Raw genomic sequence first — 245,535 nt, 5'->3', positions numbered from 1 at the left:
AAGAACAACAAATAATAATAATAATAAGTAGAAGAAGAAGAAGAAGAAGAAATGGTGGCACAGTGGGTAGACTCCCAGCTCCAGGGTCCCTGGTTTGATCCTAAACTCAGGTCTGTATGGCGTTTCTTTGCTAAGAACATTGCATACATAAAAGCAAATCAAAGTGTTTTATGAGAATTATAGAAAATAACACGCAGACAGACATTAAAAGACATAAAAAAATGCAACTTGACACTCATCTCATCTCATTATCTCTAGCCGCTTTATCCTGTTCTACAGGGTCACAGGCAAGCTGGAGCCTATCCCAGCTGACTATGGGCGAAAGGCAGGGTACACCCTGGACAAGTTGCCAGGTCATCACAGGGCTTAAATCATATATTAAATGGTTAAAATACAGGTAGTCGTCGACTTACAACTGCGTTTGGTTACGACTGACCGGTCGTAAACCGATCTGGTCGTAAGTCGGCCGATGTTAAATGAACGTAAGTATATTGTGATGTGTAATGATATTGTAATCATATTATGTCTTATTTTATCAAGATTTTCTTATTTCATTACCTTGGCTCATTATTTGGTTTAAGTCAAACACTGCATACGACACTGCGTACAGTACAATTCGTTTAATATGTGCAAAACAAAAAAATACGAAATACAGGTGTCACCAAAACCCTTATGGATGAAAAAAAAAAATCAAGGACCGTGACGTCGCCCGGTATGGTGCAGCCGGGGCCCCACCCTGGAGCCAGGCCCAGGGTTGGGGCTCGTATGCGAGCGCTTGGTGGCCGGGCCTTTGCCCACGGGGCCCGGCCGGGCTCAGCCCGAAGCGGTGGCGTGGGCCTGACCTCCTGTGGGTTCACCACCCACAGAGGTAGCCGTAGGGGGCTGGTGCAGTGTGGCTTAGGCGGCAGTCGAAGGCAGGGGCCTCGATGACCTGATCCCCGAACACAGCGGCTAGCTGTTGGGACATGGAATGTCACTTCACTGTGGGGGAAAGAGCCTGAGCTTGTGCGGGAGGTTGAGAGGTACCGGCTAGAGATAGTCAGGCTCACCTCCACGCACAGCTTGGGCTCCGGAACCCAGCTCCTCGAGAGGGGCTGGACTCTCCACTTCTCTGGAGTCGCCCATGGTGAGCGGCGGTGGGCTGGTGTGGGTTTGCTTATAGCTCCCCAGCTCAGCTGCCATGTGTTGGAGTTTACCCCAGTGAACGAGAGGATCGCCTCTCTGAGCCTTCGGGTCGGGGAGAGGGCTCTTGCTGTTGTTTGTGCCTATGGGCCGAATAGCAGTATAGAGTATCCGGCCTTCTTGGAGTCCCTGGGAGAGGTACTGAGAGGTGCTCAGACTGGGGACTCCATTGTTCTACTGGGGGACTTCAACGCTCACGTGGGCGATGACAGTGACACCTGGAGCGGCATGATTGGGAGGAACAGCCTCCCCGATTTGAACCCGAGTGGAGTTTTGTTATTGGACTTCTGTGCTAGTCACGGTTTGTCCATAACGAACACCAAGTTCAAGCATAGGGGTGTCCATAAGTGCACGTGGCACCAGGACACCTTAGGTCGGAGGTCGATGATCGACTTTGTTGTCGTTTCATCTGATCTCCGGCCCTATGTTTTGGACACTCGGGTGAAGAGAGGGGCTGAGCTGTCAACTGATCACCACCTGGTGGTGAGTTGGATCCGCTGGCAGAGGAGGAAGCCGGACAGTCCTGGCAGGCCCAAACGTATGGTGAGGGTCTGCTGGGAACGTCTGGCCGAGCACTCTGTCGAGGGGGTTTTTAACTCCCACCTCCGGGAGAGCTTCTCCCAGCTTCCGAGGGAGGCGGGTGACATTGAGTCTGAGTGGACCATGTTCTCTACCTCCATTGTAGACGCAGCTGTTCAGAGCTGTGGCCGCAAGGTCTCCGGTGCCTGTCGTGGCGGGAATCCCCGAACCCGGTGGTGGACACCGGAAGTAAGGGACGCCATCAAGCTGAAGAAGGAGTCCTATCGGGCCATGTTGGATTCCGGGACTCCTGAGGCAACTGACGGGTATCGGCAGGCCAGGTGTGCCGCAGCTCGGGCAGTTGCGGACTCAAAAACTCAGAACTGGGAGGAGTTTGGTGAGGCCATGGAGGAGGACTATCGGTCGGCCTCGAAGAAATTCTGGCAAACCGTCCGGCGCCTCAGGAGGGGAAAGCAGTACTCTGCCAACACTGTTTACAGTGCGGGTGGGGAGCTGTTGACCTCGACTGGGGACATTGTCGGGCGGTGAAAGGAATACTTCGAGGATCTCCTCAATCCCACCGTCACGTCTTCCATTGAGGAAGCAGAGGTTGATGACTCAGAGATGGACTCATCCATTACCCAAGCCGAAGTCACTGAGGTGGTTTTCAAGCTCCTCGGTGGCAAGGCACCAGGGGTGGATGAGATCCGCCCCGAGTATCTCAAGTCTCTGGATGTTGTGGGGCTGTCTTGGCTGACACGCCTCTGCAGCATCGCGTGGCGGTCGGGGACAGTACCTCTGGAGTGGCAGACTGGGGTGGTGGTCCCTCTTTTTAAGAAAGGGGACCGGAGAGTGTGCTCCAATTATAGGGGAATCACACTTCTCAGCCTCCCCAGGAAGGTTTACTCCAGGGTACTGGAGAGAAGAATTCGGCCAATAGCTGAACCTCAGATCCAGGAGGAACAATGCAGTTTTCGTCCTGGTCGTGGAACACTGGACCAGCTCTATACCCTTCATAGGGTGCTCGAGGGTTTATGGGAGTTTGCCCAATCAGTCCACATGTGCTTTGTGGATCTGGAAAAGGCATTTGACCGTGTCCCTCAGGGTATTCTGTGGGGGGTGCTTCGGGAGTATGGGGTTCGGGGCTCTTTGCTAAGGGCTGTCCGGTCCCTGTATGAATGGAGCAGGAGTCTGGTTCGCATTACCGGCAGTAAGTCAGACCTGCTCCCAGTGCATGTTGGACTCCGGCAGGGCTGCCCTTTGTCACCGGTTCTGTTCATAATTTTTATGGACAGAATTTCTAGGTGCAGCCAGGGGCCGGAAGGAATCCTGTTTGGGAACCACAGGATTTCATCTCTGCTTTTTGCGGATGATGTTGTCCTGTTGGCTTCTTCAAACCAGGACCTTCAGCATGCACTGGGGCGGTTTGCGGTCGAGTGTGAAGCGGCTGGGATGAGAATCAGCACCTCCAAGTCTGAGGCCATGGTTCTCGACCGGAAAAGGGTGGCTTGCCCTCTCCAGGTTGGTGGAGAAGTCCTGCCTCAAGTGGAGGAGTTTAAGTATCTCAGGATCTTGTTCACGAGTGAGGGAAGGATAGAGCGTGAGATCGACAGACGGATCGGTGCAGTCTCCACAGTGATGCGGTTGCTTTACTGGTCCGTCGTGGTGAAGAAGGAGCTGAGCCAAAAGGCGAAGCTCTCGATTTACCAGTCGATCTACGTTCTGACTCTCGCCTATGGTCATGAGCTTTGGGTAATGACCGAAAAAACAAGATCGCGGATACAAGTGGCCGAAATGAGTTTCCTTCGCAGGGTGGCTGGGCGCTCCCTTAGAGATAGGGTGAGAAGCACAGTCACTCGGGAGGAGCTCGGAGTAGAGCCGCTGCTCCTCTACATTGAGAGGAATCAGCTGAGGTGGCTCGGGCATCTCTTTCGGATGCCTCCTGGACGCCTCCCTGGGGAGGTGTTCCAGGCATGTCCACCCGGGAGGAGGCCCCAGGGAAGACCCAGGACACACTGGAGGGACTATGTCTCTCGGCTGGCCTAGGAACGCCTCGGTGTTCTTCCCGAGGAGCTGGCCGAGGTGTCTGGGGAAAGGGAAGTTTGGGCTTCCATGCTCAGACTGCTGCCTCTGCGACCCGGCCCTGGATAAAGCGGATGAAGATGAGACGAGGTATGAAAAATAGAAAACATTTTAGTTTGAAACATACCAAAATACAAATGTAAAACATAGCAAAATACAAAATTTAGTGACTGCTGGCATCACTGGTGCTTGGCTGTGGGTCGTCTACGTCATCATCAGCTGTTGCAGCGCTTGGGCTGGCGGGAGCATTTGCTCGTTTCATAAACCAGGAGCTGGGGCGGAAACTGTATGACGGAGTGCGTGAGGGAGTGCGAGAGAGACTGCGCATGTGCCTCGAGCTGGGGCGGAAACTGTATGACGGAGTGCGCGAGGGCGCGCAAGAGAGACTGCGTATGTGCCTGGAGCTGGGGCGGAAACTGTTGTACGCGGCAAGAGGCGCTGCCGGGAGCTGGGGCGGGAACTGTCATATGCTCAGCTAGCTCAGCTGGGAAACACTTGCCAGTCATAACCAGACGGTCGTAAAGTCGATCGGTCGTAAGTCGCATAGGTCGTAAGTTGACGACTACCCGTATATAAATATAAAACATCCATCCATTATCTGTAACTGCTTATCCTGTGCAGGGTTGCAGGCAAGCTGGAGCCTATCCCAGCTGACTATAGGCAAGAGATGGGGTACACCCTGGACAAGTTGCCAGATCATTGCAGGGCTGACACATAGAGACAAACAACCATTCACGCTCACATCTACGGTCAATTTAGAGCTATCAATTAGCCTAACCTGCATGTCTTTGGACTCTGGGAGAAACCAGAGCACCCGGAGGAAACCCGTGCAGACACAGGAAGAACATGCAAATTCCACACAGAAAGGCCCCCATTGGCCACTGGGCTCAAACCCAGAACCTTCTTGCTGTGAGGTGACAGGGCTAACCACTACACCACCGTGCCACCTAAATATAAAACATGTGTAAAGGTGTTGACACAGTGGGGAGACACAGACACAGCGGATAGGTTTAAAAGCCTGAACTCAGGAAAACTTTAATCCACTCAAAACGTACTGCAAGTCAGTTTTTTATATCAAATCTAGACGCGCCAACTGGCATCATCATAACGCGACACAGTAAGGAGCAAAACAACAACTCAACAGGTAATGCAGGACGTGACAGAAACAATCATTTCAATTGAACACCTAATAGCTGGCTGTGAATTATGAACAATGCGGTGCCCCTACACATGCCCCCCCAGAATTCACAAAGACAGACAAGTTCATCCGGTGATGTGGGCGCAGTGCTCGGCCAAAACTACTCTGGCCTTCAGGCGCTGGGGCCGCAGGAAGTTCAGGGTTTGTGGACTGTGGAAGTGTGGTAGATGGCGGACGGCCCTGCTGCGGGGGCTGGGCAACCACCACTGGAGAATCCAAGTCCAAGTGAGCGGGTTTAAGGCGGTCCACTGACACCTGGTCTTCGCTTGCCCCCAACATCGATGACAAAAAATTTGTCCCTCGTTTCCAGCACTCAGAACGGACCATTGTAGAGCGGGCACAAGGGGCTGCAGTGAGCATCATGACGGATGAAAACATATGCCACATCCTGCAGTCCTGGTAAGAGCTGTGAACACGGTATGCCGTGCTGAGAGGTGGGCACTGGCGCAAAAACCTGGGCACCCTGGAGGTGCACCTGCCGCTGCTGACCAGCAGACCATGGGCGGGTAACATCAGGCAAGAAATCGCCCGGCACCCACAGAGGCTGCCCATAGACCAATTCGGCTGCAGAAGAAAGTAGATCCTCTTTGGGAGCAGCCCGCAGCCCCAATATTACCCAAGGCAAACGATCCGCCCAGCTTTTGTCGCGGAGGCTTGCCCGTAATGCGGCTTTCAATGAACAGTGAAACCGCTCACATAGTCCATTGGCTTGCGGGTGGTAGGCTGTGGTGTGGTGTATCTGCGCTCCGAGGCTGTTGGTGACTGCAACCCATAACTCCGACGTGAACTGCGAGCTGCGGTCTGATGTTATGTCAGAAGGGACGCCAAAACGGGCTACCCATGTGCTCAGGAATGCCCGCACGACATCAGCCATGGAGATGGACTGGAGTGGAATGGCCTCAGGCCAACAAGTGGTGCGGTCAACCACAGTGAGCAGGTGCGTAAAGCCCTGGGAGGTCGGCAAGGGTCCCACCAGGTCCACATGTACGTGGTCAAAATGTCTCTCCGGGACATGAAAGGTTTCATGAGAGGCTTTGGAGTGACAGTGCACCTTAGCTCGCTGACATTCGAGGCAGGTGGCGGCCCAGTCACGAATATCCTTTCTGAGGCCATGCCAAACAAACTTTGTTGCCACCAGCTTCTGTGATGCTCTCCTGCCAGGGTGGGAAAGGCCATGCACTGCATCAAACACCTGCCTGCACCAACTGCCAGGAACAATGGGTCGGGCCTGACCTGTGGATACATGTGGATACATTATTTTGGTATGGCGGCGCATGATGAGGATGCTGCAGCTACAAGCTCTCCGTACCTGTGCACGGTTTTTATGTTTTTTGTGTGTATTTTTGCGTGTTGTTCGTCTGTACCGGACTTCAATATCCACTACAACCGTATGGATTTACTGGACATCGGTTTCCAGCAGAAAATGATGGTTTGTAGCGACTTCCATCGCATGCACAACATTCCGGACGAGATAGCGAGACCAGCGGGGTCTCCGTGGATTGTTATAGGGTCTGGCAGGCGAAGGAGGCGGCGTAGGGAGAGGAAGCAAAAGCGAGGCTGCAGAGCCGGCCTGTTGACTAAGCTCAGAAAACAGCCACTCAAACCTCCACTGCCAAGCCTCTACCTCTCCAACGCCAGATCCATGGTAAACAAGACGGACGATTTGGAATTACAGCTGGCTGGAAATTGTTACGTTCAAGAATGCTGCACGTTAATCATCACAGAGATGTGGCTACATCCACAAATACCCGACGCTTCGGTGCAGCTAGCAGGCCCCACGCTACACAGATCGGACAGGACCAGCGACTCTGGGAAAAAAGAAGTGGTGGGCTTTGCATCTACGTGAATGAAGGTTAGTGTAACAATAGCACTGTACTGGACAGACATTGTTCCCCGGACTTAGAATTCATGTCGGTGAGATGCAGACCCTTCTTTCTGCCCAGACAGCTAGCCGCCATTATCATCACTGCCATCTACATACCACTGGATGCTAATGTAAGAACCGCTCTCTCTCTACTGCTTGACGCCATAAACAATCACCAGCGTGCCTACCCAAACGGCGCGCACATCATCACAGGAGATTTTAATCAGGCAAATCTCAAAACTGTTTTATCAAAATTTCACCAGCACGTGAAATGTTCAACAAGGGAGGATAAAACTTTAGATCATGTGTACTCTAACCTCAAGAGTGCATACAGAGCCATACCCCTCCCTCACCTGGGACAGTCAGATCACCTCTCACTGTTCCTGGCTCCAGCATACACCCCCCTCAGCCGACAAACAAAGCCCAAAAGACAGACCATTATCACCTGGCCTGACGACACCCTCCCCCGACTCCAGGACTGCTTTGAACAAACACAATGGAAGACTTTCCACCATGAGGACCTGGCCACATTCACAGACACAGTACTGTCTTACATCAAGTACTGCATGGGTATGGTCACTGTGGAAAAGACCATCCAGGTGTACCCAAACCAGAAACCATGGATGACCAGCCAGGTCCGCTCACTTCTCCGGGCCCACGATGCAGCCTTCAGATCCGGTGACAGAGCACTCTACAGCACAGCTCGCACCAACCTGAGGAGAGGCATCAAGGCCGCCAAAGCAGACTACAAGGGGAAGATAGAAGGGCAACTCAACAACCCCCGACAGGTGTGGCAGAGCATACAGTCCCTCACCAACTACAAGGGCTGTGCTGTGACACCTGGGGACTCAGACATGGCACTGGCAGAGGAGCTAAACAGCTTTTTGGCCCACTTTGAGTCCCAAGCTCAGAACTCAGTCACACCACCCCAACCCCCACTACAACCCACACCAACCTCTGTGTAGGTATCATGCCACCATTTTGTCTCTAAGAACTACAATTCCCAGTCCTCTGCCGCGTGACCTACATCACGCGTGGGCGGGATCATCTACGTCAGTCCGCCATGCGCGCATAAGTCCAGGCGGAAGTTCCGCTCTTTCTCTCTCGCGTCCGGTTTCCGAGGAGTCTAGACGCATAAAGAGATGCTCTCAAACCCGAAAACACTTCCTTCTTGCAAGATCCATCATTCAGCGCGATTTCTTACCCTTGGCCAAGGTAAACTCTAGAATAGCGCGATCCTTAAACTCAACCTGAGTTACAACCGGTTTATTCGTATTAGAAGTGACGTCACGACTGCAGCCCAGGCAGTTAAAAGTTAAGAAGCGATTGAATCCTTTTTAACTCAAAAGCGCTGTGCATCTTATTCTGATCAGAGACTTTTCCTCACGAACGCTGAAGTTCGGACCAAGAGTCCTCTGCTTTCCACGGGAACCACCCAAGTGCTCTGCCGGACCCAAGAAGACTCTGCACTTTCTACACGGGCGGCTCACGTGCTTCATGAACAGCGAAGCTCTGCAACGGCGAACATCTTCATATCTTGCTAAAGGCAGGATTAAGTAAGATTTTGGCATTTGGGCATAATTAAGATAGTCTTAGGAATTTGCTTTTATTGAAATAGTGTGAATTTAAACCCAGGTTTATCTGTTACACTGTTAGACACACAGCGTATTGATTTATTTTGGTTCTATGTTCTCTCAATTGTTTAATAGATAGGCTGTGCATGCTCCTCTCTGACTAACACTTTAATTTCCTTATCATACATTTTGACCTTATCAAGGTTTCAGTGAGTTTGGTAATGTTATGAGTGTGGAATCTTTTTGTTACTGAGAAAACATGTGCTCAACAGGCCTGACCAGGCCTGATACACTTTAGACAGCTTCCCTTTGTCTTTAGCAACACGTGCCCAGTAGGCCTCACCAGGCCTAACAAACACACTTTAGCTAGGCCATAGGGCCTTTCACAAACACACTAGCAACACAAGGCTAACCTAGGCCTCCACCACGTGTAGTTAGCTACACGAGGCTAAACACATGGTCAAGTCCTTCCCACACACACACACAAGCACACATTAGCAACAGAGCTAATCCTTTGTTCTATTTAGATAACATTCCTTTGTTTTAGCTAGCAACAAGCTAGGCCATACACACACACACACACACACACACACCACACATAAACACACACACACATATATATATATATATATATATATATATATATATATATATATATATATATATATACACACACACCTCACTGCTTATATATATTGATTATTATTTTTATCTTTGTATAATAAATTCATTTATTATCAAAGCTGTGTGTATTCATCTTGTTGGTGTGAACAATATCTGAAGTCCCCAATCTCTCAAAGAATTCAAAAAGGTGCATATAAAAAGTTATGTAATATGGTAAGTGATCGTAATAATTTGGGAATATACCATAATTTAGCTGTTTGGTAATTTATTATTAACCACCAGGATTAATGGTATGATTCACTAAATGATTCACTGAATGATTCACTAAATGATTCACTAAATGATTCTATGGTATGATTCAATTCAAATGAGTCAAAGTAAATGATTCAATGGGATTGATTCATTTTAATTATTAACCTTCAAATTTAATGAGACTGATTTAATGAGATTGATCACTTAATTTCAATAATTAACTGATTGCACCCACATCTGACACCACCCCACTCACTGTGGAGGTGGAGGACGTGAGACGTGTGCTCCGTGCTGTCAACCCCAAAAAGGCCACAGGACCGGATGGAGTACCAGGGAAAGTACTCAAGGCATGTGCTGACCAGCTAGCTCCAGTCTTCACTGACATTTTCAATCTGTCACTGGAACAAGCCAACATCCCAGCCTGCCTAAAATCGGCCACCATCATCCCAGTCCCCAAAAAGTCACCCACAACCAACCTCAACGACTTCCGCCCAGTAGCACTCACTCCAGTCATCACAAAGTGCTTTGAAAAACTGGTGATGAGACACATCAAAGCCTGTCTCCCCCCCACCCTCGACCCACAACAGTTTGCATACCGGCCAAACAGATCCACTGAAGATGCAATAACCATCGCCCTCCATGCTGCACTGAGCCATCTCGAGAAAAGGGGGAGCTATGTCAGGATGCTCTTCATTGACTACAGCTCAGCCTTTAACACAATAATACCGGACATTCTTATCCCCAAGTTGGCCAACCTGGGGCTCCCACCCTTCACCTGCTCCTGGATTAAGGACTTTCTGGTCAACCGACCCCAGCACGTGAAGCTGGGTCCCCACCTCTCATCCGCCCGCACACTCAGCACCGGCTCGCCCCAAGGCTGTGTGCTGAGCCCACTACTCTACTCACTCTACACGCATGACTGCAGACCCACCCACCCTGAGAACATCATTGTGAAATTCGCAGATGACACAACAGTGGTGGGGATGATCACAGAGGGGAACAAGGTGGCCTACAGAGATGAGGTCCTGAGACTCAGCGAATGGTGTGCCTTCAACAACCTGGCACTGAACATCTCCAAAACTAAGGAACTCATCCTGGACTTCCGACGGAACAAAGCCGCCCCTGCCCCCCTGTACATCAACGGCGAAAGCGTGGAGTGAGTGGAGTCTTTCAAATTCCTTGGGGTCCACATCTCTGCTGACCTCTCCTGGGCAGCCAACACCACCGCACTGGTTAAAAAGGCGCAGCAGAGACTACACTTCCTGAGAGTGCTCAGGAAGGAGCAACTTGACACGAACCTGCTGGTGACCTTCTACCGGTCAGCCATTGAGAGCCTGCTGACCTATGCTGTGTCAGTGTGGCACTCAAGCTGCACAGAAGTGGACAGAAAAAGACTGCAGAGGGTGACTAACACAGCACAAAAGATCATCGGCTGCCCTCTACCTCCCTTGTCCACCATCTACAACTCCCGGTGCCTAGGCAGGGCAAAGAGCATCATAAAAGACTATACACACCCTGGCTTCCACCTCTTCGACCTGTTGCCCTCTGGCAGGCGCTACAGGGCCATACCAGCCAAAACAAATAGACTCAGGGACAGTTTTTTTCCAAGAGCTGTCACAATACTCAACTCAAGTTTGCACTGAGGAACTGTCATGCTTGAACACCACTGACAAGGTCACCATCACCACAATACTGCTAACCACTTGATCTCAAACCTAGTCTCTCCTTGTCAGACTGTAAACTGTCATATTTGCACTGTAAATGTCACAAGACTGTCATATTGCACTATCATATCAAGTCAGTTCATCTGTTCTTAGACATCCTCTTCCTTTGTCATTTTAAGTACTGTAAACTGTCATATTTGCACTGTTAATATCATAGCTATCTGTAAACTGTCTTATTGCACTATCATACCAAGTCAGATCATCTGTTTTTTAGTTGCCTACATACTGAAAATAGGCGTCTGTACATGCCAGTGCTACCTCTATCACTTGATGCAGCTAGTCACTATATTCTCAACCCTGTTACTGCTATGCACCTGTGTTCCTTCAGGGACTTGCACAAGTTTATGTATAATTTATGTATAGTTGTTAGTAGTTTTATATTAGTTTTATTGTACATATTTTCTTATGTTTATTTTAGTATTTATGTGTGCACTTTATGGTGAAGCTTTAAATCTCATTGTACTTGTATAATGACAAAGGCTTTCTATTCTATTCTATCACAAAGCAGGGTGACACCTGCATTGCCAAAAGGAACATCCGCCAAACGCAGTCCACTGATGGCAGTCCTGTACGCCTGAACGTCAGCGTCGTGGACCTGGTCCGCTGCCATGCGGACATAATCCACCCCAAGATGCACTGCCCCTGCAAACCGACAAGAGAGACCGTCCGCCACCCAATTATCCTTCCCTGCCACATGACGGATATCCATTGTGAACTCTGAAATAAAGGAAAGCTGACGCTGCTGCCGGGCAGACCATGGCTCTGAAACCTTGGCCATAGCAAAGGTTAAGGGCTTGTGGTCCACAAAAGCAGTGAATGCTCGGCCTTCCAACAGGAAATGAAAGTGTCGTATGGCCAGGAACAGGCCTAGCAGCTCTCAGTCAAACGTGCTGTACTTCCTCTCAGCTGGGCACAACTGTCGGCTGAAAAAGGCCAGTGGCTGCCAAGCGCCATCAACTAGCTGTTTGTGGACGGCCCCGACGGCATAGTCAGAGGCGTCTGTTGTGATGGCAATAGGGGCATCCGGGGATGGGTGTGCTAGCATGGTGGCATTGGCCAAGGCTGTCTTGGTGTCCATGAACACCTGAGTCCTTTCCTCTGTCCAGACAACTGTGTGCTTAGTAGCCTTACCCTTAAGAGCTTCGTAGAGGGGACGCATGAGGTGGGCTGCATGTGGGACAAAACGATGGTAGAAAGTCACCATGCCTAGAAATTCCTGTAGGGCCTTGACTGTGACCGGCCGTGGGAACTGGTATATGGCCTCCACCTTCGCAGCCAGTGGAGCTGCACCCTTGCTCGTGACATGGTGACCAAGGAAATAAATGGCAGACAAACCAAACTGGCACTTGGCTGTGTTGATGATCAGTCTGTGATCGTTCAAACGCTGAAATAGAACCCTGAGGTGTGCCAGGTGTTCAGCCTTGGAAGTACTAGCAATGAGAATGTCATCCAAGTACACAAAAACAAACGGCAGGTCGTGCAGAACACTGTCCATGAGTTGCTGAAAAGTCTGAGCAGCGTTTTTTCACCCAAATGGCATGCGGAGGAATTCGAATAAACCAAAAGGAGTGATGACAGTGGTCTTGGAAATGTCCTGTGGATGCAGCGGCACCTGGTGATAACCACGGATGAGGTCCACCTTTGAAAAAATGACCTTACCAGCCAACCGGGCAGAAAAATCCTGAATATGAGGAACAGGGTAGCAGTCGGGTGTAGTGGCCTCATTCAAGCGGCGGTAGTCACCACACGGATGCCATCCTCCACCAGGCTTCTGAACCATGTGTCATGGCGAAGCCCAAGGGCTGTTAGAACGCCGTACGATGCCAAGGCGCTCCAGCGTCTCAAACTCTGCCTTGGCAACAGTGTTGTTTTCGTTAACGATGACAATGACGAAATGATTTCATTAATGCACCTTTTTTCAGGACTAAAACGAGACAGTGACGAGCTAAACATAACTCTTTGATCACGAAAATATGACAAGATGTATCTGTTGTTTTCGTTGACGAGATGAGACGAGGGAGAGTGTGCATGCGAAACATTAATGTCTGCATCGCGCATATGATGGAGTGCGCGAGGGAGCGTGAGAGAGACTGCGTCTGTGCCTGTTCATGTAGCGCATGCTAGACAAAGAGCATCCTGATTGGTTTACAGACATCCAAACTCATTTCAGGGAGGTGTCGTGACGCATGACTTTTTTCCCATCAGCGGGGGGAGCGTCACAACACCTCCCTGAAATGAGTTTGGATGTCTGTAAACCAATCAGGATGCTCTTTGTCTAGCATGCGCTACATGAACAGGCACACACGCAGTCTCTCTCGCAGCTGGCTTCACGATGGACACGTGGGAGAGGTGGCGGGTCGTGTGCCTGGTGGTTCTTTCTGTGGAGGACATTGAAGACATCAACCTATTCGGAACCATGATTACAGGACTTTTGCTGATTGGATTAGGCATTGCCCTGGTTTATCGAGGAAATCAGAAAACGGTGACAGCTGTCCAAAGCCCTATAAAGCATAATTTTAATCAAAAGAAACAATTGATGGAGATAAATTACACAAGGCACAGCATACTTTGGCGACCTGATCAAGTTAAATCCATCCATTATTTGTAACCACTTATCCTGTGCAGGGTCGCAGGCAAGCTGGAGCCTATCCCACCTGACTATGGGCGAGAGGCGGGGTACACCCTGGACAAGTCACCAGATCATCACAGGACTGACACATAGAGACAAACAACCATTCATACTCACATTCACGCCTATAGTCAATTTAGAGCCACCAATTAGCCTAACCTGCATGTCTTTGGACTGTGGGGGAAACTGGAGCACCAGGAAGAAACCCGTGCAGACATGGGGAGAACATGCAAACTCTGCACAGAAAGGCCCCCATCAGCCACTGGACTCGAACCCTGATGGCAGGCGGATGAGGCGAAGGCGCCTCTCCTCGTTTCTCTTCTCTCCCCCTCTCTCTTCCCTCTCTCTCTCTCCCCCTCGCCCCATTCCCCCACTGCGGAGGCGGGGGCCCGCTCCTCCCCAGCCGGCCTGTTGCACCCATGGTGTCCTCCCGTCTCCTTTTTCCGTGCCTATGTCCTCCCCCCTCAGGTGAGTGACACCCATAACACCGGTGCAGAGGGAAAGCCTGGGCTAGTATGCTGGCGTGGCGGGGAGCCAGAGCATCTCCAGAATTAGGACTCTGCAAGGGAGGTGGAAGCTGTGATCTGGATCCCCGATGCACCAGAGACCGCCCCCGATCAGGTCGGAACATATCGCATACCGGTAAGTGTTCAAGGGGATACGTATCACGTGTTGGTGGATTCCGGTTGTAATCAGACCTCAATTCACCAATGCCTGGTGCAAGGTGAGGCATTGGGGAGAGCACAAGCGGTGAAAGTGTTGTGTGTGCATAGAGATGTTCACAATTATCCCTTAGTGTCTGTCCGTATTCTATTCCGGGGCCAAATGCATAGAATAAAGGCAGTGGTTAATCCTTGTCTCACCCACTCACTGATTTTGGGGACTGATTGGCCAGGGTTTAAAAAGTTGATGGAACATTTAACACGTAGTGGGTCCTGCACTAGTATGTCACAGGAAGATCCCGGAGTGGCGTTGACTGGAGAAGCTGTCACAGAGCCATCTACGTCAGCACCACGTCAGAGCGACATGAGGAGTGAGGAGCAGCCTGCTCCCCCTCCCTCTCTCAGGGATTCCCTTGAAGATTTCCCGTTAGAGCAGCTGTGAGATGAGACTCTGTGGCATGCATTTGACCGAGTGAGAGTAATTGATGGTCAAACTCTTCAGCCAAGCGCGACACTGGCTTTCCCATATTTCGCTATTATTAAAGACAGATTGTACCGAGTGATGCAGGACACTCAAACTAGTGAACAAATAACCCAGTTGTTGATCCCAAAGAGCCATAGTGAACCCATATTCCATACTGCTCACTTTAATCCCATGGCTGGACACTTAGGGCAAGATCAAACACTAGCCCGAATAATGGCCCAGTTCTATTGGCCAGGGATTCGCGGGGATGTCTGTCAGTGGTGTGTGGCATGCTACGAATGCCAATTGGTAAATCCTGCAGCCACTCCAAAAGCGGCTTTGGGCCCTCTCCCTCTAATCAAGACCCCATTTGAGAGAATTGGTATGGATCTCGTTGGGCCATTAGATCGGTCAGCACAGGGATATCGCTTTATTTTAGTTCTGGTGGACTATGCAACGCGATATCTGAAAACAGTGCCTCTCCGCAATATCTCAGCACGCAGTATTTCAGAAGCACTCTTCCGTATTATCTCGCGGGTCGGGATTCCAAAAGAAATCCTGACAGACCAAGGCACTACATTTATGTCATGCACACTATGCGAACTGTATGGGTTATTGGGGATTAAGTCTATCCGCACCAGTGTCTATCACGCACAAACGGATGGCTTAGTGCAAAGTTTTAATCAAACCCTCAAAAACATAATTCAGAAATTCATAAGTAAGGATGCACGTAATTGGGGTAAGTGGCTTGAGCCCCTGTTATTTGCAGTACGAGAGGTCCCGCAAGCCTCCACAGGGTTTTCACCATTCAATTTATTATATGGACGTAAGCTGCGTGGCATTTTGGATGTGCTACGGGAAAATTGGGCGGCAGGACCTTCGCGTAGCAAGAATGAAATTCAATATGTTCTCGACCTGTGTGCAAAACTCCACACCCTCACGCACCTAACCCAGGAGAATTTGCGGCAGGCACAAGAATGTCAAATCTGACTGTACGACAGGGGCACGTGCCTTAGAGAGTTCACATCGGGAGACAAAGTGCTCGTATTATTGCCCACGTCGAGCTCCACATTAATCGCCAAGTGGCAAGGATCCTTCGAGGTCACACAGCGAATCAGGGATGTCGACTATGAGGTGAGGCGAATGGATAGGGGTGGGGCATTGCAAATTTACCACCTCAACCTGTTAAAACATTGGAATGAGGGGGTCCCCGTGGCTTTGGCATTGGTAGTCCTGGAGAAGGCAGAGCTGAGGCCAGAGATAAAAAAGGTAACATCTCGAACTACTCCGGTCCCTTGTGGAGACCACCTCTCACTGGCCCAACTCATGGAGGAATTTTCCGATGTGTTCTCGCCTCTTCCTGGTTGTACCCGCCTCATAGAACACCACATTGAAACACCCCCGGGGTGGTAGTGCGTAGCCACCCTTACCACTTGCCCGAACACAAGAAAAAGATGGTTCGGGATGAACTCAAGGCCATGCTTGAAATGGGCATAATCGAGGAGTCCCACAGTGACTGGAGCAGCCCAGTGGGACTGGTTCCCAAGACCGATGGGTCGGTCCGGTTCTGTGTGGACGATAGAAAAGTCAACGCAGTGTCTAAACTTGATGCATACCCAATGCCTCACATTGATGAGTTGCTTGATTGGTTAGGCACTGCTTGCTTTTATTCGACACTGGATCTAACAAAGGGATATTGGCAGATCCCCTTGACTCCTCTATCCCAAGAGAAAACGGCCTTTTCCACACCGTTTGGATTATACCAATTTGTCACACTCCCTTTTGGGTTATTTGGGGCACCCGCTACGTTCCAGCAGCTCATGGACAGGGTCCTCCGCCCTCATGCTGCCACATACCTAGATGATATAATAATCTACAACCATGATTGGCCACGGCACCTGGAACATCTGAGGGCCGTTCTAAAGTCACTGAGGTGCGCGGGTCTCACAACTAACCTGATGAAGTGTGCAATTGGGTGGATGGAAGTAGGGTATCTGGGGTTCCACTTGGGTCATGGGCAGGTGCATCCCCAAATTAACAAGACTGCAGCGATTGCGGCCTGCCCGAGGCTCAAGACCAAAAAGCGGGTGAGACGGTTCCCTGGGCTGGCTGGCTATTGTTGTAGGTTTACACCTAATTATTCAGATGTCACCAGCCCGTTAACCGATCTCACTAAAAAGGGGGCTCCAGATCCGGTCCAGTGGATGGAGCAGTGTCAACAGGCTTTCTCTGAGGTAAAAGCTGCACTGTGTGGGGGGCCACTTTTGCAATCCCCTGACTTCTCTCTCCCCTTTATTTAGCAGACTGACGCATCGGACAGAGGGCTGGGGACCGTTTTGTCCCAGAAGGTGGAGGGTGAGGAGCGCCCCGTGCTGGACATCAGCCATAAACTCTCGATGCGTGAAAGCAAGTACAGCACCATCGAAAAAGAGTGTCTTGCCATCAAGACAATCTAATCTAATCTAAGTGGGCGGTCCTTGCCCTCCGATACTACCTGCTGGGGTGCCCTTTCACTCTCTGTTCGGACCACGCGCCCTTCCAATGGCTCCACCGCATGAAGGATGCCAATGCGCAGATCACCCATTGGTATCTCGCCCTCCAGCTGTTTAAGTTCGAGGTGGTCCACAGGCCGGGGGCACAGATGGTAATAGCGGACTTCCTGTCCCGTCGGGGGGGGGGGTCCTGCTTCAGGCCGGACGGCTCCCCGGCCTGAGTCGGGCAGTGGGGGTATGTGGCAACGGGGGCGTGGCCAAGCGGCAGTTTGTGAATGGAGGGCAGGGTCAGGGAAGGTAAGTGGCTAAGTCATTATACCTGGTGTCAATTAATGTGTGTGTGTGTGTGTGTGTGTGTGTGTGTGTGTGTGTGTGTGTGTTGCAGGGATGAAGCATAAAAGGAGGGGGAAAGCAGAGAAGAGCTGACTCCTGACCAGAACACGTGCGTGAGTGAGTGAGTAGCACATGAGTGAAGCTGAAAAGCTAAACAAAATAAAGTTTGCAAGAACTTCAGTTCCTGCCTGCCGTGCTTCTGTACTCCACCCACATCAGGGATTTACTACATACATCTAACATTTTGATGTTTGATTCTGCTGCAGACATAAAGGCACACTACCTTGTGGTGTTCCATTCTCTACTGTATATACCTTGGAATATTCTGCACCTACTCTTACTTGTATCTTCCTATCAAATAAAAAATCCAGAATCCAATTATTTGCCCGACCACCTATTCCCAAGGATTCTAACTTAATTAATAAACCCTCTTTCCAAAGCATATCATAGGCTTTCTCTATATCAAAAAAACCCACTACTACTACCTCACTGTTAGTCTGCGCTTTTCTAATATCAGACTCTAAACATAATATTGAGTCCATTGTATTTCGGCCCTTGCAGAATCCACTCTGATATGGAGAAAAGAGACCATTGTTTTCAAACAAATGAGTTAATCTTACTGTGATTATCCATTCCATGGTTTTGCATAATTGTGATGTTAACACAATTGGTCTATAACTAGAAGGGTCAGATGGGTCTTTCCCTGGTTTTAAGACAGGCACTATTGTTGCATGTTTCCATGGTGATGGAAGTTGGCCAGAATCTCAGATCTTGTTAAATAGTTTTAATACTATTTCCAGTGTATTATCTGACATATTTGCTAACATTTTATAACACATCTGTCCCTGGTGTAGACTGTTTAGCAGAAGTAATTGCTTTTTTTCAACTCGAACATATTAATAGGCAAATCCAATGGATTTCCTGAACTCTCCTTCTTTTCTAAAACTGTTGGATAACTTTCTGAAACTTTACTTCTGTTTAGCTTAGCCTCCTTGGTGAGATTTTCTGAGCTATGCACTCTCCTGAATGTCTGGGCTAAGAGTTCAGCCTTTTCTGAATTATTCATTAACATTATATCGCCACTGTTGAATACTGGTAACTCATATTTCCTTCAAATCTCTCCCATTCTTCTTATCATGCCCCATACTTCCAACAGCTGCACAGTCATTCCAATACTATTGCAGTATTCTCTCCAAAAGATTCATTTTTGTATCCTGATTGTTTTCCTGACAACTGCTTGTGATCTTTTATAATCTATCAGCGCGTCTTGAGAATGGGATTTTTTAAGAAGTTTAAATGCTTTATTCCTTGCTTTTACTACTTTACTACATTCATCATTCTACTATGGTACACTCTTATTGCTTCTAATTCGTGTAGTTTTAGGTATTGTTTCCTCAGTAGACCTTATTATTTCATTTACTAATACACTTATATTCATTTATATCCATTTCTTTTACTTTTCCAGTTTGAGACATCTTACTGTACTGATAATTTGAAAACCTTCCCAGTTTGCATTCTCCATTTTCCACCTGGGAATTCTTTTCATGCTTTCATAGCACATCTCTGTACCAACTTTAGTTAGCACTGGATAACAGTCACTTCCTATTGTAGTTTGTTTAACCACACTCCATGTGCTCATACCTGCTATTGTATTTGATACAAATGTCAGGTCAAGTACTGATTCTATATTATTTGTACGACATATTATTTATATATTATATATATTATATTATATATATTCATTCATTCATTCATTCATTCATTATCTCTAGCCGCTTTATCCTTCTAAAGGGTCGCAGGCAAGCTGGAGCCTATCCCAGCTGACTACAGGCGAAAGGCGGGGTACACCCTGGACAAGTCGCCAGGTCATCACAGGGCTGACACATAGACACAGACAACCATTCACACTCACATTCACACCTACGGTCAATTTAGAGTCACCAGTTAACCTAACCTGCATGTCTTTGGACTGTGGGGGAAACCGGAGCACCCGGAGGAAACCCACGCGGACACGGGGAGAACATGCAAACTCCGCACAGAAAGGCCCTCGCCGGCCCCGGGGCTCGAACCCAGGACCTTCTTGCTGTGAGGCGACAGCGCTAACCACTACACCACCGTGCCGCCTATTATATATATATTATATAAAAATATATATGTATTATTGTACTATATTATATTTTGTACCTTCCCCATTATTAAGATACACTAAACAGTGACTACCAATAAACTCTTCTATAACAGAGCCATTTGGATCTGTGTTGTTACTTCCCCATAGTGAGTTATGTGAATTGAAATCCCCACACCATATTATTTTGTAGTGGTCCCACAATATTTTCTAAAATACTCTCATTTAAGTTCTCACATGGGTTATAATAATTAATTACGTTTACAGTACCTCTGTTAGTCCATAACTTGTTTTCAATTGTATCATGATTATTATTTACAAGTATAATTCTATATCTTATTCCATTTTGTATGAAAGTAGCAACTCCTCCTCTACCATTTTCTCTATCCCTCCTAACTGCAGTATATCCTTTTATCATAAATTCTAATTCTGGTTTGAACCATGTCTCCTGTATACAATTTATATTAGGTTTCTCTCTTAATTACCTCCGCCAAGGAGGTTATGTTTTCAGTAGCATTGGTTTGTTTGTTGGTTTGTCTGTTAGCAACATTACGGAAAAAGTTATGAATGGATTGCTCTGAAATTTTTTCCAGAGGTGTGACTGGGCACAAGTAACAATCCATTAAATTTTGGCGGTGATCCGGATCACCTTCTGGATCCCGGATTTTTTTAAAGGATTCTTGGCGGAGGTCTGCGCTCTCCGAGTGCTTTTCTAGTTTATCAATATATTTCTTAAATTCTTGACCATTTGCAATCAAGCTTCTAGCATTCCATTGCAGTATTAGCATAGAAGCTGGATCCTGTCTGGGAAGATTGTGCGTCTTCGTTTAAACTGTCTCTAACTGTTTCCCATAACAGTCCCTTTACCCCTAGATATTTCTCGGCTGACTTCACAATTATTTTAATCCTTTCATTTCGGCTCTGCGTCTGGGCTGAACAATTTATAATCTCTGCCATAAAAAGCACAAAATCACTCATTAACAACTAAGGCTTCCTTTTTCAACCTATCACACCCTTCAAGCATCAATACTGGCCTCGTTCTGTTTAAATACTGGCACAACTCTGGGGACCTTCTTCACTGCTTCTGAATAGCTAATATCTTGAGTAACTTTAACTCTTTGCACCTCTGTTGCTCTTTTACTAATCTCACAGCCCCGATAGGTTGCACTGTGCTCCTCTCCACAATTACAGCATTTAGGCTTAATATCTTTTTTGCACTCATTATACTCATGTTCACCACCACACTTGCTACTGTACATCTCAGTTTATATCTGCACATAGCCGCTATATGCCCAAATCTCTGACATTTGTAGCATCGAAGTGGAGGTGGAATGTAGTCCTTAACTTCATAACACATATATCCTACAAAGACTTTTTTTGGTGGCGGTACGGTGGTGTAGTGGTTAGCGCTGTCGCCTGACAGCAAGAAGGTCCTGGCTTCGAGCCCAGCGGCTGGCAAGGGCCTTTCTGTGTGGAGTTTGCATGTTGTCTGCGCGGGTTTCCTCCAGGTGCTCTGGTTTCCCCCACGGTCCAAAGACATGCAGGTTAGGCTAATTGGTGACTCTGAATTGACCGTAGGTGTGAATGGTTGTTTGTCTCTAAGTCAGCCCCTGTGATGACCTGGTGACTTGTCCAGGGTGTACCCTGCCTCTCGCCCATAGTCAGCTGGGATAGGCATCAGCTTGCCTGCGACCCTGTAGAACAAGATAAGTGGCTACAGATAATGGATGGATGGACCTTTTCTGGTGGTTTTTTCTCATCAAATGTTAGCATGACAGAAAGATTGTCACAAATTTCACCATTTCTTTTTGTCTTTAGACGTTTGGCCTCACTTACTAAAGAATTTCTAATGTTTTCTTTTAATGCATCTGTTTTTACATTTACTGGGATTCCTGTAATGATTCCCCATCTTGTTTTTTGCCACTTGTCATTGTACATTGTACATTCTTTCCATTAATCTTATTCGTTCCAATGGCTTTCTCATGTTGTTCTTCGTTCTTACAAAAACAAAACACAATAGTTGTCCACTTCTCAATATTTTTGCACTTCTTACCTCTCCGATTTCCTTATTCAGACATTTTGTAATCTGAACTGGATTCCAATCCTTAAAAGAGGTACCTTCATGTGCAAGTTTTATAAACCCCTTATATTCTTCCCTTCCACTCCTTCCCACTAAATTAAATCCAAAGGTCATCAGAACCAAATCTATCCTTTACTTTCTTTTTACTTCACACCAAATCCCATTCCATCCATCCATCCGTCCGTCCATTATCCATAACCGCTTATCCTGTGCAGGGTCACGGGTAAGCTGGAGCCTGTCTCAGCTGACTAGGGGCGAGAGGCGGGGTACACCCTGGACAAGTCACCAGGTCATCGCAGGGCTGACATATAGACAGACAACCATTCACACTCACACCTACGGTCAATTCAGAGCCACCAATTAGTCTAACCTGCATGTCTTTGGACTGTAGGGGAAACCAGAGCACCCAGAGGAAACCCACGCAGACACGGGGAGAACATGCAAACTCCACACAGAAAGGCCCCCATCAGCCACTGGACTCGAACCCAGAACCTTCTTGCTGTGAGGCGACAGTGCTAACCACTACACCACTGTGCCACCCTTGCACTAAATCCCACTCTTTGTAACTCCCACCATACTCCAATTCTCCTGTCTCACTTTCTGAACCATCACTTCCTTCTCCCATCTCCTGCCCAGCTGTTGCCAACCGCCCGAAGCCCGGGCTCTGGAGACATGCATCAACACATCTTGCCTCTTGCCAGATGGCTTCATTCTGACTGGCCAATGAGCTAGCGTTTACGTACAAATCAGTGCCCCTTACCCTCACCCAGTGGTTCCCACCTCTCCTCCCAACACACCTAATTCAATTAACAAGATCTCATCTCATCTCATCTCATTATCTCTAGCCGCTTTATCCTGTTCTACAGGGTCACAGGCAAGCGACCCTGTAGAACAGCCTATCCCAGCTGACTACGGGCGAAAGGTGGGGTACACCCTGGACAAGTCGCCAGGTCATCACACAGGCCTGACACATAGACACAGACAACCATTCACACTCACGGTCAATTTAGAGTCACCAGTTAACCTAACCTGTATGTCTTTGGACTGTGGGGGAAACCGGAGCACCTGGAGGAAACCCACGTGGACACGGGGAGAACATGCAAACTCTGCACAGAAAGGCCCTCACCGGCCACAGGGCTCGAACCCAGGACCTTCTTGCTGTGAGGCGACAGCGCTAACCACTACACCACCATGCTGCCCCAATTAACAAGATAATTGGCATTAAAACACTAAAAGGTGCAGGACAGGAGGGTTATCCATGATCAGGGCTGGGAAAGTGTGTCCTAATGCAGTTCAACACAGGAACAACAAACACTTATTCAGGCTGAAACAGTGGTCTCTGCTACCTGGGCAGTGAACCTGTATGAATTTTGTCCCCTTGCGTGTTCCGTAGTTTAACTTTACGTGGCACTGAAGAAGCTGTCCGTTTTGTCCAATCAGAGGCGTTCACGGCAGCTCGGTGATGTGCGTGACTCCTCCCCTGCATGTCCGTGGCTCGCCGAGGGTTACACTTCCTCGAGTGGAGCGAAGCCGGACTCTGTTTTTAAAATTCCTTTTCATGTGTATGTTTTGTTAAAGTCTGAATTGTCGCCATGTTGACCTTTTCGGAAGTGGCGGTTGTCCTGGCAGCGCTGTGCACCACCGCATCCGGTTACTTCGTTAGCGTTGATGCTCACGCCGAGGAATGTTTTTACGAGCGAGTCAACTCGGGCACCAAGATGGGCCTCATGTTCGAGGTGGCTGAGGGCGGCTTCCTGGACATCGACGTGGAGGTAAACATAAATAAATAAATCAATAAATACCTAAACAAAACGTTGATTTAACGGTGAAAAAATGCTGTAACATGATCGAGTATCGGCGGAGCAGCTTAGCATTTACGAGCATATCAGGGTAACGTTCACTTGCGCTGGTAAAGGCTTCGTCCAGTACCGCACTCTTTAGGCACACTACTTATTATAACAGTCCGGTTTGGGATGCAGCCCACACCTTAATACTAAGCCTATTAGTCTGTTTAACATGCTAACACAAACAGGTTAAATTTAAAACAACACTTAATACTTAAGTTTATAGACAGTTAACTTATCAAAGCCCAGTGTTTGTCAGCCAGCTGTCAGTAGCTCACCTTCAAAATCTTAAAATGGCTAATTTATCTATGAGCTTTGTTAGAATGGGCATTGTTTTCTTTTTGTTTGTTTGTTTTTTTTTTCTCTTGATAAGTCATCACCAGATCCTGTGTGAATGTCTAACAGCTGTTACGTTCCTTGTGAGATGTTCAGATCACCAAAAAAAAAAAAAACATTTCTGCTGAGCCAAAGTACTAATTCAGAGTGGACAAAAGACTCTAAAGTGAGTTATAACTTATAACTGAAGTAAGGGTTTAAAATAAGTAATACTTCCTGATTTATAGCACACTTGCTAGTTTCTGCAGTGCCAGATGCTCTATGGTCGCTGAAGAAACTCGTAATCAGGATGTACAGATAAGTGTAGAATTCTTTGTGTTGCTTTGGGTCTGTACAATTTGATATCAAACCTTTTTTAGATGGGACTAGCTTTGCTTTGGGAAAATCAAAGTGAAGTCAAATTTGATGTTTCAGAGCTATTTGTACCTCGCCCTTAGTTTTATTGGCCAAGATGACACAGTAGTATATCCAGAACAAAATTTCATAGTTTGTCACAGTTAAATGTTTTTGATGACTCATCCTGTATTAGTCTTGTGATTGTCCTGTTAAATGTCCTCTGGTACCCCTTTTCCACCAAATCAGCTCCAGGGCTGGTGCTGGTTCACAACTCGTTCAACTTGCGAGCCAGCTGAGAACCAGTTTGCTTTTCCATAGCTCGGGGTGCTAAGGGGAGCCACGTCATTACGTCACTGTATACATCAGTTACGTCGCTGCATTTGCATAAACCGTGGCGTGAACATTGAAGCAATAACACGAAGAAGAAGCAGCAACACCACCAACAATAATGGATGACTGCTGCTTTACTGCATCCATGATATCTCGTCGCTTATTTAAAAATGGCGCCCTCTCGCTGTCTTGCTATTGTTGTTGGTCTTAACAACTCCGCCCCCCCGCTGACGTAAGCGGTTCTTTCCTCTGGTCCAGCAAAGAGCTGGTGCTAGCCTGGAACTGGTTTTTCTGGCCCCAGAGCCAGTTCTTTGTCAGTGGAAACAGAAAACCCGGTTCCAAACTAAGCACTGGCCCTGAACCAGCCCTGGAACTGATTTGATGGAAAAGGGGCATGGGGTGTGTATTTCCCGCCCCCCGGAGGTGTGTCTTGCTCTGGAGTAGCAGCACATTAGCAGCAAACATAGTTAATTTTGAAAGAACTTCCAGATATCTGGAATGCCTCTACTTCAGGCTGATTTGAGAATGCGATTAACATGGGTGCAAGTTTTCCGGCATGTGCCTGAAGCTCCGGTTTTTTGGTTCTGAAAAAGTCATTTTTCCAAATCGTGTAAATCCGTTGAGATTTTCGGGGGGGTGGCCCTCTCATTGTCTCACTCTCAGCGTATTACCGGGTTACCGCAGTACAGTCTCTGCACGAGACAAATCTTTTCATCTCATCTTCGCCACAAACCTCATTCAATTTATACGCCGCTCTCCGACGAGCGGTTCTGACTAGCCCGTTGTTTCACGGTGTTATACATGTGTGATTTATCATGTTTCACGCACGTAGCATGTTGTTCGACCAAATCAACACAGCTATTCCCATGTGTCGCCGTTTCTTTTGGTGCAAGTTAGAACGGTGCTTTTGATTGGCTCACTGTTAACTGCCGTCCAATGAAACTTCAGCTTTTATAATAAGCCTTATTTCGCTTCCCTCCCTTGCGACAGATCCACGTGCTTTGCCTCTGGCTGCTGATCAAAATATGTCAAAATGAAGTTTTTATCGGAAGGCTCCAATACAAAAGAATTAGAAAAGACCTCTAGAAATAAATGGAGATGGGAATGGTTAAGCGAGTGTGACAAAAACTGTGACAAATGGGGAATATGGCTGAGACAACCGGGAGTTGCGTATTGTGACTGCTGTTCAAAGACTATCAAGGTAGGTAGATATCAAGATAGATGATAAAGCTTTATCATCTTTTCTAATGTGGTTGTTAGGTTGAAAACTCATTTGTAGTCAGTAATGGATTATAAAATATAGATATTTTTGTATATGGAAAAAGCTGAATCTTATTTGCTAAAATCCAGGAGTTTCTGAGGACATCAAGACATGTGGCCCCTAATTTTAACTCAAGCTGTGTATATATTGTAAAAAAAGGTATCACAGCAAAAGCATATTAAAAATGGTTGTTTCAACATTTAAATTAGTAGTTGCTAGATGTTTTGAAATATCAAGCCTTGTACTGTACTTGAAATATTATTTCAGATGACTTGATGAAATGTATTAAACATTTGATGTGAATATCCAAATCTTATAACTATTAACATTATAAATGTTTGCATGAGAGACAACCATTTTAACTTGTAATTAAAACATTTTTTCGAGCCCGAAGGGGGGGCTCACCCCCCGCATGACTGCGCCATGCACATCTGACTTTGTCAGACTTTTCAGGTTTTTGAAAATTTTATACTTGCACCCATGGATTAAGAGGTAATCAGTAATATAACTTTCTCAACAAATTATATATGGCATAACTCCAAAACTCACATGAACATTTGATAACTTCAAAAAAAAAAAAAAAGACTTCATGCTAAAACTATAATGAAGTTCCTGGTTACACAGTTAGACTTTGACTATATAGGACACTGTTATAGAAGCAAATTATTTATAATCATGCTATCTGTCATCACCCAAATGAGGATGGGTTCCCTTTTGAGTCTGGTTCCTCTCAAGGTTTCTTCCTCATGTCATCTGATGGAGTGTTTCCCTTGCCACCATCACCACAGGCTTGCTCGTTGGGGATAAAATTAGCGCATGTTTAAAGGCTTTAATTTTCTGTAAAGCTGCTTTGCGACAATGTCTGTTAAAAGCGTTATACAAACAAACTTTTGACTTGACTTCTCTTGTCATCTGGGATTTCACCCTCTGGAAAGTGGATGGATAGGTGTGGGTGAAGATGGCAATGAGAGATCCTCCACAGCTGGAAATAAAAGCTCTAATTAAAGCTGCTGTCGATTCAGCGAGGGTGTAGTGTGTCGTAAATGAATCGACATATGGAATTAAACTGCAGCACTCAAGCTGTTTTATGGGGACTTTAAGGTCATTAGCTAGCAGGACAATAACTTCTTGATTGAGAACGGTAATTAGCATGAGAAAATTGTGATTTTAGTATCTTGTGGGCATCTTAAAAGTAACTTTAAAAATATATCGATTAGGGTTAGTATAATAATGAGAGCTAGCTATGGGATAAGGGAGGCTTTGAGTATCTGACTTTGAAACAGGAAGTCACGGCAACGCAGAGTTGTACTTTTGTTCGGATTCAACACGTACATCTATCCATCCCAACTAAGGCAGCACCTTACTAAAAGGAAGCTGTCCAGATTTTGCCAAAGGGCCCTTGAAGTTTTGCAGTGTGTGTACAGAAAATACCCTACACTACATGCATTCTTTGCAGAGAATTTGTCTGAAAGAGTTATCAAACCTTTTGCTGAATAAATCTGGTGAGTGTCTTGAAAACAAGTCAGCTCGGAAGAATGGAAAATCCAGGAAAATATCAGCATCAACAGTCCAATTCTGCTAACGCAGGAATCCAGGTTTAAAAAAATCAACCAAAGTGCTTACGTGTCTTCTGGTAAAATGTTATTTACCAGCTGGGAGGTCCGTATCATGAAATACCATGACCGAGCTCTTGAAAGGACTGACCGAGGCCCTTTGGGCCGAGGTCAGTATTCAAGGCTGAGGCCACGGTATTTCACGACACAGACCGACCTTAAGCTGGTAAATAATATATTTATTTATCTTTTTTTTTAAACCAAATTCTAACAGAAAACGAGAGCGCCTGAAAGGGAAAACCGAGCCGCCATTTTGAATCCTCATTCACGACTGTAATGCAAATGGCTTCCTCCTCAGTATACAAGTGCACTTCCATGGCAGGAAAAAAAAACCTCCATTTTTCTGCCTATGTAGTCCCCTATTTATACAAAATTGAGTCATTCAGGATTCAGCCATGTTTTTGCTCGGCGTTAGCAATAGTTACAGGTTTTTAGCTTTCTCCTGAAATGTTTTTTTCTTTTATTTCTTCCTCAGGGTAGTAAAATTCGCTTTCGCTGTAAAGACTGTCGTTATCACTATCCATGCTGTAAAATTAATGTTATTCTCCTGAGAAATGCTGGCAAAAATGTATAAGATTTTTGATAATCTTATAAATAAATCTTATAAAAAAAAGATAAATGTTGACAAAAAATGCTACTATGTTTGTTGCGAACGAGCGAGTCGCCAGAGGTCCATAACTGGGGTCCGTATCGTAGGATACGGACCCGCTCACCAGCCAATCAAAGCGCAGGATTTGATGGAAACCGGACCTTGAAAAAAATTAAATACAAATATTAGTTAGTACATCTAGTGGTGTGGGTGGTTTTTTTTTTTTTTTTTGAAACCCTTACAGAAAACAGCTCCTTTAGTAATTACTCTCACGTGATGATAATCCAGTACTCCATACCGTTTGGTTAAAGTGGGTCATGTTTTTACAGCCCTGGAAAAGCCACACCTTCAATACAAGGAACATCTGGGACAGGTTCAGGATCTTTGAAGTGATACCACACACACAAAAAGTTGGGGTTTCTTTTCCTTAGTTGATAGGACAGTAAGAAGGGGTTGGGTGTGTGTGTGTTTCCAGTTTGCCTGTTTTCTCACTAATTTAGTTTCTGCTAATTCCTACCCACCAGTTAGGTCTGCCATGTGCTTCCTCCAAAACATGTGAAGCTATCCAACATTCTGAGGAAACTGCTGTCTGCCATCTTCCACATACACTATGCTCACTCTAGGACCCAAATTGTTTTAGCGAAAAGTGCTAAAGACTCAAATTTTTCTTTAGCAATTTGCAATTTCGCTTAGCAAGAAATGCTAAAAGAACAATTTTCTTTTTAGCAAAGTATTTTTTTTAGCAAGATATGTTATACTTCTAAATATTTCTTGCACTGACATAATATTGAAAAATGAATTATTGTTGGTGTTTCAATAGTGTTTGCAAGCTTGTTTCCTGCCTTTGTCTTTCCATGTTCTTGATTTATGTTCATAGCATGCTTATTTATTCTTGAATCCTCTTATTTTGATCATTTCATCAACTGTATATATGTAATGAAATTGTGTGTTTAACCCGCTTAATCTGGTTTACGGAGTCCATATTTTTCATTATAATTATATCTAACATGGTGGCACGGTGGTGTAGTGGTTAGCGCTGTCGCCTCAGCAAGAAGGTCCGGGTTCGAGCCCCGTGGCCGGCGAAAGCCTTTCTTTGTGGAGTTTGCATGTTTCCTCCGGGTGCTCCGGTTTCCCCCACAGTCCAAAGACATGCAGGTTAGGTTAACTGGTGACTCTAAATTGACCGTAGGTGTGAATGTGAGTGTGAATGGTTGTCTGTGTCTATGTGTCAGCCCTGTGATGACCTGGCGACTTGTCCAGGGTGTACCCCGCCTTTCGCCCGTAGTCAGCTGGGATAGGCTCCAGCTTGCCTGTGACCCTGTAGAACAGGATAAAGCGGCTAGAGATGATGAGATGAGAAATCTAACATCTGGTGTGATGTGCTTTGCATTGTTTGCCATCTATGCACCTTTTAGCCCTTAGTCACCCTCTGTAGTATGCTGACTGGTTGTGTAACATAACTGCATGGTGAGTGGCTTCTAACTCTATCAGGGATTTATCACACCTATGGGTCATGTTTAAATTTGAACTGGCCAAGTTGGCCTGGCCAACATCAGTGTCTGACTTGACCAATATCAGTGGCTGTCCTTGCTAAATTAATTTTATTTATTTATTTATTTATTTTCTTTCAAAATTCTATTTTAACATCTCAACCACTGGTATTGCCGTGTGTGTGTGTGTGTGTGTGTGTGTTTTCATTATTGAGATGTGTGTATAATTGGGATCTGCGTGTGTGTGTGTTTAGGGGGAGGGGGGTGTCTTTATGGGTAGGATGAAGGGAGCTCAGGGAGTTAAAATCAATGGTTGTTTCTTATAAATTAATCTAATAACCCAAATATAATGATATTCACCATTAATTTCTCAAATGAAACACTTGCAGTCAAAACTTTGAACCATGTGCGTCAAAACGCTCTGAAAACAAGGTACACTTGGTCGATATATCCTGGTTCATCTGTGAGTTCTTCCAAAGAATGGTTATATCGTGTTTTTATCCCTAGCTGAGAAAGCTAACAGAACATTCTAATATGTTATCTCACTTTTTAGATAAGTTTGTCATACGTAAAGTCGGATAATTTATTTTAAACAAACCTCGCTATAATCTAATGAGCGAGAATTGCCGACATTATCAGCGCAACTCGGAAATTGATCATTTTATATGTAAGGTCCGCTGCTACATAGACATATAAACCTAGACGCCGCATTGAGCTGGTGGCCCGTTGCTGGGATACGTCAGAGTGTCCGCCATATTGGATGTGGCAAATCTTCCCCGTAAACCAATGCAAGTAAATGGACTGAACTTCATAAAGCCCCTTTCTACAATAATTAACTCGATGCCTTTTATTCACCCATTAAGACACACGTATATATTTGGGAAACAAACAGGCATCAAAACAACACATATAACTTTCAATGTGATGGTTATAAATAGTGTGCGAAATACCCGTCAATATTCTGAATGACTGCCAAACTGAGTTCGGCCAGGTTCTAACGTCATGCCAAAACAAAATACATCACTGATTCCTTCACATTCAGAAAGGTTAAAAACATTCATCATACGTTCAAAAACGTTCATCATAGTGTGGCACTGTATTATCTAATTCTCACTGCTTATAACTATACACCTACCCGGTGGAGATGAGCTGGGAAACTGAAGACTGAAGGAACAGTATTGAAGAGTATTTTTCCAGTCTCACCTGTGAAAGGTAATCCCATGTGATCTCGTTTGGACGGTAAACCTGTTGGTACAGTTAAACGCAGCACATGAATGAGGCATCTTTATTCTCGGCTACTGTCTAGACGCTATACCAGAGACGGTTGAAGAATCTCCACTTTGCCACATCCAATATGGCGGCGAGGATGACGTATGATTCTACGCAGAAGGCGGCGTCTATGTTTATATGTCTATGCGCTGCTATTGGAAGACGTAATTTGCGGTCAACCAATAAGAATCTTCGAAACTTGGGGGCGTTGGTTATAAATCAAAACATCGAAGATAGACACGAAAGGTACTGTTCATCTTGAGAAATCGCAATTGTTTGATGGATTTTGCTTAAACTTTAAATGACTTTCGCATAAAATGCGAATACAGATGATTTTCTTTTCGCAAATTGGAATAAAACTTCGCAATTTGCGGACGTGCGAGCAGCTAGCGTGAGCCCAGATACATGAACTCACACATACCATTGGCACATGTTCTGATAGGGGAAGGAAATGATGCCATTCCCCCTACCTACAGGGCATGGCCAATTTTGCTCATCAGGATTTCAAACTCATGATCTCTGAATGGCAGAGCATTTCTTTTGCATTTGAAAGTCAGTGGTGATATAACCATCTGGTATTACACCATGACTAATTGTGGCACTGTAACTGCCCTATTTGACAGTGGTATGATGTTAACCTTGTTCGCTTGACAGATCACAGGTCCAGACGGGAAGCAGATCTATAAAGGAGACCGAGAGTCTAGTGGGAAGTACTCTGTGGCTGCACACATGGATGGCATTTACAAGTTCTGCTTCAGCAATAAGATGTCCACCATGACCCCCAAGATCGTCATGTTCACTATCGATATCGGCGAGACGCCAAAGGGCGACGGAATGGAGACCGAGGGTATGGCTATGCAGTGATGACACTATTTTTATTTTTTTTATATACTATATATACATAACTGTGTCGAATGGTTGTTTGAGATGTAATATGTCACTGTGTGCAGTTAAAATGCTTCTGAATCCTTTTTATCATAATTGTGTATAGATGGTGAGCATAGTGCATGACTTGTGTACATTGTTGAATGTCAGTCAATACATCTCGTCATTTTTCCTTAATTTCATCCTGTCATTCTTTTCATTTCATCTTTCTTCCTCTCTTTCCTGCTTTCTTCCTCTCCCTCAGTTGGTGGTGGCACCTGGGATGGTAGGTTTAATTGGGCTGCATGGAAAGCTTTGTGTACTTTTGCATTAGTCTTCCATTAACTATTGCTCAAGTCAAACAACACATTCAAGCCCTTTCAGTACCACATGCCACATTTGTGCAGTGTGCATTCACCTTACAGTACAGCTAATTGGACTTAACATTTTGTTTTGGAAGTGGAGTTTGGATCCTTATCTCAAGTGTGTTTTGTCTCCAAGATTTTTGGACATGCACACAGTAGCTTTCCAAAAAAAAAAAAAAAGGTACAAGACGGACTAATCTCAGTGTGTGTTGACGAGCAAAAAACAGCTCAGGCATTTAACCCCATCCATGTGAATGTGATTTCCTCACTGCTCTCTGCTTGGTCATGCATGCTCCTGTTGCATTAAGCATGTTGTCATCATGCTCTGTTCTATTACAGCGTACCAAAACAAACTGGAGGAGATGATTAATGAGCTGGCTGTGGCTATGACAGCCGTCAAACACGAGCAGGAGTACATGGAGGTCCGTGAGAGGATACACCGAGCAAGTAAGATCCCCGGAATATCTTGTCGTTGGAATACATTTAGTAGTGGAGTGTGTTGATGTTGCAGTCGAGGATTTAAGTGTGTGTCAAGTTTAACACGTTTTTCTTTTGTCCCTCCAGTCAATGACAACACGAACAGTCGTGTGGTGCTCTGGTCTTTCTTTGAGGCGCTGGTGCTGGTGGCCATGACCCTGGGACAAATTTACTACTTGAAGAGGTTTTTTGAAGTGCGGCGAGTCGTTTAATTCACAATTTGTAATGGTTTTTGTATTCCAAAGTGTTTCGCCGTTATTTGGACTTGTTTGGAGAATAAAGACAAGCTATCAAAAAAATGGGAAGATGACCATGTCCTGCTCACGGACGAGAAATGGGTTGACCTGTGAAGGCTGCAAAGGCACTCGACTTTTCCATTCATGGTCCTGTTTAAGAATACATTTTGTATTTGTGTAAAGGTGCAATGATTGACAGATTTTCTGAAAATGTTGGACTTGATCTGAGGTCAGACTTTCACCAATTGGCTAGCTTCATGTACGAGGGTGAGTCAAATGAAAAATGTTACGAGTCTGACCCTCGGTAAGAGGCGGGGCTATTTTGCATTGGACGAAATGGAGATGATGGAGAAATGTGTTTTTGTGGCACCTATTTGCAATATACAATGCAAAATAAAAAAAAAACTTTTGACTCACCCTCATGGTATTTGAAAGTCATTAATTGGGGAAAATTCAATTGGTGCACCTTTTTAAAATATATTTAAGATATCAGGATTATCCCACAAAATAAATTTGACCTGTGTTTAAAAGATTTTTTTTTTTTTGTGTGTGTGTATATATAAATCAGAAACATTAGTCAGGTGTTGGGGCTTTAAGGCAAACAGGTAGATAAAGGAGTTGTGTTCCCTGATTCTTGCTGTTATCACAAATGTTTCTTCCCTGTGATGATGCACTGTACCAATTAGTAAATTGGAACACACAACAGGAGTCGGTACTTGATTTTGGTTCATGGGGTGGTGCTGCTGGTGGTCAGGGTTGGCTTTTATTAATATCTTATGTTAAAATCATCATACCCTCTCTGCCAACTGGGTACAAATCGGGAGTTTCTTGGTCACCTCCGATCAGTTGTTAGTGAGAGAAAACTGACCGCTTTTTTTTTTTTGTACTTTCCCTTTTATGTAAAGGATGTTTTGGAAATGGTTTAAAGAGAGAAATCCTGTGTTTTTAACATCAGCTTTGATTTTTAGTTCGAAGTCTAGATTTCAGTTGTTTTGACTGAAGCTCATTTATTTACAGACTGTTTGTCTGTAATTTTGAAATAAATTTAAACTCCTGTGTATAAAATCACACTTCCTCAGGGTTTGGTATTCAGACCTGAATGAGAAGCCTCAACCTAAGGTTGCTCTCCACAATTACGGAGAATCTTGTTTTCTTTTTGTTGAAGGAAACTCTTAAAGTTGGCGTTCTGAGCAAATGATTGTATGGTTATTAGTTCAAATTAAAGGTGTGCATTGTCTGTCTGTTTCTACCTGCCCTGCTATTTTCTAATTGCATTTAGTTGGGTGTTTGCCAAAATATAAACAAATCAGTTTGATTACTTGACCCTCAGAAGATGAATGCGTGAACAAAGGTAGTAAGCGTAACCCACTGTACCAAATGCACTCCTGCATTAACAAAATAGTTTCTTTATCTTCCTGCATGAAAGTAAAAGCCTGTGAATTTTGTTGGGTGCTACAAGCTCCCTGGTCACAAGGGATCAATAAATACTGCAACACCCAGGGAGCTGCTGTTTGACTTAAAGGCTTTAAACCTTCCCTCTCAGGTTTCTGTCTCATACAGTTAGGTCCATAAATATTTGAACAGACATTTTTCTAATTTTGGTTTTGTACATTACCACAATGAATTGTGAACAAAACAATTCAAATGCAGTTGAAGTTCAGACGATCAGCTTTAATTCAGTGGGTTGAACAAAATGATTGTATAAAAATGTGAGGAACTAAAGCATTTTTTAAACACCAATCCTTTCATTTCAGGGGCTCAAAAGTAATTGGACAAATTAAATAATTGTAAATAAAAATGTTCATTTCTAATACTTGGTTGAAAACCCTTTGTTGGCAATGACTGCCTGAAGTCTTGAACTCATGGACATCACCAGACGCTGTGTTTCCTCCTTTTTAATGCTCTGCCAGGCCTTTACTGCAGCGGTTTTCAGTTGCTGTTTGTTTGTGAGCCTTTCTGTCTGAAGTTTAGTCTTTAACAAGTGAAATGCATGCTCAATTGTGTTGAGCTCAGGTGACTGACTTGGCTATTCAAGAATATTCCACTTCTTTGCTTTAATAAACTCCTGGGTTGCTTTGGCTTTGTTTTGGGTCATTGTCCATCTGTATTATGAAACGCCGACTAATCAGTTTGGCTGGATTTGAGCACACAGTATGTCTCTGAATACCTCAGAATTCATCCGGCTGCTTCTGTCCTGTGTCACATCAATAAACACTAGTGACCCAGTGCCATTGGCAGCCATGCATGCCCAAGCCATCACACTGTCTCTGCCATGTTTTACAGATGATGTGGTATGCTTTGGATTATGAGCTGTACCACACCTTTGCCATACTTTTTTCTTTCCATCATTCTGGTAGAGGTTGATCTTAGTTTCATCTGTCCAAAGAATGTTCTTCCAGAACTGTGCTGGCTTTTTTAGATGTTTTTTAGCAAAGTCCAATCTAGCCTTTTTATTCTTGAGGCTTATGAGTGGCTTGCACCATGCAGTGAACCCTCTGTATTTACTTTCATTCACTCTTCTCTTTATGGTAGATTTGGATATTGATACGCCTACCTCCTGGAGAATGTTGTTCACTTGGTTGGCTGTTGTGAAGGGGTTTCTCTTCACCATGGAAATTATTCTGCGATCATCCACCACTGTTGTCTTCTGTGGGCATCCAGGTCTTTTTGCATTGATGAGTTCACCAGTGCTTTCTTTCTTTCTCAGGATGTACCAACCTGTAGATTTTGCCACTCTTGATACTGTAGCAATTTCTCGGATGGCTTGTTTCACCTGCATGGAGAGCTCCTTTGACTGCATGTTTTCTTCACAGCAAAATCTTCCAAATGCAAGCACCACACCTCAAATCAACTCCAAGCCTTTTATCTGCTTAATTAAGAATGACATAACGAAGGAATTTCCCACACCTGCCCATGAAATAGCCTTTGAGTCAATTGTCCAATTACTTTTGGTCCCTTTAAAAACAGGGTGGCACATGTTAAGGAGCTGAAACTCCTAAGCCCTTCATCCAATTTTAACGTGGATACCCTCAAATAAAAGCTGAAAGTCTGGACTTTGTCCATTATATAACTATAACTTGAATATGTTTCAGTAAACAGGTAAAAAAAACAATGTGTGTCAGTGTCGAAATATATATAGACCTAACTGTAGCTCAGTTCAGATCACATTGTGAATAAACAAATTTAAGTGTTGCATAAAACAGTCAAGGTCAGGCTTTGATTAAATTGAGGCACGTACACTGCAAACTTTTAATTCAAACCACAATTTTACAACCCATCCTAGTCACTTAGTTAACCTGATTACAATAATAAAGAATTGGGACTATCCGCAAATGAATACCTAACTGGAAGGAATATTTTCCTACCATCCATCAAAAAATATTCACAACTTGGTTGGAAAGACACAAGAAATGAGGCTGCAATTGTCCAAGATATGCCATATTACTGTACATGACTTAAAAGTTTTTCACCTGTACTTCGTCCATGAGTGGCAGAAGGGCATTTATAATGGCGCTGGTTCTGAGTGAAACTGAAGTGGCCATCTTGGATTTGAATCAAGGTCAGGAGGATCTTGATATGATTGGATGTCTCTATAATGGCCCTTAAGGTGAGAGCATTACAAATAGAGCTTGATGAGTTCATCGCTGACTGCCGAAGGGGTTAACACACCCAGGTCAGTAAAAAGAAGAGTGATGAGCGATGGAGGTGTGTAGTCAATTATCGGATGCTCCTGGTTAAAATCCGCTGCAGTTTTCAGTGTATCTGCTTTATACTGAGGGGGAGGAAAAAAGATTTTAACACTTTATAGGACCATATACACTTACATCAGTAGGAGCACAATCACAACAGCAGTTCTGAGAAGATACAAATCTACACTATCTACACGAGACTATGAACTGAAGCAAGCAGGAGACTTAGGATTTGTTCCTTGAATTAACTGCTCCATATATAATAAAAATGTATTTTAAAGGTTACGTATGTTACTCCTTTTCCACAAGTTGACACAGTTTCCTGAAATCTTAATGAAATGTCTGTGACATGCTTTGGTCAAAATATGACAAGGATAAAACACCACAGGTGTCTTCTCACTGTGTCAAAACAGCCCTGTTCAAAATGACTGATCTGAGTGTCTGTTCATTTAAATGATAATGATCCACTGCACGACCCACCACCCTCTTCCACTAACCAATCAGATAGCACTTTCTTCATGAATATTCATTGACAAAAGCAGTTCTCAAGCCACGAATGGAGATACTCAGATGAAGGGGCAGGATAATTCTAATAAGCTCCCCTTCTGACATAGAAAGAGGAGCCGAATCTGACAGCTTGTTGAAGCACATGTTTTCTCAAATAGGGAGCCCAAAAGAACCTGCCTGGGTGTCTTGTTTCAGAGTTTGTGAGTTGGTAGACTCCAGATATCCAAAATTTGTGTGTGTACAAGCACTGAAAAAGTGAATTTTTCAGAATACATCCCCTTCAAGCTCTTCGTGATACTGAAGTGGTATTTTTCTGTTGGCCACCTTATTGTGCAGATTGGGGATCTGATGCCTTGTTCATGGCTCCGATTTTATGCTTCCTCCTCAGCAGGATTTTTAGGTACTTGGATTTCTATTCGCGTTCCCTCTTTTTATTATCAGCCATCTGCACCGCAGTCCAAATAACATCCCAGTGTGTTGGTCAGGTGAATCATGAGCTTCACTGCTGCTTAAGTATACACCATTCTTAATTTCAGTCATAACAGAGACAGGAACCATGTTTATTGATGCTTTTGCTTAATTATGACCATTTTCCTTATGATAGCTTTCCAGTTGCACAACTCAATCTGTCAGTCACATAGTATATATGTCCAAAAGTATGAACACCTGACCGTCACACCCATATGTGATGGTTACATTACATTAATGGCATTTAGCAGACGCTCTTATCCAGAGCGACGTACAACATACCCGGAGCACCCTGGGAGGCAGTTGGGTGCTTTGGTCAAGGGCACTTCAGCCATTCCTGCTGGTCCAGGGAATCGAACTGGCAATCTTTTGGTCCCAAAGCTGCTTCTCTAACCATTAGGCTTCCACCATTATTGAACATCCTGTTCCAGATTTAGTCCCCTTTGTTATAATAAGCTCCACTCTTCTGGGAAGACTTTCCGCTAGATTTTGGGGCATGTCTGTGGGGATTTGTGTTCATTCAGCTACAAGAGCATGAGTGAGATCAGGCACTGATGTTGGGTGAGGAGGCCTGGGGTGCAGTCAGCGTTCCAGTTCATTCCAAATGTGTTCTGCACAGAGCCCTGAACACTTGAGTTCTTCCATTCCAACTTCGGTGAATCATGTCTTCATGAAGCTGGCTTTATGCTCATTGTCATGCTGGAACATGTTTGGGTTCCAGTGAAGGGGAAATTGTAATACTACAGCACACAAAAACATACAACTGTGTGCTTCCAACTTTGTGGAAATGTGTCACGAAGAACCACATACTAGTGTGATGGTCAGGTGGCCATACAGTGTACCTGGACTCATAGCTTCTTGTACTTTGGTGTGGATTTGCATGGTATGTCACTGGGTGGCACACCGCTGTGGTGGTTAGCACTGTCGCCTCACAGCAAGAAGGTTCTGGGCTCGAGCCCAGCGGCCAATGGGGGCCTTTCTGTGTGGAGTTTGCATGTTCTCCCCGTGTCTGCGTGGGTTTCCTCTGGGTGCTCTGGTTTCCCCCACAGTTCAAAGACATGTGGTTAGGTTAACATAGGGCAGCCATGGCCTGAGGTTGGGCTGAAGTGCCCTTGAGCAAGGCACCTAACCCCCAACTGCTCCCCAGGTGCTGTAACATACAGTGGTATACAAATGTTTGGGCACCCCTGGTCAAAATTGCTGTTACTGGGAACAGTTGAGCAAGTTGACGATGAAATGATCTCCAAAAGGCATAAAGATGGTTCATTCCCTTTATATTTTGAGCAAAAACAATTTATTTTCTTCTTTTACATTTTCAAAATGACAAAAAAGGAAAAGGGCCCAAAGCAAAAGTTTGGGCACCCTGCATGGTTAGTACCAAGTAACACCCCCTTTGGCAAGTATCACAGCTTGTAAACACTTTTTGTAGCCAGCTAATAATCTTTCAGTTCTTACCTGGGGGATTTTCACACATTCGTCCTTGCAAAAGGCTTCCAGTTCTACAAGTTTCTTGGGCTGTCTTGCATGCGCTGCTCTTTTGAGATCTATCCACAGATTTTCAATGATGTTTAGGTCAGGGGACTGTGAGGGCCATGGCAAAACCTTCAGCTTGTGCCTCTTGAGGTATTCCATTGTAGATTTTGAGGTGTGTTTTGGATCATCGTCTTATTGTAGGACCCATCCTCTTTTTAACTTCAACTTTTTTACAGATGGTGTGATGTTTGCTTCCAGAATTTGCTGGTATTTATTCGAATCCATACTTCCCTCGACCAATGAAATGTGCCCTGTGCCACTAGCTGCAACACAACCCCAAAGCATGATCGATCCACACCCATGCTTCAGAGTTGGAGAGGTGTTCTTTTCCTGGAATTTGGCACCCTTTTTTCTCCAAACGTACCTTTGCACATTGTGGCCAAAAAGTTGTATTTTGATTTCATCAGTCCACAGGACTTGTTTCCAAAATGCATCAGGCTTATTTAGATGTTCATTTGCAAACTTCATACGCTGAATTTTGTGGCTAGGACGCAGGAACGGTTTTCTTCTGATGACTCCTCCATGAAGGTCAGATTTGTTCAGGCGTCGCTGCATAGTAGAACAGTGCACCACCACTCCAGGGTCTGCTAAATCTTTCTGAAGGTCTTTTAGGGGGTTTTATTTGCCTTTCTAGCAATCCAACGAGCAGTTCTTTCAGAAAGTTTTCTTCATTTTCCAGACCTCACCTTGATCTCCGCTGTTTCTGTTAACTGCCATTTCTTAATAACATTACAATTTGAGGAAACGGCTACCTGAAAACACTTTGCTACGTTCTTGTAGTCTTCTCCTGCTTTGTGAGCATCAATTATTTTATTAATCAGAATGCGAGGGAGTTGCTTAGAGGAGCCCATGGCTGTTGATTTTAGGGACAAGTTTGAGGAGTCAGAGAATTTATACAGCTTTGAAATCTGCATCATCTGACCTTTCCTAACGAAGAATTTGAACAAGCCACAGCTCAATAAGCTAATTAAGGTCTGGAAGCTTGGTAAAATTTACCTGAGAACTCAAATGTATTGGGGTGCCCAAACTTTCACATGATGTTCCTTTTCTTTTTTCACTCTCCAATTGTACAAAACAAAAATAATACACAAATCTTGCAGAAAACGCTGAAAAAAAAAAAAGTGTCGTCTTTACCTTTATGCCTTTTGGTGATCACTTCATCTTCTGCTCACTTAACTATTCACAGTAACAGACATTTTCAGTAAGGGTGCCCAAACTTTTGCATGCCACTGTAGCTGCTTCAGATGGGTTAAATGCAGAGGAGGAATTTCATTATGTGCTTAAGTCTGTGCTTGAGTGGACATGTGACAAATAAAAGGTTTCTTGACTTTATTTGTGGCTGAAGACCAGGCAACAGTTTTCCAGTCTTTAACTTCTTGTAGCCTCAAATTCATGTTCTTGATGTGGAATTTGATGTAGTCTTCTGCTGTTGTAGCTTATCCACCTCAAGGTTTGATGTGTTGTGTGTTCTGAGATGTTTTTCTGCTCACCACAGTTGTAAAGAGTGACTGAGTTACTACAGACTTCCTGTCAGTTCAGACCAGTCTGGTCATTCTCCTCTGTCCTCCCTCATCAAGACATTTCTGCCACAGTAAATCCCAGAACCTCAGAATTTTTGAAAGGCTCAAACCAGCCCGTCTGGTCACAATCAAAGATTATGTTTTCTCCACATTCTGATGTTTCATGTGAACATTAATTGAACCTGTGTCAGCATGATTTTATGCATTGTGCTGCTTTCACATGACTGTCTGAATGGATAATTGTATGAAGGGGCAGGTACAAAGGGGTTCCGAATAAAGTGGTCAGTGAGTGTATTTCCAGTCAGTCATTCATATTAATTAAAGGGTCAAATATGAATAATACATGTGTCTAATCAAGATTCAGTAAACAACAGAATTTTAAGGAGCTCACCTTAAACCTATCGGGCACATCTTGCTGGTTGAGCGGGTAAAGACGTACAAATTTGAAACTCTCCGCCACCACGTAAAATGGCTTATTGTGTGCTTTGGAGCACACCGCCATCTGGTAGGTGCCGATCTATCAGATTAGATAGACAGTTACATATCCGATACCTTATCGACAGAAGGAGCATGCATGCGCGTTTACCCACATGAAACTGACCTTATTTATGATGCCTCCACTTTCAACGACACCCTCAGCACCGACAATGACCAGGTCTACCTTCTCCATGATGTATCTGAAACCATTTACAATAATCTAGTGTCCCATTTAACAAATACAACATTTGCATTATTGGATGCTTGGAGAATTTTTAGAGACAGGAAGTGTCTAAGAGTCTGATTATATATAAAATTTTCGCTTAGAATGTAAACAAACCTGCGAAATGACAGTCACAATTTGTGAAAAATGCTATAATAATTCTTGAAAAAAAAGATACGTTATTACCATCAAATACTTTTATTCCATAGTTTGTCGCCTTTTTTCCATATTTTTGGGGGTTTTGCTTTCGAGTAGAGTTTTTATTTCATCGTTAGTTGATTCAAGCAACAAGCTCCACCATTTTGTTTTTCTCCACTCACGGTATATGAGCTGATAGCGTAGTACTAGAGTAGCCAATCAGAGCACGTGATTGCTAATATCCAGTGAATGTGGACAGAATAAATACAGTGTCTTGCAAAAGTATTCATCCCCCTTTGTGTTTGTCCTGTTTTGTTGCATTGCAAGCTGGAATTAAAATGGATTTTTGGAGGGAGAGCACCATTTGATTTGCACAACATGTCTACCACTTTAAAGGTGCACATTGTTTTATTGTGACACAAACAATAATTAAAGATTAAAAAAACAGAAATCGGGGTGTGCATAAGTATTCACCCCCTTTTCATATGAAACCCCTGGTCCAACCAATTCACTTCATAAGCCCCATAATTAGTTGATTTAAGATCCACCTGTCTGCAATCAAAGTGTCACATGATCTGTCACATGATGTCTGTATAAATCAACCTGCAGAAGGACCTCTGCTACACTACTAAGCAAGCAACATGAAAACCAAGGAGCACTCCAAACAGGTCAGAGACAAAGTTGTGAAAAAGTATACATCAGGGTTCGGTTATTAAAAAATATCCTAAACTTTGAATATCCCAGGGAGCACCATTAAATCCATTATAGCAAAATGGAAAGAATATATGTTACTACTACAAACCTGACAAGTGAAGGCTGCCCACCAAAACTCACAGATCGGGCAAGGAGGGCATTAATCAGAGATGCAACAAAGACACCAAAGATAACACTGAAGGAGCTGCAAAGATCCACAGCGGAGATGGGAGTATCTGTCCATAGGACCACTTTAAGCCATGCACTCCGCAGAGTGGGACTTTATGGAAGAGTGGCCAGGAAAAAAAAAAGTCATTGCATAAGAAAACACTTTTGGAGTTTGTCCAACAGCATGTGGCAGACTCCCCAAACACATGGAAGAAGATTCTCTGGTCAAATGAGACTAAAATTGATCTTTTTGGCAATCATGGGAAATGCCATGTGTGGCACAAACCCAACACCCTGAGAACACCATTCCTACAGTGAAGCATTGTGGTGGCAGCATCACGCTGTGGGGATATTTTTCATCTGCAGAGACAGGAAAGCTGGTGAGGACTGAAGGAAAGATGGATGGCACTAAATACAGGGCAATTCTGGAGGAAAACCTGTTGGAGGCAGCCAGAGGTTTAAGACTGGGACAACGGTTCGCATTCCAGCAGCACAGGGACCCTAAACATACTGCAAAAGCTACACCTGCGTGGTTTAAAGGGAAACATTTAAATGTCTTGGAATGGCCTAATCAAAGCCCAGACCTCAATCCAATTGAAAGTTGGCATAACTTGAAGATTGCTGTACACCAATGCAATCCATCTAACTTGAAGGAGTTTGAGCAGTTTTGCCATGAGGAATGGGCAAGCTTAGCACATCTATCCCAGTGGATAGATGTGCTAAGCTAAAAGAGACACACCCCAAGAGACCTGCAGCTGTAATTGCAGAAAAAGGTGGCTCTACAAAATATTGACTTTGGGGGGGGGGGGGGGGGGGGTGAATACCTATGCACACTCCAGATTTCTGTTTTTTTTTTCATCTTAATTGTTTGTGTGACAATAAAACAACAATTTTCACCTTTAAAGCTGTAGGCATGTTGTATAAATCAAATGGTGCTAACCCCCCAAAAATCCATTTTAATTCCAGCTTGTAATGCGACAAAAACAGGAAAAACACCAAGGGGGAATGAATACTTTTGCAAGACACTATATATATATATATATATATATATATTATATATATATATATATATATATATATATATATATATATATATATATATATATATAAACAGCACTGTGCAAAAGTCTTTGGCACCTTTTAAGTACAAATTGTGTTATAGACATTTATTTTATGACTCCATATGTCCATATTTGTACTGGTTATGGAACCAATACAAAAACACTTTAGCCTTCCAAACATTAGTTTTCCAGCACAAAATTAAATGTTACAGAAAAATACTTGTATGTCAGTAAAGAAAGCATCATATAACAGACCACTTTTCAGACAAAAACGTAATGAAGGCTGTTGGGTTTTGCTGCAATTAGGAGGAAGTGTGACAGTCAGACTATCCAGAAAAACCGCGGCTGATTCTGTAAGATGCTCAGTAAAACTTACAGCTCAGTTCCTTATAAAACTGCACTAACTGTACCTGAGACTGCTTTTTTTTTAAGCAAAAGGCCGTCACACCAAACATTGACCTTTTGTCCATGCACTACTGCTTACTGATCTTTATGGTATTTTTTTTAAATGTAGAAACATTTAATGTCATTATTTTTGAAGGAATCTTTGCTCTACAGCATTTCATTACATGTGCCTAAGACTTTTGCACAGTACTGTATGTATATATAAAACAAAAGTAACAGCAAACAGGTGCCATGTTAGACACAGTAATTACAACCCCGATTCCAAAAAAGTTGGGACAAAGTACAAATTGTAAATAAAAACGGAATGCAATGATGTGGAAGTTTCAAAATTCCATATTTTATTCAGAATAGAACATAGATGACATATCAAATGTTTCAACTGAGAAAATGTATCATTTAAAGAGAAAAATTAGGTGATTTTAAATTTCATGACAACAAACACATCTCAAAAAAGTTGGGACAAGGCCATGTTTACCACTGTGAGACATCCCCTTTTCTCTTTACAACAGTCTGTAAACGTCTGGGGACTGAGGAGACAAGTTGCTCAAGTTTAGGGATAGGAATGTTAACCCATTCTTGTCTAATGTAGGATTCTAGTTGCTCAACTGTCTTAGGTCTTTTTTGTCGTCTCTTCCATTTTATGATGCGCCAAATGTTTTCTATGGGTGAAAGATCTGGACTGCAGGCTGGCCAGTTCAGTACCCGGACCCTTCTTCTACGCAGCCATGATGCTGTAATTGATGCAGTATGTGGTTTGGCATTGTCATGTTGGAAAATGCAAGGTCTTCCCTGAAAGAGACATCATCTGGATGGGAGCATATGTTGCTCTAGAACCTGGATATACCTTTCAGCATTGATGGTGTCTTTCCAGATGTGTAAGCTGCCCATGCCACACGCACTAATGCAACCCCATACCATCAGAGATGCAGGCTTCTGAACTGAGCGCTGATAACAACTTGGGTCGTCCTTCTCCTCTTTAGTCCGAATGACACGGCATCCCTGATTTCCATAAAGAACTTCAAATTTTGATTCGTCTGACCACAGAACAGTTTTCCACTTTGTCACAGTCCATTTTAAATGAGCCTTGACCCAGAGAAGACGTCTGCACTTCTGGATCATGTTTAGACACGGCTTCTTCTTTGAACTATAGAGTTTTAGCTGGCAACGGCGGATGGCACGGTGAATTGTGTTCACAGATAATGTTCTCTGGAAATATTCCTGAGCTCATTTTGTGATTTCCAATACAGAAGCATGCCTGTATGTGATGCAGTGCCGTCTAGGGGCCTGAAGATCACGGGCACCCAGTATGGTTTCCCGGCCTTGACCATTACGCACAGAGATTCTTCCAGATTCTCTGAATCTTTTGATGATATTATGCACTGTAGATGATGATATGTTCAAACTCTTTGCAATTTTACACTGTCGAACTCCTTTCTGACATTGCTCCACTATTTGTCAGCGCAGAATTAGGGGGATTGGTGATCCTCTTCCCATCTTTACTTCTGAGAGCTGCTGCCACTCCAAGATGCTCTTTTTATACCCAGTCATGTTAATGACCTACTGCCAATTGACCTAATGAGTTGCAATTTGGTCCTCCAGCTGTTCCTTTTTTGTACCTTTAACTTTTCCAGCCTCTTATTGCTCCGTCGCAACTTTTTTGAGATGTGTTGCTGTCATGAAATTTCAAATGAGCCAATATTTGGCATGAAATTTCAAAATGTCTCACTTTTGACATTTGATATGTTGTCTATGTTTTATTGTGAATACAATATCAGTTTTTGAGATTTGTAAATTATTGCATTCCGTTTTTATTTACAATTTGTACTTTGTCCCAACTTTTTTGGAATTGGGGTTGTACATGGGATTAAAATATGAAATTTTAAAATCAGTTTTACCCAACTGCAGCATCAAGCACGACTGTGACTGGGATATTGAGTCTTCGCAGCTTTTCAGCCATGTGTTGACTGTGGGAGGAACAAAACATTAATACTTCTTAGGAGCAATGGCAGGACATACTGTAGCCAAGAAAAGAAAAAAAAACGACAGTGTTAACAGCCCAAAATTAATTATTTTCCTATAACAGCACATCCAGAAGCATTACTGCCTTCGCACTGCTTTCAACATCCATTATCATTTGCACATGATATCCAGAAGCATGATGTACAGAATGTGAGGATATGAGTAGCTATAAAACAGTATATGTCTGTCTTTACATTTAAAAAATTACAGTTTAACAGATATTTAAATTGATTCTGATATTTACAATCTGTGTTAAAATAAAATGGACACTTGGCTAAACCTTTAAATGATTCAAATACACCCCATCACCTTTAAGCTTCATTTCAATCGGCGAATACTTTAACAGAATAAGCTAAATTTGTAAATCGTCATTTCTGCTGTTTCCTGCTGTTATTTTCTGCTGTTGTTAGAACTGATTTTCTGCCCCACTCTGTTTTAATAGCGCATTGTAGCTTTTTGGGACTCAAGATGCGAGGGACTTACCCAGAAGAATCAGGCTGTGATTCTGTGACATAGACGGTAAAACGTTTCTTGTCAGCTGCTGCACTTTCCAGAACTTTCAGCACAACCCTTGATGAGGAGTGTGTAAGAATTTTCTGCAAAAGAAACATTCAAGTTTTAGCATGTGAGGTGCAAGTGAAATGAGATTGCAAACTGTTTCATTCTAAATCCAGATGATATAAATTATAAAATCGTATATATTATTTGTTTTAAAGAACATTAAACACAATGATTTGGAAGATGCTTACAGCCCCGTCTTTAATGAATGTGTGGCAAAGTTTGGCCACTTTGCCTCGGGACAAGGAAATTTTCTTCAGAAAAAGTTCTCCTCTGTCCACCATCACATTCTTGCACTGGGAGAGATCCTAGAAAGAAAAAATTGGGAATACACAGTATTTACTCCATGCACAGCAGCTGCTAGAGGAGAATCATCAACAACACAGTAGTGTGATGTGGCCTGCTAAATAAACCTCTCACAGAAAATGACACATTTTTAACCTGGCCACTGTACAAGCTGATATTAAAGGTAGACTGCCTTTCAGGTTTTTCAAGTTTAGGTCATAAAAAGAATTTTCCCTGACATCCAATTATTTTTGTTTTGTGGACCGAAAGCTACTGAATTTGAATCACAGACTTCCAATTTTATTATTATTATTATTTTTTTTTAAATAGAACAATTAAATGAATTTAGGGCCACGTGGCCCTAAATTCTCCACTATTTTTTCCTGCTTCACCATGACCCAATTCAAGATACTACTTCATGCATCACGTGGTGGGCTTTCCCCGTTTGTGCAAGACATTGTGGGATACAAATTTGAAACAAACAGGAGAGAAAAACGGAGGACACGAATGAAACGTGAAAGACCGACGACAGTCACAGAAAGCGAAAAGACGTTACGATGCGAAGGAAAGGAAACGCAGGACCAAACTAATAAATATCGGCGGTCAGCGAGCACCTTGGTGTGATCAGCTTTTTGTTTAGTGACAGAATGAGATAACTGCCAGTGCACAGTCAAGGGCAACCTGTAGATGGCAGTAATGCAACACTGGATGACAGCTGCCGTAAAACCCAAAAGAAGAAGAAGCAGGTAAACCTGAGCATGCACACACCAGACTTCCTCTGTCCGCTTGACTGCGTGAAGCGAGCAATTTCATGCACATTATTTGCTAGGGAAGCCCCTCAAATTAAATAACAACTTCCCAGCCACAGAATGGCCTGGTTTTTTTTAGATATTGTGATACACGTTTATTTCTGCAATAACCAAATTTCAGACGGAACTAAATTTCACTGATTTTATGAAATCGAAAGGCTATATAGCTTTAAAGAAAAAAAAAGTATTAACATGAGTGCCTTACTCCTGGAACTACTGTCAGAGCTGCGGTTATAGAAAAGTTAATCAACCAATCAGAATTCAGCAGTGACTAAGTATATTTGCAAATGTATTATTTTGAGAGACTTCAATTACAACAGCAGCAGTATAACACATAGACTTTCACAGTATAGTACATAAATGATAAATCAACACACAACTCAAGGGCAAAGCAAAGTAGTGGTGGATTTTGTGATGACTGCAAGAGAATTGTGTATCTTAGAGCAGAACTTGTGTGTTATCCACACATCAGACTCACAGAATGCTCCAGTGATGTGAGGCTGATGAATCGAAGGAAGAGTTCTCCTCCTGAGGACACAGCCACAGAGGAATCAGCTTCCTCCAGCCTGCCAATGGCTTTGGTCAAGTTCTCTCTCAGGCCCACGATGGTCTCACCTACAGAAGGCCAAACATCAGTTGAAAGTCAATTAATGTGAAAAACAAAAAGATAGCTAGTGGACACCAGTTATCATCTTATAGGTATTATAAAGATGGGTTATATCAGGCATGAGGTCTAGTTAAATAAAATACATCTATCTACCTTTCTATGCACTGTACCGATAAATCTTAATCATTAGGGATTAGTTTATAGCTATAAATAAGAATTTCAAGTGGTTATATTCTGTTTTCTAGTGGTGTGTCATGACCACCACAACTTTTGACCAGCACCACAGACTCAACGAGATGAGACGTCCGTTTTGAAATTGAGGCAAGAGAATAAGAAATAAACACAATCTTCTCTGTCCAATCTGCTCCCCATGTCATCAGTTCGCTAATCTACGGAAGTCCACAACGGCCATGCATTATTTCTTTTTTTTTCTTCTAATCTTGAGATGGCAAAAAATTTTTCTTGTGATTACAAGTTATTTCCCCCCTCATATGTCACATCCATTTTTACTTTAATTGTACAGTGGTAGTGTTAAAGCTTCACAACCTCAAAGTCGTGGGTGTGATCCTGAGCTTGAGTGACTGTGTGGTGTTTGACTATATTTTCTGCAATCTAGTACATCCATCCACCTATCTATTATTTCCTAATCAGTGTCCATCACTTGAGAAGGTGACTCAGAAATCTGTACATCATCGTGAACACTGGTCAGTTTAATTTCTCAAAACAACGTGATAAACATGGAGATTACAAGAAATATAGAAATAGTGCATGGTATTTCTGTACTAATCAAACCAGAGAGGGTACATAAGATGAAAAATATCTGTGAAAGCTCTGTCCTCTCTCTGTTTAGCTAGTCTCTAGTTCAATGAGCTGTCTTCAGCTAAATAATTAACATAAATGCATATGATCGGATAAGATGCTATGAAAATTGTGATGGCTCGTGTTTATATTCCTGGAGTCACTGAACTACAGACAGGTTTTTCATCCGCCATGCTACAGTATTTCTTTAAGTATTCAGTTCAGCCTGCTGGAATACTTTGCTTGGTCTGCGTCGGCAGTTAACAGTTTTATTAAGTCGACTTAAATGTGACCAGCTTCAAATCCAGAATGTTAATCAACTCACATGCGCTTGAGACTGAGAGCTTGAAAATACAATAGCGTCAATGGAAAAAAAAAAAAAGGAGGTGAATACTTAAACGGTCAATTGCTTGAAAGACAATTTTTTTTATATTAACCACAAAGAATTGTATGTGAAGAAAAGGGTGTTGAACGGTGGTCTTACTCTGATCCCTTTTCAGGAACTCCAGGAGAGAGCGGATAGCTGCGACTGCAGAGGCCACATCTGGATCTTGGCTCATCTGCTTCCTGAAATATTCGACCAATTCTGAAGACAAACAGCACCACAGGAGGGTTTAACAAGACGTTCAGCACCACATGGATTAATGTTTGGCTACCTTTTGAGCTTTAGACACTTTTTATTTTTTCACAACATGAACTTAAGGCACTTAATCAAAGCATGAAAATGAGATTAGATTTATACAGTGGTAATGAAAGTCTCAGAATTTTAATCAAAAGTACCGTAATATTACAGGCTATACATGACATGCCATCTGCCAGCCTGCTTCAAGGCCTCCACCATTATCCCTGTCCCCAAAAAGCCAAGGATCACAGGATTAAATTACTACAGACCCATTGCCCTGACTTCTATGATTATGAAATCCTTCAAGCGCCTTGTGCTTTACCGCAATCACTGATCCACTCCTGGACCCCATGCAGTTTGCCTACAGACCCAACAGATCTGCAGACGATATGGTCAGCATGGCTCTTCCTTTCATCCTCCGGCACCAGGACTCCCCAGGAACCTATGCTAGGATCCTGTTTGTGGATTTCAGTTCCACCTTCAACACCATCATCCCGGCTCTTCTGCAGGACAAGCTCTCCCAGCTGAGCATGCTTGACTCCACCTGCAGGTGGATCACTAACTTCCTGTCTGACAGCAAGCAGCACATGAAGCTGGGTACACATGTCACTGACACCCGAATCAACAGTACCGGATCTCCCCCCCCCCACCCGTCATCTCCAGTCATCAGTAGGTCAAGCTCCTAAGGTTCGGAGACGACACCACCCTCACTGGACTCATCTCTGATGAAGAGGAGCCTGCCTACAGGTGGGAAATTGACCATCTGGTGTCCTGGTCCAGGCAGAACCACTTAGAGCTCAATGCTCTAAAGACAATAGAGATGACTGTAGATTTCAGGAGGAGCTCTGCCACACCCTCCCCCATCACCCTGCTTGAATCCCCAGTAACCTCTGTGGAGTATTTCCGCTTCCTGGGCACTATAATCACTCAGGACCTTAAGTGGGAGATAAATATCTGCTCTCTCACCAAGAAAGCACAGCAAAGGATGTACTTCCTGCGGCAGCTAAAGAAGTTCGATCGGCCAAAGGCAATGATGGTGCACATTTACACCACCATCATTGAGTCCATCCTCACCTCCTCCATCACCATCTGATACGCTGCTGCCACTGCCAGGGACAAGAGCAGACTGCAGCACTTCATTCGCTCTGCTGAGAGGACGACTGTCTGCAACCTTCCGTCTCTTGAGGACCTGTACAAGTCCAGGACCCTGAGGAGAGCAGAAAGGATTGTGACCGACCCCTCTCATCCCAGACACAAACTTTTAGAGTCATTCCCCTCCGGTAGGAGGTTGCGGTACTTTAGAACCAAAACCTCATGCCGTAAGGCCAGCTTTTTCCCCACTGCAGCTGGCCTCGTCAATAAGGTCAGAGACCCCCACTGACCAGACGCACAGCTTGTGAACAGGCAAGGCAAGCAACTGCTTGGGGCCCCCTGGCTCAGGGGCCCCCCGAGAGTCGGGGCCCAAGGGCTTATTTATTTTGTTTTTTTTTATTGTTCTTTACCATTGTATTTTCACATTTGGAATTTAAAAAACTTTGGTTTCATACATTTTTCGTTGGTGTCAGATTATTTATAACATATTGGTGATGAACAATATGTTAATTTCCCCTGGAAATTTTTGCTTGGGGCCACAACAGACTCTAGAATCGCCTCTGCCACTGACTCTAACCTCACACTTTCAATCAGTGACATTAATGCACCTCGTCTCTAAACTGCGACTTTGCACATTTCATGGTCATGTCATGCCATGCATCATCTTCATTCTGTGAACTTTTATTGCACGCACTGTACAGCATGGTTATTTATTTAACCCACTGCACATATTCTCTTCTTCTCACACATTCATGTCATGACTCTTCTTCATCTTCATCCTGTGACCTGTTTTTGCACATTCTGGGACATACTGTACAGCTTGGACTTCAAAAGAACCCATGCACATAAAAAAATAAGAATCTAAAATACAACCCCGATTCCAAAAATAGTTGGGACAAAGTACAAATTGTAAATAAAAACGGAATGCAATAATTTACAAATCTCAAAAACTGATATTGTATTCACAATAGAACATACACAACATATCAAATGTCAAAAGTGAGACGTTTTGAAATTTCATGCCAAATATTGGCTCATTTGAAATTTCATGACAGCAACACATCTCAAAAAAGTTGGGACAGGGGCAATAAGAGGCTGGAAAAGTTAAAGGTACAAAAAAGGAACAGCTGGAGGACCAAATTGCAACTCATTACGTCAATTGGCAATAGGTCATTAACATGACTGGGTATAAAAAGAGCATCCTGGAGTGGCAGCGGCTCTCAGAAGTAAAGATGGGAAGAGGATCACCAATCCCCCTAATTCTGCACCGACAAATAGTGGAGCAATATCAGAAAGGAGTTCGACAATGTAAAATTGCAAAGAGTTTGAACATATCATCATCTACAGTGCATAATATCATCAAAAGATTCAGAGAATCTGGAAGAATCTCTGTGCGTAAGGCTCAAGGCCGGAAAACCATACTGGGTGCCCGTGATCTTCGGGCCCTTAGACGGCACTGCATCACATACAGGCATGCTTCTGTATTGGAAATCACAAAATGGGCTCAGGAATATTTCGAGAGAACATTATCTGTGAACACAATTCACCGTGCCATCCGCCGTTGCCAGCTAAAACTCTATAGTTCAAAGAAGCCGTATCTAAACATGATCCAGAAGCGCAGACGTTTTCTCTGGGCCAAGGCTCATTTAAAATGGACTGTGGCAAAGTGGAAAACTGTTCTGTGGTCAGACGAATCAAAATTTGAAGTTCTCTATGGAAATCAGGGACGCCGTGTAATTCGGACTAAAGAGGAGAAGGATGACCCAAGTTGTTATCAGCGCTCAGTTCAGAAGCCTGCATCTCTGATGGTATGGGGTTGCATTAGTGCGTGTGGCATGGGCAGCTTACACATCTGGAAAGACACCATCAATGCTGAAAGGTATATCCAGGTTCTAGAGCAACATATGCTCCCATCCAGACGACGTCTCTTTCAGGGAAGACCTTGCATTTTCCAACATGACAATGCCAAACCACATACTGCATCAATTACAGCATCATGGCTGCATAGAAGAAGGGTCCGGGTACTGAACTGGCCAGCCTGCAGTCCAGATCTTTCACCCATAGAAAACATTTGGCGCATCATAAAACGGAAGATGCGACAAAAAAGACCTAAGACAGTTGAGCAACTAGAATCCTACATTAGACAAGAATGGGTTAACATTCCTATCCCTAAACTTGAGCAACTTGTCTCCTCAGTCCCCAGACATTTACAGACTGTTGTAAAGAGAAAAGGGGATGTCTCACAGTGGTAAACATGGCCTTGTCCCAACTTTTTTGAGATGTGGTGTTGTCATGAAATTTAAAATCACCTAATTTTTCTCTTTAAATGATAAATTTTCTCAATTTAAACATTTGATATGTCATCTATGTTCTATTCTGAATAAAATATGGAATTTTGAAACTTCCACATCATTGCATTCCGTTTTTTATTTACAATTTGTAGTTTGTCCCAACTTTTTTGGAATCGGGGTTGTATACAAGTTTGAAAAGGGACACATGTCCACTACTTTTGTCTTTTATTATTATTATCTTACCTGTTCAAGCACCAATCACCAAAGCAAACTCCTTGTATGTGTGATTCTGATACATCATGCCAGTGGGTTGATACATACCTCCTTCATCCATACTGCAGATTCCCGTCTTGTGTTTCCAAAACCCGAGTGTGTGGCTCAGAAATATTAAACAAACAGCTCTCTCTGAAATGAACCTTTTATCTTGAGCTCAGAATTCAGCCGTCATCCTGCGCCCTGGGTTTCTCCAGCACGTTGCTGCTGATGCAATGAATGAGAATAACCGCGCTGAAAGCACTTTACACACCGATATCCACTACACCACGAAGCGGTAAATATATTTCAGTAAATATACTTTATGAAATATTTTTGGTTGTGACTTCGACACAACCAGACTTTAAAACAAAAAATCTTAAGGTATTGAAAAGTCCGAAAACCACGTCATTTACTTTCCCAACCGTATTAAGACAAACTCCGCCCCCCTCCTCCTGAGCTCTGATTGGTTAATCCTGAATCAATTCGCGTAAAATATCGTCAACGTTAACGTGATACAGCCAATAGTATGAGCCGTTCTTGATACAGGAGGCGGGGTTTGTCGGAAAACGAGTGTAAATAAAATAAGCTGTCAAAAAAAAGATGACGGTCCTGGGCGCATATTGATGACGTCACATACGACAACAACGACTCGCCCGTTTCTTTTATGGAACAAGGCGCTTAGCAATGGCATCAGGTAGCTAGATACTCATGTGACAGCTTTAAAAGTTTATTCTGCCTGTGTTTGAATCTGTTACTATTTTGTCTGAAATGTTGAACGTGTAAACTTTCAGATCTTATCTGTACAGGACAGATTAATGCATGGCCAGTCTGACCTCAGGGAGCCAGCTGGCTTTATATCTCTGATTAAAGCTGAGAATTCTGTCTAAACACAAATATCTGTTTCTGATCTACAGAAGACGAAAGTAATCTTCTGGTCATTGTGGTAGACGTTAACCCGATTTGGTGGGGGCAGCAGGCTCAGAGACAACCTGAGGTGTGTGTGTGTGATGATGATGATGATGATGGTGTGTATGTATGATATGATGTTATCATGATGTGTGTGTTATGATGTAATAACGATGTATGTTATGTGTGTCTGTTATAATGTGTGTGTGTTATAATGTCTGTTATAGTGATGTGTGTTATGCTGTTGTATGTGTGTCTTTTTATAATGATTTTATAATGTGCATGTGTGCGTTTATAATAGTGTGTGTTACAGTTTCTGAAGTATTTGAAAGATTCCAAAATGTCATGAAGCTTTCTGGACTGGCTGTAATTTTACTTCTTTTAAAAAACTTATTATTAGTTATTATCAGTTATTGTCAAAGTATACAACAGTTACTCCCTGGATTTTTTCTGTTGCTTTAATTTACACCGATACCACAGTGCCGTTGAATTGTTGAATCTGATTGGTTGATCATTTACTTACAACACCGCATCCTGAAGTGCTTTATTCCTCTTGTACCACAGCAACTTGCCAATGATTACAATTTTTAAATTTATTAATGAATGACATGGTTTCTTTAACCACTTATAGTTAACTTTAGTTGCACGAGACAAGTTCCTTCTTGTTATCATTGACATTACAGCAGCTGTAAATACTCTTTACCCCACAAGCTTCTCTCTTTCCTGTGTCTTCACGTTAACAAGATATAAAAATTCAGCTTGTTATGTTACCAAGAAACTAGAAAGTCCTCCATCCTGAGAACCTGTTGGGAAAACTTACTGACCATTACAAAGGTAAAGCTTATGAAAGGAGTCTCCAGTGCCATATACAGTGTCTTGCAAAAGTATTCATCCCCCTTTGTGTTTGTCCTGTTTTGTTGCATTACAAGCTGGAACTAAAATGGATTTTTGGGGGGGTTAGCACCATTTGATTTACACAACATGCCTCCAGCTTTAAAGGTGAAAATTGTTGTTTTATTGTGACACAAACAATAAGTAAGATGAAACAACTGAAATCTCAAGTGTGCATAAGTATTCACCCCCTTTTGTATGAAACCTCTAAATAAGAGCTGGTCCAACCAGTTCACTTCATAAGTCATATAATTAGTTGATTAAGATCCACCTGTGTGCAATCAAAGTGTCACATGATCTGTCACATGATGTCTGTATAAATCAACCTGTTCTGGAAGGACCCTGACTCTACAACACGACTAAGCAAGCAACATGAAAACCAAGGAGCACTCCAAGCAGGTCAGAGACAAAGTTGTGAAAAAGTATAGATCAGGGTTGGGTGATAAAAAAAAATCCTAAACTTTGAATATCTCATTAATCCATTATAGCAAAATGGAAAGAATGTGTCACCACTACAAACCTGACAAGAGAAGGCCGTCCACCAAAACTCACAGACCGGGCAAGGAGGGCATTAATCAGAGATGCAACAAAGACACCAAAGATAACACTGAAGGAGCTGCAAAGATCCACAGCGGAGATGGGAATATCTGTCCATAGGGCCACTTTAAGCCATACACTCCAAAGAGTGGGGCTTTATGGAAGAGTGGCCAGAAAAAAGCCATTGCTTCAGAAAGCACGTTTGGAGTTTGTCTGACAGCATGTGGCAGACTCCCCAAACACATGGAAGAAGATTCTCTGGTCAAATGAGACTAAAATTGATCTTTTTGGCCATCATGGGAAATGCCATGTGTGGCACAAACCCAACACCCTGAGAACACCATTCCTACAGTGAAGCATGGTGGTGGCAGCATCACGCTGTGGGGATGTTTTTCATCTGCAGGAATAGGAAAGCTGGTTAGGATTGAAGGAAAGATGGATGGAAATAAATACATGGCAATTCTGGAGGAAAACCTGTTGGAGGCAGCCAGAGGTTTGAGACTGGGACGAAGGTTCACGTTCCAGCAGGACAATGACCCTAAATATACTGCTAAAGCTACACTGGAGTGGTTTAAAGGGAAACATTTAAATGTCTTGGAATGGCCTAGTCAAAGCCCAGACCTCAATCCATTTGAGAATCTGTGGCATAAATTGAAGATTGCTGTACACCAACACAACCCATCTAACTTGAAGGAGTTGGAGCAGCTTTGCCTTGAGGAATGGGCAAAAATCCCAGTGGCTACATGTGCTAAGCTAATAGAGACACACCCCAAGAGACTTGCAGCTGTAATTGTTGCAAAAGGTGGCTCTACAAAGTATTGACTTGGGGGGGGGGGGGGGGTGAATACCTATGCACACACCAGGTTTCTGTTTTTTCATCTTAATTATTGTTTGTGTCACAATAAAACAATAAATTTCACGTTTAAATTTGGAGGCATGTTGTGTAAATCAAATGGTGCTAACCCCCCAAAAATCCATTTTAATTCCAACTTGTAATGTGACAAAACAGGCCAAACACAAAGGAGGATGAATACTTTTGCAAGACACTGTATATAAAACCCCAAATCTGAAAAGTTGGGACAGTCTGGAAAAATGCAAATATAAAAAAGAAAGTAGTGATTTCTAAATTTACTTTGACTTGTATTTCATTGCAGACAATATGAACCCAAGATATTTCATGTTTTGTCTGGTCAACTTCATTTCAATATATAGCCCTTCCTGTGTTTCAGGCCTACAACACATTCCAAAAAAATTGGGACAGGGGACAATTTAGGGCTAGTAGTGAGCAAAAACAATTAAATGATGTGATTTGAAACAGGTGATGTCAACGGATGATTGATTGTAATCATGATTTGGTACAAAAGCAGTATCCAGGAAAGGCCTAGTCTTTAAGGAGCAAAGATGGGTGAATGAGCTCCACTTTGTCAACAAAGATATGAAGGACTTTGGATAATTCACTCTCTACGGTGCATAATATCATTAAATGATTCAAGGAATCTGGAGGAATTTCAGTGTGTAAAGGGCAAGGGTGCAAGCCTAAGCTGAACACCCATGATCTCCAATCCCTCAGATGGCACTGTATGAACCATTATTCATCTAGAGCTGATATAACCACATGGGCTCAGGATTACTTTGAGAAACCTTTGTCAAGCACTATAATACAGAGTTACGTCCACAAATACCAGTTAAAACTTTACTGTGCAAAAAAGGATGCCTTATGTTAACTGTATCCAGAAGCGCCATTGACTTCTCTGGGTTCAGAGGCATCTGGGATGGACCATCACACAGTGGAAATTTGTTGTGGTCAGATGAATCAGTATTTGGGTTTTTTTTTTGCAAGAAATGGACACTCTGTGCTCCAGATCAAAGACAAAAAAGACTATTCAGACTGTTACCAGGAACAACTACAAAAGCTAGGGTCTGTCATGGTATGGGGTTGTGTCAGTGCCCTTGGCAAAGGTAACTTACACTTCTGTGATGGAGCATTAATGCAGAAAAGTACATTGAGGTTTTGGAGCAACATACCCTGCTTTCAGGAGGACATCTTTTCCAGGGATGTTTCAACAAGACAATGAAAAACCACATCTACACACATTAAAAAGGCATGGCTGTGGAAGGAGAGGGTGCCTGTCCCAAATAGAGAATGTGTGGAGAATTTTGAAATGAAAAACATGACAACGACAAACCCATACTGTTGCACACCTTAAGACCTGTTTGCAAGAAAAATGGGACAAAATAACACCTGAAACGCTTCATCACTTGGTGTCTTCAGTCTCTAAACATCTTTTAAGTGTTGTAAGAAGGAATGGCAGCATTACAGAGTGGTAAATGCTTTACTGTCCCACCTTTTTTTGAAACGTTGCAAGAATCAAAACTGAAATGTGGTTATTTTTGAAAAAACAATAAAATTCATCAAATAATGTGCTGTTGTATTGTTTTGAGTGCAATACAAGTCAAAGATTATTTACAAATCATTGTTTTCAGTTTTAATTTCAACAGACTCACAACTTTTTCTGATTTGGGGTTGTATTATGTGCTTATTTTTATATCATTATCAAATTGCTGAAGCCAAATAGGGAAGCCATGGCCTAATGGTTAGAGAAGCAGCTTTGGGACTAAAAAGGTCAATTCCCTGGACCAGCAGGAATAGCTGAAGTGCCCTTGAGCAAGGGATCTAACCCCCAACTGCTCCCCAGGCTGCTTTGGGTATGTTGTACATTGCCCTGCATGAGAGTGTCTGCTAAAAAAATGCCTGTAATGTAATGCTGTGGTTTAAGAGGAATAAAACTCTTCAGAATGTGCTAACTTGTAATTGATTATTTTCCATTAACAAGCCCCCCCCCCCCCCCCCCCCCCCCATCTTTCTCTCAGTTCACTCTGTCAAAATGTCTGGACGCAGTGATTATCATGGCGAACTCACACCTGGTGATGAATCGAACCAACAAACTGGCCATCATTGCTAGTCACTGTCAGGAGAAGTAAGACAACTAATCCAGGCTTGGTTTTAATTACGTGTACTACCATCATGAACAATTCATTTTCCCACAGTCCCACTCAGACCTGTTTTATTTCCATTTATAGTCACTTTCTATACCCAAGCAAATACTGGAAATCAGGAGATGCTGGGGATCATGCAGCCATGTCTGGAACTAGTGATGGTAAATATGAGCTGCTGTCTGTTGCTGATGATGTCATCGCTGAAGAGATCAGGAATCTCATGGCCAGAAGTGAGTTATATGTATACTTACTTAGCTAAAATCCGAAAAGATGCCACACATCGAGATGTTAATCAGCTTATCAAAATACTGTGATTTTAAATCCTAAAACTGTATATGAGCTGACTTTTGATTATATCTCATGATGTCTGTAATTGACATGTATCTAAGCAGTAACAAACATCTCTTTGACCCCACATTAAAGCGCAAGTCAGAGGCCACCAGACCGACACGTTACTGGCTGGATCCCTCGCCAAAGCTCTCTGCTGTATCCTTTAAAACGTTTCATCTTCTCTTGTTTCATGCTCTTTGATATGGGTCGTGTTCAGACTAAAAAAAGTTTCTTAAATGGTTGACTCTCAGATATTCATCGAGTGTCTAAGGAACTGGAAGGTAAGCCTTGTCTTGAGTAAAAATGAGGGGGGAATTTAATGACAGTGTGTCTGTATTTGTCAAGGTGTTGATTGACCATGAAATATAAATGACACGTTGCAGTTTCTTCTGTTGTTGCAAAAGGCAGCCTTTCAGTGGTAGATAATGGAAACTTTTCTTTTATTTTACACAATGACAAAACTCTATGACATCATATGGAATATCAATTTTAAAAATATGGACAAACAGACAAAATAAATAAATGGGGATTTTTTTTTTCTTTATGGGCCATTATGATGATGATGATGATGACGACGACTATACTTTCTTGCCTGGAAGTTCAGTTAACTTGGCTGAAAAGTTGCGGCTAATGTAAATTAACTCGAATGTACGATGAGATAATTCTGTATAAAACAAGCCAGGACTCGAATCGCTCTGACCCAAAGTCTTTTTCCTGGCCAGATAATTATGCCTCTGGTTATGAAGCATTGTGTTTGCGTTCTCAACAAAAAGTCAGAATGTCTTTGCCCAGTATTTTGTTGTTCCTTCTTTGCAACGTAAAGACACCAAGATGATGTCGTTGTTGTGCTAGGATCTTAAAACAGTTTTATGCTACACTGTAACCTACTCCACTTTTGTCACTATAATGGTTTCCCTGATGTGGGTGGAGTACAGAAGTACGGCGGGCGGGAGATAATGTTCACACACACGTTTATTGACAGCTTTTCAGCTTCACTTGGCTCACTCTAGGACACGCACGTGTGTACACACACACACAGTTGTGTTCTGGTCCCTGGCACTCTTCTCTGCTCTCCTACTCCTTTTATGCTCCACCATCACTGCAACAAACAAACACACACATTAATCGACAGCAGGTGTAAACGACTTGGCCACTCACCTTCCCCGACCCTGCCCTCCATTCACAAACTGACGCTCGGCCACGACCCCGCTGCCACAGTCACAATTTCCACTTCCTAATTCTAGCATGCTGTATGCCTGCTAAAAATACTTTCTCCCAACACCCAGACACACACCCTTGGTTTGAGTGAGTAGTGCAGCAGGTGGAGAGATTTGGATGAGATTAGTGAGCGCCACAGCACCATTGAAAAATATATGAACTAATTTTATTTGTTGCATTTAAACAGATATATACACTACCGTTCAAAAGTTTGGTCACCCAGACAATTTTGTGTTTTCCATGAAAAGTCACACTTTTATTTACCACCGTAAGTTGTAAAATGAATAGAAAATATAGTCAAGACATTTTTCTGGCCATTTAGAGCATTTAATCGACCCCACAAATGTGATGCTCCAGAAACTCAATCTGCTCAAAGGAAGGTCAGTTTTATAGCTTCTCTAAAGAGCTCAACTGTTTTCAGCTGTGCTAACATGATTGTACAAGGGTTTTCTAATCCTCCATTAGCCTTCTGAGGCAATGAGCAAACACATTGTACCATTAGAACACTGGAGTGATAGTTGCTGGAAATGGGCCTCTATACACCTATGTAGATATTGCACCAAAAACCAGACATTTGCAGCTAGAATAGTCATTTACCACATTAGCAATGTATAGAGTGTATTTCTGATTAGTTTAAAGTGATCTTCATTGAAAAGAACAGTGCTTTTCTTTCAAAAATAAGGAGATTTCAAAGTGACCCCAAACTTTTGAACGGTAGTGTAAAGTTAAAAGTTAGCTTTGGGGAAAGTCAGTATGGAGTTGTTTGTCCTTGAACATGCTTATCCAGTGGGGGAACTGCGAATAAAAACCTGATGCGTCCAGATATGTGATCTGTGGTAGGTTTTTACCATGTGATTTACTTTTCTATCATTATGTTCTATTCACAGGTGGCCAAGACATGAAATCAAGGATATTGGTAAGAACCCAATCTCATTTCAGCAGCTATGAATATGACCTGAATATTCAACCAAATGTGATGAACTCAGTAGATTGTCCTCTGCAGGTGATAAAAGCAGCTGATGACTGTGCTTTGCAGTACATGAACTTCATGAATGTGATCTTTGCTGCACAGAAACAGGTCTTCATGAGATGATTGATTTGATTTTCCTCAGTCGCTGACTGAATAGTACAGAATGTTCCCACAGGAAACTGCTCTCTCTCTCTCTCTCTCTCTCTCTCTCTCTGTTAATAGAATGTCCTGATTGATGCATGTGTACTGGACTCAGATTCAGGCCTTTTGCAACAGGTTCGGTTTTCATAGACTCTACTTTAATACTGCTCTACTTGCATGTCAAGAGATTACATTCTCGGGTCATAGTTTGAAATCTTGGTTGTTTGCATTGCAACACTGAAAATACTTCAGATCCAGGAATTGGACTAGAGTCATAGTATTGCTAGGATTAAACTGAAATCTTGTTTGTGGTGATCTCAAGCAGAGCAGTAGCTTAAGCAAAATCTCACTTCTTCTGACATGATGAAATGGAAGACCTCTAATGTTTTTTTTTTTTTTTTACAGGCTTGTGATATAACTGGTGGTCTGTACCTAAAGATTCCCCAGAAAACTGCTCTGGCACAGTATTTGTTAGTGAGTTAATCATTCCTGAGTACAATTCTTCAGTCGATGCACTAAATGGTTCCAGCTTTGTCTTTAACATGTGCATTTGGTGTTGGTGATCAGTGTATTATTGATTGTGATGTTTTGCACAGTGGGTTTTCCTGCCTGATGCAGATCAGCGTTCACAGCTGGTGCTTCCTCCACCGGTACACGTTGATTACAGAGCGGCCTGCTTCTGTCACCGTAACCTCATCGAGATTGGTTACGTCTGCTCAGTGTGCCTGTCGAGTATGTCTTCCACTTCCAGCTTTGTTTTTTTCCACTTAGACTACAATGTATTTCAGTATAGGCCACATTGCTAACCAAAGGATACCGAATACAAAGAAAAGCACCTGATACCTTGCTGAAAATCTGCTGGTTACAATCTGCTTGTTACAATCAACTGATGTTTTGGGGCTGCTTTGTAGCTTGTAATTGATGGTATCATGTGAAGATTGACGGCATCATGAATTCTGATAAGTAGTAGAATTAAAATCTCTCAATTAAAACCCTCACTATCTGCGTCAAAGGCTTGAAAGGCCTTTGGGGATACAGACATCAGATAAATACTATAAAATAATACAAGTATTGTGGTTATATGAGGCTTATTTGCTTCTTTTTTATCTCGCAGTATTCTGCAACTTTAGTCCTATCTGCACAACATGCGAGTGAGTACTTCTTATTTCATCCATAAACAAACCCTAGTGCTTATTGCATTTTGTTAGAATTTGCAGTGTGGAAGATTTTTGACTTTTCCCCCCGTTTCCAGGACGGCCTTTAAGATTCCACTGCCACAGATGATGAAACCAAAGAAAAAGAAACTTAAAGCTGCAAACTAATCCAATCGTCCGAGATGTGACCTCTAATATTAATCTACAATCAAGTTTTATTTTGGATGCATATTTTTTGTGGAACTCAAAACCATGAAAGTGGGCATTTGATTTTTTTTCTAAGAAATGTAAGATGCATAAGAACAAGCTTGAACTGTTTTGGACAGTAATTTTGGAGAACTATTCCAGGTTTGCATTTTTGTATTGTAAATAGAAAATAAAGATGATGTGTTTTGATTATAAATTTATGAGTCTTTTTTCGATCCACTAAAGCCAGGCTTGAGGGATTTCAGTATTTTGTAGTAAGCATTTTTTTTTCCAATAAATAGGCAGATATCTGATAAACGGGAAAAACTGTAAACTAGTGTCAAAGAAATGTTAATTAATTTTCTATAATAGCAGCTTGGACAGTAGTTTCAAGTCACAGGTTTGTATTAATGCAGTTCTAATAATTTATTATTTCTGTAGTTACTTGGCATAATCTCCTAATAAGTGTTTGTTTTTTAAGCAAATCAGGTGGTATGGTTTGTAAGGAGAAGTTTATTTACCATATATACCACAGTGTGATTAAATGCTGGAATCTGATTGGTCAGAAGATGTGCATTATTGTTGTCTAGCTTGGAAAGTTGTTCCAGCTGTAACATGGAGCCTAAGTTAACATTATTGCACTCTTTCTAATATGTTATTGTTTCTATAGTAACAGCTCATCCTCAGAGACTTATACTAAGGATGCCCACATAATCTAAGAATAATAATAAACATTTTAAAAATGGGGGCGGCACGGTGGTGTAGTGGTTAGTGCTGTCGCCTCACAGCAAGAAGGTCCGGGTTCGAGCCCCGTGGCCGGCGAGGGCCTTTCTGTGCGGAGTTTGCATGTTCTCCCCATGTCCGCGTGGGTTTCCTCCGGGTGCTCCGGTTTCCCCCACAGTCCAAAGACATGCAGGTTAGGTTAACTGGTGACTCTAAATTGACCGTAGGTGTGAATGTGAGTGTGAATGGTTGTCTGTGTCTATGTGTCAGCCCTGTGATGACCTGGCGACTTGTCCAGGGTGTACCCCGCCTTTCGCCCGTAGTCAGCTGGGATAGGCTCCAGCTTGCCTGCGACCCTGTAGAAGGATAAAGCGGCTAGAGATAATGAGATGAGATGAGATATACCACAGTGTGATTAAATGCTGGAATCTGATTGGTCAGAAGATGTGCATTATTGTTGTCTAGCTTGGAAAGTTGTTCCAGCTGTAACATGGAGCCTAAGTTAACATTATTGCACTCTTTCTAATATGTTATTGTTTCTATAGTAACAGCTCATCCTCAGAGACTTATACTAAGGATGCCCACATAATCTAAGAATAATAATAAACATTTTAAAAATGGGGGCGGCACGGTGGTGTAGTGGTTAGTGCTGTCGCCTCACAGCAAGAAGGTCCGGGTTCGAGCCCCGTGGCCGGCGAGGGCCTTTCTGTGCGGAGTTTGCATGTTCTCCCCATGTCCGCGTGGGTTTCCTCCGGGTGCTCCGGTTTCCCCCACAGTCCAAAGACATGCAGGTTAGGTTAACTGGTGACTCTAAATTGACCGTAGGTGTGAATGTGAGTGTGAATGGTTGTCTGTGTCTATGTGTCGGCCCTGTGATGACCTGGCGATTTGTCCAGGGTGTACCCTGCCTTTCACCCGTAGTCAGCTGGGATAGGCTCCAGTTTGCCTGCGACCCTGTAGAACAGGAAAAAGCGGCTACAGATAATGAGATGAGATTTTAAAAATGTATTGTTTAAAATCATTCATGTGGTAAAAGGGTTTTTTTTAGGATTCTTTTTTTTTAACATTTATGGAAGGAGCCTCAGGTGTCAGCACTAAATTAAACATTATAACTGTTGCCAAATCACTGTCATATAAGCAGTATAACACATTCTAAACCATGCTGTTCTACAAAAATAATTCACTCACCACCCTGGCATGCATTATTTTCTTATAACAGCATGGTCTATTGTGTGTTTATATTCCTCATCAAAAAATTCCCATGCAGGGATTGGCCAAGGATGGCTCACATGACATAAAATAGTTCCACCATTGATTAAGCAATGTATTTCATGACGTCTCATCTCATTATCTCTAGCCGCTTTATCCTGTTCTACAGGGTCGCAGGCAAGCTGGAGCCTATCCCAGCTGACTACAGGCGAAAGACGGGGTACACCCTGGACAAGTCGCCAGATCATCACAGGGCCGACACGTAGACGCAGACAACCATTCACACTCACACCTACGGTCAATTTAGAGTCACCAGTTAAGCTAACCTACATGTCTTTGGACTGTGGGGGAAACCGGAGCACCCGGAGGAAACCCATGCGGACACGGGGAGAACATGCAAACTCCGCACAGAAAGGCCCCCGTCGGCCACGGGGCTTGAACCCAGACCTTCTTGCTATGAGGCGACAGCGCTAACCACTACACCACCGTGCCGCCCGTATTTCATGAAGTCAAAAATAAATTGGTATGGTGTGGGTTAGTCATAGTGTATCCTGGATATACCATGAACTGATGTCACCATTTCAAGCTCTATGGCCGACTCGTGTCACAACTATGGCTCTGAGAGCATTTCTGTGTGTGTAGATCTATGTATCGTGATCATGCCTAGTGAGGCAGGCGATAGCATGGTACATTTTACACGCACAGGTTGAAGGTCACTCCGACGTAAACAACAAACATGGCTGCTTCCAGTGAGTTTATGCTGAAATTCAATCTGAACACTTTTAGTTTGGAATTTTTTGATGAGGGATATAAATCGAATATACCATGCACTGAGTTGCTGGTATAGTACTATCTTCAGGGCTGTGCCCCTCACAAAATCATACTATACCAGTCACCTCAGAGAATCCATAATTTCAACCAGAGCCTCTCAGTGCATGATACACTATATTGCCAAAAGTATTCGCTCACCTGCCTTGACTCACATATGAGCTTAAGTGACATCCCATTCCTAATCCATAGGGTTCAATATGACGTCGGTCCACCCTTTGCAACTAGAACAGCTTCAGCTCTTCTGGGAAGGCTGTCCACAAGGTTTAGGAGTGTGTTTATGGGAATTTTTGACCATTCTTCCAGAAGCGCATTTGTGAGGTCACACACTGATGTTGGACGAGAAGGCCTGGCTCTCAGTCTCCGCTCTAATTCATCCCAAAGGTGTTCTATCGGGTTGAGGTCAGGACTCTGTGCAGGCCAGTCAAGTTCATCCACACCAGACTCTGTCATCCATGTCTTTATGGACCTTGCTTTGTGCACTGGTGCACAGTCATGTTGGAAGAGGAAGGGGCCAGCTCCAAACTGTAAAAACAGTCTGCATGCCTAGGTGCTTGATTTTATACACCTGTGGCCATGGAAGTGATTGGAACACCTCATCTCATCTCATCTCATCTCATTATCTCTAGCCGCTTTATCCTGTTCTACAGGGTCACAGGCAAGCTGGAGCCTATCCCAGCTGACTACGGGCGAAAGGCGGGGTACACCCTGGACAAGTCGCCAGGTCATCACAGGGCTGACACATATACACAGACAACCATTCACACTCACATTTACACCTATGGTCAATTTAGAGTCACCAGTTAACCTAACCTGAATGTCTTTGGACTGTGGGGGAAACCGGAGCACCCGGAGGAAACCCACGCGGACACGGGGAGAACATGCAAACTCTGCACAGAAAGGCCCTCGCCGGCCACAGGGCTCGAACCCGGACTTTCTTGCTGTGAGGCGACAGCGCTAACCACTACACCACCGTGCTGCCCGATTGGAACACCTGATTCCGATAATTTGGATGGGTGAGCAAATACTTTTGGCAATATAGTGTATATTTGATTACTCTTTCTTACTTATAGAAGGAGTCTTTTTTGTTATCGCTTTGTAACATTCAGTACGTTTTCCACCACAGGAAAGTGTTCAGGACAGAAAACTTTGTGGTTTCTGGGTAACATGACACACTGTATTTGTTCAGAAGCTGGTGCAGGAACAACTGTTTATGGCTGCTATAAAGTAAGTGATGATAGGAACTGACTTGTTTCCTGAATGCAACACAACTTGAAATGTAACTATAAGCAGTTGAAAAGTATGATGTGGTAATCATCAGTAAAGTGTAAATGATAATGAATGGCAAACTGCTGTGGTATAAGTGAAATAAACCACGTTTAAGAAAATAAGGCACTTCAGTGGGGTAAAAGTAACTTATGGGTTTTTCCATGATCACAGAACGCCCCCAAGTGTTTTATACCGAATATAACCGGATTTAACTTCTGTTCAACAGGTGGCGATGATGGACGCAGTTAATGCTATTAGCTAAAATAGCGAAAAAAAATCGGCTTACGTTCCAAATGCCACACGAGAGTAGCATGCTAAAGTAGTGTGCTTACTAATAGTGCTGAGGAGCCTCAGCCTTCTGTTATAGCATCCAAGCTAGTGTGCTAGTGCGCAGTTTGGGATGTTTCTCTCTTTGTAAGTTGACGTTGTTGCTGCTACAGGAAGTTGGTGTTGAGGTGAGTAGATTTTATGAAGTTTCTAAAGGTGACGGTAAAAAAATTATGAATTAGTCTTTAGTTCAGAAATATCGGCTATTAACTAAATAACTGTACAAAGACTACTAACTAGGTAATTTGTTACAACGTCCGTTCACTAGACAAATTAGCATAGCAAGCTAAATAAAGCTCGGCTATATATAAAATGTATATATGTTTAGATATGAAAGTACAAAATTAAGCCAGTTAAAACTATCTCGGCACCGAATCTCAACGTATAAGCTTTGTATCTTTAATCTAGCTTTAGACTGAGGTTTTAGGTTTAGCTTTAAATTTTAACTTCAATTTTGTATTGGCTGTTTTCATTAGTTTTTGATTTTACGAGCGTTTCGTTTACTAAAGCTAATCTATTTCCTGAAAAGGTTGTTTAAGTTTTACGGTTATTAATTTATTAGTTACTTAACTAAAGTTGAAAACTGGTTAAAATGATGGTCACGAGTTTGTCATTAATGATGTTGAGTTGCAAACGAATCGGCTCGGTTCTAGGGAATCGATTCGCAACATGAATCGATTAATTGAACCTGGGTTGGGTTTTTTTTTCTTTCTTACTTTTAGTTAATTAGACTCCTGTGTAGTAAGTAAGTCTTTTATACTATGACGCCAGGAACGTGTGTTGGATAGGGTGGAGATTGTAATTTAAACAATGTATGAGATCAGTGTTTTTGTGAAGTACACGAATCGTTTCAATTCGAGCATGTAGGTCGAAGGAATCGAATCAGTGAATCACTAAAAGACTCAATAGCCTTCCATAGAGAGGCGTTGTGATTTATTTTTTTTTTTTAAATGTAATTGGCCAATTGTTGAACAGCAAAATGACCTTTCCAACCTCTTCAGATAAGGAATTAATGCTCAAAGTATATTTTCAGCGGGTTGACTGGCTCCTACAATTCTATATTGCATCTGATTTTGCAAAAATAAGTTTCTTTTCCTAGAGGGATGAAGGCTAGCATTAGTTGGTGTGACATATTTAGCTTCTCTGCCAACGTTTAGACACGTAAATGCATATTGTACAGTGTTGGTCCATCAACAGGTGAAGGAGTGGATCTGAGAAGGATGTGGGCTGAGCAGACACGAGGGATCCACGTTACACAGGCTGAGCTGCTCTGCAAAGATGGCTGTGGGTTTTATGGCAACCCGGCCTGGCAGGGATATTGTTCCAAATGCTGGAGAAAAAGGACGCGCAAGACTGAAAGCAGCAAAGAGGATCATGGGTAAAATTTCTGATCGTACCTGTACTTGCCTCACAAACTGTAGATGTGGTGTGAGTAGCTGTAATAAGATACTACACATGATGCATGTGCCAGTACTTTTAAGTAATATTTGCCCAGCTTTTTGTCATGATCGCATGAATTTGTATTTAATAATGTGCACATTTTTGGGGTAGTTATTAATCAACACAATTTGTCATTGTTAGAAATGTACATGCCATGTTTAAATTTGGCAAAAAATATTCTGTCCTTGTGATCACTTATGACGGGGCTTTATTAGGGGCACAAACACAACCCAAAAAAAATGCTATGCAGTCTACACAGTAGTAAGTATGTTTAAATATCAGGCTCTGTTAAAAAAAAAAATCCTTCTTGCAGCTGGTCATAAAAATCTCTGTTTTGTGGCTACGTCAGGCTCCATGATGACGGAAGTTCCCAGCTTAACTTGTCTAAAACCGAAGAGAAGAAAATTGTGGAGAAGGGTAGAAAGTCCAGCAGTATTATGCGACTCTTCTGGGGGAGTTCTTCACCACCACGACAAGGTATTAGTGTCTTCATAAGGCTGGATGCTCTTATGTACAGTAATAAATCTTCAAGCTTCTAAATTAATACTTGCATTTGGAAGAATCTGTTCTGAGTGGATAATTTGGCTCCTTTGAACTCTGAAGCAGTATTTGATCAAAAGTTTTAGATACCGTATCTCTTAATTTAATGTAGGTGTTCAGCCAAGACGAGTTAGTTTTTGAAGTTAGCTTCTTTTTGTACTGGAGCTAAACACCTATTGTTTGTATCAAGTAAGGGACTCGTACATCTATTATACGCAAGCTGTCAATCATCTCACTCACACACCTCAAAGGACATTCAATGAGCCCTAATATTTTCATAGAGATTTACAAAAGTTCTGGTAATGCTGATTTCACCCTCCCCCCTCCTTAAACTGTTAAGCATGTTCACAGCACAGCTGATGGCATTTAGTGACACCCAAAAAAAAAAACCCTCCATAAAAGGTAAAAAGCAGACGGGTCTGAAAACCTCAACCTGACAGCTAAATGGCAAACAATGCCTATGTGCTTCATCCTCCAGTCATGCAGCTCAGCTGTTGCATTGTGTCCGCTACCACAGACACCATCTCTTCCTCCTTCTAAATGATGGCATTTCTTTTGTCGTAATTGAACGGCTAGTCTTGTTCGTCTTAACATATGGACTTTTTGTATTGCTTCCTTTCAAATATGAAGTGCCAGAGTTTCACGAAACTTTCAATAAATTCATGCATGCAACTGAAAAATAAATTGCTTAAACTTGTTTTTTTATATGTATATTTTAGCAACTCGTATGAATTATACAATTTAAAGCCAGTCAGTCAAGGCTCACTTTCTAGTGAGTCTTTTCTATAATAAATTTACACAAACTCAGGAGCTCTTGTAGGATATGAATTGCTTTTGTGAATTATTTATGAGGCAGTAAATGCATTCATGTCCAGTTTGATTAAATGAGACCAGTTGTTTGGCTCCATAATGCCATTTGTATATAAAGATGGATAACGTACAAAAATGAGCTTGTAGCAAGTGACTACCTTGAGTATGTGCAGATTTTTTTTTTTTAATAGTTCTTAAGAGATTATCAAATAAGATTATTCACCTGATTTTTAGTCAGATTAGATTATTCAGGCTGTTGCTTTTACTCCTTTCATGCTTTAAATTCTCTTATTCTACTGGCAGATCATTTTGTTTTGTTTCTTGAAATAAATGCTTAAAATTAGAAATCTTATCTAGACTGTTCAAAGCTTGAAAGTAGAAAATTAAATTTTAAAAAGTAGGCTTTAATAATTATACACTTGGTTTATTGTAATCTTGCAGTATGAATTACTAGATAAAGGTGACTATATTCAAGATATTGCTCAGATATCTTTGAATATTGGAAAATTAGTGGCAAAACAAAAAAAACAACCCTGATTTCATTACGTATAGTATGGTAAAGTGCAGGATTTTCTTTCCAAACTATACATTTACTCAAGACTGACTGTGTGTGTATCCTATCTTTTTACATTTTGCAGAGTCACTTGAAGGCCGTGAAGCAGCCCTGAAGGCCTTCCAGAGTTTGGATCCTGGCGATTTCCCCGGCTTTCTCAAACTGCTGCGCAAGCCATCCTCCCAACGTCTGCAGTCCTGCTGCACAGCCTTCCTCAACACCATCGATGCTTACCATGTAAATCTCTCTCCCAGGCTCCTATTTCCTACCTGTGCACTTCACTGAATCTTACAGAAAACATGTTCCTGTTCATACAAGGTCCTGTCTTTTTATTTCAGGACTTGCCTGTACAGAAGCAGTCTGACCTGGTGCAGGATTTCTACCAGAATATTTCTGCTCACTTCAATGGTGAGTTCAGTAAGCTGTCTGCTGGAAATAAGCTAATTAACGTTTCCTGGAGCAAGCTGTTACTAGGTTTAAGTGTTTTTGGTGATTCTCACATTTGTCACCTCTACAGAGCAGGATTGCTGTGCATTCACAGGCTGTGTGGCACTCTTAATGATGATAAATAGGTTAAATCTTTCCGTACTTTCAGGTCTGCCTGAGCAGCAGGTTTCTCAGATGATGGAACATGTCGAGAAGTTCATCATGACTCGTCTCCACAAGTGGGTCTTCTGCCATGACAGCTGCGATGATGAACAGAAGGATCTAACACTCCAGAGAAGGATCAAGTAAGTGTGAATGAATTTGAATCCAGGATGTGTTTTGTTGGTGAGTTTTACTTCTGTGATTTTTATTTATATATGTGATCGTCATAGTTTAGATGCTAAATTTTTGCGCTGTTTTTGGATCTATTATTTCAGGGGTAGGCAAGTCATAAACTAATTAGTTAAACGCTCCCCTATCCCATATTCTGGTTGCTCAGAAACATAGATATAAGTGCATTAATACAGATTAAGGGAAATGAATGTGCATATGTTCTGAAAAGACTGATTGTAGTTGTCGTACAAGTTACCTAATATGTGTAGACGACATTCCACTGTCAACCACATCGTGTCTCAGCCTTTGTATGCAGTGTAGCAGGTGGTGGAATTTGGATTATGCACATTACACATTCCAGCTATACTCCACCAAACAAATACTTTTCAATAAAGATTACTACTTTTTTTTTCCTCTCCTTTAACTGATTTATTGAACCTACTTGTTTTCCACGCAGCTACAAATAAAATCTAATAGCCCTGAAACAATTTGTCCATGCATATGATTGTTTGTATAACGCACAGGGTAATGGATTTAAAATGGATTTATTCATGTTTTAATCTGACAGGTCATTGAACTGGGTTACTCCTGAGATGCTGCGCGTGCCTTTTCCACAGGGTAGCTCAGACAACAGTGACCCGTATTTATCAGGAATTACAGGTGATGACCTGACAGCAAAAAAAAAAAAAAAAAACTCTGCCTCAGTTAAAATTCTAAATTGTCTTTTGCTGATTAAAATTTATGTATTTATCAAAGCTGTGCATATAGGCACATGCATCTGGGCATATTTTGAGAAGTTTGTACACACGATGTGTGCGTGCACCACTAATAAATGGGAGGTTCTGATTTAAAGGAGAACTGAAGGCAATTTTTTTTAAATCAATTTTATCTCATTTTATAAAATATAGGAATGCATTTTTGATAGCTATTTTGTCACTGCAATAGCAAGTTGAGTGTTTGGAATATGCTATGTAATATCAGTCCATATGTCAAAGCAATGGTTGTAAATGAGATTCGTTGAGACCTGTGCGAGACATCGTAGGATGGAAGTAAAACGTACAGCGTAAATCAAAAGTGACCATCTGTCAACGTTGTCAAAATGCGCACGCCCTCCTTCAAATGCTGATGTAATCAAGCTGGAAGTTGTTTGTTTTGACAGCAGTCAGGAAAGTTTGGAAAAAGTAGGCAGTAATTGTCACTTAAACTCATTTTTGTGCAATAATTTGTTTGGAAAACAGTTTTCAAAATGGCGGCGCTGACAATTCACGCTTCGAAGTATTGTAAAAGTCTCGTGAAGATCGTGCAGATAAGCGACACCTGCCGTGGACCATATGAACTAAATTCAACATGGCTAAAAACCGAATAGGCCCATAAGTATAATATTTAAGTGCAATTAGTTGCCAATACGAGTCACGATATAAGGTTACTAAAACCGAAAACATAATTGAATAAAATGTTAATTAAGAAATGAAGCAAGTTTAAAAATGACTTCAGTTCTCCTTTAAACCCGATATATCTAATCTTATCTTATTTCATTAAGATTAGGCATGGTTTGTTTCTCAAAGTGGTTTAAATATAGTGGTTTAATCTAATTTGAGACATCTTTTCTACATTGTATCCCATAGCCATCATAGAGATGGATGCCAAGCGTGCGCCTCAGGATAAACTGACCTGTTTGTTCAAGTGCAGTCAGCATATTTTTCAGGCGCTCGCCTCCGAGAACAGGCAGCCAGCGAATGCAGATGACTTCTTGTCCGCTCTGATTTACGTCGTACTGAGGGCCAACCCTCCCCGTCTGCACTCCAACATAAACTACGTTGTCCGCTTTGGTCTGCCACACAGCCTGATGGCAGGGGAGAGCGGCTACTACTTTACAAACCTGGTGGGTTTACAATGCCCTATATGCTTAAATCATGAAGATGCGTGTCAAAAGCTTCAATTCATCTAAACAACAAATATCCAAATGAAAGAATAGTGCTGCTGCCATGTGATTAGCTGATTAGATAATTGCATGAACTACTTGTACAGGTGTTGCTATTAAAGTGCATAGTAAGTGTATGTGGGGTGTTCATAAGCTCTCTTTATTCCCTTCTCAGTCATGCACTGTTGCCTTCATTGAGAAGCTGGACGGCCCGGCTCTTAACCTCACCCCAGAGGAGTTTAATAGGTATATGCAAGGCCGAAGAATGCCTTCTGAGCCAGCAGAATGCACTGGTCAGAGGAGAGCCCAGGAAAACCGAGAGCAGTTGGAAAAACTAAAGAACCGACAGGAGAAGGTCGAACAAGGTGTGCGTGCTTTTCAGGAACAGCTGGATTTGTGGGTACGTTCTGTACAGGACCAGATAGATGAAGTCAGGACTCAGTCAATGTTGGTCCTGAAAGATGATGTAGCTGAAGCTCAGCCTGAAAAGACTGTGTGCTGACTGTTATTTAAAGAAAGCAGTTTCCATTTTGTTTGTGTGCTGAATCTGCACTGTTGGAATTAAAAAAAAAAAGACGGATGGTACAAAATTTTGTAGCTTCTGTTACTTCACACTGGTGCTGGAATCTAGAATTTGGCAGATTGAAAAATTAATTAGCACTGTTTTTGCACTTGTGTACAGATGATGAAAAGTAAATATTGAAATATTCAACGAAGGACCAGGGTGTGTGGTTTTTTTTTTTTTTGTTTTTTTCCTCCCCCCTCCTTTCCTCCCCACAATATGGAGAGGAAAAGCATATTCAAACTCTGTTGCTACTCACCAAGTTTGCAGTATGCCCTTTTGTCCTTGTAAATGTTGATGAAAACAGCATTTGTTACAGTTAAAGATGGAGGTCTGCATCAGTTTGGGCAAGGTAATTTTTCTCCTCTGCTAATGCGCCATATAAAAATTATTTCCTTACTTTCTTAGTCTCAGGGTTTCATTTATAAGCTTATGACTTGGCTCACTTGCCATCAACGTGTCACCTTCATCACTCCTGTTTTAGCTCGTGTGACTTGCAGGTCACAGTTTGAAGCTGTTCATCAGGGAAGAAAAGTTGCCACAAGTGAGCACAGCAAGGTCATCAGTAAATACTCCTGACTTCTGCACAGTTTTTTGGAAGATCATGACAGCAAGTTAATGTCAGCTTGTTCTTAAGCTTTAGACTACACTAGATGTAGCACTAAAACCTTGGAGCTATAGTACAATTAAAATCTCAATATTTTGTTCATCTGCTTAGAAAAAGTACCATGTCATCCAGTAAACACTAGTTAAGGCATTTGTTGGATGGAGTAGCCTGAAATCACTGGAAATCTATGCATATAAACATGCAAAACTTTTAGATTTTACTATCTGGGTGTTGATGCTACATGGGTTCTATGGAGCACTGGTGGATTTACTCAGTGTTTTTTGAATTGCAGTACTACTACAAAATCTTCTGGCAAATTAATGTTAAGTAATGACCTTTTTATGTGGCTTTTCACAAAATGTTTGTTTACAGATGTTATATTTTGTTATAACTCTTGGGTTTTGTGTATCTGGTGTTTTAAAAAAAAAAATTGCACAAAACAAGCAGAAGCTGGTAGTTAAGTGTTGAATGGAGATGGATATACCATAGATGCAGGACATGCCTATGATCTTTCTCTTCCGATAAGCAGTGGTGAGATTGTTCTGAATAAGCAGTGTGTGTGTCCCCATACTGATAATTTAGTGAAGTATGATGCAGTCTATGCAGTTATTAATGAACTGTGAAATTATGTATCTCTTCTTTTTTCCACTCTGGATTGTTTATTTACGTATTTAAAATGAAGGCTTGTTAAATAAATGTGAATTTAAAGTTATCAATAAAAAAAATTCAGCAAATTCTCTTCTCAAAGTTGTCATTGAGGAACATATTTAATCTCCCTGCTATCACTGTTTTGCTGATTAACATGACATTTTAATGGTGCATTTATTTGTGTAAAATTACACATGCCACATTTACTGTATTTCTGGAGAATACAGTTGCAGGATTTGTGTAAGCAATCCCACCCTCACTTAACAGCATTGAAATGGCTTTACCATCTCTGTCATCAGCCGTTCAACAGTCCTTATTCAATTCCACTGAAATGTTTACACTTTTTTTGAATGATAAAAAAAAAATGAATGGTGCTTATGCTACATAGATAAGCCAGTGTTCCATTATTTGACTTTCTAGACTTTCATGGGGCAGTGAGCTCACGTTTCCATTTTCATAGAGATATTATTGCACTGAGTGTTCCACAGGAAACCTGTAATGAGAGTTGAGAGGCCCATTGGTTCAGGGATCACATTTCCACATGCTCAGGTCTGTGATGATTTGGGGTAAAAACAGGGTTTATATGGTTGCCAGATTGTGCTAGTTTAAATATTATGGGGTTGTTTTTGCTGTGGAAAAAATGGAATAAAATCTTAAATTTGATAAGTCTTTTATGAACAAGTGTTGATGTTGTGCCTATGATGAACCGAGCCATTTCTCTTGTAAGCTGTATTGCAAAGATTGGGAGAAATAAAGGAGATAAAGAGGAGACAGAGTGGATAATAATGTAAGGTTTCTGTGCGGAGCTTGCATATTCTCCCCGTGTCCATGTGGGTTTCCTCCGGGTGCTCTGGTTTCCCCCACAGTCCAAAGACATGCAGGTTAGGTTAACTGGCGACTTGTCCAGGGTGTACCCTGCCTTTTGCCTGTAGTCAGCTGGGATAGGCTCCAGCTTACCTGCGACCCTGTAGAACAGGATAAAGCAGCTACAGATAATGAGATGAGGTTGACACCTCTGTGATGTTTGTTTCCAGGTAAAGACTGAGACTAGAATGTGTCTTGCTTTTCCATTGCTTGAGCTTTGAGCTAGTTTCAGGTCTTTTTTTTTTTTTTAAAAAGCTGTAGTTGGGATGGAAATGTTGCTGACACCTGGCAACCCTAGTTAATTAGCTCTTCTGTGCAGCTCACTGGTGAAGGGCAACACACCTGCTGTGTTGAACAAACTTGCATCTAAAACCACACAAAATAATCTGCTGGATGATGCTGTTGACTCTCAAGTGCCTATTAGGGGGTTAGTCTAAAAATTCTTTAGATAGTAGCCTACAGTATAAGCCATATGTGTGAGCCTGTCAACTTGATTTCCACCATGTCATCCTGAAATGTACAATTACTTTCTTCTATCACAGACTGAAATAATACTTGGTATAAGCACTTTTTCTCCTGAGGTTACAGTGATGGAGATTACACAACTTGCTACTATTGTAGTTCTAAGCCTAATTCTCTGGATATTTGATTGATTGGGTTACATATAAAACAGTATTTTACAAATAAACATTGTCATTTGCCTTTAGTACACACTTTTTATTCTGGTCAGGAGTCACCTGGGTCTATCCCAGAAGGTGAGGTAGGAATACACCATAGATGGGCTGCTATGTACACAGTCATGCGCGCACACTCACAAACATTTTAGCGTAAACATTCCATCTACTGGAAGGAAACTGGAGAAACCAGATGGACATGAGAATAGTAACTTGAACTGGAGACTATGGAACTGTGAAGTAGCAACACTACTCTTTGTACCACCCTTAATTTATAAGCAATTATAAACCATTCCTTCATTCATTATCTACAGTGATAATCCATTGAGATTCACAGAGAGCTAGAGCTAGGCAGGAGGCGGGGTACGCCCTGGGTAGGTCACCAGTCTATTCAAACCACCAGTCATCTTTCACGCTCCCTCCTAACACGCCTCCTCCCTCTCTTTCTCCTTCTCTGTTTTGGCGCAACAGTAGCATACTTTCCACCGGCACCCTGTTGACCAACAGTACCGGAGGCGGCCGTTGTTAACTCGGGCCCCGACCGACCCGGTATGGTATGTCTCTTTTCAACCGCATGTTAGATTTGGCACAGTTTTACGTAGGATGCCCTTCCTGAGACAACCCTCTCCAATTTATCTGGGCTTGAGACTGGCACCAAGAGTATGCTTATGCACCCCCAGTGGCTGGATTTAAAAGCTCCCATTAATACAAGAAATAATGGTGAAATTTAATCAAACCAGGAATAGTTACTTTTTGGTCATGTTAAACCAGTTCAGGTTAATTGTTAGATGAATTACAAGTCTGCAGGCTTTTTGTGGATTTAAGAAATCGTGCTCTGTTGGAAATCTCTCATCTCATTATCTTTAGCCGCTTTATCCTTCTACAGGGTCGCAGGCAAGCTGGAGCCTATCCCAGCTGACTACGGGCGAAAGGCGGGGTACACCCTGGACAAGTCGCCAGGTCATCACAGGGCTGACACATAGACACAGACAACCATTCACACATACGGTCAATTTAGAGTCACCAGTTAACCTAACCTGCATGTCTTTGGACTGTGGGGGAAACCGGAGCACCCGGAGGAAACCCACGCGGACACGGGGAGAACATGCAAACTCCGCACAGAAAGGCCCTCGCCGGCCACGGGGCTCGAACCCGGACCTTCTTGCTGTGAGGCGACAGCGCTAACCACTACACCACCGTGCCGCCCTGCTGGAAATCATGAAATTAAACATACTTTATAAACACCACATGCATCATTTTCATGCTCACTGCGATGCTCCTCCTCACAATATCCAGCAGCCCTGTGTCAACTGTGAAGACTTTCAAGTTCCTGGGAACTACCATCTCACAAGACTTGAAATGGGACTCCAATATCAACTCCATCCTTAAAAAAGCCCAACAAAGGATGTACTTTCCGTGGCAACTCAGGAAGTATGGCCTGTCGCAGGAGCTCCTGACAGTTCTGCATTGCTGTCATTCAACCTGTCCTGTGCCCATCCATCACAGTCTGATTTGGAGCAGTCACAAAACAGGACAGGAACAGACTGCAGTGAACAATAAGGTAAGCAGAAAGGATCATTGGTGCTCCCCTGCCCAGCCTCCAGGATTTCTACATTTCACGAACCAGGAAGCAGGCAGAGAAAATCATTAAGGACTCCTCACACCCTGGTCACAACCTTTTCCAACTCCTCTTCTCCAGCAGGTGCTATAGAGCACTATGAACTAGAACCAAACCACCAGACAAAAGAGCAGCTTCTTTCTCCATGCCATCAATGTCATATCTGACCTGAGCCATCCTTGTTATTAGATTAGATTAGATTAGATTAGATTAGATTAGATTAGATTAGATTCAACTTTGTCATTGCACATGTCACAGGTACAAGGCAACGAAATGCAGATTGCATCTAAACAGAAGTGCATAGCAGTAAAAACATAAGTGTAATATACAATATAAATGTACAGGAATTACAGGGTATGGAATGGTATCATGATATGATAGATATTTACAGTATGTACAAATGTGCAATATGAATGTATTATAGTGCAATAGACATTGACAATAGACATAGATATAGATATTTGCAGTATATACAAAATAAGGCATGAATAAACAGTAGTGCAAATGGTGATAGTGCAGTGAAGTCAGTTCAAATCAATTCAGTTTGTTGGGGGGTTTGTTGGTGAGTGGGGGGGGGACCATGGGTGGGGGTGGGGGGGGGGGCGGAGTTCAGCAGTAAGACAGCTGAAAGAAAGAAACTGTTCCTGAACCTGGTGGTTTTGGTCTGAAGGCTCCTGTAGCACCTTCCAGAGGGCAGGAGAGTGAACAATTTGTATGCTGGGTGGCAGGAGTCTTTGTTGATGTTTATGGCTCTCCTGAGACATCGCTTCCTGTAGATGTCCTCAATAGCAGGAAGTGAGGCTCCCACGACATGCTGGGTGATTTTCACCGCCCTCTGCAGTGCCTTCTGGTCCAAGACAGAGCAGTTTCCATACCAGGCAGTAATACAGTTGGTTAGGATGCTCTCGATGGTACAGCAATAGAAGTTCACCAGGATGTCTGAAGAGAGGTGGTTTTTCTTCAGAGTCCTCAAGAAAAAGAGATGCTGGTGAGCCTTCTTGACCAGGTAGGAGCAGTTGGTTGTCCAGGTGAGGTCCTGTGAGATGTGGATCCCCAGGAATTTGAAGCTGGTCATACGCTCCACTGCTGCACCGTTGGTGTGTATGGGTGTGTGTGTATGTGTCAGCATTCCTCCTGAAGTCCACGATGAGCTCCTTGGTCTTATTGGTATTGAGCAGCAGGTTGTTCTCACTGCACCACACAGCCAGGCGGTCCACCTCCTCCCTGTAGGTTGTCTCATTGTTGTCCTTGATGAGGCCTATCACTGTGGTGTCATCCACAAACTTGATGGTGTTAGTGTAATGTACAGGTCTGCAGTCATGAGTAAAAAGGGAGTAGAGGAACGGGCTCATCTCACAGCCTTGTGGTATGCCGGTGTTTAGGATGAGGGTGGAGGAGCAGTGATGGTCTAAACGAACATGTTGGGGCCTGTTGGTTAGAAAATCCAACAACCAGTTGCAGATGGGAGCACTGATGCCCAGATCCGTGAGTTTGGTGATGAGCTTAGAGGGGATGACCGTGTTAAATGCTGAACTGAAGTCTATGAAAAGCATTCTGGCGTATGTGTTACCATTGTCCAGGTGCGAGAGGACAGAGTGCAGTGCTATGGAGACTGCATCTTCTGTGCTCCTGTTCTTATGTTAGGCAAATTGGTGGGGGTCCGGGGGGCAGGATATGAGATGTGCTAGGACCAGCTGCTCTAAACACTTTGTAATGATGGAGGTGAGTGCTACTGGATGGTAGTCGTTGAGACATGCTGGAGTGGAGTGTTTTGGTACTGGCACAATAGAGGTGGTCTTGAAGCAGGTCAGAACAACAGCATGGGCCAAAGACATGTTGAATAAGTCCGTCAGGTTATACTGTACTATTGTAACACTTGTATCTCCTGTATACTCCTGTTTGCATGACCTCATTGTACTCTGTGTACTCTGACTGTCATGTATACTTTTAGTATATTGTGTCTTGTCTGTAAATATCCTGAGTATTGTCTGTATATGGTGTACTGTTTATATTGTTCATAGCATACATATTTATAATCCATCCATTATCCGTAACCACTTATCCTGGGTCGTGGGCAAGCTGGAGCCTATCCCAGCTGACTATGGGTGAGAGGCGGGGTACACCCTGGACAAGTTGCCAGATCATCACAGGGCTGACACATAGAGACAAGCAACCGTTCACACTCACATTCACACCTACGGTCAATTTAGAGCCACCAATTAGCCTAACCTGCATGTCTGTGGACTGTGGGGGAAACCAGAGCACCTGGAGGAAACCCACGCAGACATGAGAGAACATGCAAACTCCACACAGAAAGGCCCCCGTTGGCCACGGAGCTTGAACCCAACACCTTCTTGCTGTGAGGCGACAGTGCTAACCACTGCACCACCATGCCACCCAATGTTTATTATAGATATATATATTTAGATTATAGAGCTATTGTTTAATACAGATATCCATCCATTATCTGTAGCTGCTTATCCTGTACAGGGTCGCAGGCAAGCTCGAGCCTATCCCAGCTGACTATGGGCAAGAGGCGGGGTACACCCTGGACAAGTCACCAGGTTATCGCAGGGCTGACAAAGAGACAAACAACCGTTCACACTCACATTCACACCTACGGTCAATTTCTCATCTCATCTCATTATCTCTAGCCACTTTATCCTGTTCTACAGGGTCGCAGGCAAGCTGGAGCCTATCCCAGCTGACTACGGGCGAAAGGCTGGGTACACCCTGGACAAGTCGCCAGGTCATCACAGGGCTGACACATAGACACAGACAACCATTCACACTCACATTCACATTCACACCTACGGTCAATTTAGAGTCACCAATTAGCCTAACCTGCATAGCTTTGGACTGTGGGGGAAACCAGAGCACCCGGAGGAAACCCACGCAGACACGGGAGAATATCCAGACGCCACACAGAAAGGCCCTCGCCGGCCACTGGGCTCGAACCCAGAAACTTCTAGCTGTGAGGCAACAGTGCTAACCACTGCACCACCATGCCACCCACATTTAGATTATAGAGATATTGTTTAATACAGATATTTTAGACATATCGTGTATAATATAGGTATTGTACATTATGTATATTGTGTATAATAGTAGATTGCATATTATTATCGTGTGTAATGTCTATATTGTCCATATTGTACATTATATATACACATTTTTCTTATATTACATATACATATTCACACTTTTTTGTCTTGCTTGTTTTGTTTTTCCTTCTGTATTTCTTGTGTGTGTCAACAAACTTGGCCAATAAACATGATTCTGATGAATACCGCAACGCGTTTCCCAGAGGTCCTCGTTTGTCCCCTTTGGCACGCCGTACGTGTGGTTTGGTCAGAAATCAGCTATGAAGATGACGGAGGAAAATAATAATAATAATAGTACTGGTGAACCCACGATTACAATGGAGGATGTCCAGCGTCTGATTAAAAAGAAAGATGAAATCGAGGAGCAGATTAAAGCGTACTACGAGGTGCTAGAAGATGTAAGTGTCCATTAAAACAGTCAGTTATAAACTACCTTCTGGGGAGTTGATTAGCATGGAGCTACTCTATCGAGCGTATGACTGTAATGTTTATTCTGGTTTGGTTTAAATAACGCTGTACTAATGTTCTGTTAGCTAATATATGTTTTAACTCGCCTCAGACTGTGAAAATTAAACTAAACTAAATTTAATTAGCTCACTGAAGTGTCAAAATAGTTCAGTAAAACGTTTGCGAACTGAACCCATCTTCATTCTGAGATATGGCTCTGTTAATCCATGAAATAATTTATGCATGAAATGCTCCACCAAATTTATTTTCTAAAATAATAACGAGAATCTACAGAGTGAACTCACCTAGCATGAGAAATTTGAAAAGACTGGGTTTTGTTATTCTTAGCAAATCGTGAATTCATCTGTAAAACTGTTGTCCTTGAAAGTAAAATAAGTGCTGCACAGTTGCATGAACCTACAGTGGTGCTTGAAAGTTTGTGAACCCTTTAGAATTTTCTACATTTCTGTATAAATATGACCTCAAACATCGGATTGTCAAACAAGTCCTAAAAGGAGATAAAGAGAACCCAGTTAAACAAATGAGGCAAATATATTATACCTGGTCATTTATTTATTGAGGAAAATGATCCAATATTACATATCTGTGAGTGGCAAAAGTATGTGAACCTCTAGGATTAGCAGTTAATTTGAAGGTGAAATCATAGGCAGGTGTTTTCAATCAATGGGATGGCAATCAGGTGTGAATGGGCACCCTGTTTTATTTAAAGAACAGGGATCTATCAAAGTCTGATCTTCACAACACGTTTGTGGAAGTGTATCATGGGACGAACAAATGAGATTGCTGAGGACCTCAGAAAAAGCGTTGTTGATGCTCATCAGGCTGGAAAAGGTTACAAAACCATCTCTAAAGAGTTTGGACTCCACCAATCCACAGACAGACAGATTGTGTACAAATGGAGGAAATTCAAGACCATTGTTGCCCTCCTCAGGAGTGGTCGACCAACAAAGATCAGGCCAAGAGCAAGGCGTGTAATAGTCGGCGAGGTCACAAAAGACCCCAGGGTACCTTCTAAGCAACTGAAGACCTCTCTCACATTGGCTAATGTTAATGTTCATGAGTCCACCATCAGGAGAACCTTGAACAACAATGGTTGCATGGCTGGGTTGCAAGGAGAAAGTCACTGCTCTCCAAAAAGAACATTGCTGCTCATCTGCAGTTTGCTAAAGATCACGTGGACAAGCCAGAAGGCTATTGGAAAAATGTTTTGTGGATGGATGAGACCAAAATAGAACTTTTTGGTTTAAATGAGAAGCGTTATGTTTGGAGAAAGGAAAACGCTGCATTCCAGCATAAGAACCTTATCCCATCTGTGAAACATGGTGGTGGTGGTAGTATCATGGTTTGGGCCTGTTTTGCTGCATCTGGACCAGGACGGCTTGCCATCATTGATGGAACAATGAATTCTGAATTATACCAGCGAATTCTAAAGGAAAATGTCAGGACATCTGTCCATGAACTGAATCTCGAGAAGGTGGGTCATGCAGCAAGACAACGACCCTAAGCACACAAGTCGTTCTACCAAAGAATGGTTAAAGAAGAATAAAGTTAATGTTTTGGAATGGCCAAGTCAAAGTCCTGACCTTAATTCAATCGAAATGTTGTGGAAGGACCTGAAGCGAGCAGTTCATGTGAGGAAACCCACCAACATCCCAGAGTTGAAGCTGTTCTGTACAGAGGAATGGGCTAAAATTCCTCCAAGCTGGTGTGCAGGACTGACCAACAGTTACCGGAAACGTTTAGTTGCAGTTATTGCTGCACAAGGGGGTCACACCAGATACTGAAAGCAAAGGTTCACATACTTTTGCCACTCACAGATATGTAATAGTGGATCATTTTCATCATTAAATAAATGACCAAGTATAATATTTTTGTCTCATTTTTCTTAACTGGGTTCTCTTTATCTACTTTTAGGACTTGTGTGAAAATCTGATGTTTTAGGTCATATTTATGCAGAAATATAGAAAATTCTAAAGGGTTCACAAACTTTCAAGCACTACTGTATGAAGCAACGAGAGCGGCATGGTGGTGTAGTGATTTAGTACTGTTGCCTCACAGCAAGAAGGTTATGGGTTCAAGCCCAGAGCCCAAAGGGGGCCTCTTTCTTGCCCCTTTTCCACCAAAGCAGTTCCAGGGCTGGTTCGGGGCCAGTGCTTAGTTTGGAACCGGATTTTCTTTTTCCACTGACAAAGAACTGGCTCTGGGGCCAGAAAAACCGGTTCCAGGCTAGCACCAACTCTCTGCTGGGCCAGAGGAAAGAACCGCTTATGTCAGCGGGGGGGCCGAGTTGTTAAGACCAACAACAATAACAAGACCACGAAAGATCGCCATTTTTAAGCGACGAGAAGCAGCAGCTGTACAAACGCGAAGTCATCCATTATTATTATTATTATTGCTGTTGTTGCTGCTGCTTCTTCCGTGTTGTTTTTGCTTCGATATTCGCGCCAAGGTTTATACAAACGTAGTGACATAACTGACGTATACAGTGACGTAACTGACGTATAGACCCCTTGCACTGATGTCACCCGAAACCGGAAGTAAACAAACCCTGCACCATATTGGAAGACCAACAAACTCGTGATTAGGGGGAAATAACGGCAGCGCGCGGTATGTGAACTGACGAGGCACTTGGTTCATCAGAAATCTACAATGGTAAACTTTTGTGCGGTGTTAGGGTGTTCTAACAAAGCTGATGGGAAAGGTGAAAAGAAGTCTTTCTTCAGAATACCAGCTGTGACTGAGACACAAGGGGAGCAAACCAAGGAGCTTTCTGCCAGGAGACAGAGAGCGTATTTAGCTGCTTTATGCAGAGCGGATCTGAATACTTCAAGTCTACAACAGTACAGAATATGTTCAGACCATTTTGTTACTGGTAAGTCACTAGGCTAGAGTGTTGTAGAACATTTTTTTAAAAATGTTTACTGAATAAAAACATCCTTAATTTTATCACGTTTATGTTATATATTTCATTTCTTTCTTTTGTTTTAATTTTCCTCCCTCCATCCCTCTTTGTAGCCTAGTAAACTAGACCCGCCCGCCTAGCGGCCAAAAATATTTTTGCCTAGCTAATGGGTCTAGCCTCGCACCATATAAACAAAAACACCCCGGGCATCAAATCGTGCCCGCCAATCACAACGCAAGGTTTTTGTTTGGATTCTTTGGGCGGGCTTTTGCAGGAGTGACGACAAAGCTGCGCGACGCTGGAGAAAGCACAGCAGGAAAGATGGCTACCGCTAGTGAACAGCGCGCGTTTGACTCCGCTTTGGAATCAGTTTTAGAAGAATTAGACTTGGAGTTTTCGTTGAAACATGAGCAGGAAGAGGCTCTCCGCTCATTCCTTTTCAAGAAGGACGTTTTCGCTGTTTTGCCGACCGTTTATGGCAAAAGTCTGATCTACCAGCTGGCTCCGCTCGTAGCCAAAAGGATGGGGCTAGTTTGTGCAGTACGAAGAATTAATAAACAGCTTTGAAACATTACTTTTTGATTGTTTCTTATTTTCCCATTATTTTAAATTTAAGGGAAATTATTTCACCAAACACCACTAAATAAAAACTCTCAAAAACAGTTTAAGCAAACCCTTGAAAAACACTTGGGAAAAAAAAGTGTATGTTAAGTATGTGGTACAGACTCCAAACTTGTGGTCATTATCTCCAAACTTCTTAATATCTAGAATCTGTTTATTAATTAATACGCATTTTGAAAAATTATTTCAAGGTCTCCCCCACTGCGCGCTCTGACTACGTCACAGTTGCGCTGATTGGTCAGAGCGTTGGCCTATATGCACAGAGACAGTTTGAAAGACAGTGGGTTGTCCCTACCCACCCCCGTCGGAAATGTCTACGGATCGAGGCCAGACTAAATATTCACATTTATGGCCCTTTTCCACTACCCTTTTTCAGCTCACTTCAGCTCGCTTCAGCTCACTTCAGCCCGACACGGCTCGTGTTTCGACTACCAAAAACCAGCACGACTCAGCTCGCTTCAGCCCTGCTTAGCCCCTAAAACTTGCACCGTTTTGGAGTGGGGCTGAAGCGAGCCGAGTGAGGCTGGGGGCGTGAGCAGACACTCCCCTGTGCACTGATTGGTGAGGAGGAGTGTCCTCACATGCCCACACACGCCCCGCGAGCGCGCTGGGATCTGTAAACACCGCAAACCCGGAAGAAGAAGAATTACGAATTACGAGAATTTCTGAAGCCTTATGCGCCTCGCCTCATCTATACGCTCTTGCCAGTATCTGTCCGCGTTGTCGGTGACAACAAGCCACAGCACCAAGACCAGCAACACTAACGACTCCATGTCCTCCATGTTTATTGTTTACTATTCGGGTTGTGAGACTACCGCTTAAAAGCTCACTGATGTCACTGTTTGCGCTGCCTAACGACATCACGTGACGTCCACCCACTTTCGCTAACTCCACCCAATGTGTCCACCCACTTCCAGCCAGCACGGTTCAGCGCGGTTGTAGTCGAAATGCAACTCCAACAGCCCCGCTCAGCCCGACTCAGCACGGCACGGCTCAGCCCGACTCAGCCGCGTTTGTAGTGGAAAAGCGGCATTAGTCTGGCTTGCCAGGCTACCCTCTTTGGATTTTAAATATAGTTTTTCCCCATGTCCAAATAATTCAAAGATATATAAATAAAAACATAAGTAGTAAATTAAAAATAAATTATGAAATAAAAAAAATCCATAACAGCATGAATACAGATTGCAATAGTGGTCAAGTGCTATAATTTTTTTAACATGATAGTGGAGAATTTCATTTAACCTGCACTGATTATTATATGAATGTTTACAATGTCTGGGTAGCAAACAGATGGCAGAATTGGTGTCAGGTCCTCCTTATGTTTCCATTCTCCCTTGCCCCGAGTCTTGTCTTATATGGGTCAAACCCATCAATCACAGCCAGTTTCTCCACATACCGTGCCCTTTCTGCAGCTGGTAATGTACTCACATAACCAGAATTATCAGCCATCGTGTCACTTCACTCTCGCTCGTAGTTTGTTTTATATTGTGAGTATGTATGTATGTATGTATGTACTTGGTCTTCCAATATGGCGCCCTAACAAAATCTCGCGGTACGGTGATGTCACGCGGTAGCCCTCTATACAGCGACGTAATGACGTGTCTCCCCTTAGCACCGTGAGCTATGGAAAAGCAAACTGGTTCTCAGCTGGCTTGCAAGTTGAACGAGTTGTGAACCAGCACCAGCACTGGCCCCGAACCAACCCTGGAACTGATTTGGTGGAAAAGGGGTATCTGTGGAGTATCCTCAGGGTGTTCCAGTTTCCCTCACAGTCTAAAGACCTGTGGTTAGGTTAATTGGCTACTCCAAATTGCCCATAGGTGTGAATGTGTGTGAGTGCACAGAAAGGAACTGGCCACCCTACTGCTGTAATTCTGGATCGGGTTCGGTGACGACGAAGCAATGCTGGTGATGTCCCTAATTAATAGGCATAAGGTGTGTGAACAAAATAATAGTCATGGCCAACTATGACTTAATAAAACATCAGAATATGATGATTATTTTGGACTGTTAGGGTATGAGTTTTGGCTGTTGCTCAGTAACATAAAACACCTCTGATATATCAGTGTAATTCATTACATGTTAAATACACTTTTAAAAAATAGGTACCCTATGGGTCCATGTGACGACTGCTTATAAATAAAATAGTTTTCTGATCCCATGTCCATACAGTCAATATAGCGCACATACATGTTCTCAATTCTACTCGCCTCATCTCTTGCAAGCATCACCAAGCAGCATCAGGGCTTGTAGTATTTTGGTTACCAATTTTGTTTACTGTGTTTTTGTTCAAAATACAGTGCTGTGAACTAGATCTATTTTCAAAATAGTAAGAAAGCACTTGTTCATGAATTGTCTTAGAAGCATTTATTTAGTACTAATGAGCACATTTTGTTTCATAAGTGTAGTGTAAAAACTAAAAATTAAAGTGAATAGCAGAAGTTTGATATCGGCTTTTCAATATATCTGCCAAAAAGCTCAAAAAACTTTTCATTTGACCTTTCAGAAGGACCAAACAAAAGCTGTGATAATCAAATGGTAAATTTTCTTAAAATAAACACCACTTACATGATATTGAATCAGTAGCCTTGGTGAACCACGAGGTGAATTTCGTTTATCTTTTTATCTGCCAATTATCTTCTGATACTACAAAGTTATAATGAGGTTTCTCTTATTTTGTTTATGGTTCTGATTGGTTCCGAAGTTTATCAAGAAGTAGAAGGGGTAATCAAATTTGATCAGGATAAGTGCTGATTGGTTACAAAGTTTTGCTTTTGTTGCACTCTTATGTCAACATGATGACGTACTCGTTATTGTGTACCTTTTGATTATGCGAGATCATGATTTGCCATTCTGGCGATTGTAATGCTTGCATATGCGCATGCACAGTGCACTGTTGTTACACTCATTCTTACATTCTTACAACACAGTCAGTACGTTTACATGCACATCCAAATCGAGCTACTGTCGGTAATCGAGCAAAGGGTCCCAGCAGGGGTGCCAGAGAAATCCAATCCTACATGCACACAAGGAAATCGAGCTATTGTGTGAGGTGCATTGTGCACCCGAGCCACAGGTGGCGCTACACACCCCATCGTGTTGGTACACTTCCGGTTGTCGTCATGAAGAAGAGCTATTCAAGCGTATAAACAAAGTTATCAGTTCCGTGTTCACAAGAAGAGAGTTTGTATGTACTAACAGAAGTGTTCCTAATAAAATGGCCACTAAGTTGATCTGTAATGGTGAGCATATTAACTGTTAGTCTGCTAACATGCTAATAACTTACCAACTAATTAGACTGAATAGACTGTTGCCTTAAAAATGATATATATGGAAGATATATATATTTTTCTTTTATGAGCAACTATTATTAGGCCACTCAGTAGCCTGTGGAGTTCATTCAATCCAAATGTTTGTGTTGAGAGAAATTGCATGCATCACTGTATCAGTATGGATTTATAACATTCTGTATGCACATTATGGATACTCCAGAGCCCTCCAGCAAACAACATCAATAATCAGGATTACAAAATGTATTCCTTTGTTTCCTCCATTTATTGACTTATTGTATGTGAACAAATGTATGCCTTGACGAATAACTACACTAGTTTTTGATACAATTACATAGTGCACTGCAAGAAATCCACTAAGTGTTTTTGGTTTCTTTTAGGCATCACACATTTATTAGAAAACACAGCAAATGTTCAAATATTCAAGTTAAATACTTAGCAACAGCGTCAATAAATCTACACATGAACAATAGCAATGATATCTCTGACCACAGCTAATGTGCAAAATATTAAAGTTAAATACTTAACAATATCAACAAATCCACACATGAACAATGGCAAAACACCTAGACTTAATTATACAATAAAGATACCTATGAAAAAAGGTGATTTTTTTTTTTTTCACACAGTGCGATATCCGGACTTCATCACACCTGCTTCGCAACTTCTAGAATGTACAGTGATGCTTGAAAGTTTGTGAACCCTTTAGAATTTTCTATATTTCTGCATAAATATGACCGAAAACATCAGATTTCCACACAAGTCCTAAAAGTAGATAAAGAGAACCCACTTAAACAAATGAGACAAAAATATTATACTTGGTCATTTACTTATTGAGGAAAATGATCCAATATTACATATCTGTGAGTGGCAAAAGTATGTGAACCCCTAGGATTGGCAGTTAATTTGAAGGTGAAATTAGAGTCAGGTGTTTTCAATCAGTGGGATGACAATCAGGTGTGAGTAGGCACCCTGTTTTATTTAAAGAACAGGGATCTATCAACATCTGATCTTCACAACACATGTTTGTGGAAGTGTATCATGGCACGAACAAAGGAGATTTCTGAGGACCTCAGAAAAAGCGTTGTTGATGCTCATCAGGCTGGAAAAGGTTACAAAACCATCTCTAAAGAGTTTGGACTCCACCAATCCACAGTCAGACACATAGTGAACAAATGGAGGAAATTCAAGACCATTGTTACCCTCCCCAGGAGTGGTCGACCAACAAAGATCACTCCAAGAGCAAGGCGTGTAATAGTCGGCGAGGTCACAAAGGACCCCAGGGTAACTTCTAAGCAACTGAAGGCCTCTCTCAAATTGGCTAATGTTAATGTTCATGAGTCCACCATCAGGAGAGCACTGAACAACAATGGTGTGCATGGCAGGGTTGCACGGAGAAAGTCACTGCTCTCCAAAAAGAACATTGCTGCTCGTCTGTAGTTTGCTAAAGATCACGTGGACAAGCCAGAAGGCTATTGAAAAATGTTTTGTGGACAGATGAGACCAAAATACAACTTTTTGGTTTAAATGAGAAGCGTTATGTTTGGAGAAAGGAAAAACACTGCATTCCAGCATAAGAACCTTATCCCATCTGTGAAACATGGTGGTGGTAGTATCATGGTTTGGGCCTGTTTTGCTGCATCTGGGCCAGGACAGCTTGCCATCATTGCTGGAATAATGAATTCTGAATTATAGCAGCGAATTCTAAAGGAAAATGTCAGGACATCTGTCCATCTCAAGAGAAGGTGGGTCATGCAGCAAGACAACGACCCTAAGCACACAAGTCGTTCTACCAAAGAATGGTTAAAGAAGAATTAAGTTAATGTTTCGGAATGGCCAAGTCAAAGTCCTGACCTTAATCCAATCAAAATGTTGTGGAAGGACCTGAAGCGAGCAGTTCATGTGAGGAAACCCACCAACATCCCAGAGTTGAAGCTGTTCTGTACGGAGGAATGGGCTAAAATTCCTCCAAGCCGGTGTGCAGGACTAATCAACAGTTACCGGAAACGTTTAGTTGCAGTTATTGCTGCACAAGGGGGTCACACCAGATACTGAAAGCAAAGGTTCACATACTTTTGCCACTCACAGATATGTAATATTGGATCATTTTCCTCAATAAATAAATGACCAAGTATAATATTTTTGCCTCATTTGTTTGACTGGGTTCTCTTTATCTACTTTTAGGACTTGTGTGAAAATCTGATGATGTTTTCGGTCATATTTATGCAGAAATATAGAAAATTCTAAAGGGTTCACAAACTTTCAAGCACCACTGTACACCTCTGTTGCACACATAGAAAAACTACCAGCTGCTCTAAGCTGCGCTAATAGCGCTGTGCATGCACGGAGCTACACATTTCACGTGTCCCGCGCCCAGAATCAGACTGTACCATTAGTAAAAAGGGTGGAGGGGTGAAATGACTATCATAAATAATTCAAGAAAAATGTTATAGCAAATCACAACCATGTATAATTTGCATATTTTAACAGATGAAATGAAATATTTTATTTCAAAAACTTACACAAGGCAATACTATTAAAATAATATTAATATCCCTCACAGGCCCCCCTGTCAGTGACAGGCCCTTAGAATCGTCCTAACTCTCCCCCCCCAGCGGTGCCCCTGGGTGCGTACATGCCCAGACACAAGTGTTCCTAATAAAGTGGCGGCTAAGGTGAAGTGTCATGCCGACCGAGGCTGTTTTTTTTTGTTTGTTTGTTTGTTTGTTTTTTGTCCGACCGAGGCTGCTGTGTTTCCCGCTTGTGGTCTCGTCACTCGTCACTTCCGGAAGGGGCAGTGCTAAAGTAAGTAGCTCGAATACGTAGCTCGATAGGGTATACATGCACTAAGTAGCTCGGCAAAAATCGCATAATCTAGGTCGTGTAGCTCGATTACGAGAAATCAAGTTTGGTTCAATTTCAGCCAAGCTAAGGTGTTTCCATACCATTTAGAACTTCGATTTCAGTCGAGCAACGGCAGAAATTCGATTTTCTCTATGTGCATGTAAACGCACTCAATCAGTGCGTTTACATGCACATCCAAATCGAGCTGCTGTCGGTAATCGAGCTAAGGGTCCCAGCAGGGGTGCCGGAGAAATCCAATCCTACATGCACACAAGTTAATCGAGCTATTGTGTGAGGTACATTGTGCACCCGAGCCACAGGTGGCGCTACACGCCCCATCATGTTGGTACACTTCCGGTTGTCGTCATGAAGAAGAGCTATTCAAGAGTATAAACAAAGTTATCAGCAGTGTTGCCAGATACTGCTGACGTTTTCCAGCCCAAAACATGTTCAAATCCGCCAAAATGCACTTAAAACCGCCCAATCTGGCAACACTGGCAGTTCTGTGTTCATTAAGTTCCGTGTTCAAGCTGTTAGGCTTGCTCTAACAGACTGTATGGCTACAAACTGTCCTGCGCAGACCACTGTTTTGTAAGACAACTTATTTTGCACAATTGTATATTTTTCTAAAGTCCATTTTTTGCTTACAATTTAACTTGTGTCTTAATAAACAAACAGTTCAATTGTTTTGTTTTTATTGACATTCTTCAGATGTTGGACATCTATACACACACACACACACACACACACACAAATACAGTGACTTGTTTATATACACAATTCATAGCTATGCAACAGCTGTACAGATGTATTTGGTGATACAGTAAGTGAGCTAAATTTTAACAGTGCAAACAATGCCACAAAAAGAAAAGATTCATGCCGTTGTCATGCCGACCGAGGCTGTTGTGTTTCCCGCTTGTGGTCTCGTCACTTCCGGAAGGGGCAGTGCTGAAGTAAGTAGCTCGAATACGTAGCTTGATAGGGTATACATGCACTAAGTAGCTCGGCAGAAATCGCATAATCTAGGCCGTGTAGCTCGATTCCAAGAAATCAAGTTTGGTTCAATTTCAGCCGAATTAAGGTGTATACATGGCATTTTGAACTTCGATTTCAGTCGAGCAACGGCAGAAATTCAATTCTCTCTATGTGCATGTAAACGCACTGATTGACAGAACGAAGCGAGGCAGTAACTACTATGAGGCAGTCTCCACAGAAATCAGTTTACTCTCCATATTACACAAGGACTTATTCTTTGTGTGGCCCTTAATGCCATATCTCCTTGTGAGCACAACACAACAGTCACTTCTTATAAGAGACCTTTATTGGCACTATACAAGTTCGAAGAGATATTGTTTGAGCAAGTCAGTTTTATTAAACTGTGGCCATGTCTGAATTATCTCATTCGTAAGCCTTACTAAGTTGTTGCAAAGTCTTGTAACTGACTTGATTAGCTTGTTCTGGTTTTCCCCCTGCTTTACTAAGTTGTGGCCATGACTTAACTTTTTTTTGTTCCCACGACATATTTCATTCCTACACCTTAATTATCTCATTATGAAGATTTAGTTATGTCATTCCCACACTGTAATATGTTGCGGCTGAGCATTGTTGTTTTTAAGAAGTGATGTCACCAGCAGAGCTGTGTATAAACCTTAACAGCAGAATGAACTAAGTACTCTCCTGTTTATTGTATCTGTGGTCTATTACAGCAAGGCAACGTGGGCATGCATGCACCTCTAGTGGATATGGAAGGCTATCCTCGCGCAGATGTGGATTTGTTTCAGATCCGAACAGCGAGGCACAGCATCTCATGTAGGTGGAAAATGAAGGCATGCACAGATTCACTTATACCCTGTCCACACTAGGGATTTTGTACCGATACAATACTACTTTCGTACCGCAACACCTGTCCACACTAGCAACTATACCGGTACTGTAGCGGTATAACTGTATCGGTACGAAACCCACAAATGTATGGGTTTCGTATCGGTGCTGTAGCGCTTCGCTGTAGTGTGGACAGATGAAGCAGTTCTGTATCGATACAAATATAATGCGCATGCGCAATGAACCATTCCTACTTCTTCCGGGTTATTCATACAATACAATACATACGTGCTTTCCAGCTGTAAATAAAACGTCAAAATGGCTCAAAACGACCGTGGAGCTACATGGAGCAAAGACAAAGTTATGTGTTTGTTGGCGCTTTGGGGAGACGAGCGATGCCAGGAACAGTTGAGTGAAGAACGGAGATTCGTTTTCATTGTTTCTTTCTCAACTGCCTTGTGCATTTTATACGATTCGACTGAATAAATGACCACCAGAAATACAGACTGTACATTGACAACAAAAAGCACACACACGTTGTTTCATCCGCCATATTCTCAGAAGTAACCACGGAAACATTTCGCGCACGCGCATTTCAACTACCGTGAAAGAAAACTGCAAACATTTCTTGCTAGTGTGGACAGATGCACTAAACTGTACCGGTATACTTTGTATCGATACAGTTATACCACTGTCGTACCGGTATATAGAGGATGTGCAGTCACGTGACCTGCACATGTGTACTCCGCCCACTCTGGCATATTGGACGGCATCAGGATAGTTTACCTTGCGCGAGCGTGATGGATCCAGGGAGTAATCCCCAAGAAAATTCGGAAAATACCCCATCTACATCGCGTGATTACTTGTCTAAGTTTGTTCAGCATCTTGAAGGTGACGTGAGGCAGCGTTACGTGGAAAAGTGTTCCAGGTTGGGGATTGCAGATCCGTACAACTTGCCGCAGTCCTTGTTCAGGGAAATTCGGAGCTGCAGTGCCGGCGATTTGCCCGATCTGGCCTACCACGACATTTACAATTTTCTCGTTAATCGTGAATCGTGTTACACTGGTAAAGCCCTCAAAGCTTACAAGAGCCTGGAAGCTTATAAATATTTTGTTGCGGGATGGGTATCTCAACTATACCTCTGGAAGGTTCCGAAGAAGAATGTCTACTTGATAACCTCACGGGTAAGTGGCATTAAGACGTTTATCATAAAGAGACTATGCAGGACGTTTTATCTTAAGAATGTTCGAAATTTAAACTCAGTTCCAGATAATGACAGGGTTGTAAATATGTATGTTTTTGTCTGAAAAACAGGAAATCAGAAAGCTGTGCACGTTTGCGCAGCTTCCGCGAAAACATGGGCAGCTTTCTGATTTACTGTTTTCTTCTCATACTTCCTATTTTTCATGGACTGTAAGGCATTTGCTTATTTAGTAATTTTAATACAGAATTTATTCTGATGAAATTATTCAGACACTCCAATGCCCCCCCCCCCCCCCCCCCCCCCAAAAAAAAAATCGGGTCTGCGCGATTCAGCCGTGAAAAAGGCGCATCCGCCGTTTGCATCCCTGTTTAAACTCATAGGTTAACCGACTTTAACCGGCTAATGAGGCTCGGTGGTCGGTCAAGATTTTTTTTAGTTTTCGCCATCCCTACTATGGATTGGCCTTTCAAAGGCATGAGCCAAAAAGATAAAACATTGTCATAGACTAGGCCAGGGTAGTAGGGCTAGGCATAGCCATTTTAAATGTTAGAGGCTGTCTAGTTTCTAAGTATGCAGCTATCATTCAATCCGAAAATCAACTTAACAGATGTACTAGGAGTATTGAATTAAGGCCTCTGCATGCTCGTGCGACAAGGCTTTCGCAGATAGCTTTTCGCAGACAGTTGTAATTTATTGTTGAGCGGGGATAATAGGCGTGCGCGATGTTAACGCAAGGGCGCGCGAAGTCGCTAGGAGTAGTTGGTGGGTGTGGTTAGTGGAGTGTTTTATCCTCTGGTTACTTATAATGACTAGAACTTTTTTTTTTTTTTTATAATGACTAGAACTGGAGTCGTATAGATGTACGTACTTCCTCAATCAACCGCTCTTCATGCTGCTCCATCTTCGCTCGTGTTTTTAAAAATGCCGGTCGTGAAAACAAAACAAACCGGGAAAGTAGGGAAGCGGAAGTGCGTGTACAGCGGATGTAGAGTGGACCAATCAGAGCCCTCTTGTCTGCGGCGCTGTCTGCGAGGCTTCTGCGGTGGTCACAATTTTTGGGAGGTGCGCGCAGAGCGTCTGCGAAGGTGGGGGGGCTACGCAGACACTGTCTGCGACGCTATCTGCGAGGACTGGGTTGTCAGCATAAATTGGCCTTTAGAAGATTACACCAAATGCTGAACAAGATATAACCATTCTCGAAAGATCTACTCCCACACACTTGATAATTAGAACGGGTTCGTTTAAGTTCTATGCGCAGCCTTGCCGTCCAAAATGGCGGATAATGAATATCACATGACCTCGTGACGTCACGTGCACACTTTCTATATGTGAACACAGCTTTAGATGCACCTATGATGTTCTTTAGATGACGGATACATCGATTGGTATGTTCAATCATCTTCAGTTAGCACTTCATCCTGGTTTGAGTTGCGCTGGAGCCGGAGCCTTGGCTTGGGATTTTGGGAACAATGGACATGAGATGAGGCAGGAATATACCCTGGATTGGCGAGACACACACACACGCACGCACGCGCACACACTTGTGCTCTCCTTCACACCTAGTGGCAGTTTAGACTAGCCTACCTCCAATGTTTTCAGAGGTTTGAGTAAACTGGAGAACCCCTGACAAAGTCCTTGGGGATGTAAGGAAAACGCATGAAACTCCACCCACTTGGAATGAGTGTGTGAATGTGTCCTATCCAGGGAGGATAACTAGGATAAAGCGGTTACTGTAATCAGTGGGAGTGACACCGTTTTTTTCCGGTTGCGTGTTTCCGGTTGAGAGTACGTAGTGCGCGAGTTTGCTGCCTCTTCTCCCCGGTGTTTTTCTTGGTTTTCTTCTTTTTTTTTTTCTCTTTAATCTGTGCTTCTGATTTTTTGGCAACGTATTATCCATTTTTTTCCTCTTTTTGGTTAATTTTGGACTCTTCTTGCTTGGTTTTGACACCGGCTTTTTGCAATCACCTGTTGCTAACCCGCCTGCGAGCCCCCATTTTCTTTCCACCCGCTTGACTTCAGCTGTGGTGAATGAGTTTCCACCTTTCACCACGCTGTTGTCTGTTTTATGTGCTGGTTAGTCAAATTGCTTCCCTGCACTGTACTCTGGGTGTGGAACCGCTGGTGTTTTGGCTACGTTTATGAGCGGTGTTAGGCTAAGGTGGCTTTGCACCTTACATTGGACTGTGTCTGTCCATCTGTTTTTGGATCGTGACTGTGGGTCTGGGTATTTGGTTTTGTGGCCTGGCTTTTACCCATGTTTTACACCTACTTGCCGGAGGAATTAAAAAGCCTTAGTGCGCGGCACCGCTTGGATTCCGCGGCATTTAAACTGTGCCGCTCTATTGGAATCGCGCGCCGCCCTCGGTATATTCACCGCTCTCCGCGCTCTCCGACTGCTCATTATGCTTCGGAGTCTTCCATACCCATCATATGGACTCGCAATCGGATTGCCAAGGTCAACAAGAACGCTCATGGAGTTAATCACGGTGTTCTTCGCTCACTTGGGAAACTGCAAGGTTCTGCTGTCTCTGGATTGTCACCTGTGTCTCCTGCGAAGATTGGCCTTTTAAACTCCCGCTCCATCACCAACAAAGCGTCACTCATTAATGACCTGATTATCCAAAAGACCCTGGACATACTTCTGCTGGTGGAAACATGGCAACAGGCTGAGGACTATTTACATTTAAATATGTCTTCTCCATCTGGATACACATATTTTTCAAAGCCACGTCTCACAGGGAAGGGTGGAGGTCTAGCTGCAGTTTTCCGATGTGGTTTGAAACTTAGAGATTGTTTTTCATGATGTTACATCTTGTGAATATCTGGCTTTGAAAACCTCCACTCCCACACCGATGTTGCTGCTCTTAATCTATCGACCTCCCAAATCATCGCCATCTCTCTTTCTGTCTGAACTGAATGAATTGCTAACTGTAGCCTCATCTGTCTGTCCTGCCGTCATTCTTCTGGGTGATTTTAATATTCATGTTGACATTAGTTGCTCCCTTACTGATGAGCTCTTGACTGTCTTTGAATGTTTTGGTTTAACTCAGCATGTTGACTTTCCAACACATAATCATGGTCATATACTTGACTTGCTCTGCTCTACTGGTACAAAAATTGTCTGTATCGGGTTCTGATGTAGGTTTTACTGACCACAGGTTGATTGAGTGTTGTCTCAGTGTGCCACCTTCTAAACTTCCTCTGCGTTCTACTGTCTCTTTCTGTAATCTCTGCCTCTCTCCTTCTTTTTGTAAATTTGCTGAGGTTTCCTCTCCTGATGATACAGTTGCTATTTACAATAATACTATATCTAACACACCTTAACACTTTTGCTCCCCTTAAAACTAGACAGGTCTCTGCAAATCGCGCCTTTCCTTGGTTCACCTCTGAGCTTAGGGCCATGAAGGCCAAGGGAAGGCGGCTAGAGCGCCTTTATAAGAAAACTGGCCTTACTATTCATCTTTCACTCTTCTCTGAACACATAGCAAAGTATAAGGATGCTCTTAATGCTGCTCGATCCTCCTACTATGCTAACATCAAAGAGTGGCAATCATAGACCCAAAACTCTGTTTAATACAATAAATAAACTTCTTCAGCCTCCTTCCTCAATCACTCCCAGTTCTCCTGCTCAGTGTCAGGCTTTTTTGGATTTTTTCAATGATAAAATTGCCAGTATTTACCAACACTTTTTCATTCTGAAATTCATTCTTCTGTCCTGCTAGTAGCTCTTTCTCATAAAGCTGACTGCTGTCTCTCTGCTTTCTCTCCTGTTGATTCTTTTAAAGTATCAGAAATTATAACCAAGTCCTCCTCCTCCTCATGTTTGTTGGACCCTGCACCCACTGCACTTCTTAAATCTTGTGTATCTGCTATCTCCCCTTATATTGCTCATTTGATTAATCAGTGTTTTGCTTTAGGCACTGTTCCCATCTCCCTCAAAATTGCTTCAGTTACACCAATACTAAAGAAACCTGGTCTAGATTCTCTTTTACTGTCCAATTACAGACCCATTTCAAATCTCCCTTTTCTAGCTAAAGTAATGGAGAGAGTTGTAGCCTCTCAGCTTCATACTTTCCTTGCTCAAAATGATCTCTATGAACCCTTTCAGTCAGGCTTTCGTAATATGCATAGCACTGAATCTGCTCTCTTGAGAGTTGTTAATGACCTCCTGCTCTCAACTGATGCTGGTCATCTCAATGTCCTTGTTCTCTTGGACCTCACAGCCACCTTTGACACCGTACATCATGAGAGACTCATTTCCAGACTATCTTCTTTTGGTATTACTGGCTTAGCTTTATCCTGGTTTCAGTCATATCTAGCAAACAGGCAACAGTTTATTTCTATTGGTGTTCATAAATAATCCACTGCTACTGTTGCTCAAGGTGTGCCTCAGGGTTCTGTCCTTGGTCCCCTTCTTTTTATATGTTTCTCCTATAGGCCAGATTATTCGTAACCATGGCCTTAACTTTCATTGTTATGCTGATAATATTCAAATCTACATCACTATCACCCCTTCCATAGCCTCTGTTCAGCTGCTAAGGTCTTGCATCACTGACCTTAAGCAATGGCTGTATAAGAACTGCCTTAAACTTAATGCTGGCAAAACAGAGGTTCTATTAGTAGGTACCAAAAGACAGGTTCAGAATTTCTCCAGTTTTACTATTGATGTAGATGGTGTGTCTATTCATCCTTCCCAAGTTATAAAAAACCTTGGAGTTATCTTTGACTCCACCCTTACGTTTGAACCCCATCTTAAACTAATTACTAAGAATGCTTTCTTTCACCTCCGCAATATTGCTCGTCTCCGCCCTTTTCTTTTGGAAACTGGTGCCAATATGTTGGTCAATGCATTTATTTTTTCTCGTCTTGACTATTACAATTCTCTCTTTTATGGTCTCACTGCCACATTGCTCAATCGCCTGCAGTACATTCAAAACTCAGCAGCAAGAGTCCTCACACTCATCAAGCGCACTGCTCACATCTCTCCTGTTTTACAGCAGCTGCATTGGTTGCCAGTAATCTCCCGGATCAAATACAAAATCTTGCTGTTAACCTATAAAGCTCTTCATGGTTTCGCTCCTTCCTATCTCTGTGAGCTAATTCATTTGTACTGTCCCTCCCGCTCCCTCAGATCTTCTGTCTGTGGACTTCTGACTGTTCCTCGTTTTAAATTGGCATCTATGGGTGGCAGATCATTTAGTGTTGCTGCTCCTAAACTTTGGAATTCGTTACCACAATCGCTTCGTGACTGTTCCACTCTCTCTTCCTTCAAAGCCAACTTAAACTTTTCTCTTTACCTCACACTATTCTTCCTAATCTTTTTTTTTTTTGGTGGTAACTGTTTTGTAAAGTGTCCTTGGGTTTGTGAAAGGTGCTATATAAATTGAACTTCTTCTTCTTATTATTATTATTATTATTATTATTATTATTATTATGTAGGTGCAATAGGCTTATCAAATCGGTCTCATGTAAAAAGGGATCAGTCTCATAAATAATCATTAATTCAAGTGTCTAATAGTTTATAGCTAAACTATTAAAATCAATGGAATAACTTGATGTTGCTATAGTTTTAGTGAGTATTGTAGCTCTAATGTAATATGTTTACTCTAGATCTATAACATTTCATATAACAACCAAATGGGCGAAGGCAATTAGAATACTTGTTTGGCAGAGGTTGGCACTCAGTGAATGTTGTAGCAATAGACAGGACACAGTTTATTCCAAAGATATCATTTATTGAAATAGCTGACACGAATTAGCAAACTAATACTGATCAGATATAGCAACAATAGCAGCCAATAAATACTCATCTCATTATCTCTAGCCACTTTATCCTGTTCTACAGGGTCACAGGCAAGCTGGAGCCTATCCCAGCTGACTACAGGCGAAAGGCGGGGTACACCCTGGACAAGTCGCCAGGTCATCACAGGGCTGACACGTAGACACAGACAACCATTCACACTCACGTTCACACCTACGGTCAATTTAGAGTCACCAGGTAACCTAACCTGCATGTCTTTGGACTGTGGGGGAAACCGGAGCACCCCGGAGGAAACCCACGCGGACATGGGGAGAACATGCAAACTCCGCACAGAAAGGCCCTCGCCGGCCACTGGGCTTGAACCCAGACCTTCTTGCTGTGAGGTGACAGTGCTAACCACTACACCACCGTGCTGCCCAGCCAAGGAATAATTCAATATAAATGGTGATACAATGTATACAAATAAGAATCAGTAGTGTATATGATGATAACTAAGGCACTAATGGTGATCAGAAGTACTAAGCTATATGCAAGTTTACAGTGTAGGGGTGAGTGGATGTTAAAATGTGAGCGGGAAATCACGTGTTTGTGTGTCTGTGTGTGTGAGTCTGTGAATGGAATGCCTTGTGCTAGGCCTCGCCTAAAGGGGGATGGGCAACATGGAGAGCGCACGAGGGAGAGAGAGACAAAAGGATCTGTAGCTTAAAACTCGTCCAGCTAAACTTCTACTCAACCCTTAGCTACCCCTGAAATCCCAGTGTTGAGGAGTGTAGTGTGATGGAGGGAGTTAAAAAGAGAGAGAGAACGCATGCACGATCTAACTAAATACAGACCGACTAAGACCGACTTTCATGTGAATCAAAATGCGTACGTTTAAACCATAAATGAATTCAAATAAACAACACTCTTCACATTAACTAGCCACAACTAAGACTAACATTTGCCCAGATGCCAGCCTTACTTGAGATCGCTCTTGCTTGGCGAATGAAAGTGCGCCATCTGTTCTCCGAAGACAGCACGGAGCGCAGGTCCAGGGAGAAAACAGTTCTGTTCCTTTTACTTTCACAGCTCGTCAGCTGAAGATCTTCGGTGTCCCGTTGGTCGTCTGATGATGTGGAAGGAATCTTGTTTATAGTTCGTCGATGTTGCGAAAGGGAAAAGGGGTCCGGTCGCCTTTTCTCTTTAAAATCCTGCGTGGGCTGCAGTAACTAACCAGTTCAGTTATTATTGCAACTATGCAAAGATCAAATACATTGAACTTTGGCTAAAGGTCCGGTATGAATAGCTCGTTCTTTGTTCTTTTGTAGCACAGATGCAACAGTGTCTCTTTCACGCGTGGAAACCCACCGCCGGAGAGAAGGAATTTCGATTTCGCCGCGGGTTTTAAGCACAGTCGTGACGTCACTGTATTTGGTATCCGGTATCATCTCTGTATCCAATACCATTACAGGGAGTCAGAAGAATGGGCGGAGATAGAACATGGCATTAGGGTTGGGCGGTATCCAAATTTTGATACCTTTAAACTGTCTCTGTGTTTTCCCGGGGTATACGGTATTACCGAGAAAAAAAATATTTTGTTTCGGCCTACTGTGTAACGTGCGCCTATGCCTCAAATGTACTATTTAAAAGCAGCATAGCGAATTATGTGCATTGTGGTATGGATTAAGCAGCAAAGCGAATTTTGTGCATTGATGAATGGATTAAGAGATATTTCAAAGCATCACGCAACTCTTCCTTCATCTTGAAAATAGCATTCAACTGTCGTTTACACATGTCTGCGTTGAAACGCATTTGCAGCACTATTTCACCTACTCCATCAAAAAAAAGTACACGATGAGCAGGATCATACCCTTTCAAGCATGGGAAATAAAAAAAAGAAAAAGAATCAACCAACACCCAAGTCCGTTTAGACTGCGCGATAAGCCATATTCTTCAGCGCAAATGAGGCGAACCTAATTCAAATGCGTGATAGCTGCACAGGGCAAAATCATATGGGCCCACGTCATGCCATGGCGGGGAAATTAATAATCAAATGGCCTTACCTTGCTTAAAACGTTGTCTTGATCACATAACTCCTTACAATTATTCCACTTAAATCCATACGGTTTAACACACCCAACAAAGATAGCAAGCGCATTGCTAATTCCCACCAGAAACCTAACAGTTTACGCTACGATGTTTTCTTCCGTTTCTTCAGTAGATGACATTTCAAACGTTTATTACCCACATCCCAAATGTCATACGTTATATTATTTTACCTTGTTGTTACTCATGTAACCTACTCAAAACACAACTCATTGGAGAGATCTCGTGGAAGTGGAGTACCCCAGGCTATGGTGTGCCTTAGGGGACATATTAGATTTTTCGTTTGGTTTGAAACCAAAATACTGCCACACTGCCGATGTTGTATTTTTTTTTTTTTTTTTTTTGCCACTAACTCGTTATCTTGACTTGCCATCTTTCAACCGCGGTCTCAGTCTCTTTTTTTTTTTTTTTTTTTAGATAGGACAGTATAGAGAGACAGGAAATGAGCAGGGGAGAGAGAGACGGGATCGGGAAATAACCTCGGATCGGAATCGAACCCGGGTCCCCGGATTTATGGTACGGTGCCTTAGCCATCTGAGCCATGACACCCCCGGTCTCAGTCTCTTGCGAAGCTTTCTGTCAGACTCCAAATGTCACACAGGGTTGCCGTGGTAACGACATAAACAACCCTGCACGCGATGAGAACTTCTTTAGGAAATTGATAGAATTAGTGAAAATACGATCACACAGTTATTCGGGATGATCTTCAATTTATTATTTTATATTATGACCTCATGTACTCCATATTTATTTAAATATTATATATATTTTTTAAAATGACGGTAATGAGACCGATACCGTTGGTACTTTTGGATACCTCGGGATACCTTCTTACCGTAATACCGCCCAACCCTACATGGCATCGAGTACAGGGATTGGTGTGTGTTCAGTGCTGTACAGTGAAGGGAAGATGGTTCATAAATGGTTACTATGGCATGGCAATCCATCCCTACAACTGAGACAGATAGCCTTCACCTTGAGCACTCTGAAATTTCTGGGTGCTTTAAATCTGATTTCTTACACTGGACAATTATTTAATCATGGAATATTTTTTTTTATATTTAATTTTGCTCTGTTGATTTTGCTATAAGGTTTGCAGAACGATCACAAAGCAATCATGGTGGAGATTGAAGAAGCCCTTCATAAGCTGCATGCTCGGGACAGAGCCAAGCGCGAACAGGACCAGGCGGAAGCAGAGGCGGAGAGAATGGAGCAGGACGTGACGTTACAGCCACCTTTTGCTCGAGTGGATACTGTGACTCAGGGATCTCCTGCTTATCAGGCGGTGAGGTTAACCAACCTGGATTTCATGTTAACCAACTCCAACTTTCTTTGCTCATTTTAACAGTATAATACATATTTGAACAGCCTTACAGATCTTCATAATACGAACAACATGAAGGGAAATGAATACAAAAGAAGGAATGGTGAAGTGGTAGTGATGGGACCTACAAATGATCTCTGAATTATTAATCTTAATACCAGTGATTTGGCAGTAATTAATGTAGTCATCAGAGAAATTTTTTTGTATTACTTAGCTTTCTGGGAAGCTGAAACAAAGCTCAGAGATTAAACTCCTAACCTTCCAGCACCACCAACAGGCCACTGTCGAACACGTTTCTGCTCATAACTGTAGAACCACTTGACCTAGAATCATTGTTCTAATTTTGTGTGGTTCGTTAGGTCATGTTAGGTTCAAACCAGTAGTTATCATAGTACTTATACTTTATAACTGTTTTCTGGTAACAAAACTGATGGCAAAGACATCAAACAGCCTGTATTTCAGCAATGCGTTTTCTTCTTAACACCAAACTTGTATAAGGCCACACCCTAAAGGTCACCAATAAATGATCGTTCCAACACTAGTTGGTTCTGTAATTAAAATATAAACTAAAATGCTCATGAAAATCTCCCTCGCAAAATGAAAACGTTTATTACACAAATCCTGGATTTATTATGGAAAAAAAAATGAAAAAGGATCCAGTCCACAACTTGCATTTCACCATTGCTTCATCAAAGCATAATGCTTGGACCCCTTAATCGCTGCTTGCAGCTATATTTCTATTCAGAATTTTCTTTTCAGTTCAGTCAGAATTGTTTATAAAGCTTATTTAGTTTGTCCAGTTCTTTTTAATTTGTTTTCTGCTCCTATTTTTCAGGGTATGTGCATTGGCGATGAGATTGTTGAGTTTGGTTCAGTTAACCCAAGCAACTTCCACAACCTGCACAATATCGCTTCTGTGGTGCAGCACAGTGAGGGGGTATGTGAAGTCATCCAGCTGCTGAAAATATGATGTGAATATGTTGCATCTCATACTTTATTTATAAACTCTGACAGAAATCCGTGAGTGTCGCAGTCATTCGGAATGGACAGAAAATTCGTCTCAGCTTAACTCCACAACGCTGGTCTGGAAGAGGTCTGCTAGGGTAATGCCTCCTGTTTGTATAGTGCATATTTCAGGTTATGTACTAGCAGTGCTCATTTCCTCCCTTTCATGGATGCACAATACTCAGTTATGATTTGTATAAGATACTGTACAAGTAAAGTATAACATGCATAAATGGAAAGAGTTATTAAAGAATGAATAAAATACATTGGGACATTGTCGGAAAATATCTCATGACTAAGTGGTGTGATGCAACCCAACATGAAGTGGAGGATTATTTTCTGTATTAACAATTTATGCTTGTACTTAACTCAACTTTGAACATGACACTTTATATATCTGTTTATTTATTAAGCACTTTTTTTTTTCTGTTAACAGGTGCAACATAGTATCTCTTCGCAGATGACGGAGATTAGGAAAGCTCACGAGCCATTCCAGCTCGTCTTTGAGCCAACCTGAGCACTTTTTGTCACCAACATTCTACATTTTCCAATAAAATGTGTTTAGACAGGTTTATTTTTCAATTCATAATTACAATTATCACACATCTGTATTTCGTGAAATGTTATGCCATGAAAATAAATCCCAGACCATCTTCAGGAAACTGCTTCCACATTACTACAATATGAATAAATCTTTAAGAAGTATTTATTTTCTTGTTTCTTTTGTATTATTTCATTATAATGTGTGAAAGAAGAATTTAATTTTTTAAACGAGGAATAAAAATGCTGCTTCTTCCTTTTTCGAAAAAATTAAAGTGTATTTAATGTCCCTAAACCCCACTTTTTCCCTTGTACAAAGCAACAATCATTATGTTGATTGACTGGGGGCATCAGAAGCATCTTTAATGTGGGGGGAACACACTGGCGGGGGGTCCTCCCCCAGAAAAATTTTAATTAATTAGATGCCATTTCCTGCATTCTGGTGTATTTTTAACAGGTTGTTAAACGCCTCATTTTACCTACAAAAGTCACTTAATTCGATGACTATTTTAGAGACTCAACAATAAGTCCTCATTCAACTAGTCCATATATTCATCAGCCTGTTTTTAAACCCACTGCTATGCCTAAGATAATGAGATGAATGTGACACAATTTATCACCAACAATGACTTTATGGGTGCATTTTACTTTTTAGTGTTTCCTTTTTTATTTAGTTTTAGATGTAACAAAACATGCCACTGTGCCAAGCAATAGTGACACTCAACTGTATGTTTAAAAATATGAATATTCATAATTTCACACAATGAACAGGCATGACATGGCATCATGCAAACTTCATAACACAATCACACTGTGTCAAGCAACGGTGACACATAAATAACTTCACACAATGAACAGGTGCAGTTTTGTTAACCACCAACAGTGACTTTAGTGAGTGCATTTTACTTTTTTCCGATTTAGTGATATAACAAAAATGACATGGCATCATGCAGTCTTCATAACACAAAATTACACTGTGTCAAGCAATGACACGTAAAAGATAACTTCACACAATGAACAAGTGCAGTTTTGTCAATCTACATGCAATGGTAGTACTACTAATCATAATGCTGAATGATTGAGGTTATTTTATTAATAATTTTATATTTTATTTTTAATTGTATTGCTGCATCATCTGTGTTTTTACTTTGTTGTTGATTCTGTGTCATGCTTCTGTGTCTTTTAACTAGTTCTACTTTGACTTTTACTTACAATTTTTACACTTTTTTAAAGTGTCCTTGGGTATCTTGAAAGGCGCTCCAAATAAAATGTATTATTATTATTATTATTACAGTAACATTTACAGATTTTCAAACCATAGTTGATCTAAAAAGCCATAAATTAATGGAAAAATCAATAAGATCAGTCCATTTTCATGGAATCTGCTGAGACTGAACCGGAAGATCCCGAAGGGGTGCGTAACATCACGTGTAACAATCCAGGTATCAATTTTATTCCCGTACGCAGCAGTGGTTAGACCAGTCTCAATATGGAATCACTTTTTAGGGAGAATTCTGATAGTCATTGGGATTCTTATATGTTGGCTGAAGCGGCAGAAGATTATCAAGGATGTTCCGGACTAAATGGTTACCTTTTCGAGCCCCCAAGACAATAAACTGCCAGTTCACGACAGTCCCGCTCACTGCCGATAGCGCACCACCAGCCAGAGAGAATTGGGAACACAGATTGGTTTGTGGATTTTTATTCTAAGCTGGCCTCTACAAAATACAGGGAAAATATTTACATGTACCTCAATAAATGCAGAAATATAATCTTTAAAATGTACACTCATTCAGTGCAATTACTGAAAGAAAATATGAAGCGGGCAATAATAGGGGAATCGATGAACTGTCCAAATGTTAGATCAAATGTCATTTATTAAATAAATGGGTTTCTTTTTTGCTACAACGATTCCCATGTGGTCGTTGGTGGTGATGAACACTTGATAAATCAGATTTTTTTTACAACCCCGATTCCAAAAAAGTTGGGACAAAGTACAAATTGTAAATAAAAACGGAATGCAATAATTTACAAATCTCAAAAACTGATATTGTATTCACAATAGAACATAGACAACATATCAAATGTCAAAAGTGAGACATTTTGAAATTTCATGACAGCAACACATCTCAAAAAAGTTGGGACGGGGCAATAAGAAGCTGGAAAAGTTAAAGGTACAAAAAAGGAACAGCTGGAGGACCAAATTGCAACTCATTAGGTCAATTGGCAATAGGTCATTAACATGACTGGGTATAAAAAGAGCATCTTGGAGTGGCAGCAGCTCTCAGAAGTAAAGATGGGAAGAGGATCACCAATCCCCCTAATTCTGCGCCGACAAATAGTGGAGCAATATCAGAAAGGAGTTCGACAGTGTAAAATTGCAGAGTTTGAACATATCATCATCTACAGTGCATAATATCATCAAAAGATTCAGAGAATCTGGAAGAATCTCTGTGCATAAGGGTCAAGGCCGGAAAACCATACTGGGTGCCCGTGATCTTCGGGCCCTTAGACGGCACTGCATCACATACAGGCATGCTTCTGTATTGGAAATCACAAAATGGGCTCAGGAATATTTCCAGAGAACATTATCTGTGAACACAATTCACCGTGCCATCCGCCGTTGCCAGCTAAAACTCTATAGTTCGAAGAAGAAGCCGTATCTAAACATGATCCAGAAGCGCAGACGTCTTCTCTGGGCCAAGGCTCATTTAAAATGGACTGTGGCAAAGTGGAAAACTGTTCTGTGGTCAGACGAATCAAAATTTGAAGTTATTTATGGAAATCAGGGACGCCGTGTCATTCGGACTAAAGAGGAGAAGGACGGCCCAAGTTGTTATCAGCGCTCAGTTCAGAAGCTTGCATCTCTGATGGCATGGGGTTGCATTAGGCTGCTGGGCCATAGAAGGTTCACGCTGCACGCTACACGTTCACGTGAAGAACCGGACCCTGGGCCATTAAACTTCATGCTTGGATGTTCACGTGTTGCGTCTGTTCTACTTTGACCGAGTAACCAACAATATGGACTCTTCGGATGACGACGATTGCCTCATTCTGCTTTTACTGAGACAGAGGAAGAGAAAAAGGAACAGAATTTGGAGCCGAGAACACTTCCTTCTGAGAGAAACCCGTGGTGAATTTCACCGAACATTCTATAATCTGCTTGACAATCCCGATGAAGAACTATTTTTCAATTATACCATTCAATTATATTTTTTCTGAAGTTTTCCCCTGAAAGCATAGAGTTATCTCCCTAGACCCGTTCTGATTGGCTGGCGCGGCGGTGACCGCATGCATTGACTGGAATTTCCATCTTCACGCCTAGAAAAAAGTGTGCATGTTCATTTCTCGCTTCACGCGTGAAGTGTGCAGCGTGCAGCGTGCAACGTGAACGCCGTTCTATGGCCCAGAGCAAGTCATGCTACGTTTGTCCACTTTTCTTTACACGCGTGCAGCGTGCAGCATGCAGCGTGCAGCGTGAACCTTCTATGGCCCAGCAGCCTTAGTGCATGTGGCATGGGCAGCTTACACATCTGGAAAGACACCATCAATGCTGAAAGGTATATCCAGGTTCTAGAGCAACATATGCTCCTATCCAGACGACGTCTCTTTCAGGGAAGACCTTGCATTTTCCAACATGACAATGCCAAACCACATACTGCATCAATTACAGCATCATGGCTGCGTAGAAGAAGGGTCCGGGTACTGAACTGGCCAGCCTGCAGTCCAGATCTTTCACCCATAGAAAACATTTGGTGCATCATAAAACAGAAGATACGACAAAAAAGACCTAAGACAGTTGAGCAACTAGAATCCTACATTAGACAAGAATGGGTTAACATTCCTATCCCTAAACTTGAGCAACTTGTCTCCTCAGTCCCCAGATGTTTACAGACTGTTGTAAAGAGAAAAGGGGATGTCTCACAGTGGTAAACATGGCCTTGTCCCAACTTTTTTGAGATGTGTTGTTGTCATGAAATTTAAAATCACCTAATTTTTCTCTTTAAATGATACATTTTCTCAGTTTAAACATTTGATATGTCATCTATGTTCTATTCTGAATAAAATATGGAATTTTGAAACTTCCACATCATTGTATTCCGTTTTTATTTACAATTTGTACTTTGTCCCAACGGGCGGCACGGTGGTGTAGTGGTTAGCGCTGTCGCCTCACAGCAAGAAGGTCCTGGGTTCGAGCCCCGTGGCCGGCGAGGGCCTTTCTGTGCGGAGTTTGCATGTTCTCCCCGTGTCCGCGTGGGTTTCCTCTGGGTGCTCTGGTTTCCCCCACAGTCCAAAGACATGCAGGTTAGGTTAACTGGTGACTCTAAAATTGACCGTAGGTGTGAATGTGAGTGTGAATGGTTGTCTGTGTCTATGTGTCAGCCCTGTGATGACCTGGCGACTTGTCCAGGGTGTACCCCGCCTCTCGCCCGTAGTCAGCTGGGATAGGCTCCAGCTTGCCTGCGACCCTGTAGAAGGATAAAGCGGCTAGAGATAATGAGATGAGATGAGATGAGACTTTGTCCCAACTTTTTTGGAATCGGGGTTGTATTAGTAGGTGACACGAAATCTGCCCACTTCATTTGCACAAACTTCACCCACCGTTGCTTAAGGTTAGTGTCATTTCTCGGAAATTTGTGAATTGAATGTCCTGTTGTATATGGATTTGAACATCCAAACACAACACAGCACTTTCCCATCGTTATTTTTGTAAGATTCCAACAACAATATCCAAATTCAGCGAGTAAACAAGCGCAGAATCGAAATGACCCAGATAACTAGGGATCCACACGTGACGTCATGCAAGATTAGCCCTGGGGCAAGGCTGCCTTTTTCTGGGATCTGGAAGCCGCGATCTATTGATAGTTTTGCGCTTGATTAATAAAATAACAAATAATTATTTCCCGGGTGGCACGGTGGTGTAGTGGTTAGCGCTGTTGCCTCACAGCAAGAAGGTCCGGGTTCGAGCCCCGTGGCCGGCAAGGGCCTTTCTGTGTGGAGTTTGCATGTTCTCCCCGTGTCTGCGTGGGTTTCCTCCAGGTGCTCTGGTTTCCCCCACAATCCAAAGACATGCAGGTTAGGTTAACTGGTGACTCTAAATTGAATGGGAGTGTGAATGGTTGTCTGTGTCTATGTGTCAGCCCTGTGATGACCTGGCGACTTGTCCAGGGTGTACCCTGCCTTTCGCCCGTAGTCAGCTGGGATAGGCTCCAGCTTGCCTGCGACCCTGTAGAACAGGATAAAGTGGCTAGAGATAATGAGATGAGAGACAATAAGGGATTATGTACATCTCATCTCATCTCATTATCTCTAGCCGCTTTATCCTTCTACAGGGTCGCAGGCAAGCTGGAGCCTATCCCAGCTGACTATGGGCGAAAGGCGGGGTACACCCTGGACAAGTCGCCAGGTCATCACAGGGCTGACACATAGACACAGACAACCATTCACACTCACATTCACACCTACGGTCAATTTAGAGTCACCAGTTAACCTAACCTGCATGTCTTTGGACTGTGGGGGAAACCGGAGCACCCGGAGGAAACCCACGCGGACACGGGGAGAACATGCAAACTCCACACAGAAAGGCCCTTGCCGGCCCTGGGGCTCGAACCCAGGACCTTCTTGCTGTGAGGCGACAGCGCTAACCACTACACCACCGTGCCGCCCCGGATTATGTACATTTTAAAGGGAATATTTTGTGCTATGGTGTATGGCCTGTTCTGTACTTACCAACAGTCTACAAAAATTAAACATTAAAGTGACATGCAGGTTAATAACTTTCAGCATTCAGAATTGACTCTGCTAGTTTTTAAAGGTCTGAATTTCTGACTGATTGTGTAGCCCTTATTTCTAGATACATAAAATAGTTTCATGGTAAAATGTCTCATCTCATTATCTGTAGCCGCTTTATCCTGTTCTACAGGGTCGCAGGCAAGCTGGAGATGGTAAAATGTAAAAGATAAAAAAGTAATCATACTAGAATAATGTGAAAGTAGTTATAGTAGTCATACCGTTTTATTCACAGCAACCGCAAACACTTCACAACACACCTACTGAGGCGTACCTACTTCATCATAATATTGCTGTTACCTGTATGTGTACAGTACATTCTTTTGGTAGAAGAACCATTCACAACCTTCGTTTTCAATAATACTGTGTGTAAAATGAACCTAATACAATTACAGCAAATGTTTCCTTTAAAATAATGTGCAGGAAGCTTATTACGTATTTTAGGTATATAAGTATGATGTATTTCATATTAAAACATAAAGGATAATCATAAAGCATTCCGTATTAAAGATTTGTGAAATGTAGATAAATTAGAATAAGGAAGTATTTTCTTTGTTTCAGCGATATATGTTCTTAGTTAATTTCTTAGTTCTTCTTGTACTTTTTTCATAGAAAAGAAGCTTAATAAAACAAAATAAAAGAATAAGTATTTTTAAACGCGAGTTTAATGACGTAAGTGTCATTGCTGTCCAATCGCGGCGCAGGAGGCGGGATTCTCTCTCAGCCAATCACAACGCAGAACTCCATAACCCGTATCTTAGCAACGGTACGCCTCAGTAGGTGTGTTGTGAAGTGTTTGCGGTTGCTGAGAATAAAACGGTAATGTGATGAAAAATACAAATAAACACACTCCTAGCTTTATGTATATATAGGAAGGATTGATTAGGAAATACTTTTCCCTGTTCCAACATTACTGAGAAATCTATTCGGGACACTAACTTGCTAAACACTCCTAAGCTGTTATTTTCTTGTTAGTTAGTTAGTTAGTTAGTTAGTTAGTTAGTTAGTTAGTTAGTTAGTTAGTTAGTTAGAACACTTCCTCTACTCTCTTCTAGGAGACATGGCAGAATCGGACAGAGCGGAAAGCGAAAGTCTCGATGATGAAGATGTCAGCGAGCAAAACTCTGTGGACGAGCAGGTGGAGAAGGAGCTGCAAAAACCCACTGAGAGCAAAGAAGGAGAGGAGGAAAGACCTGGACCGTCCAGCCATGTGTACACAGCCACCTCACTGTTCCTCAAACCTGAAACGGAGAACCGCTTAATAACTTATCCATTGGTAATACTGAGACACAGGACAAGCGAGAAGATTAAATACAAACCTACACGATCTGATGCTCTGACTTATACACCCTACTTGTTAAAAATCATTTATTGCATTACTTTTGTTCATATACAATATCCAGTGAGTTATGTGAATGATTGTACCTACAGATAAGATAAGATCTGATGATACTAAGCAATTATGTATGGTTGCAGACTCTGAATTGGGCCTTCGGGATCAACAAGTCTCTCCCTGTCTTCAGCCTCTCGGATCAAGACGGACTTGCCATCCTGTACGCTTGTTCTCATGTAGCTGTCATATATGACCACACGTCTAATTCACAACATCTGTTACAAGTAAGCTTTAAAAAAGATTTGAAACTTTTTGTATGCAAGTTAAAAATGGTGATGATAAGCAACTTATGCTCATAATGACATTAAAAGCATATCTTTGGGTAATTTTGGACATTCATTTAGCTGATTAGGGTCTGAGAGATACAGCAGGTTCTTGTCCAATTAACATTTCTGTTGTTCCAGTTACTAGCTGTATAACTGCTGCTGAAGGCCTTAGAGCGGGGTATTCAGCTAAAACGTAAAAAATGTATCCAGTTGCATTACATTCCCTGCTTACAAACGGTACAGATTAGCAACAAACATGACTCAATGGTCTTCAAGAAGCAGAAGCAGAATCAGAATTGAGTTGATTGCCAAGTGCGTTGTCCCCAGTGGCGGCTGGTCAATATCCGGTAGTCTTTCTTTTCTGGATAATTCGAAGGGGGCTGGAGCGCAGCTCCCTTCGAATTATCCAGAAAAGAAAGACTACCAGATATTAAACATAAATTAATTAAGCAAAATTATGTATTAAGTCAGGCGGCACAGTGGTGTAGTGGTTAGCGCTATCGCCTCACAGCAAGAAGGTCCAGGTTCGAGCCCCGTGGCCGGCGAGGGCCTTTCTGTGTGGAGTTTGCATGTTCTCCCCGTGTCTGCGTGGGTTTCCTCCGGGTGCTCCGGTTTCCCCCACAGTCCAAAGACATGCAGGTTAGGTTAACTGGTGACTCTAAATTGACCGTAGGTGTGAATGTGAGTGTGAATGGTTGTCTGTGTCTATATGTCAGCCCTGTGATGACCTGGCGACTTGTCCCGGGTGTACCCCGCCTTTCGCCCATAGTCAGCTGGGATAGGCTCCAGCTTGCCTGCGACCCTGTAGAACAGGATAAAGCGGCTAGAGATGATGAGATGAGATGAGATGAGATGAGATGTATTAAGTCAAAATTGTTTACTCATTCTACTTCACCCTGTACCCATCTAATTATTTTAACCCGTTTTTAAGCTGTCTTCTTTTGGCTGCTCCCGGTTAGGGGTTGCCACAGCGTCTCCATTGCTCCCTGTCTACCACACCTGCCACTTTCATGTCCTCTCACCACATCCATGTATCTCCTCTTTGGCCTTCCTCGTTTTCATGTGCCTGGTAGCTCCATCGTCAACATTCTCCTTCCCACATGCTCTGCATCTCTTCTCAGGATGTGCCCATACCATCTCAGCCTCATCTCTCTTCGCTTAATTCCCAAGCTCTCCACATGTGCTGTCCCTCTGATGTGCTCATTCCTTGTCCTGTCCAACCTTGTCACTCCCATCGCAAACCTTAACATCCTCAACTCCGCCACCTCCAACTTTGCCTCCTGTCTCTTCGTTAAGGGTACGGTCTCCAATCCATACATCACAGCTGGTCTCACTACTGTCTTATAATTACATCTTACCTTTCACTTTTGCTGGGACTTTCCTATCACAAATGACTCCCGAAATCCTTCTCCAACTGCTCCACTCTGCCTGCACTCTCTTTCTCACCTCACTATCGCGGCCCCCGTTTTCCTGCACAGTTGACCCCTTGAATTCACCAACTTTCTTTACGTCTACTCCTTGCATCTTCACTACACTCTCATCCCCATTCTCATTGACGCACATGTATTCTGTTTTCCTCCTGCTCAACTTCATTCCTCTTCGTTCCAGTGCATACCTCCATCTCTCCAAGCCCAACTCAACCTCCTTTCTATTAGATTAGATTAGATTAGATTAGATTAGATTAGATTAGATTAGATTCACTTTATTTTTAAACTGTATTTATTTAAATTTTATGTGAACACCGACACTTCCTGTATACTTCAAATGAGTCAAATGAGTGTGTATGTGGCTACACAAACTTTTGGAGCAGGTTAGGTTGCGTTTTAATTGGCAGATTCAAGATTTGGCCTGGGGTGCAGCAAAGTGTGCCCCAGACACTCCTTTTATTAGCAGCCAATTGGAATTGCTTTTGAGTTTGTTTGTTGTTGTTTTTTTCACGTGATTGGAGAGTTTTCTATGGACCTTCATATTGATGAAGGACAGGTGATTGAGGAAGGGCTTACATTCGAGGCTTCTCCCACTCTTCCACAAACGGAGCTGGGGAGCTGCTGCTGCTGATGATGAATGTGATCGTGTAGATTTTGAAGATGATATTTAATGACATACGTTCTTTCCTCCTAACTTGTTTGGCTTATTGAAATAAAGGCTTTCCTCACAATGTGAATATCTGTTAACACAAGCTAAATAAAAACTCAACTAAAACTAGCTCTTAATTCCTCAGAAATAAAAACAAACTAAAACAACTTATGCACTCCTAAAACTAACCTGAAATGTAAAACCAAATTGAAAGACTCAATAATAAGAACTAATGAAATTTCAGAACTACAGTAACTCTGCCCCAAAACAATTCCGAAAGGAATTCGCTTTGGTGGATGGTGCTTGAACAGTTAAGATTTAAAAATAAATAAAATAAAATAATTTGACAAAAGTAGTTATATAAATAGAATTTAAAAATAAGTAGGAATCTAAAATATACAAATTTGAAAAGTGGACATATTTAAGGAGTATGTATATGGGTTGTTTTGAAGTCCAAGCTGTAGTATGTCCTGAAATGTGCAAAAAAGTTCACAGGATGAAGATGAAGAAGAGCCATGACATGAATGTGTGAGAAGAAGATAATATGTGCAATGGGTTAAATAAATAACCATGCTGTACAGTGTGTGCAATAAAAGTTCACAGAATGAAGATGCATGACATGACCATGAAATGTGCAAAATCACAGTTCAGTGAAGAAGCGCATTTATGTTACAGAATGAGAATGTGAGTTTAGAGTTTTGAGTTAGTGGAGTGGTGGTGGTGGGGGGTCCTCTGACCTTACTGATGAGGCCAACTGCAGTGGGGAAAAAGCTGGCATTATGGTGTGAGGTTTTGGTTCTAATGGAACACAACCTCCTACCAGAGGGAAGTGACTCAGAAAGTTTGTGTCTGGGGTGAGAGGGGTCAACTACAATCCTTTCTGCTCTCCTCAGGATCCTGGACTTGTACAGGTTGCAGCCAGTCGTCCTCTCAGCAGAGCGAATGATGCACTGCAGTCTGCCCTTGTCCCTGGCAGTGGCAGCAGCATACCAGATGGTGATGGAGGAGGTGAAGATGGACTCGATGGTGATGGTGTAAAAGTGCACCATCATTGTCTTTGGCAAATCAAACTTCTTCAGCTGCTACAGGAAGTATATCCTCTGCTGTGTTTTTCTGATGAAAGAGCAGATGTTCTTCTCCCACTTGAGGACCTGAGTGATTGTAGTGCCTAGGAAGTGGAAATATTCCACAGAAGTTACTGGGGAGTGAAACAGGATTATGGGGAGGGTGTGGCAGAGCTCCTCCTGAAATCTACAATCATCTCCACTGTCTTTAGAGCACTGAGCTGTAAGTTGTTCTGTCTGCATCAGGACATCAGATGGTCAATCTCCCACCTGTAGGCAGACTTATCCTCATCAGAGATGAGTCCGATGAGGGTGGTGTCATCTGTGAACTTTAGGAGCTTTACAGACTGATGACTGGAGGTGCAGCTGTTGGTGTATAGGGAGAAGAGTAGAGGAGAGAGAACACAGCCTTAGGGGGATCCAGTGCTGATGGTTCAGGAGTCAGAGACGTGTTTCCCCAGCTTCATGTGCTGCTTCCTGTTAGACAGGAAGTCAGTGATCCACCTGCAGATGGAGTCAGGAACGCTCAGCTGGGAGAGCATGTCCTGCAGGAGAGCTGGGATTATAGTGTTGAAGGCGGAACTGAAATCCACAAACAGAATCCTAGCATAGGTTCCTGGGGAGTCCAGGTGCTGGAGGATGAAATGAAGAGCCATGTTGTGGTAAAGCACAAGGTGCTTGAAGGATTTCATAACCACAAATCTCACCTGAGATAAAATGAATCTCACCTGAGATAAAATGATTACTGCAATCATGAGCTATTTTGTTTTTAGCCTCGGTTAGATTAGCACTGCCGATGTTGTTCAGCCATGCTCGTCTGCTTTCCATACTAAGCCTCAAAGTTTTCTTGCCCTCTTTCTGAATCATGGATGGAATTCTAAAAAATCGGAACATGCCACGGTCACAAGTACTGTTGTGACCACAACCGTATACAGAACAAAGAAACGGCATAGCTAAAAGAACGCTTAAAGCAGTCAAAAAACAAAGAGAGTTCCGCGCGTGTGACTATGGAATGTCGCTTGATCCTGCGTTTGTATATCCACCAACATGGCCGACATCCAGGTTTCTAGTTTGCTTTGACGTCACTTGCAAGTCAAGGATTCAGTTGGTCGGCCAGGTGCGAGTCGTTAACGGGGGGGGTGAAGGTTTGTAGTTAGTGATCTGTCTGAGCCCTTTCCAGACAGATGCAAAGCCATTGGCTGAGAACTGGTGTTGGAGTTTCTCAGAGTGCAGTCGTTTAGCTTTTCTCACCGTCTTGATAAACCTGTTCCTTGAGTCTTTAAACCTGTTCCTGTCTGCACTTCTGAACGCTTCTTCCTTTTGCAATCTTAGGTGTCTGAGCTTATCTGTGAATCAGGGTGAGTCATTATTGTAACTCACTCTGGTGCGTGATGGAACACAGCAGTCCTCACAGAAGCTGATGTAGCACATGGCAGCCTCTGTGCACTCATCCAGACTACTGGTAGCAGTCCTGAACACATCCCAGTTTTTTACAGTCCAAGCACGCCTGAAGGTTCTCCACAGCCTCATTGCTCCACTTCTTTGATGTCCTCACTACAGGTTTCCTCAGCTTTAATTTCTGCCTGTATGCAGGAATCAGGTGGACCATGACGTGGTCAGAGTGGGCTGGTGCAGCGCAGAGGATGGCGTGGTAGGCATTGTTGACTGTAGTGTAACAGTGATCCAAAATATTCTCCTCCCTGGTCAGATATTTAATAAACTGTTTGAATTTGGGTAGTTCATGGCTGAGGTTACCTTTGTTAAAGTCACCAAGGACAATAACTAAGGAGTCCGGGTTAGTCTGCTCCACACCTAGAATCTGGTCAGGTAGCAAGCGCTGTGCATCCTGCACGTTGGCCTGCGGTGGAATGTAAACACTGACCAGAATGAGTGACACAAACTCATGGGGGAGTAGAAGGGTTTACAATGAATGAAAAATGATTCCAGGTCGGGAGAGCAGTGTTTCAGGATCACTGACATATCACTGCACCAGCCGCTGTTTACATAAAAACAGATTCCACTGCCATTTGTTTTACCAGAGAGATCTGTGTTACAGTCTGCTCTGAAAAGTTGGAAGCCAATCAGCTGCAGCACAGAGTCCGGTATGAATCTGCCACGTCTGTGAAACATAAAACGGAAGATGAAGAAAAGTCCCTGCTTCTCCCCACCAGCAGCTGAAGTTTGTCCAGTTTGTTGTACAATGAGTGGACAATGTAGAGAAATATCGAAGGTAGTAGAGTGCAAAGTCTGCACTGACAGAAGTGCACGAGCACACTACCACGGTTGCTTCTCCTCCAGCGTCTCACTAAGTGAGCAAACTTGAGAGCACCTTTGACTAGAATGTCCAATATTTCCATGGATGACACCAGAAAAGTTGGTAATAAGTCTGAAGGAGTTGTTTCTCTTATGTTCATGAGTTCTCTGGTGAAAGAGCTTCAAGTATTGCAGCAGTGAACTGAGTTTATGAAGAAAATAAGACAAAACAATGTGCACCAACATACCAAGGCAGCCATCCATGTTGCCCTCTTGGTGGAGGCACTTTATCCTGGTCAGGATCTGAGCCTGTCCCCAGTACACTGGGCATGAGGTCAGAATACCAGTCCAGCACAGGGCACCACACACATATTCAGTCCTCGGGGTTAGTTTAGCATAGCCAGTTCAAGTACAGGCATGTTTTTTGGAAAGTGGGAGTAAACCCACACGGACATGAGGTGAATATGTGAAAATCCATACAGTTTTGGAAACCAGTGTTAATCTAACTTGAGTCTTCTAACTTGCATTTGTCACGGCCCAGAGGCCACAGGTGCAGATTGGACCCAGTGACCAACTACCAAAGACTAGAAATGAACTGAGGCGTACCTGATGAGTAGGCTCATGAGGAATCATGAGCCTACTTATCAGGTACGCCTCAGTTCATTTCTGGTCTCACTGAGTGAGCAAACTTGAGGGCACCTTTGATTAGAATGTCCAATATTTCCATGGATGATGCCAGAAAAGTTGGTAATAAGGGCATTGGAGTTGTTCCTTTTATGTTCATGAGTTCTTCTCTCGTGAAAGAGCTTTGAGTATCGCAACAGTGAACTGAGTTTATGAAGAAAATAAGACAAAACAATGCGCACCAACATACCACAGGAAAAAAGAGAGTCCTGAGTCAAAGGCCCAGTCAACAAATCCCAAAACACGGCAGGCAAAAATCTTAATCCAAAAAACATAATCTAAATCAGGAAACCAGAGAAGGCCAGCAGAAGGAAAAGAAACCAAACTAGAACGTGAACTTGACTAAACGTAACAGTGAGTATTTATCCGCCTTGTGTAATTCTCATAGTGTTTATATAGAGTGGCTAACAGCAAATGCGTAGCAGGTGTGCTAGCACAGCGTGGGAAGACTGGGGAAAACGCGGAGTGGAGCGCAAAAGCGCAGGTCAGGATTTGGAAGTTCCAGGCTAGATCGTGACAGCATTAGCTAATTTTTCTGCTCCATGCTAATGCTTCTAAATCTGATGTTTGTCCACAGGGTCACTGCAAACCCATTTCTTGCCTGTGTGTCAGTGAGGACAGACGCTGGATTGTGACTGCTGAAAAGGGCCACGAAAGTCTTATGATCATATGGGACTCATACACAGGGTATAACATTTTGTATGAATCAATTCACCATAACACACTGGTCATATAATTAGAATATCATGAAAAAGTTGATTTATTTCAGTAATTCCATTCAAAAAGTGAAACTTGTATATTATATTCATTCATTACACAGACTAATATATTTCAAATGTTTATTTCTTTTAATTTTGATGATTATAACTGACAACTAATGAAAATCCCAAATTCAGTATCTCAGAAAATTAGAATATTACTTAAGACCGATACAAAAAAAAGGATTTTTAGAAATGTTGGCCAACTGAAAAGTATGAACATGAAAAGTATGAGCATGTACAGCACTCAATACTTAGTTGGGGCTCCTTTTGCCTGAATTACTGCAGCAATGCGGCGTGGCATGGAGTCGATCAGTCTGTGGCACTGCTCAGGTGTTATGAGAGCCCAGGTTGCTCTGATAGTGGCCTTCAGCTCTTCTGCATTGTTGGGTCTGGCGTATCGCATCTTCCTCTTCACAATACCCCATCGATTTTCTTTGGGGTTAAGGTCAGGCTAGTTTGCTGGCCAATTAAGAACAGGGATACCATGGTCCTTAAACCAGGTACTGGTAGCTTTGGCACTGTGTGCACGTGCCAAGTCCTGTTGGAAAATGAAATCTGCATCTCCATAAAGTTGGTCAGCAGCAGGAAGCATGAAGTGCTCTAAAACTTCCTGATAGACGGCTGCGTTGACCTTGGACCTCAGAAGACACAGTGGACCAACACCAGCAGATGACATGGCACCCCAAACCATCACTGACTGTGGAAACTTTACACTGGACCTCAAGCAACATGGATTCTGTGCCTCTCCTCTCTTTCTCCAGACTCTGGGACCTTGATTTCCAAAGGAAATGCAATATTTACTTTCATCAGAGAACATAACTTTGGACCACTCAGCAGCAGTCCAGTCTTTTTTGTTTTTAGCACAGGCGAGACGCTTCTGACGCTGTCTCTTGTTCAAGAGTGGCTTGACACAAGGAATGCGACAGCTGAAACCCATGTCTTGCATACGTCTGTGCGTGGTGGTTCTTGAAGCATTGACTCCAGCTGCAGTCCACTCTTTGTGAATCTCCCCCACATTTTTGAATGGGTTTTGTTTCACAATCCTCTCCAGGGTGCGGTTATCCCTATTGCTTGTACACTTTTTTCTACCACATCTTTTCCTTCCCTTCACCTCTCTATTAATGTGCTTGGACACAGAGCTCTGTGAACAGCCAGCCTCTTTAGCAATGACCTTTTGTGTCTTGCCCTCCTTATGCAAGGTGTCAATGGTCGTTTTTTGGACAACTGTCGAGTCAGCAGTCTTCCCCATGATTGTGTAGCCTACAGAACTAGACTGAGAGACCATTTAAAGGCCTTTGCAAGTGTTTTGAGTTAATTAGCTGATTAGAGTGTGGCACCAGGTGTCTTCAATATTGAACCTTTTCACGATATTCTAATTTTCTGAGATACTGAATTTGGGGTTTTCATTAGTTGTCAGTTATAATCATCAAAATTAAAAGAAATGAACACTTGAAATATATCAGTCTGTGTGTAATGAATGAATATAATTTACAAGTTTCACTTTTTGAATGGAATTACTGAAATAAATCAACTTTTTCATGATATTCATGATATATGACCAGCACCTGTATAACATTTTTGGAAAGCATGAAGGAGGTTGTCACTGCATGTGTTGTAGGATCCCTGTTCGCACCATCTTTGATTGCCACCCTGAGGGTGGTGTAGCCACTGTGGCATTGTCCAAGGATTCAAAATATCTGGTGACTGTTGGAGGTGGAACAGTGCAGGTTGGAGGTTTGCTTTAATATGAGCTACATTCATTAGATTTTTTTATGGATGTTATTATTTAATCAATGGATTTTAATGTCAATCACAGAAAGTTTGTATCTGGGACTGGACTAATGAGACTGAAGGTCCAGAATGTCAGGTTGACATCAGCCCAAAGCTTGGTTGCCAGGTATGTTGAACATTCAAGTATTTTATGACCAGCACATCTAAGCGCTTTGTGCCACAATTTGGAGATTGTCTCATGTTTTATTCCTTTCTAGAAACATATCTCATTCAACCCTACTGACAGCTTTCAGCTACTCAGTAACAGTGCAAGTCATGTTCTCTTTTACACCTGGGTGAGCATCGGTTATAGCTATGTATTAACTAAATGGTGTGTGTGTATATATATACTGTATTTTTTGTAGTAATTAACAATATTTCTTGTTTAATTACCAAACATAATTTAAGGATAAAGGAACTATGCGATATGAAGTCCCTGAAATCTTCAAGGTAAGGCCTTTCCTGTTTCTCTACTACATACATATCAAGTTTCTCTATTGATTACTTTGTTTATTAATTCACCATTCACTGAGTATGGCATGAGATGCCTTTTCTTGCCTCTAAGTATAGTTATACATATTGATACCAAATGAGATACCAAATACTTTAAAGGAACAGTCCACCGTACTTCCATAATGAAATATGTTCTTCTCTGAATTGAGACGAGCTGATCCGTACCTCTCCGAGCTTTGCGCGACCTCCCAGTCAGTCAGACGCGCTGTTACTCCTGTTAGCAATGTAGCTAGGCTCAGCATGGCCAATGGTATTTTTTGGGGCTGTAGTTAGATGCGACCAAACTCTTCCACGTTTTTCCTGTTTACATAGGTTTATATGACCAGTGACATGAAACAAAGTTCAGTTACACAAATTGAAACGTGGCGATTTTCTATGCTATGGAAAGTCCGCACTATAATGACAGGCGTACTAACACCTTCTGCGTGCTTCGACAGCGCATTGATACCTTCACTCAGGAGTTGTACCATTTTTTTTTTAGACAGGGCGGACGGACCAGGGCATTCGCCCGCCTGGCCATGCCCGACGAGGAGCGCTCTCGGCCGGCTTGGGAGGCAGATGGCAGCCCCTCCTGGAAGTGTGGTTTTACCATGGGCCTCATGCGGAAAAATGACAAAGTCCCAATTTTACCATGGGGCTCGAGTTGTACCATTTTTTTAGACAGGGCGGACGGACCAGGGCATTCGCCCGCTTGGCCGTGCCCGAAGAGGAGTGAAGGTATCAATGCGCTGTCGAAGTGCGTAGAAGGTGTTAGTACGCCTGTTATTATAGTGCGGACTTTCCATAACATAGAAAATCGCCACGTTTCAATTTGTGTAACTGAACTTTGTTTCATGTCACTGGTCATATAAACCTATGTAAACAGGAAAAACGTGGAAGAGTTTGGTCGCATCTAACTACAGCCCCAAAAAATACCATTGGCCATGCTGAGCCTAGCTACATTGCTAACAGGAGTAACAGCGCGTCTGACTGACTGGGAGGTCGCGCAAAGCTCGGAGAGGTACGGATCAGCTCGTCTCAATTCAGGGAAGAACATATTTCATTATGGAAGTACGGTGGACTGTTCCTTTAAAGCAATTAATCTAAAATATAGGACTACCATGGGTAAAATATTGAACGCTTGAAATAATTTTTTTTTTACCACTGCAGACATTCAAAACACCAGTGGGTCACTTTAGTCAGTCTGTCTTCCATGTTGGAGGCATGCAGGCTTTCTCATGTACACTGGCAGGGAATATCGTGGTGTTCGATGTGCTGAGGTCAGGCACAGGACAACTGCAGGCAATAAAAGCCACCAAATTAATTCCACTGCAGAAGGATGGGATTACTGTCATGACATGCTGTGACAGGTACACACATTCACTGTTTGAAACAGGCAGAAGAAATTAACTTAAAATGTTCAAATGATAAATATGGAATTTTTTTAGGAATTTAAATCTGTATATAAGATAATAAATTGTAAATTTGCAGTATTTGTATGTATTTGTATGGTTTTTTTTTTGTCTTTTCTCTGCAGCTTTATTGTGACAGGTGATGTAAGAGGCCACATCAAATTCTGTGATGAAAACTTCAAGATCATCAGATGCTTTAATGACTTCAATTTGGATCCCATCACATCCATTTCCCTGTCGAAGGAAATTCCTACCTCAAGCAGTGTTTCAAATACAGAAGACTGCACCTTGAACACTGCACCATTTGTCAGTAGGTAAGAGCTGGCTGGTACAGTGTTGCTTGAAAGTTTGTGAACCCTTTAGAATTTTCTAGATTTCTGCATAAAGATGACCTAAAAGATCATTAGATTTTCACACAAGTCCTAAAAGTAGATAAAGAGAGCCCAGTTAAACAAATGAGACAAAAATATTATATTTGGTCATTTATTTATTGAGGAAAATGATCCAATATTACGTATCTGTGAGTGGCAAAAGTATGTGAACCTTTGCTTTCAGTATCTGGTGTGACCCCCCTTGTGCAGCAATAACTGCAACTAAATGTTTCCGATAACTGTTGATCAGTCCTGCACACCGGCTTGGAGGAATTTTAGCCCATTCCTCTGTACAGAACAGCTTCAACTCTGGGATGTTGGTGGGTTTCCTCACATGAATTGCTTGCTTCAGGTCCTTCCACAACATTTTGATTGGATTAAGGTCAGGACTTTGACTTGGCTATTCCAAAACATTAACTTTATTCTTCTTTAACCATTCTTTGGTAGAACGACTTGTGTGCTTAGGGTCGTTGTCTTGCTGCATGACCCACCTTCTCTTGAGATTCAGTTCATGGACAGCTGTCCTGACATTTTCCTTTAGAATTCACTGGTATAATTCAGAATTCACTGGTCCATCAATGATAGCAAGCCGTCCTGGCCCAGATGCAGCAAAACAGGCCCAAACCATGATACTACCACCACCATGTTTCACAGATGGGATAAGGTTCTTATGCTGGAATGCAGTGTTTTCCTTTCTCCAAACATAACGCTTCTCATTTAAACCAAAAAGTTCTATTTTGGTCTCATCTGTCCACAAAACATTTTTCCAATAGCCTTCTGGCTTGTCCACGTGATCTTTAGCAAACTGCAGATGAGCAGCAATGTTCTTTTTGGAGAGCAGTGGCTTTTTCCTTGCAACCCTGCCATGCACACCATTGTTGTTCAGTGTTCTCCTGATGGTGGACTCATGAACATTAAGATTAGCCAATGTGAGAGAGGCCTTCAGTTGCTTAGAAGTTACCCTGGGGTTCTTTATGACCTCACCGACTATTACACGCTTTGCTCTTGGAGTGATCTTTGTTGGTCGACCACTCCTGGGGAGGGTAACAATGGTCTTGAATTTCCTCCATTTGTACACAGTCTGTCTGACTGTGGATTGGTGGAGCCCAAACTCTTTAGAGATGGTTTTGTAACCTTTTCCAGCCTGATGAGCATCAATCTCCTTTGTTCGTACCATGATACACTTCCACAAACATGTGTTGTGAAGATCAGACTTTGATAGATCCCTGTTCTTTAAATAAAACAGGGTGCCAACTCACACCTGAATGTCGTCCCATTGATTGAAAACACCTGACCCTAATTTCACCTTCAAATTAACTGCTAATCCTAGAGGTTCACATACTTTTGCCACTCACAGATATGTAATATTGGATCATTTTCCTCAATAAATAAATGACCAAGTATAATATTTTTGTCTCATTTGTTTAACTGGGTTCTCTTTATCTCCTTTTAGGACTTGTGTGAAAATCTGATGATGTTTTAGGTCATCTTTATGCAGAAATCTAGAAAATTCTAAAGGGTTCACAAACTTTCAAGCACCACTGTAGGTTCGAATTGGCAGGTGAACAAATTGGTGAGAAAATGGGAAAATTGGTTTTATTAGTCTACTGTGGTATCATGTCCAAGACCCTCGAATTGCCAGTTGTTCCCTGTGGACCTTAATTTTTTAAGTTGGATATGAACCAATTTATTCAGGACTGGTTCACAAGAGCATTTACAGAATAAAGGTGGTATTCATGAAAATCCTGTTGGTTCAGAAAAGCATTTGTATCCTGCAAGTATTTGCATGAATGTATCTGTGAGGAGACTCTTATTTGAACCTCAGCTGATAAGTATAATTGGCTTACTTATTTCAATCTCACACATGAATTAATACAACCAACCAAACAAACAAAATAAAAAAGCATGCTATTTAGACTAAGCATCATGGGCCAGATTCAACTCTGAGTAACAGTTCAGTTCTTCCAGCCAAGTATGCCATGGGATTGCAATACAGTCCACCCTTTGATGTGAGGAAGGGTTGACATTAAAATGTCTTGTATAGGAATTTTACATGTGTGCAACATTATTTTATCAAACACTTGGATAATGAGAGAAATACAAAAACATTATTTTGCCTTTGTCATGAGTAATTTCATGGTTTTTAATTATTTTGTGACATTTGTTTTTTTTTTATTTTTTGAGAAGACTATTATTTAAAGATAAGAAATCTGATACGAATTAATTTATAAGTTTTCTACTTGTTTTAGTGAAAATTGCATGTAATGTTTTACTGTATACAATATTTTTGGTGATTCATTTTAAAGGTTTCTGATCATTCTGAAGTTGACTGTGTATGAATTCTGTGTATGAATGTTATGATGTGATAACTTTCACTGATAGTATTCTAGATAATACTGATTTCATATTGCCTTATTAAGCCCATAATGTCTGTTTTACTTTTATAGAAATATTGTCTTTTCTACTGTGAGCGCAGCTGTGATGCATGTGAATACACAAAGCAGAACTGTTCAGACTTTAATGAAAGAGCATCCTGAGCCACTGCATGCAGTAGCCTGTCACCCTGAACATCCTGTTGTCGCTATGGGCAGCCATAGTGGCATCCTGAATATTTGGGACTATGAGCACAAAGTGACTGTCTACAGCAAAATATTCCATAAATATGAGCAGATCCACTGCATTACATATGATCCTCAAGGTGAGTGTGTGTGTGTTTACAGTAAAAAAGAACCTTAAATGGTTTATATTTCAGTAGCCAGAAATTGACACACGTAAGACAAGGCACCTTTACATTTACACTGACATCTTTACATTGACAAAACATTTTTTAAAAACCTGTACTGTAAAAGAGGGTGGCACGGTGGTGTAGTGGTTAGCACTGTCGCCTCACAGCAAGAAGGTCCTGGGTTCGAACCCAGCAGCCAACGAGGGCCTTTCTGTGTGGAGTTTGCATGTTCTCCCCATGTCTGCGTGGGTTTCCTCTGGGTGCTCTGGTTTTCTCCAAAGAGATGCAGGTTGGGCTAATTGGTGGCTCTAAATTGACCGTAGGTGTGAATGTGAGCGTGAATGGTTGTTTGTCTCTATGTGTTAGTCCTGTGATGACCTGGCGACTTGTCTAGGGTGTACCCCGCCTCTTGCCCATAGTTAGCTGGGATAGGTTCCAGCTTGCCTGCAACCCTGTACAGGATAAGCAGCTACAGATAATAGATGGATGGATAGATGGATGGACAGTAATGTAAAAGAAACGCATATTAAATAATGCACTCACCTTGTTTGCCAAATTGAGTGAAGAAGATTCTGGAATATGATCATGATTCCATTTGAAAATATATTCTTCATCTCATCTCATCATCTCTAACTGCTTTATCCTTCTACAGGGTCTCAGGCAAGCTGGAGCCTATCCCAGCTGACTACGGGCGAATATATTCTTCAGATTTCCCTAAAATATCCTTACATGTCCTAATATCTTTAAACACACACACACAAATATACCCATTCAACCATTTAGCATTTTGAACATTCCCATTGCATCTTACCCTATTCATATTTACAAATGTGAAATTTCTATCCAGGAATTAATCATGAAATAATATAGTTTTTCTCATCTCATCTCATCTCTAGCCGCTTTATCCTTCTACAGGGTCTCAGGCAAGCTGGAGCCTATCCCAGCTGACTACGGGCGAATATATTCTTCAGATTTCCTTAAAATATCCTTACATGTCCTAATATCTTTAAACACACACACACACAAATATACCCATTCAACCATTTGGCATTTTGAACATTCCCATTGCATCTTACCCTATTCATATTTACAAATGTGAAATTTCTATCCAGGAATTAATCATGAAATAATATAGTTTTTATAGTTATCAAATCCGCTTTCTGAGAAGAGTGAAACTGAGTTCCTAAGAAACCAGACAATAGGTCCAATTCACCCCATTCAACCCCTATTTACACCCCTTCCCCAATTTTGCCATAATTTAGTTGGTCCTAAATCTGATCTGCTTTGTTTTTTGCTTTGTCAGGCTTTCACTTGGCCGTAGGCTTTGTCAGCGGAGTTGTGAAAATTCTGGATCTATGTACTTTAAAAGAAGAAGGAGAGAGGAGTTTTAAGTACAGTCATGACTGCATTACCCATCTCGCTTTCTCCCACAACTCCTCCTACCTGGCTGCAGCGGTTAGTGCACATGCCACGCTCCTGGTAAAACCTATCCAATTTAAATTGAACCAGTTGCACTCAATTTCCTTTTTAGTGCTTTTAGAGCAAAACTATACAACTATATACAGTACGTAACTATATTTAAAATGTATTAATTGCTACTATGTGTGCACGCGCGTGTGTGTGTGTGTAAAACACTCATGGCATTAATTAGTAATACTTATTGAGTCTATATGTACTCCATATATAAAGCAGGAAAAAATTTAAGATAAATAATTTTCTTCTCCAGGACACTGGGAACGCTGTAATGGTGTTTCATGTTTGCCAGGAAGACTCTCAGTATGTGTGGCAGTACCTCGGGAAGCATCGCTCTCACTACAAGCCCATTCAGGATCTGCTGTTTGGGGTGTACCTGGACAGTACTAAGCCACGTCTGCTCTCCTTGGGCATGGATCGCAGACTAGTCAGTATCTTGTGGAATGTATTCTAAACAAAGTAAAGAATAAAACGCCAGGTCCAAAGTGGAGGATTATTTTTCTCTAACAGAGCATTGCAAAATGTTCTAATTCTTTTATACCTCTGCAATTTGCCAGAACTTACCTTATTTTTATTAATTAAAGAATGATTAATAGATTGTACATTTTATCAGTTTATTGTTACAATTAATGTTGTAGAACGTATACTTGGGGCAGTGGTAGCTCAGTGGGTAAGATGTTGGACTTCTGATCAGAAAGTTCAAATGAACACAAGGCACAAATTTAGCCAATGTTCTCAATAAAAATAGGTACATTTCAAAATACCAGTGTCCTGGTCATAAAAGCAATGTTTGAGGAGATTAATAACCATTTTTCTATACATTTGAGAAAATAACACTTACTACCAAGCCCAGGAACAAAAATTGTAGTATATAAATGTTACAGTGTCCTTTTTGAAATATAAATTAATGTTTAAATGTAGTCACTGACAAATCCTAATTTTGAGGCTCTTTTTTTTTTTTTGCCCCAAGTTCAAATGGTCAGCACATTAAATAGAGATACTATCAGTATTCTATTTCTACACAGGTCATTGTGTGTGACAAACTTTCTTCCAAATGTTATTCATGCTCAGCCTCTCAGTCTGTGTACACTGCTGATGTCAAAAGGCTGTTCTCTATGCCCTCTTTAGGTTGAGTATGACCTGCAGAACAGCAAAAAGGATGAGTTGTTGATCCTCAGTTCAGAGCGCATCGAGCAAAGTGCCATACCCACGTGCATGGCCTGGTATCCACCATTAACCAAAGAGCACTTCTTACTTATTGCATCTGACCTGTACAAACTGAAACTACTCAATGTTACCACGAAGATGTGCAGGTCTCTGTTCTTTCTTCAGCCAAGATTTGATCACTGAATATAACTTAGATATATTTTATATTTATTGATGATAATTGTGGAAGGATTTACCCCATCATATATACAGTAAGCCAAAGAAGTAATGGTACAGTACATATGACTGTATTTAAATGCGAAAGATAACTAAGGATTTGTGGTTTGTTTGTTTTTTAAATAGAAAAATAGTCCTTGGGCCCACATATGGTTCTCCTCTAAAAAAGATGCTGATGCTGCCACCATCTAAAGATGGGAATCCTAATTCATATTACATGGCTTATATAATACAGGACAAGGTATGTAGAAAATGATTTAAAAATGATTGCTGGACTGTTTCCATTTGGATGACCCATTTTGTAGTCTATTTGGCCTTCAAAGACGATTCTTGTCTTTGTTCTAGGTTGGGGTACAGATACTTCCTCTTGATGGTAACCCACACAAGTCCTCAGCACTGATATGCCATCCTTCAGGGGTCTCGCAGCTGGCTTGCTCTCATGATGGCAGATATATTTTCACTGCTGGTGGTGAGGACAGGACTGTCTTTTCATGGGAGATCAACTGTCTGTAAGTGCAGTAGGGTATAGACATTACATTTAAAAAGTGTAGAGGAAGTCAGTGGTTATATATTTCATAGCATAGACACATTTGCATGAAACGTTTGCTATTAAATGTGACACTTAGAATGCATTTAGCACCTATACACTGTTTGCTCATTGCCCTCATCCAATAAGAATTCGCAAACTATCTCCACAGTGCGTTAGAGGCAACCGCTGGTTTGGGAGGAAAAGACCTGATTCCGTTTTACACTCTTTTAGAAGGAGGAAGAGATGGAGAGCTTTTTAAGGTAAGGGCAAAAACATCCTGCAATTACAAAGTATTTCCTTTGAATAAGAACTGTAGGTCAATTTGAATGTTTACATTAATTGGGGGGAAAAGAATAGGATGTACAGTTGAACTCAAAATTATTAGCCCCCCTTAAATTTTGGAACATTTTCCCAAATATCCTCCAAATGTTTAAAGCATTGATAAAAATTGATATACACAAACAATCACCAGTACTATTCAGATGTTTGTGGTGCATTTTGGAATATGAAATTAGTTTTAGGCTGTCTTTATATGAAATATGGTAAAAATGAGTTGGTCAAAAATATTAGCCCCCATGTGGATTCTTGCTTTTAAAACACAGTTAATTAACCAATCAGCTTTTAAACAATACCTGTGCAATCAATTGGCTTCCTAGCAACACCTGTAGTCAATTGGCTCCATTCAACAGTTTAAAAGGACTCCAAGGAACAGGGCATTTGAATGAATGAGGAGGATTACTATTTGTCACAATGCCGAAGACTAAAGAAATAAGTCTTGAACTCCGACAAAAGATTGTGGAGGCTCATGACAAGGGCCAAGGCTACACTGCCATTTCGAAGAGGTTTACAGTCTCCAGAACTGCAGTTCGGTGCATCATTGCCAAGTACAAGGAGACAAATTCGGTCAAGAACAAACCTGGTCGTGGACGCAAGTGTAAGATCTCAAGAACTCTGGAAAGAAAAATTGTCAGAGATGTCCGTAAAGAGCCCCGTACATCTGCAAAGGAAATTGTTGCTGACCTGGCCTCTTCTGGAGTTTGTGTGTCAAGGCACACTGTTGTGAGGGCTCTTCATCGGAATGGGCTTCGGGGCTATCGTCCCAGAAGAACCCCCTTACTAAAACATCGTCACATCAAAGCCCGACTAAAGTTTGCCCGTGAGTACTTGAATAAGAAAGATGAGTTTTGGAAGTCTGTGCTTTGGTCAGATGAGACGAAATTGGAGCTGTTTGGGCATATGGACATTGCCTATGTATGGCGAAGAAAGGGAGAGGCCTTCAACCCTGTGAACACAGTTCCCACAGTTAAACATGGTGGTGGCAGCATCATGCTGTGGGGCTGTTTTGCAGCCTCAGGTACAGGCAGTCTGGTTCGGGTGCATGGCACCATGAAAAAGGAAGATTACCTAAAAATACTGAAGGAAAACATGCAGAAGTCTGCTCTGACTTTGCGCTTAGGTCGTCGTTGGGTCTTCCAGCAAGATAACGACCCAAAGCATACATCTAAAATAGTCCAGCAATACTTCAAGGATACCAAGACCAACGTCATACAGTGGCCTGCACAGAGCCCAGATCTCAATCCAATAGAAAACCTGTGGCAAGTGCTGAAAAAGAACGTCCATGCACGAAAACCATCCAATTTGGGCCAGTTGGAACAGTTTGCAATGGAGGAATGGGCCAAAATTCCTCAGGAGACCTGTGCCAACCTAGTGAAAAACTATTCCAAGAGGTTGTTGTCAGTTGTGGGTCAAAAAGGGTACACAATTGACTACTAATGGTCAGGGGGCTAATAATTTTGAACATCTCACTTTTGCTGCTTTTGGTTGAAACTCAGTGTGATAATAAGATATCGTAATGAAACTTGTTGGACAATGTCTTCATAGTGCATTTATTTCAAGAATAAAAACATTTGTTGTCAATGGTCATTTTCATGGAGAAATCAAGAATTATGTTCAATTCCACAAGGGGGGCTAATAATTTTGAGTTCAACTGTACTATTCTGTTAAACATTACTAAATGCTTGTGCAATTAGCTCATATTCCAGCTGTCATCTGTACTTTTCCTGTGCTGCATTTGAGTAACATATTCCTTATAGATGCTCCTGTTTGGAAAATAATGCATGTCCATTAAAAAAAAAAGCATGTGCTTTTTCCATTAGGCCATCAAGGATTTATTTTATTACTGTCAGTTACGCAGTCAGGGCATCGACTCGATGGAAACCAGACAAGTGTCCACTCGTATCCCCCTTTCTGAAGTTCCCTTTCTCATCAGAGCGCTTGGCTTCTACCCAACAGAGCAAGAGGTACTAAGATTTTTGGTAGAATGACTAGTAAATGGTACATAGTAAGATGTCTGTTTCAATAACCCATCATATTTTCCCCAGTTATCTGTGTACCAGAACAGTCAGTGGCCAAATCTAATGATGTTAATGGTGATTTTAATGCTCACTTTAACATTAGGGCATTAAGCGCTTACAATGATGTATGTAAACGATGTATACATGATTTGTGTATTCACCCGGTCAAAGAAAATTTGACGCATAACATCTTACCTTGTGATGTCTTGCTGAATTTTCAGTGTTTGAAACAGGGCTGATGAAAATCTATCAGTACAATTTTAGATTTCATTACTAGCAACATACAGTGTTGCAAGTCTGTTTTACAGGACTGATTAAAGCAACATCCTAACTTTTTTTTTGAAGAAATCTGTATATATTTTTACAGTATTTAATTTTAATGTACAGTAACTCGAAAATAAAATTTAAACAGAAATATCTTTCGGTTTTTGTATAGCATAGAACTGCAGATAGTTGCAGGTTTTAGGAAAGGCGTTATATGCAATCATGTGTTATGGGTGGCGAAATGTGGGGAGTAGGATCCAAGAGCAGAACACAGACCAGTAAATCCAATAATAAAAGATTTAATAGGAGTAAAAAAATAAACCAAAACTAACCCAAAATAAACCCCTCACCACACATGAGGCAGGCAAGGACAAAATGCTAGCATAAAAGATAGTCCAGACAAAACTTGAGACAAATGTAGCACAAACATGTCTTCATGTTTAGGAAGACTGGAGACCAGAGGTTTAAGCTGAGATACATGAAAGGTAGGGTGAACACATTGCATGGTGAGTGGTAATGCCAGTCTAACAGAACATGGATTGATTACCTTCTTGATGAGGAAGGGTCCAAGGAACCTGGGTGCTAGCTTGCGAGAGACAGTCCTAAGTGGCAGGTGGTGCATGGAGAGCATAATTCGTTGACCTACTCAGTAGGTGGGTGCCTTGGAGTGATGTTTGTCGGCCTGCCTCTTGGATGCAAGTGCGGAGTGAATGAGTCTTCTCCGGGCCAGTGCCCACATCCTTGCAGCGGCATATAAAGAGCTGGGCTGAGGGTACGGCGACCTCCTCCTCTTGGCTGGGGAACAGTGGTGGTCGGTAACCTAGTGAGCACTGGAATGGAGAGAGACCTGTGGCAGAGGAAGGGAGCGTGTTATGTGCATATTCGATCTAGGGTAAGTACCTGCTCCAAGAACTGGCATCCCTGGACGCCATGCACCTGAGTGCAATCTCCAAAGCCTGGTTCACCTGTTCTGCCTGGCCATTGGTCTGTGGGTGGAAGGCTGAGGAGAGACTACAGGTGTCCCCCATGAGTTTGCAGAAGGCTCTCCAGAACTGTGCAGTGAAATGAGGACCCCAGTCAGAAACAAACAATGTTGGTAGGCAGACCATGTAGGCGGAAAACGTGGTGGATGAGTAGTTCTGCGGTCTCTTTGGCTGAGGTGAGTTTGGGCAGAGGATTGAAATGGACGGTCTTAGAAAAACGGTCAATAGCAGTGAGGATACATGTGTTGCCACCTGAGTTGGGGAGTCCTGTGATCAAGTCCAGGATGATGTGAGACCAAAGTCGATGTGGAGTCGGGAGGGGTCTTAGCAAGCCGGCAGGGGGTCGATTGGCTGTCTTGTTCCAGGAGCATGCGTCGTAGGCTGCCACGAACTCCTGGACGTCCTCCTTGATGGATGGCCACCAAAAACGCTGCTGGATGAGTGCCAGGGTTCAGGCGGCTCCCGGATGACAGGCCAGCTTGGAGCCATGACCCCACTGCAGCACCTGGGTTTGCACAGGATAGGGAACAAACAGATGGTTATGAGGAGTGTTGTTGGGGTTACCTTCACCAGGGTCCTGCTCCAGGGCCTTCTGCACAAGCGTCTCAACCTCTAGAATGGTGGCTCCCACCAGGCAGCGTGGAGGAAGTATGGTCTCAGGCAGCTTGGACTCCTCTTGGTGGGAAGAGAACATCCTGGACAGGGCATCGGGTTTGCTGTTCTTGGAGACTGGGCGGTAGGAGAGCGTAAAGTTGAACCGGGAGAAGAAGAGAGACCAATGGGCTTGATGGGAATTCAGGCGTTTGGTGAACATGAGGTACTCCAGATTCTTATGGTCAGTCCAGACTAGGAAGGGGAGCTCCAACCCCTCGAGCCAGTGCCTCCACTCCTCCAAGGCTAGTTTAACAGCCAGTAGTTCTCGGTCGCCGATGTCATAATTCCATTCGGCTGGGGATAGCCGGTGGGAGAAGGAGCATGGGTGGACCTTGTCGTCACTGGCCCTCTGGGATAGTATAGCTCTGACCCCTGACTTGGAAGCGTCGACCTCGACAATAAACTGCTTGGTTGGATCAGGTATGGGGAGATCAGGTGCTGTGGTAAACCTGTGCTTGAGTGTGGAAAAGGCTTTCTCTGCTTCCTTCCCCCACTTGAACTTGGTCTTGGTCGAGGTCAGGGCTGAGAGAGGTCCGGCCACCATGCTGAAGTTGCGAATGAAGCGCCTGTAGAAGTTGGCGAATCCTAGGAAGCACTGGAGCTCTCGTCTCGAAGATGGGGTGGGCCAGTCAGCGACTGTCTCCAGCTTGAGGGGGGTCCATTTGGATCTTCACTGGAGCGATGAACCCCAGGAATGAGACAGAGCTTTGGTGGAACTCGTTTTTCTCCACCTTAACGAACAGTTTATTTTCTAGCAAGCATTGGAGGACCTGCCGTACGTGACCCCGATGTTCCTCCAGGGAGCAAGAGAAAAATCAAGAAGTCATCCAGGTATATGAAGACAAAAGATGTTAATGAAGTCCCTTAAGACATCGTTAACTAGCGCCTGGAATACCGCAGGCTAGGTCAGGCCAAAAGGGACTACAAGGTACTCATAGTGGCCTGTGGTGGTGTTGAAGGTCGTCTTCCACTCATCCTCTTCCCTGATTCTAACTAGGTGATAGGCATTGCGCAAGTCCGGTTTAGTGAACACCTTAGCTCCCTGGAGTAGTTCAAAGGCTGTGGTCATGAGCGGTAGTGGGTAGCGGTTCTTGACCGTGATAGTGTTGAGACCTCAATAGTCAATGCAGGGACGGAGTGACTTGTCCTTTTCGACAAAGAAGAACCCCGCCCCTGCTGGAGAGGAGGAAGGGCAGATGATCCCAGCTGCCAGTGACTCCATGATGTACTTATCCATGGCCTGTCGTTTGGTGGGTGAGAGAGAGTAGAGATGTCCCTTGGGTGGCGCCATCTCAAGCAGGAGGTCGATCCCGCAATTGTAAGGCCTGTGAGGGAGGGACAATGCTTGGGTTTTACTAAAAACTGGCTTGAGGTGCAGATATTCCAGAGGCATGTGAGAGAGGTCGGGAAACTCACTGGCTGAGGGCTGTGGGGGTTTGACGGGAGGCAGAGCAGAGTTCAGGCAGGACGCCAGGCAGGAAGGACTCCAGCCTAAGATGGTGTGGTCAGTCCAATTTAAGTGGGGGTTGTCCTGCATCAACCAGGGTAGTCCAAGGATAACGGGAACATGAGGGTTGTTCATGACGTGAAGTTGTATCATTTCGGAATGATTGCCTGAAATCCTTAGGGTGAGCGGGGTGGTGAGGTGAGTGATGGTGGTCAAGCCAGTGCCATTGAGTGTCAGGACAGTGAGAGGGACCTCAAGGGCGAGTAACGGGATTCAGAGATCCTTGGCGGTGGCGGAGCAGATCAGGTTCCTGTCCACCTCAAAGTCGACGAGTGCCTGAAGATGGGGATGCCGGTTGTTGTGCGTGATAACGGGTAGCAATGGTCGGTCAGCAGGGGACTGGTTCCAAGCATTGCCCACCAGGGCCCCTTGATTAACTGGTGGGCTCGTACATTTTAGCAGGCAGGCTCAGCCGATGTGTCCTTGCTGACTGCAGTAGAAGCAGGCCCCCGTGTTCTGCCAGCGCAGTCGTTCCTCTGCTGACACCCGTACCCGATCTACCTGCATGGGTTCGATGGACGAGGTGGGGAGAAGTTGCAGCTGAGGTGGCTCTTCTCTCTCCTATGTTGTAGGACCCAAGCGTTGATATGATTGGCAAGGTCCACGAGAGTGGCGAGGTCCGACGGCAGTTCCCGAGATACCATTTCATCCTTGATGACGTCAGACAAGCCATGTAGGAATGCGTCGACCTGGGCACTCTCGTTCCAGTTGCATGATGCCGCCAACGTCTGGAACTCGATGGCATAGTCGTAGGTAGATCGGGGCCCCTGCCGCAGCTCCATGAGCTCCCTAGCCACTTCCCGACTGGACAGAGAATGGTTGAATGTTCGCTTCATTTCCTCAGAGAAGTCCTTGAAGCTGGAACAAAAGGATGCATCGGCATACCAGACTGCTTTTCCCCATTCCCTGGCCTTGCCGGTGAGGAGCGTGATGACATAAGCTACCCGGGAGCATTCTGTGGGGAAAGCCATGGGTTGTAGCTCCAAGATCAATGAACACTGAGACAGAAAAGATCTGCAGGTACCTGGTTCCCCACTGTAGGGCTGAGGCAAAGGAAGTCTCAGTTCGTGGTGAGTGGCGGGAGGTGAAGGCAGGGGTAGGCATGGCTTGGGAGTGCTGGAGTTGTGTGGCTAGAAGGTTGAGTGAGTTGGACAGGGTGGCCAGGTTCTGGGTGATCTGCTTGAGTTCCTGTTGGTGGGTCCCGAGGAGGGCTCCTTGCTGCTGCATAGCCATTCTCAGATGATTCAGTTCCGCTGGATCCATGTTGGCCAGAACGTACTGTTATGGGTGGCGAGATGTGGTGAGTAAGATCCAAGAGCAGAACACAGACCAGTAAATCCAATAATAAAGATTTAATAGGAGTAAAAAATAAACCAAAAATAATCCAGAAAAGGCTAGGGACAAAAAAAAAAAAAAAAAAGGCAGGCAAGGACAAAAAACGCTAGCATAAAAAAATCGTCCAGACAAAAAAACTTGAGACAAAAATGTAGCACAACAAACACAAAAGACAAAAACATAGTGCAAAAAACTGTGACAAGAAACAGGCAAAACAGAGAGCAAAATCCAAGAAGCAATAATGGCACAGAGACAACGTGAAAAACCCAACGAGACATTCTGGCAAATTCCCCATCTGAGAACGGCCTTTTTATACACAGCAGAGCAAACCAGGAAGTGAATGCCGGCAAGATGGAAGTCCCATCCCGGATCCAGATTAGCGCTGAACTGGGAGATAATAAATCTCCGGAGTGGAAGTCCGGGGCGGAGCATGACAATATGCACTAATAATAATTTTGAAACCAACAGAAGAAGGAATTACGAAGTTGTTGAGTGTAGGGTTTATTAATGATGTTCTAGACTAATGCATGTGTCCTTTACATTAGTAGATTTATAACAGGTCTATTCATCCTTTACATGTTTTCCCACTTTCAGTGAAATGATGTTTAGTTATGAATCAACCAAACTAATTCATTGTTGTTGTTGCTGATTAATATGAAAAACCCTAGTTTAAAAAGTAATCCATCCAAAATAATTCTAGTTCAGTGTTGATTCAGATGATATAATAAATAAGACTAGATATAACATAAGTGTGCTTGTTATTTTTATACATTATACATGACTCTAATATTTAATTTCTTATTTTTTATACTGTTCTTTATCTTTTTCTTTGAACTGTCTTAGTTGGAAGACATACAGAATGAGGTCAAATTCAGTCGTTATGCAGAGACAGGAAAGTATGTGTCTGACATTGACCTGGAGGAGTTTATTAAGTTGTATGTTAACCACCGGCCGGCCTTGGGACTCTCCAAGCAAGATCTCTACAAGGCTTTCCAGTTGCTGGGCATGCCAAATGAAAATGGCAAACCGGTTATCACCCGAGAAGAGCTCCTAGAGTTACTCCAGGCCAGAGGTAGGTTTCAGATATACCGTATAACAAATGATTTAATTTATTATGGAAATTGTTAGACAATTCTAACAGTTTTCTGAAGAAACGTGTTTGGTATTTCTTAATTGCTTGTTTCTAAAGTACAATTAAAAACAAATAGAACTTAATGCCAAAGGTGTCAACATGGATACCACTGCTACCAACAAGTCTAGTGCTGACTTTACCAAAGCCATTTATAATTGGGAGTCAAGAACAAAAGCTTTGTTGTGCTCTTTGGGTGGGAACAATTACATACTCTCTCGCCTGTCAATCAGGATAGTGCTTTCCTGTTACGCTGCCATGTGACATAGCATGAGCAGCAGTTCGAAAACATGTGGTTGGTTAACCTCATGTGTTTCAGAAGAAGTCCATGTCAGCCTTCACCCACCTGTCATATGATTGGGGACAGTTGGCTAATGGGTGGAATTTGGCCAAAACCAAATTAGGGAAAAAATTGGGGGTGGGGGTACATGCACTACATAGTACATCGTTACACTCTGAACCATTAGGCTGTATATCAAAGTTGTCATGAGGTATCATGTCCTGAAAGGGCTCTTTGTCAAGCAATAACAGACACCACTCTTAAACAGCAAAATCAAATAAAAAGTAAAAAAAAAAAACCTGGACTTTGCATGCCTTTGCAAAGCCACTGTCAGTAATGCAGAATGTCTGTCATTCTGTCGCATCACAGTATATGTGTAATAAACACAATGACGTACAACGAGTGCAAAAGTTGCTTTGTGTATGTGCAATATGTGTGGAGGCCAGAGACTGGTTTGACTAGTTTTACAAGATTTGACTGGTTTTATGTGCTCCAAGTGGCAAACCATCCACCCAATGTGCAGACAGTGGTACCTTTAGGGTGCACAATAAATTGTAGCTGATATTATTGATTGGCTTCATTCCCAGTGTTTCACCATAGTGGAAAAAACTTCTGCACTTGCTTGCATAAAAGTGGTGCATAAATGGAGAATGCAAATTCATGTGTGTGTCTGAGCCCTTGTGAACATTTTAGTTTGCTGGATTACTACTAGGCCCAGACCCAACATATCAACGTATATGGTCATCTATGCCACAGTGACCTGTGTATTTGGAACAACCAATCCAGGCTGATGGCTAGTAGCAAGGGCCCATCAGTAACAATAATAAAACCGTGGTCTGTCATGCCAATACTTGGTTGCGTAGTCTGTCAGATGTGCTGCAGTGTTCTCCATAGCAGCAGCAGAGGTGGAATGCATACCACTGGAGATTTGACCCATCAAGGGCCAAAGCAGTGGTCTCTGCTCTGTCTGTGAACAGCTTTCAACAGTGAGTTGTCCGTCTGTTTGTAAAAAATGCCATGGACCAACACTTCAGGGTGCACACACATACTATTGTCACCACTGCTGACACATGCCTTTGTGATATGACAGATGCTGATTATTTAGCCAGTACTAAAGCAATCTTAATTGCATCATTCCCAGATTTTACTACTGGGGTTGCCAGTGCCAGCATCCAAGCCAGACTTCCAATGTATACAAAGGGTGACCACTTGCAATTTCATGAGTGCATCCATAATAGGTATGGGTCTGTCAAAAAGGCTTGTATGGTTTGCTAGTTCACCTCATGCCAGCTGAACAGTCTGTGAGGGGCTGAGTTAGCCTTTTCTGTGCCTGTCTTTTAGTCCTAGTGCTTCCTGTTGTGAGATTCCATTAGAGCTTTGTCTGGTTTGTCACCTGCTGCTGGGACTGTCTGTACAGCATCTAATTGTTCAGATAAGGGAACTCACACATCATGGCTTTGCAGAGACTCTAAGGCAGCTCTCACACACATTGTGAACTTTCCCTGGATGTCAGACTAACCCAAACTGAATGGTATGTCACTCTGGTGATGTAAACAAGTCTTCCACAGCCATTTGAATGTGGAAATGCATCTTTGATGTTTGGGTCACAAATCAGTTGGGTTTGCTTGCAGTACATCTGATAGACCTAGTATATGGACAAACAGTTAATTCATCTCATCTCATCTCATTATCTCTAGCCGCTTTATCCTTCTACAGGGTCGCAGGCAAGCTGGAGCCTATCCCAGCTGACTACGGGCGAAAGGCGGGGTACACCCTGGACAAGTCGCCAGGTCATCACAGGGCTGACACATAGACACAGACAACCATTCACACTCACATTCACACCTACGGTCAATTTAGAGTCACCAGTTAACCTAACCTGCATGTCTTTGGACTGTGGGGGAAACCGGAGCACCCGGAGGAAACCCACGCGGACACGGGGAGAACATGCAAACTCCACACAGAAAGGCCCTCGCCGGCCCCGGGGCTTGAACCCAGGACCTTCTTGCTGTGAGGCGACAGCGCTAACCACTACACCACCGTGCCGCCCACAAACAGTTAATTTTGAGATGAAATTTGGGCTTCTTCGATCCAGTATATAACCAGAAAATATCTTGAAAAGAACCTGGTCAAGCAATATGGCTCATGTACTATCTCTATTGCATGTAGTGACTGCACCCATTTGCTATGGATCTTACAGCTGTGTAGCATGGACCTTTGTGTTGGTGGTGGTCAACAGTTTAACAGTGAACAATCATGTGTTTTCAAAAAAAATAAGATGCCCCAACAAATTTGGTGACTTTTGTACCCTGGAAGCTTCCTGATCTAGCACTAAGCCATTAAAAATATCTGGGTTTGCATGGCCCCACCAACATGGCCTGCTCAATACACTGCATATCTCCACTCCATTCTTGTGGTTTTGGAAATCCAACGTCAGGTGATGCAAAATGTTTCTTCTTGGTTCCTGAATGAATATGAATGAGACAATCCTCATGATGTCCTAAACTCCACAGTTATGTCTGCCATTGGTTTGAGTGCTGCCTGTAAGATTGTACCCATCACTTTGTGGGCATTATTTCATTAAATGCCAGGAATATCTGTTTCTTGTGTTAGAAATACAACCCACATTTGCCACAGTCATCGTTTTTCACTTTTATACAGTGTCTGTAATATTCAGGCTGCATGCTGTGCTGATTTATGAGCAGAACTTCATCAGCCTGTTCCACTATTGAGGCCATCTCTGTTTCTGCTGGAGGCACTGATCTCCACCTCCTCAGAACACAGCAGCCATGCCTGCTGTTTGCTTCACTCTGCAGTGAGCAATAATATCAGAGGAATTATTAGGACTAGTCAGCAGTATTCACATAGCTTGCAAGATTCACACATCTCTATCAGTCGCAAACAGTTGAAGCATTGACAGTGGTCATTATCCAACTCCAAGTGTTCAACAAGTTATAGATTTACAAACGTATAGGCTATGTATCTATTCTAAGGAAACAGTCAACAGAAGCAAGAATAGTAATAAGTCAAACACTAGAATTTCAGTTACCCAAATTGTATGTTGATTTGACTATTTTAACAGTGTAGATTTAACAATAACAAAATTAGCAAGAAATAAAGGATTAGAGTGTTAGACCTAGCTTCATGAAATCCACTTCCTCAACTACTTGGCAAGATGAGAATGGAAAGAGGACGAATGTGGTGCAGCAGAGACCTTTTATAGACTACCCACTTATGGTATTTGTACTCAGCAAGGAGATGAGCACACAGAACCCTGTTACACTCCAGGAAACAAGGAAGTAGAACAGCAATATATTTGGTCTCATGTCTTGCATAATCATAGGCCCCAATGCAATAGTTTAGTGAAACTACATTGTGGGTTGATTTATGAATTGGCATTTTAGTTTTCCATCAAATAAATTTTGCTCCATAGCTAGTATTCTGGTTGTATCAGTGTCAGGACCACAGTACAGAACACAGTGAGTACAACCCTGATTCCAAAAAAGTTGGGACAAAGTACAAATTGTAAATAAAAACGGAATGCAATAATTTACAAATCTCAAAAACTGATATTGTATTCACAATAGAACATAGACAACATATCAAATGTCGAAAGTGAGCCATTTTGAAATTTCATGCCAAATATTGGCTCATTTGAAATTTCATGACAGCAACATATCTCAAAAAAGTTGGGACAGGGGCAATAAGAGGCTGGAAAAGTTAAAGGTACAAAAAAGGAACAGCTGGAGGACCAAATTGCAACTCATTAGGTCAATTGGCAATAGGTCATTAACATGACTGGGTATAAAAAGTGACTGGGCATCTTGAAGTGGCAGCGGCTCTCAGAAGTAAAGATGGGAAGAGGATCACCAATCCCCCTAATTCTGCGCCGACAAATAGTGGAGCAATATCAGAAAAGAGTTCGACAGTGTAAAATTGCAAAGAGTTTGAACATATCATCATCTACAGTGCATAATATCATCAAAAGATTCAGAGAATCTGGAAGAATCTCTGTGCGTAAGGGTCAAGACTGGAAAACCATACTGGGTGCCCATGATCTTCGGGCCCTTAGACGGCACTGCATCACATACAGGCATGCTTCTGTATTGGAAATCACAAAATGGGCTCAGGAATATTTGCAGAGAACATTATCTGTGAACACAATTCACCGTGCCATCCGCTGTTGCCAGCTAAAACTCTATAGTTCGAAGAAGAAGCCGTATCTAAACATGATCCAGAAGCGCAGACGTCTTCTCTGGGCCAAGGCTCATTTAAAATGGACTGTGGCAAAGTGGAAAACTGTCCTGTGGTCAGACGAATCAAAATTTGAAGTTCTTTATGGAAATCAGGGACGCCGTGTCATTCAGACTAAAGAGGAGAAGGACGGCCCAAGTTGTTATCAGCGCTCAGTTCAGAAGCCTGCATCTCTGATGGTATGGAGTTGCATTAGTGCGTGTGACATAGGCAGCTTACACATCTGGAAAGACACCAGCAATGCTGAAAGGTATATCCAGGTTCTAGAGCAACATATGCTCCCATCCAGACGACGTCTCTTTCAGGGAAGACCTTGCATTTTCCAACATGACAATGCCAAACCACATACCGCATCAATTACAACATCATGGCTGCATAGAAGAAGGATCCGGGTACTGAACTGGCCAGCCTGCAGTCCAGATCTTTCACCCATAGAAAACATTTGGCGCATCATAAAACGGAAGATACGACAAAAAAACCCTAAGACAGTTGAGCAACTAGAATCCTACATTAGACAAGAATGGGTTAACATTCCTATCCTTAAACTTGAGCAACTTGTCTCCTCAGTCCCCAGACGTTTACAGACTGTTGTAAAGAGAAAAGGGGATGTCTCACAGTGGTAAACATGGCCTTGTCCCAACTTTTTTGAGATGTGTTGTTGTCATGAAATTTAAAACACCTAATTTTTCTCTTTAAATTATACATTTTCTCAGTTTAAACATTTGATGTGTCATCTATGTTCTATTCTGAATAAAATATGGAATTTTGAAACTTCCACATCATTGCATTCCTTTTTTATTTACAATTTGTACTTTGTCCCAACTTTTTTGGAATCGGGTTTGTAAATTATTAGTATTGAGAATGTTATATACCCACATCCACAGAACGAATGGCAGCAAATAACATTTAAGAAGGTTTTTCTTTCTCTTGTAATTTTTCCCAATATTAAAAGACACTTGGCAGGATTTTTTTTCCAGATTTTTTTTTCCTGATGTTACAGTATGTTAACATGTTAACATTTAATGTTAAAGGTCATAGGCAACGGTCGGAGGTGAAACGTAGAATATCAACTTTATTGTCTAGAAGAACGACCCAAAAAGCGAATTCAATCTTCCTGGTGTCTAATTTGCACCCTAAAATTGAATAAAACGCTTAAAATATACTGGTTTGCCCAATTTCCGAAGGTTTGTTTACATCTCACTTATGCGCACTTTCACCGCCAGGGAACAGTCGTTGTGACGTCATTTAAGCCAAACAGACTGGGAGCAGTTCTGTGTTTACTTGCGAACCGAGCACATGTGTATGGACTTTGGTCGTGAGAGGTTGTGTAAAATGTCTGAAAGCGATAGTGATTTTGAAGTAAGAACTCTCCAAATTGAATATCGAGAGGTGAAACCATATATGTATGAACCTATGGCCGTTGCGAAGCAATCGGTGAATGTGGCTCACTGGTTTGACCGTGCAGCCTCGGAATCGGACAGTGACTCGGCCGACTCTGATCGCAGTGACCCCAGACCTCAACAAGAATCGCGCCCAAACGATTTATCCTGGTAGTTATGATAAATTCCTACTTTCGTCATAATACTAAATAATACTAAATAGTGGATATAGGTAACGATTACTTGACAGTGCGCCGGTAGGCCACATTAGCCTGCCATCCGCGGCATTATACTATTTATAGCCTACTGTAAGCGAGGAAATATCTCTTTTTCTCATTTCCACAATGATTGTACATGATCCCTCAGGATTCTTGACTTGTCAATTGCAAGCAAAAGTAAAAATGTTTACCTCCAATCTTCTCCTTTTTGCTTGAGCATTGATAGTCCATTCCTTCTTTCACTGCTTAATTTTGTTTCACGCGCACAATCCACTCTCTCCGCCTCGTCTCCTCTTCCGGAAAAAAACAACCCTCTGGCTTCACGCTCACAATCCACTCTCTCCGCTTCGTCTCCTCTTTTGGAAAAAGCCAGCCCACTCGCTCCGCCTCTTCTCCTTTTTTGGAAAAAGCCAACCCTCTCCCTCCGCCTCTTCTCCTTTTTCGGAAAAAGCCAACCCACTCGCTCCGCCTCTTCTCCTTTTTCGGAAAAACCCAATCCTCTCGCTCCGCCTCTTCTCCTCTTCCGGAAAAAGCCAATCCACTCTCTCTGCCTCTTCTCCTCTCTTGGAAAAAGGTAAAAACTTCTTCCTGAACCGGTCCCGTTGTAACAGTTCACTGCACAACAATAAGGCATAGTTTTTCTTTGGAAATTCCTGAACGCACGTCTGCACTCAAGCCGAACGGCAATGTAAGTAAATGGAAGTGGACTCAACTCAAGTGGTTTGTTTGTCTTAAATGATGTCACACGCCGAGTGGTCACGAAAATAGCTGAACAGAAATTCACCATGATACGCACTAACTTATTTAAATTATTACTCATTAACAATACTTCTTGGGACCAGAAGAAAATTACAGAGGGTTTTTTAACATATAAAGTTTCAAATGTGCATAAAATTAAAACCATTGCCTATGACCTTTAAGTGAAGATAGTAACTAATTGTAGCCATAGCCACAAATGTTGATTTGGTCTTTAATCACTTTAATGACTCATACTTTCACTTTTTCATAGCTAATACATTTTGTGGGGGTTTTTTTGTTTTTGTTTTTTTTGTCTCCTCCTTTGGCTCACTTTGAAATAATTACATAGGAATAATCTGAAAAGGAGTTAGGGTTGAAAATAGTTTGTAGACATAAAAACATAAATGCTTTTATAAATTGCTGAGTGTGACTTTGAATTTATTTTCTGTAGGTGAGCACATGACGGAGGAGGAGTTGGTAGAATGTTTTGTGACGTTGATGGGCTTCAGCATGGAAGCTGGGCATTCTGAAACACAGGAATCTGAGTGTAAAGGTGGGTGAATAATCATAAAATTAACAAGAATCATAAGAAGAAGGAGAATTGTCCTGGCATGCAGTGGATATGCAGGTTCCAATTAGAGAAGTGTGGTTTAACCATAATTATTTCACTTTGTAGTTCTGTATTCAGGGCGGCACGGTGGTGTAGTGGTTAGCGCTGTCGCCTCACAGCAAGAAGGTCCTGGGTTCGAACCCCGGGTCCGGCGAGGGCCTTTCTGTGTGGAGTTTGCATGTTCTCCCCGTGTCTGTGTGGGTTTCCTCCGGGTGCTCCAGTTTCCCCCACAGTCCAAAGACATGCAGGTTAGGTTAACTGGTGGCTCTAAATTGACCGTAGGTGTGAATGGTTGTCTGTGTCTATGTGTCAGCCCTGTGATGACCTGGCGACTTGTCCAGGGTGTACCCCGCCTTTCGCCCGTAGTCAGCTGGGATAGGCTCCAGCTTGCCTGCGACCCTGTAGAAGGATAAAGCGGCTAGAGATAATGAGATGAGTTCTGTATTCCTTTTGTGGCAGGTTTCTAGATAAAGGAAGTCACCTTAAAATGCGTTTTTTATTATTATGTTTCTCTGGAAACTTTTTTTTTTCAAAAAGTTGCAATTGAAGCTGGCATGTGTTACTGCATCATAAAATATAATAATAAAAATTAAATAAATCTAAGATAATGTTTCATGGCGGCACGGTGGTGTAGTGGTTAGCGCTGTCGCCTCACAGCAAGAAGGTCCTGGGCTCGAGCCCCGGGGCCGGCGAGGGCCTTTCTGTGTGGAGTTTGCATGTTCTCCCCGTGTCCGCGTGGATTTCCTCCGGGTGCTCCGGTTTCCCCCACAGTCCAAAGACATGCAGGTTAGGTTAACTGGTGACTCTAAATTGACCGTGAGTGTGAATGGTTGTCTGTATCTATGTGTCAGCCCTGTGATGACCTGCCGACTTGTCCAGGGTGTACCCCGCCTTTCGCCCGTAGTCAGCTGGGATAGGCTCCAGCTTGCCTGCGACCCTGTAGAAGGATAAAGCGGCTAGAGATAATGAGATGAGATAATGTTTCATTATATAAATGCAGTACATACAAATTTCAGGAGAGTTTACGAGCCTCTTCCAGCTTAGGGTTTCTTTTTGAGGATAAACATGTATGCATTTTTTTTTTCTGGGGATGTGAAACCACCATCTCCAGAAATGTATTATTCATCTCATCTCATCTCATTATCTCTAGCCGCTTTATCCTGTTCTACAGGGTCGCAGGCAAGCTGGAGCCTATCCCAGCTGACTACGGGTGAAAGGTGGGGTACACCCTGGACAAGTCGCCAGGTCATCACAGGGCTGACACATAGACACAGACAACCATTCACACTCACATTCACACCTACGGTCAATTTAGAGTCACCAGTCAACCTAACCTGCATGTCTTTGGACTGTGGGGGAAACCGGAGCACCCAGAGGAAACCCACGCGGACACGGGGAGAACATGCAAACTCCACACAGAAAGGCCCTCGCCGGCCACGGGGCTCGAACCCGGACCTTCTTGCTGTGAGGCGACAGCGCTAACCACTACACCACCGTGCTGCCCATTTATTATTCAATACACAAAAAAATTTAACAAGTTTTAGGGGACTTCATTTCATTTTCATTCATCACTAAATAATGATAAGATTATTCAGGCTTTGATAAATTGACAGTGGACATGTTCAATCTGGGAATACAGTTAAAGGGTGAAAATATTGACCTTAGATGTTGTCTTTGTTCTGAGACAGACTCTGAGCCACTGTTGGAAAGCGAGTTACCCCCAAACATCACCATGGACACGTTTGCCACAGACATCCTGCGATTTCCCATGAGTACTCATGAGCTCCCTGCGGAACAGCAGCCCTCATCCTCAAAAGCTTCTGAAGTCTCTTTTGAGACAGTGTGATCATGTTCATTTTAGGGGTTACTTTATACTGTATGGAATACTGCAGTAGTTAGAGGATCAAACCCACCAAATATCTCATTTTTTCCTTCTGATATTTGGTTGATTCTTGGAACTAATTTAATAAGCAGAAATGTTTATAGGAAAATACTATGTTAATAAATTCAGAGAAATTAGTAAGGAATAAAACACAACAGGGCAGGATGTTATATTGTTGATTATAGAAGCAAGTAATTTAGAATCATGCTATCTGTTATCACCCAAATGAGGATGGGTTCCCTTTTGAGTCTGGTTCCTCTGAAGGTTTCATCCTCGTGCCGTCTGAGGGAGTTTTCCTTGCCACTGTCGCCTCAGTCTTGCTCATCAGGGATAAATAGATTTATGAGGGATAAAATTAGTTCATATGTTTAAAGTATTTATTTTTCTGTAAAGCTGCTTTGCGACAATATCTGTTGTTAAAAGCGCTATACAAATAAACTGACTTCACTTGATTATTTTCCTATTAATTCTTCTTATAGCACAACAACTTACTGCTATCACAATTTGTGTGGGATTTTTTTGTGACAAAACAGCATGTACTTTTTTAATCATACATTTAATGTATGGAAAGTAAGTTGTTGGTGCATCACATAACAACAGAGCAGCGCTGTACACAGAACATAAAGTGCAAATACTGAACAGTGTGAGATGAGTGCATCCATACATTATCTGTAGCCACTTATCCTGTTCTACAGGGTCGTAGGCAAGCTGGAGCCTATCTCAGCTGACTATAGGCGAGAGGCGGGGTACACCCTGGACAAGTCGGCAGGTTATCACAGGGCTGACACAAAGACAAACAACCATTCACACTCACATTCACACTTACGGTCAATTAAGAGCCACCAATTAACTTAACCTGCTTGTTTTTGGACTGTGGGGGAAACCAGAGCACCCGGAGGAAACCCATGCGGACACGGGGAGAACATGCAAACTCCACACAGAAAGGCCCTCACTGGGCTCGAACCCAGAACCTTCTTGCTGTGAGGCAACAGTGCTAACCACTACCCCACCATTCCGCCCAGATGAGTGCAAAATATAATAAATATTCAGAACAAATTATGCTAACTAGACAGGACAACAAACCAGTATTGTATGCAAGAAAACCAGATAAATAAATATACAATACAGGAGCAAGATCAATAATAAAAAGTGGTTTATAGCAGCATTATAACATTGTCTGTGAAATGATGCTGGAATTTTAAAGTACAGGTGTGCACTGGTGTGGTGCTGGAAAGGAATTTGATAGGTCCAGTGGGGCAGCAGCGTGTTGAATAATTATCACTTTCTGTTATCATTTACCTTGTAGCAATAAAGTTGTTTCCTCACCATGCTCTTTTTCTTTTCTCTGAATGTTAATAAAATTGGGGGGGGGGGGGGGGGGGGGGGAGACACAGCATGTTATATTACACAGAAACCACAAAGTGCAAAGCCCTGAAAACTGTCCTAAAGTTATAATTGGACACCTGACCATTACATCCACACTGTCAGAAATAGGGGTAGAGTAGGAGTTCATTTCTGTCCTCCAAGGTACAATCTACAATAATGTACCCCCTAGGGCTCATTATTAGACTTCAAGATAACTATGTAGACCCTTTTAGGGCCAGAAAGGTACATATATTTTCCCATCCAGTATATAAAGGGTACAAATAAGTACATTAGAGGGTACTGCCCCAATGACAAGCTGTTGTACCCCTAAAGGTACAATAATGTACTTTATTTTCTGAGAGTGCATATGTGCATGCTAAACATCTTATTCCAAAACCATGGACATTAATACAGTATGGAGGTCCCCCCCTTTGGTGTTATAATAACCTCCACTCTTCTGGGAAGGCTTTTCATTAGAGGATTTGTGAGGTCAGGGGCGTAGTCAGCGTTCCAGAAGTATTCAAAGTTGTTGAAGTGCAGGCCACTCAAGCTCTTCCAAACCATCCTTGGTTTTTATAAACCCAGCTTTATGCACAGGGTCATTGTCATGCTGGATCATGTTTGGGTTCCTCAGTTCCATCCATCCACTATCTGTAGCCACTTATCCTGTTCTACAGGCAAGCTGGAGCCTATCCCAGCTGACTATGGGCGAGAGGCGGGGTACACCCTGGACAAGTTGCCAGGTTATCGCAGGGCTGACACAAAGACAAACAACCGTTCACACTCACGGTCAATTTAGAGCCACCAATTAGCCTAACCTGCATGTCTTTGGACTGTGGGGGAAACCGGAGCACCCGGAGGAAACCCATGCAAACATGGGGAGAACATGCAAACTCCACACAGAAAGGCCCTCGCCGGCCACTGGGCTTGAACCCAGGACCTTCTTGCTGTGAGGCGACAGTGCTAACCACTACACCACCGTGCCGCCTCCTTAGTTCCACTGAAGGGAAATTGTAATGCTACATCATACAATGCCATCTGTACAATTGTGTGCTTCGAACATATAGTTGTAATGATCAAGTATCTACATACTGTACTTTTGGTCCTTTAGTGTATAAAGTTACAGTTTTACCTCTGACTGATAGGAAGTGTTGACACCAATGACTCTTTCCATGTTCAATAATTGTCTAATTTCTCTCTCCCTCTCTCAGACACACACACACACACACACACACACACACACAAAACCTTAACCCTAAACATGGCAACAATGATTTTTAAATCTAGTTATGTAGCATGTCTGCGATATGAGTTGCTTTGTAAATTGTGATTATATAGGGTGTCTGAAAAGTCAGGAACCATCCATCCATTATCTGTAGCCGCTTATCCTGTTCTACAGGGTCACAGGCAAGCTGGAGCCTATCCCAGCTGACTATGGGCGAGAGGCGGGGTACACCCTGGACAAGTCGCCAGGTTATCGCAGGGCTGACACAAAGACAAACAACCGTTCACACTCACATTCACACCTACGGTCAATTTAGAGTCACCAATTAGCCTAAGCTGCATGCCTTTGGACTGTGGGGGAAAACGGAGCACCCGGAGGAAACCCACGCAAACACGGGGAGAGCATGCAAACTCCACACAGAAAGGCCCTTGCCGGCCACGGGGCTCGAACCCGGACCTTCTTGCTGTGAGACGACAGCGCTAACCACTACACCACCGTGCCGCCAAGTCAGGAACCAGTGTTGAGCAAAAAAGTGATAAAGAGGCTGAAAATGCATAGAGCAGAAGGACGAACATGTCGAGCTCATGCTGTAAATCTCATCTCATCTCATCATCTCTAGCCACTTTATCCTTCTACAGGGTCGCAGGCAAGGTGGAGCCTATCCCAGCTGACTACGGGCGAAAGGCAGGGTACACCCTGGACAAGTCACCAGGTCATCACAGGGCTGACACATAGACACAGACAACCATTCACATTCACACCTACGGTCAATTTAGAGTCACCAGTTAACCTAACCTGCATGTCTTTGGACTGTGGGGGAAACTGGAGCACCCCGGAGGAAACCCACGCGGACACGGGGAGAACATGCAAACTCCGCACAGAAAGGCCCTCGTCGGCCACGGGGCTCGAACCCGGACCTTCTTGCTGTGAGGCGACAGCGCTAACCACTACGGACAAGCACAATAATACAAACCTGTGATTGTCTTGCAGCCAGAACTATCGTTAGAGCTGCTCTTATGGAAAAGTAATCAACACCCTCTGACCAATCAGAAATGAGAATTCAATAGTCGTGTTCATGAATACATGGTTTCTGCTTTTTCTCTTTGAGCATTCACAATAATTTGGGCTTTTCAATTGTTCAGTATGTTTTGGATTTGGAAAGCAATTTGTTATGGTTTTTAATTAAATCTGTTGTTTCTACATGTGTCTGATTTTGTTATGACTGATTCTAGTAGACTGAACTTTTAATCATATGAAATAATATCACAATAAACAGGCAGAAACGTTCACTGAGTAAACATTCTATGTGTTTTCTTTTTAATTTCAAATATGATATAGTTTGGTTTTCAGGAATCTGTAGAACAAATGTGGGTTTTTTTTCGTTTGTCGATCATCAGGCGGATTTCCAGCGTCTCCTGCATGAAGGGCACGCTAGTGCTGTGGTTCGCGCATGCGCACAATCCCCCGCCTCGCTTCTGCGCGTTTCGCATTGTGTCTACAACAGCCGGCGAAGCGGAGAAAAAGATATTTTTACCGAGAGCCGTAATGTCGGGCAGGTCGGTGCGCGCGGAGACCCGGAGCAGGGCCAAAGATGACATCAAGCGGGTCATGGCCGCAATTGAAAAAGTACGAAAATGGTAAGAGCAAGCGTTAATCCGTTTCACGAATAGAAAAGCCAGGCTTGTGTGTGTGTGAGGGGGGAGGAGAGACGACGAGAAACAATGAAACAAAACGAAAGGCTTTTTAATCGAGTTCAGTTTGATTTGTGCTCGCTCCGCTCAGGTGAGTCGCGCGCTTTTCAACACACCTTTATTTCTGATCGCGTTGGTCGCGAGCGCGGAGCCGCCTTTCTTCCTCCTTTAAACATTTAAACGTGGGTTGAACCTAAGAAGCCATTTCGTCGCAGTCACATGAAGCCGTTTTTCTCTTTGAGCCTGTAATGCCGGCGCTCGGAAACCGGGAAGATGGAAAAAAACGGCGCTGGTTTCGGCTGTGTGACTGAACACGGCGGCGCGGTGACGGCGCACTGGAGTGAGAATAGTTTTTTTGTCCGGCTTTTAAATTCAGCGCTCGGAGTTCAACTGGAGGCAAAAGGAGAAACGGGCGGTGGGGGCCTGGAACAAACACACACACGCAGAGCCGACGCGGTGGATTGCAGCTAAAACTTTACAGTCGCAAAACTGTTTAGTGACTGAATCAGTGCAGATTTTAATACTGCTCTGTTATTATTGTTTATATATAAATATAAAATGAGAGAGTGTTGACGTTTATTTTTATTGAAAATAAACACACCTGGAAAACAACCAAATCCCAACTACAGAGTATATTTTCACCAGATGAAAGAAAACATATTATAACTATGATTTCGGGATGTTATATAGAATCCTAGTTCCATAAACTAGTTTCAACCTTCAGATAGATTTGCTCAAGAGGAACAAAATATTTCCTGTTGTGTTTTGATATTCCAGGCCCATTTTCTATTATAATAATAATAATGTTTTTTCCCTCACACTCAGTGATTTCCAAAGAGGAGAAAATACCAAAAATATGCAAATTCCTCACAGAAATAAACAGAATATTCAGAGAAGAATGCAGAAACTTAATACATACATACTACAATAGACTACAGTAAATGACAACTACAGCGTACATAAACTACAATAGACTACAACTACAGTGTACATAGACTACAATAGATTACAACTACAGGATACATATAATAAACAATTACAGCATACATAAATTATGATAGACTACAACTACAGTGGACAAATACAGTATACATAGACTACAGTAGACTACAGCTACAGTGTACATCGACTACCATCAACTAAAACTACAGTGTATATATAGACTACAGTAGACAAGTTCAATGTAAATAGACTACCATCAACTAAAACTACAGTATTCATAGACAGCAGACAACAACTACAGTGTACATAAACTACAATAGACTACAACTACAGGATACATATAATAAACAATTACAGCATACATAAATTACGATAGACTACAACTACCGTGTACATCGACTACCATCAACTAAAACTACAGTGTATATATAGACTACAGTAGACAAGTTCAATGTAAATAGACTACCATCAACTAAAACTACAGTATTCATAGACAGCAGACAACAACTACGGTGTACATAAACTACAATAGATTACAACTACAGGGTACATATAATAAACAATTACAGCATACATAAATTACGATAGACTACAACTACAGTGTACGTCGACTACCATCAAGTAAAACTACAGTATATATAGACTACAGTAGACTACAAGTTCAATGTAAATAGACTACCATCAACTAAAACTACAGTATTCATAGACAGCAGACAACAACTACAGTGTACATAAACTACAATAGACTACAACTACAGGATACATATAATAAACAATTACAGCATACATAAATTACGATAGACTACAACTACAGTGGACAAGTACAGTATACATGGACTACAGTAGACTACAGCTACAGTGTACATCGACTAACATCAACTAAAACTACAGTATATATAGACTACAAGTTCAATGTAAATAGACTACCATCAACTAAAACTACAGTATTCATAGACAGCAGACAACAACTACAGTGTACATAAACTACAATAGATTACAACTACAGGATACATATAATAAACAATTACAGCATACATAAATTACGATAGACTACAACTACAGTGGACAAATACAGTATACATAGACTACAGTAGACTACAGCTACAGTGTACATCGACTACCATCAAGTAAAACTACAGTATATATAGACTACAATAGACTACAAGTTCAATGTAAATAGACTACCATCAACTAAAACTACAGTATTCATAGACAGCAGACAACAACTACAGTGTACATACAATAGGCAACTACAGTATACATAGACTACAGTGTACACAGACTACAGTAGACTACAGCTACAGTATATACAGACTACAATCGACTACATCTACAGTATACATATACTGCAGTAGACTACAATTACAGTATGCATACAATAGACTACAACTAAAGTATACATCGACTACAGTAGACTACATACTACAATGACTATAACTACAGTATACATATGACAGTAGACCAGTACAGGATACACAGGCTACAATATACTGTAACCGCAGTACTAATAGTATATGACTGCAGTCTACCCAGCTTACATAGGCTACAACTACAGTATCCAGAGACTGCACAAATTTACAACTACAGTAGACATAGACTGCAGTAGCCTGCTATTACTATGTATGTAGACTATAATAGTATAATACAGTAGTACAACTACATGTTTTATTGATTGATGAAGAATCCGTTCATGCATCACATATTCTGACTGAAACATATGGCCGTCTTTTACAATTTCATATTGTAATGATGAATAAACAGTATATTGGGTGTTTTTCTGATGAAACAATTAAATTTCCGCTTCATTTTTGTAAGGATGTTGCTAATCATCTTCACTCAGAGTCTCTGACAATACCTCATGTAAAATTTTATCCCAATGTTCCCAGTCTGGTTTAAAATGATTTTTGATTTAAAATCAATCTGTTTCTTAGGGAGAAAAAATGGGTGACGGTTGGTGACACGTCTTTGAGAATCTACAAATGGGTCCCTGTAATGGAACCTAAACCTGATGATGTAAGTTGGAAGCTTGATCATGAATGTTGTCAGCTTCATATTTCCGTGGCTCATACTGTGACATATTCTTTTCCATAAACATTGTTTATTATGTCTGTGCAGTGATATATATGTACTGTTTTTCATTAGCCTTTCCTTATTTGTCATGACGTCTTTGAAAGGTTATACTCAGAGACATTTTTTCTTGCCCTAATTACAGTACCAAACCACAGCAATGTTTGTTTCTAACCCCATTTCCAAAAAAGTTGGGACACTGTGTCATATGTAAATAAAAACAGAATGTGATGATTGGCAAATCATGGAAACCATTTATTTCATTGAAAATACTACAAAGACATCATGCCAAATGTTGAAACTGAGAAATTTTGTCATTTAAAAAAAAATGTTCATTTTGAATTTGATGCCAGCAGCACATTTGACTTCAGATCATATTATTTCCATGGATGACTGCGCTCTTATAGACAGAATATAGTGTCATGTATAAATGGCTTATTTTATTACATTTACAGCAATGGACAGATGCCCTGATAGAAGTGCTTTGGAGTCTCTATCAAAAACATCGTCATGCCAGTTCAGTAGGTCAGGGACCTCGAGAACATTTTGTAAAACCAATCATTTTATATTATTGGGTTTAACTCATTCTCATTATCTCTAGCCGCTTTATCCTGTTCTACGGGGTCGCAGGCAAGCTGGAGCCTATCCCAGCTGACTACGGGCAAAAGGCTGGGTACACCCTGGACAAGTCGCCAGGTCATCACAGGGCTGACACATAGACACAGACAACCATTCACACTCACATTCACACCTACAGTCAATTTAGAGTCACCAGTTAACCTAACCTGCATGTCTTTGGACTGTGGGGGAAACCGGAGCACCCGGAGGAAACCCACACGGACACGGGGAGAACATGCAAACTCCGCACAGAAAGGCCCTCGCCGGCCACGGGGCTCGAACCCGGACCTTCTTGCTGTGAGGCGACAGTGCTAACCACTATACCACTGTGCCGCCCTGGCTTTAACTCAAGAATATGATTTTTTTTTTTCATATTCCTGGCTTTAACTCAATAATATGAAAAAGAAAGTGAGCAAGCCAACACAGACCTATACATTAAGACAAATATGTTTCAATTATGACAAAAGGACTGTTGCTGTATAAAAGAGGCCAGCTTGGTCTGTCTAAGTTATAAGCTGTAAACAAATGCCCCAGCTGAATATTTAGCACTCGCGTATTATTAACGCTATTACTGTTAAGAAACAGTAATTATTAAATATTTTTATTAGCATGGAATAAGTTCTGCTTCTGCCTTTCAGTTTTTTCCCCTGATCATTAATGTTGTGCTCACAGCTGTCTGTGCACTTGAACTTTGATGGAGTTTTGTGGTTGTCACGAAATGTAAATGAGCCGTGTCAGAAACACCCTTTGCTCTTAACAGGCGATCAAGATATGTATGCAAGTATGAAGAAAATCAGCATTTAGTTTGGTTTGGCGTCAGGCTGATTTATGCGCAACATTATAGACCGATATGGACGGAGCCTTCCTTCAGAGTCTGTGCTCTGCATTCATTTTGTCCAAATTTGTGCATGTTTTCTGAAAGCTTACGGACATGGATGAAACGGAGCAGTACGACAGGAAATCGTGGGGGCAACGTAGCCAGTCATTCCAGTGAGACATGACAAAGAAATTTTAAAAATGGGAAAACTTTTGAGGAGAGGTTATGAGATTTAGTAAGAAATTTTAAACGTGTGTGTGTGTGTATATATATATATATATATATATATTTTTTACATTGAAATGGACGTATTTATTTTCATATGTAAAGGGAGCACAAGTGAGCCCTTATACTGTACAAGTATTTACACACAATTTTACTAAAAGAAACTATGATGAGGCGCCTTGTCTTGGATTTTACATCGAAAATGTTGAATTTCTTCATACACTGAATTCAAATTATTTCCTTTGGCAGAAGAGCAAAAACAAAAAGAAGGGCAAGGATGATAAGTATGGTTCGGAAGTGACTACACCAGAAAACAGTTCTTCTCCCGGAATGATGGACATGCACGGTAATCAAACACAACTGACTAATAATCACAGCTTACTGGTTCCTTACAGGTACTGAGTGAACTTTAGTACCTGGTATTGGCTGTTGTGATTTTTGAATATTTTATATTTAGATTTTTAAAAAATTGTGAAATGTTAAACATTTCTGGAAGGAGTGTAAGCACTGTAAGAGCTACAATGAAAGGTGTTTATGCTGTAAGTGGATAATGTGGGGTCCTTTAATCCATAAAAATTTACTTGTTGGCAAATTGGTGTGCAATACAAGGAGTAAAATACTTTGGGATGTGCTGTTATTGGAAAATGATAAACTTTGGGGTAGTAACAGCATCACATAACCCAGTCATTCATTATAAGTTTTTGAAACATACAGTCTGCTCTAATTCATGCCGCCGTGTTATCACACCATTTTTTTTTTGGGGGGGGGGGGGAGTTTTCTGCCAAAAACATATTTGGGGGGGGGAATGCGCTAATATGAGAAAGGGCCTTATATTCGCCTTATTTTCTTTTTTCTATCTTCTCTTTCACAGATGACAACAGTAACCAGAGCTCCATCGCTGATTCCTCCCCTTTAAAGCAGGAGACCAGTAACAACACTAGCCCCACCCCTGAACCCATGGCAACAGCTCAGAATGACAGTGGCGAAGCCAAAAGTGAGCAGTTTCCCAGTAAACAGCCTTCGTCTGGTCAGGACAGCAAGACAGGTTGGTTCTTAAAGCTGATCCTGTGTTCTGATCTGGATTTTCACCACACCCTTGTTGGCATGCACAAGTGGCAACACGCTGATTATCTTGATTCTTTTTCATATCAACTAGATATGAAAACGGAATGATTTTACACAGCTTTCATGTTGGCTGCTTTAACATATAAACCTTCTTAATCCTTTATTGCTTGCTGTTAGGAAAACAGACCAACAGTGTTCTGAAAGTGTCTTCAGTGTCTGCTTTTGAAAGCTAATAATTGTTTGCATAATAAGTTGGCCACCAAACAAACAGCTCACTTACACTATTACAGTATAAGAACAATGCTTCAGATGGCGATGAGCACAAATAGCCAGATGTGCATTAAAAGAACGCAGCTTTGTTTTGAGTTTCAGTGTTTAATCTACTAATGATGCCTATTTTAATCATTAAAACTCTTATCATAGGACCAAATCATTCCTCATCAGAGTCCACAACAGTTAAAAGGGATGGCAAGTCACAGGGAGAGCAAAAACACTTCACAGACACCTCCAAAGCTGCTCAGGTAACACACACAAACACGGTGTACTGGTCCTATGATTTATTCTGAAACAGAATATTATTTTTTCTTCTTTTTAACATTGAATCAGGAGTATTATACTAAAACTTTTTTTTCTCATTCTGACCTGTTTGTGATCTTGACAGTGGAATCATGTGTACTGATGGTGGATTTGTTTCCTCAGCAGGATATGGATGATGGTGCTCCTCCTAGCAAGAAAGGCAAATTGGACTCCTCCTCAGAAGCCAACTAACCGTCTTTGCCAACTGTTACACTCTAGTGATCTCCCTTTCGTCTCCCAGTATGCGTTGACTCATTTATTTGTTTGTTTTTTACAACACCAAGATGTACACGTATCTATTCATCAATTTCTGTTCACTCTCAGACACACTTATCCCTTACAGTTGCTGTTCATTTCATTTCACAAGGGGAGGGGAGGGCAGGGGGTTAATCTGGAATTGAGATTCAGAAGCAGGGGTTTCCATTGCACTGATCCTAGAACAGCTCACTCTGTCATCACCACCGCCATTCAATTAGTCCTTATTCTCCACTGCCACTCAATGTTTCAAAGCAAATGATCTATTTTGCTCAGGAGGGTCAACACACTGTTAGTTGCGCTGAAATCGATCGGTTCTGCTGCTGTAGTTCAAAGAGGTGTTTTTTTTTTTTTGTTTGTTTGTTTTGTTTTATTTTGAAGTCCATGAATAGCTAGTATAATGGGCAATTAAGGTCATGAGTGAGTGGTACTAGTCACAGATTAAAGTCTGCTGTGAAGACTGTAGCTCGTAGCATACGTCCTGCTTGGTTGTGTGCCTTGTGATACTGAAATAAGCTTGTTTAGTCTTTTTTTTTTCTCCTTCTTAACGTCTCATGCACGTCCCGGAAGTATTTTTTGCAATCTTCTCCCAGTAAAACTTTTCATTTCCAGTTGAAAACTGTGATGGTGCAAACAAAGCTTTGAAATGCAGGTCACCATTTCAACAGCGCTACACCCTTAAAGTGCATAACGACAATTCTGAATTCAAACCCATCAAATTCATCAAGTATTTGTCTTTCTCTGGCAAGCGCCTGCCATCAAGACTCGGCTTGCGTGGCTGTCCGGAGGGGGGGAAAGAAAGCGATTTTCATTAGACGTTAACAGGCAGGTTACGGATAGACAGCTGTGCAAATACCTCACACTCAGTCCAGCAGTGCTGGCATATAAACACTAAGTATGACTTTTAGAGAAACAAAAAAAAAAATAATCACTCGGATGTGTCTGCTTGCAAAATATGTATATATTTATACGATAACATTTTTGTTATTACACTTGATTTTTTTTTTTTTTTTGCCACAATATTTCGCCAAAATATTGCCTTCTCGTAGTTCAATCTTTGAACCTTTTAGCGAAAATGTACTCATTGGGACCATTATTTTTCACTCTGCTTTAGAAATGTCTTGTACAGAAGTATGGTTGTGTTTCATTTATTTATTCCACATGTAGTTTTTGGTTTTATAAAAAATAAATTTCCTTTGAATAACCTTGAATCTGTTCCTTTCTTCACTAGACCATCAAACATGGGGTCTAAATTACTGCAACAGTTTTAAAAAAAATTAGGAGAGCATAACGTACCATAGAAATGTTCAAATTTGCTTAGTGTTCTTACTACATCTCAGAAGACAATTTGTTGTGATCAGAATTTCCACGTTTCCACAGCGTTATTGTTGGAGGCCAAGGAGATGAGTATATTACCCATAATGCACCATGAGCTAGTGTGTACAGTTTTTTAATGAATTTAGTTAGTTCCAATTGTCAAAATGAATATAAACCAAGTCATTTACACCACAGTGACACTGACCAGAATAAAGAAACATTTGACTGAAGATGAGCCGCAGTGCATGAGCACCCGGCCGGGTCCGACACGCTCACACATTACTGAATGGAGCTTTATTTTCAACCTCCCACCTCCATGAGCCACATGGTTCTTTACTGAAAACTTTGATTTTAATGACTGTATATATTGCATAACATGAAGCAGAATGTCCCTGTGCTCACTGTTAGGTGTGTTAATTTACAGGCAGCTCTACAGTATCAGTCAAAAGTTTATACACCCCTACTCATTCATAGGTTTTTTTGTATTTGGACTATTTTCTACATTGTACAACAATACTGAAGACCTCAAAACTATGAACTCACAAATGGAAAATGTATGGTAAACAACAACAACAACAAAAAAAAGTGTTTAAAAATGTTTCATATTTTAGATTCTTCAAAGTAGCCAGCGTTTACCTTGATGACACTATTGGCATTATCTTAACCAGCTTCATGAGGTAGTCACCTGGAATGCTTTTCAAGTAACAGGTGTGTCATCACAAGTTAAGCAGTGGATGAGTTTCTTACCTTCTTAATGCGTTTGAGATCAAACAATAAATAGTAAATAAAAACACAGTAAATAGCCCTATTCTACAACTGTAGTAATCCATATGTCAAGAACCACTCAACTAAGTAAAGAGAAATGACAGTCTATCATTACTTTAAGACATGAATTGTCTTTTAATTAATAAAAATAAAGAAAAACTACTGTACTAGAAGGTGTCTCCAAACTTTTGACTAGTACTGCATTTTGCTAACAGATAATTAGCCATTAAGCTAGCTGAATATTAGCTACAGAATTTTGTGGTGTGTTTTCTTATCTGTAAGTTACACTAAGAACTCTTCAGTCACACACTAACAGTATTTACAGAAAAGTCACTCCTTTTTCCTTTTTTGGTGACCTTTTATAATGCGTCTGAAGGTAAGATTGATGCGTGGAGTCTTCACCTTTTTCCGCACCGGCAGGCTGTGATACCAGTACGTGTTAGTGGGAGAGTTCATGAGAAGAAGGCTCCCATGGGCCAGTTCCAGTTTCACAGGCTCTAGATGACATTTTTTTGGCTCCCTGCGAGCATCTTTATGCCTGAACACAAAGTCACGCACAGCTCCAAGAGACACCGAGGCAATGGGACAAGAAGGGTCCAACTCATGCTCGTCGTCCCTGTGTTCCCCGATGTGATCCTGGCCATCTTTATACCTGGGGCAAGACAAAACATCAGCAACATTTCTTTAAATGAACAATATGAATTCCAAACCATATCTCTAATCTCGGAATGTCAAAACCGGAACGTCTTCAGATAATAATCACCTGTTTATCAGGACAAAGTTGAATGTGTGCCCTGTGGCATTGGTCACGGCATCACGGATATATTCTAGAGTCGGAGTCCAGACTCTAGCTGCAAGATGCACTCCAGAAAAAGAATACACCAGTCCTTCATCCCCATACGTCGCCTGCTTCCGTGGAACGCTGTGCATCTTCCCGTACACCTGCACCTTCGCTTCTTCGCCTCAAAGAAAATGAGAAAATGATATCACATACAGTAAAACAACGACAATGTTCTGTGGGCAAAACACTCAACATTACAAAAACAAGAGTGCTCTGAGAGCACAATATACCCTGCCATAACTCTGGTAAAATACGACCGAATTGAATGCAATTGCAATATGCGTATTACCGACATATAGCAAAGAATCCTGCCAAGTTTCGTGAAATTCCTCCAAAAATTGTGATAGGAGTTGATTTCAGAACATGAGTACCCTTCCCAGGATGGACGGACGGACATCGCCATGACATACAACTCCTGTCAGCCAGTGAGGGATTAAAAACTTTTTGCCAAATTACATGAAATTCCTCCAAAAATTGTGAGGGAAGTTGAAGTCAGAAAGCAAGCAGATCTTCATGAAATTGTGAAAGTACAAGGTTGTTAATCAAGGGCCACAACTCTGGTAAAACGCGACCGAATTGAACAAAATAACAATATGCATACTAATGACGCATAACAATGCCTTTTACCAGGTTTGGTGAAATTCCTCCAAAAACTATGAGAGGAGTTGATTTCAGAAGGAAAAACACGCTCATGAAATTGTCAAAGTATAATTTTGTTAAATCAAGGGCTGTAACTCTGGTAAACTGTGATAGAATGCAACGGAATTACAATATGCGTACTACCGACATAAAACAAAGAATCCTGCCAAGTTTCGTGAAATTCCTCCAAAAATTGTGAGAGGAGTTGATTTCAGAAGGTGAGCACCCTTCCTGGGATGGATGGAAATCACCACAACATAATCCCCCTTCGGGCTTTTCGGCCAGCGGGAGATAAAAAGCAAACAATATGCCTGAAAATTTTTACAGATAACCTTACTTGAAAATCTCAGTACAAAGTTAAAATGGATTTGTGGTTTCATCTTGAAGAGAACTCCATTAATCCAGTCACCGTGACTTCATACTAACAGAAGTTAGTAGTACTGAAGATGCATGAATGGATAAATGAAAATCTTCAATATACTGCAACCGAATTCTATCTTTTATACAAGAAATAAAGCACTTGGAGTGTGTTGTTCAATGACAAAGTCGATTATTTTCCAGCATGCCATGAAATGTTTTATTCCTCTTGTACCACACCAATTTGTCACCAATTACAAATGTACTTATTAACTAAAGTATGATATTTCATATTTTTATCCTTTAATAGTTACATTTAATGTTGCGAAATGTTCCAGAAAGTACAAGTTCCTGTCATTACTTATCTTAGAACAACTCTAAACAACCATTTCCTCACCAGTCTCCCCCCCCCCCAAAAAAAAGGGTGCTGACTGCAAAGTCATCTGAAATTTTCAAAAATTATCATCGTGCGTGGCGTTTTCCTATGTCTCACAAGAACAATGTAATGCGGATAAGATGTGATTATTTTTATGTGCTGAAGGTCGCTTTTCTCCGTTCTGGGACTGTTTTCCTACCTCTTGAGGTAAATAACAGAAACAGCCAAATGCGAGGAGCTTTAACTAATTAGCATAACTATGGAACTGTGTCACACCAAGATGGCAACGTGCAGAAAATATTGTGACTCTGCGTCAACCTCAGAGAGTTTTGAGTTGCAGGTATGCAATTTGTGGGTGACATTCACACATAGATCCCTGAAACAAAAGACGAGCATGGCAGCAAGTGCATGGTCGAGCACCGGTTTCTGAATGGAGAGCAAAGCCAAGGAAAACGAGTGGGAAAGTGATTGCACCTGTGTATTTTCCCAGTGAAGGGGAACAGGTAAGAGGGTGGAGAGGAAAGAAGAAAGGGAAAGCTTCTCTGCGTGCCATGTTTTGTGTGCGTGTTAGAGTGAGACTTTTCGGCTTTCAAAGATTCAAAATAAAGTCTCACTCTAATACACACACACAAAAAACACAGTGCGCAGAGAAGCGCTCCCTTTCTTCTCTCCTCTCCACCCTCTTATCTGCTCCCCATCACTGGGAAAACACACACAGGACATTAATTACACACAGGTGCAATCACTTTGCCACCCACCTTCTCTGGCTTTGCTCTCCATTCATAAACTGGCACTCAACCAAGTGCCCACTGCCACAATGAATATATATTTTCTCTGTTACTGCTTTTGTACTATTGTTTCTCTGTAAGATCAAAACATTAGGTGTATAACTCCATGCTTACTACCGTGGAGTCAAGCCCATTCATTCTCAGGCTAAGATAGCTAAGCGCTAACTAGAATGATTTAGTTATCTGTCCAGAAAAATGACATCATCTAACCTTGCTCTATCTTGCAGTTGCACTCACTAGGCAGGCTTTCCCTTTTTTTGGCTGGCTTTTAGCTGGCAAGAGAGCAGAGTCCATCATGTTTGCCCACGCCGACTTGTTTTGGTTAAAAGTAGGTCAAATACTCCCCATGGTGGTCACGTGATATTGTTGCTCAGTTGCTTCAGCAATCTCCGGAGTCCTAAAACGCGGGACGCATTTTATCTCTGCAAAACATTTACACACAGGATACTCAGTGTGCGCAGCAGCAAAACATCTCGAAACTCCAACAGCAACAGAAATAGAACATTTTGGCCAGAATTCAACATTGCAGTCAGCACCTTTAAGTAAAAAAAAAAAAAAAAGCTTGTCACGTTAGTGAAAAAATTGCAAAGCTGTCCGTCCTGAACACTTTGCTGTGATTTTAACTCAGACTGTTACAAAATACTGACACTGGAGACTCCTTCTAAAAATCATAAACCAAAAAAACCTCCAACAATTACACACATTTTTAATGCATTTACATGGTGCATCTGCCATATAAATCCCACATATTATAGATTGTGTTACTATAGGTAGGCGGCACGGTGATGTAGTGGTTAGCGCTGTCGCCTCACAGCAAGAAGGTTCTGGGTTCAAGCCCAGGGGCCGACAGGGGCCTTTCTGTGTGGAGTTTGCATGTTCTCCCTGTGTCTGCATGGGTTTCCTCCGGGTGCTCCGGTTTCCCCCACAGTCCAAAGACATGCGGGTTAAGCTAATTGATGGCTCTAAATTGACCGTAGGTGTGAATGTGAATAGCTGTGTGTCTCTATGGCCCTGTCCACATGGCAACGGATTCAGGTGACTCCGATACAATTGCTTATCGTTTAGGCCTGGCGTCCACACGGCACCGGCGTTTTGGGTGCCCAAAACGCAATCTTTTTGAGAACGGGTTCCAGAGTGGAAAGATCTGGCAACGTTGCCGTTGTGAAGTCGTCTGGATGAGTAGAACGGATTTGTTTACGATGACGTCACAACCACATGACTGTGAGTGCTTCACGCCGGGTAGAAGTGTAACGAACTCGATGCGAGTTGTCAACAAATCCTATAACTTGGTTCATGAAACGCGCTTACAAAATATTTTCACTGTGAATATTTATTGTGTAATGGTGCAAAGTGAGAGAGAGAGAGAGAGAGAGAGAGAGAGAGAGAGACAGAGAGAGAGAGACTCTGCCCTTAGGGCAGAGTCAATCCCGCCAGCAAAAATAGGGAAAAAAAAGGAGCGATCTCACCTTTTCAGATGATGGTTTAAGTCCTACAATACATTCCTCAAAAAGGGCGTAGAAGAGCAAATTAATTCATCAACGTGTAGCATTCAATTTATTCCGGACCATTAAAGACGCCGCCTTCCGCGTAGAATCATACGTCATCCTCGCCGCCATATTGGATAGGTCAAAGCGGAGAATAAAGATTCATGTGCTGCGTTTAACTGTACCAACAGGTTTACCGTCCAAACGAGATCACATGGGATTACCTTTCACAGATGAGAAACAACAAATTAATCCATCAACGCGTAGCATTCAATTTATTCCGGACCATTAAAGACGCCGCCTTCCGCGTAGAATCATACATCATCCTTGCCGCCATATTGGATAGGTCAAAGCGGAGAATAAAGATTAGCTGCGTTTAACTGTACCAACAGGTTTGCCGTCCAAACGAGATCACATGGGATTACCTTTCACAGGTGAGACTGGAAAAATACTTTTCATTGTATTTGGTCATTATAATGTAATTTTCCGAACAGATTTTCCTGACTTTGTGGCTAATATGAAGTCTCGCGCATAATAGTTTATGCGCATGCGTCCTTACTTCTTCTATTGTTCTGGTGTCTCCGAAGGGACCGTCTTACAGCGCCCCTAGAGGTGTGGCATGTGTATTGCATCGTTTTCAGCAAGCGTTGCGTTGCCATATGGACCTGATATTTTACTGATCGTTGCCCATTTGGACGCGATATATTTTTAAATAACATCTCGTTGCCGTTGTCGTGTGGATGTAGCCTATGTGTCAGCCCTGAAATGACCTGGCAACTTGTCCAGGGTGTATCCCGCCTCTCGCCCATAGTCAGCTGATAATAACATTACGAACCCATCACTGGCGAAAACAAGTGGTTTACTTTGATGCAGATGATTGCCCCATAGTTGCCCACTTTGTATAGCCATTTTGCGGTTACCAGTTATAGCATTCTAACTCAATACTGGACAAATTCAGGGGTTTTTTTTCTAGGGCTCATGTTAAAAAAATCCTGGAGTTTCCCTTCAAGATATCATTCTTTGGTAGCCTTTCCCAAATTGTGCACCACTTCTCAAAGGTGTTACCACAACTGACAATCACGCCAGTGTGGCACGTCATCATTAAACCTGTACACACGCTTCCAGAAAGACGATCCTGAAGAATAAATGTAATGACACACCACATTATTTCCTAAATTGCTTCCTGTAATTTCCTAATTTAAATACTATTTATTTTCTAAATGTTCTAAAATGAGTTACCTGATCAGTATCTAAACTGTACAGCACATTATGGGACATGTCAAGTTGGTTAAAACATTTGCTTTTTTCACCATCACCACATCTCTTTTGGATTTCACCTGTTTCTCAGAAAAAAAGGCTGATGTTCACTTTCCACTTCACACTCAACAAACATTTATAGTTTTACATGAGCTGTCATTAGATTATAGAACTGGCATTCTACGAGTATTTTACAGAAACTTTAGACATTTAAAAAGTTGTTTTTAAATTATTCACTAATTACTAACTTGTATTTATTTTACATCATAGTTTTCGTAGATGATAATTTTATGCCACTTTACCCCCCACAGTGAGCAGTGAAACTCTTTTTTTTGTGCAGGCTGTAGGACACATCTTTCATTTTGCAGTAAAGCTGGACTTGCGGTTTAAATCTGGAGGTTAATCAGCTTTATTTACTGCCGCTAGACAAATCCAATGGCGTAAATATATTTACATTATACAAATACGGTGGTGTAGGGGTTAGCACTGTCGCCTCACAGCAAGAAGGTTCTGGGTTCGAGCCCAGTGGCCGGCAAGGACCTTTCTGTGTGGAGTTTGCATGGGTTTCCTCCAAAGTCCAAAGACATGCAGGTTAGGCTAATTGAAGGCTCTAAATTGACCGTAGGTGTGAATGCGAGTGTGAATGGTTGTTTGTCTCTGTGTCAGCCCTGTGATGACCTGGCACCTTGTCCAGGGTGTACCCCGCCTCTCGCCCATAGTCAGCTGGGATAGGCTCCAGCTTGCCTGCAACCCTGTAGAACAAGATAAGCGGCTACAGATAATGGATGGACGGATAGATATACAAACATGACATTCTTTAAAAGCCATGTACCTATAAAGTACTCCACCTCTTCCTCTAGCTGCATGAAAAGCCTGTTTGCTTCTTCTTTGGAGAAAAGTAGGCCATAGTCACAGTCAAGCCCCTGCGCCTCAATCTTTCGCCATGGGATGGGATGTGGGAACTCATCCTCCTCATCTCCAACTTCACATGTTTCCTCTGTACACAGCTTTTCCATCTGCTGTATCTCAGATTTGTTGCTTTCCACACAGGCAGTTCCTCAGGAACATGTTCAAATAAAGAAGAAATTATGATAACAATAGTACCGTACTGTGGTATCCTCAGACATACAACAATATGTCCATCTTTATGTTCTTATACAATGTGGATGCTTTAATTAAAAATAATAATAAACAAATGATCTTGCCTGTGAATCACTTCACTGTGTATAGCTGTTCTGCTCTTCTTCTCTCTTATTTCAGGTGCCACATTGAGTACCACAGAGAATATCGCCATCTATTGGACATTTGTAGTATACTATTCACAATAATACAGGCAGAAATCTCATCTCATCTCATTATCTCTAGCCGCTTTATCCTGTTCTACAGGGTCGCAGGCAAGCTGGAGCCTATCCCAGCTGACTACAGGTGAAAGGCAGGGTACACCCTGGACAAGTCGCCAGGTCATCACAGGGCTGACACATAGACACAGACAACCATTCACACCTACGGTCAATTTAGAGTCACCAGTTAACCTAACCTGCATGTTGTTGGACTGTGGGGGAAACCGGAGCACCCAGAGGAAACCCACACGGAGAACATGCAAACTCCGCACAGAAAGGCCCTCGCCGGCCACGGGGCTCGAACCCAGACCTTCTTGCTGTGAGGCAACAGCGCTAACCACTACACCACCATGCCGCCCTAGGACAAACATGAGTATATATATTCACATTCAAGAGTGTGTTCTAACTATATGATTGGATGATGATGATGATGATGATGTGATTGATGAAGCTAAGTTATCTATGTATGACAGGGTAACGTAATGATGAAGCATTACATCACTGGTTTAGACTACACTACTGTATGAAAGAAGAGAGACATTATGTACCATTACATCATCTATCAGGATCATAGTCTTCTGAAAGAAGAAAGACATTACTGGTCAACATAACCTTCATTAAGCAGAGAGCAGAATGTGCAAGCGAAGAAAAATCTCAAGGATTTAACTTAACCAAAACAAGTAGCAATCAGAACAGCCTGTTCCAGTTTCAAGCATGGCAAACTTCTATCAATGCCCTCTTAGATCCTGTAAGGATCTGATGCATGGTTGATCACACTGGACTTTCCTCGTCTTTAAGTTTAAGGTTTTGCAATGGTACAGTTATATAAGTGGCATTCACAAGTCATGCCAGCATATGGGTCATAAGTGATTATTATGAGAAAGCCAATACAAAGATTACTGTCTGTGTATGTGAAAAGGTGAGATGAGAAGAGCTACCCTAAGGACTTTTTTTTCTTCATTGACACAAAAATCTTTCATGTCAGTGATTTCCGTGGAGAGGAATGTTAATGAGGTGGCATGGTGATGCAGTGGTTAGCACTGTCGCCTCACAGCAAGAAGGTTCTGGGTTCGAGCCCAGCAGCCGACAGGGACCCTTCTGTGTGGAGTTTGCATGTTCTCCCCGTGTCTGTGTGGGTTTCCTCCAGGTGCTCTGGTTTCCCCCACAGTCCAAAGACATGCAGGTTAGGCTAATTGGTGGCTCTAAATTGACCGTAGGTGTGAGTGTGAATGGTTGTTTGTCTCTATGTGTTAGCCCTGCAATGACCTGGTGACTTGTTCAGGGTGTACCCCGCCTCTTAAGGCCTCTGCATGCTCTTGCGACAAGGCTTTCACAGACAGCTTTTCGCAGACAGTTGTAATTTATCGTTGAGCGGGGAGTAATAGGCGTGCACGATGTTATTCACCGCTACAACGCAAGGGGGCGCGAAGTCGCGAAATCGCTAGGAGTAGTTGGTTGGTTACTTATAATGACTAGAACTGAAGTCGTATAGATGTACGTACTTCCTCACTTCCTCGATCAACCTTCGTGCTGCTCCATCTTCGCTCGTGTTTTTAAAAATGCCGGTCGTGAAAACAAAACAAACCGGGAAAGTAGGGAAGCGGAAGTGCGTGTACAGCGGATGTAAAGTGGACCAATCAGAGTCCTCTTGTCTGCGACGCTGTCTGCGAGGCTTCTGCGGTGGTCACAATTTTTGGGAGGTGCACGCAGAGCATCTGCGAAGGTGGGGGGGGGCTACACAGACGCTATCTGCGACACCGTCTGCGAGGACTGCGTTGTCAGCATAAATTGGCCTTTACCCATAGTCAGCTGGGATAGGCTCCAGCTTGTTTGTGACCCTGCACAGGATAAGCGGCTACAGAGAATGAATGGATGGATGGAATGTTAATGAGTTCAACTTATTTTTGGAGACTTTGCCCTGGCAGAGTTGTGCATGGGAGCAGCCATGGCCTGACGGTTAGAGAACCAGCCTTGGGCCCAAAGGGTCGCCGATTCGATTCCTCGGACACTTTTGAATTAAAATAAATAAATAAATAAATAAATAAATAAATCTTTATTAGCCCTTGGAGACATTGTATGTTTATAGAGTTGCTCGTGCTTGCTAATGCTAATGCTAACTTCTTTTGAAATGCTATAAGTTTGTGGGGGCAGGGCTTTATGTACATTGGTGGAAATGGGGCAGGCTCAATGAGTAAAAAACCATTCGCTCCATTTAACTCCACCCATTTAACAGTTAGAGACCTATTTTTCACAAATCTTGTGCACCTTTAACTGACTATAGCCATGTTTCCATTAATTAATTTCCTGCTTAATGTGCAATTTGACATTGCAAACTAAAAAATGAGTAATAGAAAAATGTTAATTAAAAAAACCCTCAAATATTGCAAAGAACATTTTTAAGCTCACATAAGGTGGTTTTGCAGGCGATTTGGTAAAGCAATTTTCTGTAAAATTGAAATGGAAACACATTTTTCACTTTAAAGTCATATGACCCCTTATCAGAAAGAAGTATACTTAAGTTAAGTTAGAGTATATTTCCTTAAGTATACTTTTGTGTACCAAGTATACTTGCAAGTAAAGTAATCTAATACTTCTTGGGACTAAATTGGCGCACTTTTAGTTTATAAAAAGTATACTTTAAGTCTAAGAGAAGTAAATTCTGAGTATACAACTAGTATTTTTTATTTTGTACTGCAAGTATTCCACAAGTAAACTTATACTATTGGTTTACTCGTTACACACTTCTAGTCCACTTTTTAGTTTATAAAAGTATACTTTATAGTATATTGGAAATATACTATTAGTTACTGGTTATATACAGTGGTATGCAAAAGTTTGCTTGTTGTCCACGTGGGTTTTCTCCAGGTGCTCCGGTTTCCCCCACAGTCCAAAGACATGCAGGTTAGGCTAACTAGTGTGACTCTAAATTGACCATAGGTGTGAATGGTTGTCTGTGTCTATGTGTCAGCCCTGTGATGACCTGGCGACTTGTCCAGGGTGTACCCTGCCTTTCGCCCATAGTCAGCTGGGATAGGCTCCAGCTTGCCTGCGACCCTGTAGAACAGGATAAAGTGGCTAGAGATGAGATGAGACATTTTCAAAATGACAAAAAAGGAAAAGGGCCCGAAGCAAAAGTTTGGGCATCCTGCATGGTTAGTACCTAGTAACACCCCCTTTGGCAAGTATCACAGCTTGTAAACACTTTTTGTAGCCAGCTAATAATCTTTCAGTTCTTACCTGGGGGATTTTCACACATTTGTCCTTGCAAAAGGCTTCCAGTTCTACAAGTTTCTTGGGCTGTCTTGCATGCACTGCTCTTTTGAGATCTAGCCACAGATTTTCAATGATGTTTAGGTCAGGGGACTGTGAGGGCTATGGCAAAACCTTCAGCTTGTGCCTCTTGAGGTATTCCATTGTAGATTTTGAGGTGTGTTTTGGATCATCGTCTTATTGTAGGACACATCCTCTTTTTAACTTCAACTTTTTTACAGATGGTGTGATGATTGCTTCCAGAATTTGCTGGTATTTATTCGAATCCATGCTTCCCTCAACCAATGAAATGTGCCCTGTGCCACTGGCTGCAACACAACCCCAAAGCATGATCGATCCACACCCATGCTTCAGAGTTGAAGAGGTGTTCTTTTCCTGGAATTTGGCACCCTTTTTTCTCCAAACATACCGTTGCACATTGTGGCCAAAAAGTTGTATTTTGATTTCATCAGTCCACAGGACTTGTTTCCAAAATGCATCAGGCTTATTTAGATGTTCATTTGCAAACTTCAGACGCTGAATTTTGTGGCTAGGATGCAGGAAAGGTTTTCTTCTGATGACTCTCCCATGAAGGTCATATTTGTTCAAGTGTCGCTGTATAGTAGAACAGTGCACCACCACTCCAGGGTCTGCTAAATCTTTCTGAAGGTCTTTTGCAGTCAAACTGGTTTTTTTATTTGCCTTTCTAGCAATCCAACGAGCAGTTCTTTTAGAAAGTTTTCTTCATCTTCCAGACCTCACCTCGATCTCCACTGTTTCTGTTAACTGCCATTTCTTAAAAACATTACAATCTGAGAAAACAGCTACCTGAAAACACTTTGCTATGTTCTTGTAGCCTTCTCCTGCTTTGTGAGCATCAATTATTTTATTATTCAGAATGCAAGGGAGTTGCTTAGAGGAGCCCATGGCTGTTGATTTTAGGGACAAGTTTGAGGAGTCAGAGAATTTATACAGCTTTGAAATCTGCATCATCTGACCTTTCCTAACGAAGAATTTGAACAAGCCACAGCTCAATAAGCTAATTAAGGTCTGGAACCTTGGTAAAACTTACCTGACAACTCAAATGTATTGGGGTGCCCAAACTTTCACATGGTGTTCCTTTTCTTTTTTTGCTCTCCAATTGTACAAAACAAAAATACACAACTTTTGCAGAAAATGCTGAAAAGAAATGTGTTGTCTCTTGGGGTGGTGGAGGTGTGGTGAGAGGATCCAAAAGCAGAACACAGACAGTTATCCAATAAATAAGGTGATTTAATCCAGGGGAAATGGGCATGGCAAAAAGGTAAACAAACAGGACAAACAAATGGCAAAAATAGTCCGGGGAAAAAAAACTTGACAAAAACATGACAGGTAAGGGCAAAAATGCTAGTGCAAAAAAAAAAAAAAAAGAACAAGAATAAATGCTAGTGCAAAAAACCATGAACAAGAATAAATGCGAGTGCAAAAAACCATAAACCAGAAAAACAGCTAGAGCAAAAACCATGAGATGCAAAAAGGCACAGAAATGGCTAGAGTAACAAACGAGACATTCTGCTGAAGTCAGAGTCTGAGAACGGCGTATTTATAGGCAGTGGTGAAAACCAGGAAGTGAACACAGGTGAGGTGGAATTCCCATCCCGGATCCGGATCGGCACTGGCGTGAGAGATCCGTAATCTCCGGAGTGGATGTCCGGGGCAGAGCATGACAGTACCCCCCCCCCCCCCCCCCCCCCGTCAATGAGTGCCTCCAGGTGCTTTAGGAAGAGCGTTGGGGTGTTGCCGGTGGAAGTCAGAGATGAAGGCTGGGTCCAAGATGAACCTGGCGGGGACCCAACTTCTCTCCTTGGGACCGTAATCTTCCCAGTCCACCAGGTACTGGTGTCCTCCACAAAGAACTAGAGACCAGAGGTTTCAGCTGTGACATGTGGAAAGTGGGGTGAATATGTCGCATGGTGAGTGGTAATGCCAGTCTGACGGAACATGGATTGATTACCTTGCTGATGAGGAAGGGTCCTAGGTATCTGGGGGCCAGCTTGCAGGAGACAGTTCTGAGTGGCAGATGGCGCGTGGAGAGCATGACTCACTGCCCCACCTGGTAGGTGGGTGCCTTAGAGCGGCATTTGTCAGCCTGCCTCTTGGATACTAGGGCAGAGCGAATGAGTCTTCTCTGCCCACATCCTCCTGCAGCAGCATATGAAGGTCTGGGCTGAGGGTATGGTGACCTCCTCCTCTTGGTTGGGGAAGAGTGGTGGTTGGTAACCTAAGGAGCACTGGAAGGGCGAGAGACCTGTGGCAGAGGAAGGGAGTGTTGTGAGCGTACTTGACCCAAGGTAAGTACTTACTCCAAGAACCGGCATCCCTGGACACCATGCACCTGAGTGCCACCTCCAAATCTTGATTCGCCCATTCCGTCTGGCTGTTGGTTTGAGGATGGAACCCTGAGGAGAGACTACAGGAGGCCCCAATGAGTTTGCAGAAGGCCCTCCAGAACTGCACAGTGAACTGAGGAATCTGGTTGGAGACGATATCAGTGGGGAGTCCGTGTAGGCAGAAAATGTGAAAGATGAGTAATTCGGCGGTTTCTTTAGCTGTGGGAAGCTTGGGCAGAGGGATGAAATGGACTGTCTTGGAGAAACAGTCAATAACTGAGGATGCATGTGTTGCCACCTGAGTTGGGGAGTCCTGTGACGAAGTCCAGGGCGATGTGAGACCAGGGTTGATGAGGAATTGTGAGGGGTCTTAGCAGGCCAGCAGGGGGTTGATTGGCTGTCTTGTTCCGGGCATGTGTCACAGGCTGCCATGAACTCCTGAATGTCTTCCTTGATGGATGGCCACCAGAAGTGCTGTTGGATGAGTGCCAGGGTTCGAACAGCTTCCGGGTGACAAGCCAACTTGGAGCCATGACCCCAATGCAGCAGCTGGGTTCACACAGAACAGGGAACAAACAGATGGTTAGGTGGTATGTTGCTTGAGTTACCTTCTCCGGGGTCTTGCTCCAGGACCTTCTGCACCAATGTCTCTACCTCAAGTAGGGCGGCCCCCACCAGACATTGTGGAGGGAGAATGGTTTCAGGCATACTAGACTCCTCCTGGCAGGCAGAGAATATCCTGGACAGGGCGTCGGGTTTGCTGTTCTTGGAGCCTGGGCGGTAGGAGAGCGTGAATCGGACCTGGGAGAAAAAGAGAGACCATCGGGCTTGTCATGAGTTAAGGCCTTTGGCAGACTTGAGATATTCTAGGTTTTTGTGGTCGGTCCAGACAAGGAAGGGGAGATCCGACCCCTCAAGCCAGTGCCTCCACTCCTCCAGGGCTAGCTTGACAGCCAACAGCTCTGTCGCTGATGTCGTAATTTCGTTCAGCAGGGGACAGCCAGCAAGAGAAGGAGCAGGGGTGGGCCTTATCATTGGCCCTCTGGGAGAGAATGGCTCTGACCCCAGACTTGGAAGCATTGACCTCCACAATGAACTGTTTGGTCGGATCAGGTATGGTGTGGTGAACTTGCACTTGAGCATGGAGAAGGCTTTCTCTGCTTCCTACCCCCACTTGAACAAGGTCTTAATCAAGGTCAAGGCAGTGAGAGGTCCAGCCACCGTGCTGAAGTCACGGATGAAGCACCTGTAGAAATTGGCGAATCCCAGAAAACGCTGGAGCTCTTGTCGCGAGGATGGGGTGGGCCAGTCAGCGACTGCCTCAAGCTTGAGGGGGGTCCATCTGGATCCTCGCTGGGGAGATGATGAACCCCAGAAATGAGACAGAGCTCTGGTGGAATTCACTCTTTTCCGCCTTGACAAACAGCTTATTTTCTAGCAGGTGCTGGAGGACCTGCCAGACGCGGCCCCAATGATCCTCCAGGGAGCAAGAGAAGATCAGGATGTCATCCAGGTATACAAAAACAAAGATGTTAAGAAAGTCCCTTAGGATGTCGTTGATGAGTGCCTGGAAGACTGTGGGCACATTGGTCAGCCCAAAAGGGACCATGAGTTACTCGTAGTGGCTAGTGATGGTGTTAAAGGCCATCTTCCACTCATCCCCCTCCCTGATCCTGATGAGATGGTAGGCATTGCATAAGTCCAATTTGGTAAATATCTTAGCTCTCTGGAGTAGCTCAAAGGCCGTGGTCATGAGCGGTAGTGGGTAGCGGTTCTTGACCGTGATGGCTTTGAGACCTCAATAGTCAATGCAGGGGCGGAGCGACTTGTCCTTCTCCACGAAGAAGAATCCTTCCCCTGCTGGGGAGGAGGAAGGGCGGATGAGCCCAGCTGCCAGAGACTCAGAGATGTACTTCTCCATAGCTTGCATTTCGACGGGAAAGAGAGAGTAGAGTCACCCTTTGGGTGGTGCCGTCCCGGGCAGGAGGTCGATTCCACAGTCATAGGGTCTGTGAGTAGGGAGGGACACTGCTTGGGTCTTGCTGAAGACGAGTCTTAAGTCCAGGTGTTCCGGAGGCACGTGAAAGAGGTTGGGAAACTCATTGGCTGAAGGCTGCGGTGGTTTGGCAGGAGGCAGAGCGGAGTTCAGGCAGGGAGCTAGGCAGGAATGGCTCCAGCCTAGGATGGTGTTATCGGACCAGTTTAGGTGGGGGTTGTGCTGCATTAACCAGGGTAATCCTAGGATGATGGGTACATGGGGGTTGTTCATGACGTGGAGTTGGATGGTTTCAGAGTGGTTGCCGGAAATCCTCGGGGTGAGCAGGGCGGTAAGGTGGGTGATGGTGGTCAAGCCGGTGCCATTAAGTGTCAGGACTGTGAGAGGGATGTCAAGGGTGAGTAGCAGGATTCCCAGACGTTTGGCGGTGGCAGAGCAGATCAGGTTCCTGTCCGCCCCGAGTCGACGAGGGCCTGGAGATGGCGATGCTGGTTGTCATGGATGACGATGACAGGGAGTAATGGTCAATCCCAGTGGCGGGTCCTGAAAATTCTCAGGAGGGGCAAATTTTCCAATAATGTCATTAGGTGACTCATTCAACAGGTACATTATAGGTAGCCAGACATTATTGACTTTTTTGTTTTCTCTCTGCATATCACAGTTCCATGCCACTTCTGTCCACTAGATGGCAGCACATTACAGAAATCTTTTCCCTGTAGCTACCTAAGCTATAGGCTGTGGTGTAAAGTTGCAAACAACATTCACAATCGAAGAATAGTTTGGCTCCACAATGACCAATTCCAATTACGCCCTATTCACTGAATACATTATTTCAATATTGTATGTTGTGAAATAGCCAAGAATGATATCTTTATAAAAGATATGTCCAACAACTAAATAAGAAAGGAAACCATATTTTTAAAAAATACATATTTATTTGCCAATCTTGAAAGTACTGTTCTACAGAATGTTCTGTAAATAGATTTTGTACTTCAAACTCCATGACCAGCAACAATTTTACAGACTGTGCAACTTAAGGACAACAGGAAAGTGCACTTACTGTAACAAAACATTGTAAATAGTTGGCTAACATAACAATAGCAGTTGAATAAATAGATGAGTGGATCTTTAGATCTTGCAATTACTGGTATTCACCAAGGATATTACCAAAGTGCTAACTCTCAGAGCAAAGTGTGGCAAATATAAAAATGGACATTGAAAACATCAAAAGTGAACTGATTCTGTGACTGTGTGTGTGAGAGAGTGGGGGGGATTGAAGAGTGGTAGGCTATTACATTACTTGTACTGAAATTTTGCTTGTTGTCTCTTTCAATGCAGCAAAGCGATCAATAACTCTCTCATTGAAATCATGCATACTAAGGACTAAGTCCCTCTCCATAGACAGCATGGCTGGAGCATTCAGATGTTCCTGGCCCACTGAATTTCGCAGGAATGTTTTAATTCTTTTTAAGGTTGAGAAACATCTCTCAGCTTCAGCTGTTGCCATGGGAGTAGTGATGAGAATGTTCAACAGTGCTACGGTCTCAGAGAAGGTCTCCTGAAGGTTGTATCCCATGAGAACCTGTTACAGAGCCAAATCCACCGCAACAGTGCTTGAATTCAGGATTCTCATAGATGAGAGATAATTCCGTCTTGAGCTTTGCTTTGTTCAACATAGGGTAGGCCTTCACAGTGGTATTAAGAGCTTCATCAGGGAATGAATGGTGGTACCTTTCAAACATCTCTTGTTGTAGTAAGGTGGCACTCACTAGATGGTCAGTGAAGGAGAACCTTTCTTTGGTGTGATCCAGGATGGTGTCGCAGATCTCTTTTGACAGCCTCTGCTTCTCTTCCTCTCCCAAAGCTGTCCTCGGTCTTGTGACTCCTGTTGCTTCTTCCGGTGGCAGCTGAGAGTCCCTGAGGGCAGGTAGACCAACAAAGTGTTTGTTAGACTATATATTACTGAATACAAACAGTTCAGGTGCAAAACAAAAAAAACAAATATGTATTTCTGTAAATAAAATAGTAAAATAATTAACAATCAAGCTCTAGTTGGGTTGTTTTGATTTTTTTTTTTATAAATGAAGCAAATCAAACACAATATCCATTTAAAACACAAATAACCTAGACTATAGCTTTAGTATTTCCTCATGACAAGGCTTTGTATTGACAAAAACGTTTTATCTTACCTAATATCCTGCACACTGGTTGAGAAGTTCTGGAGGGCATGTCTGATGAAGACTGCATCAATGTCTCTTCTGGAGCTGCTGGTACAGGATGTCGACATAAGGCATGATTTTATGGAATAGCCAGAGGAAAAAATTGAAATCACTATCCTGCAACATTCTCACGTAGCCAGATGCCTCTCACTGAAGACGTGTCAAATGATCCCGAAGTCCTGATGAATTCAAAACACTTTAAGAGGTCATCTCGGTTTTCGTACACAGTGTTGATAATTCTGCTGTTGAAGTTCCATCTTGTGGATGAAGCTCTGGGCAGCCTACGTGCCACAATCTGGTCAAGGATGCTGGTCCGCTTAGGTGACTGGGAGAAAAAAGACGCAATTCCGGTCAGATCGGAAAAGAAAACACCGATGGGCATGATGTGAGATGTGGCTTGTTCCATTATCAAGTTCAACTGGTGTGCATAGCAATGCGCATAGTATGCATTATCGAAATGCTCACGCGCCTTTAGCTGCACTCCAGCTTTATGTCCTCTCATTACACTGGCTCCGTCATAAACAAAAACTCATCGCACAAGCTTATCATCATCGCTGGGGAGAATACTGTTAAGTCTTTCCAAGAGGGCACTGGCGATTGAGTCCGAAGTTGTGCTGGTGATGGGGATAAATTAAAAAAAACGCTCCTGCACCGAATGGTTGCTGTCGATCATGTACCTCAGCACAAGCACCAGTTGAGTCTGTGTAGACACATCTGTGGTCTCGTCTGCTTGAATGGCTACATACTTAGCAAACTTCACCTCCTCCAAAATATGTTCCCTCACAACAGCTAGCATACACTCCAGTAGCTCATTTTGAACTGTGTTTGATGTTCCTTTGAAGACGGTAGCATTTTTCAGATGCTCATCAAAAATCTCAAGTTCAGCCACGAAGTCAACCAAACCCAGAAAAACACCACGGTGACTGGAGCCCTCAGTTTCATCTTTGCCTCGTAGAGCTAACTCGAACACTCCCCAAAATTTCACGCATTGGCTGAGCCGGTTTAATATGTGCCTGTTCTTGCTCACCTCATTGTTGTGGCGGCGAACTGCTAGCCTGTAGCCCTCATCCAGTTGTGTAGCGATGTTCACTCTCCCAAAAGCCGAAACTTTCAGGCAGCTGCCCATGTGAATCTTTGATGACTCATGGTTTTTTATTTTCTCTGACAAATGATGCATGTCCGAAACTCCAGTGACAGTCCAAGCAGTGTTGTCCATGGAGCCACCTCCAGGGTGGAAAAGTAAGCAGGGGTAGCAGAAAACCGCTGAGGCGTCCTTGCAGCCAGCTAGCCAGGATTTGCGCTGGTACCATGTTGAAGTAAAACCGAGTATATGATTTCCCCCCTTTGTTGAAATTTGTTTTATGTTTAGATTTGGTCAAGGGGGTCCAGCCTGTTTTGTTGCCAATTTAGCTCGATTTGATTGCTGACTAAATGGAACTTCTTTTAAGGACTGCACTGAATTGCTTTCCACATCCATCTCACCTCAGAAACTGAAAGGATCGAAAGCAACTTTGCTGTGCTTTGCAGTGACAAAAGTACGTTAGGGCAAGCCCCCCCCCCCCCCCCCCCCCGAACCCATAGAGATTGATTGATATATATATATATATATATATATATATATATATATATATATATATATATATATATATTAACATAGGACTATCAGTGAACTCTTGGGTGATTTTCAGTGTGACTGAAATCACCCCAAAAGGGGCGGTACTCTAGAAGCAAGACCACCCTGATTGGACAATGATACCTAGAGACAGATTAAAACAGCCTAGAGCAGCACTGGTGAAAGTTAAAAAAAAAACAACTTTTTTTTTCGTTTTGGCAGTGCGTCGCCCAATCGCCCTTATGCACCACCCGCCCTTGGTCGATCCGCAGAGGGCTGGTTCCAAGCGTTGCCCACCAGGGCCCCTCGATTCGCTGGTGGTCTTGTTCCCTTTAGCGGGCAGGCTCGGCAGATGTGTCCTCACTGACCGCAGTAGAAATAAGCCCCTGTGCTCCGCTGGTGCTGTCGTTCCTCTGCTGACACCCGTACCCAGTCTACCTGCATGGGTTCAACGGACGAGGTGGGAAGTGGAGAGGAGGTGAAGCTGGGGCAGGTCTTCTCTCTCTCCTCCATTGCTGGAACTGGGGGTCGATACGGTTGGTGAGGTCCATGAGACTGGAGAGGTCCGATGGCAGTTCCCGTGATACCAGTTCATCCTTAATGCCGTCGGACAAGCCATGCAGGAACGCGTCAACCTGGGAGCTCTTGTTCTAACTGCACGATGCCGCCAATGTCTGGAACTCGATGGTGTAGTCTGAGGTAGACCGGGACCCCTGCTGCAGCTCCATGAGTTATCTAGCTGCCTCCCGGCTGGACAGAAAACAATCAAAAGCTTGCCCCATCTCCTCGGAGAAATCTTTGAAACTGGAGCAACAGGAAGCATCGGCATCCCAGACTGCTGTTCCCCACTCCCTGGCCTTGCCAGTGAGGAGCATGATATATGCCACCCGGGAGCATTCTGTGGGGAAGGTCAGAGGTTACAGCTCCATGATCAATGAGCATTGAGATAGGAATGATCTGCAAGTACCTGGCTCTCCATCGTAGGGCTGAGGCGCTGGGAGTCTCAGTTCGCAGAGAAAGCCAGTGGCAGGAGCTGAAGTTGGAGATGGCTAGCCAGGGGTAGGCATGGCTTGATAGCGCTGCATCTGTGTGGTGAGGAGATCGAGTGAGTTGGACAGGGTGGCGAGGTTCTGGGTGATCTGCTGGAGGTCTTGTTGATGGGTCCCGAGGAGAGTCCCTTGCTGCTGGATGGCCGTTCTCAGATGGGTGAGTTCCGCTGGATCCATGTTGGCCAGAACGTACTGTTAAGGGTGGTGGAGGTGTGGTGAGATAGGATCCAAAAGCAGAACACAGACAGTTATCCAATAAATAAAGTGATTTAATCTGGGGAAATAGGGCATGGCAAAAAGGTAAACAAACAGGACAACAAACAAATGGCAAAAATAGTCCGGGGGGGGGGGGGGGGGAACAAAAAACTTGACAAAAACACAAGACAGGTAAGGGCAAAAATGCTAGTGCAAAAAAAAAAACATGAACAAGAATAAACGCTAGTGCAAAAAACCATGAACAAGAATGCTAGTGCAAAAAACCATGAACAAGAATAAACGCGAGTGCAAAAAAACATGAACCAGAAAAACAGCTAGAACAAAAACCATGAGCCGCAGGATTTTGATCGCAATGTAGGAATACTGGCAAGATCTCAGCTCACGCATTGAGAACAGTGCGAATCATGGCAACATTAGAGGGATGTATCAAGGAAGCTTTAGGTCCAGTACCTAAGAAAACTGCCCCACTCCATGCCCTTAATGGGAGTCTTTTTATAGACCTTGATTCTCAGCTACACTGCTGGGTCAAGCATTACAGCTCTCTCTATGCAACACCAATTGATGTGGACCCTGACATCATCAATAGCACCTTGCCGCAGCTACCTGTCCTAGAGGAGTTAGATGATGAATTTACCATCACTGATGTCTGAAAAACAGTTCACTGTATGCAAAATAACAACTCACCTGGAGTTGATGGTATCTCTTCTGAGATTTTGAAGCTTGGTAATGAAGCGCTCATCTCTGAGCTCACAACACTGTTCAAAACCTGCTGGCTTCACCGCTGCATCCCTAAAAATCTGTGGGACAAAGGTGACTGCCAAGACTGCAACAATTACCGCAGCATCTTGTAGGCAAGACACTTTGTCATGTAACCCTCCTTCATCTGCAAGTCATCGCTAACAGAATACTGCCTGAAAGTCAATGTGGCTTTTGACCATCTTGATCCACTATCGATATGGTCTTCACCTTCCACCAACTGCAAGAGAGATATCAGGCCCATAGTCAGCTGGGAACAACGCAAACCTCTTTATGTGTCTTATTGATCTCACCAAGGCCTTTAATTATGTTAGTTGCTCAGGCCTATTCCATGTCTTAAAACATCTTGGTTGTCCTGATACGTTACTGTCCATCATCGTCCAGTTTCATGACAACATGCAGGCCACTTTCCAGTTCGATGGCTCGCGGTCAGAAGAGTTTCTGATTCGCTGTGGTGTAAAACAGGGCTGTGTACTCATTCCGGTCCTGTTTGGCATTTTCTTCTCTGCTCTTCTGTGTCGTGCCTTTCCAGAGGCCTCAGGCATTGCCCTGTACACAAGGAGCTTTGGAAAACTTTTCAATCTGTCATGGCTCTGGGCTAAGACCAAAATCAGAAGAGTTATGATTCGTGAACTGCTCTATGCAGATGCTGCTACTTTCATGGCTCACTCCCAGCCAGAGCTACAAGCATTGTGTGATGCATTTGCATCTGCCTGCACTGAATTTGGCCTGAAAATCAGCCTGGGCAAGACTGTTGTCTTTGACCAACAAACCATTAATGGATCAGTCCTCGCTAATGTAGAGAAATTCTGTTACCTGGGCTCCATTATGACAACAGTGAACTCACTCGATGCAGAACTGGACACACGCCTGGGAAAAGCATCCACTACCTTTGGACACCTCCGTGCCCGCATGTGGGACAACTGCCACCTCACTGCCAAGCTGAAGATTTGAGTCTACAAGGCCTGCGTGCTGAGTACTCTTTTCTAGGGCTGTGAATCTTGGGTTACGTATAGAAGGCAAGAACACCACCTTAATGCGTTCCATTTCCACTGCCTCAGGTCCATCTTAGACTACTCATGGTGCGATAGAGTAACAAACGTTCATGTCCTGGAGGAGACTGGAAGTACGGACCTTTATTCAATCATCTGCGCACGCTGCTTGCGATGGATTGGTCATATTGTCTGTATCGAGGATGGCGAATTGCCCAAAGAGTTCCTCTACGGTGAGCTGCCAGATGCTTCTTGACCTGTTGGCTGCCCACACCTCGCTTCAAAGACGTCATCAAGCGTGACCAACATTCATTTCATGTCAGTTGCACTGACTGGGAGGTCCTTGCAAAAAACTACACTGCATGGCGCTCTGCAATTCTTAGTGGCACATCACAATGTTTCAACAACTACAAAAAGTTTTGTGAAGACAGAAGAGCTGCAAGGCACTGTGTTTATCTTAGCTCGCGAAGGGATGGGCCTTGATGAATAGGTTTGAACAATAACTGATCACAAAACATTGTATGGATGGGAATATTTCATGAAGTCATGGTTGAGGTTTTATATCTCTCAACATCTCTAGTCATGCAATGATTAGAAAGCACAATTTAGCTAGAATCGATGCCAAGTTGTTAGTTTATTACGTACACCTCATACCTCTACTCACTTGCACCAGCTCAATAACACACCACTACTGTAAGATTGTGTGTGTTCTCGTGCATAGCTGTCCTGAGCTTTATGACCCTTTCACACCCTGGTAAACGTGCATAATCGTGAGAACATACTCTTTTATTTTCTTTGTACCTTCTAGTTTCGCTGAAACCACATTCCTGGTTCCTCCTGTTCTAGGGGGTGTATGGTCTGCTCTTTCATGTATAATAAAAACGACTCCTTATCTGGCGAGTTGACCTTGTGCCCCCGAGCCCCTTACTTATCTTGTCACGCAAGCTTCTGATGTATATAAACCCTGCTCTTTCTGTGTATCGTTGAGCAGTGCTTGAATAAACCAGATTGATTTAACTCGTGTGGTTTGTTTTAACCCTGCTCCAGAGCGCTCTTACGTCAACGCATCTGAACTGAGACAGACACAGGTTCTAACAATTTGGTGACCCCGACGTGATACTCTCAATCAGGTAAGACATGTTTGATTGACTACCTGGTTGGCAGTAGTTTCGTAGTGTCCTACGGAGGACAGTTTTCCCTGGTTCGAGTCCAGGAAGAGCGCGCTATACAAATTTGTACTATATTTGTTGTCTGTTCCTCTTCAGATCCGTTTGTTGTCATTGTACGATGGGAAGCTCGTTCCCTAAGCCTGCGCCAGGGGAAACCCCGGCCGAATGGATGACTAGGTGCGGTTTCGCTTATTATGTTTCTCCTTGGCTCAATAATTTGGCAGGTTGGACCGAGGCCAACCCTCAAATTCCTTCCTATCCTCGTCAAGGTACTTTCGATCCTGGTTATCTTGCATCAGCCTATCGCATGATTTATGAGGGATTAGGGGACCCCGGATGGGATCGCCCGTATATGCGGGAAGGATATGCCAAATGGTATGATATGAAGAAGATTTGGGATAATTTTAAACAGGCTTATACTCCCCGTTCAGTCCTGAAATCCATCCCGAAGCCTCGGGCTGCACCCGTCACCAAGGAAACGGAGGAGGCGGCGCTAGGAAAATCCAAATCTCATTCTGCTCCTCCAGCCTCGTTAGATAGTAAACCTCCACCTTATAGTAAGGCTGGAAAAATTACTGGTAAATCGCCGTCAGCTGCAAAAACGATTCCTAAAATTTATCCGTCCCTGGCTGCTGTGTCTGCGTGCCCCCCCCCCACGGTTGACAGAGGGCAGCGTCCCGGAGGGATAAAGGGTGCGCCTGCATCAGCCAAGAACGGCAAAGACGAAGAAAGTAGTGACGATACCGATGATGACACTGATGATGACGATTGGGATAATCCCGATGGTGTGGGTCCAGACGCCGGCTCGCGTCCTTATCCGCCACAAAACGCTGCTTGTGTATGGGTTGCAAAGCGCAGTGGTATTGATATAACTCCTCCGTCCCCGTCGGCTCTTAAGGACATCATCTCGCTTCTTCCGTCACCCGATAAGCCCTTGCTTTTTGTTGATCAGTTAATTAATGTTTCTCGTAATTGTCAGCTTACGGGAGCTGATTACCGGTTTATTCTGCAAAATAAATTAGGAGGCGCATATGATGAGACAGCCCTGTTAGAAAACGTTCAGGTTCTCGCCCCCGTCAATGATCAAGCTGAAAATATTAAGGAAGAGTATGAAGGGGATGACGGTCGCCCGCGTCGGCGCACCGTGACTACCTTCTTTTGGAAGGACACGCCGAACGCACTGCAGCAGCTTCGTGAGCAATTGACGCGATACCTGCTCGCCTTAAAACAAGCAAATAGAGACCTGTCACAGGTCACTAATTGCAAACAGGAGCGTTCTGAGCTGACGTCGGCTTTCTGGAAGCGCTTTGGGGAAGTTTGGCAACATTTGGGAGGTCTTGAACTTGATTTGGCAAACCCGAACCCAATGTTCTTGTCCACCTTTCTGTCTAATTGTCGCCCCGAAATACAGAGCGTTTTAAAACATCACTGGAGTGACCGGAATAATCTGGTCCTCCGTCAGGCCGGGGAGCGGGTGCGCACGCTGGAGAGCGATGGTCTTTTAGACTGTAAAACGAATAAAGCATGTTTATCCGTCGTGCCGGGCGGACGAGCGGAGGGACGACAGGAGAGGGGTCGCCGAACGGGACCGCGCGGCGGGGGAGGGAGGAGAAATGGAAAGTGCCACTATTGTGGAAAAGAGGGGCACTGGATAAGAGAATGTCATGCGAAACAGCGAGATGAGCAGGAACGCGAGAAACCCGTCATGCGCGCCGGTTCAAGCCCCACAGGGCAGAGAGATCCTGCCCGCCCATAGGGCTGCCCTCAGAGCGATGAAACCCCGACCGTTGCTATGTTAAATCTTTTATTCAGCTCCCCTCTTAACGAAGATCTTCCCACTATTGTTTTATGCCTGGCAGGGACTGAATATCCTTTTTTACTCGACACCGGGGCTACCATGTCCTCAGTGGGGAGGAAATATGCGGGTCCTTTATCTACACGGTCTGTAAGCTCTGTGGGAATAGAAGGGGTTCCTTTCCATTCCAGTTGCACGCCCCCCCTTTCTGTTACTTGTGCCCTTGATCCTTTACTGAAGTTTTCTCACTCCTTTGTTTGCATGCCTGATTGCCCTTTTAACCTGCTTGGACGGGACCTCATGAGCCTCCTAGGGCTCTCTATTTCTTTTAGTGGCTCACACATGGTTGTTGACATACCAGACGAAACCTCGTCGGCTGCTCTTGCCCTCACCTCTCTTTCTCTCCCCCATAACCTTCTCAATGCTGCTTGTGCCGTTACCTGCCTCACACCCTCTCTTTCTGATCTCCCAGCTTCTCTTTGGGCGGAACATAAGGACGAGGTGGGCTTTGTTAACTGTACCCCTTACGAGGCGGTCATTAAACACTCTTCGCCAGTATATGTAAAACAGTACCCCCTTTCCCCAGCTAAACTGTCTGGCATTGATGATGTTCTGTGTTCTCTCCTAGAGCAAGGTGTGGTTGTTCCCTGTGTCAGCCCTTATAACACCCCAGTGAACCCGGTGCAGAAGCCCAACGGCACGTGGCGTTTCACCCAGGATTTGCGTAAGATTAATGAGTTAATTATCCCAGTCGCCCCATTAGTTCCAGACGTTCCCTCTCTTATGGCCTCGATTCCGTGTGAACATGCGTTTTTCTCTGTGATTGACCTCTGTTCTGCCTTTTTCAGCGTCCCTGTGGGCCACGACACGCAGCCCCTGTTCGCTTTTACGCACAGGGGAAAGCAGTACACATGGACCAGGTTACCCCAAGGATATGTCGATTCCCCCGCGGTTTTTACAGCCGTAGTGAGGGACGCCTTGGCCGGTTTGTGCCTCCCCTCGGGCTCCTCCGTGCTCCAATACGCGGATGATCTTCTGGTAACGGCGGAGGACGAGGACCTTTGCGCTAAAGCCACACTCGCTCTCCTCTCTCTTCTGGCGCAAGAAGGTTTCAAGGTCTCACGAACTAAGCTTCAGTTCTGCCTCCCCACTGTTCGATATCTGGGTCACGATCTCTCCCAGGGCTCCCGCAGGCTCAGCCCCGAGCGTGTGCAGGTCATCCTAGACACTCAGGTGCCTGCCACCAAACACGCCCTCATGGCTTTTCTGGGACTTATCAATTACTGCCGCCAGTGGATTCCTGACTGTTCCACCTATGACAAGTGTCTGCGCTCTGCAATTCTGCACTCGGACCCTTTGACTCAGCCCCTGGTGTGGTCTGATGAGATGCTGACGGCCTTCAGGGCCTTGAAACAGGCTTTATGCTCGGCCCCTGCTCTCGGACTTCCGAATTACCGTTTGCCGTTTCATTTATATGTGTGCAACCAGCAGGGAACTGCGTCTGGGGTTTTGGCGCAGGAGCACGGGGGGGGTATGCGGCCTTGTGCGTTCCTCTCTAAAACTCTTGATTCTGTGGCACAGGGTCTCCCTGCTTGCCTCAGGGCGGTGGCTGCATGTGCTGTCATGGTCACGGACGCTGAACGGCTGGTTTTGTCTCACCCGCTCGTTCTCCACACCTCACATGATGTAGTGCACGTTTTAAAGAACCTCAGTACCCAGCATTTATCTGCGCAGCGTCGCTCTGGATACGAGTCTATTCTTTTGGCCACCGAAAACCTTACTGTTAAGCCCTCCTCCTCTTTTGATTCTCTCGCGCACGCGCTTCAGCGCCTCCTCAATTCACAGGATGATTTTCTTCCTTCTGAAACACACGACTGCATTTCTAGCATTCTTTTCGAGACAAGTATCCGCCCCGACTTACGCTCCACCCCGTTACTTTCAGGTGATTCGCTGTTTGTGGATGGCTCGTGTTCACGCCCCTCTGACGGCGTCTTTGTGTGTGGTTATTCTGTGTGCCGCCTTCCTGATGAAACTGTTGAAGCTTTTTCTCTTCCTTTCTCCTCGGCTCAGGCTGCCGAACTATACGCTCTAACCCGTGCATGTGTTATTGCCCAGGACACAGACGTCACTATCTACACTGATTCACGTTACGCTTTCGGCGTTGCTCACGACTTTGGTCGGATTTGGGCTTCGCGTGGGTTCACCACTGCAGACGGTAAGCCCATTTCTCATTCTTCGCTTGTTACTGATTTAATCACCGCCTGTCTTCTCCCGCGCTCTTTAGCCATTGTTAAGACTCGTGCTCATTGTATTGGGGACTCTTTTGAGATCAGGGGAAACTCTCTCGCCGATCGCATTGCCAAAGCCGCGGCTGCCTCCGGTGTTTTTCCGCCTTCGCTTACTCTCTCCCTGGTCTCATCCAGCCGTATGATTAGTGCCGTTCTTCCGGACATTGACTTGATCTCCCTCCAGGCCTCCGCTTCGGCCTCAGACAACCATTTCTGGGACTCATGCGGCGCGCAGCCGTCTGACGGCGTTCGGATCGATGCTCAGGGCCGCCTTTGTTTACCTAGACATTGCACTCCATTTCTCGTCCGCGAGTTTCATGGTCCCACTCACCGCGGACGAAGGGGGGTAGTGGAGGATTTATCCAAAATATTTTGCATCGACAAAATACACACCGATGTACATCACATTCTAGACAGATGTTTAACGTGCGCCCAGAATAATCCATCTAAACCAGGCGCGGTACATCAGCACCTTCCCATACCTGACACGCCGTTCCAGGAATGGCAGATTGACTTTACTCACATGCCAAAACAGGGCCCCTTTAAGTATCTCTTGGTCATGGTCGACAAATTTTCACGATGGGTGGAGGCTTTCCCTTGCGGGAAAGAAGACGCTCGCACGGCGGTAAACAAATTGACGCAAGAAATCATTCCGCGTTATGGCCTCCCGGTAGGGATAGACTCTGACAAAGGGACGCCGTTCACCTCTAAGGTGACCCAAGAACTATGTAAGGACCTAAAAATCCTTTGGCGATTCCACATCCCGTACCATCCGCAGTCCTCCGGCATTGTGGAGCGCGCAAATAGAACAATCAAGGGTAAGCTGCGCAAGGCAATGCAAGAAACCGGCACTAAAAACTGGGTACAAATTTTACCCTTAGTCCTCGCTGACATGCGAATGACCGCTCAAGTGGCCCTCGACAACCTGTCTCCGTACGAGCTCGTGATGGGCCGGCCTTTTCCTACACCCTGGCGCAGAGGTATGCAGGCTATAGGAACGAGTGATCTTGATGTACATCTCAGTGAGTACGCCGTGGGTCTCATGCGGGTGTTGGATGAGTACTGGACGAGACTAAATTCCAAAAAGCCTCCCATTCCTGAGGCACCCACTCACCCCTTTGAGGTAGGGGATAAAGTGTTGGTAAAGAAATTTGCGAAATTAGGCGCTCCTTTGGAGGAACCGCCCTACAGTGAACCCACGGATGTGCTCGCTGTAACTCGAACGGCTGTACTAACTGACCTTTTTCCACAGTGGATTCATGCCAGTCGAATAAAGAAGGCTCCAATGTAATAGAAATCTATATTGTTGATGCTTAACAGGTTTTTGTGTTTCAGAAAGTTGCTGTGACAATAGCTGACGGCCTTTTCAGGGATCCCCTTTCCAGCATCCGGAGTGATCCGGTTTCGGCTGATCTACAAAGAGGGGATGGTCGGTGCGTCCCGCAGACTTCTGAACTGAGGAATCTGGAAGACACGTGAGCCTGGGCTACCTTCAACTATCTACATCCTGTGGACACAGAAAGAACAAAGTCAGTGACCAGTATGACTTTCCTTCTGGTATTGGTCTTAGCGCTTGGAGCAGGGAATCCCGCTCAAGCCAGCCACGAGGACAACGTTTTTTGGCGATTTGCCAATTGGACTGCTAAACAACATACTAATCAGTCTTGTTATGTCTGTCAATACGTTAGAGTCTAAACTGTAGTTATACTCTGTAAACAAAGTATAAAAGAGGGGATTGTAAGATTGTGTGTGTTCTCGTGCATAGCTGTCCTGAGCTTTATGACCCTTTCACACCCTGGTAAACGTGCATAATCGTGAGAACATACTCTTTTATTTTCTTTGTACCTTCTAGTTTCGCTGAAACCACATTCCTGGTTCCTCCTGTTCTAGGGGGTGTATGGTCTGCTCTTTCATGTATAATAAAAACGACTCCTTATCTGGCGAGTTGACCTTGTGCCCCCGAGCCCCTTACTTATCTTGTCACGCAAGCTTCTGATGTATATAAACCCTGCTCTTTCTGTGTATCGTTGAGCAGTGCTTGAATAAACCAGATTGATTTAACTCGTGTGGTTTGTTTTAACCCTGCTCCAGAGCGCTCTTACGTCAACGCATCTGAACTGAGACAGACACAGGTTCTAACAACTACAATGTCTGTATCCTTGCTAAACCCCATGCATTTCTAAGATTTTTAAAAAATCATCATCAGTATTAGATTTAATTTATGGCATCCCTGCAATGATCTGGCAACTTGTCCAGGGTATGCCCTGCCTTTCGCCCATAGTCAGCTGGGATAGGCTCCATCTTGCCCGCAACCCTGCACAGGATAAGTGGTTATGGATAATGGATGGATGGATTTTTGGCATCCATAACAAATAACTTTTAATATTTTACTCTGAATTATTTTGGACTTTTGTGCAAAAAAAATGCAACAGCACCACCAGTTGTAAGAAAGATACACAGAATGGGATGAAGAAGTGAAGGCTGTGACTTATTTCTTTCTAGCCCAGACTGTAGACTTATACACTCTGTCAGTGACAGCGAAACATCCACAAGATTTGATCGCCAACTGACACATCTTACATGTCATTACCAGTGACTGACAAAGAGCATCTGAAATACAGTCATGGGTGTAATGAACATGAACAAGGTGGACTAGCTTCAAGTAGATAATATGTACATTGTTCAACCTTAACAGTTTCACTGTGATTGGAGAAAGGACATGTTTATAGTAGGTTGTGCATAGCAACAGATAAAATAGCAGATGAATGTAGTTTACAAATGAAGGAAGAGCTAATAAAGTGGACATTAGGTGTATATATAGCTACCAAAGTCTACTTTTTAAATAATTATTTTCAAACATAATTTGTTAGAAACACATTCACTGCCTTGACTCTGGGAGTACCTCACTTTTCTTATTTATTTCTTTATTATTTATTTATTTAATTTCGTATAAGGAGACGTCACTGTCATGTTGCTCTTCTATTGGCTATCACATTTTTTGGCGCGCCTTGAGAAACGAAGCAGTGGTTTCGAGACGCACGGATCACACACATACACACACTCTCTCTCAGGTTGAGATTAATTTATCGTGAAAATGATCGGACAAAAAAGCATCAAGTCATTTTTCTCCCCCACCAGCAAAAAAAGAGTCTTTGACGAACTGACCGGAACTGAGGACGTGTGTAATGTAAGTGATGAAGTTATGGCTACAGATTAATTAGAATTTCATGAATAAATTAGAAACAGATGAATGGGAAACTTTTTAGTGAGTTAAAAACATTCATGCTTTCAACACGCGGATTTAATACAGGAATTTTTAACTTTGTTTATCAAACCACATTGTTCATCCATTTAAAAAGAAGCGCTGAAATTTTCCCGCGAAAGTTGACCCGGAAGTAGATGTCACGTAAACAACGTCACACGTAAATAAACCCCATGTTAATGCAAACACCACTGGATGTTTATAATGTAATGTAATTATCTTACTGTTAATGTATTATATACATGGACGTACGGCGATTAATAATAATAATAATAATAATAATTAAAAAACAACTTTTGTAATTTTAAAAATACTTTAACCACCTTATACAAGAGAGAGCTTAATTTTTGTGAAAAATCTTATTTTTTTATTAGATTGTATGCTCAGGGTCTACTTTATTTATTTACATATTTATGTATTTACTTATTTTTGTTTTTATTTATTTCATCTGTATTTGGGGTTGAGTTTGTTTGTTATTTACACTGTTGTGTGTGTGCGCGCGCTATTAAAAATAAATAGTATTGAAAACTAAAAAGCAAGTCATGTTTTATTCCGAACAGATGGACTGTATTTAACTAGGCTATCTCTACACTGTCCTATCCAATAAAGGTGAAAAAGCCCAAAAAAAATCTTTAAAAAAAAAACTATGGTTGACGCCTTCGTTTAGAACTTCCGGTTCATTCGTGCACGTGCCTGTGCCCACGTGTTTTCTTTGTTTACACAGTGCCACAGTAACATGGCGCCGAAGGCCGCGCGCTCCGACCATGGCAACCGTGTTTATAAACACTCAACTGCGGTTCCTTCACACGCCATGCACAACCGTTTTATTGAAACGATGGTGGAATTGCAGTAAACGCACAAAAATCTCGTCCCAGGTGAAAAAGCTGAAGGCTGGCAGTGATGTGCTACTGAGTTCGGAGCAGCTCGAGCGGATCGCCAGGAATAAAGCGGCGGCTCTGGAGCGGCTGTCCGCCCGCTGTGGGCCTGCGGGAGTCGGGGAGAGCTGGAGGAGAGCACTGGGAGCCGAGTTCAACAAACACTACTTCACATCGGTAATCACGGATTTCTTTTTTTTCCCCCCCTAATCAGTTTCTCCTGTTTCTTCTTTAATCTTGCATTTGTGTACTATATATATATTGTGTACTATGTATAATTTTTTTTTTCCTTAGTTAATGAACTTTGTGCATGATGAGAGGCAGAGACACACCGTGTATCCGCCCCAGGAGCAGGTGTTCACATGGACACAGATGTGCCAGATTGAAGATGTGAGTTTCTCTACATGACTTTAATATGTAAGACACAATTAATGTAAATTCTGTGAAGTCGGAAAAACACTCGTAGCCAACTCGTGCTTCTGAGCCTGTGTACAATCACACACAAGTAGACTAATGCCCCTTTTCCACCAAAGCAGTTCCAGGGCTGCTTCGGGGCCGGGGCTTAGTTTGGAACCGGGTTTTCTGTTTCCACTGACAAAGAACTAGCTCTGGGGCCAGAAAAACCAGTTCCAGGCTAGCACCAACTCTCTGCTGGGCCAGAGGAAAGAACCGCCTGCGTCAGCAGGGGGGCGGAGTTGTTAAGACCAACAACAATAATGGCCCTTTTCCACTACCCTTTTTCAGCTCACTTCAGCCCGACACGGCTCGCGTTTCGACTACCAAAAAACAGCACGACTCGGCTCGCTTCAGCCCCGCTTAGCCCCTAAAACTCGCACCGTTTTGGAGTGGGGCTGAAGCGAGCCAAAGCGAGCCGAGTGAGGCTGGGGGCGTGAGCAGACACTCCCCTGTGCACTGATTGGTGAGGAGGAGTGTCCTCACATGCCCACACACGCCCCGCGAGCACGCTGGGATCTGTAAACACCGCAAACCCAGAAGAAGAAGAATTACGAATTACGAGAATTTCTGAAGCCTTATGCACCTCGCCTCATCTATATGCTCTTGCCAGTATCTGTTGGCGTTGTCGGTGACAACAAGCCACAGCACCAAGACCAGCAACACTAACGACTCCATGTCCTCCATGTTTATTGTTTACTATCCGGGTCGTGAGACTACCGCTTAAAAGCTCACTGATGTCACTGTTTGCGCTGCTTAACGACATCACGTGACGTCCACCCACTTTCGCTAACTCCACCCAATGTGTCCACCCACTTCCAGCCAGCACGGTTCAGTGCGGTTGTAGTCGAAATGCAACTCCAACAGCCCCGCTCAGCTCGACTCGGCACGGCTCAGCCGCGTTTGTAGTGGAAAAGCGGCATAACAAGACCGCGAAAGATCGCCGTTTTTAAGCGACGAGAAGTAGCAGCTGTACAAACGTGAAGTCATTTATTATTATTGTTGTTGTTGCTGCTGCTTCCATGTTGTTTTTGCTTCGATATTCGCACCAAGGTTTATGCAAATGCAGCGACGTAACTGACATATACAGCGACGTAATGACGTGGCTTCCCTTAGCACCACGAGCTATGGAAAAGCAAACTGGTTCTCAGCTGGCTCGCAAGTTGAATGAGTTGTGCACCAGCACTGGCCCCGAACCAGCTCTGGAACTGATTTGGTGGAAAAGGGGTATAACTGATATAAACCTCGGCTTTGAATCTTTAACTTGCACAGGAGTGACTGCATTTTAAATCATAGGTTACTTGAAGTTTGAATCGCATTTTATTTTTGAATTACACCCCTTTTCTTAAACTTTTCAATTCATATTCTTCTTTTGGCTGCTCCCAATTAGGGGTCGCCACAGCGGATCTTTCGTCTCCATTGCTCCCTGTTTTCTGCATCCTTCTCTACCACACCTGCCACTTTCATGTCCCCTCTCACCACATCCATGTGTCTCCTCTTTGGCCTTCCTCGTTTTCGTGTGCTTGGCAGCTCTATCCTCAACATTCTCCTTCCAACATGCTCTGCATCTCTTCTCAGGATGTGCCCATACCATCCATCTTGGTTTCATCTCTCTTAGCTTAATTCCCAAGCTCTCTACATGTGCTGTCCCTCTGATGTGCTTGACATGCTGTACATGTGTCCTGTCCCACCTTGTCGCTCCCATCGCAAACCTTAACATCCTCAACTCCGCCACCTCCAATTTTGCCTCCTGTCTCTTCGTTAAGGGTACTGTCTCCAATCCATACATCACAGCTGGTCTCACTACTGTCTTATACATCTTACCTTTCACTTTTGCTGGGACTTTCCTATCACAAATGACTCCGGAAATCCTTCTCCAACTGCTGCACTCTGCCTGTACTCTCTTTCTCACCTCACTATCGCAGCCCCCCATTTTCCTGCATAGTTGACCCCAGGTATCTGAATTCACTAACTTTCTTTACGTCTGCTCCTTGCATCTTCACTACACTCTCATCCCCATTCTCACTGATGAACATGTATTCTGTTTTGCTACTGCTCACTTTCATTCCTCTTCATTCCAATGCATACTTCCATCTCTCCAAGCCCAGCTTTTTACTTTCACCGTGTATCACAATATCATCCACAAACATCATGTTCCATGGTGACTCTTGCCTCACTTCATCCATTAAGCTATCCATCACTATGGCAAACAAGAAAGGACTAAAAGCAGATCCTTGATGAAGTCCCACCTTCACCTTGAACCATTCAATCGTTCCAACTGCACACCTCACTGCTGTTTCACTGTTCTCACACATATCTTGCATCACTCTAATATACTTCTCATTCACTCCACACTTTCTCATACAATACCATAACTCCTCTCTCAGCACTCTATCGTATGCCTTCTCCAGGTCTACAAACACACAATGTAGCTTTCTCCGGCCTTCCCTGTACTTCTCCATTAACATTCTTAAAGCAAAAATTGCATCTGACGTGCTCTTCCTTGGCATAAACCCGTACTGCTGTTCACAGATTGCTACCTCTCTTCTCAGTCTTGCCTCCAATACCCTTTTCCATAACTTCATGGTGTGGCTCATCAGTTTTATCCCTCTGTAATTACTGCAGCTCTGTACATCTCCCTTATTCTTGTATATTGGGACTAGCACACACTTTCTCCATTCATTTGGCATTTTCTCATTCTCTAGGATCTTATTAAACAATCTCGTTAGGAACTCCACAGCCGTCTCACCCAAATATCTGCAAGTCTCAATTGGGATACCACCTAGTCCAACTGCTTTCTCAGTCATTCTTTTCATGGCTGCCCTCACCTCATCCTTACGAATGAACTTTACTTCCTGATTTGCCGTCTCCAACGAGTCTGACCTTTTCTTTCTTGGATTCTCCTCATTTAATAAATCCTCAAAGTACTCTTTCCACCTTCTTAATACACTTTGTCAGCACATTTCCATTTACATCTTTAATCACTCTTATCTGCTGTACATCCCTCGCTTCCCTGTTTCTCTGCCTAGTCAAGTTTATTTGTATAGCGCTTTTAACAATAAACATTGTTGCAAAGCAGATTTACAGAATTTGAATGACTTAAAACATGAGCTAATTTTATCCCAAATCGATCCCCAATGAGCAAGCCTGTGGCGACGGTGGCAAGGTAAAACTTCCTCAGACGACATGAGGAAGAAACCTTGAGAGGAACCAGACTCAAAAGGGAACCCATCCTCATTTGGGCAACAACAGACACCGTGACTGTAACATTAACAGTTTTAACATGAAGTCAGTTTCATTGATGTTATAAACTTTTCATTGATGGAAACTTGAGTGCAAAACTGTTCATGACAACTGCAGTCCTAAAGTTAGCAAGTCAACTGTAGTCCTCAGCCATAAAAGCATTACTGTAAGTGTCTAGAGCAGGGGTACCAGGGTGAAATTGGTAAGGGGGCCAGATTTTTTTCAAGTGGGACCTTGGGGGCCGAATTACACTTTTGGCCTGAAAAGACCAGACACTAACTCAACAAAAGGACATTATTTTATATGATTTTTGAAGGCCTATATGCCCAAAAGGAATTGTAAAGCTATAGCCTCAAAATGAGGCGCACAATAACATGGCAGACAAAAGCAATTTACCCTCTGAAAATGTAACAGTCTAAGCATGCAAGTAGCCTACATTTATAAAAAAAAAATGCTACAGAAATGGACTAAGACACAAATAACACAAGTGTAAACTGTAAATGACTTAGATCAGATTTATTGATCTTGCACATCAAAAACATGTCAATGCATAGGCCTAATTAGGCCAATTAAAATGATTGGCAAGTAGGCCTAAACGAGTCAAAAGAAAGAAGTGCCAGGGTAAATAATTCCACCAATAGGTCAAGTGACTAAATATCCAGTAGCATTAGTTTAAAAGAGCCAAATATGACTGAACATACCAATAAAAACAAACTACAGATGGCACATTAACTTTGCTGGTCAAGTCCCACATATATTTCCACACACCCATCCTGTTTATTCCCCCTCAAGCACACAGCACAAGGTTACATGGGGGAGAAATACCAGCTACATTTTACATGTGGAAGCCAGAAGTCTTTTACTTTTTACCAGCTTGTCGACATTGGGGGACAGACTCTGGGCAGTTGCTATTTTCATGACATCGTTGAGATGTCCATGGGTCAGACGACTACGCAGTTTCGATTTATTAATATTCATTACTGAAAATGCCTGTTCACATAAATGTGTTGTCCCGAACATACATTGTATTTTACCGGCAAAGGCCGTGATAATTGGGTACTCTGGTGGCAATGATTGATAGAAAGATTGGATTCCAACAGATGCGTATTTATCCTTGACGAATGCACCCTCCGAAAATGGCTTGGACACTTTTTTGCGATCTCCCACGCAATGATGTAGCTCGCCTTCACTGCCCCTAACATGAAATAAAATGTACAACAAAGATATTGAGACACCCCTCTTTGAAAACAGCCGCATTTAACATTAAAGGAGAACTGAAGATGATGTATGATATTAAAACGAACCTTCATGTGTCTCTCGAGACTTTGAGAAAGCTGCTTGCTGTTTTTGAAGGTTTGAGGCAAGCTCATTTAGCTTTTCAGTCCTGCGTTGCCCAGTGAATTGGCTGTATTTGTCGGCGTGGGTCTCGTAATGTCTTTTGACATTGTATTCCTTCGGTACAGCCACTTGTTGCGAACAAATCAGACAAACAGGTTTTCCCCCTACTTCCCAGAAAAAGTATTTCTCTCTCCATTTTTCCTGAAAGATGCGACCCTCAGAATCAACTTTTCTCTTTTTAGACTGTTGTTGCTTGTGAACGAGCAACAACTAGCCTACTCTACATTAAATCCGGGTCATTGCACCTGCGCGTGCTGCAGCAAGCAGAGAGCAGCTAAAAACGAACCGATGGATTACACGAAAATGGAATCAAATTGAAACATTAGATTTAAAATCATTACGAAAAAAAACACAACATTCGATTTTTATTAATTTATTATTAAAAAAAAAAAAGTCTCATGAACCACCGGGCCGGATGTGATGACCAATCGGGCCGTATCCGGCCCGCGGGCCGTTACCATGGCACCCCAGGTCTAGAGCGTCCTCCAAGTGTGACTTTCAACTGTCCACATGGGGTCATCCTCCTCAGGAGCGATGTGATGAGACTCCAGCTAGACACAGGGCACCAGGATGGATCAGGCAGGTCCGAGGAACAGAAGAGGTCAGCATCTCGATCTCAGGATTGACATGTAACTCAGAGAGACAGATTTTTTGGGGGAAAAGAAAGGGGGGGGAGGGAGAGAGAGCGAAAAAACACAGGTTGTTAGGTATGCCCAATGTCACCTGAATAAGTAGGAACAGTATACATATTGCACTGCATACAAGCAGGGACTCCGGCAACTAACTATGACAGAATAACTAAAAGGGGAGAGCCAGAAGGTAACACAGGCATGAGGGAACCCCAGGACATAAAGCAGCCAGCCACTACACCGTCAACAAACTCGAATGAGCAAGCGAGTGGGGGACTGACAGCATCCATACATCCCAGTTTACCAAAACACTCTGTCTGACAACCCTCCAGATCTACTCCTTTCCCTCATGAACACCATTAACAAAAGGCTTGACGAAACAGATATGTTTTCAGCCTAGACTTAAACGCTGAGACTGTCTGATTCCCGAACATTACTTGGAAGGCTGTTCCATAACTGTGGGGCTTTGTAAGAAAAGGCTCTGCCCCCTGATGTAGCCTTCACTATACGAGGTACCAGCAGATAGCCTGCACCTTTTGATCTAAGTAGGCGTGGCGGGTCATAAAGGACCAGAAGTTCACTCGGGTACTGTGGTGCGAGACCATTTAGTGCTTTAAAGGTCAATAGTAGTATTTTATAATCAGTACGAAATTTGATTGGGAGCCAATGCAGTGTGGATAAGACAGGGGTGATGTGGTCATATTTTCTAGTTCTAGTAAGGACTCTTGCTGCTGTATTTTGAACTAACTGGAGCTTGTTTTTGCATTTATTGGAACATCTAGACCAGGGGTGTCAAACCTGATCCATAAAGGGCCGTGTGGCTGCAGGTTTTCATTCCAGCCATGCAGCAGCACCCTGATTTGGCTTATTCAATCAACTGACACACCCACCCTTTAATCAAGGGTGGGTGTGGCTGCAAGTATTTGACTGTGTGAAGACAGTTCAGTTGATTGAATGAGCCAAGTCAGGTGTGCTGCTGCATGGCTGGAATGAAAACCTGCAGCCACACGGCCCTTTATGGATCAGGTTTGACACCCCTGATCTAGACAGTAAGGCATTACAATAATCCAACCCGGAGGTAACGAAAGCAGAACTAGTTTTTCCACGTCATGTAGTAACATTAAATTTCTCATCTTAGCAATATTTCTGAGATGAAAGAAAGCTCTCCGGGTGATGTTATCAATGTGAGTTTTGAATGAAAGACTGGGGTCAGTAATCACTCCGAGGTCTTTTACTGCTGCACGTGAAGAAACCAAAAGGCCATCCAGAGTTACTGTGTAATCAGAGAACTTACTTCTAGCTGCATGTGGTCCTAGTACAAGTACTTCAGTCTTGTCAGAGTTAAGCAGAAGGAAGTTAATAAGCATCCAGTGTCTAATGTCCTTAACACATTCCTCAATTCTATAAAGCTGGTGTCTCTCATCAGGTTTTGCAGAAACATTACAACTGTGTGTCATCAGCATAACAGTGGAAACTAATACAATGTTTACAAATAATATCACCTAGAGGTAACATGTATAAAGAAAAAAGCAGTGGACCCAAGAGAGAACCTTGTGGAACACCAAACTTTTACTTCAGTATGTCTAGAAATATCACCATTTACATCAACATACTGACAGCTGTCAGTTAAATAAGACCTGAGCCAGGAGAGGGCCGTTCCCTTAACTCCCACAACATTTTCTAGTCTATCCAGAAGAATGGAATGATCAATGGTATCAAATGCTGCACTAAGGTCAAGCAACACAAGCAGCGAGACACAGCCCTGATCAGATGCCGACAGTAGGTCGTTTACTTCTTTAACCAGAGCTGTCTCTGTGCTATGATGAGGTCTAAATCCTGACTGATATATTTAATGGATGTTATTCCTATGTAAATATCAGCATAACTGCTGTGCCACAGCTTTTTCAAGGATCTTGGAGATAAAGGGGAGGTTTGATATTGGCCGATAATTGGACAGCTGACAGGGATCAAGGTCAGGTTTTTTAATCATGGGTTTGATAACTGCTAGTTTCAAGTCGTTGCTGCTACATACTGCAGGGTACATAGCCAATCCTAAGAGAAGAATTTATTATTTTTAGAAGAGGTTCAGTTACTTCAGGTATTGTCTGTTTGAATAGACGTGTAGACAAGGGATCTAGTACACAAGTCGAGGCTTTTGATGCAGAGATCAACGAAGGCAAATCAGTTTCTCTAAGGGGAGCAAAAGACCCCAATTGCTGATCCGATACAGCCATATTGTTAACTACAGGGTCATTTACATTGTCTGACCTTAAATTAGTAGTTTGAATTTTTTTTTGTCGGATTTTTCAATTTTGTCATTAAAAAAATTCATGAAATCGTTGCAACTACATACTGCAGGTGTGCATGTGTCTATAGTGGGCTTATTCCTGGTTCATTTTGCTATAGTATTAAGTAGGAATCTAGGATTATTTTTATCTTCTATTAGGGAGGACAGATGTGTTGATCTAGCAGCACTAAGAGCTTTTCTATACTTCAGAAAGCTCTCCTTTCACGCTAATTTGAACACTACCAATTTGTTTGACGCCATTTGCATTCTAATTTTCGAGTGGTCTGTTTTAAAGTGCGAGTGTCATCATTATACCAGGGTGTAAATTTTTTGTCTCTGACCATTTTCCTTTTAAGAGGAGCTACATTATCTAAAGTATGGTGGAACGTTGACTCTAAGCATTCAGTTGCCTGATCAAGTTCTGCAGGGGCTGATAGTGACCCAGTCAAAGTTGATAACTCTGGGAGATCATTTATAAAGCTCTGTGCAGTAGTTGACGTGAATGTACGTTTAATACAGTAGCGTGGTGAGGTGCATATATTATTACTCAGACATATTTTGAATGAGATGAGATAATGATCTGAGAACTTCAGACTGTGGAAGTGTGACTATATTTTCTATGTTTAAACCGAATGTTAGTATTAGATCGAGGGTGTGACCACCATTATGGGTTGGTCCTATGACATTCTGATTAACCCCTACTGAATCTAAAATGGACACAAATGCTGTTTTCAAAGGGTCTTCTGGGTTATCGAAGTGAATATTAAAATCTCCGACAACTAAAGCCTAGGTCACAACCGGACGTACGATTTTTTTTTTTTTGGCCGTGCGATTTTTGGCGTTTCCCAAATCGCTGCGTTTTTTTTTTGTTCGGGAAGAAAGACGCACATTGGCCGTAAGTTTGTCTTGCAACCTGAAAAAAACGTAAGCGCCCGTAGAGTTTGTTTGACATGACAAAGAACCTCTGCGGCCAGTCTATGGCTCGAAAATCAGCAGGTCACACGCGCGCCCTCCGTGCGTTTCTTGCGTTTTTTTTGCACGTAGACCGGCCGTAGGAGCACGTACGGCAGGTTGTGACCGAGGCTTAAGGAAATAACCAGGTCTGAGAAAATCTGCAAATTCAGAAAGAAACTCCAAATATGGCCCCGGGGGCCTGTCAATAATAAGTAACGGAATTAACTGGGTAGACTTATTTTTCGAGGCTACATACATTGAGTATGAAGAACTTCAAATGTATTAAATTTATAACTAGGTTTGTGTGTTGCACCTAGATAATCATTATAAATGACCGCGACACTGCCTCCTCTGCCAGTTAGACGATGCTGGTGTATATAACTGTATCCAGGATGACTTGCTTCATTTAATGCTGTATATTCATTTGGCTTAATCCATGTTTCAGTTAAACAAAGTACATTAAACTCCTGATCAGTAATGAGTTCATTAACCATTAGCGCTTTAGATGTAAGAGATCTAATATTTAATAGCCCCACCTTTAGATCAAAGGTGCTAGCAGCAGCTGTACAGTCAGTATGATCTAATTTTATATTGATTAGGTTACTGGAGCAAACTCTCTGAAAATTTCTACCTTTTTTTGTTGAGCTCGGGGAACAGACACAGTCTCGATGTAGTGGACCCTGAGTGACGACTCTGTGCAGCTAGCAGATAGTCGGTTTAGTCTGTTCATCTGCTCCCTGGCCTTGGCTCTGGATTGTCAGAAATTAACTAGGCCTGTTCTGAGACTATGACCTATGCTGCAGGAAATCAGAGCAGCACCTTCCCGAGTGGGATGGATACCGTCCCACCCTAACAGGCCAGCAGCGCCCTCAAAATTAGCCCAATTATCTATAAAGCCCACACTGTTTTCAGAGCACCACCTGGACAACCAGCAGTTCAGCGACCATAACCTGCTGCAAGCTACATCACCACGCCACATTGGGATTGGGCCAGAGCATACTACAGCATTGGACATCGCCTTTGCTAATTTAAACACCTCTACAAAGTTACTCTTAGTAACCTCAGACTGACGAAGGCGTATATCATTTGCTCCTGCATGGATAACGATCTTTGAGAACCTATGTTTGCCTAGGACCCTAAGATTACCTGCTATGTCTGGCTCCTGGTATACACCTGACTAAAGCTGCTGGTGCCCCTAATGGCTGAGCTAATTTCATGTGCCGTATGATGGAGTCCCCTGTAACCAGAGCTCTTTCAGGTTTCTCAGTGGGTGCATCACTACTAAGGAGAGCAAACCTGTTCGACACGTGACGCGGTAAGGAATGGTGCTCCCATGGGCGAGCCTCAGCGGTAGCTTTGGCTCTACGCTTCTGCCACTGAGTCGTCACCCATTCACCCCGCTGTAAGGGCTCTAATGCCGGAGTTGGGGGATTGCTAACTCCACCTAGGGCATCCAGACTTTCCCCTACAGAAACTACACTGGTCTCATTCTCTCTGGCCTTCTCTAAAGCCTGGATACGTGCTTCTAACACTTTAATCTTCTCTGCCAGAGAACTAACTAATCTGCACTTTTCACAAATAAAACTATCGCTAGCAACGGAGGAAGAATGACTAAACATCCTGCACTCAGCACATTGAACAGGCTGAAAGTGTGCCATGATCAGGGCTCTACACTAACTTTTTTTTTTTCAGGAGCACACGTTCTCCTAAGTTAAAAAAATTTAGGAGCACAGGGAAAAAATGGGGGCACAAGTAGGTTTTCATTTTAAAGGTTTATTGCAGCGCAAACCTTAGACACACCAACACATAAAATGCAAAATTCAATTGAGAATGAATGAATGAATGAACGAACAAACAAATGAATAACGAGCAACTGAATGAATGAACAAACAGTAGCTAAACAGAGCAGAGCTCAGCAGAGCTAACATCAAGGACAGCTCCCACCCTGGCTCTGAGTTCTTTGACTTGCTGCCCTCAGGCAGGCGTTACAGGTGCATCAAAGCAAGGACCAACAGACTCAAACAGTTTTTTTTTTTTTTTTCCCCCCCCACAGGCCATAACCACCTTGAACAATTAGCCTTTTTCACATTACGTCACTTGCAGGGGAACTCATATCCGTTTTCAGCCTTTTGAATGGAAGAAGAGGTATACGGCGGCAACATATGTTAACAAAACTGTCATTCACAGATGAGATTGATAATAATATTGCACATTGTTGTTTATCATTACGTATTGTTAGTGACCATTCCAGTCACCTATCTGCCTTGTTTTGGAAAGGAAGTTTACTGACTTTCTATGGTTGCTACTTGTTAGCCAGCAGATTAGCATGCCGCCTCTTCCATTCAAAAGGCTGAAAACGGATGTGAGGTTCTTCTGCAAGTGACGTAATGTGAAAAGGGCTAATTACATGCACTGACTGATGCCACTTCTGGCAGGTGCAACAATGCACCAACAAGGACCTAAAAGGACAATATTCTCACACTTACCTGATAGTGCAATACTTATTACAGTGCAACCTCACAGAGCAAATTTTTAGTTTTTATAGCTTTTGTATATTTTATATTTTCTACACTTTTACATACAATGCAATACCAAATACAGTGCAATATCCTGAGTTTTGTAGCTGAACTGAGTTTCTGTAACTAATGTGCAATTAACATCTGCAACTCAACACGCCCAGTTGTGTGTGTGTGTGTGTGTATATATCTATCTTTGTTTTTCTGCTGTGTTGTGACATGCACCATTTGTATATACTGTATATTTGTTTTTCTGCTGTGTTGTATGTTCCCATCTAAATGTTTACACTGGGGTGTGTGCTTTCCATCTCATTTATATAATTTTCCCGCACCTTCTCCCGTCATTCTAGCTTTCTTCACTACACTTTCTTCCTCGTCCATTCTTTTATTCTTGTTTCCACCATCATTGCTTTTAAAAACCGCTGTTATTCTCTGCATAGCGAATATATTTCTCAGCTCGGTCCGAACCAGCTCTGTTATCTCTCAGATGAATGATCTGATGAATCCCTAAAAAGCACTTTTCCCACCTAATGCCACACCCACAACATACAACCACGGGAAAGAGGGGCAATCACAGAAAAATGAGTAGAAAACGGGAAATGTTACGGGGGATATTTGTGATAGTAGGCTATTGTAGCGTCAGCACAAAAGCACCAGACTCAACTTTAACTGAAAGTGTTATTCAGTAGCCTAAACTTTTTCAAGCTACAGACCGAGAATAAAAATGCTGAAATCTCATGTCCCGGTAATATGCACTAGCATGGCAGAACGGCAAAAAAATGTAACTCCCCCCGGGCTACCGTGGGAACCACCGCAGTGCAAGACTGCCGTGATGTTATGGAAGTCGTACAGACACCCCCCTCCTCTCTGCGGAGGAGCAGACAGACAAAGCCAACAGCAGCGCGAGAACGTGGGAAATACGCAGCTGGAGAATTCAGATGAGGCAAAAAAAATCACCAACCTTAACTGCAAGTGTCCCGCTGCCACGATAACCCACGGGCCCCAGCAAGCCCAGTATCCAACAACTACGACTTTCCAATCGGTTGTCGTTCGCTTTCCGGAGCGAGTAACCGACTGGTGCTGATGACCCGATGCAGCTCAACAGGCAGACAGCCCACAAGCCCAGGAAAAAAGGCGAAAATCACCAACCTGAGCTGCAGCTGCCCTCACAGTCACGGTAATCCCCGAGCTCCACAAGTTTGTAATCCAGGAAGACCTTCAGGGAACAACAGCGACTTTCCAATCGCCGAATTACCGACAAGAAGTACGTGTTGATTAATGTTGGCGGCCCAGTATAGTGCTACAGGTAGCCTTAAATTTTAGCCTTAGCTTCTCCCAACGCAGCAGGTTGCAGGTAACTAAAAGTCTATCAAAACATGTATGATTTTATCCAAACTTAAAATTGTGATTTTGAGTGTCGCGCAAAATGTAAAAACATATAACATTTAGACAAACGAGGCAACAAATTTGACAGCAGGTCGGACGAGACAACAGAGTGCTGCCATCTTGGATCATCTTGGATCTCTGCTCCTCCGCAGAGAGGAGGGGGGTGTCTGTACGACTTCCATAACATCACGGCACGAGCATCATGAAGGTACTGTTTTTTTATGTAGTTATCCACATTTTTGGGCTATGGGACTCTTCAGGGAATTCAGAAGGCAACGCAAGTGTCTTGATGCATCTTCACATGCATCTCCCATCAAAACACACGGACACCCTGTTTATATCTTGGGTGACTAGTCTTACGACATTGGATATTGTGCCAAAGATCTCATTCATCTTTGCTATTATGCCTGAGAGCATAGCCTTTCCATCTAAGTCTGTATTGTACTCTCCAAACAAACAGTGTAGTCCCCCATAAAAAAATTTAAGGCAACGATTTCTGGTGATGTTGTTGCTTTTATTGGCCGGAATAAATCCAAATCCTGGCCCTGCTGAAATTGTTCTTACTCCTCTGGAATTTTCAAGTCGGTCAGGTCTGGGGATTGTGCATTTAAATGTTCGCAGTTTATTGCCAAAATTGGACCAAGTACAGATTTGGGCCAACACGACCAAAGCAGATATCTTGGTTATCTCTGAGACGTGGCTTAAAAAATCCATATCAAATCACGATATTGCCTTGGTAGGGTATAACGTATTCCGAACTGATCGTAAAAGTAAAGGGGGCGGGGTTGCATTGTATATTAAGTCAAACTTGCACGCATCTGTTCTTAAATCAGTTTCTCTTCCTAAACAGTTTGAATTGTTGGCTATTGATCTGGAATATGGAAAGGATTGTCACTTGTGTTTAGTCGGCTGCTATAGACCACCTGCAGCTATTAGTGATGCTCTATCCTCATTATCGGCTGTCTTAACTGACCTACTGACCAAGGATTTTGTTTTATTGGGCGATTTAAATTGGGACTGGATGTCAACGAACTCAGATCAGTTCAAAGCCTTTTGTGACTCTGTGAATCTCACTCAACTGATTGAATCATCTACACGACTTAATCATAAGAATCCCAGCAAGTCCAGTTTATTAGATGTTATACTCACAAATAAACCCCATAAGTATTCTCATATTGGGGTTTTTCCTGATGATGTCAGTGATCACTGTGCGATAGTTGCTATAAGAAACTGCAAAATTCCCAAAGCAAAACCTAGGATTGTTATAAAGAGGAACTTTAAGCTGTTTGATATGCAAGGCTTTTTGCACGATCTGTTTTTAGCTGACTGGGACAGGATATTGTTAATACCTGATGTGTCCATTGCTTGGCAGTATTTCCACACCTTGTTTCAGAAAATTGTGAACAGGCATGCACCTGTTAAGAAATTCAGAGTAAAAGGCCGTGATAATTCATGGTTTTCGAATGAATTATCTGAACTTATTCATGAAAGAAATTTGGCCTGGGCCACAGCCAGGAAGTCGGACTCAGAAAGGGATTGGGTAGCTTTTAGAGCATTGAGAAATAAATGCACAGCACTGATACGCAGATTAAAATCTGATTATTATCTAAATGAAACTTCACAAAATATTAATAATCCTCTTAAATTTTGGAAAACTATAAAGTCTCTTTCTCCTTTGACATTATGTAATGACTTTCCTGATTATATTTTATTAAATGATCAGTCTATTACAAATAAGCTTGATATTGTAAATAGTTTTAATAAGCATTTTATTTCTTCAGGGTCAATTTTTAAAGAATCTTCTGTGAGTGATGCACTAAACTTATCTCCTCCTTTGAGAAGAAATGGTCCTATATTTAGCTTTTCAGCCATCACAAGAAATGAGGTTGTAAAGGCCCTAAAAAATCTGGATGTTAAGAAGTCTGCAGGGCCTGATGAAATTGAGCCTTATTTCTTAAAATTAGCTGCGGAGATTATTGCTGGGCCACTGTCTTATATTTTCAATTTATCACTATAACAGAATGTTGTCCCAGATGTCTGGAAATCTGCTTTGGTTGTACCCCTGCTGAAAGGTGGCGATCCAACCATTTTAGATAATTATAGACCAATATCTAAGCTGTCAATTATTGCCAAAATTCTTGAATCTATTGTTAGTGAACAACTAAAGGATTTTCTGGTTAGTAAATGCATTCTGTCTAAGTTTCAGTCAGGCTTTAGAAAGAACCATAGTACAGTAACTGCTACTATGAAAGTTTTAAATGATGTCATTTGTGCGTTAGATTGTGGAAAATCCTGTGCTGCAGTTTTTATTGATTTGACTAAAGCCTTTGATACTGTCAATCATAGGATCCTTTTATCACGTCTTTACAGTATTGGTCTTTCAGAGTCCACAGTAGGTTGGATTTCTAACTACCTAAATGATAGGACCCAGAGGGTACAAATTAAGGGGTTACTTTCTGACAGGCTTAATGTTGACACTGGAGTGCCACAGGGGTCTATTTTGGGCCCCCTGCTATTTACATTATATATTAATAATCTTGGTGATAATTTATCTGATGCAAGTATACACTTATATGCAGATGATACTGTAATTTATTGTTCTGCACCCTCTATTGACAGGTGCATTTTAAAGCTGCAGGAAGCATTTGTAAGGGTTCAGCACAATCTTTTATCACTGAAATTGGTATTAAATGATAAGAAAACTAAATATATGATCTTTTCAAGGAGCCGGAAGTGTATTTCTTCTATACCAACTTTTTATACGCTGCAGGGCAGATCCATAGAATTGGTCTCCTCCTACAAATATTTAGGCTTTGTGTTGGAGGAAGATCTATCTTTTAAACTCCATGTAAAACAATTGCTTTTTAAGCTAAGATTAAAATTGGGGTTTTATTATCGCAATAGTGCTTGCTTTTCTCAGTCTGCCAGAAGAAAGTTGGTAGAAGCTACATTTTTACCTGTTCTAGATTATGGGGATATTTTTTATAGAAACACCACTAAGGCACTTTTACAATCTTTAGATTCTGTTTATCATTCCGCGTTAAGATTTATATCTCGTAAAAATCACTCTACGCACCACTGTGTACTGTATAATCTAGTAGGCTGGCCATCATTACATATTAGACGGCATAAGCATTGGCTCCTCTTTGTATATAAGGCGATACTTGGTCAGTTTCCTTTGTATATCTGTAGTCTTTTATCTTGTAGCAATCAAGGGTATAATCTACGCTCAAGTAGTTACATTCTTTTAAATGTCCCTAAAATGAAGACAGAATTTGGTAAAACTGCTTTTAGTTATTGTGCCTCAGCTGCGTGGAATGAGATTCAAAAATCACTCAGACTTGCTAGTTTTATGTCTGTCAACGAATTCAAATTTTATCTTAATCATACATTCAATACTGTTTGCACTTGTTTTTAATTTTTGATCTTGTTTTATGTATTTACTTAACTATACATTGTTTTCTATGTATTTACTATACCACACATGCAAAATTGTTTGCACTTGTTTTATTTTTGATTTTGTTTTATGTATTTTCTTTTGTATTGTATTCTATATTTTATATTTTATTTTTTCTGTTTTTTTTGTATCTTGTGTGTTGTAATGTGTGCTGCTGCCTTGGCCAGGGCTCACTTGTAAAAGAGATATTTATCTCAATGTGATTTTGTTTCCCTGGTTAAACAAAGGTAAATAAAATAAATAAATAAATAAAGACAGAGGCAATGCACGCAACTACAGACAGGGAGCAAGGCGCAGGCAGAACACACGCACGTACACAACACTGAACACACACACAACAATACAGGCCGCTACTCGTTACACTATATTAGGGAGGCTATCCAGCGCTGGATTTACATACTTTGCAGTTTAACGTTTGATTCATTTTAGAATGTTAAACTCGTCGCGTCTGTGCTCAGTGCCTTCCTAAATTGTTGGCCGCAAGAAGCCCTCGCACAAATGTGCGTGTTTTTTTTTTTTTTTTTTTTTTTTCCCGTTGTTCGCATGCTGAAAAATTCGCTCACAAATGCGAGTGAAATGTGCGTACTGTAGAGCCCTGGCCATGATGAAAGGATTCACGCACCTTAATCGAAGATCTGTTGATATTAAAGCAGATCCGATGTGGATGGCCTCCGCTTGTGGTCTTTACACAGGAGGAGAAAAAAAAAGCTTCCGATCTTGGCGTTCTGAAAAAAAATAAGAGAGGAAAAAAAGGAAAGCGAAAGTACAATTTAAAAAAAATGAAGAGGATACCGGAAAATTATTTGTAGAAAAAATAAAAAGGATTAGTAATTAACGCCAACACTCGTGGAAAAAAGACTGCCTAGCTAGTCTGTACAGGTCTTTCTCTCCTTCTTTGGTTTCCAGTCTTTTTGTACAACTCCTGGTATGCATCTGCTTTCGCCTTTGCTACTGCTCTTTTTGCCTTCTGTTTCTGTACAACCGCCTGCTTTCCTCATCTCTCTGATCATCCCAATTCTTCTTTGCTAGCCTCTGCTCTTTTATAATTTCCTGGACTTTTTTTGTTCCACCACCATATCTCCTTGTCTTCCTTCCTCCTTCCTGATGACCACCCTAGCACCTTTGCTGCCTCGCTTACTAGTATAGCAGTAGTATCCCAATCTTCTGGCAGACTTCCATTACCACTCAATGCTTGCCTCATTTCTTCCCTAAACTCCTAATGTTCAATCTCTTAAGTTTCCACCATTTAATCTTCGGCTCCACTATTTCATGCTTCCACTTTTTCACTTTCAAGCTCATCCTGCACACGACTACTTGATGTTGTCTAGCTACACTCTCCCCTGCCATCACTTTACAGTCTCCAATCTCCTTCAGGTTACCCCTTCTGCAGAGTATGTAGTCCACCTGTGTAGATCTTCCTCCACTCTTAAACGTCACCCTGTGCTGCTCTTCTCAAAGAATGTATTGAGTATTGCCAAATTCATCCTCTTTGAAAAATCAACCACCATTTGCCTTTCCACATTTCTCTCTCTTACACCTTATCTGCCCATCACTTCCTCATCGCCTCTGTTTCCCTCACCAACATATCCATTGAAATCTGCTCCTATCAGCACACGCTCCTCCCTCGGTATACTTTCTACCACTTCATCTTTTCCCAGAAAGACACTCTCTTCATTCTCACATCCAACCTGTGGGGCATACGCGCACACAACATTGATTACCACTCCTTGAATCTCCAACTTCATGCCTGTCACTCTGACACCCTCTTCACATCAATCACACTGTTGACCAACTCTCCCCTCAAAACAATACCAACACCATTTCTCTTTCCATCAACTCCATAATAAAACAACTTGCATCCACCTCCAGTGTTCTCTGCCTTGTTTCCTTTCCACCTAGGGTCATTCCGTGCCAGCTCACCTAAATTTCAGGAACTCCCCCACATCACCGTCTCAGATTTTACTCAAAAAATTCTCTAATCAAGAATCATATGTTTGTACCACACATGCAAAATATTAGCCCCCAATTATGTTGTAGTTTTGGAACTACAGGCCTTTGAAATATTGATGTCAAAACACCACATGTCGAAATTGGCTCTTTCCCCAACTTCAGAGACCCATAACTTTTTATTGCAGCTATCTAGAAAGTTGTGTGTGCAGATTCTTACTGAATGATACCCACTCTTTTCAAATCTGTTTCCAGAAAGCCTCTGAAGGACATACTTTTTGCATAATAGGAAGCCAAAAATGGCATTTTGGCCAAAATCGCTTAAAATTCATTAAAACTCAAAGGGGCCTAGTAGAAATATGAAACTAGTTAGATTTTTTTCCTCATTACATAGTAATTGTAGGGTTGTTATCTGTTCACAGAAACATATTTTGCGATGAAAATTATATTCCTGAATTTTTAAAATTTTTTTTAACATCTTACGTCCTTTCCGAGGGGGCTAAAATAGGGCATTTTTGCCATCTTATTTGTTAATGTGGCTAGGGGTTTAGGATCTTCTAGTTTTTTGTGAAGATGCTCTCATATAAGATGTAACTACTCCCTGATTTTTTTTTAACAAACGCCCCTTGCTTCATATTTTAATAATTTTTTTTGTACATGGACAGTTTCATCATTTTTTCACTTTTTTCCACATTCAGAACTCTGTAACTCTACATTGGAAAATTCCTACTAGCAGCTATTTCAGATTTACATACACTGACATACAAATTTTCATATTTTAGTAGTAGTCTGCCCAAGAAATTCATATTTTTCTTTCTATTGGGACCTAAAAACAGCTATTTGGCCAAAAATGACAAAAATGTTGACTTGATATTTTTCAAGTTCTGGAGGGAATGGGCTATTTTCCTCATAAATTAAAGATGTGGTGACTTTTTCTATCCTGGAACAAGATCTCATCACAGCTTCTGCCCAATTGCACCCACTCAGCTGGAGATGAGAAGGGTTTCTTCTGATGTGGTACCATCATCGGTAGTGGACATAGGACCTGAAACCACACCAGTTTTACAGTCCCAGTTACAGGCCCCAAGCCAAATGTCCCAATCTGCACCAAATATGTACCAGCCAGGCAAATATATTGCCTGTGTTTATGACAGAAAATGGTACATTGGAAATATTGTCACCAGAAATGAAGAAGAAAATGATGTGCATGTCAATTTCATGAGACAAGGACGAGGCAACACATTCTCATGGCCACCACAAAGCAGGAAAGATGAATGTTGGGTGCCTTTGCTTCATGTCCTTTGTGTGGTAGAGGCCCCAAACATAAAAAGTGGGGGACGCCATTACCAACTAACAGAGGATGACTTCAAACTTGTGAAAGACTTAAGTTTTAACTTATGTACTACTAGATGACAGTTTATGAGTGTCTTAGCACATCACATGAAACTGTACTGCCTGTGAATGAATTACCCATTATCACGGATGCCCATATTTGACTTTAAATTATGTACAAATCTTGTGATGTTTTTCAACATCATGATCATGGATCATTGAATGTGTTAATATGTAAATAAAACCTCATTGCTAAATGTTTTGTGCTTACACAACCTTGAAGTATATAAAAAATACTACTCCAGAATTTTGTTATTTTTCTATATTTTCCAAGGATATTCAACAAAAATTGCAATTATACCTAAAATTTTCTAATTGCAAAAAATAATATACAATACAGAAAAAATTGTTCAGGAAATGTGTATGCCTAGATTAGGTTCTTATAAGCCTTAATTTGTGTGCAAAACACCCCTTTATTATTCCCTTGTTTATTAAAAGCTGCCCAGCGTTTTTGTCATTTTTGGCCAAATAGCTGTTTTTAGGTCCCAATAGAAAGAAAAATATGAATTTCTTGGGCATACAACTACTAAAATATGAAAATTTGTGTGTCAGTGTATGTAAATCTGAAATAGCTGCTAGTAGGAATCTTCCAATTTAGAGTTACAGAGTTCTGAATGTGAAAAAAAGTGAAAAATGATGAAACTGTCCATGTACAAAAAAAATTATTAAAATATGAAGCAAGGGGCGTTTGTAAAAAAAAATCAGGGCGTAGTTACATCTTATATGAGAGCATCTTCACAAAAAATTTGAAGATCCTAAACCCCTAGCCACATGACCAAATAAGATGGCGAAAATGCCCTATTTTAGCCCCCTCGGAAAGGACGTAAGATGTTAAAATTTTTTTTGTAAATTCAGGAATTGAAATTTCATGGCAAAATATGTTTCTGTGAACAGATAACAACCCTACAAATACTATGTAGTGAGGAAAAAAATCTAACTAGCTTCATATTTCTACTATGCCCCCTAGAGTTTTAATGAATTTTATGTGATTTTGGCCAAAACGTCATTTTTGGCTTCCCATTATGCAAAACGTATGTCCTTCAGAGGCTTTCTGACAACAGATTTGAAAAGAGTGGGTATCATTCAGTAAGAATCTGCAAACACAACTGTCTAGATAGCTGCAATAAAAAGTTATGGGTCTCTGAAGTTGGGGAAAGAGCCATTTCGTCATGTGGTATTTTGACATCAAAATTTCAAAGGCCAGTAGTTCCAAAACTACAATGAATTGGGAGCTAATATTTTGCATGTGTGGTACAAACATATGATTCTTGATTATAGAATTTTTTTGAGCAAAATCTGAGACGGTGATGTGGGGACCCTTAGGTGAGTTGGCACGGAATGACCCCCTAGTCTCCTGCACACACACAATGTTCAACTTCCTTCTTTCCATCATACCTGATAACTCTCTCGCTCTGCACTGAATGTTCACACATTCAGTGTTCCTACCCTCAGTTCTAAGCTCCTTCCCTTCCATCTTTCATGCTCTCTCCTAACACGCCTCCCCCTCTTTTTCCTTCTCCGTTTTGGCACAACAGTAGCATACTTTCCACCGGCACCCAACAGTACCGGAGGTGGCCGTTGTCAACCCGGGCCCTGACTGATCCGGTATGGTATTCTTTTCAATACCCATGTTAGGTTTAGCACAGTTTTACACCGGATGCCCTTCCTGACGCAACCCTCTCCAATTTATCCAGGCTTGGGACTGGCACCAAGAGTACGCTTATGCACCCCCAGTGGCTGGATTAAACTTTTCAATTCATATTAATGCCATTAATATTGCAGAAGCCATCGTCTAAAGGTTAGAGAGGGGCAGCTTTGGCACCAAAAGGTCTCTGGTTTGATTCCCTGGACCAGCAGGAAATATGTGTGGGTGAGATGAATAAGATGAGTTGTTTGGAAACACCCCTGTGTCTTTTCAGGGAATGAAAGCTGGCGTTGGTTCTGTTTGCCGCAACAATCTTATTTTAATGCTTTAACGCTTTTCAACCAGCGTTAATTCAGCCAGTAAAAAGATTCTGTGTCGTTTCTGTACATATCAGAGTTTTGTTCTTGTTTGGGTTTCTTGCTGCGGTAACATTTCAAAGAGATGAGCAACCAAATACATCAGGGCAAATTGAAGTGTAGACTTTCAGCTTTATTTCAAAGACTTGAACAAAAATATTGCTATAAATGTTTAGGAATTGCAGCCATTTTTTTGCAGTCCCAAAAGTATTTGGACAAACTAACATTTATAAATTCAGGATAAACACAATTTTTTAATACTTGGATGCAGTTATTATATAGTATGGATACTATATGCCCTGGTGAAATGTCAGGACAGTAGGATTGTATGAATAAAGATACCACCCAAGCCTACCTCCTATACTGTATAATCAGACCTGATCCTGTTACTTCTGTCGGCCTCAATCACATCAGTAAACACTAGTGACCCAGTGCCACTGGCAGTCATGCATGCCCATCTCCACCATGTTTGACAGATGATGTGGTCCATAGTTCTCTTTCCATCATTCTGGTACAAGTTAATCTTGGTTTCATCTCTCCAGAGAATATTGTTCAAGAATTGGACTGTGCTTTCGAGCAAAGTTTAATCTGGCTTTTCTGTTCTTGAGTTTTACCAGTGGTTTGCATCTTGAGATAAACCCTCTGTATTTACGTTCACTTTGACAATGATACACCTACCTTCTCAAGAGTGTTCTTGACTTGGCTAAATGTTATGAAGAGGTTTTTCTTTACCAAAGAAAGTATTTTGCAGTGATCCACTTTTAGTTATCCAGGTCTTTTTGTGTTGCTGAGCTTGCCAGTGCATTCCTTCTTTCTAAGAATGTACCAACTTGTCGATTTGGTCACTCAAAGTTTCTGCTGTCTGTCTGATAGGTCTGTTTTTTGTTTTTTCATCCTAATGATGGTGCATTCACTTGTCCTTGGCGCGCATATTGAGAGTTCCCGTGAACCACCTGTAAATTCAACACTTGGAGTCAACTCCAGATAATTTCTCTTAATTTGTCATGAAATAATGAGGAAACAAGCCATAACTGATCATGAAAATGTGTATTGGATAATTGTCCAGTTAATTTTGAGCCTGTGAGAATGGCGGGACTATGAAAAGACTGACTGTAATTCTTAAATGGTTAATGCAGTATTTTTTTTTATTTTTTTTGGTCAACTTTATGAATTAAAGCTGAAATTCTACCCTTGAATCTCATCTTGTTTGCTTCACTTAATTATTAATATGGGATTAATATGCATTTCACCCACAAAAGTGGATACAATGTACCTTTGAAAGTACCTGTCGAAGTAGAAAATGCACAGTAAAGGTACAAATGCAGTATTCTCCATGGGCGCTTTTAAAGTGGTACACCACCACATTATAATTCTGGCCCACCGCCCTTCCCTTGGCCAAAAAAAAAAAAGTAACTTCATCAGTATACACCAAGTAAATCGTAAAGTATTTGCCTTTATTATAATTTTGTAACTATATAACTGCCACTGTAGATCCTGGGGGCAGAGCTCTGTGAACATGGGTGGGGATGGTGTTAAATTCTTAACCATTAGTAAGCTAATCATGAAGAAAAATGGACTGATCTTACCTAATTCTCCTTGAAGTAAATGGCGAGGGGGTACTTCAACTGTGGTGCCAAAACCCCCTCCCCAAACTTCAGATTAGGGTTTCTTTAATATCTACAGCATTGTTAATGCTATATATGAGTGATTCCATGCTTATGGGGACATTAACTTATTCACCTAAAACCATTTCTTTTTTTACCATCAGGTCACAAAACATGTAATCTTTAATGAATGATATGTTAAAAGATAACTTTAATTTTCTGAGATGTAATAAAAACATATTTATATGCCAAAGTCAAGCCTATGAGTTCCAAAATGATGTCTGTTACATTACTTCTGTTACGATTGTCCATCTCGCGTCTGTTACAAATTAATTACAATCTAGCTATATACCATGTTAATCTTATTGAAAGAATGTGTATGTTTATTCTACTACACGTTTATTAATTATATTTGCTAAAACATCACCTTCCTATGTTTCAAAAAGTAATTCTACATTGTTAAAATTGAGAATATATATGTCCACAACACTTCTGTTGCGTTCTGACTTTGGCATATAAATATGTTTTTATTACATCTCAGAAAATTAAAGTTATCTTTTAACATATCATTCATTAAAGATTACATGTTTTGTGACCTGATGGTAAAAAAAGAAATGGTTTTAGGTGAATTTTTAAAAATAAGTTCATGTCCCCATTTCAGTACCCATAAAAAAATATATATATATTTTATTTATTTATATATATATATATATATATATATATATATATATATATATATATATATATATAAATATAAATCTATGCTGTTCATGAACAAGAGGAACCTGTCTAGGGGACGCAGTAATGCAGCTGAACATGTGATGCAGTCATAGCACCTACCGTAGTGATAGATGTCTGTAGATCCAAATACATGGTATGATGAGCTAGAGATGTTTCGGGGCTGAAGAACAACTAGTGAGAATCTGAAGGCTGATGCGTGGTTGTTTGTTTGTCTGTCTGTTTGTTTGTGTTTTTATTTGAAGTTAATGTAGCATTTGAGCCTCTGACTTCATACACATGTTGAGTAGGATTTATTTATAGGTTTATACACAATTTTTATACATTGACGTGAAATGCATTTGCAAAAATGGCAACCCAGCAGTAAAACGAGACCAAAAAAAATAATTACCACTAATGTGATTTTGTTTATTTTGGCTCGGTTTTGTTAGGTGAAGGTGGTTGTTCTTGGTCAGGATCCCTATCACGGACCAAATCAGGCTCATGGCTTATGTTTCAGCGTGCAGAGACCTGTTCCACCTCCTCCAAGGTAACTTCAGTTTTCTGACCTCATCTCATTATCTCTAGCTGCTTTATCCTGTTCTACAGGGTCGCAGGCAAGCTGGAGCCTATCCCAGCTGACTACGGGTGAAAGGCGGGGTACACCCTGGACAAGTCACCAGGTCATCACGGGGCTGACACATAGACACAGACAACCATTCACACTCACATTCACACCTACGGTCAGTTTAGAGTCACCAGTTAACCTAACCTGCATGTCTTTGGACTGTGGGGGAAACCGGAGCACCCGGAGGAAACCCACGCGGACACAGGGAGAACATGCAAACTCCACACAGAAAGGCCCTTGCCGGCCACGGGGCTCGAACCCAGAACCTTCTTGCTGTGAGGCGACAGTGCTAACCACTACACCACCGTGCCACCCCAGTTTTCTGGCCTTTGCTGACAAATTTTCCATTTGACAAAAGACCTGATTTTCAGGGAAATGTGAGTTAATCACCTCAACCACACCTGAATACAGAGTTCATCAGTAATATGATATGTGAGAATACTGGGTGTTGGATTTGAGCTTTTGTTACACAGGTGTCTCACTGTCCAAATACGTGCAGGTAGGCAGACTGGATATGCTAAATTGCCTGTGGGTGTGTGTGCACCCTCTGGCATCCCATCCAGGAGGAGTTCTCCTGTCTTGCATGTAATGTTCCCAGGATGAAGTGTTTTTGCCTTTCTTCACTATTATGAAATGAAAATTTTACTGGAAATCATACATGCACTGCAATGCTGTATAGTAGATACAGTATATTGCTTGCGATTGCAGCAGTTTGTCATTTAAGTATGATTTGGAGAAATTTGAGAGAATGTAGAACACCATTTTAAACAAAAAATGTGTTTGTTGGAGCAATGGTGGGCTCAGCTTAAATGTTTATTTGAAAGAAAAATGGTTTTGGCTTTCATAGAGAACTAAAAAAGTTCATTTTTGGCAAATTGCTTGTATTTTTTATGAATATGAAATGACTCCTGGATATTTGGAACACTAAACAGGTATAGATCTTCAAACGTTTGATTCTCTCTCTTGTTCGCTTGCTCATGATGAGAATTTAAAATTGATTTCCAACAGAAAAAAAAAATATATATATATATATATATATATATGTGTGTGTGTGTATATATGTGTGTGTATATATATATATATATATATATGTATATATGTGTGTGTATATATATATATATATATATATATATATATATATATATATAAATAAATAAATAAAAAACACACATTTTTCCTTTTTAATCCAACCCAGATCTAGACTTAAGCTGATGCAGCCATATCCGAGAGACTCTGACCAATTTGACTGTTATTATTCCTTTCCACCCCTAAACCAAACTGTTAATCATGTATATGGTGGAATTCATTCAAACAGGGATGTGATTTTTCCACGAATTCACGGAATTCCGCTTTTTTCACCTCAAAACTTGAAAAAAAAAATGCTTCCGATTTTTCCCTCAAATCCACATTCGTATCCTATTCGTTCTGACTTTGTTTGAAAGATGGCAGCCTCGGATTTGCATCTTTACGCCTCGATCACGGAGGCTGCCATCTTTCAACTCTTTGTTTGAAGCAAGCGCATTCATTGGTTGTTACAGAGCGATGGGCCAATCATTTACCTCGTTTCATCTCATTGACGTAATTACGTCATTTACGCAATTCCGTCATTGAGATGAAACGAGGTACGTGATTGGCCCATCGCTCTGTAACAACCAATGAACGCGCTTGTTAGATAGCTGTATGTAAACTCGCTTCAAACAGAGTTGAAAGATGGCAGCCTCCGTGATCGAGCGTAAAGATGCAAAGAGAGAGAGAGAGGGAGTGAGCGAGTGAGAGAGCGTGCATGCGCGCGCGAGTGAGAGAGCGCGCGAGAGAGCGCGAGTGAGAGTGCGTGTGCGCGCGAGTGAGAGTGTGTGCGCACGCGAGTGAGAGAGTGTGTGTCAGAGTTGCATGTTGACCATTAAATTGGCTTGAATTTGTTAATCATGACAAGTTTTTTCTTGTGTGTTTGCTTGCCATTTTAGTACAATTTTTAAGTCAGAAAACCCCAAAACCCAGGAGCTTCGGGGGGCTTTCCCCCTTGTCCCCCCACCAGGGCGCTGCCCTGGACCGGCTGGGGGCCTGTGGCCCCCAGACCCCCGGCTAAAATTTTCAGATAATTTCACCAGCCCCAAATCACATCCCTGATTCAAACTCTCATAGGAAACACTGATCTGGTAGCCTGGCAAGCCAGACTAAATGTGAATATTTAGTCTGGCCTCGATCCGTAGACATTTCCGAAGCGGGTAGGAGGAACAAACTGCTGTCTTTTCAAACGGTCTCAGTGCGTATAGGCCAATGCTCTGACCAATCAGCGCAACAGTGGCTGTGACGTAGTCAGAGCGCGCAGTGGGGAAGACCTTGAAATAAATAATTTTTCAAAATGCGTATTAATTAATAAACAGGTTCTAGATATTAAGAAGTTTGGAGATAATGACCACAAGTTTGGAGTCTGTACCACATACTTAACATACACTTTTTTTTTTTCCCCCCCAAGTGTTTTTCAAGGGTTTACTTAAACTGTTTTTGAGAGTTTTTATTTAGTGGTGTTTGGTGAAATAATTTCCCTTAAATTTAAAATAACGGGAAAATAAGAAACAATCAAAAAGTAATGTTTCAAAGCTGTTTATTAATTCTTCGTACTGCAAAAACTAGCCCCATCCTTTTGGCTACGAGCGGAGCCAGCTGGTAGATCAGACTTTTGCCATAGCCGGTCGGCAAAACAGCGAAAACGTCCTTCTTGAAAAGGAATGAGCGGAGAGCCTCTTCCTGCTCATGTTTCAACGAAAACTCCAAGTCTAATTCTTCTAAAACTGATTCCAAAGCGGAGTCAAATGCGCGCTGTTCTCTAGCCGTAGCCATCTTTCCTGTTGTGCTTTCTCCAGCGTCGTGCAGCTTTGTCGTCACTCCTGCAAAAGCCCGCCCAAAGAATCCAAACAAAAACCTTGCGTTGTGATTGGCGGGCACGATTTGATGCCCGGGGTGTTTTTGTTTATATGGTGCGAGGCTAGACCCATTCGCTAGGCAAAAATATTTTTGGCCGCTAGGCGGGTGGGTCTAGTTTACTAGGCTACTGATCTGGAGCATCTGAGATAAATATTCATAAATACAGTGGTGCTTGAAAGTTTGTGAACTCTTTAGAATTTTCTATATTTCTGCATAAAGATGACCTAAAACATCAGATTTTCACACAAGTCCTAAAAGTAGATAAAGAGAACCCAATTAAACAAATGAGACAAGGATATTATACTTGGTCATTTATTTATTGAGGAAAATGATCCAATAGTACATATCTGTGAGTGGCAAAAGTATGTGAACCTTTGCTTTCAGTATCTGGTGTGACCCCCTTGTGCAGTAATAATTGCAACTAAACGTTTCTAGTAACTGTTGATCAGTCCCGCACACCGGCTTGGAGGAGTTTTAGCCCATTCCTCCGTACAGAACAGCTTCAACTCTGGGATGTTGGTGGGTTTCCTCACATGAACTGCTCGCTTCAAGTCCTTCTACAACATTTTGATTGGATTAAGGTCAGGACTTTGACTTGGCCATTCCAAAACATTATTCTTCTTTAACCATTCTTTGGTAGAACAATTTGTGTGCTTAGGGTCGTTGTCTTGCTGTATGACCCACTTTCTCTTGAGATTCAGTTCATGGACAGTTGTCCTGACACTTTCCTTTCGAATTTGCTGGTATAATTCAGAATTCATTGTCCCATCAATGATGCCAAGCCGTCCTGGCCCAGATGCAGCAAAACCATCACCATGTTTCACAGATGGGATAAGGTTCTTATGCTGGAATGTAGCGTTTTCCTTTCTCCAAACATAATGCTTCTCATTTAAACCAAAAAGTTCTATTTTGGTCTCATCTGTCCACAAAACATATTTTTCCAATATACTTCTGGCTTGTCCACCTGATCTTTAGCAAACTGCAGATGAGCAGCAATGTTCTTTTTGGAGAGCAGTGGCTTTCTCCTTGCAACCCTGCCATGCACACCATTGTTGTTCAGTGTTCTCCTGGTGGTGGACTCATGAACATTGGCTAATGTTGATGTGAGAGAGGCATTCAGTTGCTTAAAAGTTACCCTGGAGTCATTTGTGGCCTTGCTCTTGGAGTGATCCTTGTTGGTCGTCCACTCCTGGGGAGGGTAACAATGGTCTTGAATTTCCTCCATTTGTACACAATCTGTCTGACTGTGGATTGGTGGAGTCCAAACTCTTTAGACATGGTTTTGTAACCTTTTCTAGCCTGATGAGCATCAACAGCGCTTTTTCTGAGGTCTTCAGAAATCTCCTTTGTTTGTGCCATGAGACACTTCCACAAACATGTGTTGTGAAGCTCAGACTTTGATAGATCCCTGTTCTTTAAATAAAACAGGGTGCCCACTCACACCTGATTGTCATCCTATTGATTGAAAACATGTGACTCTAATTTCACTTTCAAATTAACTGCTAATCCTAGAGGTTCACATACTTTTGCCACTCACAGATATGTAATATTGGATCATTTTCCTCAATAAATAAATGACCAAGGATAATATTTTTCTCATTTGTTGAACTGGGTTCTCTTTATCTACTTTTGGAACTTGTGTGAAAATCTGATGTTTTTGGTCATATTTAAGCAGAAATCTAGAAAATTCTAAAGGTTTCATGAAGTTTTCAAGCGCCACTGTATCTTGTGCAACCACGAGAATATGAAATGTGTAATGTATTTAATTTTGTTTGCAGCTTGGTGAACATGTATAAAGAACTGGAGTCAGACATTGAAGGCTTTCAGCATCCAGGCCATGGTGACCTAACAGGATGGGCAAAGCAAGGTGACCACTTCCTCTCCTTGTATATAAATAAAAAATATTTTGAGCTGCATTTCTTATTGTAGGAGAACACTTGGGTATTTTCAAACTGTTTTGGCAGCTCTGCCATTTAGTTCTCACTTATCAGTAAGTGAGTTTACATTTCTAGTAATTTTGTTTTGAGAATGATGCCAGTTTAATGGAATAAGTCTAGTCAGAGTTATCAGTATCCCCTTCCAACAGCCATGCCCCTTTTACCCAACTATTCCTATTGCTCAGTAACTACCTTGGTAGTTTCCTGTATAAATGTTCTTCAGTTTGGAACTTGCATTGCTATACAGGTTTATAACTCACGATATTGCACGCTGTACTGAATATTCAGGATAACAGCATGATCGTGCGTGTGATATAGCATTTATCAGAGGTGAGAATTTTCCGCGGATTTGACGTCCAAACAGGTCATTCTTGAGATCGATGCAAATCCGGGGAGAATTTTTTTTGGGGGGGAGGTTGGCATGACCTCTCGTACATCAGGCAAGCTCACCGGCTGTGACCAGAGATTCGTGTTTGTTTACGGAAATCACAGCGAATGGTTTTGTAAGGAGCATTTTGATTGGCCTTCTCCCTCACTTCTGCTTGAATCAGCCAATCACAGTACACGTACAACGAAGTTAGAATTTCCCCAGCCATATTTGTGAAGACTGGGATGATGCTTATTGGTGAGTAAAATCCACTCTTTTTTTTAAAAACTTTTCTAAACTCAAAAACTCCTTTGTCCCTCATGCCATCAGACTGTACAGCTCCTCTCTGGGTGGAGGAGGGGTAACAGGAGGACAGAGGACAGGAAGGAGCAGGAGCCTAGCCTAACAATAAGCAATACTGGACAATGTGCAATATCTTTCCTGCTCTCCCTCCCCCTCCCCCCCCCCCCCCCACACACACACCCTAACCCCACTTCTCCCCCCCCTTCCTCTCTTCCCCATATCTTATTCTTTTATATTTGTATATGTAAATACTTAATTTATTTTAATTTATCTAGAAGTTCTCTATTTCTTTTCTCTGTTTATCTGTAATGATGATGCTGGAATCTTAATTTCCCTGAGGGAACCCTCCCAAAGGGATCAGTAAAGTTTTATCTAATCTAAACTTATTTGACCGCATCAGCGAAAAGAAAGTCGGTATCGCATTGCAAAATGAGACCCAATTTTGAAGAATTGCTAATCAATTTTGCCGGTGCATCGCACAGAAATGTGATGCAAAAAGTTGGCCAACTACGAACTTCCCTGGGCAAATTATAAATTTTTAAAATCTGCCTGGAGCCATGGCTTGCATTAAAGCGTATGGCGAGGAGCGGAGCTCGCTCAGTGGCGAATAACGTCCCGAGGCACGGTTTTACTGGGCTGTACCCGTGCTGGTTCGTGGGGGATCATCTAGAGGGAGGTGCACGCGAAATTTGGCTTCGCTGGGACCTCCGTTGGCTGAGTTATGAGTTTATGTCCAGCTGTAGCTGTGGCTCATATTAAAGCACACGGCGAGGAGCGAAGCTCGCATCGGGGCGAATAATGTCCCAAGGCGCAGTCCTAGCAGGCCGTGCCTGTGCTGATGTGTAGGGGATCGTGTAGAGGGAGGTGCTCGCAAAATTTGGCTTTGCTGGGACCTCCAGTGGCAGAGTTATGAATTTTTAAAGGCCGGCTGGATCAGTGAATCATATGGAAACTTAAGGCGCGGAGGTGAGCTTGCGCTGGGGCAAATAACGTCCCGAGGCACATTCCTACCAGGCCGTGCCTGCGCTGGTTCGCGAGGGCAGAGGGAGAGGCACAAAACTATTCATGAAATTTAGGAGCACACCAAAACCTTTTTTAACATTACTCAAAACTCTTGATCACAAAATTAGCTTTAAAATGAGGACTTAAATAGATGACATTCCTTCCTGTATATGAGTAATGTGTAATGACCAAAAAATGGGTCTTAAAGCTCACTGTAGTAGTTGTATCATTACACTTGTATAATGATATCAGGGCTAGACATTAACTTTTAAACCCACTTGCCCTGGGGGGCGAGTGGGGGTAAATTTCCACTTGCAGGTGATTTTCCCCCAATATTATCCCCCTGTGTGTGTGTGTGTGTGTGTGTGTGTGTGTGTGTGTGTACACACACACACACACACACACACACACACACACACACACACACAAGTTTGGAAATGCCTTCAAATTCGATGTTTTTTCTTTATTTTAATTAACTAAAAGACACTTCGTGTCTTAAAGTGATGACTGTTATTTCTATTTACTTAGTTGAGTGGTTCTTGACATAATATGGATTACTACAGTTGTCGAACAGGGCTATTTACTGGTATTTTTATTATTTACTCTCTACTGGTTGATGGTGTCAAATGCATTAAGAAGGCAAGAAATTCCATTTTTGACAAGACACACCTGTTAATTGAGAAGCATTCCAGGTGACTACCTCATGAAGCTGGTTCAGATAATGCCAATAGTGTGCAAAGCTGTTATCAAGGTAAATAGTGACGATTTTAAAGAATCTCAAAGATGAAACCTGTTTTTTTAACACTTTTGTTTACCATATAATTCCATATGTTCCATATGTTATTTCATAGTTTTGATGAGTTCAGTATTATTCTACAATGTAGGAAAAAAAATAAAAACATTGAATTTGAAAGTGTTTCCAAACTTTTGTGTGTGTGTGTGTGTATGCATATATTTTTATGCCTCCGCCACCTTAAGGTGCAGGAGGCATTATGTTTTCGGGTTGTCTGTCCGTGCGTGCGTGCGTCCGTCCCGAAACCTTGTGAACACAATATCTCAAAGGCTAATGAAAGGAATTTCACCAAACTTTCACCATTTGTGCACTTTGGGACAAAGATGAAATGATTAGATTTTGAGATCAAAAGGTCTAAGGTCAAGATCACTGTGAGGTCAAATGTCTGTCTGAAAACATTGTGAACACAATATCTCCAAGGCAAATGAAAGGAATTTCACCAAACTTTCACCATTTGTGCATTTGGGGACAAACATTAACTGATTAGATTTTGAGGTTAAAAGGTCACAGGTCAAGATTACTGAGGCGTGTAGTCTACCAGGCGGAGGCATCCCCATCGACGCCGTTGGCGTCGAGATCTATCTATCTATCTATCTATCTATCTATCTATCTATCTATCTATCTATCTATTACATACACACTTTTTATATATATACTTATACAGTTTTTTATATATATATATATATATATATATATATATATATATATATATATATATATATATATATTAATTATATAGTGTTTTTTTTTTTTTTTGGGGGGGGAACCATAGAATAGTTGTGAATTACAACATAAAATGAAGATCGCACATAGAGTTGAAGTTTGGTTATCGATTAAGTTTGGTTACTTTTTACTTTGTAACAGACAATTTTATCCAAAATAGTTTTTTGTCTTATTCGATTTATTTCACATGCATGCAGCTGTTGTTCAGTGTGTTTGTGTAGAACTCTCTGACTGTAGGTTCATTACTCGATAATGTAAAAATCTACAGTGGTGCTTGAAAGTTTGTGAACCCTTTAGAATGTTCTATATTTCTGCATAAATATGACCTAAAACGTCATCAGATTTTCACACAAGTCCTAAAAGTAGATAAAGAGAACCCAGTTAAACAAATGAGGCAAAAATATTATACTTGGTCATTTATTTATTGAGGAAAATGATCCAATATTGCATATCTGTGAGTGGCAAAAGTATGTGAACCTCTAGGATTAGCAGTTAATTTGAAGGTGAAATTAGTCAGGTGTTTTCAATCAATGGGATGACAATCAGGTGTGAGTGGGCACCCTGTTTTATTTAAAGAACAGGGATCTATCAAAGTCTGATCTTCACAACACATGTTTGTGGAAGTGTATCATGGCACGAACAAAGGAGATTTCTGAGGACCTCAGAAAAAGCGTTGCTGATGCTCATCAGGCTGGAAAAGGTTAAAAAACCATCTCTAAAGAGTTTGGACTCCACCAATCCACAGTCAGATTGTGTACAAATGGAGGAAATTCAAGACAATTGTTACCCTCCCCAGGAGCATACCTGCCAACATTGCAGTAGCAAAATAAGGGAGATTTTTTTGTTTTATTTATTTTTATATATATATATATATATATATATATATATATATATATATATATATATATATATATATATATATAAACAAAAATCGCAAATTTTGAAAAAAAAAGCTTCTTTTGCGAGATATATATGCATGCACACACACATACCGTATGTGACCCCTCACCGAATCCAGGGACACATGTCGGCCGAAACGAATTCGAGATAATCGCAAAAGAAGCTTTTTTTTTTTTTTTTTTTTCAAAATTTGTGATTTTTGTTTTTTTCCATCATGTGCAAGTTGAGATCTTGAAGAATGCAATCAGTATTTCAGATAATAGATTTGTTTTGTTGGAAAAGCATACATTTTTTTTGTTGCAAATTGTCTCGTTTTTGTCAGGACTGTAGCCTGCTGGGGGGTGTGTGGGTAAATTACCATATGGGCCATTCACATGATTTAAGTCTTTTGGTTTTTTTTTTCGCGAATCAGCTGTATGATTTGAGCTGAGCGCATGGCTACTTAACTGCATACAGGCACGTAATTTCACTATGGAATGAGTTACTAAACAGAGCGCAGAGGAGCCGAAACACCGCGAAGCAAACAGACACACGGTATTTACATCGGAGATAACCATTTCTAGCAAAAAAAACCCGCAACCTCGTTTTCCAGATTGAATGGAACACTTGAATGATCGGATGATACACGGACCGTTCTAGGATTACATTCCATCGGAGGCATTGGTGTGTGCAAGGCGCCGTTTCTCTTTCTGATGGGGTAAGTTTATTAATCTAAGGCTGTGTGGTTATTTTTGCATGTAACGGAGAGTGTTGTGGTTTGGTTAAGCCTAGGTGACAACCGGACGTACAATTTTTTTGGCCGTGCGATTTTTGGCGTTTCCCAAATCGCTGCTTTTTTGTTGTTGTTGTTGTTGTTCATGGAGAAAGACGTGCGTTGGCCGTAAGTTTGTCTTGCAACCTGAAAAAAACGTAAGCGCCCGTAGAGTTTGTTTGACATGACAAAGAACCTCTGCAGCCGGTCTGCGGCTCGAAAATCAGCACATCACACGTGCGCTCTCATGCGTTTCATGCGCGCTCTCCGTGCGTTTCTTGCATTTTTTGCATGGAGACCGGCCGTAGGAGCACATACGGCCGGTTGTGACCGAGGCTTTACGTGAAACTAGCGTTGTGTTAGTTGTCATCATCGTGTTATCTATCTTTCTTACGGTGTGAGTAATTTTTCAACCACAAACGTTAAAGTATACTTTAGGACTTATTTTTGTACTTCATAATTGTGTTGGGCATACTTTGCATGGAAGGAAAATTGACGTGGTGATCTTTGTTTACATGAAAGTAGTATCGTGCTAGCTAGTAGGGGGTAGAGCTTTCCTGAATGTCATGCAGATGAGCACCATTATGTGCCCGCCCTACACCCAGAGTAGCTGAGATGGAAAACTTTGAGGGTGATTTTCTCCCTTTTCTGTTTTAAGAAGTATACACTTTCAAAAGGCCACACGTTCTTCAAATATTGTCAGATCTCCACATGGAAGGCATCATTGGAAAGCTTAGAAACTGTACTTTCTGAATCTGTCAATAACTCAAAATGCCCCCGGGCAGACATGTGTCCCTGGATTCTGTGATCTGCCCCCCCCCCCCCCCCCCCCCACACACACACACACACACACATGCGCATATATATATATATATATATATATATATATATATATATATATATATATATATGGGTGATTCCACGCTAATGGGTACTGAAATGGGGACATGAACTTATTTTTAAAAATTCACCTAAAACCATTTCTTTTTTTACCATCAGGTCACAAAACATGTAATCTTTAATGAATGATATGTTAAGAGATAACTTTAATTTTCTGAGATGTAATAAAAACATATTTATATGCCAAAGTCAGAACGTAACAGAAGTGTTGTGGACATATATATTCTCAATTTTAACAATGTAGAATTACTTTTTGAAACATAGGAAGGTGATGTTTTAGCAAATATAATTAATAAACATGTGTAGTAGAATAAACATACACATTCTTTCAATAAGATTAACATGGTATATAGCTAGATTGTAATTAATTTGTAACAGACGCGAGATGGACAATCGTAACAGAAGTAATGTAACAGACATCATTTTGGAACTCATAGGCTTGACTTTGGCATATAAATATGTTTTTATTACATCTCAGAAAATTAAAGTTATCTTTTAACATATCATTCATTAAAGGTTACATGTTTTGTAAAAAGGACCTGAAGCGAGCAGTTCATGTGAGGAAACCCACCAACATCCCAGAGTTGAAGCTGTTCTGTACAGAGGAATGGGCTAAAATTCCTCCAAGCCAGTGTGCAGGACTGGTCAACAGTTACTGGAAACGTTTAGTTGCAGTTATTGTTGCACAAGGGGGTTACACCAGATACTGAAAGCAAAAGTTCATGTACTTTTGCCACTCAGATATGTAATATTGGATCATTTTCCTCAATAAATAAATGACCCAAGTATAATATTTTCGTCTCATTTGTTGAACTGGGTTTTCTTTATCTACTTTTAGGACTTGTGTGAAAATCTGATGATGTTTTAGGTCATATTTTATGCAGACACATAGGAAATTCTAAAGGGTTCACAAACTTTCAAGCACCACTGTATAGTTCTCTATATAGTAATTCCCTATATAGGGAGTAGTGAACGAGTGAGTAATTTCGGACACAGGGTGAAGGTTCCAAAATATATTTTAACTTCTCAGTGCAAAGGTCATTAACAAGTTAAGGTCATTTAACACTCAGTGTCCTGTTAATCATAATTAACTGCACCTGGTAGCGTCTCTGTGCACAACATAAAACAGGTTTGTATGACAGCACTCGTTGGCTTCACCAGCGCATAGTACAATAGGAAAGTCCAAGGAACTCATTGCAGGTCTGAGAAAGAGGGCGAGGGACTGAGATATTTACACACTCAGGAATGTCCCTTGGAACCATTTCTAACAAACTGCAAATTCCAAGATAACTAGTTCAAATGTTTGCATATAAATCCAAGTTACTGGAAGGTGTGAGCACTTTGTTGGAAGAAGACTCAAACTGTCTCCCTCTGCTGAGAGGAAATTTGTTCAGATGGTCAAAGACAATCCAGGAACAACCACAGCACAGGCCTGCCATGATCTGGAAGCTTTTGGAATGGTGTCTACAGTCAAGTGAATTTTACATCACCATAGACTGAGAGGCTGCCATTCAAGAACAAAGCCCCTGCTCCAAAATCAACACCTTCAAGCTTGATTAAAGTTTGCAGTTGACCACATGGACAAAGAGAGGATTCTGGAGGAAATGATTTGAGTTGTTTGGCCACAATAACCAGAGTTACAGAGGAACACTGTACCAGCTGTTAAGCATGGTGGTGGTAATGTCATGCTCTGGGGCTGTTTTGCTGCCAGTGGAGCTGGTGCATTGCACAAAGTAGATGGAATAATGAAGAACCTCAGAATTCTTCAGCATAACCTCAAGCCATCAGAAATTTGGACACAGTTGGGCATTCCCACAGGACAGTCCCGCTGCCCACCCAAATAAAATAAATAAAATATCAAAGCTGGTTGTGGAGAATAAAGCAAGCTTAAAACAGCTCATGGCTCTACCCAATCGAAAATATGTGCTTTCAAGTGGAGTCCATGCCAGAAGAGATGCATTTAATTGATCGCTACCAATTCTGCCAAGAAGAGTGGTCAAATATGCAAATAGAATTCTGCCAGAAGTTTGTTGATTTGAGACCAAGTTGTCTGGTCAATGTGAAATGTGTTAAGGAATATTAAACCAAATATTAGGTGTGCTGGATATGTTTTTGACCCTGTGTTGATTTAAAAAATGAATGAATGAATGAATGAATGAAATTTGGTGCACAAGTTTCTTTTCTTTTTCCAATGAAGATGTATGCTGTACAATCACTGAAAGCCCAATATCGCCATGCCTTTTTTTTTTTTTCCAATTTTTAAATTTCCTTGTATTTAAACTTGACTGTACAGCACAGTGAAATTCTTGTCTTCGCATATCCCAGCTTGTTAGGACGCTAGGTCAGCTTTGATACAGTGCCTTATCATGCCTTGTACTACAGAGATGAAAACAATTATTAATGAGATTTGTGTGTTTGCGAAATACAAACTGGACACTTCAAAAACACCTTGAATAAAGTTATTTAATTGTTGTACAATAAGGATTATTGTCCAACAAAAAGCTTAGTTCTAGACATTATTTTACAAATTGCCAGCTGGAAATTCAGAGAATTTTACTTGGTGTTTAATCTGAGAATAATATCATAATCCTTTCATAATCTTAATATTTGTTTATAACCTGATATTAGTTGAATTTTTGGCTAAATTCAAGATAATTTTAAATGCTATGATTCCATTTTAAACCATATTTTTGTCCATATGCATGTACATTAGGGTCTTACAGCAGGTAAGCTGCTCCAGTAGTAAAATGACCGTTAGTTTGGTGCAAACAGTCCTGTAGCCATACTTCGAGAAATTCATAAGAACCAGACAGAGATTTCTTGTACTGAGTGCCTCTTCATGACTTTGCAGGTGTCCTGCTGCTGAACGCAGTGTTAACTGTGCGAGCACATCAGGCCAATTCGCACAAGGACAAAGGCTGGGAGACGTTCACAGACGCTGTGGTGCAGTGGCTTAGCATTAACCTGGAGGGCCTGGTCTTCATGCTATGGGGCTCGTACGCTCAGAAGAAGGGTGCTGCGATCAATAGAGTGTGTTTCAGTTTTTTTTTTCTCCCCTGTGTGTGTGTGTGTGTGTGTGTGTGTGTGTGTATATATATATATATATATATATATATATATATATATATATATATATATATATATATATTTATTTATTTATTTTTTAATGTTATACATTTTTATTTAAGTGACAAGGTGTAGAAACCACTCATATGACACACTCTGAAACTATCATGGTTTAAGTTAAATGGACTTTTTAAAAATACTAGCTTGTATACCTGTATATAAACTCTAGTATTATAATTAGGCTTTGCAGTTCTGGAGCTTGTTGGGGTTTCAGGAAAATAATCAGTGTCAGGTGGTAGCAGTAACTCTGTCACATCTGGCTGCAATGTTGATGAATTTCTATAACCGCACATCCTTGACTGTTTATTCCTATCTTGGTTTTGACCTTCCACTGACTTTCTGATTTCTGCTGTTTGCTTTTTCATCTGTTCTGCAGAAACGACACCACGTCCTCCAGACGGTTCACCCGTCCCCGCTGTCTGCACACCGTGGCTTCTTTGGATGCAAGCATTTCTCAAAGACCAATGAACTGCTGCTGAAATCTGGGAAAAAACCCATAGACTGGAAAGCACTGTGAGTTTAGTGAACGTGCAGGGTTAAGGTGAACATTCAGTTCATAGTAAGCTCCTTTTTTTTTTTTTCTGTGGTTATCCACAGTTGTACACTATTTTACACTGGACCTTTTCTCCAGGCCATCCTCTGTTGTGGTTTCTTTTTCTTCCCCCTTTTAGAACAAAGATGTTTTCACAATAACAGTATTTTTGTATGTTTGGACAGTTCATTTGCAGTGCTGTTTTTGATGTATTTGGGATGGGAGGATCTCCCCCCTATACTTTTTTGCACTTTTTATAAAAACTTTCTGTACATTTTACAAAAGGTTTTTCTTAATAAACTTGATAAAAGTGTGTGTGTGTGTGTGTGTGTGTGTGTGTGTGTGAGAGAGAGAGAATGCTATCGATGAATTTTGACGAAGAGGGACTTCTTGGGATTAGGTCAATAAAGTTTATCTTGTTTGGGGAAGAATTTAGGATCTGTTGAACCCAGGCTATGTTGATGGCTTGTAGGTGGGTGGGTTCCCCCCTCCCAGTTTTAAATATACTTTAAATTAGGTCTCCATTGATAAATTCAGGTTTTTTTCAAGCTTCACAGAAAATCCACTGAAATTCTAGCCTTTCATGGTTACTACAGTACTAAGTCTTTGTTTTTCTTCATTTGATGGTGCACCAAGGTCATGTCCAGCTTGGCTCAGTCTGTTTTTTGCTGTGGTCTAAGAGATAAGCTGGAGCTCGTAATCATATAATAAGTTCCACGTTTCTTTTGCACCTGCAGTTGTAACTTGCACAACAGAGGACTGCAAATAAACACAAGGAGTGTTGCAAACAAGTCAGACTTTTAAAGTAGAATAAAAGCTGAAGAAGACAAATTTCAATCACCTCAGAAGATAATTGTTGGGCACAGAGGTTAACCCTAGTGTAAAACTATTCCTTCCCCCCCGTATCTTCTTTTAACATCTCCACTGACTTTATAGCATGCCCTCACCAAAGCCATATCTTTATTTCCCCATGTAATTCCAACCTATAATACTAACAGTGCCAACAGATTACGGTGCCAATGATAAAAAAAAATTCAGAAATGCCGGATTAAAGTATTCAGTTGTGATTGAGGACTACATGTGCATTGGTCAGATCAGTTAAAATGTAAATCTCATCAAAATAAGTTTCATAAGTGGATATTACACATAGCCAGAGTCTTCAGAACCCCTACCCCACCACCATTGCCATATCACAATGAGATGTTGATTTGTAAGCAGTTTTCTAAATACGTAGACCATCATAACCAAGATACACTTTCCTTCTTGTCAGCTTTTACAAGAGTTCTTGCAAACTCGTAAAAATATACGTACTAATAAAAAGGATGATGCATTACAATTCAATTCTACAACCCCTGGCAAAAAGTATGGAATCACCAGTCTTGGATGAGCACTCATTCAGACGTTTTATTCTGTAGAACAAACTGAGATCACAAACATGATACAATAATAAAGTCATTCCAAAGTGCAACTTCTTGGCCTTCAGAAACACTAAAATAAACGAAGAAAATACATTGTGATAGTCAGCAAATGTTACTTTTATAGACCAAGCACAAGGAAAAGAATATGGAATCACTCAATTCTGAGGAAAAAAATATGGAATCACTCAATTTTCAGGTAGAAAATAAGGACTCACCCAGTCAATTTCCTTTCCCTAAATTGACACCTGCCTCAGATTAGATCTGCTCGTTAGTCTGCAGTTAGAAACAGCGCAGTTATCACACCTTGGAGGGCTGCTGGACCAAGTGGATTGGCAAGAATCATGGCTCCAACAAGAGAGATGTCTCTTGAAACAAAAGAGAGGATTGTCAAACTTCTTAAAGAAGGTAACTCTTCACGCATGGTTGCCAAAGATGTGGGCTGTTCACAGTCAGCTGTATCTAAGATATGGACCAAGTACAAACAGCATGGGAAGGTTTTTAAAGCCAAGCCTACTGGTAGACCAAGGAAGACATCAAAGCGTCAAGGCAAAAAACTTAAGGCCATATGTCTTGAAAACCGAAAAAATACAACAGAACAAATGAAGCATAAATGGGAGGAAGCTGGAGTCAATGTACAAGTATGTGACCGAACCGTGAGAAATCGCCTAAAGGAAATGGGATTTTCATATAGGAAAGCTAAAAGAAAACCATCATTGACACCTAAACAGAAAAGAAGACTACAATGGGCTAAGGAGAAGCGGTCATGGACTGTGGATGACTGGATGAAAGTTATCTTCAGTGATGAATCACGAATCTGCATTGGACAAGGTGATGATGCTGGAACTTTTGTTTGGTGCCGTTCCAGTGAGATTTATGAAGAGGACTGCCTGAAGAAAACATCCAAATTTCCACAATCCTTGATGATATGGGGCTGCATGTCAGGCAAAGGCACTGGGGAGATGGCTGTGGTTACTACTTCAATAAATGCACAGGTTTACAGTGACGTTTTGGACAGTTTTCTTATCCCTTCAATTGAAAAGATGTTTGGGGATGATGAAATAATTTTCCAAGATGACAATGCATCGTGCCATAGAGCAAAAACTGTGAAAGCATTCCTTGGTGAAAGACACATCCAGTCAATGTCATGGCCTGCAAATAGTCCAGATCTCAACCCAATAGAAAACTTGTGGTGGAAATTGAAAAAAATGGTCCATGACAAGGCTCCGGCCTGCAAAGCTGATCTGGCAACTGCAATCAAAGAGAGTTGGCACCAGATTGATGAATACTGTTTGTCACTCATCAAGTCCATGCCTAAGAGACTGCAAGCTGTTATAAAAGCCAGAGGTGGTGCAACTAAGTACTAGTGATGTGTTTTGAATGTTCTTTTGTTTGTCTGTTTTTCATGATTCCATATTTTTTTCCTCAGAATTGAGTGATTCCATATTTTTTTTCCCTGTGCTTGGTCTATAAAAGTAACATTTACTGACTTCCACAATGCTTTTTCTTCATTTCTTTTAGTGTTTCTGAAGGCCAGGAAGGTGCACTTTGGAATGACTTTATTATTGTATCATGTTTGTGATCTGAGTTTGTTCTACAGAATAAAACGTGTGAATAAGTGCTCATTCAAGACTGGCGATTCCATACTTTTTGCCAAGGGTTGTATTTTACTTGTATAGCACTTTTAACAATGGACATGGTCTCAAAGCATATATACAGAGATATATACATTCTGGATATAAATTTAAAACATGAGCAAGCCTGAGGCGACAGCGGCAAGGAGAAAAACTCCCTCAGACGACATGAGGCAGAAACCTTGAGAGGAACAAGACTCAAAAGGGAACTCATCCTCATTTGGGTGATAACAGATTGCATGATTTATAAATTACTTGCTTCTATAACTGTGTCCTATATGGTCAAAGTGCAATTGTGTGAACAGGACACAGGAAACTTACTATACAGTAGTTTTAACATGAAGTCTAGTTTGTTGAAGTTGTTCCAGATGCCAGATGTTTTTGTGTCTTCTGTTTTAAAGAAACTTACAAAAGTGAGTGAGAACCAATAAAAACCTAGAATAAGGGGTTAAAGGATTATAATAAAACACAAATTCCCACCAGCCTTGAGAATCATTAATTTGTCACTTGTGCAAAATCTGGCCTTAATAGCCAGATGTAAAGTTATTTTTTTCCACCACCTGAGACCAAGTCAAAACACAAATTCCCACCAGCCTTGAGAATCATTAAGTTGTCACTTGTGCAAAATCTGGCCTTAATAGCCAGATGTAAAGTTATTTTTTTCCACCACCTGAGACCAAGTCATGAGACCAAGTCATGAGACCAAGACCAAAGTGTTAGACCAGATCAAGTCAAGACCAAGGCAGGGCGAGACCGAGTCAAGACCAGAACCAGACCAGTGTGTGTGAAGGGGGCGGGGAAGGGTGACAGCCATTAACAGGAAAAAAAATTCAAATTAACAATGAGTCAGGTAATTGGTCACATATGAAGCAGGAAGTTTTACATCCAATCACAGTAATAATGTTAACAAATAAATCAGACAATGCACAGGCAATTTAGTGAAATCCCCGTAGTTGTGGTCTTGAAATAAAATCCTGAGTCTCTATGTCTGAGACTGAGGCAAGACTGAGTAAAAATACAGTGGATTCCGAGATGAGACTGAGACCTTCAAAAAGTGGTCTTGAGACCAGTCTCAAGTACTACAACACTATGAGCAATACATCCCATCATTGTGGAAGTGGAAAGAGTCATAGCGATTAGGATGTTTGCCTGAGTTTAGAAACACAACACCTGAAACTCCACCTCAACTTCTTGAATATTCCCAGCTCTCTGTGTGAAGTTTCCACACCCACCACCTCACGGCGTTCCTGGGGAGAATTCTGACCAAGAATTCCTACCTACTAGAACTGTTATTTCTGCTTGCACCCACTTGAAATATTTTCTAACTCGAAAGGCACTTGGTTGAGCACATACCTCCGCCAAGCCACATATTTGGATTTGCATCCAAATCTAAGCAATTGTTCCTTGGCCTATGGCCTACCTTTCCCCAAAATTTCATCAAAATTCATTCACTACTTTTTGAGTTGCCTTGGGAAAGGACAAAAAAAAATCCTGGATCCACATATATATTCAGATTTGCATCAAAATCTCATCAGGAATCACTCAAAATGAGCATGATTGTCCACTTGAACTTCACTTATGCACTCTAAGGTAGCTGACCAGTCCAATGCGAAAGGCACACAATTTTCCACACACGTTACAGTAATGGTCAGCAGTGGCAGGAGGAGGTGCCTTCTCTTGCTCTTTGTGTCATAGACATTTCTGCTCAATCTTGCAACACCTCTCTAGCTCAAAGTAGGATATGCTTTTGCAAACAACCTTTCGCCATCCTGGTCTGTTTCAGCTAAGGCCTTCCAAATTGTCTACACTGATGTTACATGACTTTCAGGAGGCTTTAAGATTGTCCTTGAAGGTTTTTCTCTAGATAGATAGATAGATAGATAGATCTTTATTGTCCCCTCAAGGGAAATTTGTCTTCACCAACTGTCAGCCTTGGACTCTAACCCCTTCTTCCTGAGCCTAGCTGACCGTAGAGCAGTGTTTCTCAACCACTGGGCCATCTAGTGGGCTGCAAATTTTTGAAGCCAAATACTAAATAGTTCAGGATGTCGTAGTGTCCCAAATCCGGTAGCTGGTTTGACATACACCTTTCAAGTGGAATAAATACATTTGTGGGTAAATTAAGAAGAACAAGTCTTTATTATTGCCATGTCCGTCCTTTGCATTTAACCCCACCCCACCCCACCCCATGTGTGTGCGCGTGCACACACACAGCATGCACACGCAGTGGACAGAATAAATAAATACGTTTGTGGGTAAATTATATGGATCTGCTGGAAGAGAAGAGCAGGGAGGATTGAGAATCGAGCGGCTGTGGTTTGTTTACACCCGGTACTAAAATTTGTAGCATCCTAGCAACCATCGCAAAGACGTGTACAAAGCCCATAAATTCTTCCTTACCCAGGCAGGATTTATCTTATAGTGCCCTGATCCCCAGATCTTTAACCCAGCTACATATAAAAAGTTACATGCCTCCATGCTCTTCCAGGTTTTCATCTGTTTGTCCTGTAGAACGATGTCTGCAGCAGCAGGTAGTTTGAGATGTCGGGGAACTCAACAGATGGCTAATTTTCCAGCTCATAATGAATGAATTAATAACTTTATTTAAACATGATAAGTTGATCAGCGGGCGGCACGGTGGTGTAGTGGTTAGCACTGTCGCCTCACAGCAAGAAGGTCCTGAATCCGAGCCCAGTGACCAGCGAGGGTCTTTCTGTGTGGAGTTTGCATGTTCTCCCCGTGTCTGCGTGGGTTTCCTCTGGGTGCTCCTGTTTCCCCCACAGTACAAAAACATGCAGGTTAGGCTAATTGGTGGCTCTAAATTGACCGTAGGTGTGAATGTGAGTGTGAATGGTTGTTTGTCTCTATATGTCAGCCCTGCAATAACCTGGCGACTTGTCCAGGGTGCACCCTACCTCTCGCCCATAGTCAGCTGGGATAGGCTCCAGCTTGCCTGTGACCCTGTAGAACAGGACAAGCAGCTACAGATAATGGATGGATGGATGAAGTTGATCAGCAGAGCTGGTGGGGTCGTGTACAGATACAAATAATTACAAATACAAAAGACTAAAAATAAACACAATCTTAAAAAACAAACCTTAAAATCTGTTGATTATCTGTTAATTATCTTCACATTAAGTTAATTAATAGTATGCATAACTATTGTCTTTGTATTTAGTTCCGGCTACCATAGGATCAAAATTTATTAATGTCAAATTTATCTAGTAAACTTTTCTTTCATAGGAAAAATCCTTCTTTGTTAGCATGTAAGGATCTATCCCACTGAGTGGCTTCTATATCTACTTCTTTTGAGTGTACTTCTTGGTTTTAATAACTTGCTTGTTTGCTGTACACAAACATGGCAATAAGTTCTCATGTTAATCGATCAGACTCCACTGTTGGATCATTAATCCCTTTTGACTGAGAATGCATGGTTTGGCTTCTGGCACAGCCATACAGTTTTAAATACAATACCTACACTCTAAAACCAGTTTGTTTTTATTGCATTTATTTAATTTCTGGGCTCCCATCTGTAACAGGGAGTGATATTGCATCCCATTAATACACGTTACAATAGATTATTAGATTCTAATAAAATAGATGAGCCAAAATAGTTGGGGATCTTTTTTAATGGGCCCCGACTCGTTACAAGTATGAATAGGTGGGCCTCAAAGCAGAAAAGGTTGAGAACCCCTGCCACAGAGGACTTGCTTTGGCAGATGGGAGCCTTTCATTCTAAGGACATGTCCCAACAGCGGAGCTGACTTTGTATTACCATAGCCTCAATGTTAGTACAGTTGGCCTCCTCCAGGATGCTGGTATTCATTTGTCAATCCTGCTAACTGACACTTAGGATATGGTGGAGACAGTGCTGGTGGTACTTTTTCAGTGCCTTGAGGTGCCGCCTATTTGTGGCCCAGGACTCCGAACCATACAAGAGAGATGGCAAAACAACTGTCTTGTATACCAATATTGTGGTGTCAGTTCTTATGCCTCTTTCCTCAAATACCCTCTCATGAATTCAACTAAAGGCATACAGTGGTGCTTGAAAGTTTGTGAACCCTTTAGAATTTTCTATATTTCTGCATAAATATGACCAAAAACATCATCAGATTTTCACACAAGTCCTAAAAGTAGATAAAGAAAACCCAGTTAAAAAATTGAGACAAAAATATTATACTTGGTCATTTATTTATTGAGGAAAATGATCCAATACTACATATCTGTGAGTGGCAAAAGTATGTGAACCTTTGCTTTCAGTGTCTGGTGTGACCCCCTTGTGCAGCAATAACTGCAACTAAGTGTTTCCGGTAACTGTTGATCAGTCCTGCACACCGACTTGGAGGAATTTTAGCCCATTCCTCTGTACAGAACAGCTTCAACTCTGGGATGTTGGTGGGTTTCCTCACATGAACTGCTTGCTTCAGGTCCTTCCACAACATTTCGATTGGATTAAGGTCAGGACTTTAACTTGGCCATTCCAAAACATTAACTTTATTCTTCTTTAACCATTTTTTGCTAGAATGACTTGTGTGCTTAGGTCGTTGTCTTGCTGCATGACCCACCTTCTCTTGAGATTCAGTTCATGGACAGATGTCCTGACATTTTCCTTTAGAATTTGCTGGTATAATTCAGAATTCATTGTTCCATCAATGATGGCAAGCCATCCTGGCCCAGATGCAGCAAAACAGGACCAAACCATGATACTACCACCACCATGTTTCACAGATGGGTTAAGGTTCTTATGCTGGAATGCAGTGTTTTCCTTTTTCCAAACATAAGGCTTCTCATTTAAACCAAAAAGTTCTATTTTGGTCTCATCCGTCCACAGAACATTTTTCCAATAGCCTTCTGGCTTGTCCACGTGATCTTTAGCAAACTGCAGACGAGCAGCAATGTTCTTTTTGGAGAGCAGTGGCTTTCTCCTTGCAACCCTGCCATGCACACCATTGTTGTTCAGTGTTCTCCTGATGGTGGACTCATGAACATTAACATTAGCCAATGTGAGAGAGGCCTTAACTTGCTTAGAAGTTACCCTGGGGTCCTTTGTGACCTCGCCGACTATTACATGCCTTGCTCTTGGAGTGATCTTTGTTGGTTGACCACTCCTGGGGAGGGTAACAATGGTCTTGAATTTCCTCCATTTGTACACAGTCTGTCTGACTGTGGATTGGTGGAGTCCAAACTCTTTAGAGATGGTTTTGTAACCTTTTCCAGTCTGATGAGCATCAATGACGCTTTTTCTGAGGTCCTCAGAAATCTACTTTGTTAGTGCCATGATACACTTCCACAAATATGTGTTGTGAAGATCAGACTTTGATAGATCCCTGTTCTTTAAATAAAACAGGGTGCCCACTCACACCTGATTGTCATCCCATTGATTGAAAACACCTGACTCTAATTTCACCTTCAAATTAACTGCTAATCCTAGAGGTTCACATACTTTTGCCACTCACATATGTAATATGATCATTTTCCTCAATAAATAAATGACCAAGTATAATATTTTTGTCTCATTTATTTAACTGGGTTCTCTTTATCTACTTTTAGGACTTGTGTGAAAATCTGATGATGTTTTCGGTCATATTTATGTAGAAATCTAGAAAATTCTAAAGGGTTCACAAACTTTCAAGCACCACTGTAACTGGTAGCTTGAAGCCAATGTTGGATTTCAGCATCAATATCTGCTTTTGTAGAAAGAAAGCTGCCCAAGTAGGGGAAATTCTTCACATTCTTTAGTACAGTCTTGTCGACCATGAGGGAAAGACAGAGTAGTTATTGACCTGGAGCTGGCTGGTGGAGGACCTCTGTCTTCTTGACACTGATGGAAAGGCCAAGCCTCTTATATGCATAGTCATAGGCATTCAAGATGGTTTGAAGATTGTCCTCTGTCGTAGTGCAAACACAGTTATCAGCATACTGAAGTTCTATCACATGTGTAACATTAGTTTTTGCCTTCAGATTGCTCAGGTTAAATAGTCCTCCATCGATCCTGTAAGCAACTTCCACGCCATCTGGGAGTCTACCCGTATTAGGTGGGAGATAGCAGATATAAATATGGAGAACAGAGTGCGTACAATAACGCAATCTTGCTTTACACTTACCTTCACTTCAAAAGGCTTGCTCTCACCAGTGTCGCTGAGGACTTTTGCAGACATGTTGATGTGGAGAAGTCTGATAGAACATCTGTATTTTGCCAAAATCTGCCACAAAGCTTGGTGGTTGACTGAGTCAAAAGGCTTGGTCAGATCTACATTACGTATAAAGGCCATATAGAGCGGCTGATATTGCTCCAGGCATTCCTGTAGCTGATGGGCAATAAAGACCATATTGCACATTCCTCTGGTAGCCCTAAAGCCACACTGGGATTCTGGAAGAAACTCCTCTGCGTGAGGATGTAGATGGTTAGCCAGAACCCCCCTGTCCTCATCACCCCTCGCCAATCACCACAGGACTTGGTCAGGAAAGAAAAATTCCTTAGTGGGCACCTTGTGTATGAAATCTTTTAATGTGGGAATACTGGTGCACAACAGTAGACATACAGTGCTTGACAGAAGAGAGGTCCAAATCCAGTGGCAAGGAAACCTCCACGACTGGGGATCTAATTTCTGTTGCATCAAAATCTAATCAATTGCATCAACAATCTAATCCGCTGCATCAAAATCAAATCAGTTGTTCCTTGGCCCATGGCCCACCTGTCTTCCAAATTTCATTAAAATCTGTTCAGTACTTTTTGGGTTACGTTGGGAACAGGCAAACCAACAAACAAACGGAGGCAAAAACATAACCTCCTCCAACAAAGTTGTGCAGAGGTAATAAACTTAGCTGATTTTATCTCCTAAAATATAAACACATTAGAAATTTAAAACACGTCCCTGATCAGGATGATAAATATGTTCTAGTGTTCAACATGGTCTTGCTCATATCTTATTCTTGCTCCTGTGGCTTTTTCTAATGGGTCCCACAGGAACCCAGTCCCAATGCCCACCTCTACTTCTTGCTCTCAGTGAATCCAACACAGAAACACAAGCCACATCAAGCTCCAGGCTGCATTCTCAGTGTTCTCTGCACAGGTCCACAGTCTTAATGCCTTATATTAGCAAAATATTAGATGTTTGTATTGTATTGTAAATGCATGGTTCTGTCATTCCCAGACATACAGTCATGCAGAAAACATTACTGAGACTGAATCATAAACCAAATTTAATTTTTAATCTACTTTATTATGACATAAACAAATTGGAGTCATACACCCTTGACAGGCGGCACGGTGGTGTAGTGGTTAGCGCTGTCGCCTCACAGCAAGAAGGTCCGGGTTCGATCCCCATGGCTGGCGAGGGCCTTTCTGTGCGGAGTTTGCATGTTCTCCCCGTGTCCGCGTGGGTTTCCTCCGGGTGCTCCGGTTTCCCCCACAGTCCAAAGACATGCAGGTTAGGTTAACTGGTGACTCTAAATTGACCGTAGGTGTGAATGTGAGTATGAATGGTTGTCTGTGTCTATGTGTCAGCCCTGTGATGACCTGGCGACTTGTCCAGGGTGTACCCCACCTTTCGCCCGTAGTCAGCTGGGATAGGCTCCAGCTTGCCTGCGACCCTGTAGAACAGGATAAAGCGGCTAGAGATAACGAGATGAGATGAGACACCCTTGACATATGACTTCACTGCAAAAAATGATAGCAAGTGAAAATATCTTGAAAATAGTTGAAACTAACATTTCCTATTAGAAGAATACAAGACACCAATTCTGAGATTATTAAACTTAGTTCTAGATTGCAACCAACTTATTCTAAAATGTCTTATCAAGTAAAAATATCTGTCAGTGCAGCAAGATAATTTCACTAGTATTAAGTAATTTTCTCCTCAAATTCAGTTTTCAATTTTTTGCAATGTTGGACAGTATCACTGCTCATCAGGAGACTGTAGTCAATACCAGATTTGCTTTCAGTGTTGCTGATGCATACAAACTGTTCCACTGTTGCATTTTTGAAGCCGAAATGTGAAATTTAAATGAATTTAGTAACCATTCATGAAGTCCAACATCAGTACGCTGACATTTCTCAAATTCAGTGAACAATGCAATTTAATGAGACATTTAATTGTCCACAAATCCCTGACTGTAAAAGGTTTGGACTTTGTCATGCTATTGCCCAAACTGATAAAGCTGCTAAATCTCATGTATGAGAGCACTGAAGCATTTCACTTGTGAAACCAACCTCAGCTCATATGTAAGGGCTCCAGTTGACTAAGTAAAGAATAAAACATAAAACTGAGCTACTGTTACCACTCTGAAGTTGATTATTTTTCCTCTTATAACACAGCAATTTACCACTTATTCCAATCTTTAATTTATAGTTACATTTAATGCTGTGGAACATCAATCTTGTCATCATGTAGTAGCTCAAAACAGTTCGCTCACTAGCTGGACTTTCTTTCTCTCTTGAAGTTGCAGGTTGTCATTGTGGCAGCGGGGGCATGGTCAAGTGTCGGTCTGTGACCGGAGGGCAGAGTCAGGGAAGGTAAGTGGCAGAATCACTGCACTGGAGTGGGTCCAGTGCCACCGCCCGGCGTCGCTGAATCAGGCCATCGAGTTGGCGGAGGACCATTTGGCGGCTGTTCCGACGGCAGGACAGCGGACATCCTCTTCTTCCCTCTTCTCTCTCTCTCTCCCCCTCTCTCCTGTGTCTCGTCCTCGCCCCATTCCCCCACCACGGAGGCGGGGGCCGGCCCCACCCCAGCCGGCCCGTCGCACCTGCGGTGCCCTCCCGTTTTCCCCTTCTGTGTCTGTCTCTTCCCCCCCCCAGGTGAGTGAGCCCCAGAGCGCCGGTGCAGAGAGGAAGCCCGGGCCGGTTTGCTGGCGCGGCGGGGAGCCGGGCCACCTCCAACAGCAGTGCTCGGCGATGGAAGTGGGCACGGTGGTTCAGATCCCCGACGCGCCAGGAGCCGCCCTCGATCGGGCCGGAGCATATCGCATACCGTTGAGTATCCAAGGGGATACATATCAGGCTTTGGTGGACTCTGGCTGTAATCAGACCTCAATTCACCAAAGCCTGGTGCAAGACGAGGCATTGGGGGGAGCACAGGGGGTGAAGGTGTTGTGTGTGCACGGGGATGTTCACAGCTACCCTTTAGTGTCAGTCCACATTCTTTTCCGAGGGGAAAAATTTAGAGTAAAGGCGGTGGTTAATCCTCACCTCACCCACTCGATAATTTTGGGGACTGATTGGCTGGGATTCGGGGAGTTAATGAGCCATCTAGTGAAGAGTGGGTCCTGCCATAGTTCAGGAGGGGGAGGTCCCGGTGTCGCTTTGGCAGGAGTAGCTGTCACAGAGCCATCTACGTCATCTCTGCGTCAGAGTGAGGAGCAGCAGGCTCCTCCTCCCTCTCTCTGGGAATCCCTTGGAGATTTCCCGTTAGAGCAATCGCAAGACGAGTCTCTGCGGCATGCGTTTGACCAAGTGAGAGTAATCGATGGTCAAACGCTCCAGCCAAACGCCACCCTGTCCTTCCCCTATTTTTCTATTATGAAGGATAGGTTATACCGAGTGACGCAGGACACTCAGACTAAAGAGCAAGTCATGCAGCTTTTGATTCCAAAGAGCCGCCGGGAATTGGTATTCCAGGCGGCTCACTTTAATCCCATGGCTGGACATTTAGGGCAGGATAAGACACTAGCCTGACTAATGGCCCGGTTTTATTGGCCAGGGATTCGCGGCGATGTCCGTAGGTGGTGTACGGCGTGCCGCGAATGCCAGTTAGTAAATCCGGCGGCCATTCCAAAAGCGCCTTTGCGCCCTCTCCCATTAATCGAGACCCCATTCGAAAGAATTGGGATGGATCTCGTCGGGCCATTAGATCGGCCAACACGAGGGTACCGCTTTATTTTAGTTCTGGTGGACTATGCAATGCGATACCCGGAAGCAGTGCCTCTTCGCAATATCTCAGCACACAGTATTGTGGAAGCGCTCTTCTGCGTCATCTCCCGAGTTGGAATCCCGAAAGAGATTCTGACTGACCAAGGCACCTCGTTTATGTCACGTACACTGAATAAACTGTATGGGTTATTAGGTATTAAGCCGATCCGCACCAGCGTTTATCACCCACAAACGGACGGTTTAGTTGAACGGTTTAATCGCACCCTAAAAATATAATTAAAAAATTCGTAAGTGAGGACGCATGTAATTGGGATAAATGGCTTGAACCCTTGTTATTTGCAGTGCGAGAGGTCCCCCAAGCCTCCACAGGGTTCTCCCCATTCGAATTGTTATATGGGCGTAAGCCGCGCGGCATTCTAGATGTGCTGCGAGAAAATCGGGAGGAGGGACCTTCACCCAGTAAAAATCAAATTCAATACGTTATGGACCTGCGCGCGAAACTCCACACACTCACCCACCTAACCCAGGAGATTTTGCGGCAGGCCCAAGAACAGCAAATCCGCCTGTACGACAGGGGTACGTGCCTTAGGGAGTTCGCACCGGGAGATAAAGTTCTCGTACTGTTGCCCACATTGAGCTCCAAATTAATTGCCAAGTGGCAAGGACCCTTTGAGGTCACACGGCGAATCGGGGACGTCGACTACGAGGTGAGGCGAATGGACAGGGGTGGGGCGCTACAGGTTTACCACCTCAATCTACTCAAACTCTGGAACGAGGAGGTCCCCGTGGCGTTGGTGTCAGTGGTTCTGGAGAAGGCAGAGTTGGGGCCGGAGGTTCAAAAGGGAACATTGGCATCGCGTACCTCTCTGGTCCCCTGTGGAGACCACCTCTCCCCGACCCAACTCGCGGAGGTCGCCCAGTTGCAGACCGAGTTTTCGGACTGTTCTCGCCCCTGCCTGGCCGCACCGACCTCATAGAGCACCACATTGAGATGCCCCGGGGGTGGTAGTGCGCAGCCGCCCTTACAGGCTACCCAAACACAAGAAAAATGTGGTTCGGGAAGAACTCGAGGCCATGCTCGAAATGGGCATCTTCGAGGAGTCCCACAGTGACTGGAGCAGCCAGGTGGTCTTGGTACCCAAGACCGATGGGGCGGTCTGGTTCTGTGTAGACTATAGAAAAGTCAACGCGGTGTCTAAATTCGACGCGTACCCAATGCCTCTTATTGATGAGTTGCTCGATCGACTAGGCACGGCTCACTTTTACTCAACACTGGATTTGACAAAGGGTTATTGGCAGATCCCCTTGACTCCATTATCCCGAGAAAAAAACGGCCTTTTCCACACCGTTCGGCTTACACCAGTTTGTCACACTTCCTTTTGGGCTGTTTGGGGCACCCGCTACGTTCCAGCGACTGATGGATAGGGTCCTCCGCCCCCACGCCACCTATGCGGCCGCGTACCTAGATGATATCATTATTTATAGTAATGACTGGCTGCGGCACCTACAACACCTGAGGGCCGTCCTTAGGTCACTGAGGTGGGTGGGTCTCACAGCCAACCCAAAGAAGTGTGCGATTGGGCGGGTGGAAGTACGGTATCTGGGCTTCCACTTGGGCAACGGGCAGGTGCGTCCCCAAATTAACAAGACAGCAGCAATTGCGGCCTGCCCGAGGCTCAAGACCAAAAAGGGGGTGAGACAGTTTCTGGGGCTGGCTGGCTACTATCGTAGGTTTATACCTAATTAATCGGACGTCACCAGCCCGCTGACTGATCTGACTAAAAAGGGGGCACCAGATCCGGTCCAGTGGATGGAGCAATGCCAGCGGGCTTTTTCTGAGGTGAAGGCTGCACTGTGCGGGGGGCCACTGTTACACTCCCCTGACTTTTCTCTCCCCTTTGCATTGCAGACAGACGCATCAGACAGAGGGCTGGGGGCCGTTCTGTCCCAGGAGGTGGAGGGGGAGGACCGCCCCGTCCTGTACATAAGCAGGAAGCTGTCGGTGCGTGAGGGGCACTACAGCACCATCGAAAAGGAGTGCCTGGCGATCAAGTGGGCAGTCCTCGCCCTCCGCTACTACCTCCTGGGGCGCTCTTTCACCCTCTGTTCGGACCACGTGCCCCTCCAGTGGCTCCACCGCATGAAGGATGCCAACGCGCTGATCACCCGTTGATATCTGGCACTCCAGCCCTTTAATTTCAAGGTGGTTCACAGGCCGGGGGCACAGATGGTTGTGGCGGACTTCCTCTCCTGTCAAGGGGGGGGGGGGGGGGGGGGGTCAGCTGCAGGCCGGACGGCTGCCCAGCCTGAGTTGAGTGGTGGGGGTATGTGGCAGCGGGGGTGTGGTCAAGCGTCAGTCTGTGACCGGAGGGCGGAGTCAGGGAAGGTAAGTGGCAGAATCACTGCACCTGATGTTGGTTAATCTGTGTTTGTGTGTCTTCCCCAGTGACCGCGCCCTATATAAGGAGAGAGAGAGCAGAGGAAGGAAGCTCCCTCCCAACCACAACACATGTGTGTGTGTAGAGTGTGAGATAGTGTGAGTGAGTGAGTAAAAGCTCATCTCATCTCATTATCTCTAGCTGCTTTATCCTGTTCTACAGGGTCGCAGGCAAGCTGGAGCCTATCCCAGCTGACTACGGGCGAAAGGCGGGGTACACCCTGGACAAGTCGCCAGGTCATCACAGGGCTGACACATAGACACAGACAACCATTCACATTCACACCTACGGTCAATTTAGAGTCACCAGTTAACCTAACCTGCATGTCTTTGGACTGTGGGGGAAACCGGAGCACCTGGAGGAAACCCACGCGGACACGGGGAGAACATGCAAACTCCGCACAGAAAGGCCCTCGCTGGCCACGGGGCTCGAACCCAGACCTTCTTGCTGTGAGGCGACAGCGCTAACCACTACACCACCGTGCCGCCCCTGAGTAAAAGCTGAAAAGCTAAATTAAGTAAAATAAAAAGTTTTCTTTGTGGAACTTAATCCTGGCCTGCCGTCTTTCTGTGCTCCACCCATACGACCTGCCACAGTCATGTTACTGAGAAACAGCAAACTCATCTGTCCTGAAGCGTCTTCCTGACATTCAAGGCTAAATCCATCTCATCTCATCTCATTATCTCTAGCCGCTTTATCCTGTCCTACAGGGTCGCCGGCAAGCTGGAGCCTATCCCA

At 42.6% G+C, this 245,535-nt stretch overlaps 9 protein-coding genes across 15 annotated transcripts; 7 read left to right on the top strand and 2 right to left on the bottom strand.

The window, feature by feature from the left end:
- The first annotated feature begins 23,259 nt into the window (after positions 1-23,259).
- Positions 23,260-34,050, top strand: LOC132872182 (transmembrane emp24 domain-containing protein 2-like). Of its 2 annotated transcripts, XM_060906811.1 has the most exons (5): positions 23,260-23,575; positions 31,526-31,718; positions 32,001-32,021; positions 32,440-32,547; positions 32,665-34,050. In XM_060906811.1, the coding sequence occupies exons 1-5, from the start codon at positions 23,396-23,398 to the stop codon at positions 32,787-32,789; spliced, it is 627 nt and encodes a 208-aa protein (XP_060762794.1). In that variant the 5' UTR covers positions 23,260-23,395; the 3' UTR covers positions 32,790-34,050. The 2 variants fall into 2 exon arrangements, with proteins under 2 accessions (XP_060762794.1, XP_060762795.1); XM_060906812.1 differs by lacking the exon at positions 32,001-32,021 and having other exon boundaries at positions 23,262-23,575.
- A 1,978-nt stretch (positions 34,051-36,028) lies between these two features.
- Positions 36,029-53,461, bottom strand: eif2b1 (eukaryotic translation initiation factor 2B, subunit 1 alpha). Of its 2 annotated transcripts, XM_060906809.1 has the most exons (10): positions 53,098-53,461; positions 50,468-50,600; positions 49,256-49,357; positions 47,845-47,981; positions 46,464-46,580; positions 46,198-46,310; positions 45,591-45,659; positions 41,132-41,207; positions 40,922-41,047; positions 36,029-36,585 (listed from the first exon to the last, which is right to left on the bottom strand). In XM_060906809.1, the coding sequence occupies exons 1-10, from the start codon at positions 53,104-53,106 to the stop codon at positions 36,430-36,432; spliced, it is 1,038 nt and encodes a 345-aa protein (XP_060762792.1). In that variant the 5' UTR covers positions 53,107-53,461; the 3' UTR covers positions 36,029-36,429. The 2 variants fall into 2 exon arrangements, with proteins under 2 accessions (XP_060762792.1, XP_060762793.1); XM_060906810.1 differs by lacking the exon at positions 50,468-50,600.
- Positions 53,462-53,643: 182 nt separating this feature from the next.
- On the top strand, positions 53,644-62,578 carry gtf2h3 (general transcription factor IIH, polypeptide 3). Of its 2 annotated transcripts, XM_060907624.1 has the most exons (13): positions 53,644-53,725; positions 53,946-54,025; positions 58,237-58,343; positions 58,447-58,592; positions 58,786-58,848; positions 58,944-58,973; positions 60,798-60,826; positions 60,914-60,988; positions 61,103-61,156; positions 61,427-61,495; positions 61,618-61,753; positions 62,136-62,172; positions 62,274-62,578. In XM_060907624.1, exons 1-13 carry the CDS (start codon positions 53,716-53,718, stop codon positions 62,341-62,343), a joined length of 906 nt encoding a protein of 301 aa, XP_060763607.1. In that variant the 5' UTR covers positions 53,644-53,715; the 3' UTR covers positions 62,344-62,578. The 2 variants fall into 2 exon arrangements, with proteins under 2 accessions (XP_060763607.1, XP_060763608.1); XM_060907625.1 differs by lacking the exon at positions 60,914-60,988.
- A 4,110-nt stretch (positions 62,579-66,688) lies between these two features.
- On the top strand, positions 66,689-74,643 carry LOC132872180 (rab5 GDP/GTP exchange factor-like). Of its 2 annotated transcripts, none has more exons than XM_060906807.1 (9): positions 66,689-66,845; positions 67,915-68,095; positions 68,507-68,634; positions 70,146-70,297; positions 70,399-70,468; positions 70,656-70,791; positions 71,388-71,479; positions 72,445-72,701; positions 72,916-74,643. In XM_060906807.1, the coding sequence occupies exons 2-9, from the start codon at positions 67,938-67,940 to the stop codon at positions 73,240-73,242; spliced, it is 1,320 nt and encodes a 439-aa protein (XP_060762790.1). In that variant the 5' UTR covers positions 66,689-66,845; positions 67,915-67,937; the 3' UTR covers positions 73,243-74,643. The 2 variants fall into 2 exon arrangements, with proteins under 2 accessions (XP_060762790.1, XP_060762791.1); XM_060906808.1 differs by lacking the exon at positions 66,689-66,845 and adding an exon at positions 66,867-66,957.
- A 6,394-nt stretch (positions 74,644-81,037) lies between these two features.
- psmd9 (proteasome 26S subunit, non-ATPase 9) lies at positions 81,038-104,851 on the top strand. The gene is made up of 6 exons (XM_060907623.1): positions 81,038-81,215; positions 92,649-92,751; positions 102,905-103,098; positions 103,973-104,074; positions 104,152-104,240; positions 104,579-104,851. Exons 1-6 carry the CDS (start codon positions 81,078-81,080, stop codon positions 104,604-104,606), a joined length of 654 nt encoding a protein of 217 aa, XP_060763606.1. The 5' UTR covers positions 81,038-81,077; the 3' UTR covers positions 104,607-104,851.
- Positions 104,852-111,532: 6,681 nt separating this feature from the next.
- Positions 111,533-146,732, top strand: cfap251 (cilia and flagella associated protein 251). The gene is made up of 20 exons (XM_060907622.1): positions 111,533-111,748; positions 111,949-112,089; positions 118,786-118,895; positions 120,588-120,696; positions 120,786-120,866; positions 120,958-121,035; positions 121,148-121,189; positions 122,402-122,601; positions 122,769-122,957; positions 125,462-125,712; positions 127,043-127,194; positions 127,466-127,639; positions 128,341-128,525; positions 128,722-128,836; positions 128,941-129,104; positions 129,294-129,384; positions 131,281-131,424; positions 137,065-137,293; positions 144,671-144,772; positions 146,518-146,732. The coding sequence occupies exons 1-20, from the start codon at positions 111,533-111,535 to the stop codon at positions 146,673-146,675; spliced, it is 2,931 nt and encodes a 976-aa protein (XP_060763605.1). The 3' UTR covers positions 146,676-146,732.
- Positions 146,733-150,779: 4,047 nt separating this feature from the next.
- bcl7a (BAF chromatin remodeling complex subunit BCL7A) lies at positions 150,780-158,768 on the top strand. Of its 2 annotated transcripts, none has more exons than XM_060906803.1 (6): positions 150,780-150,938; positions 153,866-153,947; positions 155,911-156,007; positions 156,533-156,706; positions 157,150-157,247; positions 157,429-158,768. In XM_060906803.1, exons 1-6 carry the CDS (start codon positions 150,847-150,849, stop codon positions 157,492-157,494), a joined length of 609 nt encoding a protein of 202 aa, XP_060762786.1. In that variant the 5' UTR covers positions 150,780-150,846; the 3' UTR covers positions 157,495-158,768. The 2 variants fall into 2 exon arrangements, with proteins under 2 accessions (XP_060762786.1, XP_060762785.1); XM_060906802.1 differs by having other exon boundaries at positions 157,426-158,768.
- alkbh2 (alkB homolog 2, alpha-ketoglutarate dependent dioxygenase) lies at positions 158,695-176,622 on the bottom strand. The gene is made up of 5 exons (XM_060907114.1): positions 176,525-176,622; positions 175,918-176,252; positions 166,214-166,438; positions 160,403-160,601; positions 158,695-160,291 (listed from the first exon to the last, which is right to left on the bottom strand). The coding sequence occupies exons 1-5, from the start codon at positions 176,620-176,622 to the stop codon at positions 159,970-159,972; spliced, it is 1,179 nt and encodes a 392-aa protein (XP_060763097.1). The 3' UTR covers positions 158,695-159,969.
- Positions 176,623-189,443: 12,821 nt separating this feature from the next.
- Positions 189,444-229,752, top strand: unga (uracil DNA glycosylase a). 2 transcript variants are annotated; one of them, XM_060906801.1, is made up of 7 exons: positions 189,444-189,618; positions 190,569-190,745; positions 190,863-190,958; positions 215,005-215,102; positions 219,884-219,972; positions 228,633-228,811; positions 229,284-229,752. In XM_060906801.1, exons 1-7 carry the CDS (start codon positions 189,526-189,528, stop codon positions 229,422-229,424), a joined length of 873 nt encoding a protein of 290 aa, XP_060762784.1. In that variant the 5' UTR covers positions 189,444-189,525; the 3' UTR covers positions 229,425-229,752. The 2 variants fall into 2 exon arrangements, with proteins under 2 accessions (XP_060762784.1, XP_060762782.1); XM_060906799.1 differs by lacking the exon at positions 189,444-189,618 and having other exon boundaries at positions 190,423-190,745.
- The last annotated feature ends 15,783 nt before the right edge of the window (positions 229,753-245,535 follow it).

This window comes from Neoarius graeffei, chromosome 24, assembly GCF_027579695.1.
Source record: "Neoarius graeffei isolate fNeoGra1 chromosome 24, fNeoGra1.pri, whole genome shotgun sequence".
In the NCBI taxonomy this organism is placed as follows: Eukaryota; Metazoa; Chordata; class Actinopteri; order Siluriformes; family Ariidae; genus Neoarius; species Neoarius graeffei.
This window is presented reverse-complemented; position numbering and strand designations above follow the sequence as displayed.

Coding starts and splice junctions, on each gene's coding strand:
- LOC132872182 (XM_060906811.1), top strand. CDS start 23,396: ATGTTGACCTTTTCGGAAGTGGCGGTTGTCCTGGCAGCGCTGTGCACC. Junction 32,022..32,439: donor TGGTGGTGGCACCTGGGATG/GTAGGTTTAATT, acceptor GTTCTATTACAG/CGTACCAAAACAAACTGGAG. Junction 32,548..32,664: donor TGAGAGGATACACCGAGCAA/GTAAGATCCCCG, acceptor TTGTCCCTCCAG/TCAATGACAACACGAACAGT.
- eif2b1 (XM_060906809.1), bottom strand. Junction 46,581..47,844: donor TCACATCACTGGAGCATTCT/GTGAGTCTGATG, acceptor TTTTCTTTCTAG/GATCTCTCCCAGTGCAAGAA. Junction 41,208..45,590: donor GTGCTTGATGCTGCAGTTGG/GTAAAACTGATT, acceptor AAATGGTTTCAG/ATACATCATGGAGAAGGTAG.
- gtf2h3 (XM_060907624.1), top strand. Junction 60,989..61,102: donor TCTTTGCTGCACAGAAACAG/GTCTTCATGAGA, acceptor CTCTGTTAATAG/AATGTCCTGATTGATGCATG. Junction 61,157..61,426: donor ATTCAGGCCTTTTGCAACAG/GTTCGGTTTTCA, acceptor TTTTTTTTACAG/GCTTGTGATATAACTGGTGG.
- LOC132872180 (XM_060906807.1), top strand. CDS start 67,938: ATGTGGGCTGAGCAGACACGAGGGATCCACGTTACACAGGCTGAGCTG. Junction 68,635..70,145: donor TTCTTCACCACCACGACAAG/GTATTAGTGTCT, acceptor TACATTTTGCAG/AGTCACTTGAAGGCCGTGAA. Junction 72,702..72,915: donor GCTACTACTTTACAAACCTG/GTGGGTTTACAA, acceptor TTCCCTTCTCAG/TCATGCACTGTTGCCTTCAT.
- psmd9 (XM_060907623.1), top strand. CDS start 81,078: ATGAAGATGACGGAGGAAAATAATAATAATAATAGTACTGGTGAACCC. Junction 92,752..102,904: donor AGCGAGGCACAGCATCTCAT/GTAGGTGGAAAA, acceptor TTTTGCTATAAG/GTTTGCAGAACGATCACAAA. Junction 104,075..104,151: donor TGGTGCAGCACAGTGAGGGG/GTATGTGAAGTC, acceptor AAACTCTGACAG/AAATCCGTGAGTGTCGCAGT.
- cfap251 (XM_060907622.1), top strand. CDS start 111,533: ATGGCAGAATCGGACAGAGCGGAAAGCGAAAGTCTCGATGATGAAGAT. Junction 111,749..111,948: donor GCTTAATAACTTATCCATTG/GTAATACTGAGA, acceptor GTATGGTTGCAG/ACTCTGAATTGGGCCTTCGG. Junction 121,036..121,147: donor ATGTTCTCTTTTACACCTGG/GTGAGCATCGGT, acceptor ACATAATTTAAG/GATAAAGGAACTATGCGATA.
- bcl7a (XM_060906802.1), top strand. CDS start 150,847: ATGTCGGGCAGGTCGGTGCGCGCGGAGACCCGGAGCAGGGCCAAAGAT. Junction 153,948..155,910: donor TGGAACCTAAACCTGATGAT/GTAAGTTGGAAG, acceptor TTCCTTTGGCAG/AAGAGCAAAAACAAAAAGAA. Junction 157,248..157,425: donor ACACCTCCAAAGCTGCTCAG/GTAACACACACA, acceptor TTGTTTCCTCAG/CAGGATATGGATGATGGTGC.
- alkbh2 (XM_060907114.1), bottom strand. CDS start 176,622: ATGTCGACATCCTGTACCAGCAGCTCCAGAAGAGACATTGATGCAGTC. Junction 160,602..166,213: donor AGAGGTGGAGTACTTTATAG/GTACATGGCTTT, acceptor ATTTTCTTTGAG/GCGAAGAAGCGAAGGTGCAG. Junction 160,292..160,402: donor AACTTTGTCCTGATAAACAG/GTGATTATTATC, acceptor GTCTTGCCCCAG/GTATAAAGATGGCCAGGATC.
- unga (XM_060906799.1), top strand. CDS start 190,458: ATGGCAACCGTGTTTATAAACACTCAACTGCGGTTCCTTCACACGCCA. Junction 215,103..219,883: donor CCTGTTCCACCTCCTCCAAG/GTAACTTCAGTT, acceptor TTTTGTTTGCAG/CTTGGTGAACATGTATAAAG. Junction 219,973..228,632: donor AACAGGATGGGCAAAGCAAG/GTGACCACTTCC, acceptor ATGACTTTGCAG/GTGTCCTGCTGCTGAACGCA.